The sequence below is a fragment of the Capricornis sumatraensis genome, chromosome 1 (genome assembly GCF_032405125.1).
Source record: "Capricornis sumatraensis isolate serow.1 chromosome 1, serow.2, whole genome shotgun sequence".
NCBI lineage: Eukaryota > Metazoa > Chordata > Mammalia > Artiodactyla > Bovidae > Capricornis > Capricornis sumatraensis.
The window spans coordinates 68,428,031-68,716,388 of NC_091069.1; the positions used below are offsets into that span (position 1 = coordinate 68,428,031).

The following is a 288,358-nucleotide window of genomic DNA, read 5'->3' on the forward strand; positions in this document are numbered from 1 at the left end:
CTTAACCTATACCCACAGCAATGCCAGACCTCATCGCTCAAAATTCACCAGCTATTATTGCATGGGCTAATTCAAGGAGCCCTGTGGTTCCCAAAAGGATCCTTCTTGGTACCTCTCTAGCCTGGGTCCCCGGTATGCCAAGAGATGAGCAATATTTCCTCTGTAGACCTCCGTACGTCTCTCTGCAGAGCAGTGTTTGCACATCTCACACCTTCAGAGGTTCTGGGGAGTTTACTCTTCCTAAATTAATAGTCATCTTTCCCCAGAGCTTTGCCTCAAGTTCCTAAGATACAACTGGATAGTGAATGATATGATTAATATACTGCACCAAACTCAAAATTACCCCAAACCTTTCATTTCAGTTCAATTACAGCCAAATCTTTCATTTCAGTAAACTGATTTCTCTCTCCCTCCCTGCTCCCTGCTTTCCTCCCCGCTTCATCCTCCCCATCTCCAGCATCCCTTCTCCTCTCTCTACATGAGGCTCCTCTGCTGTTCCTGCTGGTGTATCCTGTAATAAACGAATCCCACCCTGCAATCTTTGTGAAACTGATATAATTTAAACACCAGGTTTTTATTGTGCTTGTACAGACAGGCACTATGAATTGTAGGCCATTCTTGCTTTATTGCTGTGCTTAGTCACTCAGTCATGTTCGACTCTGCGACCCCACAGACTGAAGTCTGCCAGGTTACTCTGTCGTGGGGATTCTCCAGGCAAGAATACTGGAATGGATTGTCACGCCTTCCTCCAGGGGATCTTCCTGACTCAGAGATCGAACCCAGGTCTCCTGCATTACAGGCTGATTCTTTGCTGTCTGAGCCACTTGCTTTATTAATATATTATTTAAAAACATTTTATCACAGTAATCACATATGGAAAAAGCAATGTACTAGGGTTTATAATGAAACTATAGTCTACTGCCCTATCTCCTCTTCCCCTAATTCGATTTCCGAGGAGGAATCACTCTTGTTTCTGTTTCAAGGATTTTTGATAGTTACTTCTCTAATTCTAAAAAATGAGCCTTTACTACTATTTCTTGATTTACTGGTAAATCACTGTATTAAAATGAGATTTGTTCCCCTCTTCCGTGCGTTCTCCTCAGTCTTCCTTCTGCTTTCTGTACTTGTACCTTTACTTTCAAATTATAAAGGTTGGCATTTATATTTTCTCTGAAATGAAGTGAAAGTCACCCAGTTGTGTCTGACTCTTTGCTACCCCATGGACTGTAGTCCCCATGGAATTGTCCAGGCCAGAATACTGGAGTGGGTAACCTTTCCTTTCTCCAGGGGATCTTCCCAACCCAAGGGTTGAACCCAGGTCTCCCGCACTGCAGGCGGATTCTTTACCAGCTGAGCCACAAGGGAAGCCCATATTTTCTCTAGTAACCATAAGTACTTTTCCCTGAACTAATTCATAGGTTGCTTCTAAAAATTGAAAACTGCTAACACCATTGACATAACTGTGTAAGTATTGTTGATAGGAAAATTAGATAGTAAGATTTCATTTTCCTCTCTACGGGGGCTCTACAGATCATATAACAGACTGTACAGATTTAAGATTACAAAGTTTTCACTAGGCTTATTTGATTTTCTATTTACATCTCTTTTTACTTATGCTGAAAATCTTGGTTCTGATGACAATACATATTAGTATTTACAGGGTTATGTTACTCTACCTCACAAAGTTTTATTTTTTTAAATATCAGCTAGTAAAAGTTGAAAGAATAGTATAATAAATGCCTGTATACCATTTATCTAGATTCACAGATGATTAGATTTTTTGCCACATTTGCTTTCTCTTTTCTGCTTTTGCTGAGTCATTTGGAAACAAGTTACAGACAGCATGACGATTCACCATTTGCATGCTTCTCCTGAAACAAGGACATTTTCTCATAAAACCAAAGCCTATGATCAGAGCCAAGAAATTTCACATTGATTCTATTATACCTATGACTTAACCCATATCCAAATTTCCCCCATTGTCACCCAAAATATCCTTTATAGCTTTTCTTCTATCCAAATTTCAATCAGGGCTCACTCATTATACGTAATAGAAATATGTCTGTAGTCTTCTTGATTGTCCTTTAGTTGTCATTTGTCTGGTCTTTCATGATAGTTGACAATTTGTTCTTAATAATTTTAGTTATTTATTCACTGCGCTAGATCTTTGTTGCTGTGCAGGCTTTTCTCTAGTTGCGGCAACAGGAGATAGTCTCTAGTTGTGGCGCGCGGGCTTCTCGTTGCCGTAGCTTCTCTTGTCACCGAGCACAGGCTGTAGGGCACACAGACTTCAGTACTTGCCGCTCCTGGGCTCTAGAACATAGGCTCAATAGTTGTGGCATAAGGGTTTGGTTGTTCCTCGGCATGTGAGACCTTCCTGGATCAGGGATGGAACCTGTGTCTCCTGCATTGGCAGGTGGGTCTTTAATCACTGGGTGACCATGCAAACCCTGACACTGACAATTTTGAAGAGCCCAGGAAGTTACTTTGTAGAATGTCCTACATTCTAAATTTATCCCATTGCTTCATCTTGATTAGATTCAAGTGCAACATTATTTTTAAGAATGTGATAGGAAAAGTGTGCCCTTCCCATCACATCACATCACGATTCTAGTTCCTCTCACTCTTAATGATGCTAAGAACCTTTTGACACAGATGGTGTCAGATTTCTCCAATGCAAAGGTACTGTTGCTCTTGTATTTAATAATCTGCGGGGTGATTCTTCAAGACAAATCACCGGTTTCCTAATCACCCTCCACTCAATAGTTTTGTCATCCACTGATGCCTATTTTCAGACTGTTCATGGGGTTCTCAAGGCAAGAATACTGAAGTGGCTTGCCATTCCCTTCTCCAGTACCATATTTTGTCAGAACTCTCCACCATGACCGGTCAATCTTGGGTGACCCTACCTGGCATGGCTCATAGTTTCAATGAGTTAGACAAGGCTGTGGTCCATGTGAATGGGAAAGACTAGAGACCTCTTCAAGAAAATTAGAGATACCAAGGGAACATTTCATGCAAAGATGGGCTCAATAAAGGACAGAAATGGTATGGGCCTAACAGAAGCAGAAGATATTAAGAAGAGGTGGCAAGAATACACAGAAGAACTGTACAAAAAGGATCTTCACAACCCAGATAATCAACGATGGTGTGATCAGTCACCTGGAGGCAGATATGCTGGAATACAAAGTCAAGTGGGCCTTAGGAAGCATCACTATAAACAAAGCTAGTGTAGGTGATGGAATTCCAGTAGAGCTATTTCAAATCCTAAAAGATGATGCTGTGAAAGTGTTGCACTCAATATGCCAGCAAATTTGAAAAACTCAGCAGTGGCCACAGGACTGGAAAAGGTCTGTTTTCATTCCAATCCCAAAGAAAGGCAATGCCAAAGAATGCTCAAACTACTGCACAATTGGACTCATCTCACACACTAGCAAAATAATGCTCAAAATTCTCCAAGCCAGGCTTCAACAGTATGTGAACCGTGAATTTCCAGATGTTCAAGCTGGTTTTAGAAAAGGCAAAGGAACCAGAGATCAAATTCCAAACATCCACTGGATCATTGAAAAAGCAAGAGAGTTCCAGAAAAACATCTTCGGCTTTATTGACTATGACAAAGTCTTTGACTGTGTGGATCACAACAAACCATGGAAACTTCTTAAAGACATGGGAATACCAGACCACCTGACCTGCCTCTTGAGAAATCTGTATGCAGGTCAGGAAGCAACAGTTAGAACTGACATGGAACAACAGACTGGTTCCAAATAGGAAAAGGAGTACATCAAGGCTATTGTCACCCTGCTTATTTAACTTCTATGCAGAGTACATCATGAGACACACTGGACTGGAAGAAACACAAGCTGAAATCAAGATTGTCAGGAGAAATATCAATCACCTCAGATATGCAGATGACACCACCCTTACGGCAGAAAGTGAAGAAGAGCTAAAGAGCCTCTTGATGAAAGTAAAAGAAGAGAGTGAAAAAGTTGGTTTAAAACTCAACATTCAGAAAACTAAGATCATGGCATCTGGTCCCATCACTTCATGGCAAATAGATGAGGAAACCGTGAAAACAGTGACAGACTTTATCTTTTTGGGCTCCAAAATCACTGCAGATAGTGACTGCAGCCCTGAAATTAAAAGGAGGCAAGAATATACAATGGAGGAAAGACAACCTCTTTAACAAGTGGTGCTGGGAAAACTGGTCAACCACTTGTAAAAGAATGAAACTAGGACACTTTCTAACACCATACACAAAAATAAACTCATAATGGATTAAAGATCTAAACGTAAAACCAGAAACTATAAAACTCCTAGAAGAGAACATAGGCAAAACACTCTCCGACATAAATCACAGCAGGATCCTCTATGACCCACCTCCCAGAATATTGGAAATAAAAGCAAAAATAAACAAATGGTACCTAATTAAAATTAAAAGCTTCTGCACAACAAAGGAAACTATAAGCAAGGTGAAAAGACAGACTTCACAATGGGAGAAAATAATAGCAAATGAAGCAACTGACAAACAACTAATCTCAAAAATATACAAGCAACTCCTGCAGCTCAATTCCAGAAAAATAAATGACCCAATCAAAAAAATGGGCCAAAGAAGACATACAGATGGCTAACAAACACATGAAAAGATGCTCAACATCACTCATCATCAGAGAAATGCAAATCAAAACCACAATGAGGTACCATTTCATGCCAGTCAGAATGGCTGTGATCCAAAAGTCTACAAGCAATAAATGCTGGAGAGGGTGTGGAGAAAAGGGAACTCTCTTACACTGTTGGTGGGAATGCAAACTAGTACAGCCACTATGGAGAACAGTGTGGAGATTCCTTTAAAAATTGCAAATAGAACTGCCTTATGACCCAGCAATCCCGCTGCTGGGCATACACACCGAGGAAACCAGAATAGAAAGAGACACGTGTACCCCAATGTTCATCGCAGCACTGTTTATAATAGCCAGGACATGGAAACAATCTAGATGTCCATCAGCAGATGAATGGATAAGAAAGCAGTGGTACATATACACAATGGAGTATTACTCAGCCATTAAAAAGAATACATTTGAATCAGTTCTAATGAGATGGATGAAACTGGAGCCGATTATACAGAGTGAAGTAAGCCAGAAAGAAAAACACCAATACAGTATACTAACGCATATGTATGGAATTTAGAAAGATGGTAACAATAACCCTGTATACGAGACAGCAAAAGAGACACAGATATATAGAACAGTCTTTTGGACTCTGAGGGAGAGGGAGAGGGTGAGATGATTTGGGAGAATGGCATTGAAACATGTATACTATCATATAAGAAACGAATCACCAGTCTAGGTTCAATGCAGGATACAGGATGCTTGGGGCTGGTGCACTGGGATGACCCAGAGGGATGGTACGGGGAGGGAAGAGGGAGAGGGGTTCAGGATGGGGAACACGTGTACACCCGTGGCAGATTCATGTTGATGTATGGCAAAACCAATACAATATTGTAAAGTAATTAGCCTCCAATTAAATAAATTTAAATTAAAAAAAATAAAATTATATCTCCAACTCAAAAAAATAAATAAAATAAATAAAAAGCACTTGCTCCTTGGAAGAAAAGTTATGACCAACCTACACAGCATATTAAAAAGCAGAGAAATTACTTTGCCAGCAAAAGTCTGTCTAGTCAAAGCTATGGTTTTTCCAGTGGTCATGTATGGATGTGAGAGTTGGACTGTGAAGAAAGCTGAGTGCCAAATAATTGATGCTTTTGAACTGTGGTGTTGGATAAGACTCTTGAGAGTCCTTGGACTGGAAGGAGATCCAACCAATCCATCCTAAAGGAAATCAGTCCTGAATATTCATTGGAGGGACTGATGCTGAAGCTGAAACTCCAATACTTTGGCCACCTGATGCAAAGAACTGACTCATTTGAAAAGATGCTGGGAAAGATTGAAGGCAGGAGGAGAAGGTGATGACAGAGGATGAGATGGTTGGATGGCATCACCGACTCAATGGACATGAGTTCGAGTAGACTCCAGGAGTTGGTGATGGACAGGGAGGCCTGGAATGCTGCAGTCCATGGTGTTGCAAAGAGTCAGACACGACTGAGACTGAAATGAACTGAACTGATGCCTCTTGCTTAAATCATTTACACTGAGGTTTTTAAATGGTAGTTGTCTAAGCCACTCTTTTGTAATGGCTGCATAGTATACCAGCCTTTAGAGTTGTATCATAATTTATTCATTAAGTTCCCTGTCAATGGATTTAGATTGTTTTCAGTTTATTGCTGTTACAAACAATACTACACAACCGTAACTGTTAGATGAATCCCAGGGAGGAAAATTGCTAAGTCAAAAGCATTTAACATTTTGATAGTTATTTCAAGATTGCCTCCCAAGAGAGAGAATACCAATTTGCATCCCCACTATCAGAACATAAAACTGTCTATTTACGCAACTCCCTTATTTTTTGACTATTTATTTTGGCTTTATGTCTACCACCACCTCCTGTTTCCCAGCTTTTTCCCACCATATCTTGACTCCCACAATTCTTCCACTCCTTCTGAAACCTAAAGGCCACTGTTTCCTTTTCACTGCTCATTCTTCCCCCTCATTTTGTCTAGTTTCTATTATCCAGCTTATATCCCATGATTCATCATTATAATTACTCTTTTGCACACCCCCTCAAATCCTCTACCCTGATCTCCCTCTACTGTACTTTATGTCCAAACTCCAGCCCCACTTAAAACCAACTCACTTCCCAGCAGCTAAATGTGACTGGAGAAGAACCAATAGCTACTCATTACAAATTAATGGCCCCAACCTCAAACAGGCCTTTAATGAAATCCCAGTATGTTCCCTAACCCATTCGCTGGATTTCCTAGAGAGTGATTTCATTCCTTTTCCTCTTTCCTCAACTCTTCAACGTCTCCTGACCCCTCTGGTGACGACTTTGCTCCCTATTTTGCAGAGAAGAGAATATCCACAGCTACCACCATAGCTACTGGCCTGCCAGCATCAGTGCTCAAATATCTGTTTCCTTTCTTGGATCTGTGAATATATTGTGGTCCTCCTGTAGCTCAGATGGTGAAGAATCTGCCTGCAATGCAGGAGACTCAGGTTTGATCCCTGGGTCAGGAACATCTCTTGGAGAAGGGAATGGCAACCCACTCCAGTATACTTGCCTGGAGAATTCCATGGACAGAGGAGCCTGGCATGCTGCAGTCTATGGGTTGCAGAGTTGAACACAACTGAGAAACTAACACAGCCACACACACACACATACACCCCTCCTGTCTGAAGCCACCCCCTGCAGTTGTGCACTGGCTTGTTTCCCCGTCCACGTACTCAAGGTCCTCCAGCAAATGTTCCTTTTCTCTCCGGCATTATTTCTCCCTTGTAATCATTCCCATTAGTATCAAACATACTACAAGATCTCCCATTTGGAAAAAAAAAAAATCAGCCCCTCCAGTATTCTTGCCTGGAGAATCCCCATGGACAGAGGAGCCTGGTGGGCTGCAGTCCATAGGGTTGCAAAGAGTCAGACACAACTGATTGACTAAGCATACACACAGGCCACAAAAGCAGCTTCGGTCAAAGTCCCCAGTGACCTCTGTGTTACCATATCCAAAGATCAGTTCTCAGTCTTCACCTTGCATTTAACCTATATATAGCGTATGACATAGTCGGTCATTTCTTCCTTGAAACACTTTATTCTAAACTCAAATGTTGCTTCATCAGAGAGCCCTTTCCTGAGCACTCTGAATTAAATAGCCAAACTAACTAGCCCTTTCTGCTCTGTATTATTTACACCTCTACTCTGAAGTATTGATTACCACCTGACATAGACATATTTTATATTTGTTTATTGACTTTATCCTTTATTTCAATTCTAACTTGAGCAAAGCAACTGTAAAATGGTATCTTTATGACAACTAGGGATTTTTGAATATACACCAGTTATCAAATGATATTAAGCATAATTTTGTTAGGCATGGTGGTTATTTGGGGGAAATATTTATCAGTTAGAGGAAGTATCTGTGAGTTAATTGACATAATGTCCAAATTTTTTCTTTGAAATACTCAAGAATGAGTTCAAGATTTCTGGCTTGAGCAACTGGGAAGTGAGGCTGTTATTTGCTGTGATATTTGAAGACTGCAGGTGAAGCCGGTTTTGCAGAGGGAGTGGGGCTTGGTTTGACACTGCCAAGTTTAAGATATGTGTTGCTAACCAATTAGTGTGTAGATAATCAAGTAGAGATGTTGACCGTCTAGATGGACCAGTACCTAGATGTACTAGTCAGGAGTTCAGGGAAATAGATGAGGCTGGAGACAAATATATGTGAATCATCAAAGTCTACATGGTAATTAAAGTCATGAGTCTGGATGGGAATATTTAGGAAATGATAATCAGATTTTTTTTTTCAAAAAAGAATAAAAAAGGTCTGAGAACTAAGCCCTACAGCATTAGAAAGTTCTCAGGCTAGATATGAGAAGTCATGAGAAGAGACCAGAAGGGAGAGGCCGTTGAGGAGAACAGATATGGCAGCCTGAGAGGCAAATGGCTAGTGTCCCCCCACCCAGGGTTCCAAAACTGACAGTACCACTAAAGGTTTACCAAGTGCGTATAACACAATACTTATTTATAACACAATAGTTTATTTCAGCATATACACTGACTGAATGCCAAAACTTTCAAAGTACTGTGGTACTGTATTAGAATTTTTAAATAAAATAGTCATTATTGAGCAAATTATGGATTAAAGATTAGCTGAAGTGAAAGTATTAGTCGCTCAGTTGTGTCCTGCTCTTTGCCATCTCATGGACTGTAGTCCACCAGGCTTCTCTGTCTGTGGGGATTCTCGAGGTAAGAATACTGGAGTGGTAGCCAGTCCCTTCTCCAGGGGATTTTCCCAACCCAGAGATTGAGCCTGGTCTCCTGCATTGCAGGCAGATTCTTTCCTGTCTGAGCCACCAGGGAAGCCCAAAGACTAGCTAAGTGTCACTAATAATCTCAACACTTGACTGTTATATACCACACTGCATTGTGCTGAATCCTGTTGTGCTCCAACAAGAGCCCTTCAGGGCCAGCACTCCCATCCCTGAGCTGCTGGGAGTATGGACTATAGTTGGCTCACTGCCACCTCTCTTGCTGGGAACCCCTCTTGGCTGCAGGGACCTGCCTCTCCCAAAGTTATACCCCTACTAGGAGGCAGCCTGTATCAAATGAATATAAAGTCTGGCCCCTTGTCTCAATTTGAGACAACTCTGAAGGGTCAGCTCCCCTTCAGAACCCCACATGGAATGACTGATGCCTCAGCTGAAACCTCACGGGAGTCAGCTTCTCCACTGTTCAGCCCTGCCTTCCTTACCTCCCCAGAGGTCTCTATCTAATACCAAATACCAGTTTCTGCTTACAACTCTCCACTCTAGAACCTTTATGTAGGGAACTAACTCTGAAACCATGTCTACTGGAGGTGCCATTATCCTCTAATGTAATTGTGCCATTTACAATGTGTGGTAGTTACACAGTTTACTATTTGTTGAAAAATCCAAGTCATTTGTTCTGTAGAATTTTCCATGTTCTGGATTTGGCTGATAGTATCCCTGTGAGTAGTTTTATTCTGATACTTTCTGTGAACCGTTAGTAATACTAAAGGCTCAAGTTCAAATCCATTCATTTAAATGTGGTATTCTGAAATCTTTTTTAACTTTTCTTTTTCTGCCCCGTGAAGTGTAAGCATTGCTTATTGATCCTAAGAAGAGATGAAAATCAAAGCTCCCCAGGTTCAGGAGAGCTCATTTATAATTGTATCTCCCTCCCCTACCCACTTATCACCACAGACTTGGTGTATGCAACATAAAGGCCTTCCAGATGCTAAAACCAAATGACTGGAGAATATGTTTACTTAGGTTGAAGGCCTTAAACGATAAATACCTTCCTCCCAAAGCAGAGTCTGATTATCTTATTCTCACCTAGGAAGAGAACCGAAGATAGCAACACCATCTCTGGACTATTTGCATGTAGAATTCCACGTTGTTACTAATTTTAAAAGCCATCCTGGCTTTCTCCTGTCAAATGGTTTGATTGTGGATCACATTCTTTCACCGACAGCTGGTGTATTCTAAGTCAATTAATCAACATGCATTTATCAAGCACCTGCTGTGTGATCAACGTAATTCTTAGAGAATTCATGCTGATTAAATTCTCTGTAAAACAATTAGAAGGCTGTATCTTGTTCCTGTTCTGCCCCATCCCCACCTCCAGTTCACACAAATGCATTCCAAAATCAAATAGATGCTCTTTTTGTATCAATTTACTGTTTTGAATTATCTACATCCTGCTCTATTCTGTTTAGAGTTGATAACATCCTGGACAATTATGATTTTTTCTAAGGTATTCAAAGCAGTTTTGCATAAACGTATACCCTTCTGTACTCTTATGCATCTCCTTTTAAAGAAATTTGTTATGAGTTTTTGTTCATTTTATTTTTTTATTAATGTCATTACAAGTAATAGAAACCAGCCTGAGCTGACTCAAGGGAAAATAAAAACTTATTGGAAATAATATATTAGGCTCTCTCACAGAATCCAAAGAACTGAACCACCAACCAGGCCTCTGGAAGGGCAAAAGACAGGGAACCTCTGGAGACCCTAACAACAGCTGCTCACAAACGTGCCTTTTGGAATTCTGCCATTAACATGATTCAGAGCCAAATTTCTCCTGTCTCTGTTTCTCAGTTCAAAACTCAAAACTCCTGGGAGTGAGAATCTGATTGGCTAAACTGTGGTTAGAAGGCTGCTGATGCTCCAATCAAGTATGACCAGGACACTGGGTCACATGTCCAATATATCCACACTGTCCAGTACAGAAGCCACTGGCCACCACGTGGCTGTGGAGCACTTGAAATGTGGCTAGTACACTGAGGAACTGAATTTTGATTTTATTTGTTACTAACTTAAATTTTAGAACTAAAGCAATGTAAAATATTTTCCCATTACATACAACTTTATTATTTTGGTAGAGCTTCATTTCACTTTGTTAAAATTTACAATCTGAATTGAGATATGCTGCCAGCATAAAACACTCATTGAATTTTGAAAGTCAAAGTGAAGTCGCTCAGTCATGTCCAACTCTTTGCAACCCCATGGACTGCAGCCTACCACACTGCTCCATCCATGGGATTTTTTCAGGCAAGAGTACTAGAGTGGGTTGCCATTTCCTTCTTCAGAAGGCATTCCCAACCCAGGGAAGGAACCTGGGTCTCCCACATTGTAGGCAGATGCTTTACCATCTGAGCCACCAGGGAAGTCATTGAATTTTGAAGGTACTATGAACAAAGCAAAAGAATATTGCACATTGTGTTAACAATTGTATTATAAATAAAATCAGTATATGATTACAAGTTGAAATAATATTTTGGATATTTTGGGTTAAATTGTTTTTGTTCAGTTGCTTAGTTGTGTCTAACTCTTTGCAAACCCATGGACTGCAGCACACCATGCTTCCCTGTCCTTCACCATCTCCCAGAACTTGCTCAAACTCATGTCCATGGAGTCAGTGATGCCATCCAACCATCTCATCCTTTGTTGTCCCCTTCCTCTCCTGCCTTCAATCTTTCCCAGCATCAGGGTCTTTTCTAATGCGTTAGCTCTTCGCATCAGGTGGCCAAAGTATTGCAGCTTCAGTTTTAGTGTCAGTTCTTCCAGTGAATATTCAAGATTGATCTTCTTTAGATTGACCGGTTTGATCTTGCAATCCGAAGGTTTAATAAAATATCTGAAAATTGGTTTTAGCTATTGTATTTACTTTTTAAAATTTTGGCTCTTGCAAGATTCTATAGTACATGTGTGGTGCACATTATATTTCTACTGTTCAGTGCTCCTCTGAATAACTATCAAGGATCTATTTATGAGTATCTAGGGTACATCCAAGATACTAAATAAAAGTTCTGAGCAGAAGAAACTCTCAAAGGGTAAACCACACAGAACAAATACCACAGAGACTTCTGGGGAAACCTAAGGTACTCAACTGATACTGGATTATATTTCCTCAGCATTATTTGACTGCTTCATTACAATACTCATTGTATCTCAAGAAATATTGAAAACTGTTATCTCAGATTTCAGTGGTTGATGCTACAAATTCCCACTCAACCAACATTTCTTGACAAGACCCCTGTTCTCACAGAGCTGAAAATCTGTTAGACAGGAGAGAGAAAATAAGCGGATAAACAAAAACATAATGTCCAGGTATTAATGAGTGCTATGAGGGGAAAAGACACTAAGATGGAGAATGACAGAGGATGCTTTTCTGCTGAATGAGTAGGGAAGATTTCCCTGATCCCATCCTGCTGAAATAGAGATTGTAATGGAGGGGAAGAGTGAGTCATATGACTCTCAGGAAAAGCAGTCTTTCTGACAAATGCATTTAGTGGGGCTTTTCTGGTGTCTCGGACAGTAAAGAATCTTCCTACAATGCTGGAGACACTGGTTCAATCTGTGGGTCAGGAAGATCCCCTGGAGAAAGGAATGGCTACCCACTCCAGTATTCTTGCCTGAAGAATCCCATGGACAGAGGAGCCTGGTGGGCTACAGTCCATGAGGTTGCAAAGAGTTGGACATGAATGAGTAACTAACCTTAAAAAAAAAAAAAAGAAACAACACACAGCTTGTGTCAGGATCCACAGGGATGCTTCTGAAGCTAAAGAACAAAAAGGAAAAAAAGAAAGGGGAACAAGATAGAAAGGTAAATCAGAACAGGTAGTCTGAAGCCAGATCATTCACGGCCCTCAAGACAAGCTGAGTGTGAGTCAAAGCCCTTGCAATGTTGAGAACAGAGAGTGAAGCGACTGCATTTACATTTTTTTCTTTGGTCCATAAATCATACTGGCAAGAGATTTTATAAACTAGTTTTTTCTGTGGATTTTTATCCACATGGGTTTATCAAAAATGATCAACTCTTTATTTCCTCACTCTGTGTTTGTCTTGTGATAAAACTAAATGACTTAGGAAAAGATTAATGAAGATTTAGGAAAGACAATTGAAAAATTAACCAGAGCTACTTACCTCTTGGATTAATTTGAATCCTGAAAATTTCTATGCCTTTTATCTGATTAAGATATTTGCCCAACTGAGTTGTGGAACAAACCTATTTACCTCAGGGAATCAATTTTATCCATGACAGAAGTCTTTGTAACGGAAGTCAAAATTTCTTGCATACACAGTTTTAAAAAATAATCCATTCAACTGCCTAACACACAATCTAAAGACAACCATTAAAACAGACGAGAATGCACATAAAGTCCTTAAACTTGCTAAGCACATGCATAATCTATATTCAAGAGGGTGTATGTATGTGTGTGTGTATATATATACATATATATAAAATAACTGCATACTACTATTATACTATATGTATATAAAATAAACTGCATGCTACTATTTTTAAGCACTTACTGTATATCATTTACCTGTGACCATCTGCATTAGTTTGCTAAGCTAAGCTGAGCTAAGTCGCTTCAGTCGTGTCTGACTCTGTGCAGCCCCATAGATGGCAGCCCACCAGGCTCCATCGTCCCTGGGATTCTCCAGGCAAGAACACTGGAGTGAGTTCCCATTTCCTTCTCCAATGCATGAAAGTGAAAAGTGAAAGTGAAGTCGCTCAGTCGTGTCCGACTCTTAGCGACCCCATGGACTACAGCCTACCAGGCTCCTCCATCCATGGGATTTTCCAAGCAAGAGTACTGGAGTGGGTTGCCATTGCCTTCTAGGGCTGCTATAACTACATACCACAGACTGAACACCATGGGTAGAAATTAATTTCTTCACAGTTTGGGAGGATAGCAGTCCAAGATCAAGGTGTCAGCAGGTTTGGTTTCTTTTGAGGCCTATCTGCTTGTCTTGCAGATAGTGGCCTTCCTATTGTGTCTTCATGTGGTTTTTTCCCTCTGTGCACGCTCATAACACTGCCATTTGCCTATGAAGGAAAAAATTGAATAAGATGCTGTTCCTAAAAGAGGGACATTGTGAGAAGTGCTATCACAGAATTATGTAGTAAAAGTGAGAGCACAGAGGAAAGAATGCAGATTCTTCCTTGATGCCGGGGCTGGGAGCAATCAGAGGACTTCACAGAGGAGGTCATATGTGAGGTGGTGTCAGCGAACAATTACACACTGCCTACTTTGTGTCAGCATCTGTGGCAGCTGTGCCTAAAATATAAAGACACCAATAAACTATTCAGTGTATCATGGGTGAGCAACTGTTTGGGAAGCAGTAGGCACTATTTCAGGTTTACTTTTTTAAAAATTAATTAGCAATATTACTATATCCCTTATCCCTGCAGAAAACAAGTTGCTCAGTGAAAATCTAAACACTTAATATCTTCATTAGCCTTCTTTATTTATAGGATAATACTTGGCAAAATAATTTTGTTGTTTCTGGATATTTTTTCATGTGTCTTCACTTAGATAATTGTTAAATATTTTTCTGGGGTAGAGGAAACTTCTACAGAAATTTTACTTGTCATCCTGTAATTGATGACAGCATCTGAAGCTATTAATTGTGGTAGGAGCAAGATGGAATAATACTTAGCAAAGTTCTATATTTCTCTTGGATTGAAGAAGTCCTTCAACTGACTTCAAGTAGAATTCTTTATAGCTCTTTGTTATAATACCCACAGTATTGTTCTCTTGTAATGAAAGACACATAGTCTTTAAATTTTTCAATGAGTCCTTTTCTTCTTTCAGTCACACCATGTGGCGTACGGGACCTTAGTTCCCCAACCAGGGATCAAACCCATGCCCCCCTCAGTGGAAGTGCAAAATCCTAACCCCTAGAGCACCAGGGAATTCCCTGTAATTTTTTAAAAACCCTGCATCAAGATAGCTTCTATTGGTCTGAAAACAGCTTTAACAATGCAAGGAATTCCCTGGTTGTCCAGTGGTTAGGACTGCACTTCCATTGCAGGGAGCACAGTTTTGATCCCTGATTAGGGAATTAAAATCCCACAAGCCACTTGGGACTTGTTGGGGGTGGGGGATGGGCAGTAGGTGGGAGGCCAGATTACCTTCAGATTCCCCCAGATTACTCCAGATATTTCTCCTAAAGAGAGCTTTCTTTTGCTAGAGACAACTTTTGTGTTGTTGGCAATTATTTGTCCTCCTAAAGAAGTTGATTTGGCAAGAATCTCGCCCTGTGGTCTTTTGCGGTTTCTGTGGCTCAGACTGTGATGAGAGGATCAGACCTGTAATGTTTTCATAAATTATGCTCCCACTACCTTTACAGCATGTCGCTGGGATAAAATTCAAACTCTACTAATTACATTAGGAAGAATGAAACTGTTTTTCCCTAGAAGTTAGAATGCTTTGAATTTTTGTGTACTTCTCTTACCTCTCACTACTGTGGAAACTATTATTACGTGCTGTAGAAAATGTATGAAACTGTATATAGCTAAAATATGCCAAACAAATAATAGAGACTCTTCACTAGAGGATCTCATAATCACAGCACAAGTGACATCCTGACAACTTGTGTTGTTTTGCTAATGAATAGTTTATCTTAAATATTAAAATGCCACATTCTTCACAATTGTCACAGCTTAACTGGAAATGACTTGGAAAAGAATGCATTTTAGCAGATTAAATGCAATGTGCTTCTCCTGGATTGGATCCTGGAATAGAAAAGAACATTACTGGGAAACTGATGAAATCCATATACATTCTGGAGTTTCGTGAATAATAATGTATCAATGTTAATTTCCTAGTTTTGATAAATATATGCTGGCTGCTGCTGCTGCTGCTAAGTCGCTTCAGTCGTGTCCGACTCTGTGCGACCCCAGAGACGGCAGCCCACCAGGCTCCCCCGTCCCTGGGATTCTCCAGGCAAGAACACTGGAGTGGGTTGCCATTTCCTTCTCCAATGCATGAAAGTGAAAAGTAAAAGTAAGTCGCTCAGTCATGTCCGACTCTTAGCGACCCCATGGACTGCAGCCTACCAGGCTCCTCTGCCCATGGGATTTGCCAGGCAAGAGTACTGGAGTGGGGTGCCATTGCCTTCTCCTATATGCTGGCTAGGGAAGATGTTAAAGTTAAGAAACAGTGGATGAAGGATATAAAGGAACTCTCAGTCCCTCTTTTCAACTTTGTTCTAAGTCTAAAATTACTCTGAAATTTAAAGATTTGTTGTTGTTGTTTTTTTAAGTTAGCAGAGTGTTGAAGTTATATTTTCCAGTCTGTCTGCCTGAGTAAAGGGGCCAGCTCCAATTCCAGGTATCTGGATTGGACTTGAGGCTATTGGGGAAGACAAGACAGAACCAAGATGCAAAACCAAAAAGGATGGAACAAGAAGAGCTTCTGGGTGAGGAGATTCAAAACTGGTAAAAGGAGAAGAACTCTCTAGGTGGCCACTAAATGTTAATATAAATCTAGAAATGAGATTTTAATAACAGTGTTATAAAATCAAAACATATATGTAGATTAGAAGGATGGACAGAACATTCACTGATGCACCTTTTAGAAGTACTTCTGAAATTCAGACTCTACCTGTCAAAAATTTGGAAGCTGCCAGTTGACAAAAGCTAAGGAAACTGCTGAATATTTACAGGATTGGCTCTTGCATTTCTGATGTGTGAAGACAAGACAAAGTGTTCTTTTTATTTTTGTTGTTCTCTGTTTCTGACTCCTCATTCTGTTTGAGATCACCTTGCAATTTTTAAGCATGAGGGTGTGATCCTAAGAAACTTTCCTCCTCATATATTTTCAGTTTTGGATTTGATGATTTTCATCTGAAGCCCTAAATTCTATAAGGAATTTTAAAGATACAAGGTAGCTTGTAGTCTACCTCAGCATTCCCATTCCTTTTCCCTTTTTCCAGGAGACCCCATCTAGTTGGATGTGGACACATGACCCAGGCCCAATCAAACATGGTACCCCATTTATCTGGATGTACTGATGCCAACATGGAGATTCTAGAAGAACCCTGTTAAGCAAAGAGGAAAGGATGAGCTTGAATTCAAACTCACTTACCTGAAAGCAGAAAGGCAAAAACATATTGGGAGGCCCTTTCTGCCTCTGACCAGCAATCCAGGACCACTGAGTGTCAAATAATTTTTCTTACTGATTTGAAAAAGCTGAAATCTATGCTCCAATCTAAAAGTGTTGCAAAGAAAGGAGGCAGGAATCACACCAGAAACACGGTAAAAATTAGAAAACCCTGTTTCTCTTGTCCCTTTCTCTTAAACAACTGTGGTGTTCCCTGCCAAATATAATTAATAATCGTGCCCGTGGAAAAACACTACCCACTGCGTTAGCGCCCAGGGGCAGGGTGCCATAATGGGAGACAGTTGAAAACCCATAAGAAGTGCAAAGCTGGTATCTGTTGCTAAGAGTAACTGCAAGGGCAAGATATGATTTCTGGTGTTGGCGCCTAGCTTATGGAATCCCCAGGTATAAAACTGGCAAAACACCAGCTGAGATCTGAGGGGAGTTGTATTGCCAGAAAAACCCAACTTGGAAACAAGCCTGTGAATGTTCAAAGCCTAAGGCAATGCGCAGGCTCCATAATGAGGCCAGTAAGAAGCTGGTGGCTGAAGAAGTACCGAACAGGAACATGTTGGGTGAGGGAGACTAGCCTTTCATAGGGGCAGACTCAAGGGCAGCAAGATTGAATCACTAAAGAACTCCTCCAGAGCTTCCCTGGCAGTCCAGTGGCTAAGACTCCATGCTTCCAATTCAGGGAGCCCAGGTTTGATCCCTGGTCAGGGAACTAGATCCCACTTGCCACAGCTAAGAATTTGAAAGGTGCAGTGGAGATAGAAGATCCCTGCCTGATATCTTTCTGAATTTTGGCTGGCCATCACACTATCTATCTCTCCCAATACTAGAACATCTCTTCTGGAACAGACATGAGCATACATCACCAGCCAACCCAATCTTAGTACCCCATTCCCCAGACATCGTGATTAGTACAGGGGTGGGCATGCAGCCCAAGCAGGGCCTATAAGAGTTCTTCTCTGGAACTGATATGTAGATGTTGAGGGAGAGAGGTCTCTTTCCACTGAGACTCCTAAAGCAGATGATGTAAGCTGAGAGCTGTGGGCAACCTAATTCTCTGGCAACTTGCAATGTGGAAGAAAGTGAGGTCACCACACAGAGGAGGCTGAGCTGAGCGATTAGGGGGAGGGAGGACGAGAGAGACCTGATGATATTATTTCCATGTGGGACTAAATCCAAGTCCTTCCACTGAACTTCTCTTTCCTTCTTTCTCACCCTCCCCTCAACTCCTCTCCCTCTTTAGTTTAATTTGGATTGTGTTTCTGTCCATTTGAACTGAAATAGTCTCTATTTTAAACATTTTTCTAAATGTAATGGTAATATGTACTCACTGTAAAAGAAATTTGAAAAATATAGATAAGTAGAAAGAAAAAAGAAAATAATCTATTCTTTCAGTCTTCAAGTATAATGAGGTTAGCATTTTAGATTTCTTGCAGTAGAAAAAAATTTTTTTTACATAGTTGTGATCATAATAAATATTCAAGCTTAATCTACTCCTTTTCCTATTTAACATTTTCTTATACTCTTTAAACACCTCTGGTGGCTCAGACAGTAAAGAATCTGCCTGCATTGCAGGAGACCAGGTTCGATCCCTGGCTTGGGAAGATCCCCTGGAGAAAGGGAATGGCAACCCACTCCAGTATTCTTGCCTTGAGAATTCCATGGACAGAAGAGCCTGGTGGTCCATGGAGTTGAAATGAGTCAGACATGACTGAACAACTAACACTTATGTTCTTAAAACAGCTTGTACACAAAATAATACTCTTAAATATTCTCTACTATTGAGTAATTTTGCAGTATTATAACCATTTGGATTACAGCATATAATTACTAGCCCTAAATATTAGGACATATTAAAGGCTCATTTTATGTTTTAGATATGATTCCTTATTTAAATAGATACAAATACATGCAAATGAGAACTTTTTCCTTCATGGACAATCAGGATTAAATGAATCAAATATATTAATATAAGGTTAAATAAGAAAAAAAAAAACTGAAGGATCATTAGGCCTTCAATGAATAATTCTTTTTAGAGACAGAACTATCCTGAATTAATCCAGTTCAAAACTTAAGCCACATCCAATTACAGGCATTAAGAGAAATAAAAATACTGATATTCAACCATGATGCCAGTATACTTCCTCCCTAATTGACAGTCCTTTAAACATATTATTTTAGCATTTTTCCACTTTGAAAATAATATATAAAGAACACATGATACTATTGACACATTTTTAAAAATGATAATGGCTGTTTTTGTTGAAGATGTAGTTGTAACGCTGAGAAGGGTGAGAATTAATATAAACATTTAGAGACAATTGGCAGCAATTTTATTTTTGTGTGAATGAATAAATAACCCGTCATTTAAATTGTTCTATGATGCTCAATTACATGCATATATTTCCTTAACCAATACTCTATTTTAAAACATGTAGATTGCCTCTAGTGGTTTACTATTACAACAATACTGTATTATATTATTTTACAATAAGTCTTGAGGAAAAACATTCCTCTCACTTCCTTGGGAGAGTCAGGGGGTGAACATGTGACCTAACTAGAACAACTGTACTCTGTGTCCTAGAACTTTTTAAAAAAGAATTTAATACTTTATTCCAACATACACAAAGTAAAAGGAATGGTATAATGAATTTCCTTGAACTCACACTCATTCTCAACCATGATCAGTTCATGGCCAATCTAAACTGTGTATATATTTCTCCATTTCCTCCAGTCCCCAGGTTTTATTGAATCTAATCTTAGAGATATAGTATCAAGAAATATTTTTTCCAGTATTATTAATATAAGCCATTAGACTCCTTTAAGTTAGTTTGATAAACGTATTGCTCTATGCTATAAATTATGCTTTCTTAGAGTCCTTTCAGAGCCCAGTACTGAAACTGACAAGGCCTGAAAAAAAGTATTTTCCTCGTTGGAAGAATGAAGAAATGTCAGGGTCTTATCATCTTCTGTTTCTCAGACTTTTTGTCAACCAATCTTTGTTACCTCCAAAGTCAAACACAGTAGTATCAGTTTTATTTAACTTGAAAACATTTGTTTACTTCCATATATTATCATGTGTCATTTAATCCCTAGAAAGATTTATGCTTCATTGCTCTAAATTGCCTTCCTGAAATTTTTCAGTATTTGACTGCATTTAGACTATTTTAAATTTTTTGTTTATTGTGGGAAGATATATATAACATAAAATTTGCCATTTTAACTATTTTTTAGTGTACAACTCGGTGGCATAAGGTACATTCACAATGTCATGCAATCAGGAACTTAGTATATTAAGCAGTGTGATTTAAGGAGAGAAAGAAAGTGTTCAGCCCTTGAAGCATGAATATCCAAACAAGATCAACCAGGGATTCCTACTACTGAAACCTTCAGGAACTGTTTCATTCCAGGCTGGGTGTTCAGCCTCCTTTCTATTCTAAAGGCTCCTGCAACCCCCTTAAAATGATCACTGTCAATTGTTTCTCTACCAGAGAACCCTAAATGACACAGAATGTGAAAGATTTGAAGCAAAAAAGTGACACAATCAGCTCAACTGACAAAATCCAACACCCTTGCACTATAAAAACACTGAATAAACTAAAAGTAGAAGGGAACTTGAGCTTCCCTGGTGGCTCAGTGGTAATGAATCCACCTGCCAATGAAGGAGATGTGGGTTCAATCCCTGGGTTAGGAAGATCTCCTGGAGAAGGAAATGACAACCCACTTCAGTGTTCTTGCCTGGGAAATCCCATGGATAGAGGAGACTGGTGGGCTACAGTCCATGGGGTTGCAAAAGAGTTGGTCATGACTCATCAACTAAACAACAACAACATAAAAGGGAACTTCCTTGACATGCTAAAGAGCATCTCTAGAAAAACGCTCAGCTAATATCATACTCGGTGGTGAAAGATAAGTCTTTTTCATTACATCAGGATTAAAACAAGGATACCCACTCTTGCCACTTCAATTCAACATTGTACTGAAAAGGTCTAGCCAGAGAAATTAGGCAAAAAATGCTGGGGGTAAGGATGGGGGAATCCAAACAGGAAAGGTTTGCAGCTTTGTGTTTTGGGAAGGTCACTTGGACTGTGGTATAGAAGTTGTTATGGACTGAATTGTGTCCCCTCCAAATTTCAGTGTTGAAGTCCTAACCCTCAAGATGACAGAATTTGGAGATAAGGCTTTTAGTGTAGCCATTAAGGTTAAATGAGGTCATAGAGTGGGACTTTAATCCTTTAGGACTGGTGTCCTTATAAGAAGCCAAAGAGATGCCAGAACTTTCTCTGTACACAGAGAAGAGGTCATGTGAAAACACAGCAAGTAAAATAATGCTACAATAAACATTGGGGTGCATATATATTTTGGAATTATAGTTTTCTCCTGATATATGCTTAGGAGTAGGATTGCAGGATCATATGATAACACTGGAATCAGGATTGCCAGGAGAAATATCAATAACCTCAGATATGCAGATGACACCACCTTTATGGCAGAAAGCAAAGAGGAACTAAAGAGCCTCTTGATGAAAGTGAAAGAGAAGAGTGAAAAAGTTGGCTTAAAACTCGAAATCCAGAAAACTACGATCATGGCATCTGGTCCCATCACTTCATGGCAAATAGATGGGGAAACAGTGGAAACAGTGACAGACTTTATCTTTTTGGACTCCAAAATCACTGCAGATGGTGACTGCAGCCATTAAATTAAAAGACGCTTGCTCCTTGAAAGAAAAGTTAAGACCAACCTAGACAGCATATTAAAAAGCAGAGACATTACTTTGCCAACAAGGTCCGTCTAGTCAAGGCTATGGTTTTTCCAGTAGTCACATATGGATGTGAGAGTTCGACTATAAAGAAAACTGAGGGCCAAAGAATTGATGCTTTTGAACTGTGATGTTGGAGAAGACTCTTGAGAGTCCCTTGGACTGCAAGGAGATCCAACCAGTCCATCCTAAAGGAAATCAGTCCTGAATATTCATTGGAAGGACCCATGCTGAAGCTGAAACTCCAATCCTTTGGCCACCTGAAGTGAAGAACTGACTCATTTGCAAATACATTGATGCTGGGAAAGATTGAAGGCAGAAGGAGAACGGGATGACAGAGGATGAGATAGTTGGATGGCATCACTGACTCAATGGACATGAGTTTAAGTAAACTCTGGGAGTTGGCGATTGACAGGGAGACCTGGTGTGCTGCAGTCCATGGGGTCGCAAATAGCAGGACACAACTGAGTGACTGAACTGAACTGAACCGATGATAACTCTATTTTTAGTTTCTTAAGGAACCTCCATACTGTTCTCCATAGTTGCTTGTGCAATATATTTTGAATAACACTCATTTCACTATTTTAAAAAAATCTGTTATGCTGCAATTTCAGATAGCAATTTGTAAAGTGCTGTACAAGCCTCCTTCAAGGGATGGGAGAGTGATTAGGATCCTCCAACTGCTAACTAATCACCTCTGCCTGGGGTGTGGATTTCTGATCTGGCTGTTAATATTAAATCATTATCCCTGGGATACAGATTAATGTACGCACACATATACATCAAACTAGAGTATTTTCAAGCAAATTCAAGAAAAATATCAGATACCTTTAACTAATAGTGTTTAAAATGAATTTTGTTTCCCACAGTTTCTTTTTCTCCTCAAGGTGGAAGTGACATTGATTTTAAAAATCTTTGCCATGACTCAGATATAGTGTAATATGCCTTACTATTAGTCAAGCGGCAGAAATCTTACTCAAATTGATTTAAGCAAAGAATTTAGTGGATCATGGTCCTGATGAGAACAAGGAAGGATCTGACCATAGACACTCTGGACCTAGGGACTGAAAAGGATATTGAAAACTCTTCTCACTCTTTCTCTCTCTCTCTTTTCCTTGGCTTTGTGTTTCTTCCTTGCAGATCTTTTCGTCTATTTTAGCCTCTTTTCTATTTCTGATAAGACTTTACACCAGGTACTTGACCTTCCACCAGGTACTTGACTTTCGTCTAGGTCTGTTAGCTGAAAGAGAGTTGGGAAACCATTTCTCCTGTGGGCCTGGGTTCTTGGTAAGGGTGCAAAGAAGAATCTAAGGTCTTACCCATTGCAAGAAAGTGTATTAACAATAAGGAAAGAAAGATCACAAAGAGTTGGGTACAAGTGAGCACACAAAAAGAAAGAACAGAGACAACACCTCAAGAAAGAGGTGGGCCACACCACGGGAGGCACCTGGCCCTGGAAGGCTGGGGTACAGAGTTTTTAAGGCAAAGTCATTTCCATAATCCAGGGGGGTCTTTGATTGACAGTCTTAATTGATAACTGCAGGTTATATTACAAGATGCTCTACCATGCATGTCCTTCCCATAATTCAGTCTGTTATAATTAGATGTATGTATTAATGGCATATTTATGAGCAGGTAATGAGTCCAATATGTGCCAAAAGTTAGTTTAGTATAGGACAGTGTGAGGTATTCACATGTGCTAGAGTAGGGAAAGTCCCACCAGCCTGCAGGTGGGGGATTTTTGTGGCCCCCCTGACTATTTTCGGAGTACGGCCGGGAGAAGCCACCTCACGCCCGAGGCCAGGGGTGGTGGCCCGGAGGAGCAACCCGAGGAGCGGTGGCTGCGCGGGCGCAGGAAGGCCTAGAGGAACTATCCCACGTTGAAGGTCAGGAAAGGCGGCGGTAAGGAGATACCCTTCGTCCAAGGTAAGGAGCAGAGGCTGTGCTTTGCTGGAGCAGCTGAGAAGAGATACACCACACCCAAGGTAAGAGAAACCCAAGTAAGATGGTAGGTGTTGCAAGAGGGCATCAGAAGGCAGACACACTGAAACCATACTCACAGAAAACTAGTCAATCTAATCACAATAGGATCACAGCCTTGTCTAACTCAATGAAACCAAGCCATGCCCACAGGGCAACCCAAGATGGGCGGGTCATGGTGGAGAGGTCTGACAGAATGTGGTCCACTGGAGAAGGGAATGGCAAACCACTTCAGTATTCTTGCCTTGAGAACCCCATGAACAGTGTGAAAAGGCAAAATGATAGGATACTGAAAGAGGAACTCCCCAGGTCAGTAGGTGCCCAATATGCTACTGGAGATCAGTGGAGAAATAACTCCAGAAAGAATGAAGGGATGGAGCCAAGCAAAAACAATACCCAGCTGTGGATGTGACTGGTGATAGAAGCAAGCTCTGATGCTGTAAAGAGCAATATTGCATAGGAACCTGGAATGTCAGGTCCATGAATCAAGGCAAATTGGAAGTGGTCAAACAAGAGATGGCAAGAGTGAACATCGACATTCTAGGAATCAGCAAACTAAAATCGACTGAATGGGTGAATTTAACTCAGATGACCATTATATCTACTACTGCGGGCAGGAATCCCTCAGAACAAATGGAGTAGCCATCATGGTCAACAAAAGAGTCCAAAATGCAGTACTTGGATGCAATCTCAAAAACGACAGAATGATCTCTGTTCATCTCCAAGGCAAACCATTCAATATCAGTTATCCAAGTCTATGCCCCAACCAGTAACGCTGAACAAGCTGAAGTTGAACGGTTCTATGAAAACCTACAAGACCTTTTAGAACTAACACCCAAAAAAGATGTCCTTTTCATTATAGGGGACTGGAATGCAAAAGCAGGAAGCCAAGAAACACCTGGAGGCAAATTTGGCCTTGGAAAGCGGAATGAAGCAGGGCAAAGACTAATAGAGTTTTGCCAAGAAAATGCACTGGTCATAGCAAACACCCTCTTCCAACAACACAAGAGAAGACTCTACACATGGACATCACCATATGGTCAACACCGAAATCAGACTGATTATATTCTTTGCAGCCAAAGATGGAGAAACTCTATACAGTCAACAAAAACAAGACCAGGAGCTGACTGTGGCTCAGATCATGAACTTCTTATTACCAAATTCAGACTTAAATTGAAGAAAGTAGGGAAAACCACTAGACCATTCAGGTATGACCTAAATCAAATCCCTTATGATTATATAGTGGAAGTGAGAAATAGATTTAAGGGACTAGATCTGACAGATAGAGTGCCTGATGAACTATGGAATGAGGTTCGTGACATTGTACAGGAGACAGGGATCAAGACCATCCCCATGGAAAAGAAATGCAAAAAAAGCAAAATGGCTGTCTGGGGAGGCCTTACAAATAGCTGTGAAAAGAAGAGAGGCGAAAAGCAAAGGAGAAAAGGAAAGATATACCCATTTGAATGCAGAGTTCCAAAGAATAGCAAGAAGAGATAAGAAAGCCTTCTTCAGTGATCAATGCAAAGAAATAGAGGAAAAGAACAGAATGGGAAAGACTAGAGATCTCTTCAAGAAAATTAGAGATACCAAGGGAACATTTCATGCAAAGATGGGCTCGATAAGGGACAGAAATGGTCTGGACCTAACAGAAGCAGAAGATATTAAGAAGAGGTGGCAAGAATACACAGAAGAACTGTACAAAAAGGATCTTCACGACCCAGATAATCATGATGATGTGATGACTAATCTAGAGCCAGACATGCTGGAATGTGAAGTCAAGTGGGCCTTGGAAAGCATCACTACAAACAAAGCTAGTGAAGGTGATGGAATTCCAGTTGAGCTATTTCAACTCCTGAAAGATGATGCTGTGAAAGTGCTGCACTCAATATTCCAGCAAATTTGGAAAACTCAGCAGTGGCCACAGGACTGGAAAAGGTCCGTTTCCATTCCAATTTCAAAGAAAGGCAATGCCAAAGAATGCTCAAACTACCACACAATTGCACTCATCTCACATGCTAATAAAGTAATGCTCAATATTCTCCAAGCCAGGCTTCAGCAATACGTGAATCGTGAACTCCCTGATGTTCAAGCTGGTTTTAGAAAAGGCAGAGGAACCAGAGATCAAATTGCCAACATCCGCTGGATCGTGGAAAAAACAAGAGGGTTCCAGAAAAATATCTGTTTCTGCTTTATTGACTATACCAAAGCCTTTGACTGTGTGGATCACAATAATCTGTGGAAAATTCTGAAAGAGATGGGAATACCAGACCACCTGACCTGCCTCTTGAGAAATCTGTATGCATGTCAGGAAGCAACAGTTAGAATTGGACATGGAACAACAGACTGGTTCCAAATAGGAAAAGGAGTACGTCAAGGATGTATGTTGTCATCCTGCTTATTTAACTTTCATGCAGAGCACATCATGAGAAATGCTGGGCTGGAGGAAGCATAAGCTGGAATAAAGATTGCCAGGAGAAATATCAATAACCTCCAGTACTTTGGCCACCTCATGTGAAGAGTTGACTCATTGGAAAAGACCCTGATGCTGGGAGGGATTGGGGGCAGGAGGAGAAGGGGACAACAGAGGATGAGATGGCTGGATGGCATCACTGACTCGATGGACATGAGTCTGAGTGAACTCCGGGGGTTGGTGATGGACAGGGAGGCCTGGCGTGCTGCGATTCATGGGGTCACAAAGAGTCAGACACGACTGAGTGACTGAACTGAACTGAACTGAGTGGGAGTATGACAATCCAAAGTGAATTTATTCTCAACAGTGAAAGCTTAAATGTGTTTCCACTAAGATCAGGAACACAGCAATTGTGCCCACTGTTGCTACTACTATTAAACATAATCTGGAAGTCCCAGCCACAGAAATCAAAGAAGAAAAAATAATAAATGCATATTGGAAAAAAAGAAGTGAATCCATCACTGTTTGCAGGTGACATAAAAGTACACCTAGAACACCCTAAAAATGCCATCAGAAATTAATAGAGCTAGTTGATTAATATAGTAAAGTCTCAGTTCAGTTCAGTTGCTCAGTCATGTCCCACTCTTGCAACCCCATGAATCACAGCACGCCAGGCCTCCCTGTCCATCACCATCTCCTGGAGTTCACTCAGACTCACGTCCATTGAGTCAGTGATGCCATCCAGCCATCTCATCCTCTGTCGTCCCCTTCTCCTCCTGCCCCCAATCCCTCCCAGCATCAGGGTCTTTTCCAATGAGTCAGCTCTTTGCATCAGGTGGCCAAAGTATTGGAGTTTCAGCTTCAGTATCATTCCTTCCAAAAAACACCCATGATTGATCTCCTTTAGAATGGACTGTTTGGATCTCCTTGCAGTCCAAGGGACTCTCAAGAGTCTTCTCCAAAACCACAGTTCAAAAGCATCAATTCTTCAGCGCTCAGCTTTCTTCACAGTCCAACTCTCACATCCATACATGACCATTGGAAAAACCATAGCCTTGACTAGACGGACCTTTGTTGGCAAAGTAACGTCTCTGCTTTTGAATATGCCGTCTAGGTTGGTCATAACTTTCCTTCCAAGGAGTAAGCGTCTTTTAATTTCATAGCTGTGGTCGCCATCTGCATTTCACTTTGGATTGTTATACATTGCCTCTTTTATGTTGAGGTAAGTTCCTTCTCAGTCTACATTCTGGAGAGTTTTTATCATAAATGGATGCTGGTTTTGTTGATTGATTTCTCTGCATCTATTGAGATGATCATATTGTTTTTATCTTTCACATTCTATTATGGTATATTACACTGATTGATTTGTATAAAGTGGAGAATCTTTACATTCCTGGAATAACCCTACTTGATCATGCTGTGTGATCACGCGTTGTTGGATTCTATTTGTTTGAACTTTGTTGAGAATGTTTGCATTCATACGTATCAGTGATATTGGCCTCTAATTTTCTTTTTGTCTGAAATCTTTGTCTGGTTTTTGTATCAGGGCAATGGTGGCCTTGTACAATCACTTTGGCACCCTTCCTCTGCACCTTTCTGGAAGAGTTTGAGTAGGATAGGTATCAGCTGTTTTCTACTTTTGGTAGAATTCACCTGTGAAGACATCTGGCCCTGGCCTTTTTTGTTGTTGTTGGAAGGTTGTTGATTACAGTTTCAATTTCCATGCTTGTGATTGGTCTGTTTGCATTTTCTATTTCTTCCTGGTTCAGTTTCGAAAGGTTATACTTCTGTAATAATGTGTCCATTTTCTACCAGGTTGTTCTTCCTGGTTTTTTTTTTTTTTTTTTTTTGACATAGAGTGCTTCTAGTAGTCTCTTACAATCCTTTGTATTTCAGTGTTGTCTGATGTAATTTTTTTTCATTTTGAATTTTACTGTTTTGAGTCTTTTCTTTTTTTCAAAATAAGTCTGTCTAATGATTTTTCATTCTTTCTTAATCTCAATTCGCAAGCTTTTAAATTTATTGATCTTTTCTATTGCTTCCTTCATTTCTTTTCCATATATTTCTGCTCTGATCTTTAGGATTTCTTTCCTTCTACTAACTTTGGGTGTTTTTTATTGTTGTTGTTCTATTTCTTTTTCCAGTTGCTATAGGTGTAAGGTTAGACCGTTTATCTGAAGGTTCTCTTGCTTCTTTTTTTTTTTTTTTAGGCAAGAGGTCTTTTTACTTTTCATGCGATGCATTTGTATTGAAAACACATGTTATAGGCCAAAGTAATTTTCTTTACAGACAATGAATCTTACAACTGGTTTGAAGAATTTTTAAAAACTTGAGTGTTTTACCACTCCTTGTGATTGGTAGAGCTAGAAGAAACTTCCCCCCATCAAAAAAAAAAAAAACACCTCACCCTAAACCGCCCCCGCCAAAACCCACCACCACCAACAAAAAATATGAAGGAGGGAAAGAAGACAAGAAAGGCGAAAATGGAAGAGAACTGTTTGAAAAGTTGCAAGTTACCAGAAATTAAGGAATGCAGAGAGCCTTTGAAAGGCAGTGATTCTGTTGCTTTAGAAATTTTGATTATAGTCACTTGCAATATACTTTGGGGAAAATAGCTTTTATCATTTTTCAAAATGTTAGTAATTTGATAATTCATCGATTTTTAAAAATCAAAACACAAAAGAAAGCTATCAAAAAGAAAAACCCACTTTAGGGTGATCTTGCTTCAGGATAGTCTAGGTAGGCTTGTGTTGCTATAAACTTCCCTCTTATCATTGCTTTTACTGTGTCCCTTAGGTTTTGAGTTGTCATGTTTCATTGTCTTTTGCTTCTAGGTATTTTTTTATTTCCTCTTTGATTTCTTCAGTGACCTCTTTTTTGTTCAGAAGCATGTTGTTTAGCCTTCATGTGTTTGTGTTTTTTATATTTTTTTTTCCCATGAAAGTGAAAGTCACTCAGTCTGACTCTTTGTGACCATGGACTGTATAGTCCATGGAATTCTCCAGACTGCAAGGAGATCAAACTGCAAGGAGATCTCCATACTGGAGTGGGTAGCCTTTCCCTTCTCCAGGGGATCTTCCCAACCCAGAAATCGAACCCAGGTCTCCCATATTGCAGGCGGCTTCTTTACCAACTGAGTGCAGTTGATATCTAATCTTATAGCATTGTGGTTGTAAATGATGCCTGAAATGATTTCAATTCTTTGTGATTTACAAAGGCTTGATATGTGACCCAAGATATGGCCTATCCTGGAGAATGTTCTGTGTGCACTTGAGAAGAAAGTGCAATCTACTGTTTTGGGATGAAATGCCCTATATATATCAATTAGATCAAACTGATCCAATATATCATTTAACATTTGTGTTACCTTATTAATTTTCTTTCTGGATGATCTGTCCATTGGTATGAGTGCTGAGTTAAGTCACACATTATTATTGTGTTACTTTCGATTTCCCCTGTAATAGTTGCTAGCATTTTCCTTATGTTATGAGTGCTCCTTTGTTTGGTGCGTGCATATTTATAATTGCTAAATCTTCCTGGATTGATCTCTTGATCATTGTGTAGTGTCTTCTGTTGTCTTTATTTTAGAGCCTCTTATATATGATATTTGTAGTGCTACTCACTTTATTTTGATTTCCATTTGCATGGAGTATCTTTTGCAGGCAGCACTTTTAGTCTGTATGTGTCCCTAGGTCTGAGGTGGGTCTCTTGTGGAGAGCAAATATAGGGGTCTTATTTCTGTATCCATTCAGCCAATCTGTACCCTTTGGTTGGAGCATTAATCCATTTATATTTAAATTAATTATTGATATATATGATCCTATTACCATTTTCTTTATTGGTTTGAGTTTGATTTCATAGCCTTTTTTTTTCTTTATTATATAATATTATTTCCTATCTCATGACTTCTTCTGCCCCCTAAATATAGTCTAATCTGACAGTAGGGAACACAGCAAATCCAGAAAACCCATAAAGAACGTACTCATAGGAGAGTTATTACCAACTTAGACAGCATATTAAAAAGCAGAGATATTACTTTGCCAACAAAGGTCTGTCTAGTCAAGGCTATGGTTTTTCCAATGGTCATGTATGGATGTGAGAGTTGGACTGTGAAGAAAGCTGAGCGCTGAAGAATTGATGCTTTTGAACTGTGGTTTTGGAGAAGACTCTTGAGAGTCCCTTGGACTTCAAGGAGGTCCAACCAGTTCATCCTAAAGGAGATCAATCCTGGGTGTTCATTGGAAGGACTGATGCTAAAGCTGAAACTCCAATACTTTGGCCACCTCATGCGAAGAGTTGACTCATTGGAAAACACTGTGATGCTGGGAGGTATTGGGGGCAGGAGGAGAAGGGGATGACAGAGGATGAGATGGCTAGATGGCATCAGTGACTCAATGGACATGAGTTTGAGTGAACCCCAGGAGTTGGTGATGGACAGGGAGGCCTGATGTGCTGCAATTCATGGGGTTGCAAAGAGTCAGACACGACTGAGCGACTGAACTGAACTCAACTGATTGCCACTGCTGTCACCTTTTTCCTGGATTAATCTCTGGTGGGAGGTTGGGGTGCTCTAAGTCTGGGGGACTTGCCCTGTGCTTTGTGGGTGGGAGAAGACAGCAAAAGAAGAGGTTGAGCCAGATTGCCCCAAACTACAGAGGCCATGTCTCCCCCACCATCCCTTTTGCTCCATCCCTGTTTTTCTTTGGCTTCTCTGTGCTAAAATGGATGTTATGAAAAACAAGAAGAATTAAAACTTTCCATGTCTTAAGATTTTTGTAGCGTGTCGGCTTTGATCCACTTCCTATTTTCAGTAGGAAAGACCATGTAGAACTGGCTTAAGAATTTTCTGGGATTTACCGCCCGTCCCCCTGCCCCCCGCCACCACCACCAAGTGATACCATTAAAATTGAAATCTAAAAGTTTTTATAAGCAGATGTGAGGTAACATTGATCTGAAAAAAAAAAGTGCCAATGTGCCCTAGCAGTGAATACTATAACCAAAATTAATTTCCTTAATCATTGAAGTTAATTGAATGTGGGACTAGAAAAAACAGCCTGTTTACACATTTAATCACTGTCTATAGATAATAAGCTCCTGGATTTTCCAGGTAAATGATGCTCCTGATAAATATTTCTCTGTCTTGTGGACAATGAAGTGACTCAACAAATGCCATATGTAGTGTTTAGCTCTAAAGGAGACCTGCAGCCTAGTTGGAACACAACCTATTTGCTGTGCCTACTGGAGGGTGGAATGAACAGATTGCTGGTAATAGCTCACTCCACATACTGTCTGTCAGACATGAAGTGCCAGGTCAACAACTGACCACATGCAATGTGGACACCATTATTTTTCCATTTCTCTCAGTTACTAAGAAGCTTCAAAAAGGAACAAAGAGAACAAATTGTGAGAACACTCTCCAGGCAACAATAAATGGTGATATGATTATCTGACCATTGTATTATAACTGGTTTATAGCATTGTTGAATAAAAATGGACAAATAGTACCAGTTCTGATTTTAAGTTTTAACAGAAACACTTAAATGTAATGATTAGCAACTTTCTGGCATGAAATTTTATTATTGAATATAGTCTGAAGATGAGTGTCATTGTAGCAAAAACCATATTAGTATTAATATTGATATATGGAAGGTAATACCCTCATATGCCCACTCCAGTGTTCTTGCCTGGAGAATCCCAGGGATGGGGGAGCCTGGTGGGCCCCCGTCTATGGGGTCACACAGAGTCGGACACAACTGAAGTGACTTAGCAGCAGCAGCAGCAGCAGTACCTTCATATAGATAAATAAGACCAAAATAAAGATGAAAGAGTGAATGATAATGTCTAAGCTCTGCTGTTTAGGACCTAGTTGTTTGCTAGGAATTACACTGTGGATACTGAAAATACATACTGCTGCATACATACATAACTGATATATTATTAGTGCCTTAATACTTGGACTGTGGTATATGGACATGTAGCATCAGCATCACCTGGGAGCTTCTTTAAAATGCAAATTGGCCATACCCTACACCTACTGATTCAGAAATTCTGGGAGTTGAGCCAGCTGTCTGTTTTACAAGCCCTCCATATGCTTCTGGGGCACCATAAATTTTAAGAAGTACCACCCTCTCCTGGTGGCTTGTGCCAAGCCCCAGCGATAGAACTTGACAACGTAGATGAGTGTCATACACAGGTCTCTTTTTCAGCAGTTGAACCAGCTTAGTAGACCTCCAGTGTTGCAATGACTTCTTTCACCTAATCCTCAAACCCACACATTAGGGAGGTTGAAAGTTTCCATTTCTTTAGGTCATCAACAGGAACGTTTCAGGTTACTTTTACTTCTAGAGTTCTAGCTTCTGTCGTCTTTAATCAATGCCATGTAATATACAAATACTGTCTGTAATAGTTTACACAACGAAGACATTTCTTCTCTATAACATATATTCTTTAAACATTTGTTTTTCCTTTTAACTTTTTTTTTTTCTCACAAGACTGGAAGGCTTGAATTTTCTTATGTCACTTTGTACTAGGATAAACTCCTTTCATTCATGTGTACTAGCCAAAGCTGCATAATTAACTCCTTACTATTCATATATTAATTACAAATTAAATTTTAAAAAGATACTTTGGGAACAAGTGATCAATCAGCATCAACAAATATTTATATTACGTATATTTTTACAGCCAATATGTTTTCTCAGAGTAGATGTGTGTATGTGTGTGTGTGTGAAAGAGAGAGAGAGATAGTTGGTCTAAGACACCATCGTCATTTAACATCTGGTTAAGAAAAAAATAAACTTGAAAATTTTAGTGACAATATCACATGATAATATAAGAGATATATCTAGGCCTTTTACAATTAATTGTAAAATAAATGGGAAAATCAATATTAAGGAAGAGATCACTGGGTCAAATCTGTTTGAGAAGGCTTCACTCAAGTTTCCCTCACTGAACCCATGTTGAAGAACTACTTGTTCCAAGAAGGGCCTTGTGCAGGTGCTGGAAAGATTATGGAACCTGAGCTAAGTTTCTGGGAAAAGCAATCCAAATGACAGGAACAGCACAAGCAGAGGTATGGTGCGAGGAGTTAATGCAGTAGGTCTGGTGACCTCTCCTTGCATATCCCCAAGGAAGCCCAGACCATGACTGACCATTGTCCATACCTGGGCATGTGGCCCTTTGAAGGCTATGTTAACTGGGGTTATTCTGTTGTATTTACTTGGAGCAATGGGCCATGATTTACCAGCTTGTCACATTGCTTTGCATAATCATTAAGATGGCTGAGGGAATTCCCTGGTGGTCCAGTGGTTAGGACTCCCAGTGGCAACTCACTCCAGTGCTCTTGCCTGGAGAATCCCATGGACGGAGGAGCCTAGGGCTACAGTCCATGGGGTCACTAAGAGTCGGACACAACTGAGCGATTTCACTTTCACTTTTCACTTTCATGCATTGGAGAAGGAAATGGCAACCCACTCCAGTATTCTTGCCTGGAGAATGCCAGGGACAGAGGAGCCTGTTGGGCTGCCGTCTATGGGGTCGCACAGAGTCAGATATGACTGACGCAACTTAGCAACAGCAGCAGCAGCAGCAGCTTCTACGGCCAGGACCAGGGTTTAATCCCTTGTCAGGGAAATAAGATCCCACAAGCATCATGCAGAATTGTTAGAGCCCTGAGTTTCAGTTGGCATGAATGATCATGTACCAGAATATGCCTATGCAACCAGACCTCCATGAAAGCCTTGGACCCTAAGACTTGAACCAACTCCCCTGAATGGAGACATTCTGCATATGTCCTATGCCTAGAGAGAAAGTATATCTTATATGGCCCTTGTTGGGGAAGGACTTGAAAGCCTGTATCTGACCTCTCTGGATTCTGCCCCGTGTGTATCTTTTTTTGCCAGCTGCTTTTGCTCTACACTCTGCTGCAACAAACCGTAGCCATGAGTATAACCTGATTTGAGTCCTATAAATCCTCTAGCAAATCACCAAACTTGAACCAGTCATAATACCCCTGAAACACATGGCATGCAACAAGATTCAAAATGCACGTAAATGCCTTTGTATAGAGACAATAAATATTTAGATCTGGTGGGAAAATCCAACTGTTGACTGCTGAATATTGATAAAGGGTATGTGGGTATTTGGAGGCTTTGCAGGTGGCTCAGTGGTAAAGAATCCTCCTGCTGATGCAGGAGAAGCAGGAGAAGCAGGAGATGTAGGTTCGATCCATGGGTCTGGAAAATTCCTTTGAGGAGGAAATGATAACTAACTCCAGTATTCGTGCCTGGAAAATCCCATGGACAGAGGAGCCTGGCAGGCTACAGTTCATAGAGTCACAAAGAGTCAGACACGACTGAGTGAACTGAACATAAACACGCACAAATGTGGGTGTTCTGTGTACTATTTTTTAAAGTTTCCTGTAGGTTTTAAACATTTCAAAATATAAACTTGTGAAAAAAATGAATAATATTCAGCAAACATTAGTACTTACATTAGTAGAAATGTTAGCAATTAAAAACCTTAATTATATATGTGTATATAGAATCATAGAATTGTACATTGTCTTGAATAATAGAAGTTTTACATGTCACCGTTTAGTCAGATCTAATCATCTTTGCTTGTTTATTCGTATGTGTGTTTTCCATTACTTTCTGTCCAATCTCCTGTCTTAGACAGATGGGGGCCTGAGAGGCATGGGAAAGCCCTGAGTTCCTGGGCTGGAAGTGGGCATGAAGCTGTGGCAAGTGGAGCCAAGAGGATAATTACCAGGTCAGTTTCCTATGGAGTTACTGGGTTAGTAGTGCCAAGACCAATAGTCTAGGGTCAGGATGCCAAATTCAGACAGGACAATAAGAAGAGGAAGCTTTAATTTTATCTGTCTGACAGATAATGGAGTACAAAGGGAATTCAAGCAGAGAGGAAAGCAGACGAGCCAAGAACAATCCCTGAGAAAAAAATACATAGAGCTACAAATTCTTTTTTAACCTGGTTCCTGCCACAGCCAAATGAGGTGGTATATCCTGAAGTGACTGATACATCTGGGTGCTGGGAACTTGTGAGGTCACAGAGTTCTATCTCATCCAAGTACTGAATAAATATTCATTTACATTTTCTTCTTTTTTTATTATTTGAGATTTTTACATGTAATATTTTAATTGCTATGTTAGATTGTTGCATCCATATATACGAATGAGATTGGTTTATATTGTACTAACTTCCTCAGGTTTTATAAGTAAGATATGAATAGCTGTCAAAAATGTGAATTCGGGAGTTAATCCCTTGGGTCTAAATCTTTGCTGTAACACCTAATAAATAATTAGTAATATTACTTATTTCTTGATATTTCATTCTCTCCTTCTATAAAATTCAGGTAAAAATATTACTTGACTATGCCAAAGCCTTTGACTGTGTGGATCACAATAAACTGTGGAAAATTCTGAAAGAGATGGGAATACCAGACCACCAGACCTGCCTCTTGAGAAATCTGTATGCAGGTCAGGAAGCAACAGTTAGAACTGGATATGGAGCAACAGACTGGTTTCAAATAGGAAAAGGAGTACGTCAAGGCTGTGTATTGTCACCCTGCTTATTTAACTTCTATGCGGAGTACATCATAAGAAACGCTGGACTGGAAGAAACACAAGCTGGAATCAAGATTGCCGGGAGAAATATCAAGAACCTCAGATATGCAGATGACACCACCACCCTTATGGCAGAAAGTGAAGAGGAACTAAAAAACCTCTTGATGAAAGTGAAAGAGGAGAGTGAAAAAGTTGGCTTAAAGCTCAACATTCAAAGATCATGGCATCCAGTCCCATCAGTTCATGGGAAATAGGTGGGGAAACAGTGGAAACAGTGTCAGACTTTACTTTTTTGGGCTCCAAAATCACTGCAGATGGTGACTGCAGCCATGAAATTAAAAGACACTTACTCCTTGGAAGAAAAGTTATAACCAACCTAGATAGCATATTCAAAAGCAGAGACATTACTTTGCTGACTAAGGTCCGTCTAGTCAAGGCTATGGTTTTTCCTGTGGTCATGTATGGATGTGAGAGTTGGACTGTGAAGAAGGGTGAGCGCCGAAGAATTGATGCTTTTGAACTGTGGTGTTGGAGAAGACTCTTGAGTCCCTTGGACTGCAAGGAGATCCAACCAGTCCATTCTGAAGGAGATCAGCCCTGGGATTTCTTTGGAAGGAATGATGCTAAAGCTGAAACTCCAGTACTTTGGCCACCTCATGTGAAGAGTTGACTCATTTGAAATACTCTGATGCTGGGAGAGATTGGGAGCAGGAGGAGAAGGGGACGACCGAGGATGAGATGGCTGGATGGCATCACGGACTCAATGGACGTGAGTCTGAGTGAACTCCGGGAGATGGTGATGAACAGGGAGGCCTGGCGTGCTGCAATTCATGGGGTCGCAAAGAGTTGGACACGACTGAGTGACTGCACTGAACTGAACAGGGTTGTCATGAAGATGAAATGAGGTATTTATATAAAGCGTACAGCACAGTTCTGATAGAAGTGCTCAGCACCTTTTTAGTATTTTATTGGTACTTGCAGCATCAAAGAAGGAATAACATATAAGAAAAGGAGAAAGGCTAGAATAACCTCTATGAAGTTGGAATGGAATAAAAGCACCAGGACAAGATGGTAGAAAAGGGGTTTTCTACCATCATTCTACCACAAAACATCAACTTTGGCAATCACCTACAGATAAGGGTACCCTTGTAGGAGTCCGTGAGTCCAGGGGAGAAGTTCCAGCACATTTTGAGGCAAAAAAATCTGAGAACAGACGAAATGAAAAGCATAATAAGAACAGTTTTGCTTTACTTGCAGAAGTTCTGGGGATCTATTGTACAGCACAGTGACTATAATTAATAATATTGTATTGCATATTTGAAATTTGCTAAGTGAGTAAGCATTCTCATGATACATACACAAAAGAGGTCATGTATGTGTTAACTGGTATAATTGTGGTAATCATTTCACAGTGTAAACATACATCAATTCATGTTGTACACTTTAAATATACACAGCTTTGTTTGTCAGGTCAGTTCAGTTCAGTTCAGTCACTCAGTCATGCCCAACTCTTTGCGACCCCATGAATCGCAGCATGCCAGGCCTCCCTGTTCATCACCAACTCCCAGAGTTCACTCAGACTCACGTCCATCGAATTAGTGATGCCATCCAGCCATCTCATCCTCGGTCATCCCCTTCTCCTCCTGCCCCCAAACCCTCCCAGCATCAGAGTCTTTTCCAATGAGTCAGCTCTTCACATGAGGTGGGCAAAGTACTGGAGTTTCAGCTTTAGCATCATTCCCTCCAAAGAAATCCCAGGGCTGATCTCCTTCAGAATGGACTGGTTGGATCTCCTTGCTGTCCAAGGGAGTCAGTTACACCTCAGTAAAACTGGGGAAAAAGTATCAGTTTGAACTGTTGGGTCTGGATAAACAGAAATATAGAAACAGAGGTGTGTGCATATGTATATATACATATAGATAGATATTAATTTATGTATATATACATATATTCCCCAGCTCTCTGACAAGAGGGCCTATAAGAATGACACCCTAGTAGCAACAACCTCACTCAGTACCCAGATTTTGTTCTGTAAATATAATTAAAAAAAAAAAAGATAAAGCTCCTTAGAGAGATGGGTAACTCCAAGGTTCGAACACGGAGAGAACAAGAAGAGCCTGGAACATTTTTCAGTGCCAAAAATAAGCAATCAAAAAATGATGAGAGTGGGACTTCCCTGATCATTCTGTGGTTAAGGCCTTGTGCTCCCAGTGCAGGGGGCATGTGTTCAGTCTCTGGTCGGGGAACTAAGATCCCACATGCTCCAAGGTGCAGCCAAAAAAAAGAAAAAAAATGATAGGGGCATGTTGAAAGAACATTACAAACAATGTGAAGGGTTTCCAGTAGCCAAATTTGGGATAACTTAAGCAACAGAATAAATGAGAGTAGCATATTATAATCCAATAATAAAATCAAGGTCCATGAGACCATATGATAAAAAATCAAATCAATCAAATAATCAAATAATCAGTGGGATAGGGAAAGCTCTTTGGAACAGTAGAATTTCAAGTACTAGATGTTGAAGAAGTGACAGAAATAGGAAAGCACCATTTGCCCAAGAGTATAGTAAGAATTGTTTTAGGCAAGAATCATTAATGGATCTAAAATTGTTAGAACAAAGAATGGAAAAATGGAATTTTTTACATAAAGTCAAAGCATCTCCCCAGAAGATACTTATTCACGGCAAAGAGAAAAAGTATCAAGGTCTCAAAAGACAAAGGAAGATTGAGAAACTGTCCCAGATTAAAGATTAAAGAAACAAAAAACTAAATACATTGTGTAATCCTGGATTGTTCCATCCTGGTCCAGGAAAAGCATGACATTTAGTGGATCAGTTGGCGAATTTGAATATGGCCAATAGATTAATTAGTAGTATTTATTGGTGGTATTTTCTTGATTTTGATCATTTTAATGAGGGTTATGTTACATTTAAAATTTGGGGAAATTGAGTTAAGGGCATACAAAAATTCTTTATACTATTTTTACAACTCTTGTAAGTCTGAAATTATATCAATGAATATTTAAAAATTAAAAAGTATTTTTCATATATAGCTGACTCATTTTGTTGTACAGTAGAAACTAACACAAGAATTTAAAGCAACTGTACTCCAATAAAAATTAATTTTAAAAGTGAATAAACAAAAAATATTTTTCCTACTCACTGATGTCTTTCTTGACTTTTCTAATATAAGTATTAGCAATAAACATGTATTTGTACATAGATACTTTTGTTCTATTTTACTGAAATGAGATTGCATTATACATGGCTCTTTTTGGTTTCCACTCAGCAATTATATTAAGTTCTTTTGGGTACTGGCTTATCTTACAATGACCTAGCTTAACTCATTCTCCACACTATGGGCCCCAGACAACCCTATTTCTGTTTACATGACTTCATTCCTTGGTCACAGATGATGAAACCATGGGTAGAGGTCTGACTTAAATTGAGATCATCAGATTCTTTCTACTAGGAATTTGAAATTGGTACCATAATATTCTTATTCAGACTGAGCTACTATTTCAAGTGAAGGAAATTTTAAAACTTTGAAGCTGGGATACAGGTTAACCTGACATGTGAACTGAGTAGCAGAGACAGTTGCTAGGCAGAACAATGAAAATTAAACAGAGAAACAGGACAAGATACTAGAAGGCATTTCCTGGGTTCCTGGTTGCTAACCATTGTATTATCCCATGCTCTTTCTGAGATATGACTGCCCTTAGATTCCACAAAGCCTTACCAATAATTCAAACAGCTAACACATAGTTTGTATATGATATGTATATCTATATATTTTATGCATTACTGGCATAACTTTTGATTGATGTTTTGGATAGTTCTATGCTATGCCATTCATCTGTGCAGTTTTCAGTTTGTCACAGATCTCAAAAAAAATTGGTGATGTATTCACTGAAAAAAAATCCCCCTACAAGTGGACCAGTGCAGTTCAGATCTGTGCTGTTCAAGAGTCAACTGTATAGGCCAAATACTGTTGTTCAAAGTTCCCTAGGTTAGTTTTTATCTTTCCTCTTTCAGTAAGATTATGTCATTCATTTGTAATGTAGTACTTAAGTTCGTTTGTTATTATCCGGGCTCCTCTGTCCATGGAATTCTCAAGGCAAGAATACTGGAATGGGTTGCCATTTCCTTCTCCAGGGGACCTTCCTGACCCAGGGATTGAACCTGGGTCTTCTGCATTGCAGGCAGATTCTTTACCTTCTGAACCACCAGGTAAGTTTTATGTTATTTATATTTTACCACAATAAAAAAATGAATCACATGTACCATCATCGAGTGGGATTTATTCCTGGGACATGAAGATGGTTTAACATTATGCAAATCAATAAGTATGATTTGTCATTTAATAGAATAAAATATTTTAAAAGTCATCTCAATAAATATAGAAAATGCATTCCACAAAATTCAACATCCTTTAGTGACAAAACTGTCAACAAATTAGGTGTGGCGGGAACACCCTTGATATAATAATGGCATTGTAAGACAGACTGCAACTATTATGACCAACCTACACAGCATATTGAAAAGCAGAGACATTACTTTGTCAACAAACGTCTGTTTAGTCAAGGCTATGGTTTTTCCAGTGGTCATGTATGGATGTGAGAGTTGGACTGTGAAGAAGGGTGAGCGCCGAAGAATTGATGCTTTTGAACTGTGGTGTTGGAGAAGACTCTTGAGAGTCCCTTGGACGGCAAGGAGATCCAACCAGTCCATTCTGAAGGAGATCAGCCCTGGGATTTCTTTGGAAGGAATGATGCTGAAGCTGAAACTCCAGTACTTTGGCCACCTCATGGGAAGAGTTGCCTCACTGGAAAAGACTGACGCTGGGAGGGATTGGGGGCAGGAGGAGAAGGGGACGACAAAGGATGAGATGGCTGGATGGCATCACTGACTCGATGGAAGTGAGTCTGAGTGAACTCCGGGGGTTGGTGATGGACAGGGAGGCCTGGCGTGCTGCGATACATGGCGTCGCAAAGAGTCGGACACGACTGAGCGACTGAACTGAACTGAACTGAACACCATATTAAATGTTGAAAGGTTGAAAGCTTTTCTGGAAGATAAGAGTGCCCCACTCTCATCACTTTTATTCAGCAGAGTACTAGAAGTTTTAGTCAGAGCAGTTAGGCAAGAAAAACAAAAAGCACTGGAATCACAAAGGAAGAAATAAAATCGTCTCTGTTTGAAAGGGTTTCCCTGATAGCTCAGTTGGTAAAGAATTGCCTGCAATGCAGGAGGCCCCGATTCGATTCCTGGGTTGGGAAGCTCTGCTCGCGTAGGGATAGGCTACTTACTCCAGTAGTCTTGGGCTTCCCTTGTGGCTCAATTGGTAATGAATCTTGCTGCAATGTGGGAGACCTGGGTTCGATCCCTGGGTTAGATCTTCCTAAGGAAGATCCCTGAAGAAGGGAAAGGCTGTTTGAAAACCCTAAAGACTCCACCAAAAACCATTTACAACTAATAAACAAATTCAGTAAAGTCATAGGATACAAAATAAACATAAAATTTAGCTGTCTTATACACTAAAAAACACCATCTGAAACAGAAATTAAGAAAACAATGGCATCAAAACAATAAAATATTTAAGAGATTTAAACAAAAAAGTGAAAGATCTGTGCACTGAAAACTATAAGACATCAATGAAAGAAATTTAAGAGGATACAAATAAATAGAAAGATAGTCTGTGTTCATGGACTAGAAAAGTTAATATTGCTAAAATGTCCAGACTACCTCATGTGATATAAAGATTCAATGCAATCCCTATGAAAATTCCTATTTCCCACAGAAATAGAAAAAATAATCTTAAAATTCATAAGGAAGCACAAAAGACCCCAAATAGCCAAAGCAATCTCAAGAAAAAAGAACAATGCTGGAGGCATCACAATACCTAATTTCAAACTTTATTACGAAGCTATAGTAACTGAAACAGTATGGTACTGGCATTAAAAACAGCCACATAGGCCAATGGGGGAAAAAAAAAAACAACGGAGAGCCCAGAAGTAAACTCACACATGCAAAAGAGTTAAGAAATCTCAATGAGGAAAAGATAATCTCTTCAATAAATAGTACTGGGGAAACTGGATATTCACAAGAAAAATGAAATTAAACCTCTGTCTTATAATACTCACAAAAATCAACTTGAAATTGCTTAAAACTTAAATTTTAGGCCCCAAACTATAAAACTACAAGAAGAAAACATAGGGAAAAATCTCCTTGACTTTGGTTTGGCAATGATTTTTTGAACATGATGCTAAAAGCAAAAGGGCTTCTCAGGTGGCACTAATGGTAAAGAACACGCCCGCCAATGCAGGAGACATAGGACATGCAGGTTCAGTTTCTGGGTTGGGAAGATTCCCTGGAGGAGTAAATAGCAACCCACTCCAGTATTCTTGCTTGGAGAATCCCATGGACAGAGGAGCCTGGTGGGCTATGGTCCATAGAGTCTCAAAGAGTCAGACACGACTGAAGTGACTTGGCACACATACACGCACTAAAAACAAAAGAAAAAATAAACAAGTGAAAGCCACTCAGTCATGTCCGACTCTTTGCAACCCCATGGACTGTAGCCTACCGGGCTCCTCTGTCCATGGAATTTTCCAGGCAAGAATACTGGAGTGGGTTGCCATTTCCTACTCCAATAAACAAGTGAGATTACATCAAACTACAAAACTTTTTACACAGCAAAATGAAAAGGCAACCTCTGAAATGGGAGAAAACATTTGAAAATCATATATCTGATAAGAAGTTAATATCTAAAATATATAAAGAACTCATACAACTCAACATTAGATCAATCTGATTAAAATATTGACAGAGGACTGAAAAGGAAACTTTCCAAGGAAGACATACAAAGGGTTAACAGGTATGTGAAAGAGTGCTCAACACCACTAATTATCAGGGAAATGCAAATCAAAATCACAATGATAGATCACCTTAAAACTCTTTGAATGGCTATTCTTAAAAAGACAAGTTATAACAAGTGTTAATGGGGCTATTAAAAAAAAAAGGGACTCCTTTTGCACTCTTAGTGGGAATGTAAACTGGTATAGCCACTATGGAAAACAGTATGGAGGTTCCCTAGAAAATTAAAAATAAAACTGCCATATGATCTAGCAATCCCTCTTCTGGGTATATATCCAGAGGAAATGAAATCAGGATCTTAAAAAGAAATATCTGCACTTCCATGTTACTGCATCATTCAAATTATTTAAGTTCGTGGAAACAACCTAAGTGTCCATCAACAACAGATTAATTTTAAAAAGTGTGATACACACAAACACATGCACACTGAAATATTATCAAGCCATAAAAAAAACAGAAATCTTGTCTTTTATGACAACATGAATGGACATTGGGAAAATTATGCTAAATGAAAAAAGTCAAACAAAAAGAGATATATCATGTGTTCTCACTTATATGTGGAATTTAAAAATCTCCTGGAAATAGAGAATAGAATTGGTGGTTGCCAGGGGCTGGTGGCTGGGGGAAATGAAGAGATTTTTGATCAAAGGATATAGACTTCTGGCTATAAGATAAATAAGTTCTAGGGATTTAATGTACAGCATAGTGAAGGAACAGAGGTATTATCTAACCTTACTGTAAATCATTTTGTTATTTACATGTGCATCAAAGCATCACGTTGTATACCTTAAACTTACATATAAGTCAGTAATATCTGAAAATAGGAAAAAAACTTTAATTTTTTTTCTGATTCAAATTATATTCTAAAAAGTTTTTATTGATGTGTAAATATAGTCTTGGTGTATTGTTATGTGGGAAAAAAAGAGTACTATACATTGTCTATTGTTTGATCCCACAGGTGTGTGATTGTGTGTGTGTGTGCATATCTGTATGACAATTTGAAAGCATCTAAGTAGATGGGATTATGGGTGGAATTTTTCCAATTTCTTTCTTTTATTTTTCTTTTTTCATTTTTATCCTTTTTGTATTTATCTATAATATCTGATTATAGACACCTGTAAGACATACTGTTACAGGTCAATTTATATAAATATAAGTTATAGTTTGTCTTAGTGTGATTAATGCTGAATATATTAAGATGTATAATTATAATAGTGTTCAGGACACCGATATAAATTACCTGTATTTCTCATAGAGCATTTTATATAATACATATTCTTATTATACATTTAGATCACTACATTAGTGGTATCTTAATTTTATTTCTAATATCATGTTATGAACATCTTGAGATTCTTTTTTGTATCCTTTATTCTTAGCACATTTAACTGGCACTTGGTTGCAATGAAATTTATGATTAACTTGAATTTCAAAGAAGGAGAAATCTTGTTTGTAGTTGTTGTTTAATAGTGTATGGAGGATGACTCAAAACCTCCATGATAGCATACATATATATTTGTATTAATGCTGGCATTTTTTTTATTGTAGTATAGTTAGTTTATAACATATGAATTTGAAGTGTACAAACAGTGATTCACAATTTTTAAAGATTATACATTTACAGTTATTATAAAATATTGGCTATATTCTCTTGCTGTATAATATATCCTTTTAGCTTATTTATTTTATGCATAATTTGTCTCTCTTAATCCCCATCCATATCTTGCTCCTCCTCCCTTCCCTCTTCCCATGGTAACCACTCATTGTATCTATGAGTCTGTTTCTTTTTTGTTATATTTACTAGTTTGTTTTATTTTTTAGATTCGACATAGAAGTGAAAACTTACAGTATTTGTCCTCCTCTATCTTATTTCACTAAGCATAATGCTCTCCACATCCATTCATGTTGTTGCAAATGGAAATTTTTCATTTTTTATGGTTGAGTGGTATTCCGTCACGTGTGTGCCTGTGTGTGTGTGTGTGTGTGTGTGTGTGTGTGTGTGTGTGTGTGTATCCCATCCTGTTTATCCATTCAACTGTTGATGGACACTTAGGTTGCTTTCATAATCTTGGCTATTGTAAATATCGCTGCTATAAACACTGGAGTATGTGCATCTTTTTGAATTAGTGTTTTTATTTTCTTCAGATATATACCTTGGAATGGCATGTGTTTTTATATCACCAAACAGAACAAACATTATTTCAGGGAAATCTAAATTCCACCAGCAAATGAATCTGAAATAATGCCCCAAGCAGTAATTACTTTTCCTTTCTGCCAATAGAGGGCAACAAGAACAAGCTGTTTGATGGGTGGTAGTATTTATAACCTCTTGTCTGTCAACAAAGTTCAAGAAAGTCAGTGTTAAACTTGCAACAAACGAAAGCAGTGTGTATTGAATCTGTAAAACTTTAGTAGGAGGAATTCCTGTCTGGTTCCTCTGCCTGCAGCCTCACCTCTTTCCAATCCCCTCACTACTGTACTACTAGAATTTTCTTTTTAAAAGAGAAATCTGATACCATTCACTTGTTTGTTTGGGTTTTTTTTAAGCTTTATTTGACTAAGACTAGCTCTTGAGTATGATATTTTGGTTTCTTCATAGTATGACCTCAACTTTCATTTCCCACTCGTCTCCACCCCTGGGAAACTACGTTCTTTCTCCACAGAAAGCTATTCATGACGCCCGAAGACACCGTGCTCTTCTGTACTTTGATATGTTACTTCTGTTTTCCTTCTACCTGAAATGCCCTGGACTTTCCCTTCCCACTGAACATCTACTTTTTATTCGAGGCCTGGATAAAAGGTCATCTCTCTGTGCAGCCTTTCTTTGCTTTCCACTAAAACTGAACCTTGTTTCTTCCTCAAGTACTACCCATCACACATTGCACTGTTTAAGAATAATCACTTTGTCTGTATTTCCTAGCTGACTGTAAGGTCTGTGAGGGTTCATGTATCATAAGGAAACATCTTATTCACCTCTGTATCCTCAGTGCCTGGCTCATAATAATTACTCACAATGCATGTTCACTGAATACACAAAAGAAAAAGAACTGAACAGAAAGCTCTCATAGTGGACAAAACCTGTTGAACAAAATTTTAGACTGACATTACAGCTGAGGCATGTGGGTGGTGCTTTCCATGAGTTTAGGAAGCACTTGATGTTACTAAAAGATTATTTTTGAAATATATAGAGTTTTTTTGGTGAATTTTAATTTTTCCACAGCTTCTTAGTGGCCAGGTTTTTTGTTTTGTTATTTTGTTTGTGGTATTTTGTCCAGGTGCGGGTCCTTTAGTGCAGAAGTACAGGGATATTGTGTTATAGTTTGGAGAAATCCTGGAAGCACCAGGTTACTTGATTTCTAGACCAGGTGGAATTCTACTTTTTTGCTTCTCAGGAGACAAGGGTGATCTACAGTCTGTGTGTACTTGGCACACTCAGGCACTGATTTCAGTCTCATTGACGCTTTGATGCTGAGATCAGCATTCAGGAGTGCAATGAAGGGAGAGCAAGCATTCCTTTCGTGGTTCTACCTCAGACTTGAGCACCAGAGTATGTTAAAAAACACATGATATATATACTGGTAAGTAGACACAGATGATGTTTTGTAGAGGTGGTCATTGCTATACCATCTGCCAGGTCCTGCAGTTGGTTAAAAAAAAAAAAAAAAACAAGAAGAAAAGAAATTAGTTTGGCAGGATTTGCTCTTCACAAAATCATGTTGATTTTTGCCAATTCTATGTAATTTGATATGCTCTTGCAAAATGAGTAAGAGCAAAGTGTTTTCACATCAAGCTACAGGAAAAATATGGCCATTGTTCTTATGACCTTAGTTTAAAAAAATGTAAGTATGAGTAAGATAGGGCCATGGTAAACAAAAGATAAAATGAAGGAGATGCAGACAGATGGGTAACTAATTCAGAACTACCAAAACTCAAAAACTGTTCGTAGCTGTAATGTAATTGATATACTATTACCATGTCTCAAACTAAAAAGAAGGGGCATGAAATCTAAAGCCTTCTGGGATCAAAATATGCTCAATTCAGGACTAGAAAATTTAATTTTTCACACTTACATTAGTAAATTTCTACAGAACAAGTAACAGTTACATACAAATAATTTCTTCCTAATTTAGAGTCAAAGTCATCATAGGATTAATGTATTAACTATAGGAGCTCTAGTTGGTATTATCTACTAACTATTTCAGTCATTACCATGTTGATTTCACAAAGAATTTGGAAGATGCTAATTAAACTTTGTCAGATATAAGTAAAGGGTATAACTCTGATTTGTTATCCATTTTGCTTTTATTAAACAGAACGATGACTAAATGATTTCAAATGAGGATTCATTCTAAATGTTGAATGAATAGGTTTTAGTGCAAGTTGGTTTGTGTATAGTACTTCTGCTTTTTACTGTGAGTGAAGGACGCAGATAAGAGACAACACCAGTGCCAGTGCCCCATTGTCACATTAATCTTGCTATTTTCTTTTAAAATAACATCTCCTAATAAATTAAATTTCCTGCTACATAAAAGTCAAGTTCTTTAAATGAAAGTTATGAAAAATTAATTATCAACTAATTTATTCATTCAACTAATATAGAGTACATACTATGTGCAAGACATTGCAGGATACTGATACTATATATTTGTTAGTCTAAAAAAAGAGATTTGGTTTATACTTTGCATTAACATATCTTATATGTCAAATGACATGCCACACATTTTATGGCATTTTATTCTTAACATCTTAACATATTTATTCACTCCCTCATGTTTCATCATGGCATGGCACCAAAGATTCATTTGATAAGAATTGCCAACTTGTATGGCTAGTCAAGGCTATGGTTTTTCCTGTGGTCATGTATGGATGTGAGAGTTGGACTGTGAAGAAGGGTGAGCGCCGAAGAATTGATGCTTTTGAACTGTGGTGTTGGAGAAGATTCTTGAGAGTCCCTTGGACTGCAAGGAGATCCAACCAGTCCATTCTGAAGGAGATCAGCCCTGGGATTTCTTTGGAGGGAATGATGCTAAAGCTGAAACTCCAGTACTTTGCCCACCTCATGAGAAGAGTTGACTCATTGGAAAAGACTCTGATGCTGGGAGGGATTGGAGGCAGGAGGAGAAGGGGATGACAGAGGATGAGATGGCTGGATGGCATCACGGACTCGACGGACGTGAGTCTGAGTGAACTCCGGGAGATGGTGATGGACAGGGAGGCCTGGCGTGCTGCGATTCATGGGGTCGCAAAGAGTCGGATACGACTGAGCGACCGAACTGAACTGAACTGATGGCTATCAAAGAATCTAAAGACATGGTTCCAGGTGTTATCCACATTTTCCACATGCAGCTCTGTGCCAGAGAGTCACATCACCTGAGTTCTCTTGCTCTCTGCTTCTCATGGGGTTCAGCAGTGGGGATCATTGGCCAGCAACATAAGTGAGAAAGACAGAGGTTGGGATATTCTTTCCCATTTCTTCTTCTGCAGCCTGATGATTTCAGTAGCTCTGTTCTCTGTGGACACAGTTCCTGTCCAGTGGTTCCTCTTCCAAGACGACAGTCTTTCGGGGTTCCAGAAGAACAATTTCCTCCTCCCCGAACCCTTTGGCAGAGGGGTAGAAGCCCTCCTGGTATTGCTCTTCCCTCGGTGCTTCTCCATCCTGGTGGTTCACTTAACTCTCCACAGCTCTCTAAGCCATCCCTTCAGTAAATTCCCCTTTTAACCACTTCAAAGGTAACCCCTCTTTCCTGCTGAGACTCAAGAGAATGCCCCCCAAATAATTTTATATCCAGGGGATTGGTTTCCAATGGTAACATGATGAGAGAGAGAAAGCTGTTTGAGCTATATCCGATGCACTGGAATAATGGAATTCTGTTTCCAAGCAACTTGTAGACAAACTCTTCCACACTTCCAGAATATATATGCAATAGAGTTGATTATTCAGAAAGTTAATGACTTGACTGGAAAAAATTCAACCCTGTTTTTTATTTTCTTTGCATCCAATATAAATAAAGTGACTGCTAGTTTACAGGGGACAAACTATGGCCTGACAAAACCAAACCTTTATTTTCCGCAAATAAAGTTTTACTACAGTGCAGCAACACCTGTTTCTTTTGCGTAGTCTATAAGTGCTTTGTGCAGCCATGGCAGAGAGGGTACTTGCCACAGAGACTTTATGGCCCACAAAGCCTAGAATATCTACTATCTGACCTTTTACAGAAAACTTTGCTGACCTTTGAAATAGTTGATTGAATGATATATTTGTCATTTTATTTATTTTGGCCTCATTTGGATACTTCTTTGAATCTTATAGTCCATATGCTATCTTACACACACAGTAACTCAATCAATGTTGACTAATAAAGAAAGTGAGAATACACTGACCAATATAGAACTCAATCCCAGTTTTGCTTTAAACCCAGAGAATTCATTTTTATTCTTTTACAAGATTTATTAGCCAAGTTTTAGATATGGTTACAGAAATTTGGGGGTTGATGTTTTAAAAATTGGTAACCTGGTAGTTCTATACACTTAACATATGATGAATATCATTATTAAAATTTTATTTGAGTTCCATTTATTGAATAATTTAAACTGAGATACATGTTCAAATTTTGATCATAGTTATATTTCCTAGTGGTGTTTTGAGAGTGGTACAGTTTTTTAAAATAATATGAATTATATGCAGAAATGTATTAACTTCTGAGTGGTAGAATTATAGGCTTGATTTTTTTTTTGTTTCATTTTTTTGTGTTGTTGATTTTTCCAAATAGGACAATGAAATGTATTATTGATAATTTTAAAAATATGGAATATGTTTAGTTTCACATAACTGAATATTTCATACTGCTTTTTTGGTTTGGGAAACAAAAGATCTTTACAAAATTCATGGAATAAAATTAACTCTGAGAATTCTTCTGAAGCTACTATTTTAAGAAAATATTCAACTGGCATATCTCAATTGAAAATTAGAAAATAAAAATATTCACATTAAAATTTTTTTAAGTTTTGCATGAATTTTAACTTTAAGCAGCAGAACATCAAATACATAGTCTCTTATATTTGCATATGCATTTTTAACACATCTTCCTACTGTCATTTGACAGAAGGAAATAAAACGCTTTCATATTTCCTCATTTGCAGTGTTCATCATTTGTAATTCATATTTTTATATGAAAGCAGACCTACATTTTTTTCTATGATTAGAAGTATTTGTTTTAGCCCTCATTTATTTTCAGCAGCCTCAGAGCACTACTGGTACCTTATGTGGAATTGACTTGCTGATTTACCCCAAAGGGAATGCTGTGTGACAAATTCAAATGACTCCCTAAAATGGTATTATTATACCCAAGAATAGCCAGTTTGTGTTTCTTTTATCAGAAGGTCTTAAGCTTTTGTGTCACGGTATATAATTTATCAATTGTATTTCTGTGGTCTTCCTCCACTGTGAGGGTACTTCCTGCCACATGGAAGTTTTGTCTCTTTTATTAATGCTCCATCATTTGCTCTGACACAGACAAGTTCTTTCTTAACTAAGTATTGCTAATGTTTGCCTCTAAGATCATAAAGATTTACCATCAGAATAGGAGAGTGATTTTTTTCCACCTTTTAAAAGTCCATTTTTATAAAATTTTCCCTTTTCCATACATGTTTTTATTTTCTCCTCTGTTTATCAAGCTTCTATTTGTTTGCTGTCTTTCCATCAGTAGCATCTTAAGTAGGAATGAGTCATCACCACCTATTGCACAGATTCAAGGAATTAAAGGAGGGGGAGGAAATCATACAAATACAAGGAACTGAACACATGCTATGACAATCATACCCTGGAAATACCTGACAAGTGACCATTAACTTAGAAGATTATTTCATGTCAGACCACAGCCAAAACATTACACATTACTTTTAGGCACATCACAAATTCATAGACTTTACTCATAGGAGAGTCCATCAGGTTCTCACTCAAAAATTATTACTTCTTTCAGACTGTTTTCACAATCTGTGAATTTCCTGCAGATAGAAAATTAGTAGCTGCAGATTTAAATGGGGACTCTTGATAGAGTCTCAGCAACAAAAATGAAGAGCCAGGAGAGAAGATAGGAAAACTCTTCAAAGTAAAAACTCAAAACATAGTTGTCTGGGACCTGTGAGGACAGGTCAAACACCCTCATACTTCTAAAGAGCCTCTGAATATATTGTTATATTAAAAGCATGACACAATATTTTAGGTCAATTGCAATGACATATTTCTTTAATAAAATATCCATTTCTGTTCAATAAAGCTTAAACAATAATAACACCTTTCTACAAGATTTCATTAAATGATAACAAATGGAAAACAATTTGGGTATTGGAGACATATCATCATATGCTAAGAAATGAAAGATTGCATGATATTTATGTATCCCTCTATGTTTTTCCTTGAGGGAAAAAAATTATGGACTTTGGCAAAATCTGTCTTGAAAGCCATGTGTTTTATAATCTCAGTATCTTTTCAGTTCTTCACGTTCACTGGCAAGTGTTATCTTCAGCTAATGCTTCCTCTAGGTCATTAGTTAACTAGAATAGTTCTTGGAAGTTGCTCATCTGTGAGCTGTTGACAATTGTCAGGAATTTAAACTGGTCACCATGGTTGAAGGAAGACTCTGACTCACTGACCAAGAGTTCCCATAAGAGCAAGGCACAGTCCTAAAGGCCAGGGATACAAAGATTAATAAAATGAGGTCATTCTTCAGGATTTCCCTATCTATCCAGAAGAACATGTCAGCAAACACATGCCATTCAGAGTATATTACAGAAACAAATGGAGATTAGATCATCTGCAGGCACCACTTATCCCGTGGAAGAGGAATGCTTCAGAGAAAGTGACCCTGGAATCCTGAAGGTTGGGAGTTCACTTTGTTAGAACTTAGGAATGAGCATTTCAGGGGATGGTAACATGAAATTAAAAGATGCTTGCACCTTGGAAGAAAAGCTATGACAAACATAAATGGTGTATCAAAAAGTAGAGACATTACTTTGCCAACAAAGGCCCATATAGTCAAAGCTATGGTTTTTCCAGTAGTCATGTATGGACTTGAGAGTTTGACCATAAAGAAGGCTGAGCACCGAAGAACTGATGCTTTCCAACTATGGTGTTGGAGAAGACTCTTGAGAGCCCCTTGGACTGCAAGGAGATCAAACCAGTCAATCCTAAAGGAAATCAATCCTGAATATTCATTGGAAAGACTGATGCTGAAGCTCCAATACTTTGGCCACCTGATACGAAGAGCTGACTCATTGGAAAAGACCCTGATGCTGGGAAAGATTGAAGGCAGGAGGAGAAGGGGACAACAGAGGGTGAGATGGTTGGATGGCATCACCGACTCGATGGACATGAATTCAAGTAAGCTCTGGGAGATGGTGAAGGACAGGGAAGCCTGGCGAGCCGCAGTCCATGAGGTTGCAGGGTCAGACATGACTGAACAACAACAAGCATGGAATGTAATGATGAATTTGTGATGGTTCACCTTGTTCAGAATACAGCATTAGGGCATTTGAGAGGAATCATTGTAGATAGGGCTTCCCTTGCGGCTCAGCTGGTAAAGAATCCGTCTGCAATGTGGGAGATCTGGGTTCGATACCTGGGTTGGGAAGATCCCCTGGAGAAGGGAAAGGCTACCCATTCCAGTATTCTGGCCTGGAGAATCCATGGACTGTATAGTCCATGTGGTCACAAAGCGTTGGACACCACTGAGTGACATTCACTCTTCCCTGATAGTTCAGTTGGTAAAGAATTCACCTGCAATGCTGGAGTCCCCAGTTCAGTTCCTGGGTTGGGAACATCCCCTGGAGAAGGGAAAAGCTACCCACTCCAGTATTCTGGCCTGGAGAATTCCACAGACTGTATAGTTCATGGGGTTGCAAAGAGTCGAACGTGACTGAGTGACTTTCAGTTTACTGATGACCAGGCTAAGAAGAGGATTCCTTTCTCTGCCCTGTCATCTCTTCCAACTTTACTTTCTTCTGCCCATTTGAGATATAGAACAGAACTACAAGTACACTAATTAGATGTCCTTAGGAAATGAAACCCGGAGAAGGCACTGGCACCCCACTCCAGTACTCTTGCCTGGAAAATGCCATGGACGGAGGAGCCTGATAGGCTGCAGTTCATGGGGTTGCTATGAGTCGGACACGACTGAGCGACTTCACTTTGACTTTTCACTTTCATGCATTGGAGAAGGAAATGGCAACCCACTCCAGTGTTCTTGCCTGGAGGATCCCAGGGACGGGGGAGCCTGGTGGGCTGCCATCTATGGGGTCGCACGGAGTCGGACACGACTGAAGCAACTTTAGCAGCAGCAGGGAATGAAACCAGTATCCAATTTTACAGCTGAGGGAACAGATGCTCAAAGAAATTAGGTAATATACCTTCTCTTTGTCATCATATTATGTTTCTCTTAAAACTATGTTTGATAATTAAAACATATATATTCTATATTCTAAGGTGAATTTAAAATCTTATTCTTTACATCAAGGGGACTTAGAGACCCTTTTGAAAAATCTTTGAGAGATTGGATTTCTTGATGACCTGGCATTTTGTTTTTAAATATTCATGAAGCAATGATGCTATTTCTTTTTTTAAGAACTAATTGACAATTCAGCCATTTTAGGTGTCCAATTCAGTGATTATTGTATATCCACAGTATTTTGTATCCATCACAACAGTCATCGAGTATTTTCTTGAAACCCACACCCCTAAATCATGAATCCCATTTCCTCCCAACCTCCCCAGACCTAGACAGACACTAATCTGCTTTCTGTCTCTATAGACTTGTTTCTTCTGGACATTTCATATAAATGGTATCATACAATATGTGACAGGCCTTTGTGACGGACTTCTTTAGCTTAGCATAATGTTGTCAAAGTTCATCCATACTTAGCATGTGTTAGTACTTCATTGCTTTTTATTGCCAAATAATACTCCATTTTATAGATATACCACATTTAATTTATTCAATTATCAGCCAATGGGCATTTGGGTTATTTTCATTTTCAGCTATTCTAAATAACAATGCCATTCTGCTACTGTATTTATGACATTTATTATACTAGCTTATGGATGTGATTAGCTTTGCAAATATTTGTCACCAAGGAGCCTGGTTCTGAGTGAGTTTATCACTTCCTGTAGTGTAAATCAAGGTGGAGGTAAAAATGGGTGCCCTTAGTACACAGGTCGTGTTATGTACGTGTAACCTGCAAGGGAAGCCTCAATTATAATAGACCGAAAGAATCTTTCTCTAGTGATTTCTAAATTGATCCTGGTCCATTCCAATCATTTAATTTCTGCTTACAAGAGGGTGGAGCTTTAGACCCTAGCCAGATGGATATGATTTTTCCAAAGTCCTTTCCTGGGGATTTAATGTTCTAAGAAGGAATGAATTCAGGACACATAATTACAAAGCACACAAAAAAAATACCTTGAAGAAATCTTGAGAAATCTCTTCCTAAGTGAAAGGAGGATAGGGAGAACTTTGGGATTTATTCTTACAGGATGTTGCAATTCAAAGACCATTAAGTTGTATATAATGTGCAGTCCTCTTTTGCCAGACAGAGAAGTTTCCTGATTGTACTCTTGAGATATTATAAAGCATTTCTAAGACTGCTGTTAAACTAGAGAATTGTGAATCGGTAGGTTTTCAAATAAGTTACTCCAGACCTCCGTCTGGTCTAAAGCTTCCTGCTTTTACAATTAACTCCTCATGTTTCTTTGTTGCATGCTTGTGTGTGTGTGTGTGTGTGTGTGAAACCTAAAGATAGACCAGGAAGCATCTGGGGCCATCTGGTTCTAAAGGAGAATCCAGATTTCTATGAGGGCTAGCTACTAAATGTAAAGAGGATAAACAATTCTATCTTAACTTTCAAGTCCTGGGCTAACCTTCAGTCATCACCATCCAAAATGCCCTTAACTCACATTGGTGTTAAACTTCACGGTGTTTTCCTTTATGAATGAAGCAGGTTGGTCTGTCTTAACACAAACCACAGTACAGGCATGAACACTTCCATGTTGTTTTTAGCCAGGCTTCTGAGAGATTACAAAGAAAAGTGGACAAGTTAGGCATATGGCAATTCTTCCTACTTGGTGCCTGTTCACTCTTGGTCTGTTTCCAAATAAGGGATTGTGATTAAGAAAGAGTCATCAAGAGCAAAGGGGAAAGACTGCTAACAACCAGGACGACCAAGGACTTGTGTACTGGCCAGGGCAATGCAAGATTCTACTCTGTATATCACTTAGCAAAGTGCCACATGAATGCATCCTAATTTTAATTAAGATAATTTGGGAGGTGCATTTATCTGCTCTCCAAAGCAAGATTCTTCCTCCTGCAACTGAAGTAAGACAGGTTACATTTCAAGTTTTTTCCCTCAAGATTCTTAATTTGAGAGGAATAATAATGAAAACACCAATAATATGTATAAAGCCCTTACTCTAGGTTGCTATTTAACTCTATTAAGTTAACCCTGTTTAACACGTGAAGAAAGTAAAGTGCAGAGAGGTTCAGAGACTTGCCTAGGCTTACACAGTTGTTAAGTATTAGAGCCTGGATTTGCATTCAGCATAAGATTCTAGGGCTCAGATGGTAAAGCGTCTGTCTACAATGCGGGAGACCCGGGTTCGATCCCTGGGTCGGGAAGATCCATTGGAGAAGGAAATGGCAATCCACTCCAGTACTATTTGCCTGGAAAATCCCATGGACAGAGGAGCCTGGTAGGCTACAGTCCCTGGGGTCGCAAAGAGTCAGACACGACTGAGCGACTTCACTTACTTACTTAGAAGATTCTAGAACCCAGGTTCTCAACAACCTAAATAAGAAATTGTGTTCTTAATTCAGTGTTATGACACATTTTTACTGCTAATTAAAAATATCATGTAAGTACTCAAAGTAGATATTTATGTAAACACACACTGAAGAACTATAATATTTATTTTCTTAAAAAAAATGTTTTTGCATGCTATTTTGTCCCAGGGAAAAGCCTTATTTTCCTTCAGAATGAAGAGGAATAACATTTGATTTTGTGGGGGAACTGTTAAAATTACTTTGATGGTTCCAGTCGTGCACAGCATTAAGATTTATGACAAATATGTAATCTGTTTATTTGTCACCCAACTTGGCTGACTTCCAAATGTTTCCTCTTAGTAGCTCTTGATTTTTGTTTGGATTTTTTTCAATCACCAAATAGTCAAACAACAATGTCTGAATCACGTTTGCTCCAGTTAGAAAATACCAACATGTTGAAAGGCAGCTTTGGTTATTTAAAACCCTACTACATTCACGTGCAACTTTGAAGAGCATGCATGCTTTCATGGACTGGATTTTTTAAAGAAGCAAAAAGAGGAAAAAAACCCTAAAACAAACAAGTTTGCGGCTCAAGTCCCTTCTTTGCTATTTACTGCAGTGAGTTTTCCTACTCCGTTTTGCTGGCGAAAGCACGCTCAACAGATCAAACTGTCCGAAAAAGGCCGTCTGCATCCCTCATGTTTAGAAGAGAGGGATTTCGTTCTCTTTCCTTCACACATCAAAGAAAGCACTCGGGGAGGAAATAAACCATAATTAGGCATGAGCAAGCGAGCAGACCGACCCCTTCCTCTCCCTTCCCCATCCCCGCCCCCCCGTGCCCTGGCAACCATCCTGGGCGCGAGCGAGGAGTCGGCCACCGCAGCAGCTGCAGCGAGCGCGCGTCCACGCCGCGCCCGTCGCTAGGATCTGGGCGGCGGCGGGGCCGGCCCGGGGTCGCGCGTACTCGGGAGCGCGCTCATGCAGCGGTTTTCTTCTCCCACAATCCAGAGGCTTGCGGCGCGGGAGGGGCGGGGAGTCGGCGGAAGGATATGGCCGCGGAGGGAGCTGCACGCTCCCTTTGACGGCTGGCTGGAGGCGCTAGTTGAGCGGCAAGGAGCGGGGTGTGATGCGGCACTGCGGTTCTGAGGCCGTTACTCCGGCTCCTCTAGAGAGGGCGGAGGAGGAGGCTGGAGCGCGGCGGTGATTTTGTGCCAGGGCTTCCCAGAGGCGCACTGAAAAGGCTGGCGGGGCTCGGGAAGCTGGGGGGTTAGGGACACTCATTCAAGCCCCCACCCCCCGGGAGGGGAAGGGGGCAGGCGGCGAGGCTCGAAGGCGGCTGAGAGATGGTGTGTGCTCGGGGGGAAGGAGAGAGTGCTGCCTGTCGTTGGTGAGGGGCTGCAGGCAGGGAAAGCTCCGTGGGTCAAATCTGTTCCATGCCCACTGGTGGGTGGAACGTGTTGAGCGGAACACTGAGGTCTAGCCTGGCGGCCGCTCGGAACCCTTAACGTAGTATCTAACGTGGGATTTCATTTAGCCCACGGTGGGATTAATTCGTTGGGGGCAGCCTCGTTGGTCTGGCTCTTCCAGGAGCTGGGCAACCTTGACGGGCTTTTTGTCTTGCTGCTCCAGCCCCTTCTCCCTTCCTCCTCCTCCAGATGCCTTTTCTCTGCCCCTCCTCGCCCGGTACAGACATTTCCAGCGCAGGCTGCCGCTCGTGGCTGCTGTCGAAGCCACTTTTCGGGATTTCGATTCGTTTCCCTCTAGGGTGTTTTTTGAGGAGGGAGAGTTTTTTTCCTCTCCACGATGGGATTTTCTTCCCGTGCCAAAGTAGACTTTCATTGATTTCTACTTATTTCTTCAGCGTTTAGTGACCAATACTCTAGGCGTTTTTTTGTGGTAGTTCCTTTTTTTTTCAAGTACATTCTCTGTAAAATGGAGAACGAGGTTTTTACTCCCCTTCTGGAGCAGTTCATGACCAGCCCCTTGGTCACTTGGGTAAGTGGGGTGTTATTTGTTGCATATTTTGCTGCATTATTTGTGGCTGCAGAGATGGAGGTGGGCGTTCGTGTCGTAATGATCCTTCTGTTCTAGGTTAAAACGTTTGGACCTCTGGCTGCAGGAAATGGGACCAACCTGGATGAGTATGTGGCTTTGGTGGATGGGGTATTCTTGAACCAAGTCATGCTTCAAATGTAAGTGCTCTGTTTTTTCTTTCTAGGCAGCTTTTTTTTTTTTAAATTGCACACTGTAAACTTAGAGACTATGTTTTAAGATCTTTGATCAGAAAAATTCAGGTGGTTTAAGAACTGCACCTTGAAAGGTGATAATCTTACGTGCCCACCCCATTTATCACAAGCCAGTAATTATACCTGTTAAAATTGTGAAACTTTAATTTTTCGTTCTGCAAATCATGTATTGTCACTTACTGTCTTCAGTGCTGAAATCCAAACCACATTGTGTCCTTTTTGATAATTTGGTAAAATGAGGAGGAGAATTAGAATAGTTTCCTGAGGTGGGGGGCTGGGGGGGGGGAGCATTTACTTTAAAGTTATGTGCATTTGGTACAGAATGTTTCTTATTAACCTTTGTGTCTAAAAATAAATGGCTCAAATTTTGAAACTGGTGAAGTAACAGATTTCAGAGAAAAGAATTTCAAATAGCAGTTCTGATTGGTGAAGACTGTTGCTGTAGGAAGTAATTTAAATGCATATAATAACTAAAGTCGGATTAGATGATTGATTGTGTGAATTATTTGATTAATATTTGGGGAATCATTTTAAGGTGTTCTTAGAGCTTGTTTTGAAATGCAGGTGATTGAAATCTTGATGACAATTAGCTAATGATTTAGTAGGCAAATCTTTGTTTTTTATATTTATAATGTTGGCTTTAAATTAAGTAGAAAAGTGTTTTTGAGGTGGCAGTTGAATATCGAAATCACATTGGTAGCTGGGTCAATGAAATAAAAACTCTTTATCATAGATATTGTAGCATTAGGTGCATTCTCAGCACATCAGTGTAGTGAATATTACAGCTGTGCTCAAAATTATGTGTATTAGCCTTATTTCTCTTGAATACTACCTGATTACAAGAGTAGTTTGAAACTTTCTATTTTAAGATATTCTTTGTGTTAGATATGTGGGGAATTTAGTGCATTATTAGTAAATGTTACCAGAGAATAAGTCTACTGTTAATAGACTAATACCCTAACATAAAAATGATCAATTCTGTATATTTTTGGTATTAGTTTTCTCTTTAGATTTTTCTACTTAAAAGAAGGTATAGTGAAATCCATAAATGACTGTTCCACTTGTAACTTCAGTCTGTGTACTCAGAGTCTTGTAGTCTGTATGCTCAGAGACTTTGTGTTGTTTTTCATATATGTGTTGATCGTACAGCAAAGTATTAAACTACTACATGTTTCCAAAAGTGTTTTTTCTTTTTGTATAGGCACCCAAAGAAATATGTTATCTAAATGTTTTTTGTTTTTTTTCTTAAGAAAGGAAAAGGGAATGTGGACATAATTATTTCCAGGGATAATAAATATATTTTGGGCAGCTTTCCCATGGAAGTATCTTTAATCTTTGAAATATCCCTCTATTTTCCAAGCAAAATGGTAGAATAATTAAACCAACTTCTATTTTAGGGAACACAAATGACAGGAAGGGTAGCCATTACAGTAGATACTCAGAACTTGTTCCCCTGTGTCTCTTTTCTCATTTGTTTTTAGACAGAAGATTTTGAGTTTGTATGTTGAACCCTAAAAAAAAGGTGTGTTCATAAATATAGGAAAATACATCAGTTTTCTCCTTTCATGGTTTTTATTTGAATGATTCTTTTTCCAAGAAATATTTAGTGGATATTTTTTGAAGCCAGAATAGTTAGCCGAGGTGCCAAAAACAGACACTTTAGCTTGTTTCCACTTTGGGTATAGTTTTATACTTAAAATATATATGTGTGTGTATATTTTGAAGTAATGGTGTTCCAAAATAGTGGTTGCCAGGTTGTTTTTTTGGGAAGACTAGCTCCATTCCAAACCTCAAATCTGCTTCTGTTTTTAATTCCACCTTTTAGTTTCTTTAAAAGTTTTTTCAGTGTCCTAATTCTGTTCTGAATGACCTGTATAAATTAAAGGAAAAGAAAATTAAGAAAAAAAGAAAGACATATGTTTTAGTTTTTTAAAAAGTGTCTTATGAGATCAACACAAATTTATTGTAATTTATTACCTAATTATTTACCTAATAGGGCAACAAAATACACATTGTTTTAAAAGCTATATTTTGCTAATTTTGAAATCATTAAGATTTCTACTGAGGACTTTGCTCAAATTAACTTTTGATTTATTATATTAAATTGTCAGTTGAAATTGTACCTAGTACGTTAACCTAAAAGTAATTTCTAGATTAAGTTTGGTTATAGAATTTGTGGGTGAGAACCGTTTGTAAATGCAGCATATGGATTATTTTGTGTGTGTGACATTTCTTGTGCTTGGAGTTCATTGAGCTTCTTGGATCTGTGGTTTTATAGTTTTTATCAAATTTGGAAAAAATCTGGCCATTATTTCTTAAGCATATATGTATATATGTCTTTTCTTTGTCCCCTTTCCTCCTTGGAAGTCCAGTTACATGTAAATCAGGCTCCTTGATGTTTGTTGATATACCATTCAGTTTTCTTTTCAGTCTTTTTCTCTGTTTCACTTTGGGTAATCTTGCTAATTCATTAATCCTTTTTTTCTGTAACGTTTAATCTGCTGTTAGTCCCATCCAGTGTGTTTTTTATTTTAGATACTGTAGTTCCATCTCTAAAAATTCAATCTTTTTTTATATCTTCCATGTCTATAGATGTCATGTTTTGTCTTTTCTGAGGCTTCTTGAACATAGAGAGTACAGTAATAATTGGCTTAATGTTCATGTCTTCTAATATTGTCTGTGCTGTTTCTTGGTTGGTTTTGATTGATTTTTTTCCTCACTATGGATTGTGCTTCCTTGCTTTTTGCATACCTGGTAATTTTTTTATTAGATGCCAGACATTTGAAATTTTACTTTGTTGTTGGGTGCAGGGTTTTTTTGCATCTCATTAAAAATATTTTTGAGCTTTGTTTTGGAATGCAGTTAAGTTACTTGGAAACAGTGGTCTTTTCAGATCTTGCTTTTAAGTTGTGTTAGGCAGTACCACTTTGCTTTGTTGCACTGTTGAGGCAAAACCCTTTTGAGTACTCTGGCAGTGGGAACAGGGACCTGTTCCTGGCCTTCTGTGTGCTCTGGGTGGTGTTCCTTCTAATCCTTCTTAGTGGTTCTTTCACTGCCCGTGGATGGTTTCTTCACACATATGTACTGATAAGTACTCAGCTAAAGACTTGAGGGATAACCTGTGCAGATCTCTGGATCTTTCTGAGCAGCTCTCTCTTAGGTGCTCTGCTGTGTATATGAAGGTCACCTTGCTGTCCCCAGGCTAAGTTCTGTGTCCTGGATTCAGGGAGACCACTGTGCTCTGCCTCCGTTTCCCATTCCTGTTCTGCGGCCTAGAAACTCTTTCAAGGCAATAAACTGGTACAATGGTAGGATTTATTTTGTATGTTTCCCATCTATGAAGGATCTACTGTTCTTTGTTGCCTGGTGTCCATTGTTTTGAAAAATGCTTCGTATGTTTTGTGTCCTTCCCCACCCCGCCCCCCCCAGTTGTTTCAGGCAGGAGGGTAAATTTGGTTCCTTTAATTTCATCTTGGCCAGATGTGAAAATCTGTTTATATACTTAAAACCTGTCTTGTATTCCCGCTTTCAGATGTGACAGAATTTTATTATAGGATCCTTATGGTAGAATTTTTTTTTTTCATCTAAAGAGTAAGAATATTCATTAATTTAGTGACTTCTGGATTTGCCATTTTTGACCCAGAATTTGAAAGTAAAGAGTGGACCTCTTCATTCTAGTTTATGACTCTGCCTTATCATTTCAGAGTCTGTTCACTGGTTTGGGATTCACTTTATTCAGAGATGAATCCTGAATTTCATTGAGTAGCTCCTTGAATCAAAGAATCTCTGTAAGAGCCTGTGACAAGGCATCAGCCCCCTAACTAATGGGAAGAGGAAGCTATTTAGAGGTCTGTAATGATGGCCAGCTCTTCTGCATGCTGCAGGGCATTTTCCTACTTCAACCAGATGAGATCTTTTCTCTTCAGTGCTAGTTATCAGACATAGGGCTTGGTGACAATGAAGTGGAAATAATCATTTTCCTGTTTGAGATGTCAGGCAGTTTTGCAACCAATTTAGGATATTACTTGCTGTGAATTTTTAAGGTATTTGTGACATTGTAGTTGATTTCATAATTTTAGTCATACTACTCTAAGCAGTTGAAAATATGGTTATGTTAGGGTTTTAAGTACTGAAAAGTTGTTAATAATATCAAAACCATATTTGGAAATTCTGTGATTCAATCCCATTCGATAGACCCCTACAGTACTTGAATTATGTAGTAATTGTGATATACTTGTTTATGGCATTTCTTTTAGAAATCTTGAATTTGAAGGGATTTAAAAAATCATCTACCATGAAAATCATTCTTATGTGACACATGGTCATCCAACTTCTGCTTAAGTATTTCCGAAGAAGCAGCTTCATAAAGTATACCTAAAGAAGGCATTAAATAGAGGAAGTTGACTGAGAAATCTTCCTTTATTCTATTAGTGCTTAAGATTCAAAAATACACTGTGCTAACTTCATGACTAAGTAACTGTCAAATGTCTAATAAAATACATGTTTTCTTACCAAGTATGGCATTGACTCTGAATTTTGGTATGGTCTCTCATACAGTTTTTGTTCAGTTTTTTTTTTTGTTTTGTTTTGACTTCTTTAAGAACGCACTCATGATATAGTCAGAGTTGCTCTCTTTCTACCTGGTTTTTGGTTTACCTCCCAAGTATTTCTCAGATGTGTCCTTGACTAGGGTTAACGCAGTAGCCCCTGACTGGTTTTCTTACCTTTGGCTTGCCCCACTTCAAGTTGTCTCCTCATCTGTAATCATGGGAAATTTTTCAATATGCAGATTTTATCATGTCACTCCTATCTGTGAGATGGCTCAGCAGCCTTCTTCTGCCTTCAGAGTAAACACGTTATGGAATGTCTAGACTACTTTGAGATCTGGCTACTGCCCGATTCTCTGTTTTTATCTTTGCATAGTACCAGTTCTCAGTGCATGCCCGAGGATTGAGCAAACTTAGAGTTCCCAAAGACAAGTTGTGTTCTCACATGTCTCTGTGCCTTTCTGTACACATTTCCCTTCCTTAGAACACTCTCCACCTCCTTACTAGTGTTTTCTTTAGCTTTGCAGCCATTCCCTGGGCCATCTGAGGCTTAGCACTCCTTGTGCTTCCGTAGGACCCTATATATACCTTGGTAATAGCAGTTTTTGGTATGCTAGACTCTACTGACTAACCTGTGAGTGTCTTGGTACCAAAGACTATATCTTTTATATCTTTGTTCCTAACACAGTGCTTGATACACAGTAGGTTCTTGCTACACTTACCTTGAATGAATGAATAGTAGGCTGTGTGGTAAAGTGGAATGAATTTGGGCTTTGCATCAGGTGGACTTGGTTTCACGTCACCATACTTGCCTGTTCATGTTTCCTCAAACAAGTCATGATCTTTCACAGCTTGGTTTTGTATGATCTCTATTGGTGTTATCTCACTTCTGAGTTTTCTCATTTATAAACAGGATAAAAAGAGAATCACAGTGTTATTATAAGAATCAAATAGGATGGTTTGTGCACAATGCTTAGCATATAGCGAGTGCTAAGTAAGTGTTAGCTGTTGAAATCTTTTATTTCTTTTATAATAATAACTGTCTTCTGGACTTCCCTTCCTCCCCCCACCTTTTTTTTTGTGCCAGCAAATTCCTACTCATCCTTTAACATGCTGAGAAGCCCCTTTGCAGAGTTAATTGTCCTCTCCTGTGTTATTCCTTAGCTACCTTTACTAAATTGTTAAATTGTTGTTACTGCTAGACAGTTAGCATTTGGAGGCTAGAGATTCAGTGTTATGAGTCACCAGCACTTAGCATAGTGCGTGGCATGTATCGTCAGCATGTAGCATAGATTGGTACATCTAAGTTTCCAGTAAAAGTCAAAGGAATGAATGCACGTTTTGTAATTTTATTAATTGCCAAAATTTTGAGGACACTCTCTAGTTTTAGTGTTGTACAATTTTGTTTTACTTTTTAGTTTGTCTCCCTTTTTTCCCTAAATTAAAAAAAGAATTATTTGTTTTTGGTTTGCTAGGTCTTCATTGCTGCACTGGTTTTTCTTGAGTTGTGGAGAGTGGGGGCTAGTCTCTAGTTGTGGTGCATGGACTTCACAGACTCTAGGGTGTGCCAGCTTCAGTGGTCGCGCTTCCTGTGCTCTCAAGCACAGGCTCAGTGGTCATGCTACACTGATTCTTTACCACTGAGTCACCAGGGAAGCCCTTTAGTTTGTCTTCCATTTCTCCTTGCTTTTGTTTTCCCTCTGACCCCTTATTTATTTTAATTACCTTTATTGGAGTTTTCCCCTTATGTTTTATGTGAGGTGGTAAGAACAAGTCATAGTTGGTGGTTTTGTATGGTATTAGAATATATAAAGCCTTCAGTTTGTGTTCTAGTAACTTTCTTGTTGATGTTCAACATACTGAGATTCTTTGTCCCTAGCTTAACAGTAAAAATTCAAATTAATAATTTGTGGAATTTAGAATTCATAAATTCACAGTTTTGTATCTGAAGAGGTGAATCCCAGCCTCCTATCACCATCCCTGACTCTGGCACCACAAAGCAATCTTCTTTGCATGCCTGTGGACATCTTGCATGTACCTGAGGTCCAGGCTCTTGTACTCCCTCTTCCAAACAGCTACTGCTTGGCCCAAGGATGTACACATCTGTAGCATTGAACACATCCTCAGAACTTACGGGAAAAGAGGCCTGTGCAGGTGCTGAAATTGGGTTAGAGGTATTTTAATAAGAAATTCCACAGTTCCAGATAAGTGGAGTGTCATCAAGAAGTGGTAGGGGTTTGTCCTCTTGTTTTCATGGACTTCTTGCCCAGTGGTGAGGGGCATGTCCTGAGGAGGGCCAGAGTGCCACTCTGGACAGAGACCTCTTTTGCCAGGATCTATAAACATAATGAGAAAGATAAAAGGGATGGTTCATTCAGAGATCACTTCATTCATTTAATAGCAAAATCTGTACACAAACTGTCTGATAGGTGTTTGGGATGTGATGCTGAGTAAGATACAGTCTTTTGCCCACTAGTAACGGAGATGACATGTAAACAAATTGCAGTGTGACATACGTGCTATGTAGTGGAATTATGTTCTTGGTACAGTGTTGGCACAGAGAGGTAATCATTTACATTGAATAGGAGCAGTCAAGTGAATAGAAGTCACAAATAGTGGCAATAGGAGGGAGGACGTTTTAAGTAAAGAAAATAACACGAAAAGAAACATGAAAATGTGAATAAAAATGGTGGAATTGGGGAGCTGTAGGATATTTTATGTGGCCAGAGCAGAGATTGTATGCTTCTTGCACATGGGAAATGAATTTGAAGAGGTGGAGAGTGGCAAGCTGTCCTTAAGAAACTGCATTGAGAAGATCGAGTGTTTTCCTGGACCTATTTGTTCAGGTCCTCTCCAGAGAAACGAAACTCACAAGACTGTATCTGTGTCAGTGTGTCTGTATGTGTATGTGTGTACATGTGTGTGGGGAGAGAGATGTATTAATAGATTTATTTTAAAGAATTGGCTCAGGAGATTGTGGAGGCTTAGTCTAAATTTAATGGAATGGGCCTGCGTGAACTCAGGGAAGAAATGCGCTGAGTTCAAAGGCAGTTTTCTAGCAGAAAATTCTGTTTGTTCCATTAAGGTCTTCAAATGGTTGAACAATGCCCATCCCAATTATGGAGGATAATCTGCTCTACTTAAAAGCGGTTGACTTAACATTGTTAATCTTGTCCAGAAAACACCTTCACAAAACATGCAGAATAATATTTGACCAACTATCTGGGCACTGTGTGTTCCAGCCAAGTTAACATATAATTAGCCATCATAACTAGTGTTTGTTTAACCGGGTCCACAGGTATTCTTGGGAATCTTTAGAAATTTTAACTTTCTTGCTTTCATGTCAGTTTTTTAAATTCTTTTTCAATTAATAATAGTAAAACATTTCTTTTGCAGTAGTAATTCCCTATTGAATGTTGTTTTTTTTTAAATCATAGATTTTAAATTAGTTTCTTAAGCGACTTTTTTTCAGACAGGCGCCTAAGACTCTTAGGATGTCTATGGACAGATCCTCAGAGATTCTTGATAATTTGTTTCTTTAAAATTTGTCACTCACTACTTTATTCCTATCTTGAAAAGCATTAATATAAACTAAAGAACATTGGAATAATTAAGCAGATAGCATTTGCATTAGAAGGACTGAGTCTGAGGCCAGAACAGAGATAGAAACCACGTTGATGTAGAAATGATATGGAAGAGAGAGAATGCTGACGTGATGGGACTCGGCTACCATTTTGGTATGGAGAATGAGAAAGGGATGTGTTTAAGATGATTATCAAGCTTTTTGCTTGGGTGGAGAATGGTTGGTAGAGGGGCTTCCCTGGTGATTCTGTATTACTGATTCGTCTTGCAGTGCAGGGAATGTGGGTTTGACCCAGGGGTCCAAGATGTCACAGGCAACTAAGTCTATATGCCTTAATAAGACCTGATGCAGCTATATAAACAGATATTAAAAAAAAAAGAATGGATGATAGTGGTAGTGCCTTTTGTAAGTAAGGCATTATGAAAAGTTAAGGGGGGGGGAAGTGTGGAAAATAATTTTATTTTGGAATATCTGGTGAACAGTGAGAAATATCTTGTGGGCAGGTGGATATACATGGGTTTGTGCTCAGGAGAAAGGCTTAGAATAGAGAGAGAAATATGGGAATTAGCTTTTAAGTTTGTAATAGAAATTAAGGACATGGATTTCAAAAAATAAACAAAAGGGCCAATGACATATCCTAGGAAGCAGCAACATTTAAAGGCTGGAAGTTAGAGGAAAGTGGAAAATTTCACAAGGCTGCTGGGAGGAAATCACAAAGGGAGTCAGTTAAAAATGAATACAAGTATTGTCTTGCAGGGTTGATGGCTTATTTGAGATTTGGAAACCACACATTTTAGCAAGCCAGTCAGCATGGTTGAGTTCGGTGATGCTTAGCACTCAGAAACTGACCCAGAAGATCTGTGGAGTTTATTCAAAATTAGGGATTGATTCAGATATGTGGAGTGGGAACATTTTCAGATGAGAGGTGAAATGAATAGAATGTGAGCATTGAAGTGAGGAGGGAGGGAAGTGTCATTAGGGGAGGTTGATAGACTAGAGTTTGCAGTAATGAAAAGTTGGTTTAGAAGGAGTGAAAAAGTGGGACAGAGTAGTGTGTGATGTTGAGGTCAGAGGGGACTTTTGGAATTTGAGCTTTTGGAGGTTTCAATTCTGGGTGGTCATTTAGAGCCAAACTTACACCATAGTAATGGGTGAATACAATAAAGTAGAGTGAAGGTAACTAGAGTTGAGAAGGAACTTATTTCCTTATGCTTTATGAAGCTGTGGTCTCTTGATCACCATTAGAGGTAGGCAAAAGTATTTTGAATTAAAAAAGAAAGCTGGATAATAAATAGCTCATTTTAACGATGTTATAATTTAAGAAAATTTCAATAGTAGGGAAAGAAGACCAGTAACTGGAAATTTTATTAGCATAACCCTTGTATTAAAAATCAAACTTTGTGAAATAGCTAATAGTTTTTGGGGAAGTTTTTTTAAATGATGTATTCTTAATGTGACTTACTTTCCTAATGATAACCAGAAAAATATTTGAACTTCACGTTACCATTGACAACACGACTGTTGCCTTTCCCTAGCGTGGTAAGGGACCAAGGATGATGGCTTAAGTTTTAGGTGTTGAGTTCTAGTCCTTGAATAAGACCTGGATTATTTATTACAAAGTGGTAGTGAATAAGACCTGGTAGGCTGCAGTCCATAGGGTCGCTAGGAGTCGGACACGACTGAGCGACTTTACTTTCACTTTTCACTTTCATGCATTGGAGAAGGAAATGGCAACCCACTCCAGTGTTCTTGCCTGGAGAATCCCAGGGATGGGGGAGCCTGGTGGGCTGCCATCTCTGCAGTCGCAGAGTCAGACACAACTGAAGCAACTTAGCAGTGGATAAGAAGTGAAGAAAGACCACTGGAGGCAATACTCCAATCCTTCTTATTTTTTGGTAAGATTAAGCAAAATTTTATTTTGCATTATTTCTGAGAATGTATTTTTTTAGGTATAATTGATTAACATTATATTAGTTTCAGGTATGCAGCATAATGATTCAGTATTTGCATATACTGTAAAATGATCACAGAAGTCCAATGAACGTTCATCACTATTCCAGTCCATTTTCGCTGAGACTGGTTATGAAAGGGTAAATCACAGTAAAATCCTAGTTGATTTGAATGCTCAGTGAAAATGGAGTGTTGTTTACTTATAATTGAATGCTAATTTCATTTTCTCCAACTCTTTGTTTAAAATCTTTGCAAATGAATTAAACTGGATTTCTACCTCTGTAAATGTATATGTGATGATTCAAAATCTTGCAATATATCATTTTATTATTTTAAAGTTAAGTATTTGTGTTAAGTAGTGAATGTATACCTAGATGAACGATGAATGATTCCAAGCATGTATTTGAAAACAAATCTCTTGGTAGTAGCTTTTCTCTTTCTTTAGTTTTCATGAGTTTTATGTTTCTTTTCAATGAGAGAGTGTGTGTGTATGTTAGCAGGTTTCGATTAGGAACAAACCTAAAAGAGTAGGGAAGCTACTGTTTATATATATAAGTTAGAAGTTTGGTTTAGCTTCTTGAGTTATGGATAGTCAGGGAAACCTAAATAGGGAGGAAGCTAGATTTGATTCAGATCTTGTAGAATGATTGGACTTGATAGCCATAGATGAGAGGAGGGTGTTTTAAAGTAGGGGAGCAGCTTGAGGGAAAAGTATATTATGTATATTTATTAATTGGAAGATGGTGAGGGGACTAGCCTTAGCAGAAAATCCAATTTGGGGACCCATAGTAGGCCAGATTATAGAAAACCTGAAAATTCACTAGTTATGAATTAGACTGCATATATAGGCACTGGAGAGCCATTTAAAATTCCTCATTAGGGGATTAAAAGTAATATTTTAGGAAAATCACTTTGGCATTAATTGGCAGCACAGATTGAGGAAGGAATTGATTTGTTTATTCAGTTTATTGAGCACATACTATTTATAGTATTACAAGTACTGAGAATTACACCAGTGAATTAATGGAACTTAGAACTGGACATGGAACAACAGACAGGTTTCAAATAGGAAAAGGAGTACGTCAGGGCTGTATATTGTTACCCTGCTTATTTAACTTATATGCAGAGTACATCATGAGAAACGCTGGGCTGGAAGAAGCACAAGCTGAAATCAAGATTGCCGGGAGAACTATCAATCACCTCAGATATGCAGATGACACCACCCTTATGGCAGAAAGTACAGAGGAACTAAAAAGTCTCTTGATGAAAGTGGAGAGTGGAAAAGTTGGCTTAAAGCTCAACATTCAGAAAACGAATATCATGGCATCTGGTCCCATCAGTTCATGGGAAATAGATGGGGAAACAGTGGAAACAGTGTCAGACTTTATCTTTTTGGGCTCCAAAATCACTGCAGATGGTGATTGCAGCCATGAAATTAAAAGGCGCTTAAACTCCTTGGAAGAAAAGTTATGACCAACCTAGATAGCATATTCAAAAGAAGAGACATTACATTGCCAACAAAGGCCCTTTTAGTCAAGGCTGTGGTTTTTCTAGTGGTCGTGTATGGATGCGAGAGTTGGACTATGAAGAAGGCTGAGCGCTGAAGAATTGATGCTTTTGAACTGTGATGTTGGAGAAGACTCTTGAGAGTCCCTTGGACTGCAAGGAGATCCAACCAGTCCATTCTAAAGATCAGCCCTGGGATTTCTTTGGAAGGAATGATGCTAAAGCTGAAACTCCAATACTTTGGCCACCTCATGCAAACAGTTGACTCATTGGCAAAGACTCTGATACTGGGAGGGATTGGGAGCAGGAGGAGAAGGGGACAACAGAGGATGAGATGGCTGGATGGCGTCTCTGACTCGATGGATATGAGTTTGAGTGAACTCCGGGAGATGGTGAAGGACAGGGAGGCTGGTGGGCTGTGATTCATGGGGTCGCAAAGAGTCGGACACGACTGAGTGACTGAACTGAACTGAACTGAATGTTCTATTAATACTAGTGTTTGAGGAATAGGTAAGGAAGATAGATGGGTAGTAGTGATGTCATTTATACTTTTGGTGTTAAGGTCCTTGATCAGGGTGAGGTGTATGACTACAGAAGGAGCAAATTCAAGAATTACTGCAAAAGAATTAATGGAATTCTAGTTACAGTGTGTGAAAAGGAAGAATGAAAAATGATGTGAAGATATAAATTGAGCAGACAGACTATATTTAAAATTATGTGCTTATAAGAAAAATGATGTGAAGTTTGAATACTTAATTTTAACATTTAAATCTGTGAGATGGCAGTGTGTTTCGACAATGAGGCCTAATTTTGTATGAGAAATATTTCAATTGCTATGTGTCTGTGCTCTTGTTCAAATTCTCATGGCTATCATTTAGTGCATATTTTGTTTATGAATTTATTTTGCAGAATAGTTTTAGGATGTGTTATTACAATTATTTTGGGCTTTTAGAATGCATTAAAGTGTACATTTAAAGAATATAGCTTATCTAGGGGATTTAACAATCCCCTGAAAATTAGGTTGAGTGTGGGTTTTGTTTTTGTTTTTTTTCGGTTGTGCTGTGCACCTTTCTTGACCAAGAAACTCTCCTTTTGCAGTTTAACTGTTTAGAATTTAGCTATCTTTATGGCATACATCTGGTAATTGTAAGGATTTAAATTTTTGTCTGTGCTAATAGACGTTAAAATAGTGTTTCAGAGTTTAGATAGTGCTGTCTTCAAATTTTTCTGTTATCTGAGAATATTTGTATATTGCACATTATTCTGAAGACATAGGCTATTACACAGTTATTTACTCTGGCCTTCTTTGCATAGTTCTCCAGAGGTTTTTTGTTCTTAATTCTATTTTTAAAATGAAATTCTTATATTTATAGAGAAATTAAATTCCGTATTTAGTGAATATTGCATGTTTTTCCTCTGAACATCCCATTATCCATCAACTTTGCTGTTCCTAGGCACTTTTAAAATATTCTGAAATCCTAAGTCATATGTTCCTCTATTAAAAACTAGTGATCCATATTTATGAAATTGGAGGCCCCTGGAACAGTTTCCTCCTCCCGTTTGTAGACCATCTTGCCTATTAATAATTTCTTACCTCCCTATTTGTGCTTTTCTTCTTACTTGGTTTTCAATTGATCACATATTTTTCAGTACTATGCTTGTTACATGTGTGGCTATTTTTTCCCTTCTGTTTTACTTCTTTTTACTGTATTTTTTCTTTCATTTCAGTCTGTCCTTATCATTGCTTTTTTAATAAGCATCTATTGTTTTGCCTTTAGTTGGTGGACTTATAATGAAGTTAGCTTGTGATTCTTTTGGATCACTTTTATGGAATACTGAAAAGGGCGTATATTAAACCAGTATCATTTAATAGAATTCTGCTCTTAATAGAATTCATATTCTTAGAGTTATCCCTAGAGTTATGGGAACTATTTTTGTTTAATATTAGAGAAACTATTTTTGTTTAATATTAGAGAAACTCATGATGAAAAGGCATTTTCTTATCAAATTTTAAAACTTCTTACTTGAGATAAGTTTCTCTGACTGTGTATTTTAGTTCATTAATTAGAAGAGATTGTACTTTAGAAAATACTTTTTAAAGTTTTTCGTAATTTTAGAGGGCTTTATTACTTCTCAGAAATGACAATGATACATGTCATTGATAATTAATCAAATGAACTATTTAAATTACCCTAGGAGGATTTATGGACTTCAGGTTAAGTATCTTTAGAGAATTGATAGTGTGGGTGTGAAAGCCATACTAGTTAATAAGTTGGTCACTGATCGAGGAAAGTACCTAACTGCACATCAACTCAGTTTGAGGTTTCTTGAGTCTCTAGGGTAACTGGATCTGGAGCATATACTGCCCTAGAATACTGATTTAGACAGACTCCTGTGACCCTTTCTGAAGGCTTAAGGGCAATGGATGAAAGTTCCACCACTGGTCGGTGATGCCCGTTGGTACTATATAAACAATTTCTGTTTCAGTGACTCGCCATGTGGTTGATCACTGAGTACATGAAGATTCTGTTACTTTATGGAGGCACTGATTAGCATAATACTAAGTCCTCAGAGTTCCATAGTCAAGAACAGGAGTTGATTAGCCTAACACAGTGGTCTCAAAGTGAGACCAGCAGATAGCTGGGAGTCTGTCTGGTTGTCTCTCAAGTCAGAATTATCTTCATAATAATATTAAGATAGCATTTGCCTTTCTTACCCGTGTTGCAAAAGCAGTAATGGTAGAAGAGCAAGAGTGGGTAAAACTGCTCACATCTTAGCATAAATGGTGGAGTAGCACCAGACTGTGCTGGTGGTCATTATACTTTCCACACTATATACTTATATATGTACTTATATTCTTCACACTATGTATTTGCAGTTAAAAAGAAATCCAGCTTTACTTTAAAATGTCTTGATAAAGTAAAATTTACCTTGGTTAGTCTTGACTCTTGAGTGTGTGTCTTTTTTACATTCTGAAGGACAAAATGGGAAGTATGCCTGAAACACTTTTGTTGTATAATGGGGTATGGTGATTCTTTCAAGAAAAAATACTCATGATTTTTTGAGTTGCAAGGCAGAGCAAGTCTCTGTTTTGTGGAACACTGTTTTTACTTGAGAGAATGACTGATGGGCAAACTATAGTTATTCAAGCTTGAGTTCTCTGCAAACACTTTCTCAAAAATGAATAAAGTGAGCCTATCACTTCAAGGAAGATATCTGATACTATGTGTTGTCGGTGATAAGACTGAATTACAGAAATCATGAACTTGGTAGATTCTCAATATTTAAAGACTTTTCTGGTGAGACTGGAGGTGATAATAATGTAATTTTAAAATATTAAATAATAAAATGTGCAATGTTGGGAAGATCTGTGTAACTCAGTGAAAACAGTATTTTCAAAATGACCGGTGCTTGGTAAGAAATCATGCATATGTAAAAGATCCATTCAACGTGTCAGATAAACCAGTAGATTTTAATGTTATAACAGCAAGACAAGTTCATTGATAAGGGCTCGAATTCCAGATTGTGTCCAGCCTTTTAAAAAAGTAGCATTTCACTGAATTTCGACAGTATCAGAGAAGAATATCAGTAATTATCTGAAAGGACTATTAAAGTACTCTTCCTTTTTCTGATTGCATGTTTGTGTAAGGTCAACTTTTTTCATATACTTAGAGCAGAATAATGTATCACAACACATTGAATGTAGAAGTGGATTTAATAATTCAGATGTCTTCTACTAAGCCAAACATTAAAGAGACTTGAAATTTACAAAGTTATGAAAGAATGTCATTCCCTACTAAAATTTTTTTTATTGGTTTTGAAAAGAATACTTGTCATAAAAATGCTCTTTATGTTAATATACAGTGAGTTTGTTATTCTTAGATAGACTAACAAATTATTTTTTACTTCCTAATTTTAATATCTAATAAAGTAAAATATAGATAGATATAACACATAAATAAGAGCTCCTTAGTGTTATCAATAATTTTTAGGAGTGGAAAAGACATCTTCAGACCGAAAAGTTAGAAAACTGCTAACCTAATATTTGAAGAGCTCATGTTGTCTCATTCTAACAAGTAAGGGGTGTATCTTTAGTCATTTTATCCAATTCAGATAAAACCAGAGTTAAGTGTATTGTAGTTTTATTCTCTTTGGGTCCATTTGCGATTTTTAAATCAGAGCATTAATTCTGTTTGTTAAGGGAAGATTGTGCTGTACTGCTAGCTCAGTCTTGGGCTAACTAGAAAATATCAGATATTTCTTCAACTTTTGAATCTTACATTCTCTATCTTAAGCTATGAAAGTGTTTTAATACATGAAGATGGTTGGGGCTGTGTCCATAATCTCAATGTGGTAATTGTGTGTCACATACCTCTCCAAGAATGACTGTTTAATCATTGTGAAGATCAAATTAGTTAAAATGTGAAAATGTTTTATAGATTTATAAAAGATTATATTAATACTACATTTTATTATTGGCCATCGTGCATTATGATTGAGTTTGTGAGAAGGGGGAGATGCTAAGGTGAAGGGATACTTTCTCATCAAGACAGTATGGTACTGGCACAAAGACAGAAATATAGATCAATGGAACAAAATAGAAAGCCCAGAGATAAATCCACACACATGTGGACACCTTATCTTTGACAAAGGAGGCAAGAATATACAATGGAGAAAAGACAATCTCTTTAACAAGTGGTGCTGGGAAAACTGGTCAACCACTTGTAAAAGAATGAAACTAGATCACTTTCTAATACCGCACACGAAAATAAACTCAAAATGGATTAAAGATCTAAATGTAAGACCAGAAACTATAAAACTCCTAGAGGAGAACATAGGCAAAACACTCTCCGACATAAATCACAGCAGGATCCTTTATGATCTACCTCCCAGAATTCTGGAAAAAAAGCAAAAATAAACAAATAGGATCTAATTAAAATTAAAAGCTTCTGCACAACAAAGGAAAATATAAGCAAGGTGAAAAGAGCCTTCTGAATGGGAGAAAATAATAGCAAATGAAACAACTGACAAACAACTAATCTCAAAAATATACAAGCAACTCCGGCAACTCAATTCCAGAAAAATAAACGACCCAATCAAAAAATGGGCCAAAGAACTAAATAGACATTTCTCCAAAGAAGACATACGGATGGCTAACAAACACATGAAAAGATGCTCAACATCACTCATTAATAGAGAAATGCAAATCAAAACCACAATGAGGTACCACTTCACACCAGTCAGAATGTCTGCGATCCAAAAATCTGCAAGCAATAAATGCTGGAGAGGGTGTGGAGAAAAGGGAACCCTCCTACACTGTTGGTGGGAATGCAAACTAATGCAACCACTATGGTAAACAGTGTGGAGATTCCTTAAAAAATTGCAAATAGAACTGCCATATGACCCAGCAATCCCACTGCTGGGCATACACACCAAAGAAACCAGAATTGAAAGAGACACATGTACCCCAATGTTCATCGCAGCACTGTTTATAATAGTTAGGACATGGAAACAACCTAGATGTCCATCAGCAGATGAATGGATAAGAAAGCAGTGGTACATATACACAATGGAGTATTACTCAGCTGTTAAAAAGAATACATTTGAATCAGTTCTGTTGAGATGGATGAAACTGGAGCAGATTATACAGAGTGAAGTAAGCCAGAAAGAAAAACATCAATACAGTATACTAACACATATATATGGAATTTAGAATAATGGCAATGATGACCCTGTATGTAAGACGGCCAAAAAGACACAGATGTGTATAGCGGACTTTTGGAATCAGAGGGAGAGGGAGAGGGAGGGATGATTTGGGAGAATGGCATTGAAACATGTATACTATCATGTAAGAATCGAATCACCAGTCTAGGTTCAATGCAGGATACAGCATGCTTGGGGCTGGTGCACGGGGATGACCCAGAGGGATGTTGTGGGGAGGGAGGTGGGAAGGGGGTTCATGTTTGGGATCGCATGTACACCCGTGGTGGATTCATGTCAATGAATGGCAAAACCAATACAGTATTGTAAAGTAAAATAAAGTAAAAATAAAAATTAAAAAAAAAAAACACTTAGTTCCCTGATACCTTACTACTTGGATAACCCTAAATGTGATGATATTTTTCCAGTTAATATTTCATAAAGCTATCATTCTGGTATATGTGCATTTTAAATTGAATATGCAAATTAGTTATTTCAGAATGTTTCAAGATGACATGTAAATACTATTCATTTATGTTTTATGTGATATATCTCAAAATTTAAAAAAAAAAGCCCTGTGTACAGCTAGCTTTAAATTAGAATGGCATTGTCAAAAACATGAGCACATGTAGTTGTTAGGCACCAACACTAAACAGATGGTCCAAGAGGATACATAACAGGTTTGCAGTCTGGGTAGAAGAGCATAAAGCCATTAAAACTATCAGATTTCTCTTTTTCATAGATAATAGTCAATGAATAAATAAAGATATAATCCTCGTTACATAAGGACCAAATCTTAGACTATTAGTTGCAGAATTGCTAACTTTTCCTTCCTCTTTTACTCTTAATTTAAAAATTACTGTATGCAGTGACAGATAATACTATAGCCTGTTTATTGAAATTAATGTATCTTGTCATAAGTAGGTCATTTATAAATGTGAAATTGCTTGAGGCAGTCTTTTACTGCCATGTTGCATTTAACTTGTGGCTGGACAGATTTGAGCTATACTTATATTGCTAGGCTATTTGCCTCTCTCAGTTTTCATCTTATAAGAGGAAACGGATAGTTTGAAATTACGTTGACTTAGAGATAGCTGTGTATGATTAGAAAGGTACTTCCTCACATATTATGTGTGTATCATTCAATAGCTCATCTTTTGTTTTAAAAAAGGTTTTTTCAAAGATAGTCTTTTTTTTTTTTAAGGTGTGCCTTCAAAAACTTAAACAAAACTTTATTAATTATGACTCTTTCTGAATTAATCTTTGTTTAGCATTTTAAGTATTAAACATGAAGGAAAAACAGGATTTTAGAATACTGAATAGACTACAGTTTCTTTATAGAGATTTCTGGACTTATAGTATGTTTAAATTGCTACACTGTGACCCCTGTATCCTGTAAAGAAATAAACCTTAAAATATACAGTGGGAGTGGAGTCCTTTCTGTCTTTCATAGAATGCATACTTTTTACAGAAGAAATGCTTTATATTGTTTTATTTTCTTATGTTTATGCATAGTATCACACATCTTGTGACTCTGAATCGCTAGCATTGAGTGCCACATCTATGACCTGATATTTTTCCTAAAAGTAAATAAAAAAGCTTCATGAAACAGAATTTTTTGTATCGTTTCCCTCTTTAAAAGAGTTTTCTACATGGTTAAGGTGAGGTAAGGTGGTGAAGTCGCTCAGTCGTGTCTGACTCTTTGTGACCCCGTGGACTGTAACCTACTAGGCTTCTCCGTCCATGGGATTCTCCAGGCAAGAATACTGGAGTGGATTGCCATTTGGTTAAAAGAATTAGTTAATACCAAAAGGTTCACAGTGAAAAACTATAATCTCTGCCCTAACTTAGCCACATTTAATTTCTGTTCCCCAGAGTAAAACTTTTAACTTTTTTAAAAAGTAGTTTTCTCTGTCACTTAGCCCGGAATGTAGTGAGACTATACTTATCCTAGTATTTCTTTTTATTTTTTTTACCCTAGTATTTCTTGATTTATCCCTTCCAGACAGTATCTACTAACTTCCTGATAGTGGTAGGTGAGATTTTAGCTTTTTTTATGTCCCATCTGTTTATTTTCTTACACTGTCCTTCTAATTTATTGCAAGTTAAATGAGTAATCAATATTCATATGTAATGTTTTCTTCAGAGCCAGGTAGCATATCCATATTATATTTTTCTTCTTTAAAAAAAAATACTTCTTTTCCTAAAGTTACTAATTTTCTTAAATTGCATTATTTTCAGTAGATCCATCCTTAAATGTTTAATAGCGTTTCATGGGAATTGAGATTAAGACTTTTCGGGCAGTTTCACCTGAGAGAAGTCTCTCACATAAAGAGATGACGTTCTTGGGGTCAAAAGGCCTGTTTTCAGGGTCCTAACATATGTCAGTATGACCTTAACTCAAATTAAGCATGAATCAAATGGGAAACCCAAGCCTTGTAATTGAAAGCTTATTGCTTTCACTCCATGCCTAGAGTGCTTAGCAGTTACCGCCATCTCCAGTTCAGAACTTTATGGGCAGACTGCGGTGCAATATCCAGTGATTCTGAAGCAGTAGGAACTTTCCAGTTCTGACTGATTATTAAAGTAACTTCCCAGAGGTACAGTGTAGATGAGAAACTGAAATTGAGGTCTTGAATACCTAGGTATCAGCCAGTTCTTACCAAGGAACTGCACTATTCCTTTGAAATCGCTCATGAGTCTACTAGATCTACTCCATCTAGTATCTTGTAGGATCTACTAATTATCTGGAAACCCCCTCAAATCCCATGTTAATCATAGCAAATATCTATAAACAGAAAGCCACTAGAAAACTTTCATTCCCCTGTCTTTTAAGACCCCTGTTGAAAGTGAGGTTAATTTTAGGTGTTGAAGTACTTTCTGTAAATTTTTCAAAATACTTTCTCTAACATCTCTTAATTGCATATTTCCTATTTTCCTAGATTTCTAAAATAATTTCATCTGCTATACTTAGTGTATAAAAACTGGACAGTTCCTGCTCTTTATATTCAGAATTGTTTTAATTGTTATACACAGTCTTTCTCAGAGGCTGAAGAAATGATACAGAACTTAAATATTATTTTCTGCAAAAATTTCTTAAAAGAATTTGAGCAAACTAATATTCTAAATTCTTAAAACTTGCTAATTCTTGGAGAAGAGCTTTATGCAAAGGAGACTATGGGCCTTTCTGGCAATTTAATAAATTTTGAAATATATGAGTAATGTTGGACATAAAATATTAAGAGAAACTTGTAAGACTTAAGTTTAAAAGCACTTTAAGAACACAGAGAAACTTGGTAACAACTCTGTGAAGGCAAAGATAATATTTACATTATAAAATTAGTTAAAGTGGGAATGAAATCACATGTGTTTATTGGAATATTATGCATCTATTCCAAAGTATAATCTGAATTATGTATTATCATGTAACAGTGGGCTTGTACTATATATTTGTGGGATTTTGGGTTTACATACCTCTTCAGTAGTACTACTAAAATAGAATTTCTTAAATATTTTTCATCTGAATTAAATACCTAGATTTTTAAAGAAAATAGTACTGTAATGAACTGGAGAGGCGAAGGAAATGAATCTTCTTTAGTTTAATTAATCACTATGAAAACAATCAGGAATATGCTCAGACAAAAAAGCAATGATTTATTGTACACATGGATTTTATAGATGACATTGCCAAAACCATTTTCTGTTGGTATTGTCTTTGTTTTCTTGAGTAAGAGAAAAGATTGAAAGAGAGTAAAGGGAAGAATCCGTGACAGCCTAGGCAAATTACTACTTTGGACTTCAATTTTCTGATTTATAGTGAAACTAGATAATCTCTAAAGTATTTTTGGGGTCTAAATGTTATCATTTAGGAGATAGTTATAGGTGAGAGGTAATTTAAGAGAATTCAAATACAGAATAAGGAAAATAGAGATAAAACACGGAAGAAGACTAGAGAGAAAAGATACTTACTGAATGTCTGTGATTACAAATGAAATTTATGTACCTGTAGTATACCTAACATTTTTACTGAGTTATTCCTACAGTCTTTTCTCAATTACAAATGTACTTTTCTCCACAGTGATAGCTTGATTAAACTAAGCTCTTATACATTAAATAGATTGCCGGGAGAAATATCCGTAACCTCAGATATGCAGATGGCACCACCCTTATGGCAGAAAGTGAAGAGGAACTAAAAAGCCTCTTGATGAAAGTGAAAGAGGAGAGTGAAAAAGTTGGCTTAAAGCTCAACATTCAGAAAACGAAGATCATGGCATCTGGTCCCATCACTCCATGGGAAATAGATGGGAAAACAGTGGAAACAGTGTCAGACTTTATTTTTTTAGGCTCCAAAATCACTGCAGATGGTGATTGCAGCCATGAAATTAAAAGACGCTTACTCCTTGGAAGAAAAGTTATGATCAACCTAGATAGCATATTCAAAAGCAGAGACATTACTTTGCTGACTAAGGTCCGTCTAGTCAAGGCTATGGTTTTTCCTGTGGTCATGTATGGATGTGAGAGTTGGACTGTGAAGAAGGCTGAGTGCCGAAGAATTGATGCTTTTGAACTGTGGTGTTGGAGAAGACTGTTGAGAGTCCCTTGGACTGCAAGGAGATCCAACCAGTCCATTCTAAAGGAGATCAACCCCAGGATTTCTTTGGAAGGAATGATGCTAACGCTGAAACTCCAGTACTTTGGCTACCTCATGTGAAGAGTTGACTCATTGGAGAAGACTTTGATGCTGGGAGGGATTGGGGGCAGGAGGAGAAGGGGACGACCGAGGATGAGATGGCTGGATGGCATCACTGACTTGATGGACGTGAGTCTGAGTGAACTCCGGGAGTTGGTGATGGACAGGGAGGCCTGACGTGCTGGGATTCATGGGGTTGGAAAGAGTCAGACATGACTGAGCGACTGAACTGAACTGAACTGAATATAGCTACAGTATGTATGTGTAGTATATAACTTACTGACAAAAAGTATACCAAGTTAGTTACATAAAGCAGGATTTTCCCTTCAGCTGTCTGAATTTTTAACCATGACTTGACCTTACTGCTGTTTATCTTTTGTCTGCCATGGCACGTAATCTGACTTCTGTGATATAGTCTCCTTGTTTTTGTGGATAACTAGTTCTGGTTGGTACCTTTATCTAAGAGACCTACTTTTCCACTTATACATCCTTTTGCTTTGGGCTATTCATTGTTCATTATTTGCTTTAAGAATAAGTCAGTCACAAGTGAAATTTAACTTACTTTTCTGTTATTCTTGCTTGTTCTGTATGTCTCAAATTGTGGTTTAGAACTGTGTTATTCAACTGATATTTGGGACACAAACCTTAGTAGGGAGTGTCTACTCGAGTCTGCCAAATGACTTTAGCTTGGAGAATGTCATCTCGTAACTCTTAATAGTAAGCAACAAGTTTTAAAACTCTTTGCTTGCTATACATCAACATGAATCTACCATGGGTATACACGTGTTCCCCATCCTGAACCCCACCAATACAATATTGTAAAGTAATTAGCCTCCAATTAAAATAAATAAAATTATATTAAAAAAAAAACTCTTTGCTTGGTCTCAGATCATTTATTGTTCTTACCTATTCAAACATTTGCTTAGGATACATGCTGATTGTAGAGAATAATAAGATAAGGTCCCTGCTGTCAGGGAACTTACATTCTGGTGAGAAAGTAAAAGGCATAAAGGCAATTAGTACTGGAAGACCTATAATAGAATGATGTACCAAACATGGGAATAGTAGTTACACTCTGGGGTGGGGCTGATGGAGTAATAGTCTAGGATCATGAGGACAATTCAGTGTTAAAGATGTAACAATGTAATATTCACTACATTAACACATTAAATGAGAAGAATCACATGGAAGTCGATATTTGAGAAATTCACCAATTAAGATATTAAATAGGATTAGGAGGGAACTTAATTTGAAGGAGGGTGTTGATCAGAAAATGACAGCGAACATTAGGTATTTATGGCAAAACATTAAAAGCAGTCTCATGAAATTTGAGAACAAAATAAGGATAGCTCTTATCTCCATTATTATTTGTTAATACAGTAAGTAAAAAACAGAAATGAGATGTACAATTGGAAAGGAGATAAATTGTTATTTACTTACATTTTTCAGCTAGAAAATCCAAGAAATGAACTGAATAAACTAAATTTTAAAAGGTGGTTAATCAGAAGTGTAATATACAAAAACTACAGTTTTCCTATTACACACTAGCAGTGACCAAGAAGACAGTGTGATAGAAAACAAACCCATTTCACCAACAAAAACCCAAGGGAAAAAAAGCCAACTTATATATGTAAATACCATTGTGCATAAATTTAAAAAATTTACTAATGTGAATGTATCAAATTAGTTTATTAATAAAATCCCAATAAATCTCAACAAACTTTTTCATATAATCTTAATAAATATCCTAAAACTCATAGAAAAGATCAGCAAGTGTGACTAAGCAGGACAATATACAAAACAAAAACAAAGGAGAAGAACTTGCTCTAATAGAATCAAGATCGCAATAAAGCCATAGTAATATTTAAAGGGTTTTAATGACACAGGAATAGACAGATGGGTTAAAGAAACAGAATAGATGCCAAAAGTATAGCCACACTTACATGCACACTTAGATAGAAATCTAGCATAATCATAGAGATCAGTGGAAAACAATAAGCTCTTTAGTAATTGGTGTTGGGATCATTGATTTTCAATATGCAAAAACTATACATTCTAGAGAACGTGTAAGAGCACCAACAAACAGGATTTCTAAAGAGAAATACACAAAAATTTACTGTATTTACATATCAGTAGTAATCTACTAGCAAATATATTTTTAAAAATTACATTCATATTAACAGCAAAAACTGGAAGGAATTTATGAATGTAGCTAATAAAAGCCCTTCCTAAAGAAAATTAAACTGATTTTATAGTAAAAATTTTTAGTAAAAATTAAAAGTGGATCATATCAATGATTTATGTGCAATTAAGGAAACAGTCAACAAAATGAAAAGACAATCTATGATAGTTATAAAAAGTTATATATTAATAGATTATGATCACTGATAATTATGAGGAATCATAAGTGTATACTGATGTAAACATACATAAATTAAAGATAGATGTAAATCATATTATTGACATAGTTTCAAAGTATGTCTTCACAAAATAATTTCAAAAGGAAAATAGTGACTACCATGGAGAAGACTGGCAGATACCAGTTTAATCAAGTGATAAAAGTGAATATTATCAGTAATGGGATAAAGTGAAATCATGTACCTCCTCTTAGCATGCACTGAGAAGATCAGAGCATCTCTTCTGCATTTCTCCTGTCAAAGATATGTAACCTGAACTTAATTATGAGCAGTATGCAATTTAATCAGACAAACCCAATTGAAGGACATTCTATAAAAAATTGGCCTATAACTGGCCTATAACTTTTTAAAGTACATAGGTCATGAATTTCAAGGAAAGATAGAAACTGTTCCAACTGAAAGAGACTAGGGATTGTAATTCAGAATACTGAATGCAAAGTGTGGTTTTGAGCTAGACCCTTTTCCTATAAATCCATTCGTAATTGGAACAAATTTTAATGGATTCTAAAGATTGGATGATAGTAATTACATGATTGTTAATTTCCCAGTTTTGATAGTTACATGTGTTTGTACAAGATAAATACTAAAATGTGTGTGGATTTTTGGGTATCAGACCATCAGTTTATTCTCAGGTGGTTTAGGAAAAAAACTGTATTGTCCATGCAACTTTTTTGTTAACCTGTTGCCCGTTAGCTCCTTTAGTCTCCTTTGTTCATTTCAGGTGTTTGTTTTTTTTTTCCCCTGTGTTTTTTTGAATTTGTGTGTGTGTGTCTTCAAATTCACTGATCTTTTGTAATAGTTTCTTATCGTCTATTACACAAATAAATTTCTCATTTCAGATATTATATTTTTTAGCCTTAGAAGTTCCATTTGGGTTTTTAAAAATATGGGCCAAAGAACTAAACAGACATTTCTCCAAAGAAGACATACGGATGGCTAACAAACACTTGAAAAGGTGCTCAACATCACTCATTATCAGACAAATGCAAATCAAAACCACAATGTGGTACCACTTCACACCAGTCAGAATGGCTGCGATCCAAAATTCTACAAGCAATACATGCTGGAGAGGGTGTGGAGAAAAGGGAACCCTCTTACCCTGTTGTTGGGAATGCAAACTAGTACAGCCACTATGGAGAACAATGTGTAGATTCCTTAAAAAACTGGAAATAGAACTGCCTTATGACCCAGCAATCCCACTGCTGGGTATACACACCGAGGAAACCAGAATTGAAAGACACACGTGTACCCCAATGTTCATCGCAGCACTGTTTATAATAGCCAGGACATGGAAGCAACCTAGATGTCCATGAGCAGATGAATGGATAAGAAAGCAGTGGTACATATACACAATGGAGTATTACTCAGCCATTGAAAAGAATACATTTGAATCAGTTCTAATGAGGTGGATGAAACTGGAGCCGATTATACAGAGTGAAGTAAGCCAGAAAGAAAAACACCAATACAGTGTACTTACACATATATATGGAATTTAGAAAGGTGGTAACAATAACCTTGTATGCAAGACAGCAAAAGAGACACAGATGTATAGAACAGACTTTTGGACTCTGAGGGAGAGGGAGAGGGTGGGATGATTTGGGAGAATGGCATTGAAACATGTATACTATCATGTAAGAAATGAATCGCCAGTCTAGGTTCGATACAGGATACAGGATGCTTGTGGCTGGTGCACTGGGATGACCCAGAGAGATGCTATGGGGAGGGTGGTGGGAGGGGGGTTCAGGATTGGGAACTCATAAAAACTGTGGCAGATTCATGTCAATGTATGGCAAAACCAATACAGTATTGTAAAGTAAAAAAAAAATAAAAAATAAAGAGCACACACACACACAAAAGTAATGTCTCAAAAGATGAGATAAGGGAAAATTTTGCAAATCAAAATAAAATATAAGACTAGGATATTTTTCTTTTTTAAAGGAAAAAGATGTAGAAGAGAGGGATACATTATAAAGCATTGAACATGCAGTATATAGATAACAGGAATTCCTGAGATAGCCAAAACAAGGGGTTAGAACAAATAATAAAATTTAAAAAAATAAATAAAAGTAGTTAACTTTTCTTTCATATAATGTTTATTTTTTAAAAGTTCTTTAGTATATTCATGGTAGCTCTTTTGAAATACTTGTTTGCTGTGTCCATTGTCTCTTAATTTCTGGGTCTGTTTCTGTTAACTGTTTCCATTTTCTTTCCTGTTCACAAATCACATTTATTTATTTGTTTTGCTTCTTTGCATGTCTAGTAATTTTTTACTTTATGTTGGATATTGTGATTATTACATGGTGGGGTCTAGATCTTGTTCTTTAAGCAGTGATGAAGTTTGTTTTGGCAGGTTTTCAAGTTACTTGCAATCAGCTTGATCCTTTCTTTTCTCTCCTTTTTTTCTTGCCCCACCACATGGCATGCGGGATCTGAGTTCCCTGACCAGGGTTCAGTCCTTTGTCCCTTGTAGTGGAAGTGCAGATTCCTAACCACTGGACTGCCAGAGAATTCCCAGCTTGAGCCTTTCAGTGCTTTTTTGCAAAGCTTTCTAAGGAGCTTCTGGAATAGCTTTTACTCAACTGCTAGTTTAGTTGCCAAGACATGATTCTCTTGAGGACTCTACTGATGCTCTAGGTATTTATTCTGACTGGTCAGAACTTAAATTTCTCTCTGCACTCTTGTGAGCTTTGGGTGTTATCTAGTTTCCAGCTTTTCTGTACTTGTCCTCTGCTCAGCCTCCTGGAGTTTTAGGGTGCATATGTACAACTTAGTATTTAGTCAAAATCTTAAGGGCATATTTTGGGAGCTCTTTGTTTGTATAGCTTCCTTGTCTCTGATTTTCTTTTCTGAAAATTTCAGTTTTTTAATTCCCTTAAATTCCAAACTTTGTCTCCCTGAGTTCAGTGAGACATGGGCTACCCTTCCTTATGTCTTATTCTGGAAAGTACTTACTGTTTCATTAGAGCTTTGCTAGAGATTATAGTCTTGTATTATTTGCTGTTCAAAGTCTGAAATTAGTTATTTTGTATGTTTTGTCCAGTTTCTAATTCTTTATGGCAAAGGGCAAATTTGATGCTGTTTCTACCTATATGATGTTTTAGCTGAGTTTTAATTGTATTATTTTCTCATCTAGTATTATGGGCAATCTCAGTGTACACAGTTGAGCTGATCCAGTATCAGGGATTGACAGTGTGAATGTGATAAAAAAAAAACAGGATTAGTGTTGAGAGTGCTGGCAAGAGAATGGTTGAAGTAAAGCAGCAGTTCTCACAGTATAGTTTGAGGGTCCTTTCAGAGAGTCCCTAGGCTCTGTCTACTTTTAACTAAATGTCTGTGTGAGGCCGATTTCTTTTTATATATATATATAATTTTTTATTGATTTATTTTTGGCTGTGCTGGGTCTTTGGTGCTGCGTGGACTTTTCTCTAGTTGCAGTGAGCGTGGTGTGTGGGCTTCTTACTGTCTTGGTTTCTTTTGTTGCAGAGCATGGGCTCCAGGCACATGGGCTGCAGTGGTCGCAGCACATGCCCTCAGCAGTTGCAATTCCAGGGCTCTAGAGTGCAAGCTCAGTAGTTGTGGCACGTGGGCTTAGTTGCTCTGCAGCATGTGGGATCTTCCCATACCAGGGATTGAACCCATGTCTCCTGCTTTGACAGGTGAATTCTTTACCACTGAGCCACTGGGGAAGCCTCTTATTTCTTCATATACATGAACCAAAATAACACAAACAGTAGATGGAATGCAGAAGCAAAGATGAACATCAGCCCTCCCCTTTTTTTAACATTAAGGTAGATATCAAAGAGATATTTAAAAATAGTAAAACAGTGCCAGTCCTCTCAATAAAAATTTTTTTGGTTTGGTGTTTATAAGCATATAATGGGTTTATATTTTTTTTAATGAGTCAATAAGTAAACAACTGTGAAATTTTCTGTTTCATTTTCTGATATGGTAAATACTGATAAATGTAACCCACAAAATAATTGCTGAAATAAAGCACCATAGAGTGCTGTCTAGGGAAGGAACTGAAGGCATCAGGTACAATAGACTGTGTAAAAAAGGGAGGGATTAAGGAATGAGAAGTTTCCGTTCAGTTCCTATTCTCTATTGGGTAAGTGTCAGTCTTCTCTGCATTCTCGTGTGGAGGGACCTGCACTTAGAGTCTGTAACCGTGGGTTAGTACTCTGTCCCAGCAACTTCTTGGATTCCTGCTTTATGATATTACACACTCAGCCCTTGCATAGGGACATTTCACCTGGCAATATCTTTTTCTAGCTTGACCTCCTTGTCCTAATGAGGAACTAGATCTTTGCTGATGTTCTGGCATTTACGTAAATTTCCTATTCTTTAAAAAAAAAAACAACTTTAATTAAAAATTTTTATTTTCTTCACCTTTATTGACATACAGTTGACAAAATTGTAATTATTTAAAGTGTACGTAGTAGTGGCTTTATGTATGTGTACATGTGAATGAATTCCCACCATCTAATTAAGTAGTACATCCATCACCTCACATTTTTAACTGTGTGTCAGAACATTTAAGTTCCACACTCTTAGCAAATTTCAGTTATTTAATATAGTGGTTACCATGTTTTTCATTATATCTTCAGGCCTTATTCATCTTATAGCTAAAATTTTAACCTTTTTACCAACCTCTCCCCCTTTCCATGCAACTCTCCCATCCCTAGATGCTGGCAAGTGTTTTTCTACTATTTCTATGAATTTGACATTCTTTTAAAAATTATTTTATTTATTTTAATTGGAGGATAATTACTTTATTGTGAAGGTTTTTGCCATACATCGACATGAGTCAGCCACGGGTATACATGTGTCCCCCGATCCCGAGCCCTGCCCGAACCTCCCTCCCCACCTTGTCCCTCCAGATTGTCCCAGAGCACTGGCTTTGGGTGCCCTGTTTCATGCATCGAACTTGGCACTGGTCATCTATTTTACATATGGTAATATACACGTTTCAGTGTTGTTCTTTCAAATCATCCCACCCTCGCCTTCTCCCACAGAGTCCAAAAGTCTGTTCTTTACATCTGTGTCTCTTTTGCTGCCCTGCATGTAGGATCATTGTTACTGTCTTTCTAAATTCCATATATATGTGGATTTGTGTTTCTCTTTCTGACTTATTTCACTCTGTGAGTTTGAGTTTTTTTTTATGTTTCACGTGTAAAGAAGAACATACAGTATTTTTCCATCTCTTTCTAGGTTATTTCACTTAGCATGACCCCTTCAGATTTCATCTATATTTTCACAAATGGCAAGATTTCCTTCTTTCTCATGTCTGAAGAATATTCTGTCTGTGTGCATGCTAAGTCACCTCAGTCTTGTCCAACTCTTTGTGACCACGTGGACCATAGCCCACCAGGCTCCTCTGTCCTTGGAATTCCCCTGGCAAGAATACTGGAGTGGGATGCCATGTCCTCCTCCAGGGGATCTTCCTGACCCATGGATTGAACCTGTGTCTCTTAAGTCTCCTGCATTGGCAGGCAGGCTCTTTATCACTAGTACCCCCTGGGAAGTCCCTCTATCTGTATGTGTCTGTGTGTGTCTGTGTGTGTATTTCATAAGTTTTTAATCCACTTATCAGTTGTAGGACATTTGGGTTGTTTCTATATCTTGGCTATTGTAAGTAATGCTGCAGTGAGTATAGGAGCACCATTATCTCTTTGAGATCTTGTTTTTATTCCTTTGGTTTTTATACCCAGAAATGGGATTGCTGGATCATATGGTAGTTCTGTTTTTAAGTTATTGAGAAACTTTCACAGTAGCACCAATGTATTCTCAACAGCAGTGCACAAGGGGTCATTTTCTCCTCATCCTCACCTACCCTTATCCCTTGTCTTTTAAAAACTGTGATTCCAACAGGTATGAGGTGGTACTTGTTTGTAGTTCTGATTTGCATTTTCTTGATTCTTGTGATATTGAACACCTTTTCATATACCCATTGACCATCTGTATGGTGTTTGGTTTTTTTTTTTTAATGCCTCTTCAGTTCCTCTGGCTATTTTAAAATCATTTTCACTAGTGAGGTGTGTGAGTACTTTGTATACTTTGAACATTAACCCCGTTAAATAAATGATTTGTACATATTTTCTCCCATTCAGTTGTTTACCTTATCATCTTTTACTGTGTCTTTTGCTGTCCAGAAGCTTTTTAGGATGATGTAGTCACACCTGTTTATTTTTGCTTTCATTGCCTTTGCTTTTGGTGTCATTGAATTTCTTTCTTAACCATGTCCTATCTTTTATTCTTTTATAGCTTCTGCTACTTCACAATCATTCATTCCTTTGCTTTTATTAAATCTGCAGAGTTTATCCAAGATGAAAGTGATATCTTGTGTCATCACTTGACTCTTTAATTTCTCTGGGACATTGCCTGCTCAAGTATAGTCCTCGTTTGCCACTGAGAAGAAACAACATTTATTGATTATTAGTCCAAATTTACATTATTGATTTAAATAGATTTATTTTGGGTGGTGGAAGTATATATATTCAAAGAAAATAAGTTACTCATTTCAGAAAAAATGAGACAAAATGAGAATGAAGTGCAACATCTGACTTATATTTTACCACTGTCTGTGAAATATCAGATACATTTATATTAATTAAAACTACAGAATACATGTCAAAATAATCATGTGTCCTTTTGGATCATCTATCAATGAAGATGAATACACAGTTTGTTTATAGAAAAAATGTATTATATGATTTTTAGTCATCTATAAATTGATAGGTATATTTCAATATAATTTTTAAAGTATTCCTTTTCTTATTTCTTACAGTAATCCTAAATCAGAGAGTCAGAGAGTAAATAAAAAAGTCAACAATGATGCTTCACTTCGAATTCATAATCTGTCCATTTTGGTGAGACAGATTAAATTTTATTACCAGGTAAGTAGTTCTTTTTTTAATCTAATATTTTAATAACTGCTTTCATAATCACATTTTTGTGTAGTTTAGTATTAGTCACCTAATATATACTAAAGGCTTATTATATGCCAGGTATTGGTCTATTTGTTGCAGGTAGAGTAGTCATAACACAGTTTGTTTCTTATGGAGTGTGAAAGATATAAACATGTACTTCATAATTATTAAATTTACAAATAATTATTGTTTTATGATTTTTTAAATTTCCTGATAATTTGTATAGTGAAACACTTTAGGTGCAAATCAGTTTTGCACTGTTTTATTATTTTGGAGAAATTATACCATTTATAATTGTTTCTACATGTCTTTCTATCTACTGGTTTAAAATTTTTCACCCTACATTGGTTTTTTCTGGAAACTGCTCTTGAAATTGTACCTTTTATTCTTTTCATAGCAAGGGCCAAAAGTAATCAGCAGCTTACTCCTTTTATGCAATAGTATTATGACCGAAGTTCAGTTCGGTTCAGTTTAGTCGCTCAGTCGTGTCCGACTCTTTGTGACTCCATGAACCACAGAACGCCAGGCCTCCATGTCCATCACCAATGCCCTGAGTCCACAAAACCCATGTCTATGGAGTCACTGATGCCATCCAACCATCTCATCCTCTGTCATTCCCTTCTCCTCCTGCCTTCAGTCTTTCCCAGCATCAGGGTCTTTTGCAATGAGTCAGCTCTTCGCATCTGGTAGCCAAAGTATTGGAGTTTCAGCTTTAGCAACAGTCCTTCCAATGAACACCCAGGACTGATCTCCTTTAGGATTTACTGGTTGGATCTCCTTGCAGTCCAAGAGACTCTCAAGAGTCTTCTCCAACACCACAGTCCAAAAGCATCAATTCCTCGGTGCTCAGCTTTCTTTATAGTCCAACTCTCACATCCATACATGACCACTGGAAAAACCATAGCCTTGACTAGATGGACCATTGTTGACAAAGTAATGTCTCCGCTTTTTAATATGCTGTCTAGGTTGGTCATAACTTCCCTTCCAAGGAGTAAGCGTCTTTTAACTTCATGGCTGCAGTCACCATCTGTAGTGATTTTGGAGCCCAGAAAAATAAAGTCAGCCACTGTTTCCACTGTTTCCCCATCTATTTGCCATGAAGTGATGGGACCAGTTGTTATCATCTTAGTTTTCCAAATGTTGAGCTCTAAGCCAACTTTTTCACTGTCCTCTTTCACTTTCATCAAGAGGCTCTTTAGCTCTCTTCACTTTCTGCCATAAGGGTGGTGTCATCTGCATATCTTAGGTTATTGATATTTCTCCTGGCAATCTTCGTTCCAGCTTGTGCTTCCTCCAGCTCAGCGTTTCTCATGATATACTCTGCATATAAGTTAAATAAGCAGGGTGACAATATACAGCCTTGACGTACTCCTTTTCCTATTTGGAACCAGTCTGTTGTTCCATGTCCAGTTCTAACTGTTTCTTCCTGACCTGCATACAGGTTTCTCAAGAGGCACGTCAAGTGGTCTGGTATTCCCATCTCTTTCAGAATGTTCCACAATTTATTGTGATCCACACAGTCAAAGGCTTTGGCATAGTCAATAAAGCAGAAACAGATGTTTTTCTGGAACTCTCTTGCTTTTTCCATGATCCAGCAGATGTTGGCAATTTGACCTCTGGTTCCTCTGCCTTTTCTAAAACCAGCTTGAACATCTGGAAGTTCACGGTTCATGTATTGCTGAAGCCTAGCTTGGACAATTTTGAGCATTACTTTACTAGCTTGTGAGATGAGTGCAATTGTGCGGTAGTTTGAGCATTCTTTGGCATTGCCTTTCTTTGGAATTGGAATGAAAACTGACCTTTTCCAGTCCTGTGGCCACTGCTGAGTTTTCCACATTTGCTGGCATATTGAGTGCAGCACTTTCACAGCATCATCTTTCAGGATTTGAAATAGCTCCACTGGAATTCCATCACCTCCACTAGCTTTGTTCGTAGTGATGCTTCCTAAGGCCCACTTGACTTCACATTCCAGGATGTCTGGCTCTAGGTGAGTGATCACACCATCGTGACTATCTTGGTCGTGAAGATCTTTTTTGTACCGTTCTTCTGTGTATTCTTGCCACCTCTTCTTAATATCTTCTGCTTCTGTTAGGTCCATACCATTTCTGTCCTTTATCAAGCCCATCTTTGCATGAAATGTTCCCTTGGTATCTCTAATTTTCTTGAAGAGATCTCTAGTCTTTCCCATTCTGTTGTTTTCCTCTATTTCTTTGCATTGATCGCTGATGTAGGCTTTCTTATCTCTTCTTGCTATTCTTTGGAACTCTGCATACAAATGGGTATATCTTTCCTTTTCTCCTTTGCTTTTTGCTTCTCTTCTTTTCACAGCTATTTGTAAGGCCTCCTCAGACAGCCATTCTGCTTTTTTGAATTTCTTTTTCTTGGGGTTGGTCTTGATTCCTGTCTCCTGTACAACGTCATGAACCTTCATCAGTTCATCAGGCATTCTGTCTATTAGATCTAGTCCCTTAAATCTACTTCTCACTTCCACTGTATAATCATAAGGGGTTTGATTTAGGTCATACCTGAATGGTCTAGTGGTTTTCCCCACTTTCTTCAATTTAAGTCTGAATTTGACAATAAGGAGTTCATGATCTGAGCCACAGTCAGCTCCCGATTTTGTTTTTGCTGACTGTATAGAGCTTCTCCATATTTGGCTGCAAAGAATATAGTCAGTCAGTGTGGACCATTTGGTGATATCCATGTGTAGAGTCTTCTCTTGTGTTGTTGGAAGGGGGTCTTTGCTATGACCAGTGCGTTCTCTTGGCAGAACTCTATTAGGCTCTTTCCTACTTCATTCTGTAGTTCAAGACTAAATTTGCCTGTTTCTTGACTTCCTACTTTTGCATTCCAGTCCCCTATAATGAAAAGGTCATCTTTTTTGAGTGTTAGTTCTAGAAGGTCTTGGAGGTCTTCATAAAACCGTTGAACTTCAGCTTCCTCAGCGTTACTGGTTGAGGGATAGACTTGGATCACCGTGATATAGTTTGCCTTGGAAACGAACAGAGATCATTCTGTCGTTTTTGAGATTGCATCCAAGTACTGCATTTCTGACTCTTTTGTTGACTATAATGGCTAATCCATTTCTTCTAAGGGATTCTTGCCCACAGTGGTAGATATAATGGTCATCTGAGTTAAATTCACCCATTCCAGTCCATCTTAGTTCGCTGATTCCTAGAATGTGGACATTCACTCTTGCCATCTCCTGTTTGACCACTTCCAATTTGGCTTATTTCAGCCATTCCCCTGCTACTGTTTTTAAGCTCTTCTTATCTTGTATTTTAGTTCTTTTTAAACCCATTAATTAAATATTGAGCATACTGTTAAATAAATCAATTTGATAAAGTCACATAGTTTCCTTTTTTTCCGCTACATGTTTTCTGTTGTATCTCAGATCTGCCCTGATATTACTTTCTTCCTGAAGTACATCCTTTAGTTGTTTGTGTGGAAAAGGCTTGTTGATAGTAATGTTTATCAGTGTTTGTCTAAAAATGCATTTCTTTCATCCTTGTTCTTAAAAGATAGTTTTGTTGGGTATGTAGTTATAGGTTAATAATTACTTTTCTCTCAGTGTTTTGCAGGCTTTTATTTCTCTCTCTAAAAGAACAAAAAGGATTCTAGAACTACATACTCAAGAAAATCATAAAAAATAAGAAAAAAATAAGAACAAGGAAACTAAAAATTACAATTAATTTGACATTTATTTAAGTCCATTTAGCTGTTATGTACTTGGCTATAGCATATTTTATCTTGAGATAACTTGCTTTTAACTTGAAAATTCACTTATTAAATACTCCCAAACTCAGTATCATCTGTTGGAGTAAGTGATTGTAGCAGTTTTTGACACTTATTTTTAATATTCTTAACAATATTTACATAATATTTTATCTGTATTCTTTATTGTGTTCAGCATATGCTAAATATGTACTTTTCTTAAAATGTGTACATATTTTTGGTGTTAGTTTTTTTAAGAACTAGTGAATATAATACTGAGAAAATTAGTATATATCTGTAACAAATTATAAATAAAAGATCAATTCTAACTAGCCTCTGGTATCATGCTGTTCTCTGACTATAGGAAAACACTTATAGTGAAAATCACACAGTTTTTTAAAAGCAATACAAATTAGGTTTTCATGGTTATTTGCTTCTTTGTCATAGTATTAAAGTAAAGAATGATTCAGAAAGAAATAACAAAATTATTCCTCAGCAGCTAGTATGTCTGAATGTGTAGTGAAAGCCCAATAGTTAAGCACTTACTAGTATTTAATATTGCAAAGATTCGGTATTACCACATTACAGTGATCAATCTGTAGTCTCTTTCTTCCCAGACCCTTTAATGGTCATTGTTGGTGGTTGTAATGATAGACGTGGTGTGTTCTTTCATTTGCTCAAAGAACAGAAGATGCATCTTGGGTATATAAATAAAATGAGTAATTCGGAAGCATTCAGTTCTTTCTGAATCATTCTCTACCATCAAAATTTGTATATATTCTTGTCACAAAAAGTTTGACAGAAATCAAAGGGAGTGAAACATCTGTTTTTGATAGGAGATAAATAATGATTCAGTGAGGAAGAATCATCCACTTTTATGAAAATGATCGTAAGATAGGATTTTTAATGAACTAACTAGCTTTCTTAATTTTACTATCAGTTGATTTTTTTAGTTCTCTTAGAAGTAGTAAAAAACAAAACAACAAAAAGTACACATACTTGAATTTTTATTGAAGACGCTTGTTTAATTATCTAATACCTAAAATTCAGTTCAACTTGGACATTTTTGTTTTATGGATATCTAATATTATAATTATAGTTATTTAAGTCATTAACTTATTGTTAAAAAAGTTTTAATACTTTAGTTACCTTTTTTTCACATTTTGTAAGCTTTTTAATTGCAGTATACCAGTGTAGGTATCAGAGAAGGCAATGGCCACCCACTCTAGTACCCTTGCCTGGAAAATCCCATGGACAGAGGAGCCTGGTAGGCTGCAGTCCATCGGGTCGCGAAGAGTCGGACGCGACTGAGCGACTTCACTTTCACTTTCCACTTTCATGCCTCGGAGAAGGAAATGGCAACCCACTCCCGTGTTCTTGCCTGGAGAATCCCAGGGACGGGGGAGCCTGGAGGGCTGCCCTCTATGGGGTCACACAGAGTCGGACACGACTGAAACGACTTAGTAGCAGCAGCATTGTAGGTATAGCATGCCCAAGAGATGTGCAAATAGTAAGTTATAGCTTGTTGAATAATAACCCTGTCAGCTGTACTCATACGGCAACCTTTGTGTATCTTTTTATAGGAGACGTTGCAGCAGTTGATCATGATGTCATTGCCAAATGTCTTAATCATTGGCAAAAATCCCTTTTCTGGTAAGTATTAAAATTAGCATAATTTGATAATAAATATAATACCATCTTTGTGTAATGTTGTAATGCTGACTAAGATCTTGCTTATTTCCACTAACACACTCCGTTTTTCATCAGTCTGTAGGGAGAATTGGAGGTGATAATCCATTCTGTATAGAGAAAATGAACAGAATATTTGTAAGTTGTAGTGAAATCAGACAAGCATTACTAAGTCCAGTGTTTTTCTGACCCTACCAAATTGATACTTTTCTGTGATGATTTTTAGTGCCTTAAGGATAAGTATGGAAGATAAGTACAGTAGTTAAAAGCTTAGAAAAATATAAGCTTTGAAAAGAAGTGATTTTGAAGTGACTTCTAGGATTCTGTTCACTCTGTTCGGGTGTTTGCTTTGGGCTTCCCAGGTGGCGCTGGTGGTAAAGAACATGTCTGTCAATGCTGGAGATGTAAGAGATGCGTGTTTGATCACTGGGTGGGAAAGATGCCCTGGAGAAGGAAAGGTAGCCCACTCTAATATTCTTGCCTGGAGAATCCCATGGACAGAGGAGCCTGGCAGGCTATAGTCCATGGGGCCACAAAGAGCTGGACATGACTGAGCATGCACACACATTTTCTAGTTTATATTAAACTACTTTTGAGTGGAAAAAAATGAGAAATAGTTTCTTAGATCATTTAAATTATTTTCTTCAAAGTTTCTGCCCTTTGCCAGATTTTAATTGTGACATGTTCAGGGTTTTAATTTTTGAACAATTGGGAAAATTAACAGCTACCTAACAGTTTCAACAAAGGACTTAATTCTTACAGGCTTCCTGTAACCCAAATCAAGTATATCTTCTCCAATTCCCACCTTCAGTCAAAACAAAGATAAAACCAAAATAAAAACTAAATCCAAGCAACTGGTTTTGTTGAGGAAACTACCAATTACATGGAGGTGAATTAGGAGGTTAGGTGCTCTTTTGAGACATTCTGGAATGTTTAAATATACAAATAAAAATGAAAAAGTGTTGTATGTATTATGGAATTGTTTTCAGTTCCACATATATTTAGGATTTACTTAAACCAAGTTAAAGGGACCAGGAATATAAAGAAAATGGTTTATGTTCTGGAGGATCTTATGTTTTGGTGGGTGATAAACAGATTACTGGATCATGTAGTAATTAATGCAAAATAGATGTAAAAATGTTAAGACTTATAAAATATGGAACTATTGATTATTCTTAAAGTTGGCAAATTAGTGAGGGTTGGAGACCACTGGTATTTGGGTCAAGGAAGACTACACAGAGATGTAAGAGCTGTGCATACTATTGTGATTAGATTACTAAGTAGTTCATTAGAGGAAAGAGGGGTAGCGAAAAAAGACAGGCAGAGGGAGTAACAGAAGTTATGGCAGTGGCATGTGTAGGTATGTATATTTGGGGAGGGTGTTAGTATAGCTAAGAAGGTTTCATGGAGAGTAGGAGGAATTATTTGAAAAGAAAGTTTGGACTTATTGTTAGACAGATTGGCTTGATGGTGAAATTCTGGAGTAACCAGTGTTTTAAGAAAATTTGGATTGAATACTGTTGGACAGTGAATATACTTTCCAGCTCTGTTACAGACCATTACTTTTATCCTGCTTGTTATATACCTTTATTTTACCAGCCTTACTGTAACTGACATTTAAGGTTTTGATTCTTATGACTCTACATAGTGGAAAAGCCATTTAAATTTTATAGGTAGATGAATCATATAAGATAAATGTTTTAGAAAAAAAACACCAATAGGCCTAAAAGAAGCCAGACTTATTCGGGACCATTTTGACTGACTCTGGCATGTCTCTATAGCAGCAGTTCTTAATTTGGTATCCTGTTATAATATAATGATTTATGGAGAAGTAGTGGATTTATAGTTAGCATCTGTTATCACATGGAGCTTTGAAAGCTATTTTATCTGTACTGCAGCCTTTCAAAATTGAGATACTTGCACATTTCTTCTGCTGTTACCACTGTAGTTAGAAACTTAATTCCATGGTCAAGTTGTGAATACCATCTCTAGAGTTAATTCTACCACTATCACAAAGTTGAACTAAAGTAAAATGTTGTACCTAGTAATTATTTTTATTTCAGAACAAGGCACAGAAGAAGTTAAAAAGTTGCTTTTGCTTTTACTGGGTTGTGCAGTTCAGGTAAGTTAAAATACTTCATATTTTATTTTAATAAGTTTTTGTAATTTTTTGAGGCTCTAGTTTCTGAAAGACTTAAAGGATGGGCCTTTGCTGTTCAGAGTCCGTATTAGAAATTTTAACATAGCTGTATAACCTAAGGAGATTCTGAAGAAAAACACTTTGTGTTATTTTATTTCAAATTTTATTTATGTTATCAGATAATCATATCTGATAGCATAAATTATGTTTGTTAATTTAATTCTTTTAATTTAATTAAAATTAATTATCTTTTTTTAAAATACAGAGGCTTTTAAAGACCCCAGGCTTTACAAGTTCCCTAAAGGTACCCTGAAAACCTCTCCCAAAACATCCTTATGACTTATGCGTGTATGTGTATGTGTTATTGAAGGGAAGAGGAGTGATGATAAAAAGGCAGAAATTATGAAGTCTCAATCATCTGCTGGCTTAGAAGTTAGTTACTGTAATAGAATTAGAAATCTTTCAGTGCCCATAACACTTTAAGAACTGAATATAAGGATAAAAGAGCTTAATTTTAAGTGGAAAAAGTTTGCTAATGCTTATTTAGTCTTCATGCCTATCTTTATAATTGGAAGTAAAACTATTTGTAGTTCTGTTTTTAACACCAGACTTTTTATGCTCTAGAGCTGGACTGTCAGTGGAATAGCCACTAGTCACAAGTTGCTGTTAAAGCTTAAATTCAGTTTAGTTCAGTCGCTCAGTCGTGTCCGACTCTTTGCAACCCCATGAATCGCAGCACGCCAGGCCTCCCTGTCCATCACCAACTCCCGGAGTTCACTCAGACTCACGTCCATCGAGTCAGTGATGCCATCCAGCCACCTCATCCTCTGTCATCCCCTTCTCCTCCTGCCCCCAATCCCTCCCAACATCAGAGTCTTTTCCAATGAGTCAACTCTTTGCATGAGGTGGCCAAAGTATTGGAGTTTCAGCTTTAGTAACAGTCTTTCCAAAGAAATCCCAGGGCTGATCTCCTTCAGAATGGACTGGTTGGATCTCCTTGCCGTCCAAGGGACTCTCAAGAGTCTTCTCCAACACCACAGTTCAAAAGCATCAATTCTTCGGCTCTCAGCCTTCTTCACAGTCCAACTTTCACATCAATACATGACTACTAGAAAAACCATAGCTTTGACTGGACGGACCTTAGTCAGCAAAGTAATGTCTCTGCTTTTGAATATGCTATCTAGGTTGGTCATAACTTTTCTTCCAAGGAGTAAGTGTCTTTTAATTTCATGGCTGCAGTCACCACCTGCAGTGATTTTGGAGCCCCCAAAAACAAAGTCTGACACTGTTTCGACTGTTTCCCCATCTACTTCCCATGAAGTGTTGGGACCAGATGCCATGATCTTAGTTTTCTGAAGGCTGAATTTAAGCCAACTTTTTCACTCTCCTCTTTCACTTTCATCAAGAGGCTTTTTAGTTCCTCTTCGCTTTCTGCCATAAGGGTGGTGTCATCTGCATATCTGAGGTTATTGATAATTACAATTAAATAAAATTGCAGTCTCAATTGCTCATTTGCACTAGTTACATTTTAATACTCAGCCATAGGTAGCTCTTGAGTACTGTGTAGGACAACACTGATATTCTGATTTTTCAATTTCAAAATTAGTGTCTTCTCATTCTCTTTTCCATCGTGGTACTCTCTCTTTTCTAGCCTTCAAGAACCTATCAACTTCATCCTGTATTCTTTAAGAAAGTCTAGCCTTCTTAAAACTTCTAAAGTTTGAATAGAGGTGAGATTTAGTACAAATTGTAGGTATTTTAAGAGTAAGGGAAGAATTCTCATTGATTTATGTTGAGATTGTGTCAAAGGGTGAGCTTTTAAAAATAGTATAAACATAAAAAGTGGCTCTAGGACTTAGAAAAGGGAACTGTAGTATATGTTTAATTTAAATCAGCCAGAGGTATGGCAGTTGAATTATGACTCTTCATTGAGTCATAGTTATTACAACCCTGCCATTTAATGTACGCTCATTGGCTCAAACTGTTTATTGGGCAATACTTTGGAAGCATACAATTTAAAAATTGGGGTTACCATACCTAAAAAGTTATTTTATAGATGCTACAAAGGTACTATCTGAAAGTCGTTCTTAATTATTCTAACTATGCCTGTCAGATATTAGTAGGCCAAAAATCTTGTTTTTAAACCTGGTAATTTTTATCACATGTTCCCCAAAGCTCTGACTTCCTTGTTACAACTGAAAACTTTACATTTCTTGTAATTTAATGTTAAATATTTTTGTATTATCCTAGTAATTTTGTTTTTATAGGATGAGGAACTTTCTGCACTGATAGAAATGTGCTTAATTAAGTTAAATTGTGTGGCAGTAGAAATAGAATATTATAATGTAATATGTAGAGTATAAATCAGGACCTTACTAAGTTTCTTATTGACGGAAGACCCAATTTTTCTTTTTTGAGTTTAGTGCCTTCACTAGGAGTTCAGTAATTGGCCCAAAAGATGCAACTAAGCTAGACAAGGCTGTGCTGTCTATTTTGTATGCACTTCTCATTTGGTAGCTGTAAAAATACGGTTACACAAACAGTTGGATTGCAGTATAAGAGATGTAGGGGGGAGATAGAGTAAAACAATAAGATGCATGTTAAGCTCTTATTCAGTACTGATTGGAAAGGAAAAGATAAGGTTTGCATTGTAACACTTTTAGTTTATATCAAGTTTTTTTTAATGTACACAATGAAGAATTGCTGCCTTTATTCTACTTGCTACATGTGTACTTGTATATACATTCTTAAATTTTGCCCCTGGTAACTTTTTATTAGAAACAAATCAAATATTTATTGTATTATCTTATATGTGTTGAACTGGGCCACAAAAAGAGATTTCTTTTATTGAGATTGTTAGGATAAAGATGTGAGAATGAATTGTAAGTTTGAAGTAAAAATTGCTTAGAATTTTTTTTTCCAAGAAGAAAGGCTGTGTTGTTTGATGACAGCCAAAGACTGACTGAGCATTTTGGCTATATTCCGAATTCTGCCACTGACTCACTGTGTTTTTTGGCAAGTAACTTATCCTCCCTGAAACAAGTTCTTGATTCTTTACTTCTCTGTTTGTAAAGTTAGCATAATAATATTTTACTGACCTCACATGAGTTGTGTAATGATTACCTGCTTTAGAACTTTTCAGCATACAAGTAATATGGATTTTCAGTACCTTACTTTTTAAATAAATATTTCTAAATTTTAATCTTTTTATTAGGTAAGTATATTAGAGAGATCATTTAAATGCAAAACAAAACCCTTATTGTGCTGTTTAAACCCTCATTGTAGCCAAGATTTTTAGCCTAATGAGTTTTTACTTATTTACAACATATTAGCAAGTATTCCCTATAAAGTATGAGTGATTGTTCTATTCATTTCCCTTAGTGTCAGAAAAAAGAAGAATTTATTGAAAGAATTCAAGGTTTAGATTTTGATACGAAAGCAGCAGTTGCCGCCCATATTCAAGAGGTAATAATCTGTATTAAATGTTCATGTGTTTTTTATGAAGTTCATCATACATTATATTTGTATATCTCCCCAAATACTTAAAGTCATAACTTAAGCAAGAATAAATAAAAGTCAAATATAGTCAAATACTTAAAGTCATAACTTAAGCAAGAATAAATACAAGTCAACTTAAGCACTCTGCTTTTAGGTCATCCTCTTTTCTTTAGACATAGCTTCTTAAGTGAATCATCTATAATGGCACAGTGCTGACTACAGATGTACTGTTGACTTTATCCATAGGGATATAGGCAGAAAGTGCTATCTGAGGAATGTATATTTCTTTGTTAGACAGCATAGCATGCATGATATAGTGAATGGAAACAGCATAAAGTGGATCACTGCCTGTAATTCAAATTAAAGTGAGCTAAGGTAATGTATTATATCACTCCAGTGATTTTGTTTTAATGAATGGGCACAGCAGAATTTCTATTGAAGATATTGCTTGAATTATAAATACATTAGTGATTGTATCATCCATGTAAAACCTAAATATAGGACCTAATGTGCAATGTCAAATAATTGAAGTTAATATTTGTTAAGATTTCTTTTTTTAAGCTGCTCTTTCTGCATCTGTCTAGTCTTGGGCTTTTAATCTTTTGTACTTATTAGTTTTTAGAACTACAGTGTGTTAAATTTTACATGTTGACTAGAGAGAACTAAGGAAACGGAAGGGGGAAGAGTTATATTTAAATAATCTCTATTTAAATCACATTGTGTTCCGTATGTTTTCTTTTCTGTTAGTTCATGTTCATAGAACTCTGCTTTCTTGTCAGTAGTATTGTCAACAGTAAGCATATTAGTACGCAACAAGATACAGTTTTGTTGGTACTTTCCCTTTACATATATGTTTCCATTAGCTTTGTGATTTGTATTTTATTTTGAATAAATGTTGAGTGCCACACGTTACTGAATTTGCCACCATTCTTGAAAGTGTTATTTTTCTGTTTATTGTGAAAGTTAAAGCAAAATATCAGAATCACAGTGAGAAATGGAAAACAAGAAATAAGTATCTCACTTACAGAACTTCTCCATTCTTTTAAAAATCTTTATTAGGAGTCTTTTTCTCCTAAGGTGCTGTGATAGTGTCCCCTCAGAATCTGTAAAGACTTTGCTTCTTAAGAATAAAAGTGCAATAATATATATAGTATAGGATTAGAAAAAACTTTTGCTTTTGATTTCAGTTACAATTTAGTTAGTCTTATCTAAGGAAATGATCAATTGATTCTATTAAAGCAGTTGTCAGAAATAATAGTATCACCTTTCCTTAGGAATGCCTTGAATTAAATCTTATTTTTTAGTTAGAAGATAAAAATAAATTCATTTAAAGATTATATTTAGTGAAAATAATTTTTAGTAGAAGCTTTTTCAGCATTCATTAATTTCAAATGCTTTTAGACATATTTACTTTTCATATTTTTATTATATGGGATATATAATATTTAACTTAATGTACTAAAATCTATTTTTAAGTATTAGCCATTTAAAAGTTGTTTATTTTGGTTGCTTTCTAAAGGTAACCCATAATCAGGAAAATGTGTTTGATCTACAATGGATGGAAGTGACTGATATGTCTCAGGAGGAAATAGAACCACTCTTGAAAAACATGGTATTGCATCTAAAAAGGCTTATAGATGAGAGAGATGAACATTCAGAGGTTTGTAAATTTCTTTTAGTATATTATGAAAGTTTCCTTTCCAAAAAACTTCAGAGATTTTTGAGAATTGATAGTCTGTTTCTTAGGGACAGGTAATAAGGTACTATATGTCTTTTGTGTAACATAGGAACCAGAAAGGATGCATAAGAGCCCCAAAGTGCTAGTAAACATATTGCAATTGGATTTTCTTTTCCCCTTCCTTTTAAATTACTCTTGACTTTGTTCTGTGTTTTTTTAAAAACTCATCCCTATAGTTCTGGCAACAAGTACGAAACCAGAGTTCTGGCAAAAGTATAAAACTAAAAATACCGTTGATGTAAGTGGAAAAACCATTGCTTTTTCAAAGTTTAAGAATTTGATTAAGGTTAATTTTGTAGTTTCATTGCCACATTTTGAGACTGTAAAAAATGTGTTAATCAAAGGAGAATAACAGGTGTTCTGAATAAAATGTGCCGCAAAAGGTCTCAAATTTTTGTAGCAGTTTAATGAGGTGTGATTTTTCAAAAAGAATTATTATAAGCTCTTTTAAGAAAGCACTTTGCTTTTAAAAGGAGTAAAATTGCACCAGACTTTTTGGTTGGATTCTTTGAGAGCAGTTTATAATTTTTAGAGAAGTCTAGACGTTAGTGCATGTGGTGGTGAGTAATATTTTCTTAATAGCAGACCAAAATACTCTGTCATTCTGGAGACTGTAAAACTTTGATCAGTCGTTCAATTTACATGAGAGAGACAGATTTGAGTTTATTTATGGAGAATTTGATTAGTCTTGGGACTAATGAAAGACTATATAGGAGAAATTTCTAGAGATGTTTTTGGAATAAAAAGCTTTCTCGTTGCTCTATAAAATATATTCATTTCTGATGGGAATTTTTAGCTTTTCTTATGGCTTTAAAAGAGAAGAATATATAGGAAATAAAGAAATGTTTTTTAAAGCAACAGCTGAATTTTTTAAAAATTTAAGACAGTGAGACCAAAGGAAGAAATGAATGAGTTTCAAAACATCCCTAGTATATATGAAACCTACCCTGAGATACTCAGATCACTTTATTTTCAGTCAGTTTTGAACCATATGCTGTATCTTCTTTTTTATGTTAGTAATCTTTTTACTGTTTTAGTAAAAACAGTTTCAGTAGGCGGTAGTACTCACACTGGGAGTTCAAGTGGGTATCCTAGCACTCAAATCCTCCATTTGTTGGCATGACCAGAATTGGGCAGCCACAGGCTATCCACGAGGGGTGCTCCCCCTTGTTAGAACAGAGAGCCCTTTTCTCTGTTTTTATTGCTCTTCTGTCATCATTGTTTCCCTTTGATCTAGAAAGTATAATTTGGTCACATTGTTTTTAATTATACGTCTTTTTTTTTTCTTAATGCTGTGAAACAAGGATCTCTTCAGTCATCTCCTTTTGAAAGTGAAAGTGGCTGAGTCATGTCAGACTCTTTGTAACCCTGTGGACTGTAGCCTGCCAGGCTCCTCTGTCCATGGAATTCTCCAGACCAGAATACTGGAGTGGGTAGCTGTACCCTTCTCCAGGGGATCTTCCCAACCCAGGGTTTGAACCTGGGTCTCCTGCACTGCAGACGGATTCTTTACCATCTGAGCTGCCAGGGAAGCCCAAGAGTACTGGAGTGGGTAGCATGTTCTCCAGCAGGATCTCCCCAGGCCAGGATCTTCTTTTACTAAACTCCAGCAGGATCTTCTCCTTTTACTAAAAACTAAATATTTATTGTCACTGTTTAGGCCAAGCTTTGTATTATAGATTTATTGTGTACTTAATCTTAGTACATCTGCACAATAATCCCATTTTAAGGATGAAGATTCTAAAGTTCAGAGAGGTTAGATGACTTGCCCATTCTAACTCCAACACTTGTGATCCTAACCTTTATAATACCTTTGCCTAAATCTCTGCTCTGATACTTTTCCTTAATGATGATTTCTGTAATTATCATCACCTGAAATTTTTAGCCTTGTTGTATCATATGTTCATTCTTCACCATATATTGATAAATACCTGCTTTTTGTAAGAACTTTTACTAGAGTATGAGAGAGCAACAGACTTCCAAAGAAGAACCAAAGATGGTTACAGTCTAATAGGGAAATTATTTTAACAAGTGAGCTAACTGTAATTAAAGTTGTTAAGTGACAAGTACCAAAAAAAAGAGACGTATCTAAATGTTGTACCATGTGTGTGAATTGGTCGCTCAGTCATGTCCGACTCTTTGCGACCCCGTGGACTGTGTCCCGCCAGGCTTCTCTGTCCATTGATTTCTCCAGGCAACAATTCTAGAGTGGGTTGCCCTTTCCTTCTCCGAAATGTTGTACTATATGAATTTAAAGAAGAAAGATATTACTTGCAACTGATAGTGGAATACCTAAGTTTGGAAGGATCAGAGAAAGCTTTTCAGAAATTAAAAGTATGCCTTAATAACGTTTCCTATCAGACTTTTTGGAAATGTTTGGAGTTCTGGAGCTCGAGAAACTACCACTATTAGAGAAAAGGCAAAATGGAAAGTACCTCTGGGTATTCTCTTAATTCTTAATACTAGGTTTCTTTCTTTTTATTTTATTACTTTATTTATTTTAGTTGGAGGCTAATTACTTTACAATATTGTAGTGGTTTTTGCCATACATTGATATGAATCAGCCATGGGTTTACATGTGTTCCCCATCCTGAACCCCTCTCCCACCTCCCTCCCCATGGTTCCTTTCTTTTTAAAAAATATTTTGCATCCATAGATCTTTTGTGCTCTGTTTGTTTACAACTGGAAATTGTTGTTATACTTTAATTTTACCACCTGCTAATTTCAAATATAATATGTATCTTCAGTACTTTTCTTGAGTTTTCTGTTTTGTGAATAATTCAGTTAAATATTTCTGAACAGCTTTTTGTATTCACTACTATGCTGGATAACATCAGAGATACAAAGGAAGTATAAGGAAGGTTGTATCTGATTTATTTTAAAAAAGCACATTGTAAATGAAAAATAAGGTGGCATGTAATTAAGTTCTAGTTTGTGTATGAAACAGATATTTAGTAATTACTATATGCAGATACTGATGGTTCACAGGTAAAGAATTTGCCTGCAAATGCTGGAGACATAGGAGACGCAAGTTCAGTCGCTGGGTCAGAAAGATCCCCTGGAGGAGGAAATGGCAACCCACTCCAGTATTCTTGCCTGAAAAATCCCATGAACAGAGGAGCCTAGCGAGCTACAGTCCAAAGAGTCACAAAGAATCAGACATGACTGAGCACAGACACACACACATGTATGCAGGTACTTTTGTTAAAGACAAGAGATGTTATAAGGCAATATTAAAGTGACAGTAAGAGACAATATTAATTGAGACAGTAAGAAAATAGGCAAATAAAAGCTGACTCTGTGAAGTTTGAGCTTGGGGTGTTGTGGAAATTAGTAACACTATCCACAGAGACAGTGGAGTTGGGCTGGACATACTAAGTAGATAGACCAGGTGAAGTAGTGTCAGTGAGCAAACCATCCTTCAAAACGTAACATTGAAAGAGAAGTAGAAGGATAATAAAGGGGAAAATGTGATTTTTTTTTCCCTCCCTAGATAGTAGAAACTTGTATGTCTTTGAAGAACAAGGAGAAAAAAGCAATAGGAAGAGAGAAACTGAAAATGTTACAGAAGTAAGGAATATGTGTTGGGAATAAGAGATGCATAAAAATGGAGGAATTTATTGCAGGTGGTTCTGTTTCTTTGACAAATTGAAGGAGAGTTCATTTGTTGGAAGTCATGATAGCAGTTGGTAGTTGGGGGCTTGTGTAGAGAAAAGGGAATATATTTACATCTGCCTTTATGGGAAAATTTTGCCAGGAAACCATCAAAATTTTCAGTGAAAGAATTGATGGACATTGGAAAGAGCTTAATTGAAAGTGGATGACAACTTCTGTAGTAGGGCTGTATTTTATTTGTTTAGTTTTTTTAGAGTTCTTTATCACCTTGGAACAGGAATAGAAAAATTGACAGTAGGTAAGGAAAATGACATAGCATTGTAAGTCAGACTTGAATTTGAATTTGTGTTATATTCCTGTGTGACTTTTAAGTTATTTAATCTATATGTGCCTCAGTTTCCTTATGTCTAAAATAAATGTAAAGCCTCTATTGCCAATTATAGTATTGGATGGGATCTTGTTGGAGGATTCTCTAGCTAGGAGTTCTATATATATTTGTTTCCTTTTGTTTTTTCCCCGAAGAGTGAACGAACCATAGTCAAAGAATGACACAGTAGTGTTAAATTAGAAAGTAAGAGTGACATTTAACAGCCTAATTGCAGTTTCAGGCCAAATCGGAACTCTAGAGTAGCCAAGAATAATCTGTTTGACTGGGCAGAGGGGGAGAGTTGAGTGATTGGAGGTTCAGGCATAGGAATGGTGATATAGGAGTAATGTTCTAGTAAAGAAGGCTAAGGAACTGTATTTTTGAAATTAGCCTCTTGAGCTACTGGTTACTGTGTTGGACAGAACAGTTACAGACATAATAATTTTGAGTTAATTCTTTACTGTGTCAACAAATCTATGCTTTTCCAACAGTTGCTATTTGTTCTACATATTTTACCATAATTTATTAATTTTTCTTAAAACACTGGGAAGGGAAAAAAGTATTGTCTTGTTCTTGCGTTATCTACTAAATAACTCAACCATGTACTGTTGAATGAAATTTTTTGAAAAATGACAGCTAAATATGTCAAAGTTAAGGGACTTACCTGGTGGTGCTGTCTTTAAGTCACCATGCAAGGGGTGTGGGTTTGATCCCTGGTTGGGGAACGAAGATCCCACATGCTGTGTGGCATAATCAAAAAACAAAAAGTTCACCATTAATGATAAAGATAATAAATAAGACATTTTTGACCAATGGATTCTTTCTGATATTGTAGTATAATACTTAGAATTAGTGACTAGTGTTGTGTATTTGGTTCTCTGATATGTAAAATACTAAAAATGCTTCTGTGATTTCTGTTTCCTTAGACTATTGTGGAACTCTCTGAAGAGCGGGATGGTCTTCATTTTCTACCCCCCGCCTCTTCATCTGCACAGTCACCTTGTGGTTCTCCAGGCATGAAGCGAACAGAAAGTCGACAACATCTGTCAGTGGAGCTGGCAGATGCTAAAGCCAAGATAAGAAGGCTTAGGCAGGAATTGTAAGTTGCTACTTTTCAAGGCTTGTTGAATTTATATGGTTGCAAAGGTGACCTAAATGCAATGTTTTTAGGCTTATGAAATTGTGCGATTCCCAGTTGGTAGGCTGTGTCACAGTTTTCAGTAGTATTTGTCAAAATGAAGACACAAAGTTTTCTTAATGCTAAATCTTATCAACTTAAAGGATGCCCTTTATCCTGTATCTGTGTACTTCCTATTCTTCTAGTGTTAGGATGTCCTTTCTTTTATAAAATAATGTTTTTCCTTGGCAAATTAAGGTCTGCTTAATTTTTTTATTTTTTCATTCCATGAAATCCAAAATACTGACAACCACTGATACAGATTGTTAAGTTTGGCTTTTTTAAAATTAATGTTATAAAATGAATTTTTGGTGTACAGTATTACAGAAAAATAATTTTGTGTATCTTCTGCATGGAGTAATTGAAATGCCTGAGTCACGTACTTAAAAATGGTAAATATTCAGATTGGTTAATGCTGATAAAATTAATATTTATTTAACTTTCAAAAATCATTACAGGAAAATCAGTATAAATGTCACATTGGTGAATAACTTGTAAAGACACAACCAGTCTCTGCTGGAGATTTTTTTATATTGCACTTTAAAAAACAAAGGAGTTGTGTGTTATAGGCTTTTTCTTTCCTTTTTTTTCCCCCTTTTTGGGAGGGTTTTGTTTTCTTGAAATTTAGGCTTTGGGGTGTAGATTTTAAATTTAAAACCACCATATAACAATTAAGTTTATTGATTGTTTAAAGCAGTTAGTTTTAAGAAAGTGGCTGAATGTGCAAGGTAGAAAAAATATACAGTCCATAGGAAAATTTGAAAACAAGAAAATACAGCTTTCATTGTGAATGTCTGCGGTATTATGTATCTGTTGAAGTGAATACGCCCAAGATATTCTATAAACAGCTGCACCATGAAAATTAGGGAAGAGATTGCTGTTATTAGTTTGACTGGCAGTTAATGGATAGCCTAAACAGTGAACACTAGTTCGTTCCATATAATTTAGCACAATCTTCTTCAGTCTTTAGATAAAGCATGCAATTAGAACTGCAGTGATGGCTATGAATTCATTTAACATTTTGCACTACATTAAAATTTGATTTTAAAATAAAATTTATTTGAGCATAGTGTTGTTAAAATTCCAGACAACTTAAAGAGATTAGTAAAATTTGGTCTCATGTTGACTGGAAAATATAAATGAATATTTTTAATGAATAAATAAATATGCCAGATATAGCAAGTTTTCTCAGTAACTAGCATTACATCAAATACCATCTATATCTTTTGTTGTCCTTTGAAAATGTGTTCCTTCATGGGTTTCTTCTGTTAACATCTGTTTTAAGTGTTTTTCTTGGGATAGATCTTTACTAAAGTGATAGAAGTGTGGAATCATGGTAGATAAAAATAGTTTAGGTTGCCTTATACCTAATGGAGGTAAATAATTGTAATAAGAACATGCAGATTGATAGCATACTTGTGGGTGGTACATCATAATATAATTGCTTTTGATTTATTGACATACAGAGTAAAAGTGTAATTTGGATGGAAGAAGAAGTAATTCCTTATAAATTTCATTTTTATGCAGTACTTAACATTATCAAATGCTTCCTCTAATAATTCTCTTTGTCTCCATGGATCCCATGTTTCCAAAGAGTTTTTCTTTTAGAAAAAAAATAGCTTTATTAAAATATAATTCATATATCAGAAAATTGAACCTTTTAAAGTGTGCGATTCAGTGATTTTTAGTTTATTCTTAGAGTTGTGCAATCATCCCATGCCATCTAATATTAAGACATTTTCATTACCCCAGAAAGAAACTGCATACCCATCAACAGTCACTGCATCACCTTTGGCCTCTGCCTCCTCAAAACCACTAATATACTTCCTATTTCTATAGATTTGTCTATTCTAGACATTTCATATATATAAATGGAATCATACATTATGTGTCCTTTTATTTCTGGCTTCTTTCACTTAGCATAATGTTGTCAAGATTTATCCATGTTGTACCATATAGCAGTACTTCATTCTTTTTGATGGTCGAATAATACTCTCTTTTATGGACATCCTACATTTTGATTACTCATTTATGAGTTGATGGACGTTTGGATTGTGTTCTACTTTTTGGCTATTTAAATAATGCTCCTATGAACATTCATGTGTGTATTTTTGTATAGACATATATTTTCATTTCTCTTAGGTATTTACTGAGTTGTGGAAATTCTTGGTCATATAGTAGCTCTGTGTTTAACCTTTCGAGGAACTGTCAAACTATTTGGCTGTACCATTTTACATCACCACCAGCAAAGTATGAGACCTCTAGTGTCTCTGCATCCTCAGCAATACCTGTTATTATATACCCTTTTATTACAACCATAGATTTGATTTGCATTTCCATCATGACTAATAATGTTGAGTCTCTTTTCATGTGCTTATTGGCCATTTGTATATCTTCTTTGGAGAAATGTGTATTCAATTCCTTTGCCCATTTTTAAGTTGAATTTTGAGATAAACTTTTAATCAGTTCAGTTCAGTCACTTAGTCGTGTCCGACTCTTTGCGACCCCGTGGACCACAACATGCCAGGCCTCCCTGTCTGTCATGAAATTACATGAAAACTGGAGGAATATTACAAATCTCTATACCCTACAGTTGAGAGTAAGTGAATTTTATTCACTTTTGACTTGGGGGAAAAAAGGGAGTGGTGTCAGGAAAAGTTCATAGAGATAGTAACATTTCACCCGATGTTAGGCATTAAGTAAGTTGAAGAGGCTCAGATGGGTAGAAGCAGAAGAAACAGCAGCAATAGAATATGAAGAGGGACATGGGGAAATGAAGTTGAAATGATGGAGTGGGTAAGTAGAATGGCATGTGTGCAGTGCTGAGAAATTTGAATATTAAAACAGTGGGGGCCAACTGAAGATTTTTTGTATAGGAGAGCAGTTTAAAAACAGATTTCTGTTTTAATAAAGAGATATCAACCTAGTAGCTGACCTTTAGTGAGTATTCAAATTGGAAAAATAAATTCTGGTGTCATTGTAAAGACAGATTGAAGGACAGTCCAGGCAAGAAGTGGTTTGGGCCTGATCCAGGGTTTTAATGATGAGGTTAAAGAGGAGGTGTTAAGGAAGAACGTAGTGTCTTCAGTATAATTCCTAGTTTCCTATAAGTAGTGTCTGTCTAGATGGTGATGCCATTCATTCAGACAGGGAACATAAGAGAGAGGAATACTATTAAGGTAAAAGACAAGTTTAGTTTTGACATATTTAGTTTGAGGTGGCTTTGAAATATTTCTGTGGAGATGATCAGTTGGATAATTGACTATCTGGCCCATGATGCAGAGTAGAGATTTCAGATCATTAGTATACTCATGCAGAGTACTATATGCAGCAGCATGTAAGTCATAATTGAAACCTTTGGAATGGATCAGACTGCCCATGAGCATGAAGAATGTGAAGGATGTATTCTTTTAGAATACAAATACTAGAAAGGTGTTTAAGTGGTCGAAGGTAGATGTCATTTATTACCCATTTATTACCCACATTACTGTTTATTCATATACAAAATAACGGGTAGAGCAAATGATTAAGTGCATGAGCTTTAGAGGCATTCTAAAATGTGAATCCTGGCTTTCAACACTTCCTAACTGAGTGACTGTGGCCAAGTTACTGAAACTCTTAAGACTATTCAGTTTCCTAGACTGTTAAATAGGAATAATATTAGTGCTTACTGTAGGGTTGTTGTATAAGGTAAATATGTAAGTAAACAGTGTGTATTACATAAGTGCTCAACAAATGTAAGCTGCAGTCATGAGCTACTACTTCTTTAGAGCTCTTGTGAGGATTAAGTGCTTGGCAGAGTGTAAAATGCATAGCACAAGTGTGTGGCACAGATAATGAGAACTTGATAATTGTTAGCCAAAAGATAGGCACAAAACATGAAATCAGCAAAAGAATCAGAGAATTAATATATTGAGAACTAGAAAATCCTAAGAGTATAGAGTCATGGAAACCAAAGGAGAAGCATTTTAAGAAGAGTAGCATGAACTGCATTAAGTTTCTCAAAGATATGAAAATAATGTGTTGGATTTGGCAATAGGTGACTGACTGACTGTGATAAATAGTGTCAGTGGGAAGATGTGAATGGAAGCCTCATCACTGTAGATAGAATGGTCAAATGGGTGCAAAAAGGGATTATTTTATTAGTAAGTGTAGATCCTCCTGGATAACACTTTTGGAAATTCCAGTAAAGTCATACTTCACATACTCCAAAGTGGATTTCAGATGGATTAAAGAGCTAAATGTAAAAAACAAAATAATGATGAAGAAACTAGTCTAGATGCTGCTGCTGCAAAGTCCCTTCAGTCGTACCCGACTGTATGCGACCCCATAGATGGCAGCCCACCAGGCTCCCCCGTCCCTGGGATTCTTCAGGCAAGAGCACTGGAGTGGGTTGTCATTTCCTTTTCCAATGCATGAAAGTGAAAAGTGAAAGTGAAGTCGCTCAGTCGTGTCCGACTCTTAGCGACCCCATGGACTGCAGCCCACCAGGCTCCTCCATCAATGGGATTTTCGAGGCAAGAGTACTGGAGTGGGGTGCCATCGCCTTCTCCGAGTTTAGATGAGGATGTGTTAATATACTCCTGGTGGGGAAGAATTTTGCACAGAAGAGGTTGCTCTGTTTGTATTTTTAAAAATGTTAAATATGTAAACATCCAGAAAAAAATAAGTGTATTAAAAGCATTAGAATATTCCTCAAAAAGTTAAACATAGTATTTTTATATAATCTAGCAATTCCACACCTATGTATATCCCACTAAAATTGAAAACAGGAACTCAAACATATACTGGCATGCCATTGTTCACTGAAGCATTATTCCCAATAGCTAAAGACTAGAAACAACCCAGTGGCCATGAACAGATGGACAGATAAACAAAATGTGCTCGTGGGCACACAGTGTATTATTCAGTTCAGTTCAGTCGCTCAGTCATGTCCGACTCTTTTCGACCCCATGAATCACAACATGCCAGTCCTCCCTGTCCATCACCAGCTCCCAGAGTTTACTCAAACTCCTGTCCATTAAGTCGGTGATGCCATCCGGCCATCTCATCCTCTGTCATCCCCTTCTCCTCCTGCCCCCAATCCCTCCCAGCATCAGTTTTTTCCAGTGAGTCAACTCTTCACATGAGGTGGCCAAAGTACTGGAGTTTCAGCTTTAGCATCAGTCCTTCCAATGAACACCCAGGACTGATCTCCTTTAGGATGGACTGGTTGGATCTCCTTGCAGTCCAAGGGACTCTCAAGAGTCTTCTCCAGCACCACAGTTCAAAAGCATCAATTCTTCAGCGTTCAGCTTTCTTCACAGTCCAACTCTCACATCCATACATGACTACTGGAAAAACAATAGCCTTGACTAGACGGACCTTTGTTGGCAAAGTAATGCCTCTGCTTTTGAATATGCTGTCTAGGTTGGTCGTAACTTTCCTTCCAAGGAGTAAGCATCTTTTTTTTTTTTTTCTTTCATGTCTGTTTTTTTTTTTTATTAAATTTTTATTTTTACTTTATTTTACTTTACAATACTGTATTGGTTTTGCCATACATTGACATGAATCCACCACGGGTGTACCTGCATTCCCAAACATGAACCCCCCTCCATCTTTTAATTTAATGGCTGCAATCACCATCTACAGTGATTTTGGAGCCCCCAAAATAAAGTCTGATACTGTTTCCACTGTTTCCCCATCTATTTGCCATGAAGTGATGGGACCAGATGCCATGATCCTCGTTTTCTGAATATTGAGCTTTAAGCCAACTTTTTCACTCTCCTCTTTCACTTTCATCAAGAGGCTCTTTAGTTCCTCTTCACTTTCTGCCATAAGGGTGATATCATCTGCATATCTGAGGTTATTGATATTTCTCCTGGCAATCTTGATTCCAGCTTGTGCTTCTTCTGGTCCAGCATTTCTCATGATGTACTCTGCATAGAAGTTAAATAAGCAGGGTGACAATATATAGCAGGGTGACAATATACAGCAGGGTGACGTACTCCTTTTCCTATTTGGAACCAGTCTGTTGTTCCATGTCCAGTTCTAACTGTTGCTTCCTGACCTGCATACAGGTTTCTCAAGAGGCAGGTTAGGTGGTCTGGTATTCCCATCTCTTTCAGGATTTTCCACAGTTTATTGTGATCCACACAGTCAAAGGCTTTGGCATAGTCAATAAAGCAGAAATAGATGTTTTTCTGGAACTCTCTTGCTTTTTCCATGATCTAGCGGATGTTGGCAATTTGATCTCTGGTTCCTCTGCCTTTTCTAAAACCAGCTTGAACGTCTGGAAGTTCACAGTTCATGTATTGCTAAAGCCTGGCTTGGACAATTTTGAGCATTACTTTACTAGCGTGTGAGATGAGTGGATTATTATTCCGCCATAAAAAATGAAATTTTGATATGCTGCTGCAACATGGATGAGCCGTGGAATGAGCCATAAGATGAGCCATCTCAGCTTGCTAAGTGAGATAAGCCAGATAAAAGGATAAATTTGAATAATTCCACTTAAATGAAATATCTTTTATGGGCAAATTGAGAGAGAAAATAAAGTGGAGAGTTATTGCTTAATGAGTATAGAATTTCTGAATAGGGTGACGAAAAAGTTTTGGGAATATGTAGTGGTGATAGTTTAACATTGTAAAATTAATTAGTGCTTCTGAACCATACATTTAAAACTAACCATTTTAAAATGGTTAAAATTTTAACCATTTTCTGAGCACCATTCTCCACCTGAGTGGAGGCCTTAGTTCTGCAGAAAAGCTCAAAGATATTGTTAGATCTATTCCTTGAGGAAGAACCAGAACCCTGCTTTATTGCTGGACTGTTGTTTCTCAGCTGCTCCTCCTCTGTTTCTGCATTCCCTTCCTTCTGTGAGTATCAGCTGTTTGAATCTGCCCTTAGATCTCAGGGAATCAGAAGGCTGAATGAAGCCTATTTCCTACAAACAAGAAATGGGGGACAAAAAAGATTTGTACCTGGAATGACCTGACAGAGTCTTGCTCAGTTTCATCTGTAGTATGTCATCTGCAGATAGTGACAGTTTTATTCCTCCTTTAAATTTGGATTCCTTTTATTTTCCTTGTCTAATTGCTGTGGCTGGGACTATGTTGAATAAAAGTGGCAAGAGTGGGCATTGTTTTTTGTTTCTGATCTTAATGGAAATGTGTTCAGCTTTTCACTGTTGAGTCTGATGTTCTGGTTTTGTTGGATATACAGTTTATTATTCTCTGTGCCCACTTTCTGCAGAGGTTTTTTTTTTTTTATCATAAATGAGTATTCAGTTTTGTGAAAAGCTTTTTCTGCACCTACTGAGATGATCATATGGTTTTTATTAATCAGTTTGTTAATGTGGTGTTCAGAAAGATGCATGTACCACAGTGTTCATAGTAGCATTATTTATACTTGCCATGATATGGAAGCAACCTAAGTGTCCACCAACAGATGATTAGATTAAGAAGATGTATAGGAAAAAAAAAAATATATATATATAGAGAAAATGGTATGCTACTCAGTCATAAAAAGGATAAAATTTGCTATTTTAAAAACATGGGACTTCCCTGGTGGTCCAGGTGTTAAGAATCTACCTTGAAATCTAGGGGACACAGGTTTGATCCCTGGTCGGGGAACTAAGGTCCCACATGCCATAGAGCAGCTAAGCCTGTGCACTGCAGCTACTTAGCCCCTGCATTCCAGGGCCCTCAGGCCGCAACTAGAGAGCCTGCGTGATGGAATGAAGATCTCTTGTGCAGCATCTAAGACTCAACACAGCCAAATAAATAAAACAACATTGATGGACTTGGAGGGTATTATCCTAAGTAAAATAAATCAGACAAAGACAAATGCTGTATGATGCCAATTATATGTGGAATCAAAAAAATAAAACTAGTGAATGTAACAAGAAAAACAGATTTTTAGATACAGGAAGCAGGTGATTACTGGTGGGAAGAGGGAGTGGGGAGGGGCAATATAGTGGCAGAGAATTAAAGGTACAAACTTATGTATAAAATAAGCTACAAGGATATATTGTACAGTGCAGGGAATATAGCTAATATTTTATGAAGTATAACTTTTAAAAATTGTGAAGCACAATAACCTGTAGCTTATATAACATTGTGTATCAGCTATACTTCAATAAAAATTTTCTCTGGTGAAAAAACTTAAATATAAGCACATATGAGATGTCAAAAGCAGATTGTTCTACATAATGAACATTTATTTTTTAATTATTTAAGAACAGAAGGTTGACAGAGACAATGAGTGGAGACTTATTTTGAGGGGCTTGACTCTAAAGGAGAGATAGAAAATGGGAGTTAGAACACAGTGTAAAAAGAAAAAAGTGTGTTAGGAGAAATACAAAAGTGTCCAGACTTCAGGGTAGAAACTAAGAGAGAGTCAAAGATTTTACATATCTGTGTGGCACTGTATTATTTTCTTTAGGTCATTGTAAATATTGAAAATAGTTTGGAGACCCTTAAAGTCTCAGACCCAGCTAGCATTGCCTTGCTTAAGAACTCTTCCAGCTAATTTGTCTGTGACTATACAGAGAGGGAGGGAGAGTAAGGAGATGGGAATCAGGAAATGACAGAAGAGATGAAGAAAAAAAGCTACATTATGAACTATGAGGACATTAGTCATTGAGGTTATTAGCATTTGGAGAACTTTAAGGGTGAGTCTGATGACATCCAACCATATAAATTCCTAATGCCAATTTCTTTGTCTTTTTCCCCAGCTTGAGGTCATGACCAATATTATGTTGTTAGATATTTAATAATGATAGTATTTTGTATTAGTTCAGATGATCATAGTTTTCAATGCACAAAGTTTTTTATTTAATAAATATTTTTTGCATTTAAGGGAGGAAAAGACTGAACAATTGTTGGACTGTAAACAAGAACTAGAGCAAATGGAAATAGAGCTAAAAAGGCTGCAGCAAGAGGTTAGTACCTGGAACTTTCATTATATAATATCAATTGGAAATTGAGTTTTCTCCTTATAATTTACAGCATTTGCCTTACTGCTTACTGAGGTTTAATGAAATATAATGACTTTTTCAGTGTTTCTGTCTTCAGAAATGCCAGAGCAAAAACTAGAAATCAAAACTGGAAAGAACTTTGGAGTTTTCTTTTTTCTCTATCAGTGTGGTATTCAAACCTTGCTGAGCTTTCAGGGAACCTCTTAGGACTAGGACAGTTCCAGGTTTTCCTTTTTTATGTATTGGTGTCTGTGGACTTGACAGCTGGAATACCTCTACTGCTAAACTGTGCTGCTTATGTATATTTCCCTAAGTCTCTGCTCTCTTATGGTGCTTTATGTTAACTTCCATAGAATAGAATGCATTTTAATTTTTCTCTTTTTCTACCATGTAGATCCTGTACTTTTTCAAATGTCTTTATTTTTTATGAAGCTTTGTGTTTTTTCATCATGAACTAAAACTATTTAAGAATTTGCTTCTTTTAATTACTCTGTAATGTTTTGTTTTCATTTGAAGGTAGTGCAAGAGGTCTTCTTTAAGCCGTAAATGATAAAGATTGGGATAAGGCTGGAAAATTCTTTCTTGTCCTTACTTCCCCCAAGCTGCCATTTTAAATTCCAGGGTTGCTTCAGTTGTGGGATCATAAACCTGTGACCTTTCTAGGTGAATGAATCTAGGGATCATAACCTTTAATTTTAGATATGCTGTGACTGCTGTTCCACTGCTTGGTAGCAGGGTTTTTTTGTGTTCCATCTAAAACAGTGATTCTCAATCTTTTTTTGTCTCAAGACCCTTCTTTACTCTTAAAAATTAATGAGGATTATTTAATGTGAATTCCCTTTACTGGAATTAACTATATTTGAAATTTAAACTAGTAATTGAAAAATATTTATTAATTCATTTGAAAATAATACTCAGCCCATTCCATGTTAACATAAAAATTATATGGTAACTAAATAACCATTATTTTCCAAAACAACAGAAAAATTAGAAGAATAGTAATCTTTTATATTTTTGCAAATCTCTTTATTTAATGCCTTCCTTAATTGAAGACTACTAGATTCTCATATCTGTTTCTGCATTCAGTCTGTTAAGTTAATAATGTGCCATCTATGTAGCCTCTGGAAAGTTCCACTGTACCCTTATGAGAGAATGAGAGTGAAAACAGCAAGTACTGTCTTAGTATCATTATGAAAATAGTTTTGACCTGATGAACTCCCCAGAAGGCTTTCAGAGACCCACAGATGTCTCTGGATCATGCTTCAATTATTGTTATTCAAAGGATTGCAGGAGGACTTTTTAAAGTTTGAATTTTAATATTTATTTCAAATGATGTAGAGATGTATACTAATCATATGCAAGTAATCATTCATGTGGAAGTATTTAAAAACTCAGCAGGATTTTGGTAACATATCTGGATGGAAACATTTCTCTAAAGTAACTAATGATCAACTTTTGTAGTAGTTTGCCTCGTCTGTATTTTTACTATCTTGTATTTTGAAGTTAGCTTTTAACGTTAAATTCATTGCAAACAGTTATGTTAAGAGATTTACTTATTTTAAAATGTCCTGAATATTTTTTACAATCTTAGTAGTGAACATTATATATAAAAACTTGTATGTATGCATGTGTTTTTATATTTGTATAGAAGTGTGTATTTTAAAAATACTTCTTACTCTTGGTTTAAAAAAAAAGACTTTATATATCGCATTAAAAAAATAACTTAAGGTATAATATTTATACCAGAAAATTCACACTTTTAGCAGTCTGTCTCCTTAACCACTTGGCTTCCTTGTCCTGCAAAAATTCATACTTTTAAAGTACAGAAGTAATTGGGATTTTTTTGTAAATTCATCTTATTGCACAACCTAAGCATTATCAATTTGAAAATAGAGAATAATATTTTAAATATTAGTATGTGTTTATATTTAGAACATGAATTTGCTTTCGGATGCTCGTTCTGCAAGAATGTATCGAGATGAATTAGATGCACTTCGGGAGAAGGCCGTCAGAGTTGATAAGCTTGAAAGTGAAGTCAGCAGATACAAAGAGAGACTACATGATATTGAATTTTATAAAGCAAGAGTTGAGGTATGTTGCATAATTTAAACAATTCACAATTTTTTTCTTTAAAAGTTACGATTTTTCAAAATGCACTTAAAATGCATTTTAGTAAATGTAAAGAACTCTTGAAAACATTGAGCAAACTCATTGAGCAAACTCATGTTTGCTTAATACCATCAGGTGCTTATTTTATGATAGATCAGCATATTGTTTAGACTTGTAAAAAGGAATTTTTGGACGCTATTCATTGGAGGTAAATGAATTTATTTCATTCCTTTGTTTAATTAGCATTACAGGTAGGGAAGACTTTGAAGTTAAAATAAAGTATATATGCCTCTCCTAATTTTGAACTCATGCCTAGAAGTGAATGCTTCTGATTGCTGCTCAACTCAGAATACTAAATTAGGATCAGTGAAAGCAAAATCAGTATCTGTCTTCCTCTTCTCCTTCTCTCTCTTCCTTTACCTCCCCAATGCCATTTGTCTCTTTATATGAACAAGTTAGAAGAAAACCAGTTTTTCTTACTTAATGGTTGCAATTCTGTGTTACATAAAGTTGAGTTTGATAGCAAGAATTTGGAAATCTTACTTCTTGCATTCTTTTTTCCTTTCTCAATGATTTCTTCTTTGTCTGTAAATAGAGGAGATTTTCATCAGTTTCGGTATGGGGATAACAAAGAAGGAGTTTGCAATATCAAGTGAAAACATTGTAAGAGAAAGTTAACACTTAGCCTGAATGTTACCAAAAAATAGACCCAATAGAGTGCAAGGATAAGCTGCTTGTTAATTCTTTTATACTTTTTTAAATGGGTGCATGTGTGGGACTATTCAGGGGTCCTCATGTGTGCCATGTTTTAATATACTTTTGCTTGACCAGCTTATAAACGGCAGACATATAACTTAGCAATATAGATTTGTGAACATGTCTTCAAAACATACATAGTAATTTTAAGATGTTTATGTAAAGTATTTTTTGATAAAGCCTTGGTTTATGATTTACTTGAATATTGATTGTAGTCTTGGTATTTTACTCAAAACCCCAAACTCTTCACTTTCAAGTAGAGAGAAACTTAAATCTATTTTATTAAATAAATTAAGCCCCAATTCTATGTAATTTGCATCTTAAAAATCTAGACTACTTATACTGAGTTCCTTATCCTTGTGACTTAAGAATTTAAATATACCCTGACAATTTCATGTAAAATTATAGTAGACTCATCCTAATATAGGTGCTGAGTATTTGTTTACATAATTTTTTAATTAATTTATTTTTTATTGAAGGATAATTGCTTTACAGAATTTTGCTGTTTTCTGTCAAACCTCAACATGAATCAGCCATAGGTACACATATATCCACTCCCTTTTGAAACTTCCTCCCATCTCCCTCCCCTGTTTACATAATAATTTAAATTCTGGGAAATAAAATGAAACCAACTATATTTGTTCCTCAGTACCTTTAATCTTGCATAGACCTGTTGATAAAGGTAGCTTAATGTCTTATTTTTTAACAAAGAATATGTTTCAGAACTTTAAAAATTATCATATTAACATTTGTGACCAATAAAGCCTACTTGAAATTTTTATAGGAATTAAAAGAAGACAATCAAGTTTTATTGGAAACAAAAACCATGTTGGAAGACCAATTAGAAGGAACTCGAGCTCGTTCTGATAAATTGCATGAATTAGAAAAAGAGAATTTACAACTGAAGGCTAAACTGCATGATATGGAAATGGTAAGTGTATAAGGTAGATCCATTACATAGCTTCTAAGTAAAGATTCTAAGATTCATCTGATGTCCCTGTAGTGATAAGGATGGCTAGTGTTCTTAAGGTCTTAACAGAAAAGTGAGAACTAAATAAATTAGATGCTCCTGATTTTATGTAAGTTCAGGAGTAGAAGAAATTTCTGCCTTTCTTACAAAGGGGTATTATTTATTAATTTTTCTACTTCTTTTCAGAAAACCCTAATAAGCTATCGTGTAAACATTTTTTAGACTATAGAAATACAACAGTTGCTAAAATTTAGCATTGGATCAGAAGTCATTTGTTATGTGACTAGAACAATATAATGACTCTGAAGAAGTGTTTTCAGTGTCCCCAAAAATCACTTTAAAAGGACAGACAACTGATCAGTTTAATGACCAGCAGTAATAAATATAATTGATTATTATAAAGAGCTTCAAATTGTGAAAATTTTAAGGAACTCAAAATTTAACTTATACAGTTTCTGATAATTGAAATTTATAGAGTAATACAATATTAGCTTGAAATTGTACTGTTTCTTAGCTTTCTTTTCTCTCCCTACTCTGCCAATAAAAAAGGAACGTGATATGGATAGAAAAAAGATTGAAGAATTAATGGAAGAAAATATGACTTTGGAAATGGCACAGAAGCAAAGTATGGACGAATCATTACATCTTGGCTGGGAACTGGAACAAATATCTAGAACTAGTGAACTTTCTGAAGGTATTTCTGATACTGTTTTATTTAAATGGATAAATGAATAAATGACATTGTATGTATGCTTACATTTCTGGATATTTTCTTACTGTTCTTTATTTTCCTTGACTGGAGATGTCTCAAAAGACCAGATATCTCCCTAGATAGGATTTCACAGAAGAATATATTAATTTCCACAATTCTGGGTTCGATCCTTATCTCTGTGTGTTTTACAGCTCAACTTTGAGTGCAGTAACAGATTTGATCCATTGTTTAGGCACTATTTCATGTTAATATCCCAAGAAGTGGGGATATCAGTTTATTAATGTATTTTGAGAGATATAATCATCTACTAAATAGAACAGAAAAGTCGTATCTATTGGTCAGCCTGTTCTTTGACTGTAGGCAAACCTAAATAGGACATCAGAATGTAATGGGAATATTCTTTGGTGAATATGTAGCCAGAATAAAGCAACTTAAGGACCTTTACAGTTACTTTCATCCATATGTGTCATCGCCATTTTAGGATTATACCTACCAGTTGCTCAAGCCCACTTATACTTGGGAGGTAATAAAAGACCTCAGATAAATATTTAACTTTTGGCTCTATGTCTCTGCCTCCACATTAACTTGTCCTCTTTATTAAAGCTAGACACATACATACAATGTGGCCTTTTGTGTTAAAACTTTGAGTTTGCTAATACTGATATACTTTATTGAAATTATACCCCAGTGACATTTATTTCAATTAGACTGGTTCCCCAATTTCTCAGTAAACCAGTATATTATTATACCTGTTTTATTGTATCAGGCTCTCAGAGCTTATAGCCTGGTGCTAAAAAATGGTAACTTCTGCAGATGACTTGTCATATTTATTACTATTAGGCTTTTCCTAATTTTACACTTGGGAACCTAATTCCAAGTTCTGGGACCTCATGTAAATTGACTTCATAGTAAGTGATGATACTCAGCCAATGAACTTGCCAAGAGGTGTTACATAAAACATTTGTGGAACTTTTTAATTGTATTCCATGTGAATTGAGTTACAAAGAAAACAATTCAGATTTAAATATTTTCTACTGCACTCAATATGCCAGCAAATTTGGAAAACTCAGCAGTGGCCACAAGACTGGAAAAGGTCCGTTTTCATTCCAGCCCCAAAGAAAGGCAATGCCAAAGATTGCTCAAACTACTGCACAATTGCACTCATCTCACACGCTAGTAAAGTAATGCTCAAAATTGTCCAAGCCAGGCTTCAGCAGTATGTGAACTGTGAACTTCCAGGTGTTCTAGCTGGTTTTAGAAAAGGCAGAGGAACCAGAGATCAAATTGCCAACATCCGCTGGATCATGGGAAAAGCAAGAGACTTCTAGAAAAACATCTATTTCTGCTTTATTGACTGTGCCAAAGCCTTTGACTGTGTGGATCACAAGAATCTGAGGAAAGTTCTTCAAGAGAATACCAGACCACCTAACCTGCCTCTTGAGAAACCTGTATGCAGGTCAGGAAGCAACAGTTAGAACTGGACATGGAACAACAGACTGGTTCCAAATAGGAAAAAGAATTGAAAGAGACACATGTACCCCAGTGTTCATCGCAGCACTGTTTATAATAGCCAGGGCATGGAAACAACCTAGATGTCCATCAGCAGATGAATGGATAAGAAAGCTGTGGTACATATGCACAATGGAGTATTACTCAGCCATTAAAAAGAATACATTTGAATCAGTTCTAATGAGATGGATGAAACTGGAGCCAATTATACAGAGTGAAGTAAGCCAGAAAGAAAAACACCAATACAGTATACTAACACATATATATGGAATTTATAAAGATGGTAAGGATAACCCTGTATGCGAAACAGCAAAAGAGACACAGATGTATAGAATGGACTTTTGGACTCAGAGGGAGAGGGAGAGGGTGGGATGATTAGGGAGAATGGCATTGAAACATGTATACTATCATGTAAGAAACGAATTGCCAGTCTAGGTTCGATACAGGATACAGGATGCTTGGGGCTGGTGCACGGGGATGATCCAGAGAGATGATATGGGGTGGAAGGTGGGAGGGGGGTTCAGGATTGGGAACTCATGTACACCCGTGGCTGATTCATGTCAATGTATGGCAAAACCAATACAGTATTGTAAAATAAAGTAAAAAAAAAAAAAAAAAAAAAAAGAGTACACCAAGGCTTTATATTGTCACCCTGCTTATTTAACCTATATACAGAGTACATCATGAGAAACTCTGGGTTGAAAGAAGCACAAGCTGGAATCAAAATTGCCAGGAGAAAATCAATAACCTCAGATATGCAGATGACACCACCCTTTTGGCAGAAAGTGAAGAAAAACTAAAGTGCCTCATGATGAAAGTGAAAGAGGAGAGTGAAAAAGTTGGCTTAAAGCTCAACATTCAGAAAACGAAGATCATGGCATCTGGTCCCATCACTTCATGACAAATAGATGGGGAAACAGTGGCTGACTATTTCTCTGGGCTCCAAAATAACTGTAGATGGTGATTGCAGCCATGAAATTAAAAGATGCTTACTCCTTGGAAGGAAAGTTATGACCAACCTACACAGCATATTAAAAAGCAGAGACATTACTTTGTCAACAAAGGTCTGTCTAGTCAAGGCTGTGGTTTTTCCAGTGGTCATGTGTGGATGTGAGAGTTGGACTGTGAAGAAAGCTGAGCGCCGAAGAATTGATGCTTTTGAACTGTGGTGCTGGAGAATACTCTTGAGAGTCCCTTGGACTGCAAGGAGATCCAACCAGTCCATCCTAACGGAGATCAGTCCTAGGTGTTAATTGGTAGGACTGATGCTGAAGCTGAAACTCCCAATACTTGGCCATCTGATGCAAAGAGCTGACTCATTTGAAGAGATCCTGATGCTGGGAAAAATTGAGGGCAGGAGGAGAAGGGGACGACAGAGGATGAGATGGCTGGATGGCATTACCGACTCAATGGACATGGGTTTGGGTGGACTCCAGGAGTTGGTGATGGACAGGGAAGCCTGACGTGGTGCAGTTCACGAGGTTGCAAAGAGTCAGACACGACTGAGCGACTGAACTTAACTATTCAAGTAGTTAAAATTACACTGTTAGGAGTTTTCTCAGCTGTTAGGTGGGGACAGTAATAGTAAGGACTATCTGGTGGGGTTGTTGTGAGAGTTGAATTTGTTAATGAAGCTCTTTAGAACACCTTGTAAATAGCATTTGAGTGTTTTATTATTATTATTATTATTGTTTTGCTGCAGTCATAGAACAGAATATTAGTATAGTGTAGTTTTTTTAACTATACAAGGAACTTTCTAGAAAATTTGTTGAATGTGAAAAATGTAAAGAAGGAAATCAAAGTCACTAATAATTTCTTGCCTTTTACGTTTCACAAAATTTGCTTCTAGAATTTTTCTATACACACATTAATTTTATATATCATCATCAGTGTGTATGTACAGTCAGGGTTCCTTTTTTCATCCAAAATATAACATAGACATTCTCCCATGTTAAAAATGTGTTGTATGCATCCTGTTTATTCTTTGTAGGATGGCTTGAAGTTTCTTTGAAGCACCTAGTATTGAAAGTTTTGTTAAGGCATATCATGTTTTGTAGCCTAATCTTGTTTAATTGAAATCAGTTTTACTTAAGAAGACATGGACAACTAATAAAATTAATAAAGTCAGTGACTATCTATGATACCAGTTTTTAATAAAAGAGTAACAGTGTGCTGACTAGAACAAAAACTTCAAAGAATTGAGGCTTTCTTAAATCTTAGGAGATATTTTACTCTACGTGATTTTTAAAAAAAGAATGTATGACTTGTGAGGATACATGGTTTGTGTGTGTGTGTGTGTGTTTGATTTTTATGATGGAGAATTTCAAACATATACAAAGTAGACAGACCTAGAAATGCCCTCCTGTATTTCTGTTCATTTCCTTTCCTGAAATCTAGGATTTCAAAATAAATTCTAAGTGTCATATTTCATTTGTGAATCCTAATATTTTTATATCTTCAAAATATTTAATGAGTCTATTATACAGTTATTAGAAAATAATTATTTTTGGCTTACTGGAAAACATTTCCAGATCTTAAAACTGAGTTTTCTTATTTTAAAAAATATAATTCCAAAAGCTGCTTAGAAAGATGATTTCCATTGGCAAAATGGACTGCTTGTTGCTCTTTATACTTAATTAACTAGATTCTTCATTTAGAGAAAGACTTTTTGGAAGTGACCTGTGTATAGTACTGTCTTGCCTTTCTCAGAATCAGACTGGGATTTTTTTTTCCCCTTCAAACTGTTTTCCTTTTTTTAATCTTTGAAGGTGTGGCATAGAATATGCTTTACACTTGTTATTTGAGTCACACAGTAACTCTGTTAGATACACAGGATAGTAACTATATTTTGTCCAAGTAAGCTAAGATTCATTGAGGTTAAAGTTGCTTTCTCATGGAATTAGGACTAAAAGTCTAGTCACTTCAGGCTAAATTTTGTACTTTTTTTCCCACTAGAATGCTTGTGGATACATACACGTGTGTGTGCTAGGTCGCTTCAGTTGTGTCTGACTCTTTGCGACCCTATGGCCTGTAGCCAGGCTCCTCTGTTCATGGGATTCTCCAGGCAAAAATACTGGAGTGGGTTGCCATTTCCTTCTCCAGGGTGTCTTCCCGACCCAGGGATTGAACCCTCATCTCCTGCGTCTGCTGCATTGCAGGCAGGTTCTTTACCACTGAGCCACCAGGAAAGCCCCCACTTCTGAATGCATTAGAATTTAAAGATTTACCTGTATTTATCTCTGTTTTTTTTATTGTGTCTATCTTGTATAACTTTATTATAAGGATCAGATGATTTAGTGTATTTACACTAAGTATTTTAAATAGTGAAGAGTAAGCATAGTTTTACCAGTGTCATATTTTTCAATATTACAGCACCACAAAAATCCTTGGGCCATGAGGTGAATGAATTGACATCAAGTAGATTGTTGAAGCTGGAGATGGAAAATCAGAGTTTGACAAAAACTGTAGAAGAGCTTCGGAGTACTATGGATTCTGCTGAAGGCACCACCTCCAAAATCCTGAAAATTGAAAAAGAAAATCAAAGACTAAGTAAGAAGGTATAAAAATTAATGTTTAATATAACGTAAAAAAGGTATATGTAAAAGTAAATAGTGTTTAGATAGAACATTTATTTTCCAACTTTTATTATACCCTCAATAATATTTTAACTTATTATATAGATCTCAAACTTATATATATATGAAGTGAATGTACTCTTAGACTCATTCAAGTTCAACTGTTATTATCTTACACCTAATCTTACTTCTACCCTAGGTACTGTCTGTGCAACCACCAGATAATTTTGAAGTAAGTCCTAGACATGGTAATGTCTTACCAATAAATATCTCAGTTATAAATTTCTAAAAACTAAGGAATTTTTAAAAAGAACAGTTATGATATCACACTTAAAAAATTATAGCTTTTGATCAGCATTTCAGTTTCTCAAATCTATTATGATTTAAAAAATTTTTTTCATTTTTTGAATATAAGTATATTCAAATATTTTTAAAATATAAATCCAAATAAGATTGGTATGTTCAATCAGTTGATGTGTCCCTTAAGTCTTTTTTAGTCTATAGATTTACTCTTCTTTCCTAGTAGTTTTTCTGTTGAAGAAAGTGATGTTTGTAGTCATAGAAAATCATTGGTTTAGATCCCTTAATTAATCAGAGGGTACAAAATCCTGATAGTATATCATCCATTCTTAATTTGGTAGCTAGAGTGTTTCTGTAAGGAAAATTTCTTTTTTTAAAAAAAATACTGGGTTAAAAAATAAACCATTGTTAGTTACTCTGAGGAACAACTCTTAGGGTGGGTAAAGTGGGATGAATGTTTGATTCTTGTCCTTTATTTACTGGTTTCCTAGTAATAAATTGGTTCTCTCATATCCTCCTGAGATAATTATTGAGTTTGTTGTGGTGTCATAATAAACTCACAGATTTAAAAATATTTCACGTATTTTAATACTGCATTTTTCTTACCCTCCCAACTCTTTTAAGCTGCTACCTGAATCCTTATGACATGACCTGAGCATTCCTGGAGAGCTTCCTTGCTCTCTGCTGTGACAGAGTATTCTAGGTTCCTCTGAAACATTCCCTGCTTCAGACCTGGACACAGCCATTTCTCTAAAAAGCCCTTCTTTCTTTTAGTCGACAGTGGTATTTAGAGGCCACAGTTTAGGGATTATGAAACCTGAATTTAAGTAGACTTTGAAAAGAAATAACAAGCTTACCTTATTTTGTTGCATAGTATTTTATTGCACGTCACAGATAATTGCTGTTGTTGTTGTTTACAACTTGAAAGTTTGAGGCAACCCTGCTTCAAACAAGTCTCTCAGCACTATTTTTCTAATAGCATTTGCTAACTTCATGTCTCTGTGTCGCATTTTGGTGATTCTCACAATTTTTCAAACTCTTTCATTGTTATTGTATTTGTTATGGTGATCTCTGTCAGTAATCTTTGATGTTAGTATTTTAATGTGTTGGGGTGGCATAGATTGCACCCATATAAGATAGTGAACTTAATCAAGTGATGTGGTGTTCCAGCTTCTCCACTGACTGGTGATTTCCCCATCTCTCTCCCTCTCCTTGTACCTCCCTATTCCGAGACACAACAATATTGAAATTAGGCAACTAATAACCCTAGAGTGGCCTGTATGTGTTCAAGTGAAAGGAGTAGTTGCACATCTCTCACTCTCACAATCGAGTCACAAGCTAGAAATGATTAAAAATAGTGAGGAAGGAGTGTTAAGCTGAGATAGACTGAAAGGTAGGCCTCCTACACCAGTCAGCCAAGATGTGCATGCAGAGAAGTTCTTGAATTAAAAGTACTTTCAGTGAACTTTGAATGATAGGAAAATGAAAGAGCATTGTTGCTGATATGGAGAGTCTTAGTGGTCTGGATAGAAGACATGCCAGCCACAGCATTCCTTTAAGCCAAAGCCTAATCCAGAGCAAGGCCCTCTCTTCAGTTCTGTGAAGGCTGAGAGAGGTGAGGAAGCTTCAGAAGAAAACTCTTAACCTTTTAGAGGTTGGTTTGTGAGGTTGAAGGAGAGATGTTTCCGTAACATAAGAGTACAGCACGTACTAAAGTAGAAGCTGTATTTAGTTTTCCAGAAGATATAATTAATTACGGTGACTACACTAAACTAGATTTTTAGCGTAGACAAACGACCTTCTATTGGAACAAGATTCCATCTAGGACTTCCATAGCTGGAAGAATTAATTAATGCCTAGGTTCAAAGCTTCAAAGGACAGGTTTCTTCCCTGGCAGTCTCAGTGGCTAAGACTCCACACTCCCAATGAAGGGGGCCTAGGCTTGATCCCTGGTCAGGGAACTGGATCCCACATGCCACAACTAAAGTTCCTGCATGCCACAACTAAGACCTGGCACAGCCAAATAAATATATTTTTTTTTTCTTTAAAGGACAGGCTGACTTTCTTGTTAGAGGCTAATGAAGCTGGTGACTTGAAGTCAGTGGTCATTTACAGTTTAAAAAATCGTAGGGCCCTTAAGAATTCTGCTTAATGTGTTCTCTCTGTACTTACTTTCCCTATACTCTCTTGATGGAACAACAAAGCCTGGATGACAACATATCTGTTTACAGTATGGTTTATTGACTATTCTAAGCCCACTTGTGAGGTCTACTGCTCAAACAAAAATTTCTTTCAAAATATGACTGCTCATTGACAGTGCACCTGATCCCCAAGAGCTCTGTTAGAGACTTAGGATTGAGATTCATGTTGTTCCATGCTTACTAACACAATATCCATTCTGTGGCCCATAGATTAAAGAGTAAGTTGACTTTGAAGTCTTACTCTTTATTTTGTAAGGCTATAGCTGCCATCAAAAGTGATTCCTCTGATGGGTCTGGGCAAAGTCAATTGAAAACCTTCTGGAAAGAACTTACCAGTCTAGATGCCATTAAAAACATTCGTGATTCATGGGAAGAGGTAAAAATAACAACGGTAACAGGGGTTTGGAAGAAGTTGATTCTACCCCTCATGGATGACTTAGAGGCTTCAGTGGAGGAAGTAATTGCAGATGTGGAGAAATTAGCAAGAGAACCAGAACTAGAAATGGAGCCTGAAGATGTGATTGATTTGTTGCAATCTCATGATACAGCTATAATGGATTAGGAGTTACTTCTTGTGCATGAGTAAAGAAAGTTTCTTGAGACGGAGTCTACTGTTGAAGATGTTGTGAAGTTGGTTGAAATATCAACAGAGGACTTAAATATTGCATAAAGTTGACAAAACTGTGGCTGTGTTTAAGAGAAGTGACTCCAATTTTGAAAAAACAAGTTTTTGTAGCCTTGCATGCTACAGAGAAATTGTTCATGAAAGGAAGAGTCAACTGACAGAAAAGACTTTATTGTTTTATTTTAAGAAATTACATAGCCATCCCAACCTTCAGCAGCCACTATCCTGATCAGTCAGCAGCCATCAGCATCTAGGCAAGACACTCCCCCAGCAAGAAGATTAAAACTTGCTGGAAGCTCAGGTGATGGTTACCTTTTTTAGCAGTGAAGTATTTTTTAAGGAAGGTATGTACATTGGTTGTTTTAGACATAATGGTATGGCACACTTAATAGACTACAGTGTGGGGTAAATATAGCTTTTAGGATATTCATTTGACTTGTTTAATTGTGATACTTACTTTATTGCAGTGCTCTTGATCCAAACTTACAATATCTCTGAGGTACTCTATTTTCCTGTTGTGGGACAGTTAGACCAAGTAACTTATTTGTGCATAGCTTTCTACCTACACAAACACATACACACAGTATACATAAATAGAAATCATATTATAAAGACGTACATGATATTTTTATCATGAATACCCTCCATCATGTATACCCTTCAAAATGTGCTTTTACTTTTGTTTCCAGTTCTTGGTCACTGAAAAATATACTGTAATAAATATTCTCCTACATGTGTCAGCTATGTCTAGTTTTTCCTTTGGATTCTCTGTTTCTAGATTTGATTATGAAAATCTGCCTAGTTTTTAGACCAATAGCTTTGAATAGGTAGGTATTCATCACAGTAACCTTCAGCACTTGTTAAGATACGGATTGCTGAGCCCCATGCCCAGAGTTTCTAATGTGGTAGGGCCAGGGTGGGATAAGAATTCTCATTTCCAAGAAGTTCCTAGGTGAGACTCATCCTGTTATTGTGGAACCATGCCATGAGAATCACTGCCTTAGATAATGCAGATAGACACTTTGATTTTCTTGAAAGATTTTTTCTCTTTTAAAATATTCTTTGCATCATCTTTAATTCATTAACCAAATAAGCATTTCACAATAAATTAGTGTTAAAATAGAAGTGGCCATTTAGAACTTGGAATGGTTTTCTTTTTGCTGCCACTATAAATCTGGAATTTTTATTTTGAAATTAACTTTAAAGTCTAATTAGTAAATTAGTGATTCCAGCAATTTTTGATTAATTCTTTGTATATCTTTTGTAAACTGAATGTTTCATTTGAATTCCATTAATATAGCAAATGACTTTAATTAAATAAATACTATCCATATATTTCAGTATGTAATGTGAGAACCAGATTAGTTATTAATAGCTTAAAGGTTCCTGATTGGGTAAACTTAATGTGAATTATTGAATAAGATTTGTGACTTTATGCTTTTGAGATATTAATATCATTTCTTAGAGTTTCTTACTGTTGTTACAAGGATTTAGGTAATATTTAAATGTGAAGTGGAATATTTTATATGTCTAAATCTTTTTTTTTTGGTTATCGGGTTTGAATATGTTACATAATAATGGGGAAATCACTAGTATGGCATATTTTGAAGTTGAATTTTTCATACTCATTAACCTCATACTTTGCTAGAGTTTTGCTCAAATCTTTTTTTCTCTAGTAGTCTCCTTTTTTTCTCTTTTTAATCCAAATTCCTTCTTGTCTCATTTTCTCATCTTTTCCTTCTTGTGCAGTAAATTCCTTGACTAATTAAATTTCTATTTTACAAATCCATTCAAACCAAGAGAGTTTTTTTTCAGTATGTTTTGTGTATTCTTCCTGTGGCATGTGTGTATGTATGCAGTTGTATTTGTGTTTGTGTTTAGAAGTGGAAATTTGCCTTCAAAGATGCAGAGGACAAGAAAGATAATCATGTCTGTGTATTTTAGATAGCTGCTAAAATTACCTTGAAATACTACTTGAATTTTTCTATGAAATTCTTTAACTTGACTATTCTGAAACTGTCTTCTACCCTTTATTCAGTGATTAGCTTTTGTTTTTACATGGTTCCACTGTTTTGAAATACTAATGATATATTGTTTTGTGATTTCATTTTCACCAGGTTGAAATCCTTGAAAATGAGATTATTCAAGAAAAGCAAAGTCTTCAAAATTGTCAGAATTTAAGCAAGGATCTAATGAAGGAAAAAGCTCAGCTTGAAAAAACAATCGAAACACTTCGAGAAAATTCAGAGAGACAGGTTCATAAATTTTTTTATTAAGCAACAGATCTTAAAACTTATTAACAACAGTTATTTTAAAGTTTGTGCAAGTAAAATTTTTGTAATAACATTAAATGAAATATTTTAGAACTTTTTAGATTTTAAAGTAACTATAGTTTTACCTCATTTTCTATCCCATGCATTTTTTTTTTTTTTTTACTTTATTTTACTTTACAATACTGTATTGGTTTTGCCATACATTGACATGAATCCACCACGGGTGTACATGCGTTCCCAAACATGAACCCCCCTCCCGCCTCCCTCCCCACCGATGCATTTTTGAAAAGTTTAAGAGAAAACTTAGAATTTTTTAAATTGTCAGTGTGCTTAATAGTTGTCTGATAGAAAATTTCGTGGTACCTGTGCATGAATTGCTTTCCAAGTGTCAGTGGAATGAGACTGCAGATATTGAAGGCCCTGAATGAAAGTGGGATGAAGTGCAGCTCTACTCTGATCCCACTGAAGTGGTGGCAGCAACTGTTCTGTATATTTTCATACTTGCTCTCAAGTTTTATTGGTCATTTACATGTTATGCTTAAAGAAACTGAGAATCAAATAGATTAAATAACTGGCTGTTTTAAAATTTCTAGTTTTTAGAAGTAAAATTATTTGTATTATCGAGCTATAGTCCTCAAAGTTGAAAGTGTTAGTTGCTCAGTTATGTCCAACTCTTTGTGACCCTGTAGTCTGTAGGCTGCCAGGTTCCTCTGTCCATGGGATTTTTCCAGGCAAGAATACTGGAGTGGGTTGCCGTCTACTTCTCCAGGGGATCTTCCCGACCCAGGGATTGAACCATGTCTCCTGCATTTCAGGGGAGACTCTTTACCATCTGAACCACCAGGGTTAGTCCTTAGGACACCTGTAAAAATATGCATTTCCATAGAGCGATGGAACAAAAATTCTAGAGCTAAGCATGAATCTCTATTTTTACAAGTTTCTCAGAATTGATGGTTTAACACACTGTATTTTAAGAACCATTACCATTATAATAGACCATACTATAAATTGGATGTTTTCATTTTTAAATGTACCAGGAATATTGTTATTTTGATGTTTCCAAATTAGAATTCTTTTAGGAAATGAATACACACAAATACATACACACACACATAGATATACATATCTATGCATATAATAGAGCAAATACTGTATTTACTGAGGTCTTCCTGTATATATGCATTGTGAAATTTCTTGAATGAATGTAAAAGCATGTATCTTTAAGAAGATACGTGTATACATTTCATCTAGACTCATATTTGAATTTGAAACATATCACCACTATATAATCTGAAGATCATTTTGGTTAATATTCATCTCTCTTAACCGTTCCTGTACATTTTGGACTTCCTAAAGATATGAAATTTAAAGACCTGGCAGTACATGTACATGGTGATCTCTCAGTAAATATTTGTCAGAATTAAAATTAAAATAGACAATTTTAGCACCTTTTTATGATCTGATTTCCCTGCTAGTTTTCGGAGGAAGAAAACTATGTAATTTTTAAATATTTAGTTCATGTTCCATTAAGTTTTAAATTTTCTCCTTTTTTTTTTTTTACTAAATTAGATTAAAATATTAGAACAGGAAAATGAACATCTGAATCAAACCGTGTCCTCCTTAAGGCAGCGCTCCCAGATAAGTGCTGAAGCAAGGGTGAAAGACATTGAAAAAGAAAACAAAATTCTCCATGAATCTATCAAAGAAACAAGTAGCAAGCTAAGCAAGATTGAATTTGAGAAAAGGCAAATCAGAAAAGAATTGGAACATTATAAAGAAAAAGGAGAAAGAGCAGAAGAACTTGAAAATGAGTTGCATCATCTTGAAAAAGAAAATGAACTGTTACAGAAAAAGATAACCAATTTAAAAATTACTTGTGAAAAAATTGAGGCCTTAGAACAAGAAAATTCAGAGTTAGAAAGAGAAAATAGGAAGTTTAAAAAAACATTGGATAGCTTTAAAAACCTCACTTTTCAGTTAGAATCCCTGGAAAAAGAGAATTCCCAGCTTGATGAGGAAAACTTAGAACTTCGAAGGAGTGTGGAATCTTTGAAGTGTGCAAGCATGAAGATGGCTCAGCTACAACTAGAGAATAAAGAACTGGAAAGTGAAAAAGAACAACTTAAGAAAGGTTTAGAGCTCATGAAAGCATCTTTCAAGAAAACAGAACGCTTAGAAGTTAGTTATCAGGGTTTAGATACAGAAAATCAAAGGCTACAGAAAGCTCTTGAAAACAGCAATAAAAAAATCCAACAATTGGAAAGTGAACTACAGGACTTAGAGATGGAAAATCAAACATTGCAGAAAAATCTAGAAGAGTTAAAAATATCTAGCAAAAGACTAGAACAGCTGGAAAAAGAAAATAAATCATTAGAGCAAGAGACTTCTCAACTGGAAAAGGATAAAAAACAACTGGAGAAGGAAAATAAGAGACTCCGGCAACAAGCAGAAATAAAAGATACCACATTAGAAGAAAATAATGTGAAAATTGGAAATTTGGAAAAAGAAAACAAAACCCTTTTCAAAGAGATTGGTATTTATAAAGAATCCTGCATTCGTCTGAAAGAATTAGAGAAAGAAAATAAAGAGCTTGTGAAAAGAGCAACTATTGATATAAAAACTTTGGTTACATTACGAGAGGTAAGTTAATTACTTAAATTTCACACAAATTTTTAAATCTTTTTAACTTAGAACTTCTTTAAGCTTTATTATGGTAATTTGTATAATCTATTTATGGTTCAAAGTAGAAATTTAGAATTAAAAATTTTCCAAGTTTCCAACTTGTGTTAAATTAAGAAGTGAATGCAATTTGTATTTTTTAAGAAATTATACTAATAAGTTATCCATGTAGTATCTGACTTATTTCTTATAATTTTATACTTTTGTTTCAAAGTAGTATTAAAATATATGATCAAAACTTACTGAATGTGATAATTACTAGTTATTGAACACTGGCTATGTGCCAAATACTGGATAATTTTTACAACCAATCCTTTATTTCTGTTACCTCCATTAGGTTAGAAAACTGGGGTTCAGAGACATTAAGTAACTTATTTAAGAACAAAATGGTAGGTTTGGATTTCTGGATTCACATCTAGATCTTTCAGATTTCAAAGTCCCTTGGATTTTGACTGAGAGAATATAAGCAAGAGAATGCAAATCTGGTCAACACCGAACAGTTGGTAGTTGGTTGGATCGGTGTATCATGAAGGATTCTAAAATTTATAGGAGTAGATTGGCAATAAATGGTTGGTGTAGCTCAGAAGAGAGCAAATATGTTTATTTGCTATCCGTATGCTCTACTATATATGATAACCTTTTAAGTTCAATTTAAAAAAACTTAGCATTCTGGCAGATGCTTGCACTGGGAAATCTGCCTTTCTGCTAAAGAGACATTGAAAAGGGATCATTATTATCCTTTTTCTTTTTCCTTTCTGTTGTTCTACAATCTCACACACATAAACAATAGGTTCCTGGCCCCCACATCTCTAAGAATTCCCCCTAGTTATTCAGATCAATGTCAGGCCTCCCACTGGGAGAGGGGTGCTTGTGATGGGAGAATATATGTTGTATCCAGCATATATTCATGAAAGAAATACGCACTAGAGTTCTAGTTCACTATGAAAAGTTAATGGATATATGTTGTTTCCCCCACACTTTTCAAACCTAAGGTGTGTAATCACAAGTATAAGTTTCTCCTTTTAGTTTTTAACATTAAAAAGTTAAAAAGTGTTAGCAAAATAGAAGAAGGAAAACATTGCTCTTTGAACTGGGTTATAATTTTTTTGCTTGACTAATTTTTAATTGATAAAAAGTTCAGCAACAGCCTTTCTGTCTTTCCTGGTTTAAATTATGTGTATTCCTGGATGAAATCTTGGCTGAATTTCTTTGATGTTTATGTTCACAACACTAATGTGAGTTTTGTATTACTTTTAAAATAAGGATTTGGTGAGTGAAAAATTGAAGACTCAACAAATGAATAATGATCTTGAAAAATTAACTCATGAGCTTGAGAAGATAGGGTTAAATAAAGAGCGACTCTTACGTGATGAGCAAAGTACTGATGACCGGTGAGTATTAAGTTTATCTGAGGAACAGTGGACATCGTTTATTTTGCTCAAGAATTAATTTTGAGACTGCAGAGCAATTAAGGCAGAAAAATAATGTAGAAAACTAGGGCTTAACAAACAGAATAAAAAATTAACTTATATATACTTTAATTTGAAAATATTCAGTACAGGCTTGAAGAGAATTCTATTCTCCCATGGTAAATACAGTCTATCAGTTAATTAGATTTTCAAGTAGTCTGCTGTTTAGCATCCAGTTGGCCACATGATTCCAGCTGGGATAGAAGTGTGTATTGTTAAGAATATTGTTATACACTAGATTTTATTTCATTAGAATTTTTGTAATTATATAATTTGTATTTTGTTGCCTAACCATCGTTCTAGTATTTATAGTTTATAATAAATGTATGTGGGAAAAATTAAAGCAGATTGTATTTATTAGCAAGAATTTATTCTTACCATTGTGGAATATATAGTCTAATTGTGGAATTGAATGTATAAATATAGTAAAGTGAATTTAGTGGTAGAGTGCCCTGTGATCACTTTTGTCTTTCTCTTTGTAACAGTTGTTTGTCCTGTGCGTTCTCTCTAAATATAGTTCCCTAGAGTTAGGTTCTTAGGCCTCTTATCTGTTCCATGAGCATTCTATCCATCATCTCAGCTGACATGCATATTATTTCCTGCTTACTGAACATCTCTACCTGGACAGTCAGAACGCAGGCATCACAAATTTAATACATCCAGAGTCATACACATTACCTGCTTTAAAATTGTTTATTGACTCAAGCCAATATCAAAGTGAGATTTTTTTCCTCTGTTGTCAGTGAACTTAAAATCTAATCGAGCAGAAAATATATGCACACAAATTAATTACAATAAGAGGCAGAGTATGATAGAATTTCTCATATATGTACTTCAGGTTTTTATTTGCTTTAGTCATCGAGGTTCTCAGGTGTAAGAAATAGATTAATCTGTAATTCCTAGTCTGTGATTCCCTCTCAGTGTATGTTCATGGGCATCCTTTTTATAAAGAAAAAAATCTTAATAATACAAATATTCATGAACCCATCAATCAGAAAGATAACTAAAATATTAACACTCAAACCTATCTGCCCCTTCCTCTTCTATTACCAGTATCTTGGCTCTTTACTATGTTGTCCCCCCTCTTTATTTTTAATATTCTGCAAAGTTCTCCATGCTCTGAAGGTAGTCTTCAGAGTGCTTTAAGTCTTAACTATTCATATGTACTTGTGTAAATATATTATATATTAATATCATAGACAAATGCTTAATAATGTGCTTAATCCATCCACTTAATCTTCTTGTAGATTCTATTCTTATGAAACTAAAAGATATATTTTGAGACTAGGATCTTCCAGATGCCTTTTTGTAGCATTAATTTTTGCTTTTAACAACCTAGACTGTAATCTGGAGCTGTATACTCAGGGCTTTTTTGTTTTTTTTCTCATTACCAGGAATAGTTAAAAAGGGAGAGTAGACAGGAAGAACAAAATAATTTGTTTCTTTTTTAAAAAAGACTATTTTATAAGGCTTTTTTATGTAAGGTATCTAATCATAAATTATCTTTAAAAATAATTTTCTGACCTCCAGTAATGAACTATATTCTTTTTATATTTGGATAATAGATACAAACTTTTGGAATCAAAATTAGAATCCACTCTAAAGAAGTCTCTTGAAATAAAAGAAGAAAAAATTGCTGCTTTAGAAGCTCGACTAGAAGAGTCCACAAATTACAACCAGCAGTTGCGCCAAGAACTAAAAACAGTAAGTGATTTTCTTGGGAAGAATTTTGATTGTCAACTTTTTCTCTTTTTCGCACTGCTCAGCTTAAGGGATCTTAGTTCGCTGACCAGGGATTGAACCTGGGACCCAGTAGTTAGCACTGAGTCCTAACCACTGGACAGCCAGGGAATTCCCTATCAGATATCTGGACAGAAAATATAAAGTATCCTGTATCGAACCTAGACTGGAGATTCGTTTCTTACATAATAGTATACATGTTTCAGTGCCATTCTCCCTAATCATCCCACCCTCTCCCTCTCCCTCTGAGTCCAAAAGTCCATTCTATACATCTGTGTCTCTTTTGCTGTCTCGCATACAGGGTTATCCTTACCATCTTTCTAAATTCCATATATATGTGTTAGTATACTGTATTGTTGTTTTTCTTTCTGGCTTACTTCACTCTGTATAATCGGCTCCAGTTTCATCCATCTCATCAGAACTGATTCAAATGTATTCTTTTTAATGGCTTAGTAATACTCCATTGTGCATATGTACCACAGCTTTCTTGTCCATTCATCTGCTGATGCACATCTAGGTTGTTTCCATGTCCTGACTATTATAAACAGTGCTACGATGAACATTGGGGTACATGTGTCTCTTTCAATTCTGGTTTCCTCGGTGTGTATGCCCAGCAGTGGGATTGCTGGGTCATAAGGCAGTTCTATTTGCAATTTTTTAAGGAATCTCCACACTGTTCTCCATAGTGGCTGTACTAGTTTGCATTCCCACCAACAGTGTAAGGGGGTTCCCTTTTCTCCACACCCTCTCCAGCATTTATTGCTTGCAGACTTTTGGATCGCAGCCATTCTGACTGGTGTGAAATGGTACAGGATACAGGATGCTTGGGGATGGTGCCACAGGTATGATCCAGAGAGATGATATGGGGTGGGAGGTGGGAGGTGGGAGGGGGGTTCAGGATTGGGAACTCATGTACACCCATGGCAGATTCGTGTCAATGTATGGCAAAACCAATACAGTATTGTAAAGTAAAATAAAGTAAAAATAAAAATTAAATAAATAAATAAATAAAATATGCATATAAATGCGCAGTAAAAAATATGGAAGGAAATACAACTGAATGGTAACAATTGTTAAATTTGGGTGGTGGTGCTATAAAGGATTTTCTTCCCCCCAAAAAATAAAAATAAAAATAAAAATTAATTATTTCCTTTCTTGTGCACTCTTTCAATGTACTTTGCTGTTCTATTTCTGGTTTTCTGAGCTGAGAATTTAACTCACTAATTTTAATCTTTGATTTTTAATAACAAAAACATATAGAGGTATAAACACCCCTCTGTTCATTTTCTAGAATCCTATCAATTCTATTGTTTTCATATAATTTATTAATTTATATTTCAGTTGTATTTTTTCTTTTATCCAAGACTTTTTCATAGACTCCATTTACATTTTAACTTGATTTTTTCCAATTGTTACTTATTATAATTGATAATATAAAATAGGTAGACTCAAACCCACAAAGTGTAAAGCAAGATCTGATATAAAAATTATGCATCTGTTGAATATTTTCTTTGCTTTTTTACCTTGGTCTGTGAAGATACTATAGCTGTAAACATCCATTCTGTACCATTCTCTTAAGCAATAAATTCACTAAAAAAAAAAAAAAAGAAAGAAAATATAAAGTAGAAAATGAAACATTAAATTTTATTACTGTTTTGTCTATTTCTTTTTCTTAAACTTGAGATTATTCTTAAACAGATCTTTGTTATGTAGTTTATAACAAACTATTTTGTCTATATGCTATAACTTATTCAATCTTACTTTGTGTATGAATGTCCCTCAATATGTATGAAGACACATATTGGAATTGTGAGAGTGGAATTGGGAAGAGGCAGACTTATTACGTTGGGAAAAGCTCTCAATGTGATTTTGACACTTCACTGTCACTCTTTTCCTATTGAGAATCCAGGTAAAAGTTAAATTAAAAAAAAATATGGGTGTGAGGATAGCAAGTAGAGGGAAGCAGTATGTGTGGTATAAGAGAGCCCTTGATCTAAAAAATTTGAGGTCTTTTCTGAATTTTTTAATTGTGTTATTTGGAATTATTCAGTGATATATGTGAGGTAGGGGCTGCTGTCTGTTTTCCCTATGTGAATGAATCGAAATTGAAGGGACTTGCCCCTTCTATAGGGTTAGTGTTTAGTAGAATGGTAGAATCATGATCTGCCTTTTACTCCCTTTTATTAGCTCTGTAGTCATACCTGGAGTGGTTTTACAGTCAACCAAACATTCAGGCTGACAAGCTTATTATAGGCTACATTTAGAACCATTCAATTCAGAGCACTATAGGAAGTATAAGCTAATAGTAGGGCACAATCTGGTGTCCCTCTTCACATATTTGTCTGAGAGTCGTCTTCTCACTATATGATAGTTCAGATGCAAGAAGACAAGATTCACATTGGGTGTGAAAGCTTCTCTGGCTTTGGGACGTCATGCTTAATACCAGTCATCATCCCTTGCAACATCTCCAAATGCATGGATTTAAGATCTTCACAGTCTTACGATTTAAGAGTTCCTATACTCAGAAAAGTCCAAAGATGTAGCTTCTTATTAGGTATTTATAGTTCTTGTAGTACAAATACAATTTACCAATCAGAAGTCATTTTTCTTGACTGGTAGCATGTAACATTGTAGTTTTATCAGGTTTCCAGAGAAAGTTACCCAAAGATTAATTTCTTATACAGGAGAGGAAAAGGATTGGTTCCTCATTTGCCCATACCATCATTGCTGGTGTTTGTCAGACATTAACACAGAACGTTTTTTGTTACAGAAGGAATTTTAGAACTTTGTTTAGTCAGCATAAAGTGTTGTCCAAAAAATATAAAGTAAAACTTGTTACCACATTTCATTAGTCATCTTTCTTTTTCTGAATTTTTGTCCTTTATGCAGTATCACTATATTGCAAATAAAGTCAATTTCATGAAGCTACTAAGCCAGGAAATAAATGGGTTTGAGTATGGGTTGGTATATGATGTGTTTCAAGTCTAAAAGTTAGAGATTGTCTTCCACTTTCAGCCATTTGGAAGTGGAAGATTTCCAAATTATTATTATTGAACTAGTTTTCTGCCATAAACATGCATTCAACTGAAATTATACTGTTCTAGTTTTCAATATGTGATTAATTAATTATACTGTTCTAGTTTTTTCATAGTTAACATAGACTATGAAAGCTAAATATGAGTAATAAGTATAAAGTAACCACTAAAATAGTATGACAAAGAAGCACAACTAAATGGCAGCAAAGGAGATTACATAGAATCAGAAAATCCAAATAAAGGCAGAAAAAGAAAAAAGAACAAACTACAGGTTGGACAAATGGAAAATAAATAGCAAGATAACAATTTTAAACCAAACCATGTCAGTCATCACATTAAATGTGAATGGTCTGTACATCCCAATTAAAAGGCATTTAATTTATTTAAATTAATAAATTAGATAAGGCAACACCCACCAGTACACTGTCTCTGAAAAACCCTGATGGAAAATGTCATTTTCAATATGAACATAAATTAATGATTCTGATTAATAATATATAAGGTAAAGGACCATTTTTGAAACTTACAGAACAGTGGACTGAAAATGAGAGGTTCTGAGTTTTATTCTCATGTCCCCTTCTTAATAATGACATATGTCCATAACTATTACAAGCCTTGAAAAAAGAGCCTGTGAGAAATTAATGTAAAATAGACTGGAAATTATGTTATCCATCTATATTATTAGGGTGTCAGAAGTATTTTTTTTTTAAGTGGAAAATCAGGATCTCAGAATATCTGTTCGATCATTTGCCAAAATTTAAGTGACACTCTTATCTTGGCATCTTATTTTCTATAATCTCACATCATTATTGTCTAACTCAGTAGTAGTAGCAAAGTTTGAGCCATAAAGCTTTCTTGAGGTTGCATTAGACATTGAATTATTTTAAACATCTGTATCCTTGTCTTAATAGAAAGTTTGGGTTTAAGTTAGAAATTTATGATAATCATTTCCTAGGAGAGAACAATTTAGTTAATCATTAATTTTGGATGATGACCAATTTGTTAGTTTTGACTTTGCTCTGTTAAAGTAGGATTTGGTTATAATCATACCAGAAAACCCTGGATAAGATAATATCCTTGGATTGCTCACTCTTTATAAAATGAAAAATAGTAATTTTATGTGGGTCAGTATCTGTATAAAGAAGTCATTTATTTACTAACAGGACATTCCAGGCAACAAAATCCTTTTAAAAAGATCATACATAGATAGGTACTTCCTCAGCTTCAGTTATTCTTTTTAAGGGGAATTAATACATGTGTCAAGTTTTTGTTCTTGACATGGAGATCTCTGAAATCTCTAAACCAATTATAAATAGCTGTAAAAACAATTGTTAGTACTTAGCAACAAGTCTGTATTCATCTATTCTTCAGTGATATTTTCATCATAAGCAAAGGATCTGAAATTACAAAATAATAGCAACATGACACTTAAGCAGGGTATATTAATATTTCTAGAGGAAAACATTTGCACTTACAATGCATAAATTGTGATCATGATAATAATGGTAATTGTATATATTATTATATTTTTAAATAAACTGTCTCTCACATTCACCAGACCGTTGTGGAGTTTAATTATGATAAATATAACCTTGGTTGGTGGTATGTTTTCTCCCTTTTTAAATAAATGAAAACAGTATTATAAATCAACTATACTTCAATTTTAAAAGATATTTTAAAATAATATTTTAGGTGAAAAAGAATTATGAGGCTCTCAAACAGAGACAGGATGAGGAAAGAATGGTTCAGAGCTCTCCTCCAGCTGCTGGTGAAGACAACAAGTGGGAGCGAGAAAGTCAAGAAACAACTAGAGAGCTTCTGAAAGTTAAAGACAGATTAATTGAAGTTGAAAGAAATGTAAGTATTTTAGAAGGAAAAAAGTTTTTTAGAAGTAAAGGATCACTGAGTATATAACAAAGTTTATCTAATCTGGTTTTGTAGTTTTGTTCATTTTATACTTTCTTGATCAGTTTGTTTTATAGTATTAAGTATAGTATTAAGAACAATTTAATATTTTTTTCTTCATCATCGTCATGTAAGCCCATCAGCAAGCTTTGTCAACTCTGTCATGTAAATAGAATGCAAACTCATCTATTTCTCTCTGCCTCTGGTGCTAACACTCTAGTCTAAGTTACCCTTACCCCTCATCTGGCCTGTTAAAAAAGAGTATCATCCTAACCGGCCTGCCCCTTTCACTTCTTGCCCAAACTGACCCATTCTCAATGTAGTAACCTAGAGTTTTTTAAAAATAATTTGTGAGGTTTTTTATTTATTTATTTTTGGCTGTACTGGATCTTTGTTGCTGCTCATGGGCTTTCTCTAGTTGCAGAGAGTGGGAGCTGCTCTCTAGATGCGGTGTGTGGGCTTCTCACTGCAGTGGCATCTCTTGTTGTGGAGCATGGGCTCTAGGGCTTGCAGGCTTCAGTAGTTGCTGCACGTGGGCTTAGTAGTTGCAGCTCTTGGGCTTAGTTGCCCTGTGGCATGTGGGAACTTCCCAAACCAGGGACCAAACCAGTGTCCCCTACATTGCAGCAAGGTGGATTCTTAACCACTGGACCGCCAAGGAAACCCTAGAGTTATTTTTAAAACATAATCCAGGTCATGTCATTTTCCTGCTTAAAATCTTCAGTGTTTTCCCATTTTATTAATAATGAAATCCCTGGTGACTCAGAGGTAAAGAATAGGTCTGCAGTGCTGGAGACCCAGATTCAATCCCTGGGTCGGGAAGATCCCCTGGGAAAGGGAATGACTACCAACTCCAAGGACAGAGGAGCCTGGTGGGCTACATACAGTCCATGGGATCGCGAAGTCAGACACAGATGAATTAACACTTTAACTTGCACTTCATACTTTTTACTATATCCATAAGATCCTATTTGACATTTCCCTGCCTGTATCTCTAGCCTTATACCATATTAGTCTTCTACCTACCTTATTTATTAATCTGAGGATAATATTAGTATCTGTTAATATGTGGAAAACAGAACAGTGACTGGCACTTAATAAGCAAATTAATTCTAGTCATATTGGCATTTTCTGTTTATTCCTCTTTCAGGGCCTTTCTGTTTGCTTGCCCTAGCTGGAACACGTGACAGGCTTCTGTCAACATTCAGGACTCACATCACATGTCATCTATAGGGGGTTTTCCCTGACCCCTTCTCCACTGAAGCAGTCGTCCCCAACCTAAAACCATTTATTCTCACACCACTGCCTTGCTTAGTTTCTTCATGGAACTTTTTACCAATTAATTCTTAGTATTCACTGATTTACTGTTTGGCTATAAAAAGCTCCCTGAACACAGGTAGCTTGTCTTTCTTTTACATCACTGTGCCTTCTCTGTGTAAAACAATGCTTGGTAGATAGCAGATTCTTAATAAATATGCACTAAATATGCACTAAGTATGCACTATTTATTTATTAAATATTTACTGTAGAAAATAATTCAGCAACCATTTATTCTTCAAAGATGAGTGAGCCTAAAGAAACTTAATGTGCTAACAAGTAAAAGAGTTGTGGTCCAGTTCAGTTCAGTTCAGTTGCTCTTCACGACCCCGTGGACCACAGCAAGCCAGGCCTCCCTGTCCAACACCAACTCCCAGAGTTTACTCAAACTCATCTCCATGGAGTCAGTGATGCCATCCAACCATCTCATCCTCTGTCATCTCCTCCTCCTGCCTTCAATCTTTCCCAGCATCAGGGTCTTTTCAAATGAGTCAGCTCTTCGCATCAGATGGCCGACGTATCGAAGTTTCAGTTTTAACATCAGTCCTACCAATGAACACTCAGGACTGATCTCCTTTAGGATGGACTGGTTGGATCTCCTTCCAGTCCAAGGGATTCTCAAGAGTCTTCTCCAACACCACAGTTCAAAAACATCAATTCTTCTGTGCTCAGCTTTCTTTATAGTCCAACTCTCACATCCATACATGACTACTGGAAAAACCATAGCCTTGATGAGATGGATCTTTGTGGACAAAGTAATGTCTCTGCTTTTGAATATGCTGTCTAGGTTGGTCATAACTTTCCTTCCAAGGAGTAAGCGTCTTTTAATTTGGCTATAGTCACCATCTGCAGTGATTTTGGAAAAATAAATACAGTCAACCACTGTTTCCACTGTTTCCCCATCTATTGGCCATGAAGTGATGGGACGGATGCCATGATTTTAGTTTTCTGAATGTTGAGCTTTAAGCCAACTTTGGTTTTATTGTTTTCTAATTTGTTTATTGAAAACTAAGCCATGAAGACAGAAGTTAAATCTCTTACACTACTGATTTCTACTTTTTCATCCAAAAATAATCACTGAAAACTGTTTTATATTTCCAGAAAAATGTTTGTGAGTTATCTATTTATAGAAGTTTTATTTCTTTTAGTTTTACATTTTTGAGACCTTATTTCCATTTTTCAATTATTTTATCTTAGATCTATTTTAGCATATATGGAGCTATATAATTTTATTTAATGAACACATACTGTTCCATTGTGTATATATTACCATAATTTATTTAAATAAATTCCATATCAGCGGACATTTAAGTTATTTTTCAGATTTTGCTTCCCTGAAAATCCATGTTATAACGTTTCTGCATCCTGATTCTCTTCTATTGTGTCCAACTCTTTGTGACCCTGTGGACCAAATCCAGCCGAATACTGGAGTGGGTTGTCATTTCCTCCTCCAGGGGAATCCCTTGCTGATCCAGGGATTGAATCCGCATCTCTTAAGTCTCCTACATTGGCGGGCAGGTTCCTTACCACTAGCGCCACCTGGGAAGCCCTAACATGTTCTGCGACCCTATGGACAACAGCCCTCCAGGCACCTCTGTCTGTTGGATTCTCCAGGCAAGAATACTGGCTGCTGCTGCTAAGTCGCTTCAGTCGTGTCCAACTCTGTGCAACCCCATAGACGGCAGCCCATCAGGCTCCCCTGTCCCTGGGATTCTCCAGGCAAGAACACTGGAGTGGGTTGCCATTTCCTTCTCCAGTGCTTTATGAAAGTGAAAAGTGAAAGTGAAGTGGCTCAGTTGTGTCCAACCCTCAGCGACCCCATGGACTGCAGCCTACCAGGCTGCTCCGTCCATGGGACTTTCCAGGCAAGAGTACTGGAATGGGTTGCCATTGCCTTCTCTAAACTGGAGGGGGTTGCCATTCCCTCCTTCAGAGGATCTTCTGGACCAAGGGATCAAACCTGAGTCTCTTAATATATCTCTTGCATTGGCAGGCGGGTTCTTTACCACTACCACCACCTTGAAAGCCCTAACTTTTTTGGATCCACAGCATGTGAGGTCTTAGTTCCCCAACCAGGAATCGAACCTGCACCCCCTACATTGGGCTGGCAGAGTCTTAACAGTGGACTGCCAGGGAAGTTCCTAGGGTAGTAAATTGCTGACAGTAGAACCGACAGGTCAAAGAGCATATATAGAGAGATATTTCTGTGTGTGTAGTTAATTTTAATTGATACTGTTGTAAAAGCTTTTCAAAAAAGTGAATTTTCAGTTCCACTAATAGAATATCTGTTATTCCAGATTGACATTGGGTATTACCAACCTTGTAATTTCTATTTAAGTGATAGAAAATATTTTAATTTGTGTGTTTTAAATTATTAGTGAGCTATTTTATATCCTTTTTATGTATTAGCTACATATGAAAATTCATGTTTCATTATTCAGTCATATATGTTTATATATCAATCACTTAGATTAAAAATTACATTTCAGAAAACTTGGTGTGTTATATTCTATAAGATGAATCTCTTTTCCCACTTACTTCATCTATAAACTTCCACTGGAGAGAAATTACCTGGTTGACATATTGTACTCATTTAGATAATGGGTTTATAAAGATGGCTACCCTATATTAGACTGATAATTTTTGCTGATTTGCTAGTACGTATGTTTGTTAACTGCATCCTTTTCCATTGTAAGCCTTTTCTTGTTCTTAGATACCCTATCTACTCTCAGTTATCGCTTCTATTCATTATAGACTGTAGGAGTTTTTCTTATTAAGGATACCCAGACTCGTTAGAGCTTTTACATTTTGGTTTCTGAAGAGCTGAACTATAACAGTATAAGTGAATATACTTATATATCTCACATATATAAGTGGAAAATGGTGCACCTTTTTGTTATATCAGAATGGTATATAAGAAAGTGCTACACTCAATACTCCAGCAATTTGGAAAACTCAGCAGTGGCCACAGGACTGGAAAAGGTCAGTTTTCATTCCAATCCCAAAGAAAGGCAATGCCAAAGAATGCTCAAACTACCACACAGTTGCACTCATATCACACACTAGTAAAGTAATGCTCAAAATTCTCCAAGCCAGGCTTCAGCAGTACGTAAACCATGAACTTCCTGATGTTCAAGCTGGTTTTAGAAAAGGCAGAGGAACCAGAGATCAAATTGCCAACATCTGCTGGATCATGGAAAAAGCAAGAGAGTTCCAGAAAAACATCTGTTTCTGCTTTATTGACTATGCCAAAGCCTTTGACTGTGTGGATCACAAGAATCTGAGGCAAGTTCTTCAAGAGATGGGAATACCAGACCACCTGACCTGCCTCTTGAGAAACCTGTATGCAGGTCAGGAAGCAACAGTTAAAACTGGACATGGAACAACAGACTGGTTCCAAATAGAAAAAGGAGTATGTCAAGGCTGTATATTGTCACCCTGCTTATTTAACTTCTATGCAGAGTACATCATGAGAAACGCTGGGATGGAAGAAGCAAAAGCTGGAATCAAGATTTCCAGGAGAAATATCAATAACCTCATATATGCAGATGACACCACCCTTACGGCAGAAAGTGAAGGGGAACTAAAAAGCCTCTTGATGAAAGTGAAAGAGGAGAGGGAAAAAGTTGGCTTAAAGCTCAACATTCAGAAAATGAAGATCATGGCATCTGGTCCCATCACTTCATGGGAAATAGGTGGGGAAACAGTGGAAACAGTATCAGACTTTATTTTGGGGTGCTCCAAAATCACTGTAGATGGTGATTGCAGCCATGAATTAAAAGACGCTTACTCCTTGGAAGAAAAGTTGTGACCAACCTAGATAGCATATTGAAAAGCAGAGACATTATTTTGCCAACAAAGGTCTGTCTAGTCAAGGCTATGGTTTTTCCAGTGGTCATGTATGGATGTGAGAGTTGGACTGTGAAGAAAGCTGAGTGCCAAAGAATTGATGCTTTTGAACTGTCGTGTTGGAAAAGACTCTTAAGAGTCCCTTGGACTGCAAGGAGATCCAACTAGTCCATTCTGAAGGAAATCAGTCCTGGGTGTTCATTGGAAGGACTGATGCTAAAGCTGAAACTCCAGTACTTTGGCCACCTCATGCGAAGAGTTGACTCATTGGAAAAAGACCCTGATGCTGGGAGGGATTGGGGGCAGGAGAAGAAGGAGACAACAGAGGATGAGATGGCTGGATGGCATCACCGACTCGATGGACATGAGTTTGAGTGAACTCCGGGAGTTGGTGATGAACAGGGAGGCCTGGCGTGCTGTGATTCATGGGGTCGCAAAGAGTTGGACACGACTGAGCAACTTAACAACTGAACAGATTCCATATTATTTTTCTAGTGTAAACTTTTTTTACCCTTTGTGATCAGATGAACAAAAGAGAAGTACAATGTCAACATTCATTTTAAAGCATTTTTCTTTCTCACCTTTGATTTCATAGTATAATATCAATTAAATCATGATTTAACTTTTATGTATGACATGTAGTATATATGACTTGAAAGCCTATAAAGTGAATGTTGTCATTGTCCAATAATATAAAATAATGATAAAGATGATCTGTTGTAAATCAGTTGTAATCTTTTTTGCATGTTGCAATTATATATAAATTCTGGCCTTGTATATTAAAGTTTTATTTTGATTTTCCAGAGAATTCTTTGTTTATACTTTTTGATGCTAATTTTTAAATGAGTTTTTATTTAGAAATAATCCTGAAAATAAATATTTATAACAAGCATCACATTTTAAATATAATGATTTGCATGGTAATTCAACCATTTAATTATAAAATTGAAATATGATCCTATATATTAGGAAAATTGAAAATAGTATGTTTTATTTGGATTCATTCCAGAAGTCATATAGCTAAAATAGTTGTAGTAAGTGTGTTCTACCATGAAAAAAAAACACTGGAGAAATATATGTAACATCTGTTAGGTCTATTATGTACTAAATTTTTTAAACAGATGGTTAAGATTGTTCCTACCTCTCTTCTAAATAATTGTGTTTGTAAAACACTTAATTTTGCTGCTACCCCAGGGACCACTACATATTTGTGTATGTGTATATAGGTATTTGCCTCTGGGGAGTTAGAAAAAGGTTCACTGTCTCTCGGCTAGACACAGCCCTGTTTGCTCTGGGCACTTTTGAGTAGCATAAAAATCACAGAACTGACAATCCCATTCTAGCTTTCTGTGTTAATAAATATACTTATAATGGAATATGTTGTTCTTTGGACATCCTAAAACAGGCAGAACACAGACACAGTAGTATTAAGGTTTTAGTATTGCTTTCTTTCCTAGATTAAGTATCTTTTTACAATTTGGGTTACAGGGGAAATGTTTTGTCTTTTTCTCTTTTAAGGTTGTTGAGATTTTTTGGATTATCATGGTAATGAACACTTGTATAACATTCTAGTATCTGTTAAACAGAAATATGTTTGATGCTGCTTTTATTTTTAATATGTATTTTCTGTATTCAGAATGCTACACTGCAAGCAGAGAAGCAAGCATTGAAAACTCAACTGAAGCAACTTGAAACACAGAACAGTAATTTGCAGGCTCAGATTCTTGCACTTCAGAGGCAGACAGTATCATTACAGGAGCAGAATACCACTCTTCAAACACAGAATGCCAAGCTTCAGGTTGTAATGTAATATTGTGGGGATATGCAACAAAACTCTTGAATTATGCTTTAAAATAAGGATGAATAGACATAAGTAACATTGTTTCTTAGTGAGTGAATTTAATTTAACAACTAGTTGAAGATAAAATATTTTTATATAGTACTATGCCAAATTTTTGGATATCAGCATTTTTAAAATGTCAGTGTCTAAATTAAGTAATAAATTTATTCATTAAATAAAAATTTCATTTACATTGACTTTATGGCCTTTCACCCATTTCAACAAGTTAATTATAATTAATCAGGTAGAAACCCTTGTTTTAAAGTATTACTGCAACATATCAGTTAGGTTATTGGAAAATAACAGCATGAAAATTTTGTCTTTAAACTTACCCTTAATTCAAAGGATCCATCTTGCAATTAATACCACCAGTGTCTTTTCAAATAGAGCAGTCAGGTGGGGGAAAGTACAACTCTCTGAAATCTCTTAAAAAGTGGAATTGTTCCCCCTCTGAACCTAAAAGTTCTTTGTATAACTCTTTCCAAATGAAAAAGAATATACTGATTTGATTTAGTTGTTCAGTTGCTAAGTTGTGCGTGACTCTTTTGTGACCCCCATGGACTATAGCCTACCAGGCGCCTCTGTCCATGGGGTTTAACCAGGCAAGAATACTGCAGTGGGTTGCCATTTCCTTTTCCAAGGGATCTTCTGAACCCAAGGATTGAACCCATGTCTCCTGCATCTCTTACATTGGCAGGTGGATACTTTACCACTGAGCCACCTGGAAAGCCCTGGTTTAATTTAGACTTGAGAAAATTACCAGTCGAGTTTCACAAGTAGTTTTTCAGCTCTATCAACTGTCAACTTCTATAAACTGATAAACTGGCATTTAAAATTTTTTACTCTTATGGAATTGTTGCTGATGACCTTCATTTAAAATAATTCAACTCAAAAAATATGTAACACCTACCAAAAATCAAATTAAATGGTAGCCTGCCTTTTTGGGATCTAAAATCCAAATTTTCTTAGTATAATATGAATATATGTGCTGTGATTTATTTAGTGCTTCCTAAAGTTAACATTCTTTTATTTTAAAAGAATTATAAATGAACTATTTTTCTGATGTCTGGCATTCTTGTAGGTTGAAAATTCCACGCTTAATTCCCAAAGTACCTCACTTATGAACCAGAATGCACAACTCTTAATCCAGCAGTCTTCCTTAGAAAATGAAAATGAATCTGTAATCAAAGAGCGAGAAGATCTGAAATCTCTCTATGATTCTCTGGTCAAAGATCATGAAAAGCTGGAACTTCTACATGAACGGCAGGCTTCAGAATATGAGACTCTCATTGCTAAACATGGAACTCTAAAGTCTGCCCACAAAAATCTTGAGGTGGAACATAAAGACCTTGAAGATCGGTAATTTATCATCTTTTCTTGTATTGTTGCCTTAAAACCAATTTAAGAAAACAATTTGAATTGAATAATGTAATAAATTTCAAATGTTAAACATGTCTGAGATAATTTATATAGGAAATGTATATAAACTTACATGCTTTATGTGATATTTATAAAATAAACTCATTTCCATTATTTCTTAAATTTTTTTTCCTAAGGAAATATTATAAACCAAATGCATAATATTTTTTTTCCAGTTACAATCAGTTACTAAAACAGAAAGGACAGTTGGAAGATTTGGAAAAAACATTGAAAGCAGAACAAGAAAAAATGCTGCTTAAAAACAAAAACCATGAGACTGTAGCTGCAGAATTCAAGAAGCTTTGTGGTGAAAATGATAGGTAATAAATATGTATATATGTAATTTTGTATTTGTTCATTATATCCAACGGGTATATTACCCCTTTGCAGTACTACCCATAACTTAGAATTTTTAAAAAAGACCCCAGTGTAATGCGTAAATTACCCAACAGCATCATTTAGCTAGTTGTAAGTGATTCAGACAAGAATGTGAGTCTTGAACTTCCTCTGATTGTTTCTCTTTTGATTTATTCAACTACTTAAGTTTTTAAGCCACAATATATAACAAAATTTTTGTATGTTGATTGCATTTGTATACTTTATTGAGGAAGAATGTAGTGAGACCTGATTTTTTATATCTTTCTTTCTACTAGCCTGGTATCACAATTCTTGTCTTTCAGAGTTGCTACAAGTGAGTGACCTTGTCATTTTCTAGCTAACTGGTTTTGTAGTCTTATTTTTAATTGTCGTACATATTAATGGGCTCATGTTACCATGGGGCAGTTAATTTTTAATTTAAAGCCTTGGCAAAATCAAAACTTGTCAACTGGTGATCACCCTACTTCATAAGGGTACATTTTCAAAAAATTTTTAGAAGCCTTTGAAAAATTTAAACAATCTGCACATTTGTTTACTGTATTTACATTGCCCTAGTGAAGTGCTAAAAGCACACAAAATTCAAATGGGTATTATCATTGTTATGAATTTAATGTAGTGTATTTTTAGAATTAAACATCTATTTCGTTTCTTTTATTAAAAAAAAATCCCTAAGCTTCTCGAGCCATTTTCATACTCAGTAGTTTTTAATTTAGTTGTTACAGATAGAAATTCTATACTGATGGATTTGAACTTTAATAATCTTAACACCAAGCTAAAATCAAGGAGCATGTATTTGTATAGTATAAACAATGGAAGACCAAATTGTGACAAGTTATAGGGTATAAGGACACAGTTATTATTACACGTAGAACATTGGGGAATGCATTTACTCTGGAAATCCCATCTTGAACGTAACCTTTTTTCTTGTTGGAATTCAAACTGGGGCAGTTTGTGAACTTGAGTAGACCTTCCAGAATCTAATTGTATACGTAAATGATGAGTCTCCAGAGAACGAACTCAACCTAATTGATAAGAAATTGAGCTTGATGAATTTGATTGCAGTTCACCCAGTCTGCAGTCTTGGATGGGAAGAGTGGTCTTAAGTAGAGTATTTTCTGTCTCTCAGTACTTTGGTTTCTTACCCAGCTTTTGTGCACTCATGCCTGTGTTCTCAGGAAAGAAAATGCGTCAAGTAAAACCTGGAAGAACTCTTTCACAAATAAAAGATATTTGTGGAGACTTAATCTAAAGAACAATAGTTTATTCATTTCTCTAAATCACCTAAGTTTTAATCTTAGGTAATGCCACGTCAAGAAAGCTTCTTACATATACTAGGTTATCTTGGCGTCTTTGGAATTATGTTTTCTGAATTGCATTTCGGTGTTAATGCTCTCAGCTTTGAGGGACAGTGTAAAAAAAACTCTTAAAGAGCTGATTTTAGTATCTGCCTTTGGGATGATATTGAGGACATTGTATATTCTTTTTATATCTCCCTCTCCTTAAAGCATTAAGTAGTTATCTGTATGTCTCTGTGAAGTTTACACAGTTGTTTACACATGGGATGCATTCATACATGGATTCAGCCTGCTAATGGAACGTTTATTGAATGTTTCTGGTGTTGCCGTTTTACATTTTTACCAAGTCTTATTTTTTTAATGTATTATTTTGTTATTTATAACTATTATAAATGGACTCAAATCTTTTAGGAAATGAGTTGAAATAAATTATTAGATAGTTGTGAGCAAATATCTTGCTGAGCAAAAGTTTGTTTGGCTTTCTCTACCTTGTATGAGTTCCAGATCTTAATGCCGTAAGATCAAGGTTGGTAAACTACAGCTAACTTAGCAGGCCATATCTAGCCTGCAGCCTGCTTTGTATAGCTCCCAAACAAAAAACAGTTTTTAACACCTTAAAATGTGATGGGGAACAAAAAAGAAGAGCACGCTATAGATAGCATGCAACCCATAAAGCCTAAGGTATTTATTACTCTGTGGTCCTTTACAGAAAGAATATGCTGATCTCTCTCTTAGAGGTCAGTGGACCTTGTTCTAAAGATGTAATAGTAGAAAGGACAGATAAGGCTATAGTTTGATTTTTTTTAAAAATCCAAAATTTGTCATTAGTAATTGAGGACTGCATAAATATGAATAATTTGCAGAAATCTCAATTACTAGAATTTTGGTTTTAGTATGTATATCTTAGTTATCTGGCAACAGATTGATAGGTTACCATGTCTCAAACTGGATTGATTATTCATTTGATCTGATTTTTCTTTATTTTTCATGTTGAATTATAGAATCTTTGAATTCTCTAGGTTAATTAATACTGGATTGGTTATTTTCTTCTTTGTCCTTTAAGCTAAATATTTTCTGATTAATGCTTAAAATTTTTTAAATTTAGTTTTTACAGACTTGGAACTGATTCTAGATGAGTTTAGTCACTGGCAAGAGAATCTTTTCTATTCTTTAAGTATGTCTAAATGTGATTTACAGCAGTTTCACATTGTGTAAATTACAATGAAAGCTATGAAGAGAATCTCTTTCTATCATGATTTCCAATTATAGGTTGAATCATACATATAATCAGCTTTTAAAAGAGACTGAAGTTTTACAAACTGACCATAAAAACTTGAAAAGTCTTCTAAATAATTCGAAACTGGAACAAACAAGATTAGAAGCGGAATTTTCAAAGTTAAAGGAACAATACCAACAATTGGACATCACATCCACCAAGCTAAATAACCAGTGTGAGGTGAGCTTAACAAATTTAATTCCCGTTTCCTTCCTTTAGGCATTAAGACTAGCCTAAAAAGGTAAACCATCATAATGAAAATAGCAGTATGTTTAATGTTTAATGAGGTATTTCTAAAAAAATTGGTCAAGGATGATTTAAATTCACAAATAATTCAGAAAAGCCTCCTTCTTCCTTCTTTAATTTCAACAATTTTTACTATTAGTTTAAACTTATATGTTCAGATACTTGGACAAATTAACCCTTGTTTAATGAAAAAATGTTTACTGACCACTTGGCATGTATTAGTAAACCAAAAAGGGAAAAATCTCTTCCTTTGTGGAATTAATATTCTGGTGGAAGGAATTAGACAATAAATATAATACATAGTTAAAATATATAGTGTTTCAGTGTTTTGTTACATATGGCTGTGTAACAGTTTACCCCAAGATACAGTGGTATAAAATACAGTGGTATATATGAGTGCTCTCATAGCTAGTGGGTCAGCATTTGGACAGGGACAGTGGGGCCAGTTTGTCTCCTCCACTTAAATGTGGGCCCCCAGCTGAAAGATTTGAAAGGCTAATTGCATGTTTGGTGGTTGATGCTGGCCATCAGCTGAAAGCATCAGTCTCCTCTTCTTGTGATCTCTCCCCACGGACTGGTTTGGGCTTTCCGACACCATGGTGAGAACCAGACAGAAGGCATCTCTGTGTTAATGATCAAGCCCCAGAAGTCATGAAGTATCATTTCCCCTGCATTCTAGTCATTGAGGCAGAGTCCCATCCAGGTTCAAGGGAAAGAGAGACTGAGCCTCTTGATGGTGAATGGCAAGATTCTGGAAGAGCACATGGACTGGAAATACTGCTGTAACCACTTTGAAAATTAGTCTGCAACACATATAGTATGTTACAAGATAAAAGTTATGTACAAGTAAAAATGGAGAGAGGTAAAAGAGGATAAGGACTGCCAGAGTAGATGAGGAATACAAATTGAAATTTTAACTAGGCATCAAAGAACGAAGATTTGAAGGAGATTAGTGTGTTGTTATGTGGACACAGGAAGGAACCTTCCAGGCAGTCAGCCCACACAGTTAATCTAGACCAGAGGAATCCTGGTGTGTTTGAGGAACACTCAAGGAAGCTAGTGTGGCTGGAGTGGAATGAGCAAACGAGGAGAGTGGTAGGAGATGAGCTCGGAGATATTCCTGGGCCAGATATATTGCCTTATGTATGTGTTGTTCTCAGTTTTGTCCAACTCTTTGCAACCCCCTGGGCTGTAGCCTACCAGGCTTCTCTGCCCATGAAATTTTCCATGCAAGAATACTGGGGTGGGTTGCCATCTCCTACTCCAAGGGATATTCCTGACCCAGGGATCATACCCACGTCTCTTGTTTTCCTGCATTGGCAGGCAGATTCTTCACCACCACTGCACCACAGGGGAAGCCCGTGTTGCCTTACAGGCCATTGTAAAATACTTTTCTGAGTAAAACGGGGGGAGCTATTGGAAAGTTTAGAACAGAAGTGACATCTGCCTTATGTAAACAGTTGTGCTCTTAACATGATTCTGTGCTTCTTCCCATGATGAGTTGATAATGTGATAGAAGTTTTGAAATAGAAAAAGAATACTGAAAGCCTTAAATATTATAATTCTTACATTTTATGATTGGTCTTTAAATCGTTAAAGTTTGAGTATAGCTTGACATCTGAATTTCTTGAAACTTAGAAAATCAGCACTTAAGCAAAACCCTTAAATAGAATTAGGAATAGACTGAAAAAAAAAAGGAATAGACTGTAGCAGAAAGTAATACTTAAAAGTTTTTTGTCTGAAATCACAAACTAATGGAAGGAAAAAAATTAGTTTGATATCATATATATTTAATTATACAGCAAAGTTCAGAAATTATGGAACCTTCATTCTGCTTGTAATTTATAAAATCTAAATAAAATATAATAGAGGTAATAGACTTACAGAAAGTGAAGTGAAGTCGCTCAGTCGTATCCGACTCTTTGCAACCCCATGGAGTGTAGCCTACCAGGCTCCTCCGTCCATGGGATTTTCCAGGCAAAAGTACTGGAGTGGGGTGCCATTTCCTTCTTCAGGGATCTTCCCAACCCAGGGATCAAACCCAGGTCTCCCACATTGTAGGCAGACGCTTTACCATCTGAGCCACCAGGGAAGTCCAGACTTACAGAAGAACATGACGGACAGGGACTGAGATCCTGCATGCTGCACAACATGGCCAGAACAAAGAAAGGAACGTGACAAATCCACTTTCCCGGAAACAACAGAATTGGGAAAAAATACAAAAACAACCACTTTTAGGACTCTGGAACTCAAGCAGAGACATAAAACAAATTGAGAAGAATTAAAGAAAAACTACTTAGCTTTTGGTAGGAATTATAGTTTATTAAGTGACTTCTCCCGTTCTGAGTCTCCTCCTCCCCTTTCTCCATAACTGGGAGTTCAGTCGAGGCATGCCTTGAAACCAGCAGCTTTGCTACTGGAGGGTTGTCAAAGGCTAACTCAGGTAGCCTGAAACACTGGATGGGGCAAATCACAGATGAACAAACTACTCAGAAATTTAACATGGGAGATCCAGAGAATGAGACAAGTAGCCATAATTGGTCTTGTAAGATCCTGCATGTCACTGGTGGTCTCAAAGACCACTCAAGAGAAATCAGAAAGGGCCCTGATTGTCCCAACAATCAATCCACCCTTGGCTAGGGATTAAGTCATATAATAATGTGATTTGAAGGGAATGGAAAAATGAATCCATAGTGTTGGAGACTTCTCTATGGGAAGTGTGGTAATTGGAAGAGCATGCAACAGATGTTTCTGGAATACAATTGATGTGCTGTTTCTTGATCTGAGTACTGGTTCACTCATGAGTTCACTTTATGGTAATTCACTGAGCTGTATGTACACTTAAAATTTGTTCTTTTCTCTGTATATGTTTTATGAGTTGTCTGCTGATACAGTAATGCTGTGTAAAAAACATAGAACCTCATTGGTAAGAGACTAAACATTTACTTTTGCTCTTGAGTCTCTGGGTCAGCTGAGCAGATGTGCTGGTCTGCGTTGATGTGTGGGCCAAGATCAGTAGACCTTAGTAGGGCTTGCTCGTGTATCTGCAATTAGCCAGCATGCACCCTGCGAGCTAGCTGGTCTAAGGTGGCCCCAGCTGGTGTAACTTTTCTGTGCCATGTGGTCTCTCATCCTTCAAGAGGATTCCAGGAGCCTGAGAGGAAACACATAAGCCTTTTGAGGCCTGGGCTTGGAACTATCACACCATCGCTTCTGCCTCCTTCCCTTAGCCAAAGGGATTCCCGGGTCAAGAAGAGAAGTATTAATAGATTTCACTTCTTGATAGGAAAAGTAAGAAGTCACAGCACAAGAGGGTACAGAGAGGAAAACTGCATTCAATTTTGCAGTGAATCTACCACATGTGTTATGTTTCAGTTTAACAACATACAGATAAATAAAACATAGAGCACAGTATTGACAGTTGTTAGATCTAGATGGCTGTCTATGCATATTCATAGTATTATACTATTTGCTTATTTCTACCTTCTGAGAGTTTTCAGGTTTTGTCTTTTTTGGGGGGGCGGGGGGAAGGGGTTGTTGTTGGCTTAAAAAAAAAAATACAGAACTCTAAAAAAAACCCCAAACTTGCTGAATTCTAATGCTAGAACCCAAAAATCTTTATTTTAAAAATATATTCTACAAGTGATATTAAATTTTGACAATCACTGCTTTGGGCTTTCTGACTTCTGCTGGAACCTCTGGCCTAACTGAGGCATATTTCTGGTTTCTGCTGACTACAGAGAAGCAGCTCAATTATGTTGGCAGCCTAACTGCCAGTAATAATCACTAATATGACCACCCGTTTACAGTATCACCTGACTCCCTTGGTTCAAGCCATAAAAATTATACACAAACTTTTGAGGTTTCTTGACAACAATATTTAGAGGAAGAATGAGGTATATAAAGTACCTACTATGTGTCACAGGCATGACACCAGCTACTTCACATATATTATTCAATCCTTGCAACAGTCTTGGGGAATGAAAGTTGTTATCTTCAATTTATAGATGGGTGGAATCGTTAAGATTTAGAGAATTACTAATTTGTTTAGCATTTTATAGCTATTTAAACAGAAGGCCAGAGATATGTATCTAGCTTTGAACTCTAAGTCAAAATGGTTGTAAAGACAGCAGTGGTTTTGGAAGTAGATAGCTTACTATATGTTAAACCCAGTGTTTCTGAGAATTAAGAAAACATAAATGTCTAGCACATAACCCAGTAGTTTAGATGTCATTATTACTAAAATAATCACTAATGTCATTATTACTAAAATAATCACTAATTCTAATCAAAGGACAACCATCTGATTGTTCACTGGCAGAAGACTTAAAACTTTGTGAAGTACTTTATGTTTTTCAGATGCTTTGGGGGATTTGTGTCAAATGTAAATGTTGATATTTTAAAAAATAAATGTTTGTGTTTAAAACAGTTGCTAAGCCAACTTAAAGGAAATTTAGAAGAAGAAAATCGACATCTACTAGATCAAATTCAGACATTAATGCTACAGAACAGAACACTATTGGAGCAGAATATGGAAAGCAAGGATCTTTTCCATGTTGAACAAAGACAGTACATGTAGGTACCAAATAATTTTTCACTCTGAAATATTACTCCGGTGGCAGAGAAAATGCAATGCTAATTTTTCCTATTTTTCAACATTATTATTTCAGTATTTTTTTAATGGTTATGCTCTGGGCAGTATGCTAATAACCAGAAATACTAAAGTGAAAACATATAGATCCAGCTCTTAATGATCTATTAATATAAAACAAGAAGTAAAAATAATTTTTATAATGAAGGTATGTTATAGGAAGCCATAGAAATACAGCAAATAGAGGGGCAGAAGTACCTTAGCTTGCAAGAGAGGCTGGGCTTTCTAAAGATGATTGAGCTGAGACTTAAAGATTCAGTAGGATTTTGCCTGAGGAGGCATAACAGGCCAAGAGAGCAGCAAATGCAGAGACAAAGAGGTGTAATGAAACTGTATTATGATTATGATATATGGTCTAAAAATTTATTGCTCATACTGGAGCAAAATTGTGGAAGGAAGTGTAGCAGAGAAGTGGCTAAACACTCAGGAGCCACTTTACAAAGGTTTTTCTTTGCTGTACAGAGAACTGGCTGAAAAATTTGAGTAGGGCAGTAATATGATCAGATTTGTGCTGTTTGTTTAAATCACTGATGACATTAGAGTATAGATTGGAGGTTCTAAGAATTAGAGACAAGGAGTAAGTTTTAAGGTTGTTGCAATAACCTAGTGAAAAATAATTCACAAGCAGTGGTAGTTAAGATCAAGTACAAGAGAGATGTGAAAGAATCGACAGACCTCGATTATTAGTAAATTGTGGTGAAGCTAGTGTATTTATGCATATGAAAGTGAAAGGAAAGAAGTCGCTCAGTCGTGTCTGACTCTTTGCGACCCCATGGACTGTACCCTACCAGGCTCCTCCCTCCATGTGATTCTCCAGGCAAGAGTACTGGAGTGGGTTGCCATTTCCTTCTCCAGGGGATCCTCCCAACCCAGGGATCAAACCCGGTTCTCCCAGATTCCGGGCAGACACTTTAACCTCTGAGCCACCAGGGAAGCCCATTTATGCATATAATGTTGTTTAATAACTGTAGAAAGATGTTGAGAGAATTCTTTTGTCATGATAATATTGTAATATAGACGATTATTTCCTTCAGACAAATAAATCCTGTTGAAAATTGAGATTCTAAGTCCTGTATCCTTTTATTTAAATAAGTTGTAAATTAAAAGACAATGAAAAACTTGCAAACAGTTCTGTTGTTACTGCCTATTAAATTCTTAGTTGTCAACTATGGTATCTGTATTTCTTTGTGTTTTGGGGAGAAGTTAGGTTATAGGATCCAAATAATATGCATAACTGTACAAAATATGATATCCTAAATGTAACTTTATTTTTATAGTGATAAGTTAAATGAATTAAGACGACAAAAGGAGAAATTAGAAGAGAAAATTATGGATCAATACAAATTTTATGACCCATCTCCACCTAGAAGGTACTATTATCCAGTTGGTTTTTTTTTTTTTTTTTTCCATTTTTATTTTGCGGGAAAAAAAATTCTGATTTTGAGAGGAATTTGTATGCTGAATTTTAAACTGATAAGACTTTTAAAAATTACTTTATTAGGAGAGGCAACTGGATTACTCTGAAAATGAGAAAACTGATAAAGTCTAAGAAAGACGTTAATCGGGAACGACAGAAATCACTAACTTTAACACCAACCCGCTCAGACTCCAGTGAAGGATTTCTTCAACTCCCCCATCAAGATAGTCAAGATAGTTCTTCAGTAGGTTCAAACTCTTTGGAAGATGGCCAAACTTTGGGGACCAAGAAAAGCAGCAGTGAGTGCTTAAACTCTTTAAACATTTGTGATCTCTAGAATTGATTTAGATTCCTTACTAAAGATTTCTTTTAAATATCTTCCACAGTCCTTTGGGATAATATCTGATGAATGCATTTCTTTTTAACTTCATATGTTTTTAAAATTCATTGCATACTTAGAGAATATTTAGAGAAATACAAAAAGATACCATCATTTGACCAGGAAGGTAAAATAGTGTAGAAAGAACAGTGAAATGAGAGCCGGAATACCTCTGCCACTTGCTAGTTCTGTTAATGTGGGCAAGACTTTTACTTTTGCATTCTACTTCACAGGGTGATTATGAGGAGCAACTGAGAAATATTTATAAGATTTCATTTTCATAATTATTTGTAACTGAATAGAGTAATAAGGCTTTTTAGAATGAGGTTTTAATCATACTTTGATGGTATCAAATTGGAAAAAAGTTACATTGATGGGGAGGAAGCAAAGAAAAATAGCTATGAATTGGAAGAGAATGTTTTTCAATGATTTAGAAATAATTGAAGGTTATAAAAGTTATTGAGGGATTGCTTGGTAAAGGTTCAGTTAAAATAAAATGGATTTGGAGATACAAGTTTTTGTATAAACTTGTGATTTAATTTTTTAAATTACAAATGTTGAAGTGTAATATCATAACGTGACCTCCACGACTAATACTCTCTTGATTTCATTACTAGTGTGCTTAGCTAAACATTAAGAGCAAAGTAAAAGCCTAAGGAAGAGTATTTTAAGAGAAAGAAAAGAATCCGGTGGTAGGCCCTTTGAAGATATAGGAGAATTTGACTGCTAGCAATGTTCTTATATGTAAACAGGATATTTTGAATCCACTCACACCCTCACCAGAATCACTAAATTTAAAAGCATATATATATGTGTATGTTTATACATAAGACATATGTACAAGATAGATACTATATATATGTATACATTTGTATGTATTAATATATACATTTCAATATTATTCTTTAGAAGTAAATAGCAGGCAAAAGCAGCCACTATTTCTCCCAGGGATAGACACTGTATGGGCAGCTCTCAAAACACTCAAAAAACTGTATAGACATGGTTTTGTCCTCAGGGGAATTCTCTCTGAAAAGACAGTGTTTTAGAGTGTAAGAGATTAGACATTCATTATAGGCTATATTTAAGAATGCAACTATAGCACCCTAAGAACTAGAATCCACAAGTAACCAACAAAAAATCATACACGTACATGAGTACCATATTCATACATACACACTTACAAATATGTTTGTGTTATAAGAAAGTGGTTTAGTTCTATCTGTTCTCATAAGATTAATCTTGTTAGCCAAACCTACATGAAACCTCCAAGTATTTCAGAGAGATTATCAAGTTTTCCTTAAAAAGGTGCCAGATGATTCAATTTTATCTACCTTTGGATATAAAATATCTGGCATCTGATTTAATGAGAAATGGTTATGGGTATATATAATTTTTTTAATTAAAGGAAGATAATTCAAGTAGGAGAATATACACAAGAAAGGTACAACAGTCTTTTTTAAGGTCATCTTGTTTTAAATTATCAATCTATCATTCCTTCATACTCTATGCTAGAAACATCCAGAGTAAAAATCAGAAGGAAGTAATACTCTTCTTTCCAGCAGTTATTCAGTTTTAGAATTTTAAAAATAAGCAGAAAACCCTACCATTGTAATGTTCCCATAATTTCATATAGTTTGGGAAGCGAACATTGTATGTCTACAAACTAATTGCCATAAGAATGATCATTTTCCACCACTGGCAAACATAAAACTCCTTTTATCCTTTCCATTTTGGAAGAGTGTCTGTCAGTAAAGCAGTCTATGGAAAACAGTTGAAAACAGAAAAAGAAAATATCTAAACAAGACATGTGCATGCTGCAACCATTCAGCTTTGTTTTAGCTAAGTGTCCATTTTTACATTGCTTTCAGTTCATTTCTTTTTAATCATTGAAAACAGCTGTGTTTTCCGAGCTAGAAACAAAAAGTTTAAATGAGTCAGGACTATTCTTAATAGCAATCAAATAAGTAAGTTAAAAAGCTGTATGTCTTTGCATTCTCCTTAATGAGTGATACTTGTCAGTTTGTCAAAAGAGCTTTTAATTATTTATAAGATAAGAGCAAACCGTAAGAAAGAGCATAGTTATTAAGGCTATATGCAATACACTTTTAAATCTCAATGTGAGTTTTTTACTTGCCTCTTAAATTGCAGCTCCAAAGAGGTATAATAATATTTTCCATTAAAATCTTATTAAAGTATAGCTTAAGAATGTTACTCTAGTGAACATTTAAATTTTTATGTTAATGACTCCTACTGTAGTTATAATCCTAATTTTCATTCATATAGGATAACTTCCCTGTGTCATGCTATGATTTTTTTTAAAATAAACTGACTCCCAAAGCCCTTCAAAATATCTAAAAATGTTATAAAAACATAATTTTCTATCATTTTTTCTTGCTTTTTAGGATGCATCCTTATTTTTTAGGCTATCGGAGCTTAAAAGCTACTATTAAAATACTTCTGTTTTTCTTCCAGCCAACCTTTTGCAAAATGAAATTAACATAATTGCTCATGCCATCTTTTGAAATACTTGTCTTGAAGAATATATATTTCTGTGGTGCTTCTAAATAATGCATCAGAATTCAGTTTAAACCAAGAAGTAGTTTCCTATTTTCCTCTTTAACATTTAAAGAAATAATGAAAGTTTTAAAAGTTTCTTTAGGTTATTGTAAACATCCTGGAACACCTTAGTTTTTGTTGAAGTATTTTACCAAAATACAGGATCTACATTTTCCTAAATTATTTTTTTTCCAAAATAAAACCTTATAATTTAAAAAGTTAAAGAAAATGGGGACTTCCTGGTGGTCCAGTGGTTCAGACTCCATGTGCTTCCACTGTAGGCGGCACAGGTGTGGTCCTTGGTTGGGGATGAAGACCCCACATGCTACTTGGCATGGCAAAAAACAGTTAAAACAGAGGAGTGAAAAGCCTCCTACATTTTCATCACCTACATTCCCTGGTCCACCAAGAGTGGCCCTAGTAATAAAGGTCTATCTGTCTTTACAACTTAACTAGAAAATTGTTCCTTCAGTAAGTAGTTCTTATCATTTCCTGTATTTATAGGACTTTAGTCAGTCCAGGTTTTCTAAGTATATGTTTTTCATCATTGTCTTCAGTGCTTTCCCAAGTATTTTAAAGTATCAAAGTACATATTTCATATTTCATAATCACTCAGCAGCACGAGAATAATAGCTTTAGTGTAGCTTACATAGCTGAAACTCAGACATTCATTTCTGTCCTTAATTTCAACATTTAACTCCCATCTGTTCTTCTCCCTTTTTTCTTTCATTTTTCTGTTTCTGTTTTTTCTCATGCTCTGACATTAAAGTGGTTGCACTGAAAAGACTGCCCTTTTTGAGGAACAGACCGAAGGATAAAGACAAAATGAAGGCCTGCTACCGTCGTTCCATGTGTAAGACTTTATGACAGTTCAGCTTCTTTCAAATGACTACACTGGCTTCCGTTACTAATTTTCACTAACCATTCTCTGGACTGTGCCAATTTTCTTATTTTGCAAAGTGCAGTCTTCCTGTAACCCATGGAGCTGGAAGAATTTTTTTTTTTTCAAAACTGGCACTGAATCTGCATTATATGTATGTTCATTTATACATATACATGCATATGTTTAGTCATACATGTAATATACTTATAAATTTCCAGTGCTTTCTAAAAGTTGGCAGAAAAAAAACTTTAATTTTATATGCCATAAAGATTTCTTCCCAAAGAAATTTGCTTAAAGAAAATACAACAAAACCTTTAGCATTAGGTATTTATTTTCTTAATGAACTAGGATTAAATAAATAAATAAAATGGCCTGTAATCCTTGAAAATGTTTGTCATTCTTTATATACTGATACTCTGGTTTCTATTTTTTTTAAGTGGAATGGGTAATTAATCACATTAAATGTCTGTCACTGGATATCCTCTCTTTCAGGTTTTTATTGAGTGGTATACTTATTTGATTCATAAAATGAATAATTTCTTCAGTAACCTGCTCTGACCAAGGACTCTTTATCATTTTCAATAGTGTTGCTATAAAGAACTGCTCTCCATCTTACCTTTATTCATTCCATTTTTGTCACCACAAAACCACATTTTGAAGGCTTCTAATTATATTGCACATCACTGCTCAAAAGGCAGTTGTACAGAGTAAAATTCCTTTTCCTACCTTTAAAGGGGGTGGAGGGTGATAAAATTATTTACTGAAGTTTATCAAGCTTTGGCCTCCTCATTTCATACAGCTAAATGCATGTCATAATTCAAATGACCTTGTGGTTAGTTTTTTATTTCCCTTGCATTAATCCATAGACAATAATCAATACAAAATAGAAATAAGAGCAAGTACATTAACCATGCTGATTCATTTGCTTTCATTTGCATCCCAGCCATGAATGACCTGGTGCAGTCCATGGTCCTAGCAGGAGGACAGTGGACAGGTAGTACTGAGAATTTGGAGGTTCCTGATGATATTTCAACGGGTAAAAGGAGAAAAGAATTGGGAGCTATGGCCTTCTCTACTACAGCCATCAACTTTTCAACTGTCAACTCTTCTACAGGCTTCAGATCCAAGCAGTTGGTTAATAATAAAGGTATAGGCCGTCTGCTATTTGCACTGTGGTGTAACTGTTGGCAACAAGAATTTTTATTTGACTTTTTAATGTTTACTTTTTTTGACAGCAGCAACCTGAAATAACTATCAAAACAATCCAGACTTAATCTAAGAATTTTCAAGTCATTTCAAAAATTTAAAACATCATACAGATAACTACATCTTTCCTAGGTCTTTCGTAATAAACAGCTAATGAACTAACAAGAAATGGAAAAGTGAACCAAGTAAAAGACAGAAAAGGAGAGAGTGATAGAAGCTTTAGAAAAACAAACAAAAAACCTAGAAACACTACAACATCAGAGAACCACATACAACAACCCAGGCTCTTGCTTTGCTTTGCAGGGTCACAGGGAGGTCGTTTCAGTGCTTCTGGTATTTTCCTTAAGCAAGTCAACTCACATCAGTTATTCTGTTTCTTACTCCTATTCCAGTTTCTGACTGAGTATATGAAATATGTTAAATCAAGATGTACTGTACATGATTAAAAAAGAATTTCCATATTCTGCATAAATGTTACAATTTTTTTTGTTAAAAAAATTTTATATCCATTCTACTATTTTACGTAGATACTACATCCTTTGAAGACGTAAGTCCACAAGGTATTAGTGATGATTCTAGTACGGGATCAAGAGTTCATGGTAAGATATGAACTTTATTTAGCAAGTACATATTACATACAGAATGAGAATGCTAAGACTCTTGCATTGACCTCATGAATGTGGCATTGCCAGCAAGCATGTTTTCTCTAACCTGCATCTCATAGCTACTTCTACCATTTCTTCAAACCTAATACTCCCTTTTCCCTTTTATAAGGTTATTACTTCATCTAAATAGTCTCTGCTTTAGTCAGGGTCATATATAAAGTATGTCTGCACAATGCATAAAGGTAATTTTGTTGCCATTTTGGCATAAAGTTATTAGAGATACATTTCATATTTGGTTTTAAAAATACTCAGGTAAAGGACAAACTCTAAGAAACCACATTTTCTGCAGTGTTGAGCATTTCAGTTTTTAGTTTCTGACTGGAAAGTCTTCTCTTACCAAACTAAATTATTAACAAAAAAAAAAATGGAAAAGGAATGAATTTAATATGTAAAGAAATACGTTAAAGAAATTTCATATGTGAGCAGGATTTTAGGAAGCAGGGTGGGGCCGTGTTAACAGTGTAGTTATTTCCCTTGTATGGATAGGAATACAAGACATTAACTCCGCAGGTGCTCATATTCCTCCTGTTCGTGGCATCTCTGCAATGTGCAGGGTTCCTTGTCTGATCTTTTGTGACCTAATCACTAGCTTTTTTTTTTTTTCCTTTGGGGACATATCATTCTGTTCAACTACAACAGTCCTGGTATCCGTCTAGAGATCCATTTCCAAATGTATTATTCACTTTTTCTTCTTTTGTTTGAATCTCAGCTGTTGTCTCAGAAGTGTCCTGTTCTCAATTGTTTAACTGAACTATCTGGAAATGCCTTTGCTTGCTAATCTATAAGACTCAACTCTCTGTGGGCATGCTCAGTCTGTGAAAGTATGCATGACTGCTTCCTCAAAGCATTCTGTAATCAGAATGTAAAGTTCAGTGTCTTCAGCTGCAAGTTTTATCACTGTCTCCTGATTTTTTCATTTAGCTTCGAGACCAGCCAGCCTTGATAGTGGCAGAACATCCACTAGCAATAGCAATAATAATGCTTCACTCCATGAAGTCAAAGGTATGCTGTAGGTAAATTTACTAATATGCTCCATCCATTTCCAAGTGGGAAATTGATTAGTTTCTGGGGGAAAATGAAATCCAAATCATGTGTGTTTGGAACATAGTTCCTTGGAATATTTTATGCTTTTCACATTGTAATACAAATGTATTTCAATGTGTACAAATGTAAAAACAGGAGCAGTTATTTTAGTTTCCATTTTTCATCTTCACAGGTAAAATCTTTTTCTTGTTATCTTTCTATTTCAAAAGTATCTATAAGTTCTTATTTTCTTACATTTTGTCTTTGTCATGAAAATGGTTGGCCTTAATTTTCTCATGATACGTGTACACTGAACTCACAGAAAGTGTTTTAGAAATACGTTTAGCTTTGTTTATCCACGAAATAAGGAGGAATATATTTTTTTAATTTGAGAAGACAGTTGTGTTTGTTTGAGTGTAACAAATGCCAAATGGATGCATATATCTCATATATAGAAAAAATTAGTTCAAGATACCTTTTCCTCAGTTTATTAATGTGCATTCCAAGCTGAAATTTTATGTGAATGTCTGGAAGTATCAACTGATACCTTTTTTCTTAAAGGTATACTGCCTATTCAAATTCTGGAATTATTTAATAAATTATAAAAGTTTGTTAAAGTAGTTATTTTCTACAGAACAGAATTGTTAAATTATAATGAGTGCATTTGTTCTATTGCTTTTCTGTATTATATAATAATTTTGTCTCAGTTATAATTTTAATATTTGTTGCAATGATCTGAAAATCTGATTTTGAGCGATTATTTTTTCATGTTTATAATCATGTTCTTATATCCTTTAGAAAAATATTATCTGAACTGTGAAGAAGCCTTTTCTGATTTGAAATTTTAAGAAAATTCTTTTCCTACAAAATGTTACATAGTTTGAGCCAAAATCTTTCATGACCCACTTTACCCTCTGTGATTAGGAAACCATGGAAAGTTGCATTTTTCCATCTTGATGCTTCTACACAGTTTGCAAATGATCAAAATGAATAAGCAGTCTTAAGGAATAGCATAAACTGTGGGGAGCTTTTTTCCAGAACTAGTAGTTTGCATTCTTTATCATTGTTCAGTCTCAGCTGATTCTTTTAAAGAGAGGAAAGCAGGAAGAATCAGATTTTTCAGACATTAAATAAAGAATGAGATACTACATACTTGATTTTTACTGGAATTTTCTAAGTTAATTATATCATGTCTCCGTTTGACTTTCTTTAGATGCTTGCTATTTAAATTTTTTTTTAATTTCTTGAGATTATTTTTTACTTATTTTTTATTGTTAATTGGAGGATAGTTGCTTTACAGTGTTGTGTTGGTTTCTGCCATACATCAGCATGAATCAGCCATAGATAGACATATGTTCCCTCCCTCTTGAATCTCCCTTCCACCTTCCACCCCTCTAGGTTATCACACTCTTTAAGGTTATTTGTTTAGGATGAACAGAGAAGCCTTCAAATAAGGAACACAGACTTCATAGAAAGTCAAAGAATTAGAATTATTAGTGTTTGGTTTTAACATTCTCAATTTAAAATTCATATAATCATATTTTGGGCTTCCTTAGTGGCTCAGTGGTAAAGAAACTGCCTGCCAATGCAGGAGATCTAAGGGTCAGGAAGATCCCCTAGAGAAGGAAATGGCAGCCCACTTCAGAATTCTTGCCTGGGAAACCCCATGGAGAGAGGAACCTGGTGGGCTACAGTCCATGGGGTCACAAGAGTCAGACATGACTTCATGACGAAAACAACAAATTTTTTTTAAAAAATTATAAGGTGTTTTACAGTTTTTTAACCTGAATTTTTAAAAATGTATTATTTCTTTGTTTATTCATTTACTCATCAAATGTATATGTTTAGGTTCTGGGTCTGGTGGTGAAGGCAAGTGTTTGCCCTTGTGGAGCTTACAATATTTGTCATCGTGACAAATAAGGAAGCATGCTATGGTAGATAGTTATTAGACTGATGAAAGATTAACATGGTTTATTTACTAAGTATTTATGAATAAAGCTTTGAACGTCATTTTGGCTATTCATAAGAATCCAGTCAATAAATTATCAGTACTTACATAGTGTTAATCTTGTGTCTATTATTGAACTTTTAACACACCATTTACTCCTAAAGCAGGTGCAGTTAATATCCAGAGCAGGCCACAAAGCCACAGCAGTGGAGAATTTAGCCTGCTTCATGAGCATGAGGCATGGTCCAGCAGTGGTAGCAGTCCAATCCAGTACTTGAAAAGACAGACCAGATCAAGTCCGGTGCTCCAGCACAGAACACTAGAGAATCGGGCACATCACAAAATCAAAACTGGTTCCCCTGGAAGTGAAGTTGTTACTCTACAACAGTTTTTGGAAGAAAGCAACAAGCTTACCTCAGTGCAGGTTGGTTTTATCTATGGTGACCTTAATTTAGATGGACACTATAAGTTAAATTTCTATGGTTGAACTTTAGAGCCTTTTTTTTAAAGTTAAGGAGTGTTTAGAGACATTAGCAATTTTTTATAATCTACCATATCAGGAAAGCAAAAATATGGCTGTATTCACTAATCTGCTTTGATTTTTTTTTTTTTTTTAACAGCTAAAGCCCTCAAGTCAAGAGAATCTTTTAGATGAAGTAATGAAAAGTTTGTCTGTCTCTTCTGACTTTCTGGGAAAAAACAAACCAGTTAGCTGTGGTCTGGCCAGGTCAGTAAGTGGAAAAACTCCAGGAGACTTCCATGATAGACGGACAACTAAGCCTGAACAGTTTGTGAGACCTGGTCCTCAAAAGGCTGAAGATACCTGTTTCATGAGTTCTTCAGGAAAGCCTACACGAGGCGCTCAAGGAAAGATAAAATTAATAAAAGAAACTTCTCTGTCACGACAATCAAAAGATAGTAATCCCTATGCCACTTTACCTCGTGCAAGCAGTGTTATCTCTACTGCCGAAGGAACTACTCGAAGGACAAGCATCCATGACTTTTTGACCAAGGACAGTAGACTACCTATGTCAGTTGATTCACCACCAGCTACTGCTGATAGCAGCGTCACTGCACCATCTAGTGAGTACTGTTTACACCAGTGGTCCTCTCATACACTTCATAGTCCAACATCTGCTCTAGGTTCTCAAGCACAAAATTATTTAGCTACAGACAAGCCCCAGTCTCCACATACCCAGGCCAGAAATTCAAGAACTGAAAGGTCACATCTTCTATATCAGACTTTTGCCATGGTTAATATGTCTAATGATGCATTTGGAAAATCAGCTACAGATAGCATAGAATCCTTTACTGTGGCTCATCCAGCTCAGCCATTTTTATCCCTGAATACAGAATTAGTTAGTAACATAAGTGGGTTACCTTCCAGACCAGTCACCAGAGTAACTGACCAGGCTTCTGCTTCTTTGGAAAAAACTACTCAGAAAGATAATGAGCAGTTTTCTGATCATCAGAGCCACAGTAGCATTAATCCACAATCCTCTGTAGACAGTAATAATCTTACCACTCCTGCATGCCTCTATCCTGATGACACAGAAGCTGCATTGTTGGTTTCTGAGGATAATCAAACGGTTTGGTATGAATATGGTTGTGTATGATCAAAACTGCACAATATAATACTGATGTCATTTGATACACACTATGCTTCTCTAATCTGATTTGAAGAGCTGCTGTTGAAAAGAATCATTTGACTAGGTTTATATTTTTATTTTTAAGTTGTGGCATAGTGTTCAAGTTACATTGTGGCATGTATATAAATATGATTATGTAACCACAGCAAAGCCTGCATGAACTATTAATTACATTGTACATTTTCTGCATGACTTCAAGAACGTTAACAATACATGCTCCTCTTTCACATTTCTTGTCAACCAATAAGAGATTGTTACTTTGATACCTGGAAGCATGTTAAAATGGTTGCATGCTATAGTTACTAAGAAGGCATTTCCAAGTCATATTTGTTGATTCCAAAAAAGAATGCTCATTGTCCCTTTTGCTCCCTGCTCATTGTCCCTTTTGCTCCCCTTTCCCTCTCTCTCTCCCTCTTGTCCTTTCCTTTTTTTCCCAAAACATGCAATTCATATTGCACATGTACAGTATTAGTAAGGAAAATGTGTTAAAAAGATGTCATTTTCTTTTGCCATTTAATTTTGCCTTCTGCTGTTTTATTTTCAAAGAAATAGTTAATAAGTCAACACTTTACATAGCAAATATTAACTATTGCCCATATTTATAAAATTGTTCAGATTTAAAATGTTGTTAATACTCATAAATTTAGTGTAATTTAAAAAAACACCATTGAATTTAAATGTGACTTATACAGTGATTAGGAGCATTTATATTCTATTTCTTCCCTGCACTTTTCTTCATTTGATGAACAGAAGAGTTCAAGTACTATCTTTCAGGATGACTTTTTAACTTGGAATCAGTTAACACAGTAGTTTTTTCAGGGTTTTTTAAAATGTAGAATCAAAGAGAAATAAAGCAAATCATACTCAGTGTGTGGGAGATTTGCATTTTTACTTCTCTTTTAAAAGGGTAGCAAGATTACTGAGTAGTGAAGATTGTTACTTAAATAATTCTATAATTTCTTGCTAAGTTACATATGTCCTAAAAAACAGAATTTTCTAAAATGAGTACATTGTGCTAAAATAAAATGTAAAATTAGTGTTTATAACCATATAAACAAACAGGCATGTTTCTAGTAGAACAAATTTTAAAACTAAGAATAATTGCAACTTCTTAGCTAAAAAATAATCATAAAAGATAGAGAAAATATTTGCTAACTCTGATTCATGTCATAAACTTTAAAATTATCTTCCTGTGGTCATAGCATTTTAAAACAGAATCAGCCAAAATTGAGTTTCTAACTTCCAGAATAAAACAGCAAAAAAGAAAGCCCCAAGAAACTCATAACCCTGACTCACTCACTTCTGGAGAAGTATACCTTAGCTCTGTCTCTGAAATGTTTTTGCTCTCTTGATTCAGCCTAAATATCACTGACAGTAATGCAGCCTGGCATCTAGAAAAAATGATTTGAAATGTAACTTGATAAACAAGGAGGGAATTATTATTTTACACGTGTTGTTATAGTAAATTGTTATTCATTGGGCCAGAGAAAACAAAGTTTCTAAAGAATCTTTGCTTAATGAAATGTGACCTGGGAATTCGCTGGCAGCCCAGCGGTTAGGACTCTGCAGTTTCGCTGCTGAGGACCTGTGTCCGATCCCTGGTCACAGAATTAAGATCCTGCAAGCCACACAGCATGGGCAAAAATTTTTTTAAAAGGAAACAAAAAGAAGGAAATTTGTATCCTTTGTAAATTACCCTATTCTCTTGTACTTACACAAGATCATTTCAGGCCTAGGCCCCTTCTGTTTATATCTTTGGCCATACTTCTTTTCTCACAGCCAGCTCTTACTAAAAATGCTTCCAATGCGTTGGTTTCACTTCAGGTCTAATAAATCTTTCGCCTTTTATTTAAAAAAAAAAATGCTTCCAGTGCAGCTCATCAAATAAACAATCAGAAATTTTCTTATTTTTAGTACCATATATTTTATCTACATGAAAACATCAATCCATTTGTCACTTATTTCACAATTAGTCCTAATATTTCAAATGTTTTTGGTGTCCCTTTTCTTTCTTCATAACCTGATAATAAGACTTTTTAAAAAGTTTAAGATTATTTATTAAAATACATTGAGAAATCATATGCTACTATATGGTAAACACTGTGATTATTTTACAATGTTAGACTTACAGGAAAGAAGCATTTCTAACCCAGATGACTGTAGTAACATATACAGCATGTTTTCCAAAAGAACATACACATTGTGCATGTAAGACAGAGAGATACATACCACGTCCATGTGTCTGGGACTGTCAGAGAATATAGGTGATATTTCCTCCAGAAACGGTCACCAGGTGTAAGGTCATAAAATTCCCTTAAAACACTATTTTACCAGTGTTTCTTGATAGCACTTGAAATCACATTTTTAGTAGTGATAAGAGCCTTAGAAATCGTATAGAGCTAGTATTTCCCAAACTCTTAAAAAAATCAACATAATACCTTCTATAAATGAAATCTTACAAGATGCCCCAATTAAAGAAAAAAATTATCTTCTGATCAGAGTGAAGCAGCTCTGACTCAGTTGAATAACTGTACTTTTTTTGAGACATCTCCATAAATATTCTCCAATTTCACAGAGGATTACAGGCATACCTCGTTTTATTGTGCTTTCTTGTACTTCACAGATACTGTGGGGTTTTTCCCCCAACAAACTGAAGGTTTGTGGCAATTCTGTCAGACAAGCCTATCAGTGCCATTATTCCAACAGCATTTGCTCACTTCATGTCTCTGTCACATTTTGGGAGTTCTCAGAATATTTCTAACTTTCTCATTATTGTTAGATTTGTTACGGTGATCGATGATCCATGATCTTTGATGTTAACAATTGCAAAAAAAAAATTATGACTTGCTACAGGCTCAGATAATGGATAGCTCTTTTTAGCAATAAAGTTTTTTTTAATTAAGATACGTACATTGTTATTTACATGCATTGGGAAACTAAAAATTCATGTGACTCACTTTATTGCAAAATTCACTTTATTATAGTGGTCTGGAACCAAACCTGCAATTATCTCCGAGGTATGCCTGTATTAGTACCCTAATTTTAGATGAAATTGAATAGCTTTCATATTCCTGGCTTAGGTTTCTATAAATGATATCCTTATTATTTTGTGGTATTGTAAATTCATGTTAGGCTTTGGGTCCCCTTTGACCAAAGTAGTTTTAACAGTGTAAGTAGATATATTTTCCTACAAAGTAAGCCTCAAGGCCTGGTTTTCTTAGTAAACAATACAAATATTTCATTGTGGATGTTTCTGCTGCTGCATGCAAGATTATATTTTACTTTAAAACTATATGTGACCATTTAGTAAACAAACATCATAAACCTATCAGACATCAAGAGGGCATTATTATTATAGCTTTTAAAACATGTAAATCAGTCTTTAAGTAGAGATGTCTATCAGATTAATAACATTTCCAGAATTAGATTCCTTCTCCTTGCCTTAGGCAGTGAGAGCTCTTTAGTTTCTTATCTTTATGAATTGTATGTTTAGCTTTTCATTAAATAACATGAAGTGCTTTTCTCCTGCAGATGTGGACAAAGTACAAGAAAACAGAAATTCAAAAAGCAGGTCTAGGGAACAACAAAGCTCCTAATTCTATAACCCCACTACATGACATGTGGGCCAAGTGGTGAGTTTCTTGCTTAAAATGTAAATGAGATTAATCTCATTTGTACAAACTAACTGCATTAAGTATAAGAACAAGTGCACATTGCATTAACAGATGTAAATATTGCTTGCTTAATTCATGATTTTCTGTGTGTCTGATTAGTAAGTAAATCAAAATTACATGATTCCTCAAAGTGTTTGGCCATCAGTGCACGCTCAGTTGTGTCCGACTCTTTGCGACCCCATGGACTGTAGCCCACCAGGTTCCTCTGTCCGTGGAATCTTCCAGGCAAGAATACTGGAGTGGGTTGCCATGCCCTTCTCCAGGGGATCGTCCCAACATAGGATCAAACCCGGGTCTCCCGCATTGCAGGCAGATTCTTTACCATTGGAGCTACCCGGGAAGCCCTTTAGTGCGGGAAAACAATATTTAAAAATATTTTTTCCCCTCAATTTAAATTTGATTTTACTAATGAATAATGTTTTAGAAATTATTTCTTCAGTTTAAAATCTTTCTGGTAGGAATATAACTTCTGTGCAATGTTCTTGGTAATTGAGGAGAAGAAATTAAATGTCTTTTTTACGAAGAGCTGCTTAGACAAATTCTCTGACTCTCTGTCACTCTTATCCCTGTAAAAGTACCTAGTGCATGCTGTTCTTTTAGTGGTTGCTCTGTATGTTACATCTCTTATCTTCAAACTTTTCTTATATTTTCTTTCTTTCTACTTTCCAACTAAATACAGAGAGAAAAGTGTCCTTCAGTTTCTCAGTATGAAGCCTTTATTTCTGAAGTAACAAGACACCCAACTATAGGAATCATTTTTTAAAATCTTTAAGGAGACTTAACAATCCTTCGTGACTAGAGCAGGAAAGAAATACAAACCTTCATTCCTTCCTTGAATCAAGGAGTACTACTGGAGTCAACTGCCAAAATTTTTAGGAGGTTTTTGTGACTTATTATGTACATTGTACTTTTAAAATCTACTGAATAAAGCATGTTCTCTCGCTAAGGACCAAGTGTTTTAAGGGTTCAAGAAGTACTCCAAGAATATACTTCTTTCATCATTTGTTTATGAATTTATCCATGTTTGCTTAATGCTTCTGCTAAGTATTAGCCTAAGTCTAGCCATTTATATTTAGTTGTGTAAACCTAAATTAAATGCTGTAGTATGCTGTGGAATGTACTATATATCAAGATACAGAGAACATTGTTTAGGCATGTCAGAGCCTTATTTGGTTAGCAGACTGCATGTGTTGGTATTCTCTTATTTTTAAGCCGACTATTTTGATGCACTGCAAAAGAAACTCAGTTTATGAAATAACTGAAAAATCCATGATAGGAGTTATAAAAAAATTTACAGTGATATTAATATTTCCATATTCCCTGCTAAGGGACACTAAGTAATTCATTCACACATGGATCCAAGGTAATTAGAACGTGTTTTTCTGAAACTTTTTTTTAGTAAGGTGGTTTTCTAGAAAAAGACATTCCCAAGATAAAACTATTGTGTTTGAACTCATTTCCCTTCTTTAGTGTTGGGTTATGTATGTACGTTTTTTTTAACTTGAGAGCTGACTGTTGCTTAAGAAGTTTTCTTATGGCAAAAATAATGTAAATAATTTACTACAATCCGCATTTTGCCAGGAACTCATTTATTATTAAGGTTATCACTTATTAATAAGAATTTTTGGTTTTGTCCTTTATAAGACTACATTAAAGTTGGTAACTGTTATCAGTACTTCTGAAATATTTGTATGCATTTGTTTTACATTTGAAAGAAGCACAAAAAAGTAAATTTAGTTAACCCAGGGAAACATCAATTTTTTTGTAGTTCCAATTTTCTATCACAGTTTTATTTTCTTATGCAATCAAAAATTGCATTGATATATATTAATGCAAATTCATTATTTAACATAAATATATGAATAATCTTAAAGGTCTGAAATGAGAAAGATACTGATTTTTTAATTTTAACAATGTACTTCTTAGGCTCTCACTACCAGCTCTAAAACTCTTTTTGGAATAATTCCATAGTGTGTGGTTTATGAATTGTGTGTTTCATCACTAACCTAGTAGCCATGAAAAATGTGTCTCCCTCTCCCCCTCCTTCCTCATGCCCTTCTCTTTTTCCCCTCTCTTTTTGGTAGGCCAGTAACAGTGTTGTGTTCTACTTTCAGAAGATAGTCTACTTTCAGAAAGACCATTAATGAAAAGAAATATGGCATGTATAGTTGAAACTGAAATGGAAGTTAGGTTTTGCCACCAAATAATGCTGTAAAGTTAAATCACTTTTAAATTCTTGGATGAAAGGTGCTATGTAAATATAAATACAAAGGATTCTTACTAAGATACAAATATTGCACAACAGACATATTTAAAACCTATTCTCTAGACTGTGAAACATGTCTCCATCATGATTTCCTAGATTCAAGTATCAGACTGATAATGGGCATTGTGGCAGTCTAGAGACGTCTGCATGTAAAAACTGTAAATTCATTTTTAGGTGGATAAATTGAGAGTAAATATAGAAATTATGTTTTAGCTAAATACAGTAAGTGTGTAACTTAGATTTATATTAACTAGCATCTAATTTGCACAACTAGGACACATCCCAGGACATTTGCTTCAAGCTGAAATTTAATGAGTAGGAGGTCCAGTGAGGGTGTGTGACACCACAGCTTGATCTCTCCAGGACACTAATATCCTAAAACAGAGACCCTGCTGACTGAAGCAACACATTATTGCTTCAGTTAGAAAATGTTTAAGGGTCGCCTGTAAAGGGCTGACTCAGAAAATGCAGCAAGACCAAGAACACCTGAGACTGCAAAAAGTAGGCATATTCTCAGATCACATTCGTCACCTTTCTCATACCGTTTCAAAAAAGGACTAAATGACCACATGAGTGTTTTACCATTTCCAAAAGATAGCATCAGAAGCAAACTTAGTAGGAAGTCACGCTTTTCCTTTAGATAAACTACTTCTGCCAAACGAAACCATGTAGCCAACTAGAAAGTACAATAACTGGGGCCACTTTCCTGACTGGCGCCTGACATGATTTTAATTATACGGCTCTAATCCCCCTTGGAAACTAAAGAATTTATATACAGGGTAATAGGTTCGGCCCAGAGCTCCAATAAAGTGCTTGAGATCTGGCAATGTGGAAATGTTCGGTCCAAGTTTTTGAACTGGTGGTTACCAAAGAGTTCACGAAACAGGTTTGTATGTAGCACCTTTCATGCAAGGCATGGTAAGAGCCTATTTAAAAATCACTGTGCGTATTACAGAATTGCAGCCACCTCACAAATAAATATTATTACAGCCTGTACTGTCTTAACAGTTTATGTCAGGAAGTGAAAAAGATATTGTACCAAATCTGGAATTACAATGAGGAGTAATAATGTATGCTAAATAACTTTTGTACTTTAAGTTACTTTTTATGAGAAAAGTGAAGTTTTGTGTTTTTTTTTTCCTGCTACTCTTAGTCCTGAGATATGTTTTTTTCTTTAAGCCTTGAATGAATAATACAGACGGAGCCCATTTTATAATATAAACCTTAATGTACAAGTTGAGATATTTGGACAACAGTGAAAATGCCTTAAAAGGAATGCTTATGGATAAACTTGCACTTATAACACCCTTTAACAAAACCTGATTTTAAATTGTCTTTCTTTTCTAAGGGTTCTCTCTTTCAATGTTTGCCATTGTACTTATAACTGTTATTAAATACCAAATCAAATAATACAAGAGCTGTAACATTTCCTTTAAAGTAATGCTACTGAGAAATCTGGAGTTAAATGGCAAAATGTTTATTACTTGGCTATATTAAAGCCACAGTTGATAACAAAAAACCCAGTTCATAACAAAAAAGACACCATCATTTGGCTGATCTTTTTTCAAAAACATTTTTCATTTTAGTTTTTAACTTTTATTTCTCCTAAAAAAATTAAGTTGGTTTAACATTCACTTGTCAAACTGATATGAGATGATTTTTATAACAAGTGGTTAGCAATCATAACATATAATTTAACCAAGTATTATTCTTTCCTTTCTCTTTGCCCTAGAAAACCAATTTTCAGACATAATCTTGTTTACCTCTGTTCTAATCACTTTGGGATGAGTATTAGAGGTTTGGGGAGAAAGAGAAGAATCTAGTAGTTTTGTCAATCCCAGAAGGGTCATTACAATAATAGACTGTACACATCAGTCTCTTTCCATTTTCACATAGACTTTGGGAGGCATAATGTTAAGAGATGGCAACTTGACTTGTGTCATTGGGCAGGTCAGTCTTTCTGGGCCTATTTTCACTCTGAGGTGAGGAAGACAGACCAGTTTGCTGAGGTCCTCAGTGTCTTTGATTCTATTCAGTAAACCTTCATTTTATATTCAAAGCAACCTAAATTTCCTCTTTCTTAGAGATATAATACCGAGTAGGCAAAAAACCAGTGTAGCATCTCAGAATGTTATCATTGATGGAAGATATTTCTTACTAACTCACTCATCTATATTTTATAAAAATTCTGCCATCAGTAGACTTGTAGTCTCTAACCACATATATTGAAAAATGACAAGTTTTTACCTTTGCCTTTCAGTAATGCAAATCGGTACAAATTAAAAACGGTTTCTCTACCGGAAGCAATTACTGCATGTTCAACCTTAGGAAGAAACATTTTATCTCTCAAATATCCGATGGTACTAGAGGAAATGAGAATTTTCCTAAGTCCTCTAGGCTGTTTTGTAGCCTACTCAGACCCTCAATTAGGGTCTTATTTGAGTTTAAGAGAGGTGAAAAAATGTATTAATTTTCCTCACTGTTTTTGAACTAGCTTCTATATGGCAACTGACAATACCTAATCCTGGGATCTTACACGTTTTCATTTATATGTGTATAAAATTTATCTTACACTTTTTAGATGCGTAATTGAAAAATGAGTAAATTTAATATAGCCTAAAGGACAGAAACTTGTTCAAGCATGTTCAAATTTCTAACCTCTGAACAAAGACCAAACAAATCCTTAATGGCCTCTGTATGTTCTGCTCCTGAGTTAAAATGTAATTTCGTTAGTATAATGATTACGGCATATTTTCTATCCCTACTTTGAGGGTTTTTCTAGATTAAGATATTATAACGATAGAATTTTATTTTAAAAATTAGCTTATATTTTCACTGGGGAAAAAAAAGCATTGGTTTAAAAACAAACAGTCGGTAACAGAAAGGTTTTCCCTTGCCCCCTTGTTTAATTATACTGCTGGGAAATTCTTATTCCTTAATCCTCATTCCCTCGAGATAACCACTATTTACAATTTAATGTCTTCCCATATTATTTTTTATTTTTTCCCCTGTATGTCACTATCACATGTATAATTTTACATACGCTATTTTTGCAACTTGCTTTTTTTCAAGTATAATAAATAAGATGTAAGACAGTTAATCTTAGATAAATAATCTTAGTTTTGATGTTAATTTATTCTTTTTTGGCCACCCTGCTGCGTGCGGGAATCTCAGTTCCTGTGACTAGGCACTGAACCTGAGCCAGGCAGTGAAAGCCTGGATTCCTAACCACAGGGCAACCAGGGAACTCCTGATGTTAATGAAGGCATTCTTGTAACAAGTAGTCATGGGGATGGGGAGGGTGGAACCTCTGGCCTGACTAAAGCTACCTCAATATATTTAAAAGAAGAAAAACTTTAAGATGAGATAGTTTTTCAATAGTTCAGGTAGTCACCAAACCAAGTGCTAGATATAGCTTCCCACTTTTAATGCTGCTTATAATTACAAGTAAGAAAAACAGCTTTCAGAAATAAATACTCTGAACTTTAGCCCAGTTAGTTTTTATCAAAGTTTAGTATTATGGGATCATGTCCTGTGTTCTTCACAAATGTGAGAAAGTCTTCAGGGCTCAATCCCATGGTTGCAGTATTGGTCATTGGATGAAAGTACACCTTTTCATGTCCACCTTCCAAAAAGGCAGAATCCAGAACAAACTTCACATCTCCATCATCACAGAAGAGTGCCAACGGGGTGGCACAACCTTGGCCAACTTTCAGTTTTTCTAGCATGGCTGCTTCATCGGCAAACCGCAGGTTTCCACTCCCAACACCTAACTGCTTGGCGAGATCATTTAAATTAATTTGTCTATCATGAAGAACTGTCACCAGCCAATAGCCTTTTTTCTTTTTGTCCTTAAGAAATAAGTTCTTACTGTGTGCTCCTTTCAAATGCTGGATATGAGGCATCATTTCTTCAACTGTAAACACCTGTAAAATACCACATGAGAACTTTTAAAATAACATGCATGTACACTGCAAACATACAGTTATATATACATTGCTTGCTGGGTCTAAACAGCGTGGTTAGGGAGTACTCGGTGTCCAGGATATCACTGGTAGCAACCGATTCCCAGCCTATTATCAAATAATTATATCTCATCTCGGACCTCAAGTAGTTTCTCTTTGGCCAATTCTCCATTGCAATATGCTGGCTAAACCTTCACATTTCTAAAATGCTGTTTTTGTTTTTCCTTTCGACTTTTAGTCGAGTTTATAGCAGCCCTCACAACACTGTAAATCAACTATACTCCAATAAAAAGGGGCGGGGGGGGGGAGTTTATAGCAGCCCAGACTCCTATTCCTTGGCATTCCATCCAGATCATAAAACAACCTCTACTCTATAAAATACAACTAGAGAGAGAGAGTGAGGGCAGGAAATGAGAGCCTGGACTAGTATAAAAAGAACATCAGAAACGCTGGCAATATGCACAGTAAAAAGGGAGAGTATTGAGGCAAAAGAGTCAAAGAAAATAGTTTTGATGAATTTCTCTACCCTTTGAAGACTATCACCGTATCTAGCTAGTTATCAGGAGCTGTTACTCAAGAGTTAGGCAAAAACTATGTCCTCCCAACAGTCAGGTTATATACTGGCTACGTGAGGTACTTGCAAAAACAAAAAGTCTCCATCAATCAACTGAATCGTTAAAAAAAAAAAACAAACTCTAACCCTGGTGTCCCGCACGCATCATAGCCACTGCAGAAACGTTTTACTGCTTGGCAACTTACATACCCAGGCCAGTTTGAGATGCACAAGTTCTCAATATGTTGCGCTAGTTCCCAAAATTTAAAAAAATCGCTCCAAAAGGAAAACAGGTTTTTTCATAATAACAGCAGAGTCCCAAGTGGAGATGCACTCGATGGTGCATTCAGATCCCTCTCTACTCTGGATTCCGGGAAATGCCTTAGGAACGGACTTTACAGTGACCCCCCGGGACGTCTAGTCTCAGCGGCTTCGCCTCGCAGACGCTGCAGTAGAGCCCACTTCCTCCCGGGGTGGTCCTGGGGGAGCGTCTCACCTCCGGGTGCTCCACGACCTCTGTGCGGATGTCCAGGGCGGCGAGCCGCTGCTCCAGCGCCGCCCGCAACTCGGCCCCTGCCATGTTGTCCTCGTGGCAGCGGCGAGAGACGCGGAACTGGGCGTGGCTTCCCGCGGACCGCCCACTGCAGGCCGAGGCGGAAGTTCCTGGAGGGACAGGGGCGGTGCTGAAAGTCCAGCGCCCGCGTTTTCTGGAGGCGAGGTCGTACCGTGTTCGCTCGACATCTACCGTTTGTTCCTGAGGTTCGTCCGAGTCCGCAAGGACATCCTTCCCCTGACATGCAGTGTCCTTAACCCGCGTCCCGCAAGAGGGAGGCGCCTGCGTTCTCACAGCCCACTCCATACCCGCCGCAGGTTCCCTAGATCCAGCTTGTCTTCCATTTAAATAGATTTAAACCTAACAACTCAAGGAATGTTGAGGGAGTGATTCATTGTATGTGGTCTCGGGTTTACCCAGGAAGCAGACTGAGGCAGTCTCCTTATCCCTTCTGCCCTTGGAATGTACATACTACCCACTGTTCTGAGCTAGGTGCTACTTGAAGGATGCAGCCTTGAGAGTAATGTGTCATTGAAACCTGGACTTTTTAGGTAAGTGAGGCCCCTTTCGCCCCTTAAGGCCTCTAGATAAATTCTTAAGATGCTGGCAAGTGGATGCCCAAGACAAACCACCAATATAAGTTCCTTTGAATATTATTAAAACTGCCACCTACCAATGAGGAATGCCCTGCCTCTTCAGTCTTTCCTTGCCCTTCTGGGGTGGAGGGTGGGGTCTCTGGGTGTGTGTGCGCGCGCAGCGGTTTCACCTGGGGAACTTCCTAAGGTTGTGGACCAACAAGGAGAGAAAGAGCCAGAATCTCTATCCTTTTGACTACCTTTTTCAGAGGCATTTTTTCCTGCCTCTTGGTGGAGTGTTTTCCACTATCCTGCAAAACCCTCACTCCCCACCTTGAATGAGGCCTGAAATTCCACTAGAGTTTCATTTATGAGTTTAGATTAAGCTTCCAATTGTTACCAAAACTGTTGCCCCAGAATCATACCCCTACCCCTCTCTTGAATGGAAACCAGTTGCTCTTATCTGAAGTTTTGGGAGGGAGCTGCAAAGCAAAAACCAGGGACTGGTTAGATCCAATTAGGCACTAGATGGTTGAAGATTTAACTTCCAGTAGAGCCTCATTATATAGTCAGTGCATGCTAAATGATACACCCATAAGTGCAGTGATAGTTGACAGTTGCCATGACAACAACCAGAAAAGGGTTCAGTTCAGTTCAGTCACTCAGTGGTGTCCGACTCTTTGTGACCCCATGAATCGCAGCACGCCAGGCCTCCCTGTCCATCACCAACTCCCGGAGCTCACTCAAACTCACATCCATTGAGTCAGTGATTCCATCCAGCCATCTCATCCTCTGTCGTCCCCTTCTCCTCCTGCCCCTAATCCCTCCCAGCATCAGTCTTTTCCAATGAGTCAACTCTTCTCATGAGGTGGCCAAAGTCCTGGAGTTTCAGCTTTAGCATCATTCCTTCCAAAGAAATCCCAGGGGTGATCTCCTCTAGAAAAGGGTTACAAAGACCGAAAAAGAGAGTTATATCAGTGCCAGGTCCAAACCACACTCCTCTTCTCAGGTAAGTCATGAATATTCCTCTCACTCTTTCCAATTCCCTCCCTTCTATCTCCACCCTCCTATATAAATAGTGTCTCCCCTTGAATTAGGTTGATTTGTACACAAGATTCTCCATTCTTTAGCCATTGAATAAAGCTTGTGCTGTTCCAGTCTTAGCATAGGATTTATTATTGGCTGTGCAAATCTGTTCAGGAAAAAAACCTTCCTGACTGGGACAAGGGTTCATGGCTAGGGCTAGAACCCCAGCACAAGCCAAGTAGACCAATTCAGTAATAAAATCTGAGCTAAATCATAGCTATTCCTAGGGACATTTAACTCTAGTAGGAATATATTTAGGTCATCTCTGGGGTGCAAATGGAAGGCCTGGCGAAGAATGCTCTTAAGAAGATACTGCAAAGTTCAGTTGTCTTGTCATATGCACAGGTCTGAATCCATGAATTCAACCAACAACAGATGGAAAAAAAAAAATTCTAGTAAGTTCCAAAAGCCAAAACTTGAATTTCCCACACACTAGCAATTGTTTACGTAGTTACAATGTATTAGATATTATTTAGAGATTATTTAAAGTATACAGGAGGATGTGTATAGGTCATATGCAAAATTGCACCATTTTATATAAGGAACTTAAGCATCTACAAATTTTGGTGTCTGTGGAGCATCCCTGGAACTAACACCCCTTGGATACCAAAGGTGGACTATATTTGAGTCCTCCCCCACAGGACAGCCTCAGAGGCAGCTGTGAAAGAGAAGATCAGAGCCAACTTCATAATTCACCCAGAATTAGCCTTGGACAGTGCAATTTTAAAAGGTCTCAGTTTAACCAACCTCTTAAAATTATTATGCCATGTCTTCCTTCAAACAGTCCATCCAGTTCTTTGATGCTTGATTATGGAATCAACAGGCATCTGCCCGTGGCCACCTAAATTCAGATCAACAGCAAAAGAAATGCACCACATTAAAGAGTATTTAGAAAACTTAGATAAGGGGAAAGGGACCACTCAGAACATTTTTTCTATGTTTATTATTTTATTTCCCCATTTGTGAGTTAGTTTCATTTCTGTCTTGGCTCATTTAGCTATGGAGTGAATGTTAATGGCTTTCACATTGGTTTATGTGAGCTCTTTAAATAATCAAGTTGTGTGTCTTTCATTTGTCCTATATACTCCAAATATCATATATACTTTTTCCATTAAAGAGGAGGTTCCCCCCCCACCATATACCTTTCAGAGATCATAGTTCCCCAACCAAGGATCAAACTGGGGCACCTGGCAGTGAAAGCCCAGACTCCTAACCACAGGACTGCCAGGGAATTCACAAGAGGGGATTTTTTCTTTTTTAGTTTGGTTTTACCTACAGATGTTACTTATTTTTGTGTAACCAAATGTGTGTTTTTTTTTAAGTTAATCTGATCTAGATATAGAAAGCTAACCTCTAGCAATAGAATATGCAATCTTTTTTTTTTCCTTAGAAATACTCAACTCATTAATATTTAAATTTTACTTTGGTATATAAGATATGGTGAGGCTTATTTTTTTCACTACGCTCTCTCAGAATAAAAATGGAAAGCATCAGAATACCAAGGACCACATATATGAAGATGTGGCATATCCCAAATTATTGTCCTTAAATATTTGAAGACTTTCAAGAACACCCAAATTCAATCATGGAGACCTGAGCATTGAAAGAAGGGGAAAAAGAAGAACTGAAATCTAAGAATTGTAGCTAAGAAATGTGAATCACAAGCCAGAATGACTTATCATCAAAAAATCCACCAACAATAAATGCTAGAGGGGATGTGACCAGGAGAGAAGCTTCCAGCACTATTGGTGGGAATGTAAATTGGTACAGCCACTACGGAGCACAATATGGAGGTTTCTTAAAAAACTAAAAACAGAGCTACCATATGACCATGCAGTCCCACTCCTGGGCACAAATCTGGAGAAAAACATGATCCAAAAAGATGCATGTACCCCAATGTTCATTGCAGCACTGTTTGCAGTAACCAAGAAATGGAAGCAATGTAAATGTCCATTGATGGAGAAATAGATAAAGAAGATGTATATACATAAAATGGAATATTACTCAGCTGTTAAAAAGAATGAAATAATGCCATATTGCAGCAACATGGATGGACATCAGTTCTGTTCAGTCGCTCAGTTGTGTCTAACTCTTTGGGACCCCATGAACTGCAGCACACCAGGCCTCCCTGTCCATCACCAACTCCCAGAATCCACCCAAACCCATATCCACTGAGTCGGTGATGCCATCCATCTCATCCTCTGTCATCCCCTTCTCCTGCCCTCAATCTTTGCCAGCATTGGGGTCTTTTCAAATGATTCAGCTCTTCGCATCAGGTGGCCAAAGTATTGGAGTTTCAGCTTTAGCATCACTCCTTCCAAAGAACACCCAGGACTGATCTTTAGGATGGACTGGTTGGATCGCCTTGCAGTCCAAGGGACTCTCAAGAGTCTTCTCCAACACCACAGTTCAAAAGCATCAATTCTTCGGCACTCAGCTTTCTTTATAGTCCAACTCTCACATCCATACATGATGACTTCAAAAACCATAGCCTTGACTAGACGGACCTTTGTTGACAAAGTAATATCTCTGCTTTTGAATATGCTGTCTAGGTTGGTCATAACTTTCCTTCCAAGGAGTAAGTGTCTTTTAATTTCATGGCTGCAATCACCATCTGCAGTGATTTTGGAGCCCCAAAAAATAAAGTCAGCCACTGTTTCCCCATCTATTTGCCATGAAGTAATGGGACCAGGTGCCATGATCTTCGTTTTCTGAATGTTGAGCTTTAAGCCAGCTTTTTCACTCTCCTCTTTCACTTTCATCAAGAGGCTCTTTAGTTCTTCACTTTCTGCCATAAGGGTGGTGTCATCTACATATCTCAGGTTATTGATATTTCTCCTGGCAATCTTGATTCCAACTTGTGCTTCCTCCAGCCCAGCATTTCTCATGATGTACTCTGCATATAAGTTAAATAAGCATGGTGACAATGTACAGCCTTGACGTACTCCTTTACCTATTTGGAACCAGTCTGTTGTTCCATAGAGAGTGTCATACTGAGTGGAGTAAGAGAAGAAAAAAATATGACACCTATTATATGTGGAATCTAAAAAGAAAGGATACAAATGAACTTACAAAACAGAAACAGATTCACAGACCTTGACATCAAGCTTATGGTTGCCGGGGGAGAGCAGGGACAGTCAGGGAGTTTGGAATGAAGATGTACACACTGCTATGTTTAAAATGGATAACCAACAAGGACCTATTGTATAGCACAGGAAACTCTGCTCAGTGTTGTGTGGCAGCCTAGATGAGAGGGGAGTTTGGGTGAGAATGGGTACATGTATATGTATGTCTGAGTCCCTTTACCATTCACCTGAAATTATCATAACATCATTTGTTAATCGGCTATACCCCAATACAAATAAAGTTTTTTTAAAAAAGAAATATGAGTCATGTACAAAAGTAAGGAAACAATTAACCAGAATAAGGTCTGCATGACAGCTACAAAAGAGAAACACAAAGAGGAAAATTGATAATGCCATCCAGCACATTGTCTAGACAAGGAAGGTGTTCTGACCTGGAAATCTCTTTAGAAATGAACTGCCATCCATCAGTTATGCAAGGTGTGAAGCCCTCCCCCCGCCCCACTGACAATCCATCACAATTCAGTTTCTTAAATCCTTCTACTCTAACCACTTCCATCACTCTACCCCAAATTACTATCATCTCTCCTGGTCTACACTAATGTTCTCTTAATTATATTCTGTGCTATGTGCTGTGCTTAGTCACTCAGTCATGTCTGACTTTTGGTAACCCCATGGGCTGTAACCCGCCAGGCTCCTCTGTTCATGAGGATTCCAGGCAAGAATACTGGAATGGGTTGCAATGCCCTTCTCCAGGGAATCTTCCCAACCCAGGGACCGAACCCAGGTCTTCTGCATTGCAGGCCGATTCTTTACTGTCTGAACCACCAGGGACGCCCTAATTACAGTCTACCTGTGGTGTGATGACCAGGTATCCTGCTCCAAACAAGTCTTACAACCAAAGATTTTTATTATAAAATGGAGCTAAATCTATGGTAAAAGAATCTTATATCACTGTTTAGAAACTATCCTAACCCAAGTTCATGCATATTTATTTATCAAACATACATGTCAGCATTGTATTAAATAGAAAAGAAATGCTTTCCTTTGCATGGTCCCTTGTCCTTAAAGCAAATACAGTCTCAAATTTACATTGGAAAGAACATGAGACATTAAATCAAAATTATCAACGTGAACTTGAGCTAGACATCTAGTCACAGAACTTGAATATGAAATGTCATGATGCTGGGAGAGGGGTTTGTTTAGTTGCTAAGTCATGTCCAACTCTTTGTGACACTATGGAGTGTGGCCCGCCAGGCTCCTCTATTCATGGGATTTTCCAGGCAAGAATACTGGAGTGGGTTGCCATTTCCTTCTCCAGGGGATCTTCCCAACCCAGGGATCAAACCTGTCTGCTGCATTGGCAGGCGGATTCTTTCCCACTGAGCCACCAGGGAAGCCCAGGAGAGGGTAGTATCTGATAAATGCAGGTGACTGAACTGTTTTACAAAGGGGGAAAATTTATAAAGAAATCTTTTTAGAGAATTCCCTGGTGATCCAGTGGTTGGGACTCTGGGCTTTCACTGCTGGGGCCTTGGGTTTGATCCCTGGTTTGGGAGCTAAGATCCCTCAAGTTGAGTGTCGCAACCAAAATTTTTTCAAAATTTTTTCAAATAAATTTTAATTTGCAAAGATAGTAGATAGTTCCTGACTGTCCTTCACTCAGTTTCCTCTAATGTTAACATATTATTGTGATGCGTTTGTGAGAATTAAGAAATTAACACTGGGGTATTAGGATCAACTAAACTACAGATTTTATTTAGATCTCACAAGTTTTTCCACTAGTATGCTTTTGTGTTCCTGGACTCTATACAGGACCCCACATTGTATTCAGTCATTACGTTTCCTTATTCTTCAGATCTGTCATAGTTTCCTTGTCTTTCATTGTTTTTCATGACCTTGACAACTTTGAAGAATTCTGCTCAGGTATTTTGTAGAATGCTCTTTAATTTGGGTTGTCTGATGTTTCCCCCATGATTGTAGTAGGGTTGTGGGTTTTGGGGACAAATATTAGAGATGTAGCGTCCTTATCACATTATTTCAGGGGGTATGTGATGTCGACATGACATTACTGATGTTTACCTTGATCAGTTGGTTAAGGTGGTGTCTGCCAGATTCTCTGTTAAGAAGGTACTATTTTTCCCTTTCCATATTCTGTTCTTTGGAAGAAAGTCATTAAGTCCAGTCCACACCCAAGGGATTGGAGGTGGGAACTAAGCTTTAACTCATAGTTGAAGTTAATAAACATGGAATTATTCTATAAGGAGGATTTCTCCCTATCCCTCATTTGTTATTTGGAGTTATAATCTAATACTCCATTATTTCATTGTTCAGAAGTTTCCAGCTTAGACTTTTTCAGGTTGGTGCCTGTTTAACTGCCCTCATTCTATTTCCTTCCTCATTTCCTTCCTTCCTTGCTCTTTCCACTTTCTGTGTTTTGGTGTATTGCTTGAATTTTCCACATTAGTATGTATATCTTCATGATCAGAAATGTATTGGTTATTTTCACTCTAATATTGGGGAGAATGGTATGACCATTACTTTGATGTTCTGCCAATCAATTTCTGCTTCTTAACTATTTGGCAAGGCAGAGAGAGCAAAGAATTTCTTACAGAAATTGCACTTCAGTGAGTGTGAAAGGTAAGTAAAATGATAGCAAACTGAAACGCACTTCAGTAGTTTTCAAGTGTGTTAGGTTCATTAAAAAGATTTTCTAGACAGAGGTTTCCATTCAATCATTCATCAACACTGCCTACACATCTTTGTGGTGACACTGGGGAGACAAACAAAAAAAGAGATAGGGCATGAGTTAGGAGTCCACACTAGGGGGGATAGGGCATGAGTTAGGAGTCCACACTAGGGAGGGAGAAAGCAGATAACAGTAAGAAACTCTAATATACCTACATCATTAGCCTAGGGTAGTGTTAGACCTTGAGGACAGAAATAAAACAATACTTAAGACTTGAGAATAGTGGCGGTTGAGGTCAAGGTGACAAGCCAGAAGACAACGTCCCATCAAGGTGTGGAAATGTTCTGGGAGGAAGCTAATAATGACAACAGCAAACCCTTATGAACCAGCTACTTTATGAACCTTTCTGCTACTGCTATCTTACTAAGCAGCTACTATTATTACCATGGGGCTTCCCTCAGCTCAGTTGGTAAAAAAAAATCTGCTTGCAATGCAGGAGACCCGAATTTAACATCCAGGTCGGGAATATCCTTTGGAGAAGGAAATGGGAACCCACTCCAGTATTCTTGCTTGAGAATCCCGTGGACAGAGGAGCCTGGCAGACTACAGTCCATGGGGTTGCAAGAGTTGGACACGACTTAGGGACGAAACCACCACCATTACCAGGGCTTCCCTGGTGGCTTAGTCGGTAAAGAATCTTGTCTGCAATGCAGGAGACCCAGGTGCGATCCCTGGGTCAGAAAGATCCCTTAAAGAAGGGAATGGATGGCTACCCACTCCAGTATTATTACCATATTGCAAAGCTGCAGCACAGGGAGTTTACACAAAGGTCCCTGAGTCACCGCTGGGAATGAACTGGGATTGGGGCCCACTCTAGCTTTACCACTTCAAATGCCACCCACAGGAAGCGACTTTTAAAAGAGAAAGCGCTCCTTCCTCATCACTAACTCTATCACCGCTTTCCCTTGCATCTCTCCCTTTTTGGAAGTATGTGTTTTAAGGATTTATTTCTCCCACATTTCCCCGTTTAACCTTCCCTTGAGCGTACGCATGGAGGACACTCACGGCCCCAGAACTGCAGTAATTTACTTTCTGGGGAGTAAAAGTGAAGTCGCTCAGTCGTGTCCGACTCTTTGCGACTCCGTGGACTGTAGCCCACCAGGCTCCTCCGTCCGTGGGATTCTCTAGGCAAGAGTACTGGAGTGGGTTGCCATTTCCTTCTTCAGGGGAATCTTCCCGACCCAGGGATCGAACGCAGGTCTCCCACATTGCAGGCAGACGCTCTAACCTCTGAGCCACCAGGGAAGGGGAAGGGATTTGTAAAAGCGATTATTCATCCACGCACAGCAACACCGGTACGGCTTCGACAAACTTTACAGCTACTGTTCCGAAGTAGGGACTTCAGAATTCCGCGTAGAGCCGCTTCCGGCGGCAACGGAAGCCGGAGAGGGACCGTTTCAGGGACGGACTGGCTGATTGACTGTCCTGCAGGTCCGGAAGGTGATCTCCGCCCCCTTCAGAATCCCGAAGCCCTGGGTCCTAGGTAGGAGCTAGGTGAGGGGCCGAGGGGTGGGTCCCTTAGCCGGGTTGTACTGGGTGGCGTGTATTGTATTGTTTGGCCTAAAGTGTCAGCGGCACAGATGAGAAACATTGCGCATTCGGGAGCCTTTCCATGATGCACCTAATCCGTGCGTGACCCTGCTTTAGGTACGATGAAGGAGTTATCCAGCCGGAAGCAGAGGGCTGCTTCCTTTCCTTGAGCGCCCGGTCCCCCGCCTCCGCTGTATTCAAGGCTTATTGGGCTAGGGTTCCAGGTGAAGCTACTTTAGATCTGTCATTGTTGTATAGTGACTTCTTTTTACGTTGCACATGAAGTCCGAGGTTTTCAACTGTTTCATTCAGATGTTTGGACCAACGCAACTACATTATTTCCAACATTTTTTTTTTCAGGTTCCATAATAAGAATATCCTAGCGGCAAAGGAACACCGGAATTGGGAGTCAGAAAGCTTGGGTTCTAGTCCTGACTGTCAGTAACTAGCAGTATGACTTTGGAGAAGGCTTTTTGAGCTTTCTGGACTCCATTTTCCTTTTCTATAAAACGAGAGGCTTGGAATAAGTGGCAAGTTTTCCTTCCAGTTTGGGTATTTGGTTTATTGCCCCCCCCTCTCCCCGCCCCTATGTGTTTTTGAATATCTGCCTCAGTGAAATATCTGTGCTTTGGTTAATCTCCATGAAGGACCTTTCCTACCACTGCATTAACTCGTGTCCTTGTTAAATCTGGTTTTAGACTCATTAAAAAAAAAAAAATCTACCTCCACCCCCACCCCTGCCTGCCCGAGGAATTCCGTGCTTCCTGAGCATTCTACTTCATCCTTCAGGGAAATGTACCCAAATAAGATTGTTTAAATGTGCCATTCTTGAGGTGTTTAAGAATCATTATACTGGAACATTTTAGAGACAGTGAACTCCAAAGGAAGTGACTCTGGCTTATTAACCTTTGAATTAACAACCTCAAATGCAGTCCCTAGAAGATGGTGCTAAGGAAATGTTTGCCGAGGAGAAAAGTAGTACTTCTTATGTTCTTTTAGTTGCTTCTTGCTTTAAACACTGAAAAACAAAGCTGTAGAAATGCAGTCTTGTGATCAGAAGAAATAGAAGACTCAAGGAGGAAAAGACTGTACTACTGAGTTCTGAACTGTACTATTGAATTCGATTGTGAGTTTCTCAATAAACTCTTCTTTCATCTGAAGAGTAATATTCAGGGGCTTCCTTGTTGGTTTCATGATTAAGAATCCTACTGCCACTGCAGGAGACACAGGTTTGATCCCTGGTCCGGGATGATTCCACATGCCAAGGAGCAGCTAGGCTCACGCACTGCAACTACTGGGCCAGTATTCTGGAGCTCCCCAGTCACAGCTACAGATCTCACGTGGTGCAGCTGCTGAAACCCTTGTGCCTAGAGGCTGTGCTCTGCAATGAGAGAAGCTACCACAGTGAGAAGCCTGTGCACCTCAACTAGAGAGTAACCACCACTCACTACAACTAGAGCCAGCCCATGAGCAGCAACATAGACCAGCACAGGCAAAAATAAATAAATCTTAAAAAAAAAATCCAAGAGTAATCAGAAAACGTTATTCAGTAGGTATTTATTGGGTGCCTTCTTCCCACTCTGTTACATCCTGTTTTGGGAAAGAGCTATGGAAGAACAGAAAATTTTAGGGTTGAAAGACACTTCCAAGTAGAGGAAGCATATGCAAAGGTTCAAAGATTAGATGACGACCATCAGAGATCATATGTGGGACAGAGCAACAAAAATTTGGGAGGTAGGCATGAGGCAACTATAAGATTGTAAGAGATGAAGTGAGAGATTAACAGAAGGCAGATAATGACCCCTTATATAGCATGTTTTGAAGTTGTATATTAAACTAGGGATAATCCCCTTCCAGCCCCCACAAAGGATGTTTAGCAAAGAGCTGAGTTCAAATTTGTGTTAAAAAAAATCACTCTAGTAATGATTTGGTTAGTTGATGTTTCAAGAAAAAAGAGCCCTTATAAGTTATTGTATGTCAGTGTTGCTGCTGCTAAGTTGCTTCAGTCGTGTCCGACTGTGCGACCCCATAGACGGCAGCCCACCAGGCTCCCCCATCCCTGGGATTCTCTAGGCAAGAACACTGGAGTAGGTTGCCCTTTCCTTCTCCAGTGCATGAAAGTGAAAAGTCAAAGTGAAGTCACTCAGTTGTGTCCGACTCTTAGCAACCCCATGGACTGCAGCCTACCAGGCTCCTCCGTCCATGGGATTTTACAGGCAAGAGTCCTGGAGTGGGGTGCCATTGCCTTCTCCTGACGTACAAAATCATAGGACTATTAACAGCAGTAATAGTTAATATCTAGAGAATACTTGGTATGACATCCCATCTCTGACTGGACTGTGAGCTCTCTCACGGTGGGAACCCAGTTTTACTCATTGTTGAAACACTAGCACAGCGCTTTTCGTGTGGTACATATCCTATTAATGTTTCCTAACTTGGTTTCAATATTGAACATAATATTCTTTTAAAACTTTTTTTCTTAGGAGAAACATGAACTGGAAGATACTGAAGTTGGAGAACTTGCTACGGTTTCACACTGTTTGTAGGCAGCTGCACAGCCTGTGTCAAAGAAGAATGTTGGCACAGTGGAGGCACGTGTTTTCATCTGCTTATGCGGTGCAGATGGCTCAGCTATACACCCGGCCCTGGCAAACAGATGCACTCATCAGGGCTGCATTATTTCAACGTAGGCTTCTGGTGACAAAGAAGGTATTTAGAGATTTCTCTGTTATTTGATCTGAGATGAAAGTTCCTATACTGATGAGTAGAAGTCCATTTTGAGTATTTTTGTCATTTATGAAATCTTTATGCCTTGATGTTATACTCCAGGCAATAAATCTTTGTGAGGAAGGGAGGTTCTAGTTAGCTGTTTAGTAATATTGATAAATTTGATGACTTATATCAGTATATAACAGTGAATTTAAAATGCAGGATTTTAAATTTTAGTCTGAGGTTTAACTACTTAGGAGAGTTGGTAGAAATAGGAGCCATGACTGTGGTATATATTCCAGAATAAATCTCAAAGTTTTTTCTTCCTTCTTTATGCATTCTGAATATTTAATAGGAAAAAAGATCACAGAAATCTCCATTACCTTCAACAAAATCTAAAAAGGAGGTGGAGGTATGGCTTGGAATGACTGTTGAGGAGTTGGCCAGAGCAATGGAAAAAGACATAGGTAAGCCAGATAATTTTATAAGGAAAAATAGGGAAATATTTTCCTATAAATATGGACTACCTGATATTTTATTTGCAGTGAGATTCAGGTATTTAAGGATGAAAATTAGACTGGTGGTTTAAAAAGATAAGTAATTCCAATATTTTTCACTTCAGGTGACAGTTCCTAATTAGTTTCTTGGCTCTTTGCCAAATATAGTTCTCCAAGATTTTGTTTTAATAAAAGTGGGAAAGATTTTTTTTTAATTTGAATGAAACTTTCTTTCTCAGAAGTCTTGTGGGCTATTAGAATAAGTCCAAAGGATGTTTTTGGACTGAGAGACTATTTACACTCATTTACTTTCCCTTTGTTTATCTGTAATTCTCAAATTTTCTTCTTGCACTCATTTTGACAATATTTGTAGTGTAGTATAGGCAAAAAAAATATTTGTAGTAATGACTATACAATACAATAACAATTACAATACAGTGTAGTAACAATGCAACTTTAAAAAATTATTTATTTGGCTGCTCCAGGTCTTGGTTATGGCATGCAGGATCTTTAGTTGCAGCATCTGGGATTTTTTTTTTTTAGTTGTGTTTAATTCATGATCCTAAAGGTTTTATCTTGTTTCACCCAGACTGTGTATATGAATCTTTAATGAACACTGCTGTTGACATAGATTCACTAGAAACACACTCACGTTTAGATGAAGTCTGGATCAAAGAAGTGATAAAGAAGTCAGGAATGAAGTTAAAATGGAGCAAATTAAAACAAGACAAAGTCAGAGAAAATAAAGATGCTGTCAAAAGGTAAAATGTAACTGTGTAAATTGGGGGAAGGAGACAACGTTGGTTTTTTTTCACACTTTTTAATGGAAAGATTTGACTTAAAATTTCTTTTGCAATTAAAATGATCTGTGAGTATATGTTAAACTTTTCTTCAAAGTGCTTAAAGCATCAAAAAGTATATTTTCAGGTTATTATAAAACTCTTAAGTGTTATTTTTCTTAGTTTGCTGATTTATATATACTGATCCTGAATTTTAAAATTTCATTCAGTTCTACTCATTGTTATTAAGATGCCAACAGCAGGTGGGCAGTCATTGTATATATCATCATAAGTCACTGGTATGCATGGAAGAGGAAGATAGTCATATCTAATCAGAGCTGAATGTTGGGTTTTGTTGTTAAAGGTGGTGCACAGAGGTAACTGCAAATCAGTTCATAGGCTATAAAGTGTTTCTGATATTTAAGAAATGAAAATGAAACTCCTTTGCTGTTAATTGTAGGCCCCAGGCCGATCCAGCTTTATTAATACCAAGGTCCCCAGTTGTTACTATAATGGGCCATGTTGATCATGGGAAAACGACGTTACTTGACAAACTGCGAAAAACTCAAGTGGCGGCAATGGAAGCTGGAGGCATCACTCAGCACATTGGTGCCTTTCTTGGTATGAACACAAATCACCTTACAATGTGCTTGGGAACCCCACAGATTATTTTCTTAAACCAGATATTCATAGTATGAGTATACAAATTTAAAGTAAACGAAAGGCTAAAGCTTAAAGCCATTAGATGAAATGTACAGCAGGTGGCTGGTAAAGGTTATTTTGTACGTAGTATAAGACGAAAGTTATACCTTTTTTATTCTAGCCTATTCTTCAGTTCAGTTTAGTCGCTCAGTCGTGTCCGACTCTTTGCGACCAATGAGCCTAAGACTCTTCAATACTAGGTTGTGATAATGTTACTACTCATAATTCAATAACAGCTATCATTTGCTGAATACCTAGCATGTGCCCAGCTCTATTCTGAGAACCTTGTATGCTTTATCTTTTTTATCTTCACAACAGCATCATGAGGTAGTTATTAGTAGTCCTATATATACATGTAAAGAGGCTGAGACTTGTTTAGGTTAAGCTACTTGCTTCAAAGTACACAGCTAGTAAAGTGGCAAAGCCAGGATTTAAACCCAACGCTATTGGACTCAAATCCTGAGCTTCTAACTGTGTACTAAATTGCATTTGTTGCTCAAAGCAGTTGTGCAGCTGATGTTTGCTAATGTAGGAGTGGCTGCCTATACAACTATCAGTCTGTTTTTTCCTCTAGATTTCAATTGGTATTTTATTATAATATATACATTTATATTATATATATACTGTTATACATTTATATTCTAGTCTAGAAATAGGAAAAATTTTAGTTTGAAACAATTATATAAAAAGAAACTCTAAAGGTCTCACTGGTATGTTATCACTTCATTGTGGACTGATGATCTGTATCGTTCTAATTAAGATTAATGGGAAAAATAAAATTATTTTGAAGAATTATTAATTGTGTTGATAACATCATGTATGTTCTTATTTGAGTCCTAAGTGATCTTGTATTTCTGTTTCCACAGTCTCTTTGCCCTCTGGGGAAAAGATAACCTTTCTTGATACTCCAGGACATGCTGCTTTCTCAGCAATGCGAGCCAGAGGTGCTCAGGTCACTGACATTGTTATATTGGTGGTAGCTGCAGATGATGGAGTGATGAAACAAACCGTAGAATCCATTCAGCATGCCAGAGATGCTCATGGTACTGTGTGGTTGACTTCCATGTATCAGGAAGGAAGTTGCTTTTTTCTTTAAAGGATCTACTAAATAGAATTACTGTTTTTACATGTTGCTCATTTCATCTTCCTGGGAATTCCAGGATTATTATACCTGTTTAACAGGAAAGGCTCAAAGAAAGTTGAATTGTTTTGCTAAAGACATTATCTACTAAGAAGAGTGTAGCAGGATTCAACTTGGGACTTGTGACCACAAATATAGTCCTTGCTCTACTGTTTACTTACTTGGCATGGTGTAACAATTTTAACAGTCTCAAATGACTTTTGAAAACATTTCTATCAATGAAATTTAAAACAGATATAAAAAATAAGCCTAGAATAATGAACCCCTATGTATCCGTTGACTAAATTCATTAGGAGTTCCAAAACAGTGATATTCTAATTGTTATTCCTTATTCATTTATTATCTGGAATTCTTCTCTAAAAAGAGACTTTTCCTTCATCTGCTTTAAATAAGTTTTTATTTGGTCAGAGGTATAAAATTGAAACTTTTGGAAATCACTTGGCTGTCTTGTTCCTTTTTTCTCCATTTAAAAATTGTAATAGTAAACACCACACATATATTTTGTACATTCATTCTTATTCTGAAATGACCTTACCCTCACTGAGAAAATACTGTTGTCTTGAGAAAATGTACCTGACAGAGTACGTCATGTCCCCTTAGGTTTGCTGGCAAGTTAAAAAAGAAAGGTTGACAGTCATTGATCTAGTCCAGTTTTTTGTTTTTGTTTTTTGTTTTTCCATCTCATAAACAGAAAAACTAAGACCTAGAAGGTGGCAAGAACTTCTCCCAATTACAGTAAATTTGCATCATGTCTGCATTTGGAATCCAGTCTTCTAGCTTCTGTGTTCCTCTCTTTAATTTTTAATTTCTCAAAGTTGCTTTTGTGGAATGGGCTATGTTCTTAATGATCCTAAGGAATGTAACAAATATGAGTGAGAAATCTGTAAGGGATCCCATAACAAAGCAGTTGGTTGAGACAGGATAAATTCCTTATATCAGGCTTCCTGTACCTGTTAAGTAACAGCTCATTGATATAGAATGTACTTTTTCCTAAAGTAGGCTGTGGATTGCATAGCTCTTTTGTGTCTGTTTTCAATTTCTGTTCCTTTGATACCTGACATTGTAGACTTGGTGAAACCTAACCAGAGAATTATCTGTATTTTGTGTGAGTTCTCTAATAGAGGGTATGTTTGGTAATGACAAGTAGATGATAAGATTATTTGATTCATTCATTAAGTACACATTTATTGAGACTCTGTTGTGTGTCAGTCTCTGAGCTAAGTGTATGAAGAAAGAGTTGCTGTAAATCCTAAAAGGAAGTTTACAATAACGACCCTTAGCCCTTGGTGAGATGTTGGGTTTTAACAGTGAGTTAAAAGCTTCTGAAAAGAAGAGGCAGATGATCTAGTGGTGGTGGTAGTTGTTCAGTTGCCAAGTCGTATTCAACTCTTTGTGACCCCATGGACTAGCATGCCAGGACTCCCTGTTCCTCACCATTTTCCAGGGTTTGTCCAAGTTCATGTCCATTGAATCAGTGATGCCATCCAACCATCTCATCCTCTGTCACCCTCTTCTCCTTCCGTTTTCAGTCTTTCCCAGCATCAGGGTCTTTTCCAATGAGTTGGCTGTTGGCATTAGTTGGCCAAAGTATTGGAGCTTCAGCTTCAACATTAGTCCTTCCAGTGAGTATTCAGGGTTGATTTTCTTTAGGATTGACTGGTTTGATCTCTTTGCTGTCCAAGGGACTCTCAAGAGCCTTCTCCAGCACCACAGTTAAAAAGCATCAGTTCTTTGACACTCTGCTATCTTTATGGTCTGACTCTTACATCCATATATGACTACTGGAAAGACCATTGCCTTGACTATACAGACCTCTGTTGGTAAAGTGATATCTTTACTTTTTAATGCACTGTCTAGGTTTGTGATAGCTTTCCTGCCAACAAGCAATCATTTTCTAATTTCATGGCTGCAGTCACCATCTGCAGTGATTTTAGAGCCTAAGAAGAGGAAATCTCACTGCATCCACATTTTCCCCTTTATATTTGCCGTGAAGTGATGGGACTGGATGACATTATCTTAGTTTTTTGAATGTTGAGTTTTAAACCAGCTTTTTCACTCGCTTCTTTTACCTTTATCAAGACATCTTCACTTTCTGACATCAGGATGGTATCATCTGCATGTCTGAGGCTGTTGATAGTTCTTCCAGCAATCTTGATTCCAGCGTGTAACTCATCCAGCTCAGCACTTCTCATGATATACTCTACATACAAGTTAAATAAACAGGGTGACAATATACAGCCTTATACTCCTTTCAGTTTTGAACCAGTCAGTTGTTCCAAATAAGGTTCTAACTGCTGCTCCTTGACCCGCGTACGGTTTCTCAGAAGACAGGTAAAGTGTGTGTTAGTCACTCAGTCATGTCCTATTCTTTGCGACCCCATGAACTGTAGCCCACCAGTCTCCTCTGTCCATGGAATTCTCCAGGCAAGAATACTGGAGTGGGTTGCCATTTCCTTCTCCAGAGACAGGTAAGGTGGTCTGTTATTCCCATCTCCTTAAGAGTTTTCCACAGTTTTTTGTGATCCACGCTGTCAGAAGCTTTAGTGTAGTCAATGAAACAAAGGTAGATGTTTTTCTGGAATTCCCTTGCTTTCTCTATGATCCAGCAAATGTTGGTAATTTGAACTCTGGTTTCTCTAAACCTTTTCTAAACCCACCTTGAACATCTGGAAGTTCTTGCTTCACATACTGCTAAAGCCTAGCTTGAAGGATTTTGAGCATAACCTTACGAATATGGGAGATGTGTGCAATTGTCCAATGGTTTGAACATTCTTTAGTGTTGCCCTTGTTGGGAACTGGGATGAAGATTGACCTTTTCCAGTTGTGTGGCCATTGCTGGGTTTTCCAAAGTTGCTAACATATTGAATGCAGCACTTTAACAGCATCATCTTTTAGGATTTGAAATGGCTCTGCTGAAATTCCATCACCTCCACTAGCTTTATTGGCAGCAGTGCTTCCTAAGGCCCACTTGACTTCACTCTCCAGAATGTCTAGCTCTGGGTGAGTGACCACACCATCTTGGTTATCCAGTTCATTAAGAATTTTTTGTACAGTTCTGTGTATTCTTGACATCTCTTCTTGATCTCTTCTGCTTCTATTGAGTCTTTACCATTTCTGTCCTTTCTTATACCCGTCTTGGATGGATTCCTTTGGTATTTTCCAGTTTTCTTGAAGAGATCTCTAGTCTTTCCCCTTCTGTTGTTTTCTTCTTATTTCTTTCCATTGTTCACTGAAGAAGGCCTTTGTCTCTCCTTGTTATTTTTTGAAACCGTGGGTTCAGTTGGGTGTACCTTTCCCCTCTCTCTCTTGCTTTTTGCTTATTTCCTCAGCTATTTGTAAGGCCTCCTCAGACAACCACTTTACCTTCGTGCGTTTCTCTTTCTTTGGAATGGTTTTGTTCACTGCCTCCTGTACAGTATTGCAGACCTTTGTTCATAGTTCTTCAGGCACTGTGTCTACTAGAGCTAATCCCTTGAGTCTATTCATCACCTCCACTGTATATTCACAGAAGATTTGCTTTAGGTTGTACTTGACTGGCCTAGTGGTTTTCCCTGCTTTCTTTAGTTTAAGCCTGAATTTTGCTCTGAGGAGCTGATGATCTGAGCCACAGTCAGGTCCAGGTCTTGTTTTTGCTGACTGTTTAAAGTTTCTCTGTCTTCATCTGCTGCTGCTGCTGCTGCTAAGTCACTTCAGTCGTGTCCAACTCGGTGTGACCCCACTGACAGCAGCCCACCAGGATGTAATCATTCTGATTCCTGTATTGACCATTTGCTGATGTCTGTATGTGAAGACATCTCTAGTGTTGTTGAAAAAGAATGTCTGCTATAACCAGTGCATTCTTTTGTCAGAATTCTGTTAGCCTTTACCCTGCTTCATTTTGTACTCCAAGGCCAAACTTGCCTGTTACTCCAGGTGTCTGTTGACATCCTACTTTTGCATTCCAACTTTTATGATAAATAGGACACCTTTTTTAGGTGTTAGTTCTAGGAGGTCTTGTAGGTCTTCAGAGAACTGATCAACTTCAGCCCTTTTGGCATAGGTGGTTGGGGCATAGACTTGGATTACTGTGATGTTGAATGGTTTGCCTCGGAAATAAAACAAGATCATTCTGTCAGTTTTGAGATTGCACCCAAGTACTGCATTTCAGATTCTTGTTGATTATGAGGACTACTCCATTTCTTCTATGAGTTTCTTGCCCACAGTAGTAGATTTAATGGTCATCTGAAGTAAATTCTTCCATTCCCGTCCATTTTAGTTCACTGATTCCTAAGATACTGATGTTTACTCTTACCATCTCCTGCTTGACCACCTCCAATTTACCTTGATTCATGGACCTAACATTCCAGGTTCCTATGCAATACTGTTCTTTACAGCGTCAGATTTTACTTATATCACCAGATACGTCCACAACTGAGAGTCATTTCTGCTTTGGCCCAGCTGCTTCATTCTTTCTGGAGTAACTGTCCTCTGCTCTTCCCCAGTAGCCTATTGGGCACCTTCTGTTCTGTGGAGCTCACTTTCGGTGTCATATCTTTTTGCCTTTTCATACTGTTCATGGGGTTCTCTAGGCAAGAATACTGCAGTGGTTTGCCATTCCCGCCTCCAGTGAATCATGTTTTGTCAGAATGCTCCACTGTGACCTGTCCATCTTGAGTGGCCCTGCATGGCTTCATTGAGTTACACAAGCCCCTTCACCATGACGAGGCAGTGACCCATGAAAGGGTGATCTAGTGGTGGAGTTGAATTAGAGTCTTCTCTTGATCTTTTTTTCTGGAAATTATCTGTAGTATAGTTGCTGATCCTGCTTTCAGGTTTAAGGATAGGCCTTTCTCTGCCCTTAATACTGTTGTGGTTTTGTTTTTTCATCATCATTAATTGTCTAGTCTTAATTTAGAATCTTACACTTGCTGTTTTGACATCTCTTATCTGGAATTCTTCATGTGTAGAAAGCAGGGTAGAGTGGGTCTAAAGTGGGTGTTTTGTTAGATAAATACAGTCACTGAGTCAAGCGAAAGCCAGAAAATTTTGTGTTTTGATGTGAATACCTGGAGTCGAAGTGCCATCATTTGCACTCTTAACTCTGTTCCTTTCAGTTCCTATTGTCCTTGCCATAAACAAATGTGACAAAGCTGAGGCGGACCCTGAGAAAGTGAAGAAAGAACTGCTAGCGTACGATGTGGTGTGTGAGGATTATGGAGGTGACGTTCAAGCAGTGCACGTCTCTGCACTCACGGTAAGTACAGGTGTGTTCAGATGAAAGTGCTGCGTGACATGCACAGGATGCCTTGTAGCTCAAGAACATTTTGACCCACAGAATTTCTGTCGTCGTTTAAAAATTCTCTCAGTACTCAGCAAAGCTGGTATCTTTATCCTGGTTTGGCAGATTAGAAGTCAGTCTCAGAAAGGTCAGTCACCAGTCCACGAGAATCAGGTTTAAACTGTGCTTTACTTACTATGAGATACTTCGAATGAGAAGAGTAAGTGGTAAATATTGTAGGATTAGATAGGATGAAGTGAAGTGAAGTGAAGCCGCTCAGTCGTGTCCGACTCTTTGCGACCCCATGGACTGTAGCCTATCAGGCTCCTCCGTCCATGGGATTTTCCAGGCAAGAGTGCTGGAGTGGATTGCCATTTCCTTCTCCAATAGATAGAATAATTCACTTAAAAACAGGCACTTTTTATTACCAACCGAATTTCATTTCTGCTTAAAATAGTCTTTAGCCAACTATAGATTTATAGACTAGGTCTTAGGGCACTTAAGAAAGATTTAAACAAATAAAACTTTTTACTAATACAGTGTTGTAACATTTGGATTCATTCTGTTATTGATTGACCCGATGCTTCTATGAGTTAAATTACTATAAGTTTTATAGTGTTATTTGTGATGAATTCCATTTTCTGTTCATTACCAATTATTCTTTTTAAAATAATTTTTTTAATCTGTTCATTTTATTTTTGCTGTGCTGGGGCTTCTTGCTGCTCAGGCTTTTCTAGTTTTGGCAAGCAGGGTTTACTTTCTAGTTGCGATGTGAAGGCTTCTCACTGCAGTGACTTTTCTTGTTGCTGTTCCTGGGCTCTGGAGCACAGGTTCAGTAGTTAGGGCACGTGGGCTTAGTTGCTCCTTGGCATGTGAGATCTTCCTGATCAGGCAGATACTTTACAACTGAGCCACCAGGGAAGCCCATTAAATTACTAGTTATTCTTTTCTGGATAAAAAAACACCAAAGAAACTCAGTACCTCCTGGCATACTGCGATTCATGGGGTCGCAAAGAGTCGGACTCGACTGAGCAACTGAACTAACTAAGCAGAGTCATCTAATCTAGCTCCTTCAGTTTACAATTGAGGAAAGGCAATTCAGAGAGTGGAGAAGGAAATGTACACCCACTCCAGTGTTCTTGCCTGGAGAATCCCATGGATAGAGGAGCTGGGTGGGCTGCAGTCCATGGGGTCACAAAGAATTGGACACAACTGCGTGACTGAATAATAACAGCCAATGCACAGAGGTGAAGTGATTTTCAAGGTTTCACAGCTGAGTAGTTAGAGTGAGCTTATAGCCTGGGTCTAGTCAGTGCTTTGTCTCCTCATTTATTTAATAAGAATAAGTAGTATTTCATTGAATTCTTGAGTGATCAAAATGAAATCAGTGAAAGCTTATTTAATTGGCTAAAACTTCAAAGGTAAAGTAGCATTATAAAGAAAGTGAGAGGAAGAAAACTCATCTTTAGAAACAGATTAAGGAATGAGGGTGAAAGAAGCATATGTTTATAAAAAGGTATTGACAAGCACTAGTACCTATTCTTTGAAAAATAATACAGGCACCGTTCCTTGCAAGATCTGTCCCAGGGTCAGATTTTTCTTGCATCTCTCTTTTCTTCCTTCCTTTCCTCCCTCTATCCCTTCTATCCTTCTTTCCTTCCTTCTTATAGGTTAATTCCTGTTTTTTATGCTTAAAGAGAAAAGTATCACAGTCAGGGATTGTTTGACTTTCTGATCCTGGTATTTACATTTAGAGATAATATTTGTTAATGTATATTAACAACTCTTTTTTTGTTTGTTTCTAAGGGCGAAAACATGATGGCTTTGGCAGAGGCAACTATTGCTCTTGCAGAAATGTTGGAATTGAAAGCAGACCCTACTGGTGCAGTTGAAGGAACAGTAATAGAATCTTTCACAGACAAAGGAAGAGGGTAGGTCTGTTAAAATGCATACTTTCTAATAATTTTATTTCATTGTTTTTGTGACCTGATTATATAACCATATATTATTATATGTATTACATATTATTGTTAACACATGAACAGTATTTTCAAAGCATTTGTTTTTAAAAGCTTTTTATTGCATTGGCACACAGAACCCAACATGCAGTTATCAAGAGACCATAGCAACTATGTGTATACATTTAGTAGTCCTATTTAGGTGACTTAGTAGTTCAATCTGATTTTTGTTTTTTTCCCCTCTGACTTAGCTGAATGGGTAAAATCTTATAAGCTAACATCAATTAGAATGAAATAGCAATTGTTGCATTTTTGGGTTTCTAAATCCTTTATGTCCTTACCCATTAATATATAGTAAGATTGTTGGAATAGTGTTCTCATCTTTAATTTCCCTCCTTATTAGCAGAAGAGGTCTTTTCACTACTTATTAGTTATAGAAAGAGGATTAGGATTTTGTCAAAATACTCAGCTATCTGCACCCTTCACCACCATAACCTTACAAGAAATATTTTTTTGTGTGTTTTCTTCTTTTTTTAAATTGTGGTAAAAGGTACATAATATTAAATCACCATCTTAACCATTTTTAAACGTACAGTTCAGTAGTCTTAAGTATATTCATATTGTTTTGCAATAGATCTCTAGAAATTTTTCATCTTGCAAAACAAACTATTCCCATATAGTGTTAATTTCCCCTTTCCCTCCCCCCACCTTTTGGCAACACCTTTCAGCAGTGTTTCTGAAATTTGCAGTGCTTCAGATATTTTGTATGAGTGGAATCATATAATATTGTCCTTTTTGACTAACTTATTTCACTTAGCATAATGTTCGTTTAGGAGGTTCATTCATATTCTAGCATGTGACAGGATTTTCTTCTTTTTTAAGGTTATATAATACTGCATTATATGTATATACTTCATGTTCTTTATTGATTCTTCCATTAATGGACACGTAGGTTACTATTATGAAAAATGTTTTTATAGTATGAAAATTGAATAGATTGAAGGCAGGAGGAAAAGGGAACGATATAGGATGACATGGCTGGGTGGCATCACTGACTCAGTGGACATGAGTTTGAGGAAACTCTGGGAGATGGTGAAGGAAGGGGAAGCCTGGTGTGCTGCAATCCATGGGATCACAAAGAGTTGGACACGAATAAGCAGCTGAACAGCAAATAGTATGAAAAATTATTTGAGAAGTTAAGAAATGGTGGAATTAACCCTGTTTGTTCATATCAATAAATATTTTGTAATCTCTTAAAGCTGTCTTTACTTGAGAAAGTGCTATTACATCCTGATTATGGCATTAAGAATATATGCTTTTGTTTTCATATTAGTCCTGTTACTACAGCTATAATTCAAAGAGGAACTTTGAGAAAAGGCTCCATTCTGGTTGCTGGAAAGAGTTGGGCAAAAGTACGCTTAATGTTTGATGAAAATGGCAGAGCAGTCAGTGAAGCCTGTCCTAGCATGCCAGTGGGAATCGTAGGCTGGAGAGACCTCCCTTCTGCAGGAGATGAAATTCTTGAAGTAGAATCTGAGGTATATCAAGCTTAATTCCTATTATATAGAATATGATATAGTGATTTGAAATGTCAGTCTATAATATTACAATACAAAATAAGTAATGTTAATCCAGTAGTATAACATGTGTGAGTGACCAGTGATGTCATTTTAGAGTTTGGCTATAGAATTTTTAGCAATTTAAGATTGGATTTTTAAATAATTTCAAATTTACACAAAGCCTCCATATTAAAGTTTTAATTAGTGGTTTCATATACGAGTTAAGCTAATTTATAGCGGAGGAAAAAACCAGCAGTTATTGGTTTCTGTTCAGTTAAGTAATTCCCTTTCTCCCCCTATAAAGCCAAGGGCACGTGAAGTTGTTGACTGGAGAAAGTATGAGCAAGAACAGGAGAAAAATAAAGAGGATTTAAAATTAATAGAAGAAAAGCGAAAGGAACACCAAGAAGCACATCGGAAAGACCGCGAGAAGTACGGCACTTTGCACTGGAAGGAGAGATCATATATAAAGTACAAAGAAAAAAGAGAGCAGCAACCCTTAAAGCTGAAAGAAAAACTAGAAAGAGATTCAAATGTACTTCCTATAATTGTTAAAGGTGACTTTTAAAAGATTTTACTTTACAACTCTTTTTTTTTGCCATTTTTTCATATTTTGTCATTCTCTCATTAATTTGGGCCATAAGCTGAAATGATTTCAGTATTTTGGAAGGGAATTTTTAAAAGCTGAGATATAGTTGACATGTAACATTTTCATAATGATTCAATATTTGTATATATGGTGAAATGACCACCATAGTAAATCTAGTTAGCATCTCTCATTGATACATAGTTATAAAATTTTTCTTGAACACTTTTAAGATTTGCTCTGTTTGCAGCTTTCCAATAAGCAATACAGTATTATTAACTATAGTCACTATGCTATATATTACATCCCCATTACATACTTATTTATAGCTGGAATTTTGTACCTTTTGCCCGCCTCCACTGGGGGAGATTTCCTTAAACAATTTTCTTGTGACTTTTGCTATAAATGTATATCTGGTTCATTATACTTTGTTCAGCTAAGAAGGTATTTATCATGCTAAACCTAAATAAGAATCTATTCCATGGTAAACGCCATTCTTGTTACTGCTTTAAAAAGATTGTTATAATTTTTGAGTCTGTTAATGCCTAACTCCTGACATCAATACTTTTAAACTTTTGCTGCATTTAGGTGATGTTGATGGTTCTGTTGAAGCCATGTTGAACATTATGGATACCTATGATGCTTCACATGAGTGTGAACTAGAATTGGTACATTTTGGTGTGGGTGATATTAGTGAAAATGATGTCAAACTTGCTGAAACATTTCATGGTAAGTTTTCCATTTCCTGTTTAACAGTGTTCCCTAGAACACACTCTGAACCTTTCACTTTTGTCTTTTGTTGCTGGGCTGCTGACACGTGACATTTACTCCGCATCCGCATTCCCCTTCCTGTTGGCAGTCCAGTGCCAGCTAGCGGCTGCATGTTGCACAGGATGTGCACTACTGCAGGCACAGCCCCGCTTGTCATTGTTGTACAGAAATCTTGGGGAACTATTTCAGGCCCCAGTAGTTTCTCTTAATGTTTTTTTCCCCAGTGTACCATTACTGCCACCTCATCTTGCCCAGTTCCTGAACCAAACTCAAGCTTGGTTCTCTCTTTCACTTACACTTTTGAATGCTCCTGAAATCTGCAGACAGCCTATTCACTGTTTTCTTTTAGAGACTGCCTATTTTTGTTCACTTGTAATTTTATATATTATATTTTTCTTAGATCAAAAGCTCCTTTTAGCTTTAAATACCTCGAAGGCAAGGGGACTATTTATAAGTCAAACTTACGTTATACAGAATGGGGAATCATGATTGCATGACTGTGACTTTGACTAGGTTTAACATCTAGGCAAAGCTCCAATTTTATTGAATTAGTGAATCATTTAGGAAAGAGGTACTTCATGACCTAACTTGATTAGAATTAGTTGTTACCTCTACTACTGAAATGGTCTTCCATAATGCTGGCTATTTCAAAGTACTTTATGGGCACTGACTATACTATTAATGTAGATAGTGTTGTGTGTTGAATGATTTCTTAATGACAAGATTTTCAAGGTGGTTATGTTTTTCTCCTGACTACCACGCAATTGCACTCATGTCACATGCTAGTAAAATAATGCTCAAAATTCTCCAAGCCAGGCTTCAGCAATATGGGAACTGTGAACTTCCTGATGTTCAAACTGGTTTTAGAAAAGGCAGAGGAACCAGAGATCAAATTGCCAACATCCGCTGGATCATTGAAAAAGCAAGAGAATTCCAGAAAAACATCTATGTCTGCTTTATTGACTATGCCAAAGCCTTTGACTGTGTGGATCACAATAAACTGTGGAAAATTCTGAAAGAGATGGGAATCCCAGACCACCTGACCGGCCTCTTGAGAAACCTATATGCAGGTCAGGAAGCAACAGTTAGAACTGGATATGGAACAACAGACTGGTTCCAAATAGGAAAAGGAGTACATCAAGGCTGTATATTGTCACCCTGCTTATTTAACTTATATGCAGATTACATCATGAGAAACGTTGGGCTGGAAGAAGCACAAGCTAGAATCAAGATTGCTGGGAGAAATATCAATAATCTCAGATATGCAGATGACACCACCCTTATGGCAGAAAGTGAAGAGGAACTCAAAAGCTTCTTGATGAAAGTGAAAGAGGAGAGTGAAAAAGTTGGCTTAAAGCTCAACATTCAGAAAACGAAGATCATGGCATCCGGTCCCATCACTTCATGGGAAATAGATGGGGAAACAGTGGAAAGTGTCAGACTTTATTTCTTTGAGCTCCAAAATCACTGCAGATGGTGACTGTAGCCATGAAATTAAAAGACGCTTACTCCTTGGAAGGAAAGTTATGACCAACCTAGATAGTATATTCAAAAGCAGAGACATTACTTTGCCAACTAAGGTCCGTCTAGTCAAGATTCTGGTTTTTCCTGTGGTCATGTATGGATGTGAGAGTTGGACTGTAAAGAAGGCTGAGCACCAAAGAATTGATGCTTTTGAACTGTGGTGTGGGAGAAGACTCTTGAGAGTCCCTTGGACTGCAAGGAGATCCAACCAGTCCATCCTAAAGGAGACCAGTCCTGGGTGTTCTTTGGAAGGAGTGATGCTAAAGCTGAAACTCCAGTACTTTGGCCACCTCATGAGAAGAGTTGACTCATTGGAAAAGACTCTGATTCTGGGAGGGATAGGGGGCAGGAGGAGAAGGGGACTACAGAGGATAAGATGGCTGGATGGCATCACTGACTCAATGGATGTGAGTTTGAGTGAGCTCCGGGAGTTGGTGATGGATAGGGAGGCCTGGTGTGCTGCAATTCATGGGGTCACAAAGAGTCAGACATGACTTAGCCACTGAACTGAACTGGACTGAACTGAAGCCGTTTGCTTTAATTTTTTCACTTGTTTAAAGAAAGTGTTTTGCTTTTGCTTCCCCCATTTGTTCTTTGGTAAAATGGTCAGCTCCATGGTACTTCTTTCATTTCTTAAATAACTCTTGAACTTTTCTAATTAAATAACTACAGTTGACACTTGAACAACATGGTTTTGAACTGTGGGTCCACTTATACATGGATTTGTTTCAGTAGTAAATATTATAGTACTACAAGATCTGAGGTTGGCTGAGTCCTTGGATGTGGAGGAACCACATTTATATGGAGGGCCAACTATAAGTTACTCTTGGATTTTCAACTGTCTGGAGGATCAGCATCCCTAACACCTGTGTTGCTCAAGGGTCATGTGTTTTTGAACATCTTTTGGTCAGCTGAATACTTCAGAGCAAACCACAAAAGTTGTAGGCTGTAAGATTATAATTAATAATAGTTATTAAAATAATGTAATATTTCAGCTATAATAATTTTTTTTCTTATTTCCCTGGTGTAAAAATTAACATTTAGCATATCACCCTGTACATTTTGGGCACTTTAAATGTTTCCTAAACGAACATTAAACATCATAAAGGACACTTAAAAATCAAAGAAATTTTCCTTGTTTAGAAAGACATAACAGAATTTATAAAATATTTTTATTAATTTGAAAACTAGCTTTCATGAGAAAATATTATAGAATTTATCTCTCCTACTTGCTTTTAACGTACGTAGAAGCAAAAAATTTAGATTTGAGTTTTTGCTTGAAAGACTGTTTAATGCAATATTTCTGCTACTTTATTTATGCTTTCCAGGTGTTATATACGGCTTCAATGTGAATGCAGGCAATGTTATCCAGCAGTTGGCTGCAAAAAAAGGAGTAAAAATTAAACTTCATAAAGTCATTTACCGTCTTATTGAAGATTTGCAGGAAGAACTGAACAGCAGATTGCCCTGCATTGTGGAAGAGCACCCAATAGGTGAGTGTTCACTGAATGGTACTTCTAAACATTCATACCTTACCTGCTGTGAGTAACACCTGAAAGCAAAGTTTAAGGGGAAATGTATTTCACTGTTTAAATATGTGCACTGTTCCAACACATATCCTGTGTTCTAGAAAAAATGACTACTGTAGATAAGGATTCAGCATAATTTCATCTGAATTATAAACACCTGGCCTCTGTAAGGTGTTATGCTTTGGCTGTGAGGATATAAAGGCAATAAGGCAGTAAGAACGTGCCCTCTAGTTAAGACATAAACTACTCATAATACAAACTAGACTGGATGGAGGCATAAAGGTTAATAGTGTTGTGGAAGGAGCCATTGATTGTGTCCTGCAACTGGCAGAGAAATCCACCATGAGAAGAAAACTTACATTAAATATTTAACATTTAAAATTATTTTTTCTAACATATCCTTTGGCCAGATTAAAGGCTAAATTTATTTAAGATGGACTGAATCATTTTATGTTTTTTCCTCCCCACATCCAGATTTTCTTGGTTAACTTTTGATGATAGTTTTTAAGTTTCCTAAAAAATTACTGGAAAAGTATAAGGAAGCCGCTTCCAGTTCAGTTGTTTACATTTTGCCCCATTTGCTTTAGTCCACCCCTTTCCTCCATACACACTCACTGTTTTTTTTTTTTTTCCTGGGCCATTTAATTGAAAATTTGAGGTATTGTATTCATTTGCCCCTAAATACTGGGTTGACCAAAAAGTTCGTCTGTAAAATCCAAACCTTTTGGCCTACCCGGTGTTTATTTTCTAAGCACAAGGATGTTCTTTTATAAAACCACAGAACAAATATAAACTTAGGAAATGGAACATTAATACTGTAAGTCAACAGTCCATGTTCATTGTTTCTATAATGTACTATAGGTATATATTTTTCCCCTGGTTCAGGATGACAGATTAAGTTTTCTTTTTTAAAAAAATATTTGGCTGCCCTGGCTCTTAGTTGCAGCATGTGGGATCCAGCTCCCTGACCAGGGATTATATCTGGGCCCCTGGCACTGGGAGCATGGAGTCTTAGCCCCTGGACCACCAGGGAAGTTCCCTGTTCTTGTCTTTTTTGACCTTGACATTTTTGAAATGTTATAGGCCAGTGACTTTGTTGAATGTACTTTAATTTGGATGTCTATTTCCTCGTGATGAGACTCAGTATTTGCATTTTTGGTCCACAATGCAGATTTATTTTAGGCTCTTCTGACCTGCTAAACATGATCACAGAGATTTGTTACGTTCTTGTGCTAAGAGCAATTTGGAAAAGTCATATGAGGATTTCTAGGAGGAAGTGAACACCAAATAGCACTAACCCTAGAAGACTAGTACATTCTAGTGTGTGATAGCATGTCATATTGGAATGTTCCAAATTTCAGTCAGTAAAAAAATTGAGTCAAGAGATTTAGTACTCTTAAGTGTGTATAATCTACCAGTGGTGAGCTTAGTAAGATGATCCAGTTGAGAAACTGGATTAAAGGATGACTGAGAACTAGCTTTTCACGAAGTGGACATAAATTACACTCATTTTTACAGTCAACTGTTAGCATCTTCTACTGCATTTTATTCAGCCAAAACAGTAACCGTGTTTCTTTTGCTCATTCTTTTGGTAAGTACATTTCCAAGGATTTTTATGCTTTTATTTCTAATATTGGTCAGGAAAAGAGTGGTGGAGTCAGAGAAAATCAGGACTTCTTTACCAGTTTGTATATTTTCCTCATGCTTTTAATTCTTGCTGTGCAGAATGTCAGAAATTATGTATTTGTCAGAATTTCTGTTTTCAGTATACTTAATGTTCTCTTCTTCCTAAAGGTGAGGCTTCTATACTAGCTACCTTCTCTGTAACAGAAGGGAAGAAAAAAGTTCCTGTGGCTGGCTGCAGAGTCCAAAAGGGACAGATAGAAAAGCAAAAAAAATTTAAGTTAATCCGCAATGGACATGTTATTTGGAAGGGTAAGCAACATAAAACTGTTTCTTTCATATCCAGTCACTAAAACCTGATTATGGGTTACTATCTGAGGTCTTTCACTGCCCTAGTCTTAGGGTAGAGTCTCAGGTCACCTCTTACTAACTCCTATCTGGCCTCCAGTCTCAGTGATCCCCACAGGATTGTTAGTTCCCCAGTCTTGATTTTCTAAGGTTCTAAAAAGTGACCCCAAACTACCTTTCCAGCCATGTGTGCTGAGTTGCTTCAGTTGTGTCCGGCTCTTTGTGGCCCTGCAAACTAAGGCCCACCAGACTGTCCAGTTTTTCAGCAAGAATACTGGAGTGGGTTGCCATGCCCTTCTCCAAGGAATCTTCCAGACCCAGGGACTGAACCTGTCTTATATTCTGCACCAGGCAGGCAGGTTCTTTACCACTAGGGCCACCTGGGAAGCCCTTTCCAGCCATGTCTACTTATTTATTTCCATCCTCTAACCACCTTTGCCTGCAGAGAAGGCGATGGCAACCCACTCCAGTACTCTTGCCTGGAAAATCCCATGGGCAGAGGAGCCTGGTAGGCTGCAGTCCATGGGGTCGCTGAGTTGGACATGACTGAGCGACTTCACATTCACTTTCATGCCTTGGAAAAGGAAATGGCAACCCACTCCAGTGTTCTTGCCTGGAGAATCCCAGAGACGGCAGAGCCTGGTGGGCTGCCGTCTATGGGGTCACAGAGTTGTACACGACTGAAGTGACTTAGCAGCAGCAGCAACCACCTTTGCCTGCAGTGTCATGCTGGTTTAGCTCATCGAAGTCCTGAGAACCACCCCATCCCTTGCAGTGTTACCTTTAAAAAAGGAAGACTACTACAGCCATGTAACTTTTCTTCCCTTTCCTTGGTATTTAGCCCCATCATGTAACATGGAAGAAGTGTAAAACCTGTAACAATTTCAGTATAATTTTCCTTGTAAGCAGACAACAGTACTTGCTGGATACTTGTTGACTGTATGAACCATGCATTTTCTTTTTTCCCCTAAAGGCTCGTTACTTTCACTGAAACACCATAAAGATGATACTTCAGTTGTCAAAACTGGAATGGATTGTGGTCTTAGTTTGGATGAAGAAACGATAGAATTTAAAGTGGGAGATGCTGTTGTTTGTTATGAAGAAAAAGAAGTTCCAGCCAAGACTTCTTGGGATCCAGGATTTTAAAATTATTTAAAAATATATAAATGATTAAATGTTTTTGTCTTATTATAAAGCAACTAGTTTTGTTTTACTGAAGGTATAGTTTCTCACTACTGGTCAAAAAGCTCTACCAAGCTTTAACTGAAATTTACCTGTTAAAATACTACAGTCCTAGGAAATCTTATTTAAGGATGCCTACAACTAGAAATCCTGGTATGGGAAAATATGGCTAAAGGAAACTATTATTGGTATATCACTGAATCTTAAAAATAAATTTAAAAAGTCTCAGGTGCTTTAGTTCAGTGATTCTGAACCGTGCTCTAGAGGCAAAATGAGATACCAATACTACGAAACCATATTTTTTAGCATCAACACTACCAGTAAGTAAACATTAGAATTTACACACTTAGCATTGAATAACAGCATGTACCCTTTGCAAACAGCAAATATTGAGCCAAACTACCCAGAGACTTGAGATGGATTAATGGGCAACTCAGGAGCTCAGCCTTTAAACTTCATTTGTAGGAAACAAGTATATTGTTGCTTTTTAAGGCAAGGTTGTAATACCAATTCACACAAACCAGTGTTTCCCAATCTGCAGGGGTGAGAAAAGGCATAGTTCTTCCCTACCCTCAGGAGTCATCTGGCAATGTGGATACTTTTGGCTGTGGGGAGGGATAGTATGCTCATGGCATCAAGTGGATAGAAGCCAGAAATGCTGTTCATTATCCTACTGATGCACAGCAAGGCCCCTACAACCAAGAATTATCAGTCTAAATGTCAATACTGCTGAAGTCAAAATAACTGGCTTAAATCTAAACAACTGATACTAAATACAACATAATTCTGCAAAGTACAGGTTACTTTGGAAAATTTGATGCTTAAAGTCTACGTTTAAAAGCAGTGGAATAAAACCCAACATTTAAATGTTAGCTCATATGTTTATTAACCAATGTACAATTACTTGTCTTCTGGTTTGTTGAAACAATAGGTCAGACAACATTTGCCACAATAATGTCTGTCGAAGTGACTGGCCATAAAAACTCCAGCACCACATTCATCTGAGGGACACTCCCGACGAAGGCGACTGATTTTGCCATTCTCATCCACCTAAAAAGCAGAAAGTTGCTATTAAGATAATCTTGCAACATATTCTGAAGGCTGGCTTATAAGTGACTCAAAATATTTATCCTTTAAATTACACGACAGTTTTTAATATTTACAAACCAAAGCATCCCAAATTCTTACCATAATTAGTACAACAAAAAGTTGAGTTTTTAAAAGTCCAACCATGCAAGTGATAGAGTTAAGACCTGAACCCAAACTGACATTAGAACCCGAAGCTTAGTTGAAATGAAGTAGCTACAGGTAATCCCCATTACATAAAGCCCAATCAAATACCAAAACAGGAAAAAACTCCAAACTTCTTTAATAAAAAAGTTTGAAACCAGAAATGCAAACAAAATTTTTCATCTACAGACAAAAAAATTTATTTGGCCCACCTTATAGTATTTCAGAACAGCCAATTTAACCTTCTTTCTCTTATGCTTGTTCTTCTTGGGAGTGGTGTAAGACTTCTTCTTCCTTTTCTTAGCACCACCACGAAGTCTCAACACTAGATGAAGAGTAGACTCCTGTTATTGAACAGAGAATGAAACAGGCTTTAAAAATGGCTACATTAATGCCAGTGTTCAGAGAAGGGACAACCAGCATCATACACCTTCTAACTGGATGTCAAGCACACCCACAGAAGATGGAATGTTGGGGGGAGGGGAGAATCTGATTCTTATATAAACTGCTATGCTGCTGCTGCTAAGTCGCATCAGTTGTGTCCGACTCTGTGCGACCCCATAGACTGCAGCCCACCAGGCTCCCCCGTCCCTGGGATTCTCCAGGCAAGAATACTGCAGTGGGTTGCCATTGCCTTCTCCTATAAACTGCTACAGAAAGGTTAAATATCATGGGATGCAATGTGCAAAATCCAAAATGTAGGGGACTGTAGCAGCACTTCTCAAATGCTGATGCAGTAATCACCTGGGATACTATTGCTAATTGAATGCTATTCCCCCTACTTTTGAATATTGGTCAAAATTCCCAGTTGTAAGACATATATTTATACTTAAGGGGCTGCTTTCCTCCAAACAGACCTTTTGAATGTTGTAGTCAGACAAAGTACGTCCATCTTCCAGTTGCTTGCCAGCAAAGATCAGTCTTTGCTGGTCAGGAGGAATTCCTAATGGGAAACAAGTTGAATACATAAATTAAGTGATAGCAAATTGACCATATCTGCTCAAGATTTACAATCCTGAGTCAAATAAATGGTACTGACAATCATCAGTGAGTTTTGACTACAGCAAAGGTGTAACTGTAAATGTTTACACATTTTAATCTCATTTACTCAATATATGTTAACACAGCCACTTTACAGAAGACGCTAAAAGTGTAAATTAGCCAGCTCGTTCGAATTCACACACGTGAAACGTACTGCAGTTTGGCTCCATACTGATAAACGTTTGTCTACTGTCTTATTCCAAAAGCATTTTCGTACAACGCGTTTCAATCAGACCTCTTCCCACCCTACAGAGAGCAGCTATGTCTAGCGCCTGACAAGAACCTCTACAGGTCAGTTTTTCTGAATCAGAAAGTATCAACTTGCCTTCCTTATCCTGGATCTTGGCCTTTACATTTTCTATTGTATCCGAGGGCTCGACCTATGAGTTTTAAAACGCAAACATATTGGTAATAGAGTAAGAAACTTGAAAGTTACCCAGGAACCGAGCCGGTGGGGGCCGAAGCCTACCTAGGAGAGCCCAGACTGCGCGTCCGGGCCACACGTGCTCGCGCCCACCTACAGGAGCGCCTCCCTCCCACCGCGCGGCGCCGGCTCCGGCTACCCTGTCGGAACGCCTTGAGGTGACACGCTCGGAATTCAGGCATAGAAAACGCGCCCTAGGCCGCGGCTCAACAAACAACCCTCACTTCAAGGACAGATTTTAGAAGCCCGGCTCAGAAAAGCGTTGCACGGCGGAAAGCAGCGCGCCTGCCGAAATCCGCCTCAGGCCCTCCCTCCTTCAGGCCGCGGCTTCTCCCTGGCCTGGCCCGTACCTCAAGAGTGATGGTCTTCCCCGTCAGGGTCTTCACGAAAATCTGCATCCTGGCGGCGGTTCCACCTGAGGGTGAGGAAAAGGAGGAGACAGATGAGACCCGGAGACACAGGAAGGGCGATGGCAAGTTACGGGCCAGAGCGCGGCCGAACGCACACACTCACCGCAGATGGCGGATCCGAAAGGAAGGCCCCACGCTGGTCCACGAGCTTTCCGGGCGCTCCTGGAGGCCCCGCCTCCTAGGCGGCCACACCAAGTGCCTGAGCACTGTCGCAGCGGCTGTCCAGCCACATGCCAGACCAGGTCGTGACCTCATTTCTCCTCCCTCTAGCTTAGCTTATTTCTCACTTTATCACCCAGAACTTTCTCGAAATAATAGATTTAAGCAACTTAGAAATGTCTTTAAAATACTTGCCCCCTGTAGTTGACGTGGGTAAGAGGGCCTTTAAAAGGGGGTGGAGTTAAAGGGGCTTCATGAGAAAAAGGGAGGAAATGGCAGTGTCTTCTGGGAATTGTAGTTTCCACTGCTTTCTATTCGGCAGGACTACTTGTCCCAAGATGCAGTTCCGCACCTCCCGGCTCCCTAGTTACTATCGCCTAGCGGTGGGTTTGGAGAAAGGGGTTAAGGTGAGGAGGAAGAGGCAAGCGCAGTAATGGTTCCGGGGAGATGGAAACGGGTCAGAAGTGATTAGGAGAGAAGGTTAAGAGGCTGGAGAAGAGCAGGGGGACCAAAAGTGTCGTCACCCACTAACAGAGGCGGTGAGGGGCGGAGAATCAGCAATCTATCACCAGAAGCTCCCAGGGCCTTCAAGGGAAGGGCCTTCCAGTGGCCAGGTCCGGGCAACCAGAAAAATAGGTGGTGTCCTCAACCCCTTCGGCTCTGCTAGTTTGAGGGAAAGCCTGTCTTGTATGTCACTATGCAGTGTGAAAAGGTTTAGTATGTTAAGTCTAAGGAGTTTTCAGATTTTCACATGAAGTCATATGGGAAAGAAACCCGATGGAAGTCTATTTACTGCAGAATCTCCAAGTTTGGACGTTGGGAGTTGTGAAAGTCCTAAGAGGAAGTTTTTGGAGTGTGTGTAGGGTGCTCTCCTGGCAAGGCAGGCGGGTTAGCGAGCTAAACCTTTGCTACGCGTTTGTTCTTAGTCCTGTCCCGACTCTTTGCAACCCGATATGCTAACGCGGCCAGGGCCCTCAGTCCATGGAATTTTTCAAGTCAAAAATACTAGAATGGGTTGCCATTTCCTTCTCCAGGGGATCTTCCTACCCAGGGATCAAACCCAGGTCTCCTGCAGTGCAGGTGGTTTCTTTACCTGCTGAGCCATATGGCCTTTTGTCATGTGTACCGTACTGTCTTTATCTCTCTGCCGTTCTTGCTTCCCCATCCCCAAATTCAGGCTTCTTAATTTTTTCTGTCCCCAGTCGTCTTCTAACCCACCTTTATTATGCCGCCAAAGTATTCTAACAAGTAAAAATGATTATGTCATTATGCTATTTCACCTTCAAGATAAAACCCAGATTCCTTAGTGTGATAGTGAACCTCTGCCTTCCTTAGAGCCCAATCTGCCAAAGCCATTACTCGCTTTACTCTTGCTAACTGAAGTTCCGGACATGTCTTTCCTACTTTGGCACTTCTGAGGAATCCATTTCTTCTTTCTGGTACACTCTTCATCCCATATTCTGCCAGTTACTCTCCACTTTTACAACAAAACTCCTTGAAAGTTATTTATACTCATTGTCTCTTTAATTTTTTCCCTTCCATTGAATGAACCCACTTCTGGGGACAAGCTTTTTGTCTCCCCTACTATTCCAACTGAATAACTGTGGGAATAACCTCCGTGCTGCTAAATTCAATATCCATTTAATCTTCTTTGACCTGTCAGCAGCGTTTGACACAGTGGATCATGCCTTTCCTCTTTGAAACACTTTCTTCACCTGATTGACTTCCATCTCCATAGACCCTCTTCCAGGCTGTTTTGCTACTTCCTCCTTATCTACTGGACCTCTAAGCTTTGAAGTGCCCCTCAAGGCCCCATCCTTGGATATCTGCTTTGCTTACGTTTCGGAGATCTTTTTCCATTCTACCTCATAACTTTTAAATATCATTTATATGCAGATGACTTATAAACCTCTTTCTCACTCAGACTACTCACTTGAACTCCAGCTTCGCATACTAGCTGTCAATTCATTATCTCTAATAGGTGGGCCCAAACTCCTGATCTTATAAAATTGATCTTCCCATCTCATAAAAGGCAAAACAATCTTTTCAGTTGCTGAAGCCAGAAACTTTATGGTCATCCTTGACTGTTCTCTCATACCCACATCGCATCCCTCAACAAATCTTTACGGTTTTATTTTTGATGTATGCGCCGAACACTTCTCACAGCTCTGCTGTTACCACTGTTTCAAGCTACTGTTATCTTTTGCCTGGGCTATTGTAGTAGCTTCCCAGTAATTCTGAGTTCAACCCTTGTCTTCACGGGGCAGTAAGAGCAATTCTTTGAAAATGTAAGTCAGCTGTCAGTCTTCTGCACACAGTCCTCCAGTAGCTTCTTGTCTTAGAGTTAAGCCTAAGTTCCTATAAGCAAGGCTATCACTCCCACACCAGAATGACTGCAGGCCACAATATTTGACCTTGTTTGTTTCATCAGGATGCTTTCAAACTAGTTTTCCCATATGAAGCAAATAAAATGCTAATTAAATTTCTGTTAGAAAATGTTAAACCATTCGATCTTATGATACAAATGCTTCTTTAGTAAGAAAAGAGCTTTTTATTGTCTGGTGTTTGGTATTTCTATCCCAGAGGTATAGTATAGCACATAACGGTAGAATTTATTAGACCTGTTCACTCATAGGTTGAAATATTTATTTCATGAGACCCATGAGATTTTTTTTCTGATACATTTTATTTAGATCCATATTTGACCTAATTTATGTAAAGCTTTAGGTTAATTGATTTTTTTTTCTTTCAGGCTTATCAAAAATTTGGCTTTGTTGCATAAGCAGATCAAGACATCAATTTTCTCTGGTGAACAGGAATCTAGATTGACGTATGTCCGTCCAGGAAATAAATAAGCATGCTGTTCTCCCTCCTATCATTAGTGGAAGTGACAAGGAATTTTTGGAAAAAATGCAAAGATACATAATTACAGAAACTGAAAGAGTGTGCTGTAATGAGGAAGGACCTGCTGATGAATATTACATCATATACCGAAATGTTTTTGATAAGGTATCATAACGCTCTAAAACAGTGGAATTTTTATGTGGTAGAAATGGTCCATCCTGACAATAAGATTCATACCTTAGTAACACCACTGCTTGTTTGACTACTTCCATTTATCAGTTTTGAGAAATTTGCCCAATTTGTCAGAAAGAGATGAATGTGGAAAATGCTATGCTGGATTTATATTACTAGACAGTTAATAAGTGTTTCAGTTATCATAGCTTAAGGCTATGATAGCTGCAGGCTATCAGGTTTTGAGCTACAATCTGTGCCTTCAAACATCATTTTGACCTTCCATCTTAAATTATTATCTGATTTGTTAGGAATTGGGCAGTAGCCAGAACTTGGTGATTCTTCATCGTTTTGGGTTGGTTTGCAGTGTCACTAAAATCTTGCTTTTAATTTGATCTATAATATTGAATTGAGACCCCTCATAGATTAGAGGTCTTATAGGCACAGTAAACAAGCAGTTGGTGCACGCATGCTCAGTTGCTTCAGTCGTGTCCAACTATTGGTGACCCCATGGACTGTAGCCCAACAGGCTGCTCTGTCTACAGAATCATCCTGGCAAGCGTATTGGAGTGGGTTGCCATTTCTTCCTCCAGCTGCAGTTTTAGCTAACATTTGATTTTGCTTTTTAAGATTTTAGAAAAACCATCTTTTCTTTATAAACGATTGCATTAAGGCCACCGATCCTCATTTTTTTTTTTAACCTCACTTTTTCTTTCTCACCTGTCTTTGAAAATGCCCTGACAGTAAAATAAGTGAAATTAGCATCCTTTCCTCCTTACCTGGAAGAAATAATTACTTATGTTAAGACTTCTGTAAACTATTTGTCTCTGAGTTAAACAGCCATAGGCAAAATAGAAGAACTCTGTTTTGTTTAATTTTTAAGCATTATACACTGAGTCTTATTGCTCCTCTAAAATAAAAATAAAATGCCTCACTCTAAGGAAAAGTGAGCATAAAGTAGTCATAGATAGCTAAAAGTGGAATTAAGAAAATTGACGCCTATCTACTGGGCTTCCCCAATAGCTCAGTTGGTAAAGAATCTGCTTGCGAGGCAGGCGACCCTGGTTAGATTCCTGGGTTGGGAAGATTCGTTAGGGGATAGGCTACCTAATCTAGTATTCCTGGGCTTCCCTTGTGGCTCAGCTGGTAAAGAATCTGCCTGCAGTGTGGGAGACCTGGGTCCTGGGTTCGATCCCTAGTCTGGGAAGATCCCCTGGAGAAGAGAAAGGCTACCCACTCCAGTATTTTGGCCTGGAGAATTCCATGGAGTGTATAGTCCATGGGGTCACAAAGACTCGGACGCAACTGAGCGACTTTTACCTCACTTCACTTCACTTCACTTCACTTCACTTGCATATCCATAAAAGTATACAATGGAAAAAAGTCTTTTCTTCCTTTAAAGTCATGTAGAAAATCTGTCTTTAAGAACTGGTACATTGGCAGGTTCAGGTTAGCTACATTTTATAAGTTGTTATGGTCAATGAAATTGTTTTGGTGTTTTAGTCATTAAGGAATGTATTGGGTGAATGTTTATAGGTAGTGTGTTGAATAGGTTTTATAAATATCGGAAATCATGCTGAGACTCTACTTTGTGAAATCAGCAAAGGAAAGTTATAACTGTAACATACTTATTTTTGCATATCCAAATGCTAACTCTTGTCACAAGTTTTCACACATGAAGAGCTCTCTGCTTTAAATTAGTATAGTTATGGTGAAGTCATTTTGGAGGAGGTGTTGGTAAATTTAATTCCTAGAAAAAAGACAGGAGATTAAATAAAAGGTGATTTCTGTATCTTTAGTCCTTTTCTCCCTACCCCCCAAGATTTCCATTCGAACTACTTGTACGTTATACAGTTATACATTGTACATTGTGAAGAATCCTATTCTTCAAAACTAAGAGGGGATCTGAAATAGAAATCCTGTGGTACTTAGAGGAACCTTTCTTCTAGCTTCTCACAAAAATAATCTGCCTTTTCATTTTCATGTTATGCTAGCACATTTGGTTGTTAATAAACTATTAATATCTGCCTTCTTTAATCTTCCCTATCTCTTGGAAGGGTCTAGTTTGGCAAAAGATGAAAGTACCAACTTGCATCTCTGAGTGCTTAGCACCAGAGAACAAGTACCAAATTCTGTTTAAAATCAGAGGTAGAGGATTCAGCCTAGAGAACCATGCCTGAATCAAAGCAAGGAGACCTGAGGCTTGTGTTACAAGAATTGAGGGTAGGTTCCAGAGAGAGCCGAGGACTTAATAAGCCAAGAAGATCAAGGCTAGGAAGAGTGAGTTTCAGGAGATATGGATGAATTATAGAGGCAGCCGGACTCTGGAAAGTGACTGGCCTTTTGTGTTCCTCGTGGTGTTTTGTGCAAATAGTGTATATCCTGTGAGTAGGAGCTGAGGTGGAATGAGTGCCATTCCTTTTCTTCCTCATAGTTCTGTACCTGGGAAATACGGCTCTGTTTTGGAGGAGTTAAGGGAAGCCTTAATATGGAGACTGAAACTTGAATGCCTAGAGGTCAGGAAGGTCATATGAGAGTTAGGTGGATTGGCTTTAAGAGAATAAGGAATCATGGGGACTGTGGTGAAATGAAGAACAAATCCAATTTAAAGCTCCAGCTGACTACTGCCATTAAAGGAATGGGAGTTCCATGTTGGTAGATTTTTCAGAATTTTCAGGAGAAGCTAAAAATATGAGCTTTGAGTGAAATTTCCTAAATTTTTAAATATTTTGCTGGCCAACCAAAACTATTCTACCTCTAGCATACCAGTTTGCCTCCTTTACTCTAATGCATTTTCTGTGAATTCTTAAAACTTCATGAGTGTCTTTCTGAAGTCTGTTTCTTCTAGTAAACCCATGGGAGCTGATAGCAGGGAACAGTGAAGTGTTTAGCTTGAAAGACCACAAATTAATGGTCTCCACTTCATTGAAAATTGCTGGGCAGCAGTCTTGATTTTGGTGGATAGGTAGTTTGGTCATGTCAGAAAGATGACCAGTATCTTCCACTCAGAAATCCTCTTCTGGTGCTTGGCGTTGATCAGTTATCTCCTTATACCATTTTTTTTTTTTTTTCTTTTGGCCATACCACTTTTGCGATCTCAGTTTCCCTACCCAGAACTGAACCTGGGCCACAGCAGTGAAAGCACAAGTCCTAACCACTGGGCCAATGGGGAACTCCCCTCCTTATACCGTTTCTTGATAGACCAGATGTCTTTCTGCATTATTTTTTTCTAGGTATTTTCTAGCTATAGTGGAGTATACTATAGACTAGATATGTAGCAGGGGTAGAAAGCATAATTGTATCTTTCAGAGGAACTTGTGGATTGGTCACATTTATTCCTTATATCACTTGACACCTTCTGAAATTCTCATGAGTTGGCAACCATAGATTATTTTTAATGTTTTTGTTTTTTAACTTCTTTAAAGTGTTTCTTAGTTATTATTGCTTTTTCATTAGAATAATTCCTACACAAGGTTAACCAGAGAAAAAGAAAGAAAAAGTAAAAAACCAATAAGCAGAGTATACAATGAAGTCAGGTCCCTCTCATTTTAGAACCTACTTACCTTTTCTTTCTCTATAGTTTTCTTCTTTCCTCCTCTGTAGGTTTCTATTTTTTTTCCATTATCGTTCCAGAGATATTATGTACATAAACATCATTTTAAATCATGAATATAAGATGTGAAGGGTTTTCTACAATTGTACTTGACATCTTGGGGATAGAAATGCAGTTTGGTAATTGAGATTATTGATCAACAAGAGCAGATGGGTTAGAAAAACAGGGAGATGCAGGGAGTCCAGGATTTTAAGGTCTGAATGAAGTCAGAGACTAGATTTAGAGATAGTGAGGGATGATATGTAATTGTATTTAAGAGATTCAGAGTTGGGATAGTTAGACCTGGTATTGGTTTTAACTGACCTCATATAATGTATGTGTTAATTCCTGAGTAGAGCAAAAAATGTTTTTTTCTCATATTTAAGCATATAGAATTGTAATGATTCACAAAGATCATATATTCAGTAACCATGAACTATCTTTAATATCCAGGCATATTGCATATAAGTGCAAGCTCAAATTTGTAAAATTTTAGATTTCTAATTGCCCATCATTTCATTAAAAAAAAGTATAATGCTATTTGCAAGGCTTTTGATCTATAGTCTTCTAGAAAAAAATTCAGTACCATAGACAGAAAAAATCATGTTTCAGGTAATAGAATATGTCACTGCATACAAATCCATTCTTACTTCAATCAAGAAAGAATATGACACATTTATTGAGACAATAAAGAAAGGCCAAAGAACTGCATTTTATCTTCATGGAAAACTTAAAGTTTTGGCAGGAGAGCCCACAGCGTTGGTATACCACAGGAAAAGAATAGCCCAGCTTCAAGCAAAGTAAGTATATTCATAAGTAGCCCAAAAGGTGATAATCGCTACTTGGTTTATTAACTAGCCATTGTAATTATAACTAATGATTCTTAGTCATCTTCAACTTTGATTTTATTTTAAAGCCATGTTTTTATGTTACCCTTCCTATTGAAATTACTGTATTTTTACTTGAAAAATAATATTAATTCAGTTTGAGAAATTTGTAGTATCTCTTAGGATAATTGGAGGCACATTGTAGTATCATAAAATGAAGGATGCAGATAATTGCTCCAGGTAATTTCTTGCATGGAAGGTTTAATGGTACAATTTCATGATTACCATCTGAAATAGAGCACTTAATCTTGTGATGCAGAAAAGTAAGTAACCTACTGGGAGATGATAAAACTCCCACTCTTTTTGAACAGTCTCAGATTTTCGGTGTTCCATTTGGTAATTGATGGGTAAATTGTTCTTATAGATAATTTCAAGTCAACCAGGAAAATTATGTGACATTTAACCTCCAGTTTTGGTAATGTAGCTGGCTAGAGGTTGGGATCACTTCTTGTTGGGAGAAAATGCTACATAAAATAGTAAAAAAAAAAAAAAAATTTGTGAAAGGGACAGGAGGCTGATAAGATAGTAACAGAAATATTAGGGCAAATCAGAAGACAAAAGATAGAGGAGCATTAAAGCTTCTTTGGAATCAAGATTGCTGGGAGAAATACCAATAACCTCAGATAAGCAGATGACACCACCCTTATGGCAGAAAGTGAAGAGGAATTAAAAAGCCTCTTGATAAAAGTGAAAGAGGAGAGTGAAAAAGTTGGCTTAAAGCTCAACATTCAGAAAACGAAGATCATGGCATCTGGTCCCATCACTTCATGGCAAATACATGGGGAAACAGTGTCAGACTTTATTTTTCTGGGCTCCAGAATCACTGGAGATGGTGATTGCAGCCATGAAATTAAAAGACGCTTACTCCTTGGAAGGAAAGTTATAACCAACCTAGATAGTATATTCAAAAGCAGAGACATTACTTTGTCAACAAAGGTCCGTCTACTCAAGGCTATGGTTTTTGAACTCATCATGTATGGATGTGAGAGTTGGACTATAAAGAAAGCTGAGTGCCGAAGAATTGATGCTTTTGAATGGTGGGGTTGGAGAAAACTCTTGAGAGTCCCTTGGACTGCAAGGAGATCCAACCAGTCCATCCTAAAGGAGACCAGTCCTGGGTGTTCTTTGGAAGGAGTGATGCTAAAGCTGAAACTCCAGTACTTTGGCCACCTCGTGCGAAGAGTTGACGCATTGGAAAAGACCCTGATGCTGGGAGGGATTGGGGGCAGGAGGAGAAGGAGACGACAGAGGATGAGATGGCTGGATGGCATCACCAACTCAATGGATGTGAGTCTGAGTGAGCTCCGGGAGTTGGTGATGGACAGGGAGGCCTGGCGTGCTGCAATTCATGGGGTCTCAAAGAGTCGGACACGATTGAGCAACTGAAATGAACTGAACTGAATAATATTGGACTTCTGAGCTCCAGAAATATGAAAGAACCGATTTCTGTTGTTTCAAGCCACCAAGTTTGTGGTATTTTGTTATAGCAGCCACAGGAAAGTAATCATATTAGTAATGATTTTTAAATTGCAAAGGTAATTTTCAGCTAAAGGGAATGGACTTAATACTTTGTCGCCAGATTATTTTATTTAACATTTACAAATTTCCAGTAAGGTTACAAATCATAGTCAGTATAAGATTTTATTGATACTTTGAAAGAGAATGGTTTCTCACCTATGAGATTAGTTAACTTCTTGCCATTGTTTGGTAAACTTTTACCCGCATTCATGGTACAAAAAATGATAATTAGCCAAATTAAAGTAATAATTTAACCTGTTTTACTTTGAATGATATGATTAAATAATTAGTTGAAAGAAACATAATAAAAAAGCCTTTCTGATTTTCAGGATGGGACTTATTGAAAATAATTCCTCAAAGATTCAATTGCAGATAAATGAAATGAAACAAGTCAGGGCAAAGTATGACACAAAAGAAGAACAATATTGTACTTTCTGCAAAGATCCTTTAAAACCTATTCCAGGTACAGTATTTTGTTTAAAATATTTGTGAGAAATTCCAGTTGTTTCCTTAGCATGTGGAATCTTCCCAGACCAGGGATCAAACCTGTGTCCCCTACATTACCTGGCAGATTCTTAACCATTGGACCACCAGTGAATTCCCTTCATTAAGTCTTCAGTGATGATTTGTTTAACACTTCCAGCCATTTAGAAATGTATGCTAATGTTCAGTAATCTACGAGTTCATACAGCCATCTCTTAATTATTTCTTAACATAGTCAACCATCTGACCTATTTTATTAATACTAAGACTTGCTCTTTGAGCACAAGCATCCCACACACGACTTGTCTTGTTTGATTTGTTCCCTTTCCCTTAGGCATGACTCTCCAAGAATCTGTCAGTTTAGATGCTCTCACTAAATATTTGAAACATCTTGAAGGTAAATACACAGAAATTGAAGAACTTATGTCCAAAAAATATGTACCTATTCAGAGGAAGGCAGATTTAGATGAGGAAATGACTGTGGTATTAGAACGGCGAGATTCAACTGAAAATCTGAACAATGAATTACAGTTTAGGTATGAAAGTTGCATCTATGTTTTAAAAGTTTGAAGCTTTTATTTGTATTTATTTTAATATTCCACTATTTGATTTTAGGTTCAGTATGTCATTAACGTTTTTTTATCTTTATAGTCATCAAAGACTGCAGGTTATTTCACAAGCACTTGCTTTGTGGGTAAAATCTGATATGAGCAGATCATTTCAAGACATTGTGAAGAACATCCAGAAAAGTAAAGATTTACACGGTAGATGATCTGTATTTTTTAAGTATCATATATAATGGAAAACATTTTGTTTCCCCTTGAAAACTAAAGAATAGGGATTTTCCTAGGCTGAGTTTATAAATGTAAAAATGTACTTACTTTTGTCAAGGCTCTGTTACCCTATGGGCTTCTTCCTTCAGCAGTTGGCAGATAATCTGTAAAGAGTAAACTTGGTTAGCCAGGGAGAGAATACCTGAAAATGTACCTGAAAATAAGGAAGCAAGAGATGGGGAGGCCATTCAGTTTAGGAAGAGGTTGGTACTATTAGAACTATAGCATTAGATTGTTGGTATTAAACATTTATGTTTGTTGTTTATATTGATTGATAACCTTAAATATCATCTGATGATGCTGTTAATATTTACAGATAAACAAGGCATTGTTGAAGAGCTACTTGAAGAAGACCCAAGCAAGGCAAAAGAAGCTGAAATTTTGCTGTACTTCATTGAAAGGCAAATATTTAAAAGCTTTGATCTTCCTTAAGCTATTATAGCATTTATTTAATACTTGCTTAAATGCTTACTCAATATTTAGCATTTTTAGCATCTTTTTGAAATATTAGCATCTTTTTGAGCTGTAGTCTCTAGCTTTTGTATTTTTTAAATGCTACTCTAGTAGACAAATTAGAAAATAAACTGGAATTTTTAGAATATAGATTCTTTATGAAAATAAATACCAGATTGATGGTCTCAGAGATTTTATGGAAGATATAGCTGGACTATAGTGTTGTTTTATTTATATTTTTCTTGTATTCCCTAACCATTGACCTGATCTTACAAAATGTTTTTGAGAATGTCTTTTTTTACTTGTTTATTTATTTTTGCCTTTGTCAGTTAGGTGTTTGTTGCTGTGTGTGGGCTTTCTCTAGTTGCAGAGAGCTGGGGTTACTCTTCGTTGTGATGCACGGGCTTCTCATTCCCATGGCTTCTCTTGTTGTGCAGCACAGGCTCTAGGGCACTTGGGCTTTGAGCACTGGCACTTCACCAGTTGTGGTATGTTGGCCCAGGTGGCCCTCAACATGTTTGATCCTCCTAGATCAGGGATCGAACTCATGTCCCCTTCATTGGTAGGTGGATTCTTAACCACTGGACCACCAGGGAAGCCCAGGAACATCTTGAATCAGATTATCCAAGCCAATTTAGTCCTTCTTTTCCTCATTTGTATCCTATGACATATTAGGAAGGCATATTTCTCTCTAATATGTATTAAATTATTATATAGTATATAGTAAAGGCTTAAAGAGATCTGACTTTATTCTTTTTTTTCAATTTTTAAATTGGAGGATAATTGCTTTACAATGTTGGGTTGGTTTCTGCTATAAAACAGTGCGAATCAGCCATAAATATATATTTGTCCCTTCCCTCTTGAACCTCCTTCCCACCCCCATAAGACTTTATTCTTTAAGAGGTTAGTTCATAGACTATGAGGCCAATCTGTAATGAACATATGTAATATTCCTAGTCTTCTATGTTAAACGGTATTCTCTTGTTGATTTGCTTGTTGATATGATATAAAGAAGGAGAAGGCAATGGCAACCCACTCCAGTACTCTTGCCAGGAAAATCCCATGGACGGAGGAGCCTGGTAGGCTGCAGTCCACGGGGTTGCACAGAGCCGGACATGACTGAAGCAACTTAGCAGCAGTAGCAGCATGATATAAAGAAGGGGTAAAGATCATTTTGAGGGGCCCCAAAGCCTGGATTGTTTCCTCATACTCTATGCTTCTCTAAGTCTACCAGCTTCCGATATGAGAGAAAAACCCTGAGGATAAAAGTTTTATGTATTTTGCATAATATTATTTCAGTGTTTTTCCTCCTCTGAGGTTCCACATTCATTTGCAACACTCTTTAAATCCTGTTTGGCATGGTGTTATTAATAGTGAGGTTACGGGTTGAGCTGGAGACATTTTGCCCTAGGAAGAGGAGTAGAAGCTTAAGTTATCTGAACTATTATCTTTTCTTCTTTCATTTAGTCTCACATTCAGTTGGGAGTCTGGTTACTGGTGGAACAACTTTTGCTTCTGAATACCAAGGACTCCTCTTGATTTTCAGCTTTGGCAGCCTTTGAGTTCAATTAATATTTACCCTACATTGAGCCTCTAAGCAGATTGCCCTTCTTTCCCCTGGTTCCCCTTTTCTTCTGGAGATGATATGAGAGAAAAAAAAAAATCTGAGCTCATTATAAGTTCAGTGAAGTTCTTTCCATTTCCTATGGATTGTTCTAGGTACTGAAGAATAAGGTACATAATCAGGTTCAAGTCACCTGGCAGGTGAGAATCTTCTGAAGCTACAAAAAATAATATTAGGGAAGGGAGTGAAAGAATATTTTAGAGAGTGAATGGATCTAGTTATAGTTTATTAGAGGTGTTGTTTGTATTACTATACTACTATGTTTAATATATATTAGACATTTCTAATCAGTTTTCTTTACTTTTTTTTGTATACTATTATATAATGAAATGCAATGACTGTAGGTTCAATGAATTAATCTCACTTGGGGAATATGAAAAGGCAGTTTATTTTGCAGTGAATGGTCCTAGAAGAATTCTTCAGAACATTGGGACAGTGAACAAATTTAAGGGTAAGCATTTCTCTCTGAATCTTACATGTATATGCTAATTATACTTTTTTTTTCCCCCTGATAGAATGGGATGAATATTGAACTGGAAAATAAGATGCAGGCTCCAGCCCTATATCTATCATTTACTCAGTTTCCTTACCTATAAGATTAAGGAGTTTGATTAGGTTTTCCAAATTAAGTTATGAAATATTTCAAGTGTACAGAAAAGTATGAATAACAGCAAAGGTTGAGGGCAAGAGGAGAAGGGGGCAACAGAGGATGAGACGGTTGGATGGCATCACCGACTCAATGGATATGAGTTTGAGCAAACTCTGGGGAATAGCGAAGGACAGGAAAGCCTGGCGTGCTGCAATTCATGGGGTTACAAAGAATCAGAAACAGCTTAGCGACAACAATAACAATTCACTACCAAGCTTAAAAATGTGAATATTTTGTCAGGTTTGCTCCACTTCCTTTATTTATTTATTTAATTTTTGGTGCCGGAACCCAGGATCGAACCAGCTCCACTTCCTTTAAAAGCAGCTTTGTTGTAGCGAGTCAACATACATACAATAAACTGTACATTGTTAAAGTATAGAGTTTGTTAGGTTTTGACATATGTATCCTCCAAAAGTTCCCTCTTTGTCCTCAGTGATCCCTCTCTAAATCAAATCCCTTAACGATTATACAGTGGAAGTGACAGATAGATTCAAGGGATTTGATCTGATAGAGTGCCTGAAGGGCTATGGATGGAGGTTCGTGACATTGTACAGGAGGCAGTGATCAAGACTATCCCCAAGAAAAAGAAGTGCACAAAGGCAAAATGGTTGTCTGAGGCCTTACAAATGGCTGAGAAAAGACAAGAAGCTAAAGGCAAAGGAGAAAAGGAAAGGTATATCCATTTGAATGCAGAGTTCCAAAGAATAGCAAGGAGAGATAAGAAAACCTTTCTCAGTGATCAGTGCAAAGAAATAGAGGAAAACAACAGAATGGCTAAGACTAGAGATCTCTTCAAGAAAATTAGAGATACCAAGGGCATGTTTCATGCAAAGATGGGCACAATAAAGGACAGAAATGGTATGGACCTAACAGAAGCAGAAGATATTAAGAAGAGATGGCAAGAATACACAGAAGAACTATACAAAAGAGATCTTCATGACCCAGATAACCGCGATGGTGTGATCACTCACCTAGAGCCAGACATTCTGGAATGTGAAGTCAAGTGGGGCTTAGGAAGCTTCACTACGAACAAAGCTAGTGGAGGTGATGGAATCTTAGTTGAGCTATTTCAAATCCTAAAAGATGATGCTGTGAAAGTGCTGTACTCAGTATGCCAGCAGATTTGGAAAACTCAACAGTGGCCACAGAACTGGAAAAGGTCAATTTTCATTCTAGTCTCTAAGAAAGGCAATGCTAGAGAATGTTCAAACTACCGCACAATTGCACTCATCTTACACACTAGCAAATTAATGCTCAAAATTCTCCAAGCCAGGCTTTAACAGTACGTGAACCGTGAACTTCCAGATGTTCCAGCTGGATTTAGAAAAGGCAGAGGAGCCAGAGATCAAATTCCCAATATCTGTTGGATCATTGGAAAAGCAATAGAGTTTAAGAAAAACACCTACTTCTGCTTTATTGACTACGCCAAAACCTTTGACTTTATGGATCACAACAAACTGTGGAAAATTCTGAAAGAGGTGGGAATACCAGACCACCTGATCTGCCTCCTGAGAAATCTGTATGCAGGTCAAGAAGCAACAGGTAGAACTGGACATGGAACAACAGACTAGTTCCAAATTGAGAAAGGGGTAGGTCAAGGCAGTATATTGTCACCATGCTTATTTAACTTATATGCAGAGTATATCATGGGAAATGCCGGGCTGGATGAAACACAAGCTGGAAACAAGATTGCCGGGAGAAATATCAATAATCTCAGATATGCAGATGATACCACCCTTATGGTAGAAAGTGAAGAAGAACTAAAGAGCCTCTTGATGAAAGAGGAGAGTGCAAAATCTGGCTTAATACTCAACATTCAAAAAATTAAGATCATGGCATCCGGTACCATCACTTCATGGCATACAGAAAGCTAGTTCAGTTCAGTTCAGTTGCTCAGTCGTGTCCGACTGTTTGCGACCCCATGAATCGCAGCACACCAGGCCTCCCTGTCCATCACCAACTCCCGGAGTTCACTCAGACTCACGTCCATTGAGTCAGTGATGCCATCCAGCCATCTCATCCTCTGTCATCCCCTTCTCCTGCCCCCAATCCCTCCCAGCATCAGAGTCTTTTCCAATGAGTCAACTCTTCGCATGAGGTGGCCAAAATACTGGAGTTTCAGCTTTAGCATCATTCCTTCCAAAGAAATCCCAGGCTGATCTCCTTCAGAATGGACTGGTTGGATCTCCTTGCAGTCCAAGGGACTCTCAAGAGTCTTCTCCCACACCACAGTTCAAAAGCATCAATTCTTCCGTGCTCAGCCTTCTTCACAGTCCAACTCTCACATTCATACATGACTACTGGAAAAGCCATAGCCTTGACTAGATGGAACTTAGTCGGCAAAGTAATGTCTCTGCTTTTGAATATGCTACCTAGGTTGGTCATAACTTTTCTTCCAAGGAGTAAGCGTCTTTTAATTTCATGGCTGCAATCACCATCTGCAGTGATTTTGGAAGAAATGAACTGTAGTGTTGGAGAATACTCTTGAGAGTCCCTTGGACTGCAAGGAGATCCAGCCTGTCCATCCTAAAGGAAATCAGTCCTGAATATTCATTGGAAGGACTGATGCTGAAGCTGAAACTCCAATACTGTGGCCACCTGTTGCCCAAAACTGACTCATTGGAAAAAACCCTGATGCTGGGAAAGATTGAAGGTGGGAGGAGAAGGGACGACAGAGGATGAGATGGTTGGATGGCATCACCGACTAAATGGACATGAGTTTGAGCATGCTCCAGGAGTTCGTGAAGGACAGGGAAGCCTGGTGTTCTGCAGTCCATGGGGTCTCAAAGAGTCGGACATGACTGAGTGACTGAACTGAACTGATCCCTCTTTCCCACTACTCCCCTTCCTGCCACTGGTCTCCCTCACATGGCTTCTCTCCAGCCCCCAGGCAACTACTTACCTGCTATCTATCACCAAAGAGTAGTTTTCATTTACTAGAATTTCATATAAATGAATTATAATGTAGGTATCCTTTTTTTTTTTAATCTACTAAACCCCAAACAGGAACTGCTTATCTAACTGGAATAACCAGTCTTGGTTCAATTCTTTACAAGAGACTTCTAATATTCCTAGAAATAAGTTGTTCTAATGCTCAATTTTAAAATTACTTGTTACACAGTATGCCACAAACCATAATCTGAAATCACAGAGCAACATAAAAATAAAGACTGAAAAACAAAAAACAAAACCAAAAAGTATAAGTGTAAAATTCTTTTGTTTATGTTTTCAAGTTTATTTCAGAAACAGTGAGAAAATTAATTTCTGCTGTTTTTTTATAGGCACCCAGTATGTGGTGATTTGTTACAGGAACTCTAGGAAACTAATACAGTGTATGTATGTGCAGTGTATGGGGGGTGCATATAGCTTCCACAAATGCTTCCAGAGATGTTCATCTTGCTCATTTCACTCCACACTGGGGACCTTTCCTGCCATACTACATAAGTATGCAGTTATCTTTGGAGATGGCTAATGTAATAGTATTCATGCACTCTCCAAATTCAGCTGAAAATAGAGGCTACTAATTTACTGTTTCCTTGGGCAGGAGAAATTGTCTTGAAGTTATTGACAGCCTTTTTACGGTGGTGGTCCACTGTTGTTTTTCTCCACTTTTGCCCTATTCTATAAGACAGCCAAATGCACTACAAAAAATTTAGTAGGTATGCTTTTTTGACTGATTTCTTGCACTGAGCATAATTATTTTGGAATTCATCCATGTTACTGCATCTGTCAATAATTTATTCTTTTTCATTGGTGAGTAGTGCTCTATTCTGTGAATAGAAATGCTTTATCAGATATTTTCTACCAATTTGTGGCTTGTCTTTTCATTTTCGTAACAGTGTCTTTCTAAGAGTAGAAGTCATTCATTATGTTGAAATCTAATTTATGATTTTTTTTATAGATTGAGAATTTAGTATAGTACCTAAGAAATCTATGTCTACTCTGCAGAGATTTTTCTTCTATTTTTCCCCCTAAGGATTTTATAATTTTAGGTTTACAGTTAGGTCTGTGATCCAGTTTGGGTTAATTTTTATATGTGATGTGAGGTATGAGTTAAGGTTTTTCTTTTCAAAGTTTATTTTTGCTGATAGCTATCTAGTTACTCCAGGATAATTTATTTAAAAAGACTTTGTCCACTCGTTTACCTTTGTAACTTTGTGACAATCAACTGATTGTCTATTCTGTTCATTGATCTGTTTATCTTGAAGCTTGTACTACACTGTTTTGATTAATGTAACTTTATAGTAAGTCTTGAAATTAGATTGTGTTAGTCTTCAAACTCTGTTCTTCTTTATCAAATTTGGTTTGGCTATTTTAGGTCTTTTATATTTCTGTTTAAATTTTTGAAGTCAGCTTGTAAATTTCTTAGAAAAAAAAAAAGATCTACTAGGAATTGCATTGAATTTATAATACAACATGGGGAGAATAGACAGTGAACAATACTGAATTTTATGACCCAATGAACCCATAAACGTGTTCTCTCTCTCCATTTTTGTTTTTAGGGTTTAAAAAAAAATTAGCAGTGTTTTATAGGTTATAGTGTTCTGTTTTGTGTGTGTGTGTGTGTTTTTTTAACATTGAAATGTTCGATTTTTACTCAGAAATTTTGAGACATCTTGCAAGTAACCAGGAACTCTTTCTTTGGATGTGCTTTCAACTTAGTATAAGTTAAAAGTGATAAAAATTTTTAAGTGATATTGGTATAGTCCTGAGTTTCTTTCTCTTCTCCCTTTGTCTTAGTCTACTCAAATTATGGATTGCAAGTTTCAGTAAAAATCAGTGCTTGCAATTAATGCTTAAATAGTGAGACTATTTAATAGTGAGACTTTCAGTGAGACTGAAAAACAGCCAACTTTTATTCGTTTACTAGGTATGTGGGTCTTACTCTAAGAAATTCACCAAAACTAGATTGGTGATAACTTACTGAGTGTTTCGTAGAATCACAAAATATTAAGTAAGACATTAAGTGAGATCCTAGTTCTCTGACCAGGGATTGAACCTGGGCCCACAGCAGTGAAAGCACTAAGACCTAACCACTGGACCACCAGGGAATTCCCATCTTTCACCTCCTTCTGGAGGCTCTGAATAGATTTCCATTCCATGCTGCTCTCATAACATTTAGGTCAGCAATCTTTGGCATTCCTTGACTTGTAGACCCGTCTTTCTAATCTCTGCCTTGGTTTTCACATAGCATATGCTATTTAGTCATTGTTGTTGTTCAGGTGCTAAGTCATATCCAACTCTTTGAAACCCCATGGACTGCAGCACAACTGACTTCCCTGTCCATTATCCAAAATATAAAGTTTAATCCACAAGCATTAGTTAAAAATTACAAATGTTAATATATAACTTTGGTTTAAAATTTTTAGAAAATGATATGAGATGAAAATAAGAATGTGAAGTAAGAAAAAGTAAATTATTACTTAAAAGTATTTGACCGAAAACCTTTTCTTCTCTTTGTAGCTATTGGAAAAATTAGAGGAAAACCTTCCCCATTACTCTTATTTTTTGAGGCTGTCTTTAGCATAAGTCATGCTTTTAGACATCCTGTTGATGCAGGGCTAACTCTGGAAGGAATCAAGTGTGGATTGTCTGAAAAACGTTTAGATTTAGTCATCAACTGGGTCACCCAAGAAAGGTAAGCAAAGTTATGCTTTTAACTTAATTTTGAAATTTGCTTGATAAAGCATTTATCAAGCATTTGCTTGATAAAACATAAAAAGTTCTCAAAATTTTAATGGTTTTCTTGTCAGTACATTATTTGAGCATTTATTTCAGATCTCTATTGCAATTTATCCAAAAGTATTTACTAAGCATTCATGGATGAAGTAATAGGGCCTAGTCACAATGAGCTCAGGTCAGGAGTTGCCTCAAGGCAATTGACAAGATGATTTGTGACCAGTTATTGGAGCATGGAAGTTGATCAGTAAGGACAGAGAAGGGTTGATCAGTATCATGCTGCTCAGAGGGATAACTTTATTTCAGACAGGCTATGGATACATGTAAAGGATAAGCCCAGGAGAAAACTTAAAAGCAGGAGGGACGTGAACCAAGGTAACATTTAAAAGAACATACAAACCAGCAAGCACAGGCAGGAGGTGGCTTCTTGGAGTTGAGTCTTGGCACAAATTGGCAGACTTGTACCAGGGTTGCCTTGGATTGGGTTCCCTGGAACCAAGGCCTAAGACGGGAATTTGGGTGTTCATGAAGGACGGCTTCTCAAGAAAAACCTGTAAGGGACTGAGTGAAGCAGAATAGGGAAATGGAAAGAGCCAAGCAAGGATGTGACCTCAGGTAAGTATTGACCTTATTTACAGAGGGATGCCTCTGAGGCATAAAGCACATCACAGAGCTGTTCCCACTTGACGGAAGGGGCCAGGCTTCCATGCTTCTCCGTCAGTCAGTCAAGGGCTGTGGGCTGCCTGGATAGGGTAGGAATACATAACTTTCTGGGCATAGCGGCTCCCACTAGCCCTGGGTAATCCCTTATGGAAGGCAAGCACGTGTGAGCCACTGGGAGCCAATACCTAGAGCAGTTGGGGAAGGGTATGCTGACTCAGTAAGGAGGATTTGGGCAAGACACCAAAACAGCATCTGCCTTAGTCAACCATTTGCATAATACAGATCTCTCTGCTTTTCACGTTAAGTTCACTCCATCCAGGCACAGCTCCTCTAGGATTCTGTGGTCATGATTCTCAGGGAAACTTATAAGAGGAAGGTGAGCAGGATGAATTATAACCCTTGTTACTAAGTCCTAGGGCTGTAATTTGCTTTTTTACAGCTTTATTGAGATATAGTTTATATATAATAACCTATATGTATTTAAAGTGTACCATTTGATGAGTTGTTTAAAAACAGCATTATGGAGATATAATTGATACACAGTAGGCTGCACATATTTAGGTGTGTAATTTGACAAGTATTGACATATATATTGTTGTTTAGTTGCTCCGTTGTGTCTGGCTTTGTGATCTCATGGACTGTAGCCCGCCAGGCTCCTCTGTCCATGGGATTTCCCAGGCAAGAATACTAGAGTGAGTTGCCATTTTCTTCTCTAGGGGATCTTCCCAACGTAGGGATCAAACCTGAGTCTCCTGCATTGCAGGCAGATTCTTTACTGCTGAGCCACCAGAGAAACCCTGTTTTGTCATATGCATGCATCCTAGAAATTATCAGCACAATCAAGGTGCTAAATATATCCACGACTCTCAAATGTTTCCTTATGTCTCTTTGTGATGCCTCTTCTTTCCTTCTACCACCTCATTCTACCCTCCTCCCCATCTCTAGATAACCACTGATCTACTTTATATTATCCTACTTTCATTTTCATTTCCTAAAATTTTATATATATATATATATTTTGGAATCACACATGGTATATTCTTTTTTTACTTTGGTCTGACTTCTTTCACTTATAATTACTTTGAGATTCATCCATATTAATTGATAACTGATTATTTTTCTTCTCTATCACCCATTTTAGAGTCTTCTTACTTACATTTCTTTTGATCTTGATGGCTTGTCTGGTAGAATGACTGTGATTACCATGCCTTTATCAAACCATGGTTTGTTTTTTTTTAATTATTTTATGTTGGAGTATAACTGATTAACAATGTTGTGTTAGTTTCAGGTGTACAGCAAAGTGATTCAGCTATACATATACATGAATCTATTCTTTTTCAAGTTGTTTTCTCATTTAGAAACCATGGTTCTTGATTTACCAACTAACTGTGTTCAGTTGGCATGGGACTACCCAGAGATATAATAGTAGATCGTCTGTCACTTGTAACAGACAACATTTGTATAACAAATGTATAACATTTGAAATACAGCTATTTGGTTGTGCTAAAGATGAAGTATTTATCCATGGAGTATCAAAGACTGTATAAGTAGAAATGTTCATCATGAATCTATCTGTATTCTGACAGACTCACCAAGTCATAAGGTCGGAGGGGCTCAGAAGTTCAGTTCAATTCAGTCGCTCAGTCGTGTCCGACTCTTTGCAACCCCATGAATCGCAGCACACCAGTCCTCCCTGTCCATCACCATCTCCCGGAGTTCACTCAGACTCACGTCCATCGAGTCCGTGATGCCATCCAGCCATTACATCCTTGGCAATCCCCTTCTCCTCCTGCCCCCAATCGCTCCCAGCATCAAAGTCTTTTCCAGTGAGTCAACTCTTCGCATGAGGTGGCCAAAGTACTGGAGTTTCAGCTTTAGCATCATTGCTTCCAAAGAAGTCCCAGGGCTGATCTCCTTCAGAATGGACTGGTTGGATCTCCTTGCAGTCCAAGGGACTCTCAAGAGTCTTCTCCCACACCACAGTTCAAACGCATCAATTCTTCAGCACTCAGCCTTCTTCACAGTCCAACTCTCACATCCATACATGACCACTGGAAAAACCATAGCCTTGACTAGACGGGCCTTAGTCGGCAAAGTAATGTCTCTGCTTTTGAATATACTATCTAGGTTGGTCATAACTTTTCTTCCAAGGAGTAAGCATCTTTTAATTTCATGGCTACAGTCACCATCTGCAGTGATTTTGGAGCCCCCAAAATAAAGTCTGACACTGTTTCTACTGTTTCCCCATCTATTTCCCATGGAGTGATGGGACTAGATGCCATGATCTTCATTTTCTGAATGTTGAACTTTAAGCCAACTTTTTCCCTCTCCTCTTTCACTTTCATCAAGAGGATCTTTAGCTCTTCTTCACTTTCTGCCATAAGGGTGGTGTCATCTGCATATCTGAGGTGATTGATATTTCTCCTGGCAATCTTCATTCCAGCTTGTGTTTCTTCCAGTCCAGCATTTCTCATGATGTACTCTGTATGAAAGTTAAATAAGCAGGGTGACAATATACAGCCTTGATGTACTCCTTTTCCTATTTGTAACCAGTCTGTTCTTCCATGTCCAGTTCTAACTGTTGCTTCCTGACCTGCATACAGATTTCTCAAGAGGCAGGTTAGGTGGTCTGGTATTCCCATCTCTTTCAGAATTTTCCACAGATTCTTGTGATCCACACAGTCAAAGGCTTTGGCATAGTCAATAAAGCAGAAATAGATGTTTTTCTGGAGTTCTCTTGCTTTTTCCATGATCCAGCGGATGTTGGCAATTTGATCTCTTGTTCCTCTGCCTTTTCTAAATCCAGCTTGAACATCAGGGAGTTCACGGTTCACGTATTGCTGAAGCCTGGCTTGCAGAATTTTGAGCATTACTTTACTAGCATGTGAGATGAGTGCAATTGTGCGGTAGTTTGAACATTCTTTGGCATTGCCTTTCTTTGGAATTGGAATGAAAAGTGAACTTTTCCAATCCTGTGGCCACTCCTGAGTTTTGCGAATTTGCTGGCATATTGAGTGCAGCACTTTCACAGCATCATCTTTCAGGATTTGAAACAGCTCCACTGGAATTCCATCACCTCCACTAGCTTTGTTCGTAGTGATGCTTTCTAAGGCCCACTTGACTTCACATTCCAAGATGTCTGGCTCTGGATTAGTGATCACATCATCATGATTATCTGGGTCGTGAAGATCTTTTTTGTACAGTTCTTCCATGTATTCTTGCCACCTCTTCTTAACATCTTCTGCTTCTGTTAGGTCCATACCATTTCTGTCCTTTATCGAGCCCATCTTTGCATGAAATGTTCCCTTGGTATCTCTAATTTTCTTGACGTGATCTCTAGTCTTTCCCATTCTGTTGTTTCCCTCTATTTCTTTGCATTGATCATTGAGGAAGGCTTTCTTATCTCTTCTTGCTGTTCTTTGGAACTCTGCATTCAGATGCTTATATCTTTCCTTTTCTCCTTTGCTTTTTGCTTCTCTTCTTTTCACAGCTATTTGTAAGGCCTCCCGAGACAGCCATTTTGCTTTTTTGCATTTCTTTTCCATGGGGATGGTCTTAATCCCTGTCTCCTGTACAATGTCACAAACCTCATTCCATAGTTCATCAGACACTCTATCTATCAGATCTAGGCCCTTAAATCTATTTCTAACTTCTACTCTATAATCATAAGGGATTTGATTTAGGTCATACCTGAATGGTGTAGCGGTTTTCCCTATTTTCTGCAATTTGAGTCTGAATTTGGTAATAAGGAGTTCATGATCTGAGCCACAGTCAGCTCCTGGTCTTGTTTTTGTTGACTGTATAGAGCTTCTCCATCTTTGGCTGCAAAGAATATAATCAGTCTGATTTCGGTGTTGACCATCTGGTGATGTCCATGTGTAGAATCTTCTCTTGTGTTGTTGGAAAAGGGTGTTTGCTATGACCAGTGCATTTTCTTGGCAAAACTCTATTAGTCTTTGCCCTGCTTCATTCCACATTCCAAGGCCAAATTTACCTGTTACTCCAGGTGTTTCTTGACTTCCTACTTTTGCATTCCAGTCCCCTGTAATGAAAAGGACATCTTTTTTGGGTGTTAGTTCTAAAAGGTCTTGTAGGTCTTCATAAAACCGTTCAACTTCAGTTTCTTCAGCGTTACTGGTTGGGGCATAGACTTGGATAACTGTGATATTGAATGGTTTGCCTTGGAGATGAACAGAGATCATTCTGTCATTTTTGAGATTCCATCCAAGTACTGCATATTGGACTCTTTTGTTGACCATGATGGCTACTCCATTTCTTCTAAGGGATTCCTGCCCGCAGTAGTAGATATAATGATCATCTGAGTTAAATTCACCCATTCCAGTCCATTTTAGTTCGCTGATTCCTAGAATGTCGACATTCACCCTTTCCATCTCTTGTTGACCACTTCCAATTTGCCTTGATTCATGGACCTGACATTCCACGTTCCTATTCATTATTGCTCTTTACAGCATCGGATCTTGCTTCTATCACGAGTCACATCCATAACTGTGTATTGTTTTTGCTTTGGCTCCATCCCTTCATTCTTTCTGGAGTTATTTCTCCACTGATCTCCAGTAGCATATTGGGCACCTAATGACCTGGGGAGTTCCTCTTTTGGTATCCTATCTTTTTGCCTTTTCATACTGTTCATGGGGTTCTCAAGGGAAGAATACTGAAGTGGTTTGCCATTCCCTTGTCCAGTAGACCACATTCTGTCAGACCTCTCCACCATGACCCGCCCGTCTTGGGTTGCCCCGCAGGCATGGCTTGGTTTCATTGAGTTAGACAGGCTGTGGTCCTAGTGTGATTAGATTGACTAGTTTTCTGTGAGTATGGTTTCAGTGTGTCTGCCCTCTGATGCCCTCTTGCAACACCTACCATCTTACTTGGGTTTCTCTTACCTTGGGCGTGGGTTATCTCTTCACGGCTGCTCCAGCAAAGCACAGCCACTGCTCCTTACCTTGGGCGAGGGGTATCTCCTTACTGCCACTGTTCCTGACCTTCAACATGGGATAGCTCCTCTAGGCCCTCCTGTGCCACTCCTCGGGTTGCTCCTCCCAGCCGCCGGCCCTGGCCTCGGGCTCAGAAGAGTCCATCCAAAATCAAGTATGACCAAGATCATGCTCAGTCAGGCCCAGAGCACACAAGTAAGCTCCATGAGTAAGTGGCCCAGACCCCATGTCAATTCCCACGGTCTTACTGGTACTGATACTACTTCAACAGCTTGTAACTAAGGGCTCATGCAAGTGTGGGGTTACCTAAGATAAGCAGAAAGGAGAAGGAAAAAAACCTGAACTTTGTTCCTGGAAGGTTAAGATGGTGTCTGGGTGATGCCCCAGGTAAATAGCAAGGAGGGAACACAGCTCCACCCATCAGGAAAACTGGATTAAAGATTTACCGAGCATGGCCCCACCCATGGGAACAAGACCCCAGTATCCCTCTCAGTCAGTCTATCCCATCAGGAAGCTTTGGTAAGCCTCTTATCCTTCTCCATCAGAAGGCAGACAGAATGAAAACCACAGTCACTGAAAACCAATCTGATCACATGGACCACAGCCTTGTCTAACTCAGTGAAACTATGAGCCATACCAGGTAGGGCCACCCGATATGGACATGTCATGGTGGAGAGTTCTGACTCTAAAATGTGGTCCACTGGAGAAGGGAATGGCAAACCACTTCAGTATTCCTGCCTTGAGAACCCCATGAATAGTATGAAAAGGCAAAAAGATAGGACACTGAAAGATGAACTCCCCAGGTCGGCAGGTGCCCAGTATGCTACTAGAGATCAGTGGAGAAATGACTCCAGAAAGAATGAAGAGATAGAGCCAAAGCAAAAACAACACTCAGTTGTGGATGTGACTGGTGATATAAGCAAGGTCTGATGCTGTAAAGAGCAATATTGCATAGGAACCTGGAATGTTAGGTCCATGAATCAAGGCAAATTGGAAGTGGTCAAACAGGAGATGGCAAGCGTGAATGTCGATGTTTTAGGAATCAGCAAACTAAAATGGACTGGAATGGGTGAATTTAACTCAGATGACCATTATATCTACTACTGTGGGCAAGAATCCCTTAGAAGAAATGGAGAAGCCATCATAGTCAACAGAAGCATCTGAAATGTAGTACTTGGATGGAATCTCAAAAATGACAGAATGATCTCTGTTCATTTCCAAGCAAACCATTCAATATCATGGGACTCCAAGTCTATGCCCTGACCAGTAATGCTGAACAAAACTGAAGTTGAACTGGTCTATGAAGACCTACAAGACCTTCTAGAACTAACACCCAAAAAAGGTGTCCTTTTCATTATAGGGGACTGGAATGCAAAAGAAAGAAGTCTAGAAAAACTTGGAGTAACAGGCAAATTTGGCCTTGGAGAACAGAATGAAGCAGGGAAAAGGCTAATAGAGTTCTGCCAAGAGAATGCACTAGTCATAGCAAACACCCTCTTCCAACAACACAAGAGAAGACTACACATGGACATCCCCACATGGTCAGCACTGAAATCAGACTGAATATATTCTTTGCAGCCAAAGATGGAGCAGCTCTATACAGCCAGCAAAAACAAGACCAGAGGCTGACTGTGGCTCAGATAATGAATTCCTTATTGCCAAATTCAGAGTTAAATTGAAGAAAGTAGGGAAAGCCACTAGACCATTTAGCTATGACCTAAATCAAATTCCTAATGATTATACAGTGGAAGTGAGAAATAGATTTAAGGGACTAGATCTGATAGACAGAGTGCCTGATGAACTATGGAGGGAGGTTTGTGACATTGTACAGGAGACAGGGAGCAAGACCATCCCCAAGAAAAAGAAATGCAAAAAAGCAAAATGGCTGTCTGAGGAGGCTTTACAAATGGCTGTGAAAAGAAGAGAAGCAAAAAGCAAAGGAGAAAAGGAAAGATATACCCATTTGAATGCAGAGTTCCAGAGAATAGCAAGGAGAGATTAGAAAGCCTTCCTCAGGGATCCATGCAAAGAAATAGAGGAAAACATAGAATGGGAAAGACTAGAGATCTCTTCAAGAAAACTAGAGAAACCAAGGAAACATTTCATGCAAAGATGGGCACAATAAAGGACAGAAATGTTATGGACCTAACAGAAGCAGAAGATATTAAGAAGAGGTGGCAAGAATACATAGAAGAACGGTACAAAAAAGATCTTCACGACCCAGATAATCATGATGGTATGATCACTCACACTTACCTAGAGCCAGACATCCTGGAATATGAAGTCAAGTGGGCCTTAGGAAGCATCACTACGAACAAAGCTAGTGGAGGTGACGGAATCCTAGTTGAGCTTTTTCAAATCCTAAAAGATGGTGCTGTGAAAGTGCTGTGCTCAATATGCCAGCAAATTTGCAAAACTCAGCAGTGGCCACAGGACTGGAAAAGGTCAGTTTTCATTCCAATCCCAAAGAAAGGCAATGCCAAAGAATGCTCAAACTACCGCACAATTGCACTCATCTCACACGCTAGCAAATTAATGCTCTAAATTCTCCAAGTCAGGCTTCAACAGTATGTGAACCGTGAACTTCCAGATGTTCCAGCTGGATTTAGAAAAGGCAGAGGAATCAGAGATCAAATTCCCAATATCTGTTGGATCATCAAAAAGCAAGAGAGTTCCAGAAAAGCATCTATTTCTGCTTTATTGACTATGCCAAAGCCTTTGACTGTGTGGATCACAATAAACTGTGGAAAATTTTGAGAGAGATGGGAATACCAGACCACCTGACCTGCCTCCTGAGAAATCTGTATGCAGGTCAAGAAGCAACAGTAAGAACTCGACATGGAACAACAGACTGGTTCCAAATAGGAAAAGGATTACGTGAAAGCTGTATATTGTCACCCTGCTTATTTAACTTAATGATGCAGAATACTTCATCAGAAACTCTGGGCTGGAAGAAGTACAAGCTGCAATCAAGATTGCCAGGAGAAAGATCAATAACCTCAGATATGCAGATGACACCACCGTTATGGCAGAAAGTGAAGAACTAAAGAGCTTCTTGATCAAAGTGAAAGAGGAGAGTGAAAAAGTTGGCTTACAGCTCGACATTCAGAAAACAAAGATCATGGCATCTGGTCCCATTACTTCATGGCAAATAGATGGAGAAACAGTGGAAAGAGTGTCAGACTTTATTTTTGGGGGGGTGACTGCAGCCATGAAATTAAAAGACACTTACTCCTTGGAAGGAAAGTTATGACCAACCTAGGCAGCATATTCAAAAGCAGAGACATTACTTTGCCAACAAAGGTTTGCCTAGTCAAAGCTATGTTTTTTCCAGTAATCATGTATGGATGTGAAAGTTGGACTATAAAGAAAGCTGAGCACCAAAGAATTGATGCTTTTGAACCGTGGTGTTGAAGAAGACTCTTAAGAGTCCCTTGAACTGCAAGGAGATCCAACCAGTCCATCCTAAAGGAAATCAGTCCTGAATGTTCATTGGAAGGAACGATGTTGAAGCTGAAACTCCAATAATTTGGCTACCTGATGAGAAGAGCTGACCCATTTGAAAAGACCCTGATGCTGGGAAAGATTGAAGGCAAGAGGAGAAGGGGATGACAGAGGATGAGACAGTTGGATGGCATCACTGACTCAATGGACATGAGTTTGAGTAAACTCCAGGAAATGGTGTGGACAGGGAAGCCTGGCGTGCTGCAGTCCATGGGGTTACAAAGAGTCGGACACGACTGAGCCACTGAACTGTACTGAAGTGATGCCAACGTATGTCTTCATCTTTCAGCATGAACAGTGCTTTTTAAACTAATGATCATTATATGGTGCTGTATTCTCAGTAGACCTGAGAAATAAAGAGTGGCCCTGATCAACTGTCACTCCCAGGAGCCTGCTTGCAGAGTGTGTTAGCCAGGGTTCTCCAGAGAAACAGAAAAAATAAAATAAGAAATGGACTCATGATTGTACAGGCTGAGAAGTCCCCACATCTGCAGTTGGCAATCTGGAGACTGAAGATCATCAGTGGTTTAAGTTCCAGTCTAAAAACTGGCAGCCTTGAGACCCAAAGGCAGGAGAAGACTGGTTTCCCAGCTAAGTAGTCAGGCAGGAAGAGTTTCCTTTTACCTGAGTGGGTGTCATCCTTTTTGTACACTTCAGACCTTCAACTGAATGGTTGAGGGCCACCCACATTCAGGAGAGCAATCTGCTTTACTCAGACTGCCAATTAAAGTGTTACCCTCTTTAAATACATTCTCACAGACACACCCCAAATAATATTTGACCAAATACCTGGGCCCTCTGTGTCCCAGTCAACTTGACCATTGAGCATAAATTTCTTTATTCTAAATAGGACAATTTGATTTAACTCTAGAGCACTTAACTCTAGAGCACTTATAAGCTAATTAATATTGTTTGGATTTTCCATGTTTGGGATTTCTTCTATTTAGATACCTTAGTTTCAGTTCAGTTCAGTTCAGTCACTCAGTCGTGTCTGACTCTTTGCAACCCCATGAATCGCAGCACGCCAGGCCTCCCTGTCCGTCACCAACTCCCAGAGTTCACTCAAACTCACGTCCATCGAGTGGGTGATGCCATCCAGCCATCTCATCCTCTGTCATCCCCTTTACCTCCTGCCCCCAATCCCTCCCAGCATCAGAGTCTTTTCCAATGAGTCAACTCTTTGCATGAGGTAGCCAAAGTACCGGAGTTTCAGCTTTAGCATCATTCCTTCCAAAGAACACCCAGGACTGATCTACCTTAGTTTAGACACTATAAAAATCATTACAACTTTACTCCATACCATATTTGCAACAATTGATTTTACAATGTTAGATTTCAGTCTTCTGGCAGTATTTTCATTTTTTCTTAAGCTTTGATGGAACTATGTGGTAAAACTATGCACTAAAATTAGAAGACTATGGATAACTATGGATTATACCTATTCATATATTTCAAGTCTCCATTAGGAACTCATAGAAAAAAAAATCTGACCTTTTTCCCAAAAAGTGATTGGATGAACTACTACTGAAAATATGCTACAAGTTGAAAGTAAGGCAAAGCCTTTTAAGAGTATGAACTCAATATACTAGTTTATAGAAAAAGCCTTTAGGTTATTTATAAACCATCGTAAATTATGCCCATTCTTATGAAACATACCATGTAGAAAGAAGGATTCCCAATGATTTTTAATGAATTAATCATTAAAAATGTGTGAAGATAAGCTGCACATCAGTAAAAATGTGTGAAGATAAAGTGCATTTTATCTTTATTTAATCTGCATTTTTTCTTAATCTCTATTTAGATAGAATACTGTTTTTTATATATTAGAATGTTTCCTTTTTTTTTTTTTGATCCAGAGATGATAGAAAAGAATACTCAAGGCAAATCACACTTTTTATTCTTAGCCTCTGTCCCCTGATCTCTGACTCTGATGACCTGGCCTTTACCACATAGCTGCCTTTAAAACTGCTTCAGTTCTTTTCCTGAAGCTCAGCACAGAGCCAGCCCTAGAGCAACCTGGGTTATGGACTAAACTTGGCTCTCTTAGTCATTCCTACCAGGAAAAGTCTAATCACTTGACCCACAAAGCCTAAATTTAAGAAATGGTGCTTTGTTGGTATTAATATCTCCAAATTGCAGACGTTGCCCCTAGAAAGGAAAAATAGAATATTAACTTTACAAACCCAATCCTGTAAGATAACAATAAATGAATATCATGCATAGATTTGGTGATTACCTTTATTTTGACTTCTGAAAATTTTACAGCACTGGAGTAGGTAGCCTCTCCCTTCTCCAGGGAATCTTCCTGACCCAGGAATCAAATCAGGGCCTCCTGCATTGCAGGTGGATTCTTTGACCAACAGAGTTATCAGGGAAGCCCACAGTCTGGCTTATAATCAAGTCTACCTTAGTTTGCCTGTGGAGTTAAACATATTTTGTTTATTAGTCATTTGTATTCCCCAGAGCTAGTCTGGTCTCTGGTCCACTTTCAGAAGTCTTTGAAAGAGCCTTCTTTAGAGTTGGAAGTTGAGGTTGGAAGAGCCAAGAAGGGGCTTCGTGTTAGTTGCTCTGTCATGTCTGACTCTTTGAACCCTTTGGACTGTAGTCTGTCAGGCTCCTCTGCCCGTGGGATTTTTCAGGCAAGAATACTGAAGTGGGTTGCCATGATGAGGTAATTAGGAGGAGAAGAGGGGAGGGAGGTTCCCAGGCTCATTTCCCAGCCTGGTTCAGGGTGCCTCTCTTACCCCCAGGGCTAGCATCCATAATTTTCTTCCACTCCTTTTCCTTCCAGGCCAATTCCATTCTTTTGGGGTTTGATCCTCCTCCTCCCTTTGGATAATTTTCTTTTTAATCATACTCTTTGCATCTCATCATCCTTTTGGAAAGTGACAAGCGAAGACAGAACAGTCTTAGTCTCAACTCTGGCCTTCTCTCAGGTGGGACAGCATCCTGAGGGTGACCACTGAAAATAATGAAATAATAGTATTAATAAGAGAAATAAATACTAAAGTACTTATATTTTCATGTTGCTTCAGTAATGTCACTAAAAACAACAGAAATAATGACTTGTTCAACCTCAGGAAACACTGTGACTGTAGCTACCAAAACCCATATTTTGGTATTGAAATGTAGAAGTCGGGGAATTGCTTACTACATAATTAATTTGTACTCAGAACCTGCTTTTTGATTTTAGACCCACCTCTCTGCTGTCCCCACCAGCAAACACAGAGGGCTTTATCTACTTAATTTTCAATAAAGAGACAGTTTGTAGGGGCTTCAGAACTTCATTTTATTATTATTGGCATTTTATTACATATATGCAGACACTAATATTATGTGATTAATATTACATAATTAATATTATATAAAATTCTGTAGCTATTAAATAAAAATTTAACTAAAGCACAATTTCAGTATAGCCAGTATAGAAGTGGTTTCTTTCAGTTCAGTTCAGTTTAGTTCAGTCGCTCAGTCATGTCCGACTCTTTGCGACCCCATGAATTGCAGCACGCCGGGCCTCTCTGTCCATCCAAATCTTTTTTGGCTTATGCTTATAGTTTCTATCTTCCCTGGTGGCTTAGATGATAAAGAATCTGCCTGCAACTCAGGAGACCCAGGTTCGATCCCTGCATCAGGAAGATCCCTGGAGAAGGAAATGACAGCCTACTCCAGTGTTCTTGCCTGGAGTTACTGTGTAGTACATATGATTTCCTTCAATTGTGTATGAAGATGGTACACTAAAATTGATGGAAAGTGAAATCTATTTAGTCGAACCATCTCAAAAGAGCTGCTTCTTTAGTCTCCCCTAATAGACACAGTTAAGTTCATTTATGCCCCTCCGCATTGTTTCTTACAAATCTATAACAATAAAAAACAAAACACTGCTTCATACTTTCTGTTTCACTTTTAGTACTATATAGTGTTTGCAAGATGTGATGCTAATTTCAAGCTAAAAACTTTGTCACTGTCTTTAACCAACACTTAATAAATTCTTACATTGTACAGGGTTTTGGAATCTATATAACAGCTAAGAACATTGAGAGCCTCAATTAGGAGAGAATTTTTGTTTACCTTGAAAATTTAAACCCCATCAGTCTTTTCAGGAGAGTTTTAACCTTGTTTGTAGATTTTTTAAAAAGTTGAGCTCAATTTCACCAAAATGACTTCCCCCAAAGGAAGACATGTTGATTGTTTTAAATATGTTTAATTTCATCAATTGCCTAACATGGGATTCTTACAGACCATAAAAAATCCAGTTCTACTGTGCTGAATTTTCAAATATTTCATTCTCATCCATTCATTAAGAACTCATTAATGTGTGCCCTATTGATCTGCTTGCTCTAGGCTGACATTTTCTGAGGAGGCTGGGGATGTGATTTTTGATTATGGGGAGCAGAATACTTATAACAAGGCCAAATGTCTGGCTTTAGCTCAGATTATCTACAGTGAATGTGGCTTGCACAAGAAGGCTCTTCTTTGCCTGTGTAAACAGGGTCAGATTCATGGGGCCATGGAATACATACAACAATTCAAGGATTTTACTTCTGGTGAGTGAAAAAGCCTATTATTTGTATATGTTCAGATTCTGAACTTCAATTGTAAGATCACCCATAATATTAGGCAATATTTTGGACTTACATTGTAAAACTTGTTTTATATATACTGGTAAGTAGATTTCTTTAGTAATTTTTAGTGAAAACAGATAAGCTGGAACTGATTGACTTTGATGCCAGACTTTCAAATATATTATATATTTCCTCAATACATAGACATTTAGTAAACTTTAGATATTTGGACCATGCTATTTAAGAATTTTAAAAAACTTATATATAATTTCTGAACTATAAGCATTAGAATTAGTGAAATAATGTTGATTTTAAAAGTTTAAAACACCTAGGTTGCAGCTGAACAGTGATCTGAGAGAATTGAGGACCTTAGAGTGACCCGAGTTGAATGAGCTGATCTCTTACTGTAGTCTAGTTCAGCATTAACCTTAATGTACAGGCAGTCCTGACAAATCCCCATACCCCAGGCCTGTGTCAATCCTGATTTTGCAACCTATATACTCCAGTTCTAGGAAATCACAAAATGGAACAAAATATAGCACTTTCAGGTCACATTTTTTCCAGGTAAATAGTCTTTTATGGTTGTTGAATCTAATCATTTTTGAAGAAAAAATTAACTTTTACTTAGAATCTGGTTTTTAAAACTATTAGTTTTTTTCATGCACTATGTAACAGCATGCCTGATACAGTTAGTATAATAGTAGCTTAGTCTACCTTTTTACATCCCTGTCTCACTTAAGCCCTATGTTAACTCTATGAACTAGGTTTTGTTATTACCCCTATTTTATAGATGAAAAATAACTATGTGTTCACAGAGAGGCTAAGGCACAGAGAGGTAAGTAATTCGCCTGTATACACACAGCAACAGATAAGAATCTAGCAAGAATTGTTACGACATAATATTTATTGAATGAATAATTATTTTAATAGTTAAATTATACAGATTCAGTTTCTGTTTTATTGTTTTTCCTTAGAATTATTTTAGTCAAGGTTTAGACATGGAATGTAAGTTTTAAGTACTCTTGGAATTTTTATTGAATGAAATGTGAAGCTTCTTTTTTTGCTTACAAAATTTGCCTCACATGAGTACATAGAAATACAACCGACTCATTATCGTATTATCCTGTTCTTCTAGTAACACATTACACTAGAAAATAATTAAATTCACAATCAGCTCTCCATATTCATGGGTTCCACATCTGTGGATTCAAAGAACGTTAGATTGAAAATATTTGAGGGGAAAAAATTCTAGGAAGTTCCACAAAGCAGAACTTGTGTTTGCTGTGCACCAGCAATTATTTACATAACATTTGCATTGTATTTACAAATATTTACGTAGTATTTACATTGTGTTAGTTAACCCAGAGACGATTTAAAGTATATGGAAGGATGTGTGTAGGTTATATGCAAATACTATGCCATTTTGTATAAGAGACTTTTTATATGAGACTTGAGTATCCTCAGATTTTGGTATCTGCAAGGGGTCCTGCAACCAATACCCCATGGACACCAAGGAACAACTGTATATTGTACTAATTTAAGAAATAATAATACTTCTTTATAAATAGAACCTTGATACTTATCCTCAGAATTTATTTAGCACAGCATCATAAGATAATAATAACCTGAGTAAACTTAAGCTTAGAAAATAGAAACAATGTTTGAAAGATTACTTTGCTTATTTTACATTTTAGTGACAAACAGCCACAGCTTTCCAAAGTATCATCCTTGGCCTTAGGGGACATTTGTTGCTGTTGTTCAGTCACTCAGTCATATCTGACTCTTTGCGACCTCATGGGCTGCAGCACGCCAGGCTTCCCTGTCCTTCACCAGCTCCTAGAGCTTGCTCAAACTCACGTCCATTCAATTGGTGATGCTATCCAACCATCTCATCCTCTGTCGTCCCCTTCTCCTGCCTTCAATCTTCTCCATCATCAGGGTCTAATGAGTCAGTTCTTTGCATCAGGTGGCCAAAGTATTGGAGCTTTGCCTTCAGCATCAGTCCTTCCAATGAACATTCAGAACTGATTTAGGATTGACTGGTTTGATCTTCTTGCAGTCCAAGGAACTCTTAAGAGTCTTCTCCAATACCACAATTCAAAAGCATCAATTCTTTGCCTAACCCTAACCCTTCTTTATGGTCCAACTCTCACATCCATACATGACTACTGGAAAAACTATAGCTGTGACTATGTGGACCTTTGTCAGCAAAGTAGTGTCTCTGCTTTTTAATATGCTTTCTAGGTTTGTCATTAACTTTTCTTCCAAGGAGCAAGCGTGTTTTAATTTCATGGCTGCAGTCACCATCTGCAGTAATTTTGGAGCCCCAGAAACTAGTCTGTCACTGTTTCCATTGTTTCCCATCTATTTGCCAAAAAGTGATGGAACGGGATGCCATGATCTTAGTTTTTTGAACGTTGAGTTTTAAGCCAGCTTTTTCCACTGTCCTCTTTCACCTTCGTCTAGAGTCTCTTTAGTTCTTTTTCACTTTCTGCCATAAGGGGACATACTCAGTTTGTTAATACTTTCTGGTTTGAGAAGAAAATGGTCTCTCTCAGATTTAGACTGTCAGCTTTCCATTTACATTTACAAATCAAAGAAAACAAAAGCAGTAGTTCTTAAAAAAGTCTTTTGTTCCAAAAGAAAAATCTGACTCATAGTGCATCTGTTTTAGAAGGAAAAATTCTTTTTATCCTCCTCCTCTACCCCCTTCCCACCAATGATTTCTAGAATAAAACTGATATCCAAAAGATTAAGTGACTGATCAAGCTATGATTAAAATTCAGTTTTCTTGATTGTCAACCTGGTCTTTTTTAATACCACATTTCTTTTCATGACAATTTTTGGATAAATTTTTGCTTGTACTCTTTGTTTAGGTATTTTTCCTTTGTTTTTTCTATACTGAGTAGGATTGTTTTATTTTTGGATTGGAGATGGTAATGTTGAATTCATTGAGAGCTTTGGAAGGATTGGAAAATGAAGAGTTGATTGACAAAGATAAACATTAGCTAGTCCCTCATCATATTAGGTGGAGAAGGCAATGGCACCCCACTCCAGCACTCTTGCCTGGAAAATCTCATGGGCGGAGGAGCCTGGTGGGCTGCAGTCCATGGGGTCACTAAGAGTCGGACATGAGTGAGTGACTTCACTTTCACTTTTCACCTTCATGCATTGGAGAAGGAAATGGCAACCCACTCCAGTGTTCTTGCCTGGAGTATCCCAGGGACGGGCGAGCCTGGGGGCTGCCATCTATGGGGTCACACAGAGTTGGACATGACTGAAGTGACTTAGCAGCAGCAGCAGCAGCAGCATATTAGGATGATGAGATACAGTTTTTAATTTTTGCTTTTAGATGACCTGATGCAGTTAATAAAGTTATGTCCCAACACTGAATTGATTCAGTGTCTCACTAAAGAGTGGAATGGGAAACCACCATATTTATCTTTTGGTCTTGCTGTACTTCACCTGTTCTCTGTAGACATGAAAAAAGTTGGGATTAAGCTACTTCAAGGAATAAGTAAAGGTGGGAAAGGTAAGTGAAGTAAAATTTTGTTGTAGAAGAAATAGTGAGTTATTTAAGGAAAGGTTCAAGATTATTATGTTTGAGTTAACTCTATCTTCCTCAGAGTTCCTTCTTGCCATATTAGGAATTTATAAAGATTACCATGTCAATAATACTCTGTTGGCAATAGTGTATATTTGTTGAGAGGATTAGAATGAAGAGAGATTCTTTATGAAGCTTGAGGAGAACATCATAATAATTATAACTGCTATGACTACTCTAAAAACTTTATATATATTAACATGCATATATTTAATAATTTTTATATATACTTTAAATGTTATTTAGACAAACTTTGGTTCTTATTCCCAAACTAAATATATATGTAAATATTATTTACATATATCATTTACTTTGAACCTCACTCTGCAGTGCAATCAAGAATAATTAGATCTCAATTTTTTTTCTTTCCTTTCTCTAATTTAATATAGAAATTTGAGCAGATACCTTGATTTTAAATTATTACATTAGGCCAAAGAATGAAGAGTAAATTACATGAAAACATATTTGGGAAGATAATTTAGAAATTATCATTACAGACATCAACTAAAATATTTTGATAGAAAAATAGTAATCATGGTAGGAATAAAATAACAGTGATTACAATATCCTGAACAGAGACCCTCAATTCATTAAGTATCATAACTAATGAAGGTAATAGATGAATGAGTTCCATAAATAGTCCCAAAGAGGGTGACTGTAATTGATTTTTAAAAGTAATTATGAAAATAATTTCTTTTTTTAATAAATAATATCATTAGTTTTCCTTAATAAACTAAATCCTTCTTTTATTTCCTTTAGAAAAACATTTGTTACAGAAGCCTCATCATTAAAAGGTCTCTGTCTAGAGGCTGGATGGAGGTTTTGCCAGAGATTTTTTTAAATCCTGAGGTTAGCACTATTAGGGCATTTATGAAAGTGAAGGATCATAAAAAGTTGACCATCAGATTTATTAGCTAGTTCCTAGTGGTACCTTAGAGACTGTGAATGAGGCTGGTCCCACAGTCTTCACTTTCTGAGTTCCCTACATCTCAACCTTCAGCATCTGCTGACCTTACCAAGAAGGAGATGAGTGGAAGAATAGGGAATGTGAGAAATGGTGGAGGATTGAATTGAGGCACAGAAAGGTTAATGAAAAAGGAGGAGAAAGAACTAACACTTGAGTACTCACTATGAGCTCAGCTGGGAACTCCATATGACACTTGAAGAAATTGGATCTAACAGAAATGGTGTTGAAATGATATCTCTTTATTTTTGAAGAATTGTTAAGTATGAATTATCAGATGAATGCTCTACTATAATATTGGATTTTATTTCCTCAGATGCAGTTGAACATCTTATGATAACTGATCCATTTTGCTCCCTAGAAAAGTGGCAAGAAGTAGCAAATATATGTTTACAGAATGGCTTTGACCAATTATCTAATGACATCATGTCTGTTCTTCGATCTCAAGCTGGGGTTACAGAAATTTCTGAAGAGGATGATACAGTCAACTTAATGCAGCATGTTTTTTGGTAGTTCTACATCTTAACCAGTTGAGGGAGCCTGTATAACATTTTATGTGTATTGGCTGGGCAAACTGATTTTGGTATAATAAATCTGGAGTGTGAAGGTCTCAGAAATAAATCATGCTTCTTTTATTATGATGATGTTTAGCTTTGTCCTTGAAATATTTATACCTTTGCTTTCTTTTTTTTTCATATGGTCATTTTGTATATTGAATCTTTAAGAAAAATTTCCTGTTTGTTTTTTCTTTTAAAAAGGTTTTAATTTAATTTTTATTTTCTATTGATGTATAGTTGATTTACATCATTGTGTTAGTTTCAGGTATACAGCAAGGTGATTCACTTATACATGTATCTATTCTTTTTCAGATTCTTTTCCCATATAGGTTATTATATAATATTGAGTATAATTCCCTATGCTACATAGTAGGTTCTTATTGATTATTTATTTTATATATAATAGTGTATATATGCTAGTGTCAAACTCCTAATTTATCCCTCTCATATATTGACTGGATAAAAATCTAAGAGCATAAGTCTGTATAAATCTCAGTTTAGGTATTACTAAGGGCATAAGTTAATATCTAAATATACTTCATTCTGGTGATCTAATGTAACAGCAAGAACTGAGGAAGGTGTAGTAGTATCCTGTCTGTTACGTGATTTCCCAAATATTAAATGCTGTAAGCCTGACTTTAAAGACAGGATGTCAATTCAAGGTTTTCATTGGTGAAACCCTCAAATATACTAATTTTGTACTACTGACTCAAAGATGTGCTACAAGCTCTGGTGTTTATAAATGGCAATGTTAAGCTTCTACTATAAAATGAGAGTTTTAGCATGTTCTTATTTAGAGAAAGAATAGTCAAATTTTTCAAATAGATAGACCTGGGATACCTATAGGCATGGAAAATGGCATTCAAAGCAGTTTTGGATAATTTCAAGTCTCTAAGTATTTGATTGAAAACTCAGAGTTCTGTGTCTTGGACGCGTGTTTATATTCAAAATATTTAATGATCAGCATGGCATAGGCATCAATCAAAACAGAACGAATACCTAACTAATTAGAATAGCTTTCAGCCCTTATGCCATACCGGAGCATGATAACTGAATGTCAGCCTTGATCATGGAACATGGTAAATGTGAGCTGCTGTTAGAGAGAATAAAAGAGCATCAGTATTTCCCTCCTAAATTATTGAATGTATACATTTTATTTTATGGGCTTCCCCGGAGGCTCAGATGGTAAAAATAAATCAGCCTGTAATGCAGGAGATCTCTGGGTTGGGAAGACCTCCTGGAAAAGGGAATGGCAGACTTGAAATCAGATAGCTTCATTATCAAATTCAAATTCTTTCTCTTCCTCTGTGTAAAATATGGACTATTTACCTCCCCTAAATGTTTAGTGATGTGTATGTGTAGTATATTATGTAGTAAAAGAACTTAGTAGAAGATAACCCTTATTTTGATGTAATAGGTCCCAGAAACACATATTCCTCTGGTTTAGACTTACTAAATCCCATATATCTGTCCATTTATACTTGTATAATTATCCCTGTTTGGAGTATTTCATGTAACACACCTTACTGCCTATATTAAGCTATCTGTTTACACAAATATGAAGGTTGTTGGGCTTACCTTATAAATCCAGAAGAGTATTGATTGAGTTCTCAATTTTCCGTATATTGGTAAGCACAGTACTGGAGAATTATAATTCAGTTTTCTAAAATGTAATATTTTTTAAAGTAATACATATGCACAATTTAAAAACCAACAGAAGTGCTGAAAGAATAAATCTAATAATATTTTTTTTCTGTCCTTCATATTAGCTATGATTTTTGAAAATAAAAGATGAAGGATGGAAAAAGGAAGGGGAGGAGAGAGGGTATTTCAACAGCATTGATTCTCTATGTACTATGGCTTCACACCTGTTTTCCTTTGAGGTCTATATGATTGATAGAAAGGTACTGTGTTACTCATTGACAGACTTGGGAAAAAATGTATACATGAAAGCCAGTAGGATGGATTAGGTACATAAATCTGGAAAAAAGCTTGAAACAGCAGCTGTTGTTATTACTGTTAATTTTCCTTTGGTTTCAACCAAAATGTTTTTCCTCCACTCATTCTTCTTCTTTGTTAGCATTACTTTTGGCAGTTTTCCCAAGGAAAGTGAAATTTGTCAAATGAATCTAAATTAAAACACCTGGAGATGGAGCTAGGAGGAAGAACAAGAATATAAAGTCAAGTAGGGGAAGGACAAAGAGTTGAGCTGTGAACTGTACAGGACTGGAAGCTGCGAGAACCTCCCTATAAGCTGCACTGAAAGAGGTATAACAGGAACGTCATGGCATAGGAGCCCGTGTCGTAGACCAGCTCTACCATGATCTGTCTAGCTTTGTGTCGTTTTCCTCTCGAATTTATTTTGACTAGATAATTACTTTTGTTATTTACAACTCAAAACTTCAGTAATTCCATAAAGGAATAATGATTTTCCAGTGCTTTTGACCTTCTGCCTAAACTGTAAGTTAGGCAGAGCCAACATCAATATCAATAACACATTCTGAATACCTATTTTATGTATAGTCTCTGTTGTCAAGATTACAGCTACAATGGGAAGAGACAGCATATTGTAAAAATAACAATAATTCCTCGGTATAATCTAATATCCAGTCTATATTCAGATTTCACCAGTTGCTTAAACGTGACTTTTTACAGTTGAGCTGTTCCAATTAGGATCTAAACAAGGTTCATGCGTTCTATTGTTGTGTCTCTGCATATATTCTTCCTCCCTCTCTTTTTTGCTCTCTTGCCATTGACTGATTAGACTGGCTTGTTTGTTATCTGCAATGTTCCATGTTCTAGATTTGTCTGATTACTTCCTTTTGGTATTGTTTAACTTGATTTTTTCCCCTATATTTCCTATAAATGGAAGTTAGCTGTAAAGGCTTAACTAGATTTAGGTTCAGCTAACTGAACTGAACTGATATTGGCAAGGATGCTTCATAGGTGATACTGCTAGTGCTAGTTCTTAAATTGCTTTCAGTTGTGTCTGACTCATTGCGACCCCATGGACTGTAGCCCACCAGGCTCCTCTGTCTGTGGGATTCTCCAGGCAAGAATACTGCAGTGGGTTGCGATTTCTTTCTCCAGGGGATCTTCCTGACCCAGAAATTGAACCCGGGTCTCTTAGGTCTCCTGCATTGGCAGGTGGGTGCTTTACTGCGCCACCTGGGAAGCCCTCCAGGATCCTCTGCCCATGGGATTCTCCAGGCAAGAATGCTGGAGTGGGTTGCCATTCTGTCCTCCAGGCGCTCTTCTCGACCCAGGGATAGAACCCAGGTCTTCTGCATTGTGTGCAGATTCTTTTACTGTCTGAGCCACCAGGGAAGCCTGTTCTTGTAAGGGGCTTGAAAATATGCTGCTGCTTCTACCTGGAAGGTTCGTCCTTTTCTTTTTTACCCAGTTAAGAATTTCTTTTAATTCAGATCTTACCTTGGTTAAAAATTCCTCAGGGAAGCCTTTTATGACTTCCTGAATTATGCCATGTTTCTTTTTTCTAGGCTGTTCTTTATTGCCATTATCATGGTTACAGTCAGGGATAGTGCTTTTTATTGATGGCAAGGACAGCGCATTTTGAGGGTGTGGAAAATGGGGGAAGGATACTGTGTTAGTTTTCTAGAGTTGCTGAAACAAAGTACCGCAAACTGAATGGCTTAACCACACAGATTTATTGCTCACAGTACTGGAGGCCAGAAGTCTGGGATAAGGTGTTGGCAGGGTTGGTTCCTTTAGAGGATTGTAAGGGAATGATTCGGAGAAGGCAATGGCACCCCACTCCAGCACTCTTGCCTGGAAAATCCCATGGACGGATGAGGCTGGTGGGCCGCAGTCCATGGGGTCACTAAGAGTCGGACACGATTGAGCGACTTCACTTTCACTTTTCACTTTCATGCATTGGAGAAGGAAATGGCAACCCACTCCAGTGTTCTTGCCTGGAGAATCCCAGGGACAGCAGAGCCTGGTGGGCTGCCGTCTGTGGGGTCGCACAGAGTCGGACATGACTGAAGCGACTTAGCAGCAGCAGCAGCAGCAGCAGCAGCAAGGGAATGATTGGCTCTAGGACTTTGCCTCTCTCTGTGGCTTATAGGTGACCACCTTCTCTATATTTCTAATGTCATCTTCCCTCTGTCTGTGTCCAAATTTCCTTATATGTACACCAGTCATATGAGATTTGGGCCCACCCTAATGACCTCATTTTAACTCTGTAAAGACCTTATCTCCAAGTAAGGTCACATCTTAAGGTACTGGGATTAGGGCTGCAACATAATAATTTTGGGAGGACACATACGATTCAACCCATAACAGTTACCATCATATCACCAAATCAAACGCAGTATTGGGTACAAAGTAAATTTCAATAAGTAGTTCAATGAATAAATTTCAGGCTGGACCTAGAATCTTTCATATTTAATGCCAATTTTGTGAATTAGCTTTACTCTTGCTTTATTTTATTGGTAAATTTGATTGATAACTAAATATATATATATATACACAATAATACATTCTAAAAATTGCATAGTGATGACTGTAGAGCACAATAATTTTTCATAAAGTGGAGAAGGCAATGGCAACCCACTCCAGTATTCTTGCCGGGAAAATCCCATGGACGGAGGAGCCTGGTGGGCTGCAGTCCATGGGGTCGCTAAGAGTTGGACATGACTGAGCGACTTCACTTTCACTTTTCACTTTCATGCATTGGAGAAGGAAATGGCAACCCACTCCAGTGTTCTTGCCTGGAGAATCCCAGGGACAGCAGAGCCTGGTGGGCTGCCGTCTATGGGGTCGCACAGAGTCGGTCACGACTGAAGCGACTTAGCAGCAGCAGCAGCAGCAAAACATTTGTGTAACCAACTCCCAGATGAAGAAACAACACCCCTGGAATCCTAGAAGCCCCCTTTCAGTCACTACTATCCACCTCCCAGAGACAGCCATGCCTGACTTCTTATACCTCAGATGAGTTTTGCCTGTTATTGACTTTAGGTAAGTGTCAAAAAGTATTTATTTTTATGGTATTCATCCATGTCAGGTAAATTTGTTTATTCTCATAGCTCTTTCTTATTCCATTGTGTGAGCATATCACAATTCTACCTAGATGGGCATTTACATTGTTTTCAGTATGGGACATACTTATAGTACTTTCATAAATATTTTTGTACATGTCTTGTACATGAACATGTGTGCATTTCTATTGGATGCCTGCTTTGTTTTTTAGGCTGCATATTGATAGGTATTAGGTCATATTAGTAGCTATAGTTTTTTGGGTCAGCACTGCATTAATGTTTGATTTATGACATTGTTCTCTGACAGCTGTAATGAAATAGCTATAATAGAAATTTTCCATTGGGTTAGAAATAGCCAAAATCCATCATATTTTTCTAAACACATGACTTTTAAAAGTAGGGTTTTTTGGTTTTTTTTTTTGCAGTTGTAGGTTCAAAGCAATATTGAGCAGAACATACCGAGATTTCCCATATATCCCCTTTCCCTACATATGAACAGCCTCTCTTGTTATCAACACCCCCTCATACCAGAGTGGTACATTTGTTACAATTGATGAGCCTTCAGTTCTATATCATTATCACCCAAAGTCCATAGTTTACATTAGGGTTCACTCTTGGTGTTGTACATACTGTGGGTTTGGATGAGTTTATAATGACGTGTATCTACCATTATAGTATCAGACACAATAGTTTCATTGCCCTAAAATTCTTCTGTGCTTTACCTATTCATCTCCCATGGTATTTTCATTTTTATACAAGGCATCTCTGCCTACCATGTTTGAAGAGAAATATTTTTAAAGTGTTCTCTGTGTGCCAGACACTGTGCTAGTAACAAATTCCATCCACTGTCATTTATCTGAGAATGTCTTAATTTCTCCCTCACTGTGTCTTAATGTCTTCCTCACTCTTGAAGGACAGTTTTTCTGGATCTAGAATTCTTGCTTGACAGTTTTGTTTTTGGTTTTTTTTTTTTAGCATTTTGAACAGCACTGCCTCTGAGCTCCAAAGCTTGTTTCTGATGAGAAATCTTCTTATAATCAAATTGAAGTTCCCTTGTATTTGTGAATCACTTCTTTCTTGCTGTTTTCAAGATTCTTTGTTTTTGTCTTTTGAAAGTTTGATTAGTCTCAGTGTGTGTCTCTTTGAGTTCATCTTGTTTGGAGGTCTTTGAAATTTTTGGATGTTTATTTCATGTCTTTCATCAAATTTGGGGAGTTTTCAACCATTATTTCATCAGATATTCTCTCTGCTCTTTTCTCTCTCTCTTTGGGGTTTCCACAATGCATATTTTGATCCCCTTAATGGTGTCCCATAGGTCCCTTAGGCTCTGTTTTTTCCTTCTTCAGTTTTTTTTTCCTTTCTTTTTCTCAGACTCGGTATTTCCATTCTTCTGTCTGCAGCTGCCTTTGAATCCCTCTAGTGAATTTTTAATTTCAATTATTGTACTTTACAACTCCAGAATTTGTTTTTGGTTTATTTTTAGGTTTTCTATCTCTTTATTGGCATTTTCATTTTGCTCAGCCCTCATTTTCTTGTCTGTCTTCACCTCTCCCTTTAGTTTTTTTTTTTTTTGCACATTTAAGACAGTTGTTTTAAAGTTTTTGTCTAGTAGACCTGATATCAGTTATTTTTCAGGGGTAGTTTCTCTTGATTTTTTTCTTTCTTTGAATGGGCAATACTTTTCTATTTCTTTTATATACCTTGTGGGGCCTTTTTTTGGAAACGATATTTGAATCTAATAATTTGGTGACTCTGGAAATCAGCTTCTCTCTGGTCCCCAGGGTTTTCTGTTTTAATTGTTGTAGGCCATCTCTGTGCCAGAGATCTGTTTGAGGTGTAAACTTAGAGTCTTCTCACATCTTTTCTGAGCCCATCTTTCCTCTAAGTGTGCACAATGACTTTCTAACTTCCACTATATATGGAGTTGCTTTTGAATGTCCTACTCTTTTGTAACTGTCCTTCAAAAAAGGAAAAATTGAAAAATGGAAGGAGGAAAAGAGTGAGTTTTGGGCCTTTAAATCCCCTGGAAGTCATTTCATTCAGCTGGAACAGGGAGGGACTTGCAACAATGGAGGGAGGTGAAACAATAATAGTCAAAGGCCTCTTTATTGAGCTCAATTAGTGAGTGGCAATCAGAGTTCAGAGCAGGGTATTTGGAAGACAGGGTTCTTCTTGCCCAACCTGGCTTCTGCAAGCTATCTGCAGGTGCTCCAGGAACAAGTGCACAGCTGCCTGCCATGGGGCTAGGGGTGTGGAATGGGTAGCTGCTACTGTGCTGCTGCTGCTCCTAAGTCGCTTCAGTCATGTCCGACTCTGTGTGACCCCATAGATGGCAGCCCACCAGACTCCCCTGTCCCTGGGATTCTCCAGGCAAGAACACTGGAGTGGGTTGCCATTTCCTTCTCCAATGCATGAAAGTGAAAAGTGAAAGTGAAGTCGCTCCGTTGTGTCTGACTCCTAGCAACCTCATGGACTACAGCCCACCAGGCTCCTCCATCCATGGGATTTTCCAGGCAGGAGTACTGGAGTGGGTTGCCATTGCCTTCTCCGAGCTGCTACTGTAGTAAGAGCTAAAATTGGCTGAAATCAATTGCACTTTACTGCCCAAGCCTTCCCCGGGAAGTTGCAAGCCTTCAGTAGACTCCAGAGTCCCAGAATAGGTATGTCAGATAGGTTCTGCAATTGTCATCTACGTGGGGAGACAGATTCCTCGTGCTCCCTGGCCAGCCAGCTTCCCAGAAGCCTCCTTGAGGACTGTTCTCAGGGGATTTGTATTCTTAAGGAGATGGCCCTTAAAAAAAAAATTATTCTACATTAAAATGTTTTAAATCCTAGCACTTTTTCTCTTTTTGAGCTTTTCAGTTGAAGTAGGGATGAGAGTGGGATGAGTGGGGTGAGTTCGGGCCTGGAGTTGGGGACTTTATTTTCTAGACATAAGATTGCTTTTCAAGGCATTTCAAAGGTGATATTGTAGTGGGATCCTGCCTGTCATGCAGTGATCCCACGCTGTCATATGCTTGACCAGGCCCTCCTAGCCTGGCTGACTTTCCTGTTTCTGCTTTTGCATGTTGAAGCACAGGCTGCCTGCAGAGTTGTTGCTTATACCATAATTTTAGCTTTGAAAAATTCTGGCACACCAGTCTTTTCTTCAGAAAAGTAAGAAATGTATATGCAAAAATATCCCAGGCTGGTCAATTTACTGCCAGATTGTAAAAAGTCTGTTTTCTTAAAATCACTGAAGTGGTTTCAAAACCAACTGAAGAGAGTATCTGGTTATTCTGCTTACACCATATTCAATCCTTGATTCAGAGTTTGGGGATGAGATTATGACAGAATTGAAAACAAGAGGTATGTCTTTGTGCCTGTAAACAAAACGCTGATCTAGGAAGTAATTATAAGAATTCCTTGTTATTTTCTTATCAGCCCTTCTGCTCATGTGTGCTATGCTGTGCTGTACTCAGTCACTCAATTGTGTCCGACTCTTTGCGACCCTTTGGACTGTAGCCCACCAGGCTCCTCTGTTCATGGGATTCTCCAGGCGAGATTACTGAAGTGGCCATGCCTTCCTCCAGGGGATCTTCCTGATCCAGGGATCAAACCCGCATTTCTTACACTTCCTGCATTGGCAGGCGGGTTCTTCACCACTAGCTCCAGCCCTTCTGCTCACAGATTCCTACACATATAGTATATAATTGCTTTTGAAGGGAACCCATGAGCCAAGGTCAGCTTGCTTTCACTTCACATTTGGGTTTCACTTGTCTTTGTTCCTCAGCTCTGTCTCCATCAAAAATAAGACAGTGCATTGTTGGTCAAGCAGCTTGTAATTTTCCCAGGCCCCCTGAGTATGAAGAGTAGGAAAATCAGCAATGCTTGAAGCTTCCTGAAGACGTGAGTACATGGACATGAAATTATTTGTAAGTCAGACTTTCTCAGTCACAGCACTGTAACATTTTGGGGAGGTGCTTCCCTGTGGCTCCGTGGTAAAGAATCCACCTGCCAATGCATTAGACTTGGGTTCAATCCCTGGTCTGGGAAGATCCCACATACCATGGAGCAACTAAGCCTTAGCACCACAACTGCTTGGCACACAAACTAACCTCTGTGCTCTGCAACAAGAGAAGCCACCACGGTGAGAAGCCCATGCACCACAACTAGACAGTAACCTCCCGCTCTCCACAACTAGAGAAAAGCCTGTGCAGCAATGAAAACCCAGCACAGCCCAAACAAAACCAAACCAAAACATTTTAGACAGACAATTCTTTGTTGTGTGAGGCGATCCTTGCCATGTAGGGTGTTTAGCGGCATTCTGGCCTTTGTCCACTAGATGGCGGTAGCGCGTCCTGCTCCCCCACCCGCTGCACCACAACTAGCGCGGTCAAGCAGAAATGTCTCCGGGCCTTGCCACGTCATTAAAACCGTTGGTGTAAATTTTCCTAATTAGTGTAAAAACTCTACCAATCCACAGTAAAACATAATAATTATTCTGTGGGTCAAAGATAGCCAAATAATTGAATGTACTTCCTTTATTTCTCTCCCCTACTTAAATCGTTATTTTACCACAAAGATCCAGGAAACATCCTGAGATAAGTGCAGGAAAACAAGCAAATAGAACAGGGCTTATCTCACTTTCAGTTCATAACTCAGAAATATAAATATTTCAAGGATTCTTGGCGAGAAAGAAAGAACTGATGTGCCTCGATTTCTCTCATAGGCAGAAGCACACACCCCCAGAACCTGAGCTGCCTGCCTCTGGCAAGTTCTGCAGAATACCACCCTACCTCAGTTATCTGGCGGGGGGGGGGGGGCGGGGGAGGCTTCTCTGTTCTTGGGAATTGTGCAGCCTCAAGTTTATCCTTTTTGCCTCCCACCTCTTCAGTTAGAAGCCCTGTTATATCTTCAGGCTGGGGGAATGCTGACTTTGAAGAGTAGAAACCAAGGACAGTGCCCTTGTTGGCTTGTTGGTGTTGCCTTATTATTTTGCTGTTTGCCATGCAGGATGATAAAGCTAAGTCTAATAGAAGAGAAACAGACAAAACCGTTGAATTGACCGAGATTTGAGAGAGATTTCTTTATGGCTGTTAGGGAAAGCCACAGACATCGTGACAGGATGAAAAGTATAACTGTTTGCAAAAAGAAAAAAAATAGTGGAAATGGGATTGTTCACCTTGAAGAGATTGAAGATGAATCATGAGTTGTCACTAAACAAGCTTATGTTTTCTACCTCTGCCTAAGAGAGCAAAAAGAAAACCTACAGGGTATGAGGAATTTAAATTTATTGTAGGGGAACATTTCTGATAGTTAATTAAGGTTTCTCAGCTTTACATGAGGTGCCAGCTACAAGAGTGGTTTTGGAATCTTCTTTAAAGGTGTTTAAGAATTGCCTGAACTTGATTCTGTCTGGTTGGCTCAGGTAGGGTATGGCCCTGCAAGGGAAGGAATGGCCTGTTCTGTCTCACTGCTCCGGCATTTGAATGGCGGTGAGGTGACAACCTGTCGCCTAGACAGAGCCTTAACTGCATCTCCAAATCCACATGCTTTCACAGGTGGGAGTGACTTGACCAGCTTCACAGAGTTATCTCTGCCTTCAGTGGCACCCTGTGTGTTCCTTAGATATGCAGTGTTGCCATTTGGGTTCCCTCAGGCTGATTCTGGGGGCTTCTCTAGTGCCTCAGATGGTAAAGAGTCTGCCTGCAATGTAGGAGCTGCAGGAGGCGCGGGTTCGATCCCTGGATCGGGAAGATCCCCTGGAGAAGGAAATGGCAACCCACTCTAGTATTCTTGCCTGGAGAATCCCATGGACAGAGGAGCCTGGCAGGCTGCAGTCCATGGGGTCGCAAAGAGTGGAATACAACTCAGCTACTTAGCACACAAGCTGATTCTGAGATGAAGATTTGCATACAGGCTGTTTTCTAGAGGGCGCTCTTGGTATCAATGCTGTGAGAGGAAAGGGGGGAAAGTAGGATCAGACTGAGGGAGAAGGTGAGCTTTGAAGCAACCCTAACAGAGAACTCAGCTGGCTACATGGAAAGCTCTGAGTCTGCGCTGGCCCCTCTCAGATGTCCCCAGTCAGGGCAAGAGGGTTAGGCCACTGAAGAAGTGGCAGCCACTGAAGAAAAAGCATGACCTTGGGCAGAGCAGCTTCCTTTAGCTCAGGCATTCCCCAAAGAAGGCTGACAGCTGGGGGGAGGGGGGGGGAGGGTCTCCTTCCAGCAGCATTCCCACCACGTGAGGGAATAAACCCTCCATTCAGGGAAGGGCACCTAGGGGTGCATCCCCATGTTAACCACAGGCAGCTTTCCCTACCTTCTACTCGCTTTAAGATTACTTTTGCCCTTTACTTATTATATAAGAAGCATTTTCCCTCCTGCAGGAACATATTTCCCTTACTCTTGTTCCTATCCAACCCTTGCCACCCTAGTTAGTACACAGAGTCACAGATTCTGTTGATTCTGAAATATATTCTTTCCTCTCTCCGCCCCTCCCTCCTTCCTGCTCTTCCTCACTTCCCTTCAACTCTCATCAAGCAGATTCACCTGCTTCCAATTTGAGCCTCGTGACAGCCAGCTTGGATGACAAGCTGAGTATCGGCTGATTTCTCCCTCCTCAGAGTTTTTCCATTATTCCCCTAATGGCCACACATCCCCCCTCTGCTGCTGCTGCTGCTAAGTTGCTTCAGTTGTGTCCGACTCTGTGCGACCCCATGGATGACAGCCCACCAGTCTCCGCTGTCCCTGGGATTCTCCAGGCAAGAATACTGGAGTGGGTTGCCATTTCCTTCTCCAATGCATGAAAGTGAAAAGTGAAAGTGAAGTTGCTCAGTCATGTCCAACTCTTAGTGACCCCATGGACTGCAGCCTACCAGGCTCCTCCGTCCATGGGATTTTCCAGGCAGGAGTACTGGAGTGGGTTGCCATTGCCTTCTTCCATTCTCCCTCTACCCTCTGCCAATACCTTGTGCCTGAATTCCCAGGGCAGTAGTGCAGCTGGCCTGGAGCCCGGGTCAGGCCTGGAGCCTCTAGCTTGTGGGACTTTGATCACAGTCTGTTTTCTCGATTAGCTGTCTGAAATGAGGACAGGCCACTGGACCAAGTGATTCCCAACATCTTTTTTCACCTTCAACATTCAATGACTTTTTGATTTGAAGGGTTTTCACAAAGGAAAATGGGAACGAAAGAGGATACTAGATTCCCTAGTCTTCACTTCCTATCCCACCCACATAGAAGATTGGTGCCTCCTTTCCCAAATAAATGCAAGATGTGTGGATTAGTTATGGCATAACCTGAAATGTCTCTTGACTCCCCAGATAATTTTGGAAAGCAGCCTGAACTGAAACCAGAAAATTCTTAGCAGCCCGTCTTCTGGCCGTCCTTAGCCTCTGTGAGGCTCTCCTGTGAGGCCAGTGAAGGTGAGTCAGGACTTGAGTTGCATCTGAAATGCTCAGGGAGTCCACTGGGGCAAGAGTGGTTTCCTGCTGAGTTAACTCTCCTGTTTCCCAACCCCTCCCCCCACTGCCTCCCACCCTTTGCTTAGTCTTAGTGGAGTCGGTATTTTCTGCAGTCTTTGTCTTTTTTTTTTTTTTTTTTTTTGCATGAGACTGGAACCCAGGCACATGGGGGCCAGGTAAAGGCCCTTCAAATGGTCCTTTCTTTTTGACTTTGGCTGTCTCATTCGGTAACTAAAGACTGTGATAAATAACAGCACAGAATGTGGAATCTGGAGAGAAAAGGCTAGTGGAAATGTGAACCTGGCTGTTCAAGAGCAGAGCTGAGCTTATTTGCATATAGCAGGTGTGGTTACTTATTTATGAAGCACATTTCCTCTGAGGTGTGGAAAATGGGCTAGCTGTGAACCTGATCCCGGCCTTAGAACGCTGACAGTGAGGAGGCAGAGCCCAGTCTGACCCCCCACAGCTCTCCCCCTCTGGTGCTCCTGGTAATTCGCTGAGCTTTCCTTGTATTCCCTTCTTGCTAGACTATGAGGTCCTGAAGGGCAGGGACAGTGTTTGGTCACCATTGTTTTCCTGTGCCCAGTCTCCCTGGCAATAGGCAGGCCTTCAGTAAATACATACATCATGAGTGAATTTGGCAGACAAGCTTGCAACTACCCGGAAGCTGGAGGGAGGCGAGGCCTTGGAGCTCCCAAACTAGACACCCACCCTGAAACGAGGAAGTAATGCTAGAAACAGATGGACAGAAGCACCATTTGAAGAAAGAGTCAGCTGTGGACCTCCTATAGTAGAAAAGCCCCAAACAAACTTGACATTCTTCCAAGCGCATGGTTTGAGTCCTCCAGAACAAAGAAAACAAAACAAAACAACCCTACGTAATCCACTCCCCCCAATAAAAACGCCTACCTCAAACAGCAATTGCTCCAGACTCATAGTGGCACCCTAGTTACACAGCGGAAAGAACAAAGAAGTGATTTAAGCATCTTGAAATTGAAATAGCAATTGCCAAACACCAGAGGATCAGCAGAATCATTAGATTCCAGAAAATGCAGAACCTCTGAGGCCTCTGTATTCTTCCATTCTGATGTCAGATTACTGGCAGCCCACGCTGAGCTGCCTTATAAGACAGTGCAGCTAGGGCACTAGAAAGAAGCAGAGGAAGGAGGGGCCAGCTGGCCCTGCTGGGGGTTTGGAAGCTCTGCACTGCAGATTCTGTTAACCAACACTGGACGCTGTCTTCCTCTGCTCTCAGTGAGGCCAAGGCGGGCCACTTCAGCTGGCTAGACACAGATGCAGATGTCTATAAGTTTATCAGTCAGGGGTCTGCCAGGAAAACAGAATTTATCCCAGGTGGTTCAAATAGAAAGACTAATGAAAGGATCGACAGCAGTGGGCATGAGGGAAACAGATAGGGAGCATTGTGGTACCTGAAGACTTGCATCAGGGGGCGCCATTACTTCTGTAAGGGCAAAGAGCAGGAGGAAGTCTCGGTGCCTGACCTAGCAGGACTGTGGCCTACAGGCTACAAGGAAGGGCTTCCAGAGACAGGGCCCCGGAACAGGGAGGGAGTGGGGAAGAAATCCCTGCCCATTTCTCCTGCTTCCTGTTGGCAAAACCAGAAGCCAGCCAGCGAGGGTGCTCACAATGGCACTTTCCTCAAGGGTCAGCTCCAGGAATACATGGAGGTGAGTCAAATGGAAAAAACCTAGCACAATGACAACTAACCTGGTTACCACATAGCTACATTACCTGTGTTTCTTACATGTTATTTCACTTCATCTTCAAAATTACTCTAAAGCAGGCTGAGCCCGGGGCTCTTCGGAATACCAGGGCTTGTGGGCACAGTGGCATTTGCATGCCCGATGGTGCATCTGGGCTGGTGAGCCAACAGGAGGGAAGCAGGTTGACGCCCATCAGGAGCTTGAGGCCAAAGGGATTCTCAGGGTAAATTAGGAAGGAATCCCTGGGACAGTGCCTATGAACAATCTTCCCTCCTTCTTCAGACTTTGTAATCTATGCTTTTTACCCTGAATGTTTCCCAACAATAAGAAGGTTGTCTTCTGCTCACTAGGCAGCCCTTTTGGGGAGAGGATCTTGTGGGTTGCTGCAGGCAGTGACAGTGATTTGCAGAAACATCAGGCCAGTTCCAAGAGAGGGAAAGGCCAGAGCTGGCGGGTCCTGAGCGGGTGGGTGTCTGGGGTCCAGAGGTACAAGGCCTGCGCTCTCTCTCTTACTCCTCAGAGCCAGGAATCTTCCTCCTGGTGGTTCTGCCTCCCTGCCAGAGGGTTGAGGTCGGGGGCAATTCTCCATGCAGGCTGGAGTGGGTGACCTTCCAGCACGTGGGGGCAGCAGACACTGACACTGCATCTACTTTACTGTAAGGTAATCTGGCTGTGTGGCACTAGAGTGACTTTGAGGAGATACCCGACATCCAAGGCAAAGGAGAAGCCCCAGCAAGATGGTAGGAGGGGCAAAATCACATTTAGAATCAAACCCCATACCCACTAGAGATGCTCAGAGGGCTCAAAAAAACCTTGTGCACCCAGGACCCAGAGACCCCACAGAGACTGAGACAGAACTGTGTTTGAGTTTCTCCTGCAGAGGTGTGGGTCAGCAGTGGATGCTGCAGGGACAGGGACTCTGGGTGCAGTAGACCTGGGTGTGGCTAAGCCCTCTTGGAGGAGCTCGCCGTTAACCAACCATAGAGCTGCCAGAACTTATACAGGACTGGGAAACAGACTCTGAGAGGTCACACACAAAACCTTGTGTGCACTAAGACCCAGGAGAAAGGAGCAGTAACCCCACAAGAGACTGACCCAGACTTGCCCATGAGTGTCCAGGAGTCTCCAGCAGCAGCATGCGGCGGTGCCCTGCTGCAGGGTTGGGGGGTTGAGTGTAGCAGTGCGTGCATGGGACATTTTGAAGAAGGTTGCCATTATCTTCATTACCTCCGCCATAGTTTGGCCTCAGGTCAAATAACAGGGAGGGAACACAGTGCCCTGCCCCCCATCAACAGAAAATTGGATTAAAGATACACTGAGCATAGCCCCACCCATCAGAACAAGACCCAGTTTCCCCCTCATTCAGTGTCTCCCATCAGGAAGCTTTCATAAGCCTCTTCCATAAGCCATCAGAGGGCAGACAGACTGAAAACCACAATCACAGAAAACTAACCAGTCTGATTACATGGACCACAGCCTTGTCTAACTCAGTGAAGCCATGAGCCATGCCATATAGGGCCAACCAAGATGGCAGGTCATGGAGAGTTCTGACAAAACGTGGTCCACTGGAGAAGGGAATGGCAAACTACTTCAGTATTCTTGCCTTGAGAATGCCATAAACAGTATGAAAGGGCAAAAAGATAGGACACTGAAAGATGAACTCCCCAGGTCGGTAGGTGCCCAATATGCTACTGGAGATCAATGGAGAAATAACTCCAGAAAGAATGAAGGGATGGAGCCAAAGCAAAAACAACACCCAGTTGTGGATGTGACTGGTGATGGAAGCAAGGTCTGATGCTGTAAAGAGCGATATTGCATAGGAACCTGGAATGTTAGGTCCATGAATCAAGGCAAATTGGAAGTGGTCAAACAGGAGATGGCAAGAGTTAACGTCGACATTTTGGGAATCAGCAAACTAAAATGGACTGGAATGGGTGAATTTAACTCAGATGACCATTATATCTACTACTGCGGGCAGGAATCCCTTAGAAGAAATGGAGTAGCCATAGTCAACAGAAGAGTCTGAAATGAAGTACTTGGATGCAATCTCAAAAACGACAGAATGATCTCTGTTCATTTCCAAGGCAAACCATTCAGTATCACAGTAATCCAAGTCTATGCCCCGACCAGTAATGCTGAAGAAGTTGAAGTTGAATGGGTCTATGAAGACCAACAAGACCTTCTATAAGTAATACCCCCAAAAGATGTCCTTTTCATTATATGGCTCTGGAATGCAAAAGAAGGAAGTCAAGAAATATCTGGCTGCTACTGCTAAGTCACTTCAGTCGTGTCCGACTCTGTGCAACCCCATAGATGGCAGCCCACCAGGCTCCCCCATCCCTGGGATTTTCGAGGCAAGAATACTGGAGTGGGTTGCCATTTCCTTCTCCAATGCATGAAAGTGAAAAGTCAAAGTGAAGTCGCTTCAGTCGTGTCTGACTCTTAGCGACCCCATGGACTGCAGCCTACCAGGCTCCTCCATCCATGGGATTTTCCAGGCTAGAGTACTGGAGTGGGGTGCCATTGCCTTCTCCAAGAAATATCTGGAGTAACAGGCAAATTTGGCCTAGGACTACAGAATGAAGCAAGGAAAAGGCTAATAGAGTTCTGTCAAGAGAATGCACTGGTCGTAGCAAACACCCTCTTCCAACAACACTAGAGAAGACTCTACACGTGGACATCACCAGATGATCAACACCGAAATCAGATTGATTATATTCTTTTCAGCCAAAGATGGAGAAGCTCTATACAGTCAACAAAGACTGGAGGCTGATTGTGGCACGCATATGAACTCCTTATTGCCAAATTCAGAGTTAAATTGAAGAAAGTAGGGGAAACCACTAGACCATTCAGGTATGACCTAAATCAAATCCCTTATGGCTATACAGTGGAAGTGACCAATAGATTCAAGAGATTAGATCTGATAGAGTGCCTGAAGAACTATGAATGGAGGTTTGTGACATTGTACAGGAGGCAGTGATCAAGACCATCCATAGGAAAAAGAAATGCAAAAAGGCAAAATGGCTGTCTGAGGAGGCCTTACAAATGGCTGTGAAAAGACAAGAAGCTGAAGGCAAAGGAGAAAAGGAAAGATACACCTATTTGAATGCAGAGTTCCAAAGAATAGCAAGGAGAGATAAGAAAGCCTGCCTCAGTGATCAATGCAAAGAAATAGAGGAAAACAATAGAATGGGAAAGACTAGCAGTCTCTTCAAGAAAATTAGAGATACCCAGAGAACATTTCATGCAAAGATGGGCACAATAAAGGATGAAATGGTATGGCCCTAACAGAAGCAGAAGATATTAAGAAGAGGTGGCAAGAATACACAGAACTATACAAAAAAGATCTTTACGACCCAGATAGTCACGATGGTGTGATCACTCACCTAGAGCCGGACATCCTGGAATGTGAAGTCAAGTGGGTCTTAGGAAGCATCACTACAAACAAAACTAGTAGAGGTGCTGGAATTCCAGTTGAGCTGTTTCAAATCCTAAAAGATGATGCTGTGAAAGTGCTGCACCCAATATGCCAGCAAATGTGGAAAACTCACCAGTGGCTACAGGACTGGAAAAGGTCAGTTTTCATTCCAGTCCCAAAGAAAGGCAATGCCAAAGAATGCTCAAACTGCCACACCATTGCACTCATCTTGCACGCTAGCAAAGTAATGCTCAAAATTCTCCAAGCCAGGCTTCAACAGTATGTGAACTATGAATTTCCAGATGTCCAAGCTGGTTTTAGAAAAGACAGAGGAACCAGAGATCAAATGGCCAACATCCACTGGATCATGGAAAAAGCAAGATAGTTCCAGAAAAACATCTATTTTTGCTTTATTGACTATGCCAAAGCTTTTGACTGTGTGGATCACAACAAACTGGAAAATTCTGAAAGAGATGGGAATACCAGACCACCTGACCTGCCTCCTAAGAAATATGTATGTAGGTCAAGAAACAACAGTTAGAACTGGACATGGAACAATGGACTGGTTCCAAATTGGGAAAGGAATATGTCAAGACTGTATATTGTCACCATGCTTATTTAACTTCTATGCAGAGTACATCATGAGGAATGCTGGACTGGATGAAGCACAAGCTTTAATCAAGGTTGCTGGGAGAAATATCAAGAACCTCAGATATGCAGATGACACCACCCTTATGGCAGAAAGTGAAGAAGAACTAAAGAGCCTCTTGATGAAAGTGAAAGAGGAGAGTGAAAAAGTTGGCTTAAAGCTCAACATTCAGAAAACGAAGATCATGGCATCCGGTTCCATCCCTTCATGGCAAATAGATGCGGAAACAATGGAAACAGTGAGAAACTTTATTTTGGGGGCTCCAAAATCACTGCAGATGGTGACTGCAGCCATGAAATTAGAAGATGCTTGCTCCTTGGAAGAAAAATTATGACCAACCTAGATAGTATATTAAAAAGCAGAGACATCACTTTGCCAACAAAGATCTGTCTAGTCAAAGCTATGGTTTTTCCAGTAGTCATGTATGGATGTGAGGGTTGGACTATAAAGAAAGCTGAGTGCTGAAGAATTGATGCTTTCAAACTGTGGTGTTGGAAAAGACTCTTGAGAGACTCTTGGACTGCAAGGAGATGCAACCAGTCCATCCTAAAGGAAATCAGTCCTGAGTGTTCATTGGAAGGACTGATGCTGAAGCTGAAACTCCAGTACTGTGGCCACCTGATGCAAAGAACTGAATCATGAAAAGATCCTGATGCTGGGAAAGATTGAAGGTGGGAGGAGAAGGGGAAAACAGGGGATGAGATGTTTGGATGGCATCCCCAACTTGATGGACATGAGTTTAAGTAACCTCCAGGAGTTGGTGATGGACAGGGAAGCCTGGCATCCTGCTGTCCATGGGGTCACAAAGAGTTGGACATAACTGAAACTGAACTGAATCCAGGCAAGAGCAGCCATTTGATCTGAAGGGCATGGTCTTATCACCAAATAAATATTTCATTGTTTGAGGCCCCAGGGAGTGGAGGCATGGACTCCATGGAGGCATGGAGGAGGGCTTTGGGATGCCTGAGTCCCCAGCAGCCCCTCAGGTGTTCAGTGGCTCCTGCTGGGGCGGGGGGCGGGGGAGGGCCTGTGGCTGAGCCTTTACAGAAGGTGGGAGAGGGCTTCCCTCCAAGACCTCCACTCGAGTCTGAGTTGCTCAAATAGGGAAACTCGTCATGCCTTTCTTTTCTCAGCTGCAAAATGGAAATAATTTCCCAGCCCAGTTCTAGTGCCCTTTCTTTTTCAGAGACCAAGTGTGATAGCACAGGAAAGCATTTTGGAAGGCAGAAAATGACACATCAAGCATACCAATTATTAATATCAACCATATCTTTTCAGAAAATGTCCCTTAAGAGGCCTATGCCATACTCGAGCTGCTTGTATTTGTTCATTTATACATTAAACAGATATTTACAGTTCCCAGGGGCTTATTTTCTGTCTTACGGATTGGCAGGTGCTTTGTATGCTCTTCTCCTTTCACCAGTCCTGCCCTCTAGAGCTCTTATTTTAATCCCCAGTGACCAGGGTTGATAGGGAGTATGTAAGTCGAATACTTGGTGGGGTTGACTGAAGTGAGATTTCAATGCCTCTGCTCATTATCTTAAGGGCATTCTGCCTTTTTGCCTAAGGAGCTGCAGGCTGGGTGTGAGGAGGGAGCTGAGTGGCCCTCCAGGGCACCATGGCAACTGCCCCACCAGGGCAGTTTTAATGTCATGTTGCACCTTGAAACTCATCAGTTGTGGGCTCAGTAGAAAAGAAACCCTTCCTCATTCTGGGAGGTGGAGAAAAGGGAAAGAGAGGCAGGTGTGATGGAGGGCTATGTCAGCATCTGATGAATGTGATGATATTCACCTGAGGGGGCTTTTCACTTTCAGTGGAACCTCTGCTTGCTGGGAACTCGGGAGGCCAGGCCCCAGCATGGGGAAAGGCACAAATGGAGCTTGGTTGTTAAATCCTGGGATGTCTTCTTAGGACATTAGCCTGGGAGCAGAAGCATGGGGGTGGGGTAGAGATAAATTAACTTGAAATTAACATAAACACTACTATATATAAAATAGATAAATAACAAGGACCTACTCTATAGCACAGGAACTCTATCTTGTTGTTGTTCAGTTGCTCAGTTGTGTCCAACTCCTTGCAACTCCATGGACTGCAGCACATCAGGCTTTCCTGTCCTTCACCATCTCCCAGAGTTTGCTCAAACTCATGTCCATTGAGTCAGTGATGCCATCCAACCATCTCATCCTCTGTTGACCCCTTCTCCTCCTGCCCTCAATCTTTTCCAGCATCAGGGGTTTTTTTTCCAATGAGTCGGCTCTTTGAATCAGGTGGCTAAAGTATTGGAGCTTCAGCATCAGTCCTTCCAATGAATATTCAGGATGATTTCCTTTAGGATGGACTGGTTGGATCTCCTTGCAGTCCAAGAGTCTCTCAAGAGTATTCTCCAGCACCACAGTTCGAAGGCTGTGTTGCTCAGCCTTTTTTTATTGTCCAGCTCTCATATCCATACATGACTACTGGAAAAACCACAGCTTTTGACTATATGGACATTTGTTGGCAAAGTAATGTCTCTGCTTTTTAATATGCTGTCTAGTTTGGTCATAGCTTTTCTTCCAAGGAGCAAGTGTCTTTTAATTTCATGGCTGCAGTTACCATCCACAGTGATTTTGGAGCCCAAGAAAATAAAGTCTGTCACTGTTTCCATTGTTTCCCCATCTGTTTCCCATGAGATGATGGGACCTGATGTCATGATCTTCATTTTTTGAATGTTGAGTTTTAAGCCAGCTTTTTCACTCTTCTCTTTCACCGTCATCAAGAGGCACTTTAGTTCCTCTTCATTTTCTGCCATAAGGTTGGTGTCATCTGCATACCTGGGGTTACTGATATTTCTTCTGGCAAACTTGATTCCAGCTTGTGTTTCACCCAGCCTGGCATTTCACATAATGTACTCTACATACAAGTTTAGAAAGCAGGGTGACAATATATAATATACAGCTCTTAGAATATCTTGTAATATCCTATAATGGAAAATAATCTGAAAATATATATATATAACTGAATCACTTTGTATATTTGAAACTAATACATAAAATTCCTAGACAAAAATAAAGAAGTATAGGAGTAGAGGGGCTCCCACATGCTGGTGAAGTTCAGGATTCACTGTCTGTCCTAAGGTGAATCCTTCTGTGTTAGCCCTGCCTCCCTGTCTGGGGGGTCCACTGCCTCTGGGTGTGTGATATTTTGCTGTTCCTTTGTTTACTTAATGAATCAACACTCTTACACCATCCATTTCCTAGGAGGACATGTTGGTGGGCACCCAGTAGATGCCTGAATTATCTGGTAAAACCATCCTTTGTCCAGAAGAAAACTGTCTTCAAAATCTCACCAAACAGGCACAAAATAGTGTCCTTGTTGAACCTCATGCGAAGAGTTGACTCATTGGAAAAGACTTTGATGCTGGGAGGGATTGGGGCAGGAGGAGAAGGGGACGACCGAGGATGAGATGGCTGGATGGCATCACAGACTCGATGGACGCGAGTCTGAGTGAACTCCGGGAGATGGTGATGGACAGGGAGGCCTGGCGTGCTGCGATTCATGGGGTCGCAAAGAGTCGGACACGACTGAGCAACTGAACTGAACTGAACTGAACCGTTAAACTAGAAAAGGAAATAAATATGGGACAGGGTCTTAGAAACTTGGTGCCCCTTGGTACTTTCAAAAATCTTCTGTAATTCAAAGATCCTGGTGCTGGTAGGGAATAGGTGAGAAAGCCCTTGCCTCAGTCCACCCATCCACTCATATTTCTGGCAGAATTAGCTGAGTCTCAGATACTTGGTAGTAGGCTTTGTCTGCTAGGAATCTGTGCTTCTGCCTCTCTTTTTATCTTGCTTTCTTGTTGTCCCCACACTGACATCTTTAAGCAAATTTAGCCTCCTCTTTTTGCCTCATCAAACTTGCAGGCAGGTCCAGAGACTGAGCAGGAGCTGATTCCAATGGTGAAGGTGAGCCTTGATGAGGAGGGGAAGAAGGGGAGGAGGAAGATGAGGGGAAGGAGGGGGAGAAGGGTGAGAGAGGGAGAAGATGATGGGGAGGATGAGGGGATGGTGAGGAGGATCAGGGAGGGAGAAGATGATGGTGATGATGAAGGGGATGATGGAGAGGAGGATGAGGCGCATGATGACAGAGCCTCCTCCTTGTCACTATAATGAGTTAATAGGAGCACAATAAGGATGGGGGGGAAAATGACAGCCCTTCAGCAGGTTTATCTTATTTTAGTTTCTCTCTGCAGAGGTGCTTTAGGCCTTTAGAAAATACCCTTTCCTGAGCTTTGGCATTTGTCTTTCATTGTTCCTCAGACCCAGAATACTATTTTGGTTTAAAAACTTGCCCTGTTTGTGCTGCCCCACGTAGCGGCTGCCAGCTCCTGGGAGGAGAAGACCTAATGGTTGTCTGTTTTCAGAGGCGCTGCACTGGCTGCCTGTTTAAGATTGATTTTTTATATTGTTCCCTATAATGACACTGCAGACGCTGCCCTGGCCCAGGGCCTGTGCAAGGTTTTGACTTGAAATGTCTTGCTTCGTTCTCTGGAAGCTGCTGACGCTTACTCCTCTGGCTGCGGCCCTCACCTAGTCACTGATGTCCTCTGTAGCTGAGCCGAGAGGCCTGAGAGAAGAGGGCGTCCATGCTCTGCATTTGCTGGCGAAGCACTTTGGCTTCTGCTCTTGAGGTTGCTTCAGTCCTGGAATGTCTGGTGGGAGGGGCTGAGCCAAAGAAAGTTCTTAAAGAAAGATAACACATTAACATCAGAAATCTGCAGAATAAGAGTTTGAAAACACCCCAGAGAAGGCATGCATTGTATTCGGAAGTAGAGACAAGAGTTAGCCACAAATTTTCCTTTGCAAAATTAGCACTTCTTGTGTGCTGTTGGGAGCATTAGGTGGAAAGCCCAGTTTAGGTGATGATTAAGGAAAAGGGGTTGCACTGAGGTGCTGTCCCTCCGACCACAAAGCCCAAACAACGTGTGGCTCTTCCCTTTGCACTCCTCCCCAGTGCAACTTGTGCTGGCATCTTGAGAAACAGATTTGTTAAGGTCTCAGAAAATGCTGGGTCTGTAGTGAATGTGATATACCTGCTTGGTAGATAAAATGTCCGGTAGAACTAAGGGGTAGAAATGCCAGAGAGACACACAGGAATACGAAGCTGGGATAGAGAGAAATTTGTTTGGGCTTCAAGGAAAAATGTATTTGATACAGAACAAGATATTTGAGGGGCTGAGGTCACAGGATTCAGAATATCTGCTGGGAGAAGGGAACAATGGCTGCTAGTCAAGTGCCTGGGGTGCTGAGTGCTTCAGCCACAGTCACTAGTATTCTATGAAGGAGGTGTTGCTCTCACCCTTTTCCAGATGAGGAAATTGCCCAGGGTCACACAGCAAGGGACTGCTTTTTCCTTTCAGGGGCAGAGGACACATGTGGACCTCTTGGCCTCTGGACACTTTGCTAAGGGAAGGGGCACAGCCTCATCCCCCACCCTTCCCCAGTGGCCTCAGGCCAGGCTGTGGGAAGTGGAGCCTCTTTTCCGTGGAGGTGGAAGAGGGGCCAGGCCAGTGATCCTGCTGTAGCCTGAGCTCAGGGGCTGAGACCACCGCCTCGCTGGAGCCCAGGAGTCCCCAAAGTGGGGACACCAGTTCTCTACAGCTGCCTCCAACTCATTCTTCCTCCCTCCAGGGACGTGTTGGCTGGAGGCCCAGACTCTGCTGATAGAGAACTGACAGATTTCCTAAAATAGGAAGCCCTGTCACTCACCCATTCTCTCCCTTTGGCTAGCCGGGTGGGGCCTCCCGAGGAGAAATCTCTTTATAGATGTGTTTTACTAGAAGCAGCTTTGGTATAAAGGAGTGGGGCTGAACTCATGCCTTTGGTGGAGGGCCAGTTCATGGCCATCGAAAGTCTATTGAGCCCGGGGGCTACACTGGAATAATAGGGCTGGTTGGGAGCTGGCTGGAAGTCTGTGCTCTCACTTCCTGTTTAGAAAGGGTGAAAAAAGCCCAGGGGACCCCACCAACTACTCAGTTGAGTTCCTTCCCTTCCAGCAGAGGTCCCAGGGCCCCCCAGCCTGAGCAGGGAGCTCTAAACTTGGCATTAGAACAGCCAAATTCAAGTTCTGCTTTTCTTATTTTTCTTTTAGAAGACCTGGAACAGATCTTCCTGGGACTTGGTTTTCTCATCTATGTAATTAATGAATTCAACAGCCCCTGTGCCCCTGCCCACAGGGTTGTACTCCCAGTCCTGAGCAGGAGTCTCCATGTGCTGGGTCAGCACTGTCCTCTGATAAGAGACCAGCTTGTGTTTGCTCAGAGATAACGCCCAGGGCCTGGAACAGGAAAGGTGAGTCCCCGCCACCTGTCTGCTCAGGGAGCTGCTTCTCTGAGGCTGTGACCCGTTTCACCTCTCTTTCCCGTAGTCCTTCCTCTTTCTCATTGATTATGAAAATAACCATGAGCCTCCCCCATTTTGCCATTTGGGTTTTGCTTGGCTGCTTTAATTCACTCTTTTGTAACGTGGGCTTTTTTTCTCTTTCTACTCTCAGTTGATCTGAAATCAGGTTTCACTGAATGAAGCAGAACTTTCCATTCATTTATTTATAAGGGATTTGGATTTTGTTTTTACTGCTCAGAATTCCCCTGATACACTTAGTTTTCCAACTTTGCATGTAGTTAGAGGGAGGGGCATCATGATGCTAACATTCCTTTCCCATAGGTGTGATTCTGCCTTGAAAAACAGTAAGGAGAGGGATGGGGCAGGCCCAGGCTCAAGTCACACTCAGACCAGGTCCATTTTCGGTGCACTTGGCACTGGAAAGTTTGGGAGGACTCGGATGGGGCCATTAACATGCACCGGGAGTGATTCTGCTAATGACTGTGAGAAGGATCATGAGACAGTCCCCTACCTCCACCCCTAAATAGAGGTCTGCGGAAAGCTTATGGGAGGCAGATGGGGTAGGGGGGCACTGCTCCCCTCTTGGCATCGTTGTCTTCGTGTGTTTGGGGTAGGATGGAGAATGAGGCAACTGTGGGAAACTAGGCAAAGCAGAGTGTCTGAACTCACAACGGTGTCCCAGTCGCCCTTGCTTAACTGGAGGCAGAGTCTTGCCCAGAGCCCCTTGTGAGCAGTGCAGTGAGGCCCCATGCTTGAGGCTGGAACCAGCACCTGTTTCCTCAGAGATAGGAATCTCTTTTTCCACAGATATTATGTTTGCTCAGAGATAACACACAGGGTCTGGAACAGGAAAAGTGAGTTCCAGCCACCTGGGGTAGATACAAAAAAGAGAGTTGAAGTCCCTGTGCTTGAGAAACCCAAACCCTTCCAAAGAGATTAAAGCAATCCCCCAAGCATGAAAGAAGTGGCAGGTATTAAAGACAAGTGGATGCGAGGGTGGTGGATGCCTGGGCTCACTCTGGCCATCTGAACTGGCCGAGGGGAGTGGACCAACGATCTGCTCATCTCCCTTCTGCCCTCTCTGCTTCCTTTCCTTCCTGCTGTGTGTACAGCACTGTGCTAAGTCCCAGGTGAGGATGGAAGTATTCTAATAAGGGATCAGCAGTTCCTACTGGGCAGTGTCAGTGTGGAGGACTGGGGAGGACTGCTTTAAGGGCCAGGTCATCCTGCCTGAAGGGGCAGGACCTGGATTTTCAACATCAGTATCACGGCCAACAAGCCTTGTCCCAGGGCATCCTTCTGGACAGACCACATCCTAACCTCAGCTTCTGTACCCATTCTGTTTCTTCACTTTTGCCTTTGAGTTTGAGTCACTTGCATAGGTTCCACCTCCAGGCAGGCATCTTTCATTTGCTATCCCAGTGTCTGATTTGGAAAGACCCCAGACATCACCCCTGAGGCAAACGTTTGGCCCTGGACCCCCTTTCTCACCTAGTTTTGGTTCTGGCAAGCTGCTTCAGTCCAGATGAAGCTTACAGGACTTCAGATTAACTGTGGAAACAATTTGTAGACCCAAACTAATTGGGAAAAAAAAAGTGCTTTGTTAATTATGAGATTTCAGAGGGATTGATTTTGGTCCCCAGGGACAGTCAGGATTTGCATAAACGGGAAAGAGAAGAGAGTGCATTCTTGGCAGGAGGCAAGGCTTCATCGAGAACTCAGAGATGGGAATGTGCTTCAGGGAGCAATGAACAGACCAGTTTGCTGAAAATATCTATCGAGTGCCTCCTGTGTGTGAGGCACAGAGAAGACACAAAGGAAGGGTAACGGGTGATCCTTGTCCTCAAGGATTCTGCAGGGTTCGGATTTTGAAATCAGAACAGAAAGGCCTGGGGAGAGGCTGAGGAGTGAAGGTGGAGGCGGGAACTGAGGGTGCAGGAAGGCATTGGCTCTTTTAGCACAGATACAGATGACGAAAAAAATGTGTGCTCAGGACATAATCTTAGTAAAGCTGCAGATTACGTTTAAAACAAACATTTACAAAGAGGATTGGCAGGAGGAATGTAGGGGGAGAGGGAGCAGTTCCTTGTCGCAGAGCTTCTGAACTACTGCCATAAATTTAGCAAAAGTGGAGAGAGGATACCAGGGGCCAAGCCCAGATGGATTTTAACAGCAAGCTCTCCAGCCAGCTGATGCTCTGATGTTTGTTATGTTGCTATTGTGTCGGTGACCGTGGCAGCAAAGTCGTCCAGGCCTGTGGAGAGACCTTCCTAGGTTGTGAGCTTCCTTGGTTTTTTGAACTTGTGGCAAGAAGTTGCTTTGGTTTCTTCTCCCTGACTACAGAGGAATGCCTGTGGTCTCTGAAATATAGTAACAGCTCACGGAACTCTGTGTCAAATCAACAGAAAAAATTACTAATTAGATAGGTGATTGGGTCCTTGCATTTGCTGTCCTGAATATAGCTACATTCCAGTGGTTTCGCTAAAGGAACTTAATTTGAATTTGCATTTGTAAAGGACTGGTACATCATCACTTCAGGTACAATTAAAAATAGCAAGATACGAAATAAGAGTATAGGTTAACGATATTTTTGTCCTGTATTATAGTTAAGTCGCTTTACTACATGCAAAGCTAGTTGCCTATTTATAAATGCCTCCCTTGTACTATGCTCTTAAATGCATAATATCAGGACGCTACCCTACTAAGTGAGCAAAGAACTCCAGGTTCAGGTTCTTCCAGTGGAAGACCATCTAACAGAGGGAGGTGAGAGAAGGGGTTTCTTCAGTGGTCTCTGGTAGCCATTTGGTCTCACCCTCTCTGAACTTTGTGAGGCTACCAAGTTTCGTAAGGAAAGGCCCTTGTCCAGGGCTATGTAAGCCAGAGGCCATTAGACTGCGAGAAGTGGGAGAATAATCTAACCAGCAGGAAACAAAACTCAAGGTCAAATCCTGCAGAGTGGTGGGAGCAGACTCCCCTGATGAAGCTAGTTCCTTTTACAACAGCAAGCAGGGGCCCTGCAGGTTCTCAGCTCAGGCTCAGTGAACTGAATCCGAATTAGCCTCCTGAGTGGAAAGGTGTGTGCTCAAGAACTGGCCTGAGAGCCAGAATCTGAGGATAGGCAGGTGCCCAGCATGGACATAGTCCTATGGTTGACTCCAGAAGGCCCTAGAGAGGAAGATGAGCTGTGGGTTCTATTTGTCTATAATCCTGCTCAACTCCTTTGAGAACCAGAAACAATCAAGACAGGAAGAGTTGGCACAGAATGGGGTTGGAGCCCAGCCTGGGGCTTCTGCGTGTGAACTTCCTGGGGGCCCCAAACATAGTGCTCTCCATTGTAGGACTAATCTTTTTTTTTTTTTTTTCCAACTGGGATTTCTACCAAGATGAATCATTTGTTAAAACAGTTCAGGTCCAGAAAGAGTGAGCACTGTGATGCCCCTGGGTTTCTGTTTGGGTAGTGCTTCTGACTCACACAGAGAATCGGGTCATCTTGTGTACCTCAGTTTCTCCTACCCACGTAAACAGGATGCAACTTGCCAGCTGCAGATCACAAGGTTGTGGGAAACTTACTTAATGAAAGTAAAGAGTGTGTTCATACTCGTGATTTCTATAGGAGAGATGCATGGCAGTCTGAAAAGTCTTCTTTACAAGTGAAGCCCATTTCATTGTTTGTGTTAACATCTCTTTTCTCCCCTCCCCACTTCAAATCATCTCCATGTAGTCATATACTCCCAAGGATAATATATTAGTAATAATAATAGCTATTATTTATTGACCATAAGGGCTTCCCTTGTGGCTCAGGTGGTAGAGAATCCACCTGCAATGTGGGAGACCTGGATTCAATCCCTGGGTTGGGAAGATCCCCTGGAGAAGGGAAAGGCTACCCACTCCAGTATTCTGGCCTGAAGAATGCCATGGGCTGTATAGTCCATGGGGTCACAAAGAGTTGGACACGACTGAGTGACTTTCACTTTCATTGACCAACTCTGTGCCAATCACTTTGCTATATATTATCTTGAATTCTTAAAACAGACATGAAAGATAAGTATTATTAATCCCTCTTTATACTTGTGGAGGTGAATGGAAAGGGAAGAAGTGACCCAGCAATTACATAAGTAGTGAGCCAGGACTGTGACTCAGGTTCACCCAGCTCCAAGGCCATACACTCTCCACTACACCCCACCAGCTCCTAGCCACTCTTCTCAGATTGCTGAGGGCAGATGAATGGAATCTGCCCAGAGGAGGCAGCTCCTAGTAGAAAGGTGACCGCAGGGTAGTGTTCAGCACAATGTCGGCAGTACCCACACTCAACCCACGGATGTGGCCGAGGCTGCTGGTGGTGGGCCCAGTGCAGTGTCTTTTCCTTGGTCTTTGGCAGAAATGCCATCTGAGACTGAATCCACCTTCTTGTGTAAAAGCCTGCATGTTCCTAGTTCCTAGCTGTGTGGAGGAGCTCAGGAAAGGAATGAATTATTTCCTGGGGCAGACTCATCCCACATCCAGGTCCTCCCACCTTCCTATACTTTGGGGATCCAGCAAGCCCCCTACATGCCCACCTGATCGCTTGTTCAGAGGGAGGAAGGCAGGTTGGTAACATAGGGCGCCAGGGATTGGGCATCTGTCCTGCTGCTGCTCGAAGGCGCAGCTTTCTGGCACTGTAGCTTACCTGGAAGCTGTTAACTCTGTCCTAGTTCATTTTATTGCAGGCATACTTATCCTTTCTGTGATGGCTTTCAGACAATAGGCGTGGTGGCTGATGAGTTGAAACCTGTCTTAATTATGCACTGAAGCAGACTTAAGAAGTGTTATTACTTGCTTAATGATAACAGCTTGCAAAACAGTTTCCAAGGCTCTCAGCATAGCCAGGCCCTAATGGTCATACATCTGCTTCTGAAAGGGATTTGCCATTTGGAAATGCAAGTGCTTGGCTCTGACAAATGGCACTCTGACACAATCATTCGAGTGCTCAATGTCCTTTAACTGTCATTGTCTAATGATTGGTAATGATTTTGGTAGCTCTTTCAGAGGCTGGGCTGTCAGCAGCCCCTTTGGGTGGCGATCATAACCTTTGATTCCGGGGAGTTGCTGCTGGTTTTATTGATGCTTTGTTAGAACCAGAATTCCCTAGGGTCTATCATTAGCTCTCCAGGGGAGTTTTTATATACACCAGCCAGAATACTTGTGAAATTTCTATACTATGTAATAACCATCAGTGTTGTATAAGACTTTCTTTTTCCTACTTGCACTGATCACCACCTTAATACTTAGTTTCTTAGGTAAGGATGCATGAAAAGGCAGAAATTTAGAGCTCATTCTTCTATACAAGTAACATTCTATTTTTCCAACTTTCTAGCCTTCTCCTGCAATGATGTATTCCAAATAACATGTTTCTTTCCTGGTATCTGTTGGAGAAGACTCTTGAGAATCCTTTGGACTGCAAGGAGATCCAACCAGTCCATTCTGAAGGAAATCAGCCCTGGGATTTCTTTGGAGGGAATGATGCTAAAGCTGAAGCTCCAGTACTTTGGCCACCTCATGCGAAGAGTTGACTCATTGGAAAATACTCTGATGCTGGGAGGGATTGGGGGCAGGAAGAGAAGGGGACGACAGAGGATGAGATGGCTGGATGGCATCACCGACTCAATGGACATGAGTCTGAGTGAACTCCGGGAGATGGTGATGGACAGGGAGGCCTAGGGTGCTGCGATTCATGGGGTCGCAAAGAGTCGGACACGACTGAGCTACTGAACTGAACTGAAAGTTTACCTCTTTAAGTAAAAAAGATTGATTTTTCAACGTTTAAAAATTAGCTGTTAAGATATTATAGTCTTGGTTTCTTAAATATTACATATTTAATGTAATTTTTAATTTAATGACTGGAGACCTTCACTACCAGAGATTGTACATTACTGCTGTCAGTCAATGATAGTCTGAGGGCAACTGAAACGCGTGGGGTTGGCCCTTTGTCCCCCGATAGTTACAGTGCCTGAGCTCATTTCTCTGAATCTTTTGCCTCCTCCACTCTCATTTCACCCTGCTGCCACATATTCTGTTGCTTCTAATCCACAGCCTTATGTCTCAAACAGGAGCAAGAACTTGGCAATTGCTCTTCTCTCCTGGGGAAGTTCAGCACATGGGCTTTGTGACAGCAGCCCGCTGCTCACAGGTCCTCTGCATTTACCTCAGAATTCACAGCTTTGCTGTCCATGCGGGGTGACGGGGGGGAGGGGGGGAGGGGGGAGGCCGAGCCCCAGCTCTCCAGTGGCCTCAACACTGAGCGGAGCTACCATTTGGGGAAGTGCATCCCAGCCTGTCTGGGGACCTGACAGGTTAGAGATCTGTGGTATGGATGATGTGTCCTTTATTTCCTGGCCTGACTTTGAGAGAGCCAGTGCTCTCATTTCTGTTGGTCTCACAGCTGATGGTTCATGGAACAATGTAAGCTTCCCCCTCCAGTCTCTGTTTTGGCCCTTATACGGCACCCCTTGGATGGGCGGTAGATGCCAATATCATAGCAAAGAACTGGCTGCCCAACTTCTGAGCACTTCTGAGGACCCTTTGGTAACCCAGTCTCCGACCTTCCATCTGTCATTAAAAACATTTATTTATGTATTTGGCTGCGCCAGGTCTTAGTTGCAGTCCTCAGGATCTTCCGTCTTCGTTGCAGCATGCAGGGTCTTTTTAGTGGCATGTGAACTCTTGGTTGTGGCATGCAGTTGCAGCATGCAGTTGCGGCATGTGGGATCTAGTTACCTGACTAGGACTCGAACCCAGACCCCCTGAATTGGGAGCTGAGTCTTAGCCACTGGACCACCAGGGAAGTCCCCTCTTACCTGTCTTTAGAGGACAGAGTCATCTGTCTGTACAGTATCCACCTCATTCTCTAACTTGTTTACACTGCCATTTCTCTCTTTTTACACTGGGAATCTTTTCTGTGAGATAGCTCTAGGCTGGGCCAGATAGGTATGTGGTATCTGCTCACTTTGATTGCCTCTTTTCCTGTCTCATTTTTTCACACCATTGTTTTCCTCTTCAGCCAAGTGTTTTGGTTTTCTTCACATGCCCTTTCCTACCTTCCCAGTTCCCAGACCTCCAGTCTCCTTTCTTCTCCACACCCCACTGCCTGTCTGAACATGTATGGCCCAGGCAAGACTCTGTTCACCTTTCCTACTACTCACCTTTTCCTACAAACTGACTGCTCCATGCTCATTCACTTGTGAGCTTTGCATTTTCCAAGAGAAGAGTGAATTTTTTGATATATGTATTTGCTTGTCAAACATGTACCTTCTGTTGTGAAAGGCACCACAGAAGAGTAATGTTTTGAAGATATGCCTTTCCAGAAACTCAGAATAGACTGTTGACAGTTATTTTTTTTCTGAGAATCTCCTAAAACTTTCCAAGGGGAAAAAATAGAAGAATTTAGGGACTTAAATTGAGCTCTTACATTGTAAGCAACACACTTATGTTCATAATTATAAATTAAGAGAGGAGACATCTCCTGAGTAATCCTAATACTCTTAAGTGGAGAAAGAACTTACTGAGGGATAGGAGAAAAGTTACATTCTTATCCATCCTGACATTGGACTTTAGCTCACGGTTGGTAGGAGTAATGCATGGGAAGGTAGCAGTCAACACTCTCTTGTCTATCTCTGGGAATGCTTTGCTTACCTGCAGATGGAACTGTATATGAAGAATATCAGGTTTCCTTGGGAGGTGGGAGGAGTCTTATAGGAATGAGCAACTGTTATCACTGGTGAAGAAAGGAGCTTTCCCTTCTGTGATGACAGCCAGGAGCAAAACTGTGAGAGCAGACCCATGGCGAGCACTGGACCAGGCAGGGGCAGGGCCCTGGGCTCCTGGTGCCAGTGGCAGTGAGCTCCAGGACTCCTCCTCACCCATGGTGGCAGTGAGGGGTTACAGAGAAGGGCTGTTGTCCTGTTGGGCCGTGGAGTAAAGGGGCATGTTTGGGAATGGTGGGATCTTAGACTCCCAGAAACAGGTGGAGAATCAGGACTTAAATGCATTACAGTTGTGCCCTTAATTGTTTTCCAAGTCGTGGTGGGTAGAGAAAACTACAATTAGGTAAAGAAGAACAAACTATGTCACAGGTCCTCAAAGAGAATGACTCTGTGTTGGGTGGTTAGGGAAACAGACACACACACACATAATACAGGGGAGTGGACAGAGTTGAGGTGATGGGTAAGGTGAGGAAACATTGCCTGTGAGTGGAGTGTAGGTTTGGCCAACCTTTGTGATCTGAATGGGAAGAGCCATGTTGAGGCCTCCTTGGAAATCCCTTAAAGTGATTGATAGTGTTTGTTCCTCTTTGTGGCATAAATGCTTTTGATACTGCTGATGAGGAGATGAGGACTGAACTTCCTCATTCACTCTAGCCAGAGGAGACCGTTAGTACCCTAGAGTATTTTCTTACTAGTGAGTATGGACACTTTCCCATCTGGTTTTCTCTGGCCAGCACAGAGATAAATGCTAATGACACCAGGGACTTAAACTTAGCAGAGCTCAGGTAAAGCCAGCTGTCTTAGGGGACGGTGCTGTGACCACCAGTCAGGGTGCTTTCATTCCATGTAATTGGCATCTGCTAGGTGGTGCAGAGTCTAGAAGACCAGTGATGGTGGGGATCATGCAGATAACCAGGTATGATTTCCATTCTCTCTCACACGAAGAATCTGAGGTCCAGTGAAGATAAAGTGAAAGTGTTAGTAGTTCAGTTGTGTCTGGCTCTTTGCAACCCCATGGACTATAGCCCACCAGGCTCCTCTATCCATGGAATTCTCCAGACAAGAATACTGTGTGGGTTGCCATTCCTTTCTCCAGGGGCTCTTTCCAACATGGGGATCAAACCTGGGTTTCCTGAATTGCAGGCAGATTCTTAACCGTAAAATCTTGCCCAAATTCAGGGTTGCAGAACCAAGGAAAAAACTCAGGTCCTATGGTTGCTGGGTCACTTTTTCACCTCTACTGTGGTGTAGCCTTAGAATACAGTGTTCCCCAGTTAGACTGGGCTATAGCGCTTGACTTAAAAGAGCCTTCATGGAATATAGAATGAAGTCATGCATTCAGCTTCAATCATTAATAATACTTTAGAGCAGAGAGTGACAGCTTTCTCTTATATCAACCAGGCATAGGATAGGATTTAAGACTAACTTGTGAGAAAGTAGAAAAAGAAATTAAGGAAACAATTCCATTCACCATTGCAACGAAAAGAATAAAATACTTAGGAATATATCTACCTAAAGAAACTAAAGACCTATACATAGAAAACTATAAAACACTGATGAAAGAAATCAAAGAGGACACTAATAGATGGAGAAATATACCATGTTCATGGATCAGAAGAATCAATATAGTGAAAATGAGTATACTACCCAAAGCATTTTACAAATTCAATGCAATTCCTATCAAGCTACCAGCCATATTTTTCACAGAACTAGAACAAATAATTTCAAGCTTTGTATGGAAATACAAAAAACCTCGAATAGCCAAAGCAATCTTGAGAAAGAAGAATGGAACTGGGGGAATCAACTTGCCTGACTTCAGGCTCTACTACAAAGCCACAGTCATCAAGACAGTATGGTACTGGCACAAAGACAGCAATATAGATCAATGGAACAAAATAGAAAGCCCAGAGATAAATCCACACACATATGGACACCTTATCTTTGACAAAGGAGGCAAGAATATACAATGGAGTAAAGACAATCTCTTTAAAAGGTGGTGCTGGGAAAACTGGTCAACCACTTGTAAAAGAATGAAACTAGATCACTTTCTAACACCGCACACAAAAATAAACTCAAAATGGATTAAAGATCTAAATGTCAGACCAGAAACTATAAAACTCCTAGAGGAGAATATAGGCAAAACACTCTCCGACATAAATCACAGCAGGATCCTCTATGATCCACCTCCCAGAATACTGGAAATAAAAGCAAAAATAAACAAATGGGATCTAATTAAAATTAAAAGCTTCTGCACAACAAAGGAAAATATAAGCAAAGTGAAAAAGCCCTCGGAATGGGAGAAAATAATAGCAAATGAAGCAACTGACAAACAACTAATCTCAAAAATATACAAGCAACTCCTGCAGCTCAATTCCAGAAAAATAAATGACCCAATCAAAAAATGAGCCAAAGAACTAAATAGACATTTCTCCAAAGAAGACATACGGATGGCTAACAAACACATGAAAAGATGCTCAACATCACTCATTATTAGAGAAATGCAAATCAAAACCACAATGAGGTACCACTTCACACCAGTCAGAATGGCTGCGATCCAAAATTCTGCAAGCAGTAAATGCTGGAGAGGGTGTGGAGAAAAGGGAACCCTCTACACTGTTGGTGGGAATGCAAACTAGTACAGCCACTTTGGAGAACAGTGTGGAGATTCCTTAAAAAATTGCAAATAGAACTACCTTATGACCCAGCAATCCCACTGCTGGGCATACACACCGAGGAAACCAGAATTGAAAGAGACACATGTACCCCAGTGTTCATCGCAGCACTGTTTATAATAGCCAGGACATGGAAACAACCTAGATGTCCATCAGCAGATGAATGGATAAGAAAGCAGTGGTACATATACACAATGGAGTATTACTCATCCATTAAAAAGAATTCATTTGAATCAGTTCTGATGAGATGGATGAAACTGGAGCCGATTATACAGAGTGAAGTAAGCCAGAAAGAAAAACAACAATACAGTATACTAACACATATATATGGAATTTAGAAAGATGGCAATGACGACCCTGTATGCAAGACAGGAAAAAAGACACAGCTGTGTATAACGGACTTTTGGACTCAGAGGGAGAGGGAGAGGGTGGGATGATTTGGGAGAATGGCATTGTAACATGTATACTATCATGTAAGAATCGAATCGCCAGTCTATGTCCGACGCAGGATACAGCATGCTTGGGGCTGGTGCACGGTGATGACCCAGAG

General features: G+C 38.2%; 5 protein-coding genes across 6 annotated transcripts; 3 read left to right on the forward strand and 2 right to left on the reverse strand.

The window, feature by feature from the left end:
* The first annotated feature begins 57,392 nt into the window (after positions 1 to 57,392).
* On the forward strand, positions 57,393 to 174,312 carry CCDC88A (coiled-coil domain containing 88A). Its single transcript, XM_068966069.1, has 33 exons — positions 57,393 to 57,455; positions 57,552 to 57,652; positions 88,887 to 88,995; positions 94,326 to 94,395; positions 96,495 to 96,553; positions 99,953 to 100,036; positions 101,589 to 101,729; positions 106,716 to 106,888; positions 115,808 to 115,889; positions 117,858 to 118,016; positions 119,575 to 119,721; positions 120,310 to 120,454; positions 125,354 to 125,538; positions 130,800 to 130,937; positions 132,525 to 133,595; positions 134,898 to 135,025; positions 136,669 to 136,807; positions 141,571 to 141,735; positions 148,586 to 148,747; positions 149,871 to 150,148; positions 150,385 to 150,528; positions 153,151 to 153,337; positions 157,833 to 157,978; positions 159,332 to 159,424; positions 159,556 to 159,770; positions 163,176 to 163,259; positions 164,233 to 164,436; positions 165,023 to 165,094; positions 166,082 to 166,162; positions 168,296 to 168,555; positions 168,752 to 169,214; positions 173,312 to 173,412; positions 174,134 to 174,312. The coding sequence occupies exons 1-32, from the start codon at positions 57,393 to 57,395 to the stop codon at positions 173,374 to 173,376; spliced, it is 5,613 nt and encodes a 1,870-aa protein (XP_068822170.1). The 3' UTR covers positions 173,377 to 173,412; positions 174,134 to 174,312.
* Positions 174,313 to 178,984: 4,672 nt separating this feature from the next.
* Positions 178,985 to 180,818, reverse strand: LOC138091362 (prolyl-tRNA synthetase associated domain-containing protein 1). Its single transcript, XM_068987141.1, has 2 exons — positions 180,735 to 180,818; positions 178,985 to 179,646 (listed from the first exon to the last, which is right to left on the reverse strand). The coding sequence occupies exons 1-2, from the start codon at positions 180,816 to 180,818 to the stop codon at positions 179,215 to 179,217; spliced, it is 516 nt and encodes a 171-aa protein (XP_068843242.1). The 3' UTR covers positions 178,985 to 179,214.
* Positions 180,819 to 189,742: 8,924 nt separating this feature from the next.
* MTIF2 (mitochondrial translational initiation factor 2) lies at positions 189,743 to 211,943 on the forward strand. The gene is made up of 14 exons (XM_068981893.1): positions 189,743 to 189,767; positions 192,298 to 192,523; positions 192,879 to 192,990; positions 193,610 to 193,781; positions 194,260 to 194,420; positions 195,368 to 195,544; positions 200,736 to 200,875; positions 202,706 to 202,830; positions 204,191 to 204,395; positions 204,721 to 204,973; positions 205,591 to 205,731; positions 208,626 to 208,790; positions 210,621 to 210,761; positions 211,771 to 211,943. Exons 2-14 carry the CDS (start codon positions 192,305 to 192,307, stop codon positions 211,941 to 211,943), a joined length of 2,184 nt encoding a protein of 727 aa, XP_068837994.1. The 5' UTR covers positions 189,743 to 189,767; positions 192,298 to 192,304.
* Positions 211,944 to 212,851: 908 nt separating this feature from the next.
* RPS27A (ribosomal protein S27a) lies at positions 212,852 to 215,166 on the reverse strand. Its single transcript, XM_068981540.1, has 5 exons — positions 215,025 to 215,166; positions 214,576 to 214,630; positions 214,067 to 214,152; positions 213,422 to 213,553; positions 212,852 to 213,029 (listed from the first exon to the last, which is right to left on the reverse strand). Exons 1-5 carry the CDS (start codon positions 215,070 to 215,072, stop codon positions 212,880 to 212,882), a joined length of 471 nt encoding a protein of 156 aa, XP_068837641.1. The 5' UTR covers positions 215,073 to 215,166; the 3' UTR covers positions 212,852 to 212,879.
* A 2,909-nt stretch (positions 215,167 to 218,075) lies between these two features.
* On the forward strand, positions 218,076 to 252,741 carry CLHC1 (clathrin heavy chain linker domain containing 1). 2 transcript variants are annotated; one of them, XM_068981102.1, is made up of 11 exons: positions 218,076 to 218,252; positions 222,463 to 222,650; positions 224,585 to 224,718; positions 225,073 to 225,274; positions 225,390 to 225,502; positions 225,888 to 225,972; positions 227,993 to 228,099; positions 233,761 to 233,935; positions 247,440 to 247,642; positions 251,013 to 251,192; positions 252,545 to 252,741. In XM_068981102.1, exons 1-11 carry the CDS (start codon positions 218,076 to 218,078, stop codon positions 252,739 to 252,741), a joined length of 1,761 nt encoding a protein of 586 aa, XP_068837203.1. The 2 variants fall into 2 exon arrangements, with proteins under 2 accessions (XP_068837203.1, XP_068837210.1); XM_068981109.1 differs by lacking the exons at positions 225,390 to 225,502; positions 225,888 to 225,972.
* Positions 252,742 to 288,358: the final 35,617 nt, after the last annotated feature.

Bases quoted from the DNA above. Each gene is read 5' to 3' on its own strand.
- CCDC88A (XM_068966069.1), top strand. From the start codon at position 57,393: ATGGAGAACGAGGTTTTTACTCCCCTTCTGGAGCAGTTCATGACCAGC. The intron at 120,455-125,353 runs GTATTTCTGATA...TCAATATTACAG, and splicing joins AACTAGTGAACTTTCTGAAG to CACCACAAAAATCCTTGGGC. The intron at 135,026-136,668 runs GTGAGTATTAAG...TTTGGATAATAG, and splicing joins GAGCAAAGTACTGATGACCG to ATACAAACTTTTGGAATCAA.
- LOC138091362 (XM_068987141.1), bottom strand. From the start codon at position 180,818: ATGGCAGGGGCCGAGTTGCGGGCGGCGCTGGAGCAGCGGCTCGCCGCC. The intron at 179,647-180,734 runs GTGAGACGCTCC...GGTATTTTACAG, and splicing joins AGGTCGTGGAGCACCCGGAG to GTGTTTACAGTTGAAGAAAT.
- MTIF2 (XM_068981893.1), top strand. From the start codon at position 192,305: ATGAACTGGAAGATACTGAAGTTGGAGAACTTGCTACGGTTTCACACT. The intron at 192,991-193,609 runs GTAAGCCAGATA...TGTTTCACCCAG, and splicing joins AGCAATGGAAAAAGACATAG to ACTGTGTATATGAATCTTTA. The intron at 205,732-208,625 runs GTAAGTTTTCCA...TATGCTTTCCAG, and splicing joins ACTTGCTGAAACATTTCATG to GTGTTATATACGGCTTCAAT.
- RPS27A (XM_068981540.1), bottom strand. From the start codon at position 215,072: ATGCAGATTTTCGTGAAGACCCTGACGGGGAAGACCATCACTCTTGAG. The intron at 214,631-215,024 runs GTACGGGCCAGG...TAAAACTCATAG, and splicing joins GGAAGACCATCACTCTTGAG to GTCGAGCCCTCGGATACAAT. The intron at 214,153-214,575 runs GCAAGTTGATAC...GTTTCCCATTAG, and splicing joins CAAGATCCAGGATAAGGAAG to GAATTCCTCCTGACCAGCAA.
- CLHC1 (XM_068981102.1), top strand. From the start codon at position 218,076: ATGTCCGTCCAGGAAATAAATAAGCATGCTGTTCTCCCTCCTATCATT. The intron at 218,253-222,462 runs GTATCATAACGC...ATCATGTTTCAG, and splicing joins ACCGAAATGTTTTTGATAAG to GTAATAGAATATGTCACTGC. The intron at 228,100-233,760 runs GTAAGCATTTCT...TTCTCTTTGTAG, and splicing joins GACAGTGAACAAATTTAAGG to CTATTGGAAAAATTAGAGGA.